This window comes from Rhea pennata, chromosome 22 (assembly GCF_028389875.1).
Source record: "Rhea pennata isolate bPtePen1 chromosome 22, bPtePen1.pri, whole genome shotgun sequence".
In the NCBI taxonomy this organism is placed as follows: Eukaryota; Metazoa; Chordata; class Aves; order Rheiformes; family Rheidae; genus Rhea; species Rhea pennata.
In genome coordinates this window covers 4,938,611-5,187,775 of record NC_084684.1, presented here as the reverse complement: position 1 = coordinate 5,187,775, position 249,165 = coordinate 4,938,611, and the positions used below count along the sequence as shown (strand labels likewise).

General features: G+C 47.6%; 4 protein-coding genes across 10 annotated transcripts; 1 reads left to right on the top strand and 3 right to left on the bottom strand.

Annotated features, from left to right (window-relative positions):
* Nucleotides 1-1,504: 1,504 nt before the first annotated feature.
* Nucleotides 1,505-33,883, bottom strand: PLEKHN1 (pleckstrin homology domain containing N1). The gene is made up of 19 exons (XM_062593131.1): nucleotides 33,649-33,883; nucleotides 32,613-32,752; nucleotides 32,170-32,238; nucleotides 30,725-31,444; nucleotides 28,985-29,084; nucleotides 21,720-21,866; nucleotides 21,265-21,345; nucleotides 19,623-19,710; nucleotides 16,621-16,745; nucleotides 14,508-14,657; nucleotides 14,023-14,103; nucleotides 8,939-9,008; nucleotides 8,167-8,321; nucleotides 7,249-7,443; nucleotides 6,329-6,595; nucleotides 5,550-5,702; nucleotides 4,536-4,745; nucleotides 4,169-4,217; nucleotides 1,505-3,488 (listed from the first exon to the last, which is right to left on the bottom strand). Exons 4-19 carry the CDS (start codon nucleotides 30,802-30,804, stop codon nucleotides 3,295-3,297), a joined length of 2,145 nt encoding a protein of 714 aa, XP_062449115.1. The 5' UTR covers nucleotides 30,805-31,444; nucleotides 32,170-32,238; nucleotides 32,613-32,752; nucleotides 33,649-33,883; the 3' UTR covers nucleotides 1,505-3,294.
* A 1,080-nt stretch (nucleotides 33,884-34,963) lies between these two features.
* Nucleotides 34,964-58,962, bottom strand: KLHL17 (kelch like family member 17). Of its 4 annotated transcripts, XM_062593127.1 has the most exons (13): nucleotides 58,888-58,962; nucleotides 47,438-47,691; nucleotides 46,891-47,012; nucleotides 46,220-46,441; nucleotides 44,977-45,093; nucleotides 43,747-43,960; nucleotides 43,496-43,640; nucleotides 42,661-42,828; nucleotides 42,188-42,276; nucleotides 41,084-41,157; nucleotides 39,399-39,580; nucleotides 38,629-38,736; nucleotides 34,964-35,227 (listed from the first exon to the last, which is right to left on the bottom strand). In XM_062593127.1, exons 2-13 carry the CDS (start codon nucleotides 47,646-47,648, stop codon nucleotides 35,203-35,205), a joined length of 1,677 nt encoding a protein of 558 aa, XP_062449111.1. In that variant the 5' UTR covers nucleotides 47,649-47,691; nucleotides 58,888-58,962; the 3' UTR covers nucleotides 34,964-35,202. The 4 variants fall into 4 exon arrangements, with proteins under 4 accessions (XP_062449111.1, XP_062449110.1, XP_062449112.1 ...); XM_062593126.1 differs by having other exon boundaries at nucleotides 34,964-38,736; XM_062593128.1 differs by lacking the exon at nucleotides 38,629-38,736.
* A 344-nt stretch (nucleotides 58,963-59,306) lies between these two features.
* NOC2L (NOC2 like nucleolar associated transcriptional repressor) lies at nucleotides 59,307-113,635 on the top strand. Its single transcript, XM_062593752.1, has 18 exons — nucleotides 59,307-59,395; nucleotides 60,037-60,208; nucleotides 60,730-60,837; nucleotides 61,477-61,597; nucleotides 62,184-62,274; nucleotides 63,049-63,127; nucleotides 65,124-65,234; nucleotides 66,521-66,634; nucleotides 67,345-67,533; nucleotides 69,948-70,087; nucleotides 76,660-76,771; nucleotides 82,773-82,886; nucleotides 83,068-83,169; nucleotides 87,966-88,109; nucleotides 94,447-94,560; nucleotides 99,539-99,674; nucleotides 110,201-110,365; nucleotides 113,198-113,635. The coding sequence occupies exons 1-18, from the start codon at nucleotides 59,358-59,360 to the stop codon at nucleotides 113,341-113,343; spliced, it is 2,196 nt and encodes a 731-aa protein (XP_062449736.1). The 5' UTR covers nucleotides 59,307-59,357; the 3' UTR covers nucleotides 113,344-113,635.
* A 1,896-nt stretch (nucleotides 113,636-115,531) lies between these two features.
* Nucleotides 115,532-248,729, bottom strand: SAMD11 (sterile alpha motif domain containing 11). 4 transcript variants are annotated; one of them, XM_062593748.1, is made up of 14 exons: nucleotides 247,939-248,729; nucleotides 246,188-246,279; nucleotides 202,796-202,974; nucleotides 191,785-191,835; nucleotides 171,112-171,236; nucleotides 154,780-154,872; nucleotides 148,090-148,254; nucleotides 142,717-142,861; nucleotides 134,625-134,740; nucleotides 134,151-134,229; nucleotides 133,183-133,886; nucleotides 125,684-125,808; nucleotides 119,951-120,061; nucleotides 115,532-117,260 (listed from the first exon to the last, which is right to left on the bottom strand). In XM_062593748.1, exons 1-14 carry the CDS (start codon nucleotides 248,414-248,416, stop codon nucleotides 117,012-117,014), a joined length of 2,712 nt encoding a protein of 903 aa, XP_062449732.1. In that variant the 5' UTR covers nucleotides 248,417-248,729; the 3' UTR covers nucleotides 115,532-117,011. The 4 variants fall into 4 exon arrangements, with proteins under 4 accessions (XP_062449732.1, XP_062449734.1, XP_062449733.1 ...); XM_062593750.1 differs by lacking the exon at nucleotides 247,939-248,729 and adding an exon at nucleotides 246,919-247,067; XM_062593749.1 differs by lacking the exon at nucleotides 247,939-248,729 and adding an exon at nucleotides 246,770-246,824.
* Between the last annotated feature and the right edge of the window lie 436 nt (nucleotides 248,730-249,165).

The window sequence follows — 249,165 nt, the reverse complement described above, 5'->3', positions numbered from 1 at the left end:
CCCTGACAGCGCCCATCTGATAAGGGTGTGCTTGCTTTTCATCCCTAAACACTGTGTTCTGCAGCAGAGCAGCAGCTGGAAGTTGCTACACTCTACCCCAGAAGCACTGAGGAGACAAGGCAGTAACTCTTAAGTACAGATGCACGGAGATGGAGTTCAGAACTGAAATAGGAGCCAAACAGACCATGGCAGCTGCGTGCAAAGGCGTGCTGGAAGTGTGAGAAATGAGCAGGACTTGTGTTGAAAGGGCAGCATTTGAAAGAGTGACAAATTTAGCCCAGATATAGCCAGGGAGAAAAGTTGCTGCTCTGGGAGCAGGGCTAAAATTGCTTTAGAAGCTGCAACATGTGTCTAAAGCCTTTTAAAATCAGGATCTCACACTTTGCCAGTGGTAGCCCTGTGCATGCATGTGTAACCGTCACCAATCAACATGATTGCACATCGCAGGTTGAGAGAGCTGCTCACCAGGGAATACGTACACCAGGCTTCTGCTGCCAATACATCTACTTCTCATCTAGTTACTTGGTTTACTGAGCACTTCTGGCTGCAGCATGGAAACACCTGCACTGCATCTTTCCAAGTATTATCGCCTTCCAGAGCTCACTGTTTTGGACTAGTCTTTTGCACAGAACAGTGTGCGAGGACAAGCTCTGTCTGCCCTGTTGTTCCTAGCCCAAAGAGATTACTGAGCATTAAGCTAAGGACCATATTCAGTTCATCATTGGCCTTCTCTGCTCGCCACGATACTTTGCAGAGGCAGCCAGGACACCTGTTTTTCTGCCCAAAGCAGATGCAGGCACATAAGTGACCTATAGGCATCTGGAAACATTCCTCAGTCTACTCACTGGGGTGCCCAGGATGATATTTCCATTCCAAGAAGGCATCTGCCATGGCCAGTTTCTCTTCCCAACTGCCTATGTTAGAAAGTGGCTGCAGTGAAGCGAGATCAGACCGGCAGAACAGGCAAAGGAGGAGCAAAACCCTGCACAGCCTGCACCCTGCGGAGGACTCAGTACCAAACACAACCCTCGCACTTCTGTTGACTAGTGCGTCCCACTCGCTTTGTGTGGCTGGAAAGCAGACAGTACAGCTCTTTTCAGCACAGACGTCCCAGCTTCACAGCACAGCACGGGGGTTTCTACCTGCACAAGTGCATCGAGCAATCTGGATTCACCGACTGATTTTTACAGAACTCCTTTCCAAGACCCCCAGCACACAGGGGGAAAACAAAGTCTGATCAGCTTTTGCATTAAACCTCTAGCCAGGACTCACTGCCTGACAAATGCATGTGAGCCTTTGCCCTAGGATTAGGTGTTTGCAAATGACTGACCTGAATAGAGGACAGTCAGCACTCTGGTAAATCCTCCTTGTCACAGGGACCCAAAGTCCTCTAGGAGAAAAGGGTCTATTTTGTTCATTAGGTACTGCATAAACGACAACAGCAATGGACAAAAATTCTTCTCCGTTATACCAGGTGATGACAAACAAAGAGAGAAGAAAAGTGTTCCAGAAGGCATACTGTAATTGTACAGTCTCACAGAAATCCATCAGCAAATTTTTACAGTAACAGGGAGGGTTTTTTCCTTTTGATACATTGCAGATATTGCTGTTAAACACAATTAAACAGAAGACTGGTAGCAGTCTTCAGAATTACCATGTTCACAAAAGCACATGAGAATGGCTGCCTCCCAGAATACTATATGATTTTTATATCCCCTAGTGCAATTTTGTTCTGAATAAATAGATCCCTTGTGGGGTTAAATTATTAGATGCAAACCCTTCTGAAATGAAAGTAAACCTGAAACAAAACAATAACAGCTAAAAGACCAAACTAACACACACACATGGATGTGCAGACAGCTGCCCATTCTAGAGTACTGAATGTCATCCACAGCTACAAAATTAAATAGATCTTTAACTCAGCCACATTTACACATTAAATACGTATAATCCACTCAAACCTTGCATGTAAACTTTGCGTGAAACCTTCTAGAAAAAAAAATTATATAAGTACAATATAATATGCATATATTCAAGTACAACGACCTCCTGGATTTCTTTGTTTGCACCATTGAAAAAACAAAAATAGAGATATAGTTAATACGTTTGGTTTGCAGCCTATTCAGGGAATGAAGGTTAAGAATTTGAAGTCTCAGGTAAAAATATCTGGATTTGCTGCTGACCTTATATGTGCTGAAGGATCTGGTCTAAGAGGCTGGAAAATGATAACACTTAGACTCTGTCCCCTGTTTTGTATCCTGCCCTGCTGCTCGTCTGCGAGGGGAAAGAGAAAGATTGGAACCCTCACTGGCAATACTCCAGGCACTGGTGTGTTATGGTGGTACTGCAGTTTGGCTTGTAATAAATTTCTTTTCTTCCCTCCTTGCCTAGATATTCATAGGCAGCATTTTGTGTGAGTCCAATAACATGGAGAGGGCTGGGAGGAAAGGACACAGTCCTGTAAGAGGAATCTGGGCATCCTTTCCAGGAAAGTCCTTGGTAAACACAAGACACTTGGCACATTTCTTGATGCCATCTGTCAAGGTATCAAGCTGTTAATAACGCAGGTCACCACCATGGTTTGGAGCCAGCACTAGCAGGAAATATTTTTTTTGCATAAAATGGAAAGAACATCCTGTTCTGCCCAGATCTGGACTTCTTTCTCCGTCCCTGTCAGATAATCTTCATCTTGCAGGAAGACAATCCTATGAGCATAGCTGTTGCCACCAATTGTATATACCACGATGGTGTGTATCTGATACGTCTTCACAAATTTCAGAGATCAATGGGGGAAGGTTTGGCTTAACAACCACTCTCAGGAATCAATGGCTCCTTGAAATCATCAGTCTGAAAGCTCTGGTGAAAAGTAAAATGGTCAAACTAACCCAGCCAACAACCAGCCCTTTTCTTTGGTCTTAGAGTCGCTGCCCTATCTGGACACCCCAGCCCTTTCACCTAGGACTGGTAAATTGTCCTTCTCTTTATTACACCAGGTCATGCTGTTCCTTAGCCTGAGTTCCCCTAGCAAGGGGCAGCCACAGAGTGAGCTCCTTAGCGCTGCAGAAACATTGCTTCTTGGGCTATGCAGAGACTCACATTTGTGCTTTGTGCCCATCTTCAGATTTAGTGGAGATGTTTGAACTTTGTACCTGAGAGGATGTGGAAGCCAGCCTCTCACAAAGCAAGGCCATTTGCTTCCCTTTGCTTTGTATGTCTCAGAGCTCCTCGCTGTTGTGGGAAGCCCAGCAAGGAGAGCCCAGGGGCATTTCTGTGTCTGGCTATGGAGGTTTGCCCTCAGGCCTGGTAGAACTGCTGGCTCGGTGCTGGTGAGGCATGCAGCACACCTGACTCCTTCACCTCGGCATCCCACAGGTTGTCATAGCTAAAGTCACTCTGGAAGCTCTGGAGCTCAGCATAGTCATGGTAGGCTGCAGAGTCACGGTGTGGGCAGCTGAGATCTGGCAGGTCATAAGCGCCAGTGTTCCCCTCTGGAAAAAAAAAAACAGACCAAAGCACTCAGAGAGCATGGGCAAGAGAAGGCTCAACTGTCCTGTTCCAGCTAGCTAGCAAGGCTCCTAGACAGCACTCTGTCCCCCCATCTCTCTTCCACATGTCCCAAAGAGAGGCAAGGATGGAATGAAGCACCACTGTTCTCTGCTCTGAGGGCATTTCTCTGTGGGGAAATGAGCAACCCATTCGCTGTCTTCTGCCTGAAGGTCAGCAAAATCTGGATACAACTAGATTTGGGCAAAGTGGTAGAAGCTGCAAGTGTGTCTCAGAATGAACCACAAATCCCACCACATAAGAAGGATGGTCAGAGCCAAGAGGCAGGCAGTGGAAGCCAAGGAACTGCCTTCATCAGACAGACACAGGCAAGGAGCAGCACAATAGACCTGGTCCAGTCTAAGGGAGCAGCAGCAAGGAGGGACTTTGTGCTCCCTCCCAGTCCTGCTTTGTGTGATATGGAGACAGATACCAGAGAGGTGGGTGGGCTGCAGCACTGAAGCAGCTGCTTGTAGATTTGGATAAACCACAGAGCAGCAGAAACCCAGGCCCAGCAGTGATGTGCTAAGCTTAGCTAACACCATGTCAGAAGAGAGATGTAACACAGGCATGGGCATCATTGCAGAAACCAGCCAGCTTACTGTGGGCTTTCCAAAGGACTCACCTGGTGACTGCAGTGAGATGCCTCGATGCTCCTCTCGCAGAGAAGAGACCTGAAAAGAAACACACTGATGAGAGTTGACTCAGAACTGCAGTCCTGGGATACTGCACACCAGGGAAATCAGCCCTCTGTTGATTCCTCCACACCTGCAACCCAAGAGGCACCCAGTCACAGAGCAAAGAGGACAGAGCCTTGCAGTGACCAACTACTCTACCAACATAAAGAGGAATGCAAACTGGGACTCCCCCACACACAGTCTGCTGGCTGCTCTAAACAGTTGCACAGGGATGCTCCTTGCTCCAAGGCTGCTCTGCATGTTTCCCTACAGTCTGTACAGTTCAAGACTGTGGGATTGCATTTGCAAACTCACATTTGCAAAATAAAAAGCATCATCAGAAGTCCCCAGACGGAGGTTGCATGAGGTGCCAGGGGTGCTGTGTCTCTGAGCTGCAGGCACCTCTCTCCAGTGACTGTTTGGCAGAGGCTTGGAGTTCTTCTGGAGAGGAAGGTGACAGGATGTTGGGATGGCTGGGCAACCATTCACCTGTGCTGAACCCGTCTGTCCATGACACTGCAAGAACTTAAATAAAACAAACTCCAGATATGGTAGCTGCTATGAAGAACTGGGGAACATCCACTAGCTGATCCCCACTTCTACTCCAGCCCTGCTATGAATAGATTATTACCTCGGAGTTAGGCAAAACAAGATTTTCTGCCTACATTGAATATTCTTCTAAATTCTAGTCCTGAAGGCCTTAAATGGGAAAGAAGAAATAGCTGCAGGTCCCTCACAAAACCCTCTAGAGACCATGGAAACTGGCCAGATGTGAAGGTGGTAGGATGGGATCTAATACCAGCTCAGGGGATGACGACGGATGGAAAGCAGCCAGGAAAGGATAGAAGAATCCTCCAAGGGAAGAGAGAATTTCAGCAATACAGGGGATGTCAACCAAAGACTCAGAAGCAGTCTCTTCTCCAAAGAGATGCACAAAACTGGAAATGTAGCCTTTAATAAGCATTCATATATCAAACCTGAAATTCTTTTGAGGTGAATTAAGTGGGCCCCATGACTGACTTCTGGTTTCTGAAAAACAGATCCCATCCCAGTCTCTGCCTTTGCTTTATAGTTTCTGGCTCATCCTGGGATCATTGTGATGCTGGCACCCATTAATAAGATAGGGGAAACCTGTTCCCCTCTGACTGTCCTGGCTGAAGAAAACAGAACTACGCTGTTCCCTGCCCCACCCCAAAATGCAGTTCTTGAGTTTCCACATCTCTTGCTCAGGCAGACAGCAGGAAAAGAAATGGCCTGAGGCATGATTTCTGGAGCCAAAAATCTGTGTGCTAAGTCAGAGACACAACCAGCAGCGATTGCACAGGGTACCTCTTCCAGAAAGCTGGAGCCTTCCACACTGCATGCAGCGAGAGCGGTGGGTGTATAGGGGTCAGCATACAAGGGGGAGCGGGGCACGGTCGGCCTTTCCAGGGAGCTGGAAGCTGCTGAGTGCTGACTTTCCACCAGACTCCATCTGTTCAGCTAAAAGGAAGAATCAAAATATGAACTTTACATCCTGTTCACTCCTTGCAATTCATTCATCTCTCCCAGGAGGGACAGGAGTGGGAAATCACCCTGCAATTAAAGTTCCCACTGCTTCTCAGATATAAGTGATGGGGGAAGGGACAGGACTGATTCCTGGCTGTAGCCATCTGCACTAATAAGGAGCTTCCTTGGGTGTAGGACAGGTGCACACTCAAGACTGAAGGGAGGGAGACATGGCCTACCACATTAAATCAGTGATGGAAACATAATAGAAAGGCCCTCAGAAGAAGCAGCTTTATCCTATGAAGCAATAACACTCCTACTTGCAGAGCACCTCTGACAGGCATTCAATACTGCCTCAGGTATTAGTGTCCAGGATTTGAAGGTTCCATGAGAATTTTCTCCATTTGTTGTGTTTAACTTCACTTCCAAATGGGACATTTTCAAGTAGAAACATGTTTTATACCTGCCCTAGAACACCTGCTAGGGCAGCTATCCAAACAGCACTAGAAGCAAAACACAAGGCACCAGCATGGGGAGAAATCTGCCTAAATCCTCCTCTGTTCCTCTGTCCTTCTTGTGCAGGAGGCCAGCCCTAGTACACCACATCCCAGCCTCCTTACATTGCTCAGGTCCAAGTGTGGTGGGGGAGCTGCGGGATGATGCTGGGAGCCATGTGCAGAGTAGGGCTCATTGTACACTGAAGACCGCAGTTTGCCATGGGAGTTTTCAGGAATGAGGCTACACGTGTTCCTGTCCACGTCCTGGCTGGGTGGCTGTAGCTGCTGGCTGCAAGGTCCACATTTGCCTTTGGACTTTCTGGTGCTGCCTCCTCTCTGCAGCTCCTGTGTGTGCAGCCCTGTGCTTGGCCAGTTGGTGTGTGTCTGGCACTGAAAAACGAAAAACCCAGATCCTGTGGTTGGCTTTCATCAAGCCAGGCTGAGGTACGTATGCCCACATGCAATCAGCGCAAGGCCCCTCCTCTACTAGGGAAGCTGCAGGCATCACTGCACCTGTTCATTTAACAGTCACTCCCTACCAGGAATTCCACCGGGACAGGACGCTCTCTAAAGACTCACTGAAGTCATGACCGCTCAAAGGGCCAAGAAGGATCAGCCCAGGTGGGCTGACCTATCTGCATGCTTTTGCAGTTGAGCTCGAGCCCCATGCACAGCTCCATCCCCGCATATAGACACCCTGGATGTAAGAACACAGCACAGGTCAGAGCAAAGGCTTGCCTAGCCCTGTCACCTCTGCCTACCCTTAGGCTTTACTTCAGGACTTCCTGGCCCTTGAACAGTCTCATTTGTCCTTTTGCAATTTGTACCAATGACCCTTGAGCCAAATAGGGTGTTGGAATGGGATTCTTAGGCAGACCTTTTCCTTATCAACAACAACAATGCTGAACAAGGATAAATACAGGCTCCAGGCATGGATTTGTTGCACTGCACTGACTCACATGAGCTCAGCCCACCCAGGACATTTGGACAGACTGCTCTGCTCAAAAGCAGGGTCCATCCCCACATATGGGGGGCTCACTTACATGGACAGGCTGGGAATAGCCAGGGGAGAGTGGGTCTTCAAGCACTCTGTTCTCAGGCATAAGCACGAAGGACTGGCCATCGGGGAGAGAGCCGCTGTTCTGTGAGAGGTGTGTTAAGGTGGCCACTTTCCCTCCAGATGTCCAGGAGTTTGTACGGCCATCAGAAGTTAGTGACCCTCTCCCACTGCCTGCAAACTAGATGGGGGGAAAGAAAACAGCAGCTAGGAACAACAGCTCTCTGGGTGGTCTCACGTGCATCCATCCCCAGCCCTGCCCTCGGAAATGACTCCTGCTAGGTGGACCATGCTCGTGGTGAGGACATGCTATTGCTGTTTGAGTATGGTCCAGGCAGCCCAGCATGCCTCAGTCCCCACACACTGAATCCAGAACTGGTGCTGGGCTGTATCCAGTGCTGTGAACACATTCCCAAGGCAGCTGTGCCCAATGTGGCGGGGTGTGCTGCCCTCTAGGGCTGAGAGGATGGCTGAGTCCGAGCTCAGAAGGGGTGACTGCACCATCCACAAGCAAACTGAGTCTGCAGTGATTGAGGAGGTGCTCGCAGCAGGCAGAAGTGTGCTCAGGCATCTTGACCCCTCCCTGGCTGCAGAGATGATAGGGCAGGTCTTCTCCTGACCTTTGAGACTCTACCATTGCCCCTGGGTCAATGCCTCATTGCACAACACTGACATAGTCTGTAGCCAGGGATCTGCTTTACGGGGACTTAATGCAATGCAGCCCAATAAAATATAATACAGGCCTTTAGCATAATCTTCAGGGATCACAGCCTTCCTAACAGAAAAGGGACTTGAAATGAATTTTAGTGTGTCACAAGAATACTCTCACATAGCCAGAGATAAGACTGATGGAAGTCCTTGGGGACATCTGTTGACTACCATTTGAACCTGCAACATTTATTACCGGGCCAATGTGCACCAGCTTTGATCCTGAGAAGCTCTCTGATCCAGAGAGGGAGGAGTCAGCATTTCGAAACTGGGCTGTTTTGAGACAGTAGAGCCACTCTTGGTAATCATCATAGCTGGGGCAGATCACCCGGATTGAATTGATTAGTCGGCCTGTAAAACAACATCAGAGCTGTTACCGGATTTCACAGCAATCCATGTTTCAGTCAAAAACTCTTGTGAATATCCTCTCTCCATCACTCCCTCCTCTCTCAATGAGTCCAAAGTCTGGATGGGGCTCTTGCAAATCCCCTCTCTCCATCCCTCCTTCCTTTTTTCATGGGTCTAGAATCTGCATGGGGCCCTCACACCGACACAGGGACAAGGGGAATGCTCTGGCTTTGGTGATGTCCATTTGCATCAGGCTGAATCTAGGACAGGGACAAACACAGCCCAGATCTGAATGAAGAGGACCTGTGCAGCCACACTGTGACAAGCGAATCCCTGAGTATTAGCACTGTTGCTGATTGGTGCTCCCTGGGCAGTGGCTAAGGTCCCCTTAACCTCTCCCCTGCAAGCAAAACTAGGCCCTGCAGCTCAGCAATGGTAAAGACACCAAACTAGTCCAAGGAAGTCAGGAAGTTTCTAAGAAGTTCAGTTCACAAAGTTTGGGTTCTGAGGCGAGTAAGCACAGCCAGGAAAATGCTCACAGCAGCTTAGCAAAACCAGCCCCGGCCCAAGAAACCTTTGTGGTTGCTGTCAGTGCACCCGTTGGTTTGTCAGACACCTACCTTCTATTAAAAAGGATGTTTTCTTGTTCTCTTCGAAACGCACTTGGACAGCGTTCAGCGGTAGCTCACCCTGTTGGAAGAGAGGAGCAGGCTTAGACAGCACAGCCGAGTGTATTTCACAGTGTGTGCCTGTGGCTTCCATATCATATTGCAGCCCCCCACGGAGGTCTCAGCTTCAGGCCAAGCTCTCTGTGCATTATTGGGTCCTCTGCACATACCCACTCACTCCCATCTGCTCCAAGGAGACAGGACAGGCAGAGGAAGGAAGGCATTACCGTCTCAGGCAGCTTGAAAGCTGGAGACACTACAGGCATCCAGCTGGCTAAAACCCATACTTACGAGCAGCTTCCCATAAGAGAGGCCAACAGGTTTTAGGAACCTACCACAAAGCTTTGCCAGCTTAGCTAGGAGCATGAAGAGAAGAGTCTCACTCTGTTACCATCTAGCCACAAAAGCAAGATCTGCAGTAAGGTCAGGGCTAGGCTGGCAAGAACCTAGACGCTTGTTCATGCATTGTGGGGAAAAGTTGCAGCTCAGCTGCTGCTCCCTTCCCACCTCACTTCCCACTGAAGTCCTCTGTAAGATAGAGGAGGAAAAAGTGGCAGCTCAGTTCCTAAATCACCTGGCCAGGTATGTAGAAGGCAAGAAGCATCCAAATTGCTCCTGACTTGAGTGAGGATTTGGGTACCTAAATGCTCTAGTGGATGCGGGGTATGGAGCACAGGCATTCTGGAGAGCTCTGTCTCCAGCAGATTGATCCAGGCTTCTCTCATTAACCTCACCCTCCCACTCATACTGATCTTGTCTTCCACCAGAGGAGGCCTTATTGCAGAAAACAAGCTTGTGAAGCCAGTGTGATTGTGCAAGTCACAGACATTCTCACTAAGTCCTTGCTGAGATGTGACCTGGAAAACATTCTTTTTCTTCTAGTCCTGTTTTCAATAGTTCCCTGTAGCTTAACAGATGACTTCTCCAAAAAATTTTGCAAACATAGTCCTGAACAAGATTTTGTTTGCTGGATTGGGATTTCCAGCCTTGCAAAGAGGAAGCCTCACTGTTCATATCCTGCAAAGTCTTACAAATACAGGGCTGAGCCCTGTAAATGCCAACTGGTGTAATATGAGCTCTTGTGCTACACAGCAGTTGTGAAAGTCACTCCTGTGGTTAGAGCAGGGTTTGCCCCCAACAAGCACTGTATGTGTGTTCAAATTAGCAAGTAGCTTACAGAGAGAGGATAAAGCAACCTGTCCCCCGCCACTGAAAACACTGGAGTTAAGACAAACATGTGCTCTTACCCCTGAGTTCAATGATGCCTTTGCACGCACTTCTAAAACTCCATCACACAACAGACGTTGGAGAGGGTGTATTATATAGAACAGTGATGGCAAAGCGCTTGTTATCAGGCACCGAATTTTAAAAGCGGAGGTGCCCCCTATAGTCAGTGCCAGGGTGAATCCCCCTTGGTGTCAGGTTTGGTATTCACCGTCACTTCCCTCTGTGCCACCACCACCCCGTGTCTCTCAGCCGTCCCTGAAGCTGCCAGGGCCGTTCATCCACGCCAGGCCCTGCGCTCCTCTGATCACTATGGGACAGGCAGCAGAAAGCAGATGCAGACCTCTTCTGCTCCTGCAGCCGAACCCCATCCTCAGCCCAGACCCTGCTTTGCCATCTGCTGCCAGAAGTATTTTGTGCGTCACTGATGACAGTTTAATTCTCTGTGATGGACAGCCTGGCACATGTGCCAGGGGTTTGTCAACTGAACTAGGATCTAGGTCTCCTCTTTCTTCAGGGCTTGCCAAAATGAATTTTGGTTATATAGATGATACAAGATCAGTCCTAGGAGAGCAGCTGAAGCAAATTTTGCACTAGAAACAACTCACAGATGAGCTCATTGCTTTATTTCTCCTTTCTCACTGAAAAGTTGGCCCATTTACATAGGCTCTGGGGAATGTGGCCAACACGACAGCTATACCACACAGGAACCATGTTGCTCAGCTGGGTGACTATGACTTTTGCTGGCCGACTGCCTCTCTCTGCAATAGCCTGCAGGCACACACCAGCATCAGCAGTATGTATTTCTTCTGCACAAGAAAGTTATTTATGAGCAGAGCAGCATGGGAAGCCTGATGGTGGGAAAGAATGTTAACCCAATGCTCTGTGACTCAGTTTCCCCCTCTACTGCAAAAATGGGCTTTGAAGCTTCAGTTTGCACAGGTGCTGGCAAGGTAACGTGTGGAAGAGGTTGGTGCTTTCTGTCCCTCTCCCAGTGTGGCACCCACACCCTAGGAGTTCACAGCACGCTACAGAGGGGATGCCATCTCCTCACCCACAGCCCAGTCGTGAAAGGCTGCCTTTGGCCATAGTGCCAGCAAAGCGTGAGGGCAAGTGTGGGAACCAGCACCAGACCTCAGCTACACTTAGTATCCCCAGTGCCAGGCTAGCCCCAGGGAGAAACTCATCTTGCAGCATGGAGAAAGGAACCGTGGCCTCCTCAGCTATCTGACCCTTGGTGTCAGCACATTACAGAGAGCCCTTCTGCTGCAGACGCGGGCTGCATACAGCTTCACCCAGGATACCTCATGCTCTGTCCTACCTAAGGCAACAACCTCCTGCCCTGCAGTGGTCAAGGCCATTGCTGTCCTCAGACAGTGACGCCAGCTAAGCAGAGGTGCTGCTCATCCCAGCACACAGGGAAGCCTGCACACCAACAGAAGACAGCAGCCATTCAGATAGAGTAGGAGATAGCTGTGACCCACCAGGACTGGAGGCAGGAGGGACAGAGGACTGCTCAAGGGAGAAGTCAGGTACTCCTTTCTCCCAGCTGACACTGGGCAGGGGTGGCACAGGCGACCTCTCTCTACCATGAGGGAAGGATCAGGTATCAAAGACAGCACGGCAACAGCATCCTGTCAAGGCCAAGTAGTCATCCCTATGGACACAAGCCCTACCAGTTGTCCTGGGATCCAGGCAGTCTGGCAGAGCTGTAAAGGACTAGTTTACCTTTTACTATCTCTTGCTGCCAGTCTCCCATGTCAGGCAGCTGTTTAACAAGCCAAAAGCAGAGAGTCTGGGAGGAGAGATCCTTGTATCCCACCATCAGTCACTGGTCCCTCTACCTCTCTTCTGTCAGCAAGGTCAGCAGTCCCATGAAGGTAAGCACAGCAATGTCCCACAGAAATGCAGGTCAGCGGCAGAGGGTTCCTCTGGCCTTCCCCAGGCTCTGTGTGAACCAGTTTCCACATGTAGCAGCTCCCTCTTCATGGATCTACACCTTGCCCAGGACCTTTTCTCATCAGAAGTGAGCCAGAGCCTGCTGCTTTGACTTAGTACCATGCCCAGCAGTCCAAGTCCTTGCCTTCCCTTTCCCTATCCCACATGCAAACTTGGCAGCGTCAACTTCTGTGGTTTGTATAATATCCAAGAGCAAAAGGACCAGACTATTCCTTCACAAAAAAATTGCAGGGCTCAGCATCTGCTTGCAGGGAAGGGAAGTTCATTTGCAGAAGCCCTGGGAAAAGGCTTCTGTGTCCTGACATGCCTGTGGAAAATCAGGTTTCTACTGCAGTGTCACAGGCTGGTGAATCACCTCCTCCCTGTGCTCCAGCTGAACAGAGCCTTGCCATTAATGCAGTTAGAGAGACGCCCAGGGACTAATGCTCGTGTACCATGGGAAGACAACACTACACAGGCAGAGTAAACAAATCTGATTTAAAATTTCGAAAGAGATGAGTTAATCTGACAGCCCAGCCAAGGCCTCCTTATACGGTCGTACCCCCTCCCCCCCATTCCCAGTAGCTGCAAAAATATCTGTCTCTAAGGTGTTTCACACAAGCCACTGACTGCTTGGAAAGCACCCACCACTGTTGCACCAAGGCCAGAGGAGAGCTCTCACCAGGATCTATCCCTTCCCATTGCAGGCACAGCCATACCCTCTGGCAAAGGAGATGCTTTGTGCAGGTCTTCCCAGGGGTAGTCTTCTGATTAAAAACAGTCCGTGTGACTAAGGGTGTGGGGTGGAAGTGATGAATAGTGTGAAAAAGGATGCCAATGATTTTACACCAAATTTCACAAGCCCTCAATCTATGCGGGGTTTCTTTGTCACAAATTACTAGTTCCTTTTTCAGCGATTAAAGAGGATGTTGCTCCTTTTTAGGAATGCCTCAGCTGAGCTCCACCAGCTCCAGCCACACCTGCAGGTTCAGAGCTCTTTTGGGCACATTTGTCCTAACATGGGCAAACAAGGCCAGAAAACACAGGGCTTTGTTACAGCCACTGCAATGACGTCTAAGATGGATGCTGGCAATGAAGTTCAAGGGCAATTCATGCTACAAGGAATGCAAATGCACATCTCAGTGCCTACATTGCCACTGCCTTCCCATGCCAAGGGTCCTAGCATTGCTCCTCCATGCATGCACAGACAAACCAGTGCACTAGAGAAACTCTTCTCACATCACCTTGTGCACTCAGGCTTTTACGTCCTTGCTGGTCTTCCCCTGGCAAGCCCAGACATTGCTCAGGACCAGCTGTGTGCGCTCCACACGCTGCCTCACGATTCACAGAGTGAAAACTCAGCAGCAAAACCCAGCACACCTAGCAGTAGCCCCTCCTTACCGCCTGCCAGCCTACCGCCCTTTGCCCTTCCTGCAGGAGCATTAGATGTATTGCCTGGATCCTACCTGTTTTCAAGCAGTTCCACAGACTTGAGCCTGGGAAGCAAAGTCTCCATAAGAGCACACTCCTGTTCCAGCTCCTGTCTCATGCTAGTGAGCCAGGCTCTCTGCCAGCATAACCACACAGAAACATGCCAACCTCCCATCTCATAGAGACTCCGATTCCTTGGCAGCCTGCTCCTTCCCCCAGGGCTTTTGTAGAAGGGCAAGGTGTTTCTCATGGGAAGACAGCTTGCAACATCCCTCTGCCTGCTCACCTGCCAGCTGGCAAAGGAGCAGCCTCAAGGGAAAGACTTTGCCAACATTAGTGCGCAAGGGAACCCAGATGGAGAGGAACAACGAGTCAAAGCAGTGCTGAAATAGCCTGGTTACGGACAGGTGAGAGATGAGGAAGAGGCTTGAAAACACACTTACCTTAAAATAGAGGCTGTTGCGCTCTTCAGACACTATCACCAGTGTGGAAGGGTAAAGGACCAACAGCCGGTCATGTTGTTCCTTGAAAAGTAAAGGGAAAAAGGGATCCCTGTGAACAGCCAGGCAGGGCTCAGGTCTAGAAGAGTTGTTTATTTTGTTTCCAGAGTTCTTGACTCAGGACTGGTGTCAGAGAGACAGAGCTGAGCTGCTTCTTTGCAGCAGGGCTCTATAAGAGACACCTGTCAGCTCTAGCTGCCAGCCCCACCTTGCAAATGCTTATGCACATGTGCTGTCCCCAAGCACTGCTGCTGGGCCAGAGGAGCAGTAATAAACACTTTCAGGTACTGGGGTGTGAGTAAAAGGAATCATCAGGGACTCCCTGGACTACTGGCAGCAAGTATGCAGGAATCTGTGCCAGTCACTCGATCCATTGCCTTTTCTGAGCCTAGCTGGTAGGAGGCTTCTCCCAGAAATGAGTGTCCTACCTGAAAAGGCAGATGCTGAAGCTTCACTTTGGAAACACAGAGGACATCACCTAGGGATTCCCGCTGGGTCCCTCTCCACTCCTCAACAGGCATGTTCTGCACAGACCATCGCAGCTCCTCCTTCCCCACAGAGCTTTGCTTCCAGTCATTCTAGGGACAAGAGCACAGTCAAGAAGCAATTGTAGGACATACCCTCTGCAAAACACTTTAGCAGATGGCCTATCCCAGCACACTTTTCAAGTGTGGAGGAAGGAAGAAAGAATAATAAATATGTACAGAAATCAGCTTTCCAGCTGGGACTGAATAGTAATACTTGGTACTCATCTGTACATTGTCAGGTGAATGCCTCTGTTTTACAGGTGGGGAGACCAAGACAGGGAGGAAAGTGAAAATCTGGTAGAGGAAAGCAGGTCTCTTGAATCTGATCCTGTTTTTTAGGCCCTGGTCCAGTTTCTTCCTTCAAAATGTTTTTTAAACTCTAGATATTTGCACAAGCAGCCAACTGTGTGAGCGTTCCTCTGAACCAGACCCAAACCTCGAGTCTGTGGCACTGGCACTTCTCTGTCGCAGGTCTTCCTTTCAGCACACACCCCCTGCCAGGCCCTCTTGCAAAGCCTTTGATTTTGCACCCTTCCCCAAAGGCAGCAGGAACTCAGAGGCCACACAAGAGGCAAGCTCCAGAATTAGAAGCTGTGTGCGCTCACGCACATACACACACACATACGCACCAAAGAAATGCAGCAAGCTGTTGTCAGGTCTCAGGCATACAGAGCACATCTGGGGCTGCCATTGAGACTGAAATGCCAGATCCATCATAGTGCTGCCCAAACAGACCTAAGCCCCTAAAGATGTGTGAATATACTGTTCTTCCATGGACAGAGAATTTACCAAGTGAGAATATTGTCAAGTGAAGGTAATTATCATGTCTCTCCACAGTTATTTTGGGGGTGGTGGAATAAGAAAAGGAAGCTGGAGATATGGGGCATATTGCCCAGGGCCAGCTCTAGGCCCTGGCAAACAGACAGGTGCCGGTGGCAGCAAAAAGCCATGGCCCACACAAAAGCCTTAGTAATGCTGCTGCCCTGGCCTACACTAGTGCTCGGGCAAGGCAACCTGGAGAGTGCTGCTGGCTGAAAGAGGAGTCTACAGCTGTGTATCAGAAGGGCTCGATTACAGACTTTGCACTAACACGGAGACTAGTGGAAGTGGTATGACTGACACCAAAATCCCTGTGCCCCACAGCAGCGGTAGGTCCCTGACCGATGAAGTCAGGGCACAGCCCCGCAAAGCCACAGCTCTGCCAGACAGGCTTGTTCTTGCTCATGGTGGGCCTGAAGGCTGTCATGCTGCCTGTCTGGCATGGCGAGAGTCACTCTGGCAAGTGGCATCTGATCAGCACGGGTCATGGTGTCAGCCAGGGCTCAGTTGCTAGAGCCCCACTCAAAATAGTGAGCGATTGGCCTAGCAGACCATTCCTGCCTGATGGGGAGCACTTCTTTCCCTCAGCTCTCGTGGCTCATGCCAGGAGCAGGCTGTCATGCATAGCTGGGCAGGCGGCTGAGTGGGACAGCAGGTGTGGTTTCGGGGATGGTCTCTGCCTGAAAAGGTGGTTGTGTGGCATGTCCTGTCTGGGTGTGAATCCAGTCTGGCACAATCCTGTCTGAACCCTAAATCTAACTGTCTAAGGCTCTCCTTATTTGGGGGAAATAGTCAAGCTGCTGGCCTGGAAAAGGGGACTTAGGCCAGAATTAAATTCCATATCATCTTCCAACTTTTTGAAAGAGCAACAAGCACAGTGAGAAACATTTTGAAGTGGAGCTGTAGCCCCAATCTCTTTCCATCTCCAGCCCTCTGATCAAGTGCTCTAGCCAGGAGGAAGAGTCCAAAGCCCCATGGGGGCACTCAGGACTCTGGAAGAGAAAAGCATTAGCAGTGTACCTTGAAGCAGAGCTAAAAGGGCTGAGAGCAGCTGGCTGCAGAGATTATCCCTTTCACTGGATGCAGTGGGAGCAGTTGCGGCACCCACTCAACTGGCTCAACTTCCATGGTCATTCAGCTCTGATCCCACAGGCTGGGAAACAACTGCACACATTCCCTGTCCCAAGACACTAACCTGAGAGAGGAAGGGCAAGCCAAGGCTTCCTCCGTTTAGGTGGATCTGTTTCTCCAGGTGATAAAGCCACTGCTTCAGCTCTGACTCAGTAGGGCAGAACACGATAAGGGGATTCAGTAAGGGACCTAGGTATGTGAGACACAAGATGAGCTGAGCAGATAGGAGCACCATTTGCAGCATCAAAGGGTAAGCAGCTGGCCAGGTTTGTTAGGCTCAGCACATCATACGATTGCCTGTGAGTGCATTGCTCTGTGGATGTTATACTTCAGTTCTTCTTGTTACCATGTTGATCACATTGCTTCACATCAAGCTGCTGGGAAAGCTCTCTGGAAGGAACTCCTGCAACAACTTCTCATTTTCTGCTTTTGTAGTCAAATCTAGCTCTGGCCAGCTAGCTCTGGCCACTAGTCACTTTTCAGTCCAAAATCAGGCCAAGGACAAAAATCAAAGGGAGTACAAAAGTCAAGCTTGTAATCAACACAGGGATTTCAACTTTTAAAATCCCCAACAACTTGTGAAAAACATCTTGCAGTCCAGAGGCTACCACAACGTGTTGCCGCAAACAACATAACTCAATGCAAAAATTTCACAGCATTTCAGTTTCATTTCAGTAAAAAATAGGACATCAGCACTACTATGATGCTATTTATGTATTGCATCACCAAATATAATCTGCACCAGACAAGCTAAAGCTGCTCCCAGACACAGCCTTAAAGAGAGGAACAACGCCATAGCTGTTGATCTTAACATTTCCAGTTATCATTCATTTAGCATTAGCAAAAAAAGACTCACACACCCTCTGCTACTCACTATATATACGTCTTAGTGATGTTAATCATTTCTGGCAGGTTGAAGAATGCCTGTTTTGACTAACAATTTACCACTGATGTATTAAAACCATACTGACCATGCATCAGTAAGATCTAACTTTTCCAGGACTTGGAAATTTTCAGATAAGCAAGTGCAGTGGATAAGCATGATGCTTTGCCCTTTCATCTCATAATTCCTGCATTATTTATGAATATCAGTTAATTAAGACTTTAAAACAGTTATGTGAAGAAATGCACTAATAAAGGCATAGCAGAGGTGGGGAAACTGAGGCAGACACTCTCTGAGAAACCTTGTATAAGTCACTCAGTTCAAATCTGTTATAAGAATTGGACACTTGTATGCCCAGTAAGACTTAGCACCTATCTACCATTGTGGGTCTGGGGCACTCTTTGCCTTAGTTTCCTGATCTTTGCAATGCAGTTAAAGTGATTCCCTACCTTCAAGGGCTGATAGAAGGATATAAACATGTAATGTTTTCCAGGTGTCCAGATATTCTGCTAGCTCTAAATACTTCTCTGTACACTCAGGCTCTTATACAAACAGTAGGAATCTTTCCAGTAAGGCATGACCCTTAACATGGCACTGCTTGCTCTGCCACCTCCTCCAGGGTAGCCTTTCAGACACATCCTGAGGGCTATTCAAACTGTCACATCTAAATAGGGCCCCAAAGGAAGAGAAAATGAGAAGAGAAACTCCTCTCTAAGCCTGAAGCCTGAGACATGTCTCAGGCTCGTGAAAGGAGTTGCTTGAGAGGCTGTGAAAACAGAGCCCAAAAGGCTTCTGCTAATTCAGTTGCCACCATTTCCCCGAGCCCCAAGGGCATGTTTGTGGCAGGCCACAACACAGTCATGCTAAGGAACCTGCACTGGCCTTCATGTTCTTTTTTCTGCCCCGTCCTTCCTCTTTCCTTGGGCACACTTCCAGAGAAGCACTGGAGTCAAGAAAGCCACTTCCCCAAGCAGAAATTTATTCCCTCCTAAATCTTCCTGGCTAGAGATGCAAAAAGGCTACGATATTTTCAGGTGGACACAGGTAACTCTTGGTGCTGAATGACTACATCAACAATAGAGAGGGTATGGAAAATCTGCCACCCACCCACACTCCTGTGTGTTTAAATGCAAGCAGAACAAGTCCACCTGTCCTGACAGGTTAAGCTTGGGAGAAGATCCCACTGTTTTACAAACTGGCCAAGAGGCCCTTGCCTAGCATAACAAGACTACAACAGTCCTTAAAGGACTCAATCATCCTTAAACTGAATGGGTCATTTTTACTATATCCTCTTTATAATTTATGTCATTTTTTTGTTTGAGTGGTCATTACATAACTAACTTGCTAACACAGAACAGCAAAGTACATAGACAATGGGTCTGGGACACAAATTAGCTTTCTCAGCTCTGTATCTTTATCAGGTTATTAATTACTTCTGTCTACTTCATGCTTTAACTACTACCCTTGGGGCTTGGTACTGCTGTAATTCAGCACTGACTAAGCTGAAACAAGCTCCCAGCCAAGCAGCAGACAAGTTGTTATCCCAGGAAAGCTTTTATAAAACAAGATGACTCAGATAAAAAGTTAAAAAAGCATGTGGAGGTAGAAGAGATGGCAAGGGACAGTTGATGTAGCGACCTTTTGTCCTGACAGTACCAGCTTGGTGTTCTTAGTAGGGATAGCTCACCTCTCACCGTTGTTCCACTTCATTCATATTTGAGAGGTGCCTTACATCAGCGTGCACAGCACTGTACGACACCTGCTCAGGGTCACTCCCTGCCCCCAAGAGTTCATAAGGTGATGAGAGATGGAGTGAAGGAGTTTTTATTCTATCCCTTGGTTCAAATGTGGTACGGAATAAATAACTGGGTGGAAGTGGGAACTGTCACCATGTGTCCTGAGTATTAACCACTCCAAAACACAAGCTCATCCTTCCTCTGAGGAGCACCTTTGAGGAGTCCCTACCCTGCCTGCAGCCCTGGGCATCACGGTTCAGGGGTCTGGGAGCAGGGAAGCCTTGGAGAGAGGGTTGTAAATACTGGGAGGAAGAGCATCAGCACCCTGGAACTTCTTTCCACAGTGTGGTTTTCCTCTTGGGGTAGGTCAGATCAGGATGACGAGCAAAGATAGTTGTGATTAATAAACACACTGTTCTTATTCAGAGTAAACAAAGAAGCACTAACCTGTAATCTGGAAAGCATGATCCTCAAGCCCTGTGCTCTTCACATTTTCTATTTCACACACATTCAGCTCTTTCAAAGGCAGAAGTCCCTGCATAAGCAGAACACACCATCATTATTTTGGGGGCAGCCCACAGGCAGTCTCTGCAACTAATGTCCCTTTCCCACAGGAGACTGAAAGTCCAGAACAGAACCAGCAGACTGCTGTGGCTCACAACATTAGTCTGCAAAAATTTGCTCCAAATGGAAATATTTGGGCCTTCAATCTAGCCTTCTCACCAGAGTAAGTAGGTTTAGCCGCTCCCTGAGTTCAGTGGGGCTGGCACTGCAGTAATCATCTGTCACGTTTGCAAGAACACTTCCTTTACATTAAAAGTCTTTAAGGGTTGAGAGAAACCTCAACAAAACAATGCTGGTTTGATGCAAGAAAAACATAACACGGTAATAGCTGTAAACAAAAGTTAAGCTGGCTGGTTTCAATAATCAAGCTCATCAGACTCCAACCACAATGAAACACAGGAACAGCTGACAAGTCTACACTTCCTATCTTGGGTTTTCTAAAACAGGATATTAAAAGATGCTATTTGTTGCAATGTCTAGAGACCAGTACTGGTTCATTAATTCCTTTACAGTTCCTTTAGAATTAATAATCTAAAGAGCAGGTTATAAAATAGGTAGAAGAGTGCATAATATTGTTAATATTCTGACATGTGTCTTTTCAGTTGGAGGCTGGCTTATTGGATGACTCGAGAGACTATTGTCATACTGCATTAATCTCAAATGACCCAGAAGACAATAAATCATTTCTAAAAAATATAATTCTGCAAATATCTACAAAAAAGCCCGGCTCAATTTTAGTTACTCAGTCATGGAGGGAAAGTACTTTGGGGGTTTTGTGTTTGTCCAGTTGTGATTTTTTTGGTTCCATGTGCAAAATACCCACTGTTTGTAATTAACTGCTATCATCAGGTTAAAGGATTGGTAAATAGTTCGTCAGATTAGTTCCCCCAGGCTGCTCTCGGAGCGTGGGGGAGTTCCACACTCTCCCACACCGTTGCTTCTCTCCCACACCGTTGCTTTCTCTGCCCTGCTGAAGAACTCCTCCCCTTTGGCTCAAGAGCTAGGGGCCAAATCCATCATTTGCACTAAGGTCAGTAGGATTTTGATCAGCAAGAGCTCTGACTACACCAAAGCCTCTCTGTGCCTGGTGCCTCTGACTACACCAAAGCCTCTCTGTGCCTGGTGCTATACATGAAGGTAAATCCATGTAGCCTAAATACCTCCCATCCAAGGGCCTGCTGGTGAACCTGCAAAAGCCCTTATCCTACTTCTAAAGCAGGCCTTCCAAGTTGTCTTTTAGTCTCTCCACAGACAAGGCCAAAGACCCAGGTGGCACCAAGGTTATCTGGGTATGAATCTTAGGAAAAATAACCTCTTCCCCTTGAGCTCAGCATCCTCAGGGAGAGACTCGAGATGCAAGACCTTGCCAGGATCATCTAGGGGATCACCTAGGCCAGTGGCAGTTCTAGGAAAAGATCCTCCTTGTCTTGTCCAGTGATGTCCCATCCACCTTGCACCCCACTGTTTGGCCATACTGCCAGATTCCCTGATGCTTGCCCCTACCTGTTCCAGGGAGATGCCCTACCTGGTAGGTGAGTCCATTGAAGCCCACAGACTGAAAATACAGATAAGACTGGAACAGCTCCAAGTAGCAGTCGTTCACCTCCTGCAGAAAAGACAAACATCTTGAGGTTTCAGGACACATTCCTCCCCCCCCCCCACTTCAGTGTCTCAGACTGGTCTGTGCACAGAAAAGCTGCACTCACTTATCCAAGGGCCGATATAGCATTTCTGCTGGTGGATCTGCTGCCAGTCTGGCTGCTAAACATGAAAGTACAGCACAGATCCCCACTGGGATGAGAGCCAGCAGAAGTGCACCAAGCAGTACCTGTGCACAGCAGGGAATAGAAATCCCTAGGCTCTGCCATAGCTGGAGGAGATCTCCGTGAGTCACATTTCCCAGAATTACAATTTGCTTCCCAGCCCTGAAGGGTCACTCCATGCCTAGGAAGAGAAACACCCACAGTTTCCACAACTTACCTGGCAGTGCTGGAATTTGAACTTGACCTTGGAGTAGTAGATTATTTTTCCCAGATTCCTGACAATTGTTTTCCTGCGTCCCTTCTTGAACAGGCTGGGGAACCTTTGGTCCAAGTTTTCTTTCTGGTTTTCCTCATTCTGAATATTCTGTACCGAGGTTTCAGGAAAAACAAATCAGAGCTGGTGGGAGATGGGGGGCCTGCATGCCTGGGAGAGACATTCCCAGAATAGCTCTTTCCCAGAAAGGCACCCTGGGCAGGTGCCCAGGCTTGGGCTGTTTGTTGTTGGGTCTCCAACAACATTTCTGGGGCAGGAAAAAGGAGATGCAAAAACAAATCCTACATGTAGGGTCTCCCAACTCCATAGCTGATTTCCTGTTGTCCTAATTGAATTCACTGGAACAAGGATTGAGCAAGGCTTACCAAACATAGTTTGCCTTTCGTTGGAGTTAATGGGGAGGTTTCCTCTGCTCTAGTTCCACCTGGATTCCACAGCTCTCACAAATGCACAGATCCCTTGATTCCTTCAGGTGGACTTTGTTGTTTCAGGTGCCCAGACAACTCTGTGGCAGAGTTCTATGGCCATAAAAGCAGCTGCAAGGCACCGAGTTGTAAAGCTGCTCATTGTCAGTGCCTCTGCACAAAAAGACAGGGGAAACCAGCAGGCACTAGGGGAGAACAGGGCTGGCATGAGAGGGATTTAGCACTCCCAAAGCAGGAGGTTTCCCTCATTTCCTGCATTCTGGGTATAAGGAAGTTTCTCCTTCTGTGCCACAACACAAGTCTGTACCTCTATTGAGCTCTACTGCCTGTTAAGGGCCTGCCTGTTGTACTGCCTGGATACTGCCTAAATCCCTGGGGTTAAAAGCTCCTCTGCAATTTCTCCGTGAAAAGCATCTTTTCTTTTTTTTTTTTTTTTTTTTTTTTTTTAATTGGGAGGTTCATTGTTTTTGGGGGGTAAAGGGAAGGGCTGTATCCCAGTGTGGCCACAGGTCCCACTGATTCCCCCTCCACACTCCCACGAGCGTATCCAAATCTTAAATATTGGTTTTGTCAGACATGTCACAGACTCCCTGGGGCACCCATTCCCCAGCAAAAGAGAAAGGTAGGCAGGAGATGCAAGGTTTGTCCTGTTGTTTCATGGTTGGGCTGTGAAGCAATCTTGGTGGCATTCCAGTATAACCATTTGAAGCTGTGTTTCCCAGAGGTATTTCCAGTGAATGCATAGCAATGTTGGAGGCAGAGCGGAGCGGTGATATGCGACTCCACAAGGGTCAAACGTTTCTGTCGAAAACAGCATTTCCAGGAAGGATCCCAGAGAGGGCTGCCAGGGCTTAGCAGGGATCAAGTGACAGCCCACCACCCTGTACAGCGAGGGATTTCCAGCAGCCAGTGCTCCCCCCTGCCACCGAACCCGTCTGACCTGCATGTGCCTGCTCCTAGCAGGTTGTGCCAAAGAGACAGCTGCATAAGCCCCGTGATTAATGAAGAGCCAGCAGTGCTAACCATCGCTCTCTTGCAGGGGCCTAGATGACTCACCTCTTTGGAATGAAGTTAACCCTTCTCATAACCATATCAGAGCCATCAACAGCTCTCCGGTTAGAGGTAAACCGGTAACAAGACACTAAGGGTGTTGGGGTCCCTTTACCTGAAAAGCCCGGCGCTCCTTTCAGGTTCTCGTTGAATTTAGGCAACCCTTTTTAGGCCCCACATTAATGCCATCTCTGCTCAGAGCTCCCTCCAGCTTTTCTAGCCAGCTGTCAGCAGTACGCACACACACATACACGAACCCTCCTGCTGGAGGTGGAAACCCGCACGCTGCCAATTAATGGCTTCACTGAGAGGCAATTAAACATAGGAAAAACATTATATTTTTGCTACACGCCGTTGTCAGAACAAAGAACAACTGGTCACCTGCCAGCTGTGGAAGCAGTACTAGAAAACTACCTGGATGACGACAGCCCTTCAGTGGGCACCAGGCTGCAGGGCATGCCTCGCAGAGACACAGCCAGGCCAGACGTGGGCTCACACTGAAGTTCCTCTCTCACTCCTTCAGCTGTTTGCTCAGTGGGTCAGGTACAAGCATTCACCCACCAGTGTTTGCAGTCTGCCTTTTATCTCCTATTTATATTGCAGGAACACCTACATATCCCAGCCCCAGGCAGAACCATGGTGATAGGCACTGTAGAAATACAAGAGGAAATAATAGCTACTATCCCAAAGAGCTGAGAGCTACAAAAAGGATGAGAGAGACAACCAGCAATATGTTGGTAGCCAGGCAGCAATGTGTGCTCCAGCCTCCCACTGGGCACGATGGAAGGGAACTTGCTGCCATGGCTTGGGGAGTTAAGGTACAGTACCACAGCCATTTATTGCTGACTTACCACTAACACCTTTTCCCACCCCATCCTCTTTCTAGATCACTCTCAAATGTTACTGGGAACATCTGCAGTGTGGCTCTGGTGCAAGCCAGAGTCACCTTTAAATAACTTTAACACCTGGGAATCACCCAGCAGGCCAGTCAAATTAAAAGTTGCTGATGTGAGAGAGGAGCAGAGGTAGACAGCATCAGCACTGGATCATTTCCTTAGGCTAACAGGCCTGGTGTAGGCAAGTCCATCGCATAAAGGGCACAGACAACTAGACATTAACTGCAACTGGAGTGACAAAGCCAGCCCTCTGAAATTTGGGGTCAGCTTCAAATTTCAAAAGCCACCCTCTTGAGTTCAAGGCAGGATGAAAAGCAGAAGGAAGCAGGTCAGGCAAAGCTCACCTGGTTGTATGACCAATGGCAGTAAACAGGATTTTTCTCTCTTGAAAAAAGATACAATTGAACTGCAACAGTCACATCAGTTATGACCAGATATTGTGGCTGGGCAGGAAGAAATGGGACTGTTCAAGTCAATCTTTTACCAGGCAGGACTCTCCTATATGCCTTTTACTGGGGTGCCATTGTTAAACCTGAATTGAGTATATTGTTTGCCTATGCCCAGGCAGAACTGCCCTCATAGGTTTCCACATATTACTGCTCAAATCTCAGGAGAGCAGCAGCAGAGGGCTGGACATCATTAAATCCAACAGCTAGTACAAGGTTTTGGTGAAAGCTAGCACAGCCTGCTTGTGCAGCACCAGGTGCAGCGGTGACACCTGCCTCCACCCTGCCACTTTTCACCCAAACACCTTCCAAGACAGTCACAACTATGATCTGTTTTTCCAGCTGGAGAAGTAAAGCACAGTGAAGAGTCATGACTTGGCCTCAGCATGGGCCAGGCTCAGACCCCAACGCTCATGCAGCACTCAGGCAATGGCAATTTAGAGTGGGCTAGGAGATGGCACGGACAAAGAGGCCACAAAGGCCACCTCCAATTCTGTGATTTTCTTGGTGAGGCCACTTACATTTGGCAGCACAGAGCATCAGACAGTGTCCTGCCCTGGCTGCAGAAGGAGTCAGGGGGACTGGAAACCAGCTCATCTGCTTTGCTCATCTGTAATTTATACAGTTTCTTTGTTCCCCGCTTGGAGAATAAGGCCGACTAAAGCTGGCTCGGGCTTTCTCACTCAGGTGGAAGGAAAAAAATTTGTAAGACTGATGCCACTTCCCATAAATTCCTAATCATATGCCTACGTACAAAGACAATTTCCCAGGATGGAGAGGACTTGCCTAAACAAAAGCTCTGCAGAAAACAGCTCCACCTGAAGCTCTAGTATCTTTGGGCTCAGACTCACAAACCCATCACTGCCCTCTCTGCCTGCTCTGGGAAAGGTTTATAGCTACCAGCATGGCCTCCATCTGACCATCCCCCAACAAGCAGCACTGGGAACAACAGGATGCTTTGTGATGACCAGGGACCAAAGCTGTCACAGCCACCTCAGCATTCCCCTAACACAGCGACTCCCAGGGAGCTCTAAAGACATGTGTTCCTGGCCCCTTCCAAGCACAGAGACCAACCCCATCTTTGCAGGACTCTTGCTCCACCCAAATTTCCTCGAGCCTCAGGGTCAGAGTGACAACCAGTCTGCACCGTCTTGGATCCCACACTGTGCTAGCCAGCAGACACAGAGCATAGCCGTGTTCTGCCCTAGCTTTTTGTTGTCATCCCTCTACTCTTTAGATGTGCATGGCTAGGAAAAAAAAAAAGAGAATTTAAGTGATGGGCTCACACACAAAAGAGTTATAACAGCTTAATGCTGAGGGATATATGAGGGAAAACTGTTAACACAAATGCGACCAGCTTTGGCTAAAACAGTTTCTCTCTCACCGGCGCTGGGCTGAGAGCATACATGGAGCATTACCACTGCTTACGCAGTGCCATGTTTTGCAGCTTAGGAGCGAACAGTCCAAGCACTGTTAGCAAGCCTCCTTCAACATGCCACCCAGGCCCAAAAGCAAAGCAGATATTTAACTACCTACATATTAGCTAGTGTGGAGAGGAGAATTAGGCTCCATGGTTGGGGTGCACAGGACAGTACTTAGCTTTCCCTGCCAAAGCACTCTGCAAGCCTTTGATCCTCATAGCTCCTCCAGGAAGGGGTATCCGTTCTTCCCGTTCCACTAATTAACTCCTTGACTCAAAAGGTTCTGAGGCTACTACAGTGCAGCTAGGATACTAGTTAGCTTTGGTGCGGGGCAAGTGTCCTGCGGTAACACTGCGCCTTTTGGGCAGGCACAGAGGACGGCACAACCAGCAGAACAGAAATGGCTAGGGACAGGCAGTTTTTACCATGCTGAGCATCACCAGTTTCCAATGACTTCAGGTGATTCTGGGGGTGTGCGCATCAGCCCTTGCCTGGTTTCTAGAGAAGGAATTGCCAAGAGGGTCTGGACTTCAGTGCCCACGTCCTGAGGCCAAGCCTGTTGCAGCAGTGGTGGCTCAGTGGAGCCCATCACAGGAATACACAAGCATCACGTATCTCCCTGGCACATGCACCACCTGAAACCATGGGAATGCCTCTGTGTACAGCCAACATGAAAGGGACCTAGCATTTGTCATGCCTCTGAAATTCTCCTCAGTCAGCTGTTAATTCCTCTGGCTGCGCTGTACTGGTAGCAACACTCTTCCCACCCCAGCCCTATCCTGGTTAGTGCTATTTTCATAGCTCAGCTATCCCCTTTGGTTTGAGGCACTGCAGATCTTTGGAAACCTGGCTTCTGTCAGTTTGGCAAAACAGCAGGTCTCTTGCAGTGCAAGTGTCCCAACATGTTCTCTTGCTCTCTCTGATGCCTCATCATACAGGTAGAGCGAGTTAATAATTAACCTGCCCCAGCCCCTGCAGATCCCACTGACTCCCAGCTGAATCACTAACCCTGGCAGCAGGAAGAGCTCACCCTTGCAAAGTTGGTACCCTGGGGCTCTGAAAGCTGCTGTATAATGATAAAAGCAGCAAACGAGATGTCTTGCTCTTTGGCACATCCTTCCGCCTCCTTTTTGTTTAGGCTTTTCAGAAGCTGTAACCGGCAAGCATGGGAACTGGGGCCCAAAGGCAGGAGAGTGGTAGGAGCAGGATGTGCTGGCCTTGTGCGCCGGCCGCTCTCGGCAGGGTCCGGAGGGGGTCTGATTTTCAAGGATGTCGCTCACCCAAGTCCCAAACTGCCTGTCATGCCTCCAGGTTTGGTGACTTCAGCACCTCTGAGACTGCGTCTGCAGAGTCCCACCTGCACAGGCAGTACAGTCTGCAGTGACGCACTCCTCAGACCTGACCTCCCCTCCTGCCTCTGGCCCCACAGCACCTGGTCACCTTCTGCTTCTGTAACAGGGGTGGGGAAAAGGACTAAATCAGGGCTTTCTCCAGGCCACACAAGAAGCCTGTAGCTGAGCAGAGAGTTTGAATCCCACATGCCCCAGGCAAGGGTAGCTCCTAACCAGCTGCTCCACCCTCCCTCCTTCTCTGGCAAGATCCCATATCCCCTGTGCTCCTGCATGATTAATCTCTCTGGGACCTTTGTTCTGTCAGCTTGCAAGATTCATTTTCCAGGCTCCGCTAACATGACAATTCTCCTTGCTTCCCCAGGGGAGCATCCAGGATCCCTTCTGGGCCTCGTCTTCTGAGGTGCTACACATCTCTCCAGACGTCAGCTGAGCCCTGCAGGGAACCGTTCTGGTGCCACATGCCCATTACCCTCAGTCCAACTAATGAGCAGGACTGTAGAACAGTCCCAGTTCTGCTGCACTTCCCACATGTACAGTTCAGGACATGTCCCTGAAAAAGAGGATGGCATTTACCTGCAGCTACCTCACAGGTCAGCAGTAGGACCCCAGTCCTGCCCCTCTGCCAGTGCCCCATTCCCTTTCACGAGGAAAGCCAAAGGACCTACCTAGAAGCAGCTGAACCACAAGGCACTGCAGAGGCACTGTTTCTGTGGGTCACATCAGCTCCAAGACAGCTGAATCTCCGTAGCAACCCAAGGAACATGAGTAGGACTATCCAGAACTGGGCCCTCCGATACATCTCATCTCATTGAAATATACCTGGCCAGCAGCTGAAGCCCAAGAGATAATGTCCTGTTACTGACCTTCTCTGAGATTACATCTGCCTAGCTGTGTCTCTCTGCCTAGCTGTGTCTCCCTGCCTCAGTTTCCCCTTCCCTCATCCCCACATAGCCTATTTGCTGTACAGCGGGGAAAGTATGTAGACAGCATAGCGCAATGGGCCCCTAAGCTCAGTTCATGCCCCTGGCCCACCCAAAGGCACCAAGGCAACACATCAGGGTTCATAGTTTCACCTCTGCTTCCCCTGAGCAGCACTGGGAACTGGGCCATATGGCCACAAGGCTGGTACGTGCCTGGGACAGACCTGCCCTTCCTGATTACCTTCCCAAGGCTTATTGCTAATATGCTGCCTGCTCTGTCTCATCCCAGCGTGGGAATGAATCATCCCACCTTTGAATGCTCACTCTAATTTTCCCTTCCTTTGTACGCTACCAGAAACAAAAGAACCAAGAGCAGCAAGGGGAGGGTGAGATATTCCCACCACGCTGCCTGCCTTGCTCTCAGTTGCACACATTTTTGCTGCTGACAGTTCATCCTGACTCCTGCAAGGCGACCCTGGAGCAGATGGCTCTCCTGCCATGAAGGACACAGGTCTTACCCTTTCCTTGGCTGCAGATATGACCTCCATCTCCTTGAGACAGTGCTCTACCCTGACCCTGATCCCTTGTCCCTCTTGCACACAGAGCTGTCCGTTGGGTGGGGGTAAGGAGGTGGGGGGGTGAGAATAATCTCTGGGAATGTTGGGGAAGGGGCGGAGGGTGGATGCGTTTGTACTTGCCTTTCCTGGAATATACTGCAGTATCTTGTCTGTGGTCGTATCTCTCTCCTGCCCTCCTTCAATACCAAAAAAACTAGGCAGCTTTTTCTTGCCATCTTTTCTACAGAGGGGATAAAAAAACAAAACAAAACAAAACACACATGCACACACAGATCTAGCCTGGTGCATAGTAAATTCTGCCCAGAAATAAGGAAGCCAGAAAGCTAGAGTAAGTCATTGGTCATGGGCGTTCTAATCATCCCAAGCCAGCAAAGGGCTGATAAACAGTCTGAGAAAAATTGTAATGGGTTTTGTGTTGCACTTGTTTTTTTCTTTGCCTTTTTACATGTCTCTGCATAACCAAATGGTAAGTTAGGCTCATCTGTGTCTCCAGCTCAGAGTAGGAAACAGATATCCCATTGCAAAATGCAAAAGCCAAGTCAAACCCTGACGGCTATTCCAAAGCCACTAGGGCAGAGATGAATTTTCACATCTCTCCACACACAAAACTGGGTTTATTTCCTTCCACTCCCAGCAGAGCCCCCAGCTTCTCCTTGTGTGCACATCGTTAATGAGCAGTTACAAATGTCATTAACAACTGGGACTGCCTTGCTTGGAGTCCCCAGTGGTCTTCTTTGAACCAGATTGCAACTCTTCATTCAGCAGAAACCAGGCTCATCTCCATGGAGAGCTGTGAGCGTGGGAAGCACAGTCAGTAGGGACCAGAGGTGCTCTGGGGCTTGGTCACTATACTGCAGGCTACCTGCCATTAACCCTTCAGGGTTCAAATTCCCTCTCTTTTACCCCAGAGCAACTCCACAGACTCCTGCAGGTTTGCTCCTGATTTATAGCAGCACAGGACCAGGGTGACAATTCAGTGTCTCTTTTTGATTATAAATCCCTGAGCCAAGCAGAGTCCCTGGTGATTACCTTGACTTCTAACAGAGCTCCTTTTCAGCCCAAAGTTCTCAGAATTGGGAAGGCTCTGCTTAGTACATGCTTAGAATAATGACAAGATTACTGTGATTGCATTATTGGGACCACGAGCAGGGGGGAAATGCAGTGCTTAGAAAAGCTTGCTCTGCTCTCCCTGGTAGAGTCTGTTTTGGGACAGCTGCCCATCACTGTGGTACCTGAATGCTCTCCTGGCCAGCCCAGCACCAAAATACTTAGAAGAGCATACTACTGGTCTCTTTCATGTGTTCTGGCGAAGTTACAAACACAGACTAAACTGTACAAGCAGAGTATCATATTGGGATCTGGGGCTTTCTCTCTAAAGTATGAGGAATGTGAGTGTTGCTTTCTTCACAGCCACTGGTAGTTTATTTTTGTGCTCAATCTGTGCCACAACTCCAGGAGACACAAATAAAAGAAAAACAAAGAAAAAAGGCAAGTGAAAACAAGGAACTTCAGGCATCCTGCACCTTGCCTTGTCAGTCCCACAGAGAGAGGTTTTCATTTCCAAAATGAAATGAAATATATCACATTTTTCCTCGGGCAGTGCTCCTGGAATTCTCTGCTGGCATAGCCCTAGAATTTCTTCCCTGGCACTTGCAATGAGTTGATCTTATCCAGCACTGCCCAGTACCAGCAAAACCATACTAAAGCCTGATTTTGCTCAATCTGCAAATAACTCCTGGGTTTCCCAAGTGGGGCTCAGCTACTAGCCCAGTTCTGTATGGTGTGTCACAAAGGAGAAAGCCAGCAGGGAAGCCAGCACGTGCTTGAAAAGCAGTCTAAAATAAAAGCAAGTGTACTTACTCTTTCTTCAGTGAAGGTTTCCTGCTGAAAGAGTGTCTGAACCTCCCAGGTGCCTGAGGGACACAAGTTAGGTTCCCCATGCTGGCAGCAACGGGAACAGTCCAAGAGCAGCTGGGGGCTGGAGTGCTGGGCAGAAACTGAGACCGAGAGCGTGTGGAGCCAGGGAGGTTTGTGCGTGTGTGTCATGCAGACATTCCCCACTTCCGCCTCCAGTGACTCTTGTGGGTGTGAGCTGTGAGCAAACAGACTTTCGGCCCAGGTTTCTTGCCTGCTCCTTCTCCTCCCCCTTCCCTCTCCCTCTCCGCGCGGGACTGATAGTACGGGCGCTTGCGAGAGCTGCACGGTGCGGGGAGGGGCAAGCAGCTGAGCAAGAGTCTGCCGGGAGGCACCTGCGATCCTTGGCGCGGGACGGCAGAAAGGCAGACTCCATCCTGCTGCCTTTGGAAGGCAACTATCGCCACTTGCGAAAGGAGGGACTCCAGCAAGTAGAGCCCTCCAGCTGCAGTCTGACCCGCAGAGGCATCCCTTGGCAGCCGGGGGCAGCTACGGAAGGGACGCGCAGATGTCACGTGTCGGCTCCAATTTGCCTGCATCGCCCTCAGAACCTTTCTTTGACCACTCAGTTTCTTCCTATTAGGAGAGTTTTGAGTTTTTGCATCTCTCGGTTAACAAGACAAAGTCATCAATGTGGCAGAATACTACGTTACACCTCATTTTGGCCTGTAAAGGAGAATTAATCACAGAGTTAAAAATCCATCATTGCTTAGATGCACTAAGCGATCTCACTATAATAGCATTTGTTATCAGCAAACAGGATAAAACTGGAGCCCATCATAAATGTATTTGGTGTATTTTTCCAAAAGAAAAAAAAATCAATTACCACTCAGTTCAGCTGGCAGAAAAATTTCAGTAATTATTGTGATTATTATGTAAACATTCTCTGAGGTGTTCAAAAGGCTTCATTTATTTTAGTTAAAAAGAACTAGCCTGTATTAGACAGGAAGTGTAACAAACTAACAAATATAACAAAAAAACAGGAGAAAACAAATAGTAAATAAATAGACAGAAAATGAGGAATGATGGAAAACTGATAAAGAAAACAAAGCACAAAAGAAGTGCATGAACACCAAAGCTAAAGGGACATTTTCAAAGAAGCATTTTAAAAGGCAAAACAAAGATTCTCAACCATGGTACCAGCCCCTTACTAAGTGCAAATAAGTATAAAAACAGTGAATAGTTAAGGATAATACAAAGGCAGAGGCAGTCAATAAATATTTCTGTTCTATGGATTGAAAAAGCCAGGCAGTATAGCCATAGCAAATGATGAAACCCTTTTCATTCCATAGTATTGCAGGTAGGTATTTAAAACAAACAAACAAACAAACAAACTTAGATACTCTAAACCAGAAGGTTCAGACAATTTGTATTTGAGAGTCTTGCAAGACCTGGATCACTTGGATCACTGCTGTTCATTTGTAGCAAGTCTTTCACAACCCAGAAAAATTGGCAGAGACCTGAAAGAAATTAATGAGATAGTAGTATTTCAAAGGAATACGTAGTAATTATGGGTTTGTTAGTCACATGACACTGATCCCTAGGAAAATGATAAAACAGCTGTTAGGGAGTCTGATTAACTAAAAATTAACAGAGGATAATACAATTAATACAAATCAACTAGGGGTTATGGAAATTAATTCTTGTAAAACTAATTTAATTGCTATCCTATTCGAAAAAATATTTAATAAAAATATTGGTGCTGAATCAAGAAATTACTATAAAGCACTTGATGTGATACAGCTACACAGCCTTCTAGTAAGAGCCTAAAATAATACACACTAAGATACACAAATATATTACAGGGTGACTAGCCAGGGATACTCAAAAGCACCTGTGAACAGGGACCGCTCTCTGAGAAGGGTGCTTCTGATGGGTATTCTGTTTCCACATTATTCTGACTGATAATCCAGCGGCTCCATCTTGCTACCATAGCAGAGAGGCTACAAAGTGATGCAGTCAGGCTAGAAGCACCTGCATGGGGAACATACAAACAGCTGGCAAAGAGATAACAGGAACAATGCTGAGAAATTGAAGATGGACAGGTTTAACCCAAAAACAAGGCATGTATTTTTAGCAGAAACGGTTATTTCTTATTGGAACAACTCCCTGAGGACTGCGATGGCTTCTTCAGCAGGGGACTTTCAAAACCAGGAAAAGATGTTTTGCTAGAAGGTTTGTTTGAACCAAACAGGGATTTGTTATGTGAAGTCTTAACAGATATATTGGACTTGATCACGATGGTCCCTTCTGACCTTAGGCTCTATTTGTATTTACCACGTCTTAAAGCTGAAGCAACAACAAAAGTAGCAACAAAAATAGCAGTATAATAATAAATAGCAGTATAATAACAAAGATAGCAGTAACAAAATCAACATACCCCCAAAGAACTAACCATACAGTTAGGCAACACTTACCCAGAGAGGGTGGCTGATAACAGACATGCCATAAAATTTGTCAAAGGCTCCACATACTTGACTTCTGAAAACAGCCTCTTTATCCCTCCTCCCCTTTCTGACTTGTATAATTCATTAACCCATCACAGCTGAGCAAAGCAACAGGACATACCCCTCCAGAGAAGCCCTATCCGAAATACTGTAACTTTTATAGATGGATAATTCCCCAAACTCTGGTCTGTCTGTGCAGGACTGTGAAGCAACTCTGCAACAGCGAAGACATGCCCCAGTGCCTCCTGAGAGAGACCAAAAGGGATAGGCAAACAGCAACAATTGTTACTTTGTTCAGGAAAAGGATCATTCCCCTTAAAAAACGTGGCTAACGTGGTCTTGCAGTGTGACCAAACATGCGCGGATTCTCCAACACGCCTGTTCAAAGAAAAACTTTACAGCTCAAAACAGTGCTATACCTACCTCTCTCCTGCTATTTCCATCAGTCCTGCAAATGTACATTGTCTTGTCCACTGGGACACCAGTAACGCCACTAACAGGCTGGCAGGGGCAGGCATGACCTGCAGGTGACGACAGCTCTCACTCTTCTGCTCACTGGGCACACAGGCTTGCAGGAAAACTGCTCTCCCACACCCCCATTGCTCTGCTTCCAGCAGCAGGAGTGCCTGAACTTGGGGGGGAAGGAGTTGGGCTTTTAGCGTGGTAGTTTTTTACAGAAACCTGAGACAGAAAAAAGAATCTGGAGAGCAGGGAGAAAGAGGACACGGCAGGATAAAAACTGGGTCTGGCATGACTGCTATACAACATCAGGGCTTTACTGCAAGGCACTAGCACATGTGCAAGGGAAAGTTCCCTTCCATTCCCCACAGCATGTTTGTACCCCGTGTCATGCAGCTTCTCCTTGCCCTTTTTGCCCTCTGCACCCCCACTATCATAAAATGAGCTTAGTATTTTCCCCGTAGGCAGCAATGACTGGCAGCAGCTGTTGAAGGTAGAACTGACTGTTGCAGAGCCTCCCCTGCTGCTGCATGGGACCAGCTTGCTACTCCTGCCTCCAGGCAAGATGCATGTGACAGCTGGAGGTAGAGGAGGATGTTTCTCATGTGGATTTCACTTCCAGTACAGGGGAAGGCTATCTATAGCACTGGAGATTGGGATACCCAGGGAGTCCAAACTACTTAACCAGAATTTAAAGGCAGGGAGAGGTATCAGCCTGCTTCGAAAGCCCCTGTGTTTCAAGCTGGTCTTGTCCCAGCAGCCTCCTATACCATCAGCATCATTGTCTTGCTCTTTCCTTCTGCAGGGTTGCAGCACAGCAGGAGAGAGCTGAAGACAGCTCAAACACAGCACCCTCTTTGAGAGTACAGAAGACCTTGTCCACAGGATAGCAACCTCCTTGGCCAGGCAGCTGGCACCAAGCTGCTGAGCATTGCACCAGGGCCTAGAGGAACCAGGGCTGAATTAAGCTGCTCTTTTTAGCCTGCTTGAGGTTCCTCAAAACACATCCACAACTGCAGGGCCAGTCCACTGGGGCCTGACCCAGGCAGACATGGGTCCCTGCTCCACGCAGATGCCCCAAAGCCCAGAGCAGCTGTACCCAGAGAGATGAAACGAACTCAGTGGCTGCTCAGGCACAGACACACAGCAACCCACCATGCACATCTTCTGCCTGGGGGCTCCTTCTCCACTTCCACAGAGAGCAATAAAAAAAACCAGCTACATGCCTTCTTGGGAGCAGAGCCAGGGAAGAGAAAGGAAGGATGCACTGGGCAGGATCAAGGATTCAAGAAAACGTCTTTATTGTACACATTGGCTTGTATTGCTTGTATCCCCTCCCCAATCCCACATAGTGCAAAAATTCAGAGAAACAGAGTTCCACATAAATAAGTCAGATAACTTACAGAGAAATCAAAACGACGACAGTTTGACATGGAGTAGACCAGGTCTGCCTAGCAGCAAGGCCAAGTGAACATCTCCCCCAGGACAGGGCAAGAGCTCCTGCTTACCCTTGCCATCTCACTGCAGACTGACAGCAGGATCCCTGTGTGAAACACGGCAACACACACAGCCAGGAGCCATCACCTGCTTAGGAATGCTCCTCAGCTGGAAACAGCTCACACAGAAAATCGCACAACTGGTATTTTGGGCAAGACACCACTAACTAAAACCAGCTGAGAAACCACAGATCATTGACAGTTCTCTTCCCCTCCTCAGACAGGGTACTACACACACACAGACACACACAGACGCATACCCCTCTCCAAGGCCACTGCCTCAGCAAGGGATTTGCAGCACCAGAAACAGTTTCATCCCTGGGATCTCCTCCCAGGGCAGATGCTGACACCTTGTGTCCACACAGTGTAGTTTGGGGTGCTCTGGACCCCCACAAGCTGCTGGGGATCTATTTCCCCTTTTCTTTCCTTTTTTTCCATTACAGGAAAGCAATAAGCACCTGCATAGTTAGTACATCAGAGCCACAAAAGGATCCCTCCTCCCCAAGCTTCTGCAGAACAGGCTCAGTGGTGGATATTGCTCAGGACCCAACCAGTGGGCAACAGAAGTCACACTGCCTGTTTATGTGCTCCCTCGAGAGGCAGAACAGCATTGCACACCACTTATAAAGTTGTCTAAGATTACAAGTGGGGCCAAGGAGACACAGCACAAATGTGCTCCTCAGCCAGTTACACTGCTCTCCTCCGCTTTTGCCTGCCTGTCACCTCTCTAAGGCAGTAACACTGCTCATGCTGCAGCAGCAGTAGCAGCAGCTGGTAAGAAGTTGAGCCACTGCTCCAAAACCTCATTCCTTGTTTCAGCTCAGTCCTGTTTCTCTCCTCAGCAGTTCCCTTCTGGCCCCTGCACTGCCCCTGCTTATTGCATGGTGCTGCCATCAGCGAGGTGGCTGATCTATGCTCTCCTTATTCCATCCCCTTGCCTTATGCAGAGGCCCCAGTAGAAGCCCCAGCATGTCAGGCCAAGTCCCAGTAGCCAGCACCATTCACTGCTGACAGGTCCATGACTATTAGGCTGATCCTCCTTCCAAGAGGACCCTAGAGCCAGGGGCACCTTGAATATACTGGTTGATACCAATCCAGTAGAAGACTAAAATCCTGGGAAGAAAAGGATGGACATCTCTCAGGCATGCAAGCACACACACGCGCACGCACACACACACACACACACACACACACACAAGAAAAAGAGCAAACCAGTGATTTCATAGTTTTCTGAACCAAGCAGATTTCTGAATTCTGAGTTGTCTGAGTTTTTCTGAACCAAGGAGACCTATTTATGGCAGCCCTATTGCCATGCTTGCCATGTTCACCAAGAGTCATTACAGGGTGTCCTCCACAATATACAGGAATGGGAAAGCCGCTCAGCTGTGACTGTGTCAAAGGCTTGGCAAGTGAGATGGGAACTAAAAGTAGATTTAAAGTCTGTCCTAAAAGCCAAAAAGAAAAGAAATCACCACAGCCTGAAATTCCAGAGTGTGTCTTTGGAGAGAGGCTGGGGAGAAGCAGCCTAGATTTTTTTCAGAATCAGCTGGTAATTTCTGGTATCCAACTTCAGGCACTGTAAGTGGGCTTATAAAACATGATGGGCACCTGTCCAGGAGAAAAAAGATCGCAATAAAAACTCTCTTAAGTTGGGAAGTCCTCATCTCTCCTCCGACTCTTCTTTTGCCTCTCCCCAAAAAAGAGGAGAACAAAGAATCTCTACCCACTTTTAAAAATTTAAGCCAACAAAAACCATCACAAGTGAAATCTAAGCACTGTAAGTAGGAAAGGCGAAGGAGTAAGGGAAAAAGGATAAAGGAATAAATTAGAAAAAGGTTTTCAGTTAATACCATATTTCCAATGCCAAATTTGAACACTGTTGAGGTGACTCATTCCTCTATAATGTAGAGAGCACCTGACAATATCTCTTCGTTCAAGACTCATCCACACACTTTAGGGCATACACGCTAAAAACATATCCAAAGTCACTAACCAAGAGGTTCCATGGCACAAGTGGGTCTAGAACCACAGGTGAGTAATTGTGACTACAATTCTAATTTATCCAATCTTTAGTTAATTAAAGTGGCTGCTTAATTGCCAGGAAGTTGCTAATTGCAAATGGTCCCTTCCATGCTCTTTTCACTGTACATACAGTATCTCACACATGCATGCACTCCCACACATCTGTAGAGAACACCTTCCAGAACATTGTCTCATTGACAATTAAAAAAATAATTGTACCCTTTTGCTGCTTTAAGTGCAGATGGGATTGGGAATACCAGGAAAGCGTAAAAATAAAGGGCTGTCGAGTCAGTAACATTTTCCAAAAATGCATTCAAATAAAAGAGGCAGAAAATAAAGCAAGTAATGCCAGGAAACTCTTCTTGAGGCTGAACTGTTCTTTAAGAACCAAGACCTTTCCATAAGCCCAGAATCTGCTTTGCAGAGAGGGAAACAGCAATCTGGCTGATCTGATCCCAGTCAAACTGTGAACCAGAACTACATGCAGATAGCAGACAGCCGCTGAACCTTGGAGAGCAATGGTGCAAATGCAAATCAGTTCATTCAACCCATCCACCTGTCTGGGCACTCCCCACAGCAGTGGTCAGTTGGGATCTCAGTGAATGAGGTGGGACCAGTCAACTATGGAAACAGAGGGTTCAGGATGTTGCATCCAGCTTTATCTCCATACTTTGCTTCCTCCAGGCCCCATCCCTTAGTTGGGCTTCTTTCATTTGTTTGCTTTAAGGCATCAGTTAGACACCATTGAGAACCATGCAGTGGTCTCAAAGTCTTTAACAGTGAGCAGTAGACTTGGTAAAGAGTTTGGCTACAGTGACATTCATAGGAGCAGTTGTACATTCAGCCATGTCCTTGGGAGGAGAGCTGTCCACCTCGGCCACCCTGCAGGACTCCTGGAAGCCGCTGAGGCTGGCTGTGCTCATATGTGTAGCATTGGCTGGATAATGTTAATCCACGAAGCAACAATGGTGAAGTTTCCCTTCCCCAAAGGAAACAAACACCTTTCGGGTGAGTGGTGAGATGTGTCCAAACGGAGCTGAGAGCACCCCCTTTCCCCATCAGTTGGGAGAAGGGCCCTCATACAGGAAGCGCATTTCTAACCACCGTTGTCGTGCTGAACCGATGTGTGCACCAAGAGCGGGGATGGCCCCCTGGGGCTCACAGGAGTGCTGAGGTTGGAGGCAGCAGTCAGTACCTTTGCTTCCCTCCTACAGTGACTGACTGCCCCGTGAGGCAGGCCACACTGGCCTGGCACTCTGCCAGGCACCCCTGTCCCCTTGAGATAAAGCAGGCCCTGATTCTTTGTCAAAGACTCGTCGAAGACACCGATAGGGTGGGCGAAGAAGGGGGAGGGAAGTTGAGCAGTTCCAGCACAGCCACCCCCACGCTGCTCCGGCGCGTGAACATGCACGAAGCTGCCACCCACTTGTTGGTGCGGGGGTTGTACTTCTCGATGGAGTTCAGGCTGGAGCTCCCATCATTGCCACCCACTGCGTACAGCCACCCGTCCATGGCCACCAGGTCATGGGTGCTCCTAGAATGACCATGTAAAGATTACAGGAATGTGAGGGCCAAATGCAGTGTACGCAAGCCGGAAGGGAGCTCCGCGCCTCAGATGGACTGGCCAGAGTCTGCTACCCCTTAAAAGGATGGATCCCCCTCACAAATGCCCAGTGAAACCGAACTGCCCAGGCTCAAACAACAAGAGTCAGTAGCAGAGCTGCTCAAAATAGAGCTTCAAGTCTTTCTCCTCATCTCTGATACCCCCTTCCACTAGAGAAGCATCACTTCTAAATAACAAGTCCTAGGAGCCTAAAATCCTTGGACTTCCAAGCACAAATCCTCCCTCAGCCAAGAAACATCTACTTGGCCTCAGCCAGCTATACTGCCTTTTCCCATACAGCCACACAGATTGCTGAGGACAAATCCCTCTGAAGACAACGCCTGCTGCAGAACACCCCTAATCCACCCAGCCGGTATGCACATACCAATCCCTTACAGAGCAGCAGGGAGCGCGTGTGCAGGCAGCACAGAGACAGCTAGCTGCAGTACTAGCCAGCCACTGGGGCATGTCTGCACTGTTCTGTTTGCAGTGCCAAAGTAAGGCAAGACTCTCAGTAAGATGGATTCACTATTCCTGACTGCAGCGGCTCAGGCTCCCAGCAGCTCAAGAGAGGTCAGGGCAGAGTTGCTTACCTACGGATATTCATGGGTGCCACGCTCTCCCATGTGTTGGTTTTGGGGTTGTAGCGCTCAACAGAGTTAAGGCAGCTGGTCCCATCATTGCCACCAGCCACATAGAGCATCCCCTCTAGCACAGCCACTCCTGCACTGCTCCGGCGACTTAGCATGTTGGCAATGGGTGTCCAGGTGTTGATCTGGGAAAGAGCATAGTAAGTTTGTGAGCAACACATACAAGTCACTTTCCACTTGCCTCACCAACTGAGTCCTGTGATGCTAAGCCTGCTGTAGGAACTCAGCTCCTTACATACTGGTCTTCCCCCAAAAAGGCTTTTTCAGGGACCCTTGTTCTTTCCCTTCACCTGAAGGGTCAGAGGCATTGGAAAAGTTCTACTTGTAGCAGAGGCAATTAATTGCTAGTGCGTACTAGGGCATCAGCTAAATGATTGCAACATTGCTATCTGGCTTGTCAGACACAAACAGACAGGGGCAATCTGACTATCCAGCTCAGCTGCAGTCAGACCACAGCATCCTGCCTGAGTCAACAGCAAAAGAGTGTTGGTAATAGTAAGCTTTTTCTCATCTCACAGAAAAAAAAAATCTTTTGAGAAGTCACAATGTCATGAGACAACAGAGGGAGGAGAACTTTGCTGCATGGCTTTGTCCCTGCCAAAATACAGGAGTGCACACAAAGTATTGCCAATCACAAATTCCAACAGGACAGGTTTTTCTTCCCACTTCCACATAAGTGCCTTTGAGGCCTGAGAACATGGAATTCTAGGATATCCTCATCTCTGTGGCTCCAGAAGGGATTTAAATTAAACCAAAATCAAAGTTTGCAGGTGAAAAATCTCCCACAGGAAGAACTGCATGCCCAAGAAGAGACCTCTGCTGACAGGCTCAGAAAAGCACAGCTGCAGCTGGCAGACCTGCCATCCCAGGAGCCTAAGTACAGAGACCTCTGCACCAAGCTGCCAGTCACATTACAGCTGAACCCCTGCCCAGTCACAGAGTTGAGCTGTATCTATTTCCAATCTGTACAAGTCATGGCTGTGGCTTTACGGCTAATGCAAAACCTCCAAGACCTCCTCTTTGATCTCTTTGCAGCAACCCAGCCTCCTCTAACAGAGCTCTAAGACCCCAGACCCAGCACACATTCACAGCCCGCTGCAATCACAGCTAACTGCTCTGGATGAATAGGCAGCAGAGGCCTCATCTGCAGGCTCACTGCACAATCAAGAACTGTTCTTCCTAGAGAACTCAAGCTGACCTACACAGAATGGGAATAGAGGGGGCTCTGGTGGTTCAAACAATCTCAGGGCCTGTATGGATGAGTTTTGGTTCATTTTGCTCTGGATTGCACCTACAGCTGCTCTGCTTCTGCAGAAGGGCCAAGGTGACAGCCAATTCCATCTCACAAAGCTGACCTAAGTCACAAAGGAGGCAGGCAGGCCTACGCTGCACAGGCTAGTGTGGGCATGCCTTCTGCTCCACTGCTGCTGCAATATTTTGCTAGGAAGTGGTCCTATCTTAATGCATGGCAGCTGTTTGTTAAGAACATGCATAGCTTCTCTCTCTCATGGTCACGTCATTTCTCCAGCATCCTGGTGTGGCTCTCAGCCTTCTGCAGTACCCTTTCAAGCACCCATCAGAAGGGGAAAGAGAAAAGGGTTAGTAGGCATGCTGTATCTTGCATTTACCTGGGGCTCATACTTTTCTACTGTGGCTAAGTGGGACGAGCTGTCGTATCCTCCAACAGCATAGAGGTTGCCATCTGCAAAGGCAATCACATATACAGTTAGCCATCAAGCACAGCACCAGCACAGCCTCCCACAGGTCTTGCATGGACTCCAAGGTGGTACCAGCTGAACCACAGTACCTTCCATTCCCCAGACAGCCAAGCTGCTCTCAGTATGGCTCCCATAGCTCTCCCTCCCCATTGCAGCACAGAGTATTGCAAAATATTCATTATGCAATTCCTCTGCCATGCTGCAAGGTTTCCAGAGAGCTTGTCCACCTGCTACTTCCTGACTTCCTCATTATGGATGCTGCAAGTGCTGCCCGCCTGAGCAGTGGGTTATTTTTAGCAGGAGAGGCAAAGGAAGGCCAATAAGGGCCATGGCAAGCAGAGGGTGTGACCTGGTGATGAAGGAGAAGGAACCTCTTAAGTCAGCACTGAGAGCTGAAACCAGAGTCTAGTTGGTGCCTCTAGGAGAGGCACCCCAGGGACACCACACAGCATCAACATGGCATGGGCTGGGGGGAACAGTATGCTACCCTGGCATTGCCACAGAGGTCCTGCACCAGATGGGGTAGGGAGTGGTATTTTCATTAACTCCATACCCACACTGGACAATGAAGGGATCATTTCACTTAACGCTGTGATACGCCACATACAGGCAGTTTTGATTCTACACAACTACTTTGATTATTAGCAAAAGGACCTTCTACAACAGAGGAGTAACAGGGTTTTCTCTTCCCTTCCAGGGATGGGATATCATCTACAGCCAGCTCTCTTGCTCCAAGGTAGAAAGAAGCACAAAGGAGCTGAGAGACAGGTGGTGGGTCCCCTGAGGAGTTGCCTCCAAAATGCGATGAAACCTAACTGTTCCAGAGGTTAAGGAGGAAGGTAAGGGCAGGGAGCATGTCAGGACATGGCAGAGGGAAGGCTAGGCTATCCAGACCTGGGCTAGGAAATCTGAGGAGGAAGGGGAAACTGGAGCAGAAAAACTTCAAAAGGCAGCACTAGAAATACAGGAGATGATCAGCACAGAAGTCAGTTAGGTCCTCACGCCATAACCCACCTAGTGTTGCCACACGGACATAGCGTCTCCGGGTGCTCATGGCAGCGATGGATGTCCAAGTGCCTGTCAGAGGGTCATATCGCTCTGCACTGCACCAGGAATGGAAAGAGGAACATACAGGTTGACACTAGCAAAGCCTAGGTCAAAGCCCTTTGACACAGGCTCTCATGGGCAGCTTCCAAGGAAGCTGCTTCAGATAGCAGAAAGAGAGGAAGGAACTGACAAGTGATGTGTTTTATTGTGACAGACAGCTATGAAATATATTTTCCCCCAAAAAAGAAACTTTGCCTAGGCCAAAGATGCTGCTCTGCTATCTGGGATGGGGAAGACAGAGAGCTGGATTGCAATAAATCTGTTCTGGGGCCAGTCCATCTGCCAGGAGTAGGCCTGGCAGCCAGTAGGCCCCAGACACCCAGCACCAAGGACAGTGCACGTAAGAGCAGTGAAGAGCCAGCAGCAAGGCAATCCCCTACCTGTTCAGGCACGAGGCCCCATCATACCCCCCAGCAGCATAGAGAAGCCCGTGAAGTGCTGCTACACCCAAGCAGCTCCTCCTGGTGCCCATGGACACCTCAGGCTGCCAGGAGTTGGTGACAGGGTCATAGGATTCCACTGTGGCCAAGTCAGATGTTCCATCATAACTGCAGGAAGAAAAAGGGAAAATATGTAAAAGCTGGGGAGCCCAGATTGCAGGTGAGCCTGTGAGCAGGTCACAGAGCTCAGGAGCAGACCAAGAGCCAAACCAGCACAGCCTGGCTTGGGTCTCTATCACTGTCCCTCTCCCCTGAGCCCAGCTTCCTCCAAGGCCGGGTACACCAAAAGCACATGCAGAAAGGGGAGACCCCTTAAGTGAGCTTTCCTGTGGATCTGCAGAGAAAGTAGAACTCAGAGGGCTGAGCACACGGGATCAGAGGCGGGCTGGGGATTAGCAGACTCTTTAACAGCCTGCAACATAGGGCTCGGACAAACAGGAGGAAAAGACGGGCGTCTAGGATGTAGCCACCAAAATATATATATATATATATATATATATATATATATATATATCAAAGTGAGCAAACGCATTGCTCTGAACAGCTAGGGCAGGGAAGCAGTTTTCAGCTGCTGCTCCTTCTGCTGTTAGTACCTCAGAGGTGTCTGATCTCTCCATCAAGAGACTGGCCCTGAGTGGGCCAACCTCTTGTTCCTCTTCTGTTGTCCCTCTTTGCTACCAGAGCGGCCCTGTGCCATCTCACCCCTGGTTTTGTTTAAAGGCCTTCGCAGGCAGCTGTGCCAGCTCTCTGCACACAGTTCCCACACCCTCCTTACCCGCCCACAGCATACAGCTTGTTCCCAATGGCAGCAACGCCCACTCTGGCCCTGCGAGTCGACATGGAGGCCACCATATGCCACCGGTCCGTCCGCGTGTCATAAGCCTCACAGTCCCCGTGGATGGCAAATAGGCTCCCCCCACCTGCACATGGGACAGCAAACAGAGCAAACGACAATCAAGAGGCCCTGGGAAGCACTGTGCATGCGAGTGAGTGGAGGGGACTGTCCTCTCCCCAGCAGTGTCTTACCTACAGCAAAGAGAACGGTGCTGGCCCCCTCACAGCGCCGTGGCCTTGTCCTGCTGTTGCTAAGGACCCCTCTCTGCTCTGGCATGAGGTGATACTTGAGGGCTTCAATCAACAGATCCTTGCACTCCGAGTGGTGCCGCACCAGCAATTCTGTGTCCACATTGCTCATGAGGAAGTCCCGGCTCAGCAAGGGCAGTCGCACACACTTCATGAGCTGAGGGGAGAGGAGCCATGCCCCATCAGCAGGGCAGAAAAGGTTCTGCACAGCGCAGGCCCTGCATCTCCCAACAGGCCCTGGGGACCCTATGGAGGCTGACTCCGTCTGAAGATGTCATCCTGCTTGCTTGGCAGGACAGGCAGCTGATGGCAAAGGGCACAAAAGTACATCCAACAACTCAGCCTGGCTCCTGCAGAGCCAGGAGCCCTCAGCCTGGCAGTAATGTATCTTACTGCCACCTCCAGATTCTGCCTGACCCTCTGCTGGTGCCCACATCCTCTTCTAGCACTTACATTACTATCTCAACAACAGCTCAGCTTCCCAGCTTTGGCTACCAACAGTGCTCACTGGGGGCAGCATGCACCCAGACACCAGCCTTCTCTACCCTGTAGGACTCATGCCCCACATTGCCTGCATGACTCACAGGAGGGATGTTTGAGTGCACACAACCAGCAAACGTGGTGACAGAGCTCTCTAGGGTTGGGCTCTGGGGTAACTGGAAGCTCACAGGGAAACACTGGACAGAGTTTACCTCATCCTACCCTATCTCAGTCCCAGCCTTTTGGGGGACACCATACAACGCTTCCTTGCAGTGCTCCGGCCCTCTGCCTGTAAGGAGGCATGAGAGCAAAGAGATCCAGTGAACAGGGTGCCCGTCCCTAGGTTTCTGCTGGGCGCTGGCAGGCTCAAAGGCAGTGTGCCCCTTGCTGTCCACATCCTCCCCGAGAAATCTCAGGGAGGGTAACAGCTCTACGTGCCTGAGCTGCCAAAGGTCAGACAGGCTGTCCCTGTTGGACTTGTCTCTAGTTTGGACTTCACCTTGGACACTGTGGAGAACTGAACTCTCTCATCAATGCCCCCACTTACAATTGGACTAGATACGACAGCAGGGACCAGCTGTCCCTTCCTCTGGCCACAGTGCAGCTTCATCCAGCCCTCTATGCACCCAGGCCAGACACTCGGAGCTGGTGGGGTGGAACCAGGTCACCTTCCCTCTTCCCCAGCAGGCTTACCCTGGGGACATGCTGTCTTCTGCTGTCCACATCATGCTTGACCCAGCTGAGCACAGCCCGATACACCTCCTCTTCTGATGGCACATTGAGGCTATCACTAGAAATGAGGTCCAGCACCTGTAGAGGGAGATAGAAAGGACAAATGTCATCTGAGTCGCTGCAGTTTGGGAGCAAAGGACACATTCACATACACCTGAGTAACTGGCCCAACAGAACAGCACTGGTAGAGGTAGGAGTAAAGTGTAAGCCACCTTCTGTAAAGACTGTTGGCTGAGGGCTGTACAGCTCTTCTCTATCACTGGACACAAAAGGAGCCAAGGGGCAGTTGGGTCCCCTGTACTAGGCAGGAACAGTTGTGCTTCTCCTCTCCTGACAGCATCAGTAATGGATACAGCTCTGCCCTGGGTTGTCACTCTTGGTTCACTCCCCTGATTCTTTGTGAGAAGCTGCTGCAATGCTGACACTTCCAATAAACATCAGTGAGAGTAGGCAGGTGACTAGGTTTACATGCTAGCATCTCACTTCAATATTTCATGGGATGGAACTAGAGGCCTAGGCTGTTCCCAGGATATTGAATTTGCCTGAAGAGGACAGCAGTGATGGAACAGGTGAGGACACGTACCCACTTTTCTCTGCCACACACCCCCCTGCCCCAAGAAAGGATGAGGGGAAGTGTCTGTATCCTGGTGAGGGACCATACAGAGCTCAGTGATGCAGAGTATGGGATGGGCAGATAGGAGTGCTGACTGCCCAGGCTGTAGCACATCTCCTGCAGGCAGCATTGAGCCAGGGGCCATATTGGCACCACATGAAGAGCAGTAGGAAACATTAGCTGAGCTCTGAACATCACAGCTACATGCCTAGGGCAGCCAAGCCTGCCTGCAGAACAGTGGTGAACCTGCCGGCTGTCTGGCAGCTTGCTCCTTAGACTGTCTTCCCAAGGAAAGGGCAGTATACTCAGAACTCACGTGGCAGGCACCAGTGACTGCAACAATTCCCCCCGCTACACTCCCATCCCTATTACACAGGGAATTAAGCTCTCTGCCTGACAGCATATTCCCCATATTGTCTCCCAGTGAAATAGAGGGGACAAAAACCACAGCATTCAGGTACAGTCTTCCTGCTAAACTCTGTACCCTCACAGCAGGTTCCTGGGGCTCTTGACACACAGCCTGCACCTTCCAGGACAGAGCAAAACAGCCTTGCCAAGGCCAGACCTTTGCACTCCCATCAGGTGCCTTACCTGTTTGAGAGGCAGCAACATGAACTCCTCTGTCTTGGACACCTCCACGAAGTGTTGGAGGACATACTTGTGCGCAGACTTGAGGAGGTCACTGCAGGAGTGTGTGTCAGCAAAACCCCGGATGCCTAGGCAGTTGGATGGGTCAAGCTGGCTGAGTAGGAACTTGCAGCAAGCATCCCGCACACCATTGAGCTGAAGCAGGCTGGCAGCAGGAAGGAGAGTCTGGCAGTGGAAAAGTACAGGGAAAAGGGGAATTTCCAGAACAAAAAACACCACTTTCAACGTGGTCCCACTGCAAGTCAACAGCAGACCAGGCTTACTGAGCACCTTCATGCAAACAAGCACATAAAGGACAAAACACTCTTTGCTTCCAACAGGACTAAGCTTAAGAAGAGGTAGAAGAGACACATAAGGCCAGGAAAACAGCAGAACTGCAGATGCCCAGGACTAGACTCAGCCATCACAGAGTGCTTGGAGCAGCTGTTCCCAACCACAGCAGTTGCAGAAGCCACATCCCTGGACTTGGGAAAATAGATAAACTCTCTGACTGCTGCTAAATACATGTGTCATCACAGAATGACAGAGGAAAGTCTGAAGCAGAGAGAGCACCCAAAGGAGGAGTCTTGTACAGAACGGCTTTGTGGAGAAGAGAGATTTGGGAGGGCTCCTACCTGCACATTCCCCTCGCCCACCACAATCTCGGCTGTGTAAGCGTATTGCACCAACTGCTCCAAAGCCTGTGGGTCAATATCGTGTAGCGTCACATGGGTCTGGCGGCTCTCACTCATCTCATCTGGGGCAACACAGATACAAGACATGAATGAAGCTTCACAGCAGGATTGCTCACCCGCAGGAAGCCTTGGCTGTGCATAGAACCGGCCACATCCTCCTCCACGGCCCAGCATTACAGCCAAGGAAGGTCTCCCACCTACGCCTCAGCAAGGTGCAGCAGCAGTATACTCTAGGGAACGGTGTCCATGTCTGCAGGATGGACATCAAGATACCTGTGCAGGGAGTTACGAGCAAAGGGATTCATGGAAAGGACTCAAATGAGGAATGTTATTACACTTGCCCACAGAGATGATAGACAGGCAAAATACTTCCATAGGATAGGGCAGTGGGAATAGGGAGCAGGAGAGAAAGGGAAGAGGTTTGCAGGGAAGAGAGGGTTTAGGAGTGGGAAGACCCTGGCCACGGGGAAGAGAGGACACTACTTGCTTGTGAACATGGCGTGGAAGTACGGGCTGCAGGACGCCAGCACCACCTTGTGGGCCTTGATCTCCTTGGTACCCACATGGAGCACGATGTCGCAGAGCAGCCCCCGCTGCCGCATGCGGTTCATGCACACAAAGGCATCATGATAGTGCCGCTTGGAGTTGTGGGAAATGCTGTGACCATCACGGTTGAGGAGCTGCACGCCACCTTCCATGGCCACGGGTGGGCAGGCAGTGGGCTCTCCCTTCTCGGCGTCACTGATGTGGAGGAAAAACAAAGCATTAACCACACAGGAATAGGTCCAGCTCAAGACTCTTCCCAGGGTCCCAAGTATGTTTGCCACTGCTTAAAGCCCCTGAACAAGAATAACGTCTCTCTTACAGACCCCTGCCAGGGAAATATCATCCTGCTCATAACCTAGCAATGGCTTTGGGGAGGGAACAGTCCCTGGAGGAACATGAGTGTCACAAAGCGATGCTGAGGCTCTTCACTAGTTTGTGTCTAGTGCTGACATTGCTTCCCAGCTCTGTTTATCTCTAGATCAACACCCCCCTGACTTCAGAAGGTTAGAGAACACTCATTGCTGTAAAACATACATGCCTACAGTGTTTTCCCTTGAAGTTGCACTTTCCCCAAATCAGCCTAACATTGTGCATATCCATGCAACATCAGCAGAAGCACTGTTCTTGGCAGGATCACCAAGGCATGCCAGACATGCATCGACCAAACACAGCTTAAATGAACCACTAGAGACAGCAAATATGACAATCCTCATTAGCCTAAACAGTAAATAACTGGGGAACCCCATATTCTAACCTGCAAGACTGATGTTACAGACTACATTTTTTCAAGTGTTGGTTGTTCCCTTCTAGCTCCCAGAAGATGCTATAAGATTTTTTAATGCACCTGCCTTCTAAGATTTAGGCCAGAGAGCTGCTGCCTTTCCTGCACCCACACAATCTAGGAGGCTGAGTCAGAGGGCAAAGGCAACCATAGCAGACCTGGACAGCCCCCGTTCAGAATTCTGCAGACTTGGGGTTCAACTCTGGCCTCTTTGCTAGTAAAGGCTGGGAATTCTCAGGCGGTCAGTTAGAAAACAGAGGACACACACTTTAACATCCTGATCTTCACTCCCCTCCTGTGTTCTCTAACCAGGCATGTCCAGCCTCACCCAAAACCCAAAGTTTCTCCAAACAGTTCTGCTCCAGCTTTGCAGGCTCCCACTCCTGCACTAGCCTAATAGGCAGTCTGGGCAAAGCAGAGATCTATATCTTCTTGGAATCAGCTCCAGCTGAGACGCTGGCTGCCCTTTTGAGAGATAACTTTGAATTTCAGGTGGTTTTTGCTTGACAGAACTAACATGAGGGGCACACAACAGAGGACAGAGGAACACTGAGTGGGTAGCTGGGACCTAGTGCAGAATTCAGTCTGCATACATGCACACAAACACGCACAGCTGAACGCAGTGGGACAGTCCTTCCACACAGCAGAGTCCAGGGAGGGGAACCGGAGCATAAACTGGACTAGTTCATAGCAAAAAATAGATTGCTTGAATAAGGTACAAGGGCATTTGTTCGGCAAAGTTGTTTTCACTTCCCAGGCTTTGTGCATCTAAGCCGCTCACTGTGTTTTGAAAGGCATTTGACAGTCTCCCTGCTAGCAGCACCCAAAGGAAAGGTGGGGGAGTGAAGAGAAAATGAGTGAGCAGCAGGAGGAAAAAGGGAGACGGAGCAGGGAAAAAAAAAAAAAACAGTAGCTTAAAGAAAAAAAGAGTCAGTGTGCTGCACTTGAAGCACCTGCCCCCGCATCCCTGCGGCAAGAGAATCCCCTCAGCCTCCGCGTTCCTCACAACCCGACACGCCGCCAGCCGTGCTGAGCCTAAAAATAGAAACCCACCGTGTCGAGCCTGCTCAGCACGAATTCAGCCATCTATTCATTTTTAAATCACATAGTAGAGTCTGGGGAAGGAAGGAAGATGAATAAACATCTTTCCTAAACAGGAGAGAAGCCTGCCATGCCCTCTTCTACTTGCATCAGCAAGCATAATATGAGATTTCTCATCTCACCGTCTGTGGGGAAAACTCACGGGCACATGACAAAAGCAAAGGCTGTTGACACTTTCCAGCAGTGGGGGACCACTGTGCCCTCAAAAACAAGGACGATCCCAGGAGTTAACTGGTCTTCTCCCATATCCCTCAGCTGAGCTTTTCAAAAAGCTGCAACATTTATAGGACACTCTAGGCACATTAATTAACATCTGCAGACAGCATCATGTGAGAGATGCCTGCATGAAGGCAGTGTATAGTTATTAGCATCTCTACCTGGGCTCAAGAGCTCATTTCCCAGGCCCAGCTTAGTGCCTGAGAATGGACTCTGCTTACACGCCTTTATTCCCATCCCTAGCTGCAAGCCTGAGGGTTTTCCTGTCCTGCTTGAGCTGGCTTACCTTTTTAATATGCTACTGGGTATACTTCTCCCCATCAGTATTTTAGTCATGCCAGAGCTCTAATTGAGAGTACTCCCATAGTCCCTCCTGAGCATTGCTAGCAAGCGATGGGAGCTCCAGGCTCAGCAGCAGTGGGAGGACACAAATGGGATGATGCAGGACAAGATAGGTAAGTAGGGAGACGATGGGATTTTTCCTCGCTGTGCTCACAGAGACTTGTGATAAAAGATTCGCCTCCCCAGCCAGGCCAGTGGATACCACACAACTCCTCAGCCCTGGCAGTTAGGAGAAAGACATGGAGGGTACAGGAAACTGAAGGTTACTGTGATGCCAATGCATCAGCTACAGCAATTAAGCACATTTCCAAAGAGGGTCGGGAGTCCTGGGCTCTCTTCCCAGCCCTTCCACTGAGTCACTGCACAGCTTTGGGCAAGTACAAATAAATGCAGACTGACAACGATGACATCTTTCCTTGCAATGAGCCCTTCAGCCAAGAGGTAGAGAGGCCAGCCATTCTTTACCCCCTTCTCCACACTCCCACCCAGCAAGGGAAAGCGGAGCCGCAGAACAGCTCGACTGAAACATCCCCAGTGCCCAGCACCCTGAGCCACCCAGCCGTGTCACTCCTGCTTCCTCGGCAGTGGCCGAGCAGGGAGTGAGGCCAAAGGCAGATGTCGTTCCAACCACTGCACTGGTTCCCAAGAGCGTTCCCACATCAAGGGACAGTCCTTCCCTTTCCTGTACGCTCCTCCCTTAGGATTTAGACAGGGAAGCCCAGTTCCTACAAAGCCTTCCTCCCTCCCCGTAGGCCACACACATCAGCACTCACAGACATGACTAAGAGTGAGAAACCCAGAGGAGCCTTACTATGCCAGACAACCAGGCCCTCCAGCAAGCAGCCCTTCTAGGAGCACTGCTCAAGGATCAGCAATCACATTTAGACAGACAGAGAAATACAAACCATGACTCTCTCACGTGATCACAGCTCCAGGCTCTGAAGAGCTACTACAGCAAGCACCCTCTCCGCTGGCAGCTGATTCCCCTGCTCCTCTCCCAGCAGGTGCGTCCTACAGCTCGGTGGGTGCAGAGGGGGCCTTGAAGCAGCTCCCCAGGCACATCCAGCACACACTATTCTGCCTTACCCACAGCACCACTAGAAAAATCTACAGTGTGGGCACCATGCAATATCCACCCATCACAAGCATAAGAAAAGACAGGCATCCAACTCTACCATTTTCCTGGTGACCCAGATGGCTTCTCTTGTCACTGCTGAGTTTATGTTTCCACCCTGCCAGTAGGACACTTCTCCCCTGCCACAGCTGACCTGACCCACAGGCAGACAGCCTGAAACAACTTTATTTGATGTTTGTTTGCTACACCCATGCCATGGCTTTGGCAGTCCCTCCCCTGCAGAGCTCACCCATCCACTAGTCACCTTGGGAAAAAATCACCTTCCCAAAAGACAGTGAGGACTGGCATGGGTCTGGCCTGAGGCTCACAGCAGGTACAGCTCCTTCAGTCCCACTTCTCAGTCCTCCTTCCTCACACCACACACACTCACTCTACCAGCTCTGAATTAACTTGCTCCCACTAGAGTTTTTCGGCCTTAACTGGTCAGAATATAATCAGTCAGAAAAAAGGGAAAACACACTCGACTGCTGCTTGTACTGATCCCACTGCCTGAATTCTCAGCCTCACTGGCAGGACTAAATATTCCTCATTTCCTTGTGAAACTTCATTCCCAGGAAATGAACATCTACAAGCCCTGCTCAGATTAATTAATTAATGGGGAAAAGTGCCTGGACCACAGGAGACAGTAAAGCAGTGTCCAAAGCTCCCGTGGGGGGAAGTAAGTACAAGCCCGTTTTTGTGGAGCATGCAGCAGTGTGAATGCGCGTTACGCATCAGCTATAATGGATGCAGTGGCTGACTTATAATAATTCTTAGGTTATGACAAAAAAAAAGAAGGCGTTTGTTTGGCTGCTATGCGACAGAGCATGGCCATGCATAACAGCTCTGTTAATTAATGCAAATGATCCCTGCCCAAAGGGAGGTCTGTTCTCTTTGCACAAAAAAACATATTTTGCCGAGAGTGAAAGGAAATGCTCTGAGCAATAAACAAAGAACAGAGGATCCTCCAGGGAAAGGTTCAGAGCTTGCCCTTTCCCCAGGAAGACCTTGGAGAATGGCTTTTTGTTGACAGTCCTGGATGGAGATTTTGTGCCCACCAGACTTGGAGACCACAATGACACATCCTGTGCAGCTGGCCAGATGTTGGGGGACAGTCCCTGCTGTGGAGAAGGTGGCATTCCCTACTCCAAGACATGACATACAGTCATTCGTTAAATCCATTGCTTCCTTGTGTGCCTCTTTTCTGGCAGATCAGCTATATAGCTATGTTTTCAGGGCAGTGCTGCATCTCCTGCAGAGGATTTGGAATTAGACCTTTAGCTTAACCCCAAGTCCTTTTTGTAACCCACCTATGCAAACCTGTCCTATGGCACAGCAACAGCATGGACCTGACATCTCAGGGGAAGGGAGCTTGACAGTGGACTCACAGGCAGGAATCAGCACTTCCAAGTGCATTTCCATCTCCCCTACAGCAGAAACCAGAATTCTTATTTTTAACCCCTCAGAGGTGTCAGAGGCCATTTCCTAGTCCGCAGCCTCCTGCAATTCAGTGTTCCCCTGAAGAACTGAAATACACACTATGCATTAAAGCTCAGGGAACGGTTAGACTAAGGAGACACAGCCAAACCCCCGCCTAGCTGTGTGTGTGCGTGTGTGCACAACCACAGGCAGCTTCTTTTCTCTTTGGAGCAGCGCTGGGGACAAGACGTGCTCCCGTGTTCCTGGGGACCATCCCTTCCATTCAATACACCAAGAGCTGTCCTGCCAGTAACAACAGGTGCTGTTGGGCTGTTGCAAAGCAAGGCCACTAATACACCATATACCAACATCCAGAGATCCAACCAATAACACTGCAGACCTGCAACTTTTCACCTTCCTTTTTGCTTTTGAGGAGGTCACATTAACTCGTGTTAATAGCACTGGGGCTAAAAAAGAATAGCACCAGGCTGAGCTATCCCTTTTTGCTGAATCCTGTTCACTGCCCTGAAGCCTTCACCTAAGGGGAAACTATTAAGCTACCAAATGACTTACAGTATTTTTGCATCAGTAACCCTCTTGCAGTAGGCATTTCTAAGACACCAAAGCTGTTTCACAAGCTACAACAGACATACAGCACCTCTCCTTACACCTTAAGCTTGGGATATCCTGAATTCTTACTTCTTTCAAAGGGTCTGGCACTGGCTATTACAAAATATATTGCATTCCTATCTTTCCCACTCCCTTCCACACAATAAACACAATTGAACAGGATTGGAAGTTATACAGTGCTATATACCCAGGGCTCAGATGCAAAGCAGACATTAAATCTAAATTGTCCATGCCAGGGCCTGTCTTGCTAATGTTACTGATACAGACAGAAAATTTTACCCTTTTAATACCACATTTTGGACTTCAGTTCCTTCTCAACCACTGTAACACTTTACCTGCATCCAGGTAAATTCAAACAGACATTGTTGGTATGCATTAGCTCATACTCAGTCTTTATACAAAGATAATCATGCATTCAGTCTAGAAGAGCAAAAGCAAGTACATGAGAGGAAGCAAAGGGACCTACTAGACTAGGATCCCTCCTGGGAGATTACAAATACTACTCCCTTGCTTGCTACACAGCCAGCTGCACATCCTCCAAAGTATGCCCTGTGCTGCAAGAGGCCTTTGATTTCTTCTGCTCATCACAGCTAGATGCAAGGCAACACAGTCAAGCAGCACGATGGGAAAGCAAGTGAACAAGCTGCTTGAACCTGCAGATCCAGTCACTGCCACTGCATCTACAGAGCAGCAAGGAGAGTAAATATTGACTCAAAATGACTTTAATGTGGCCTGAGGCAAAAGGAGCTGGCATTCCTGGCACCAGCTCTGCCTTCATAGGTGTCAGGAGGGACAGTAGGATTGGAAGTTGGCAGCCTCAGACAGCCAAGGTTGAAGACTTGGCCACCTAGCACCCTCCACCAGCTCCTGATGAGTATGGTAGAGGACATGAGTACATCAAGAACACAATCCTAGAGAGCTGCAAGGACAGATGCCCATTATGAGCACGCATCTGAACCTCAGGTACTCCATCCATGCTCCTCCCATCTCATTTCTACCCCAAGGACCTGCACAGCCCCCACTAAAGGATTAGCTGCAGCACCTGGTGCCCACATTCCCCTTGATCACAAGTCTATCTTCCATTCCCCAAAGCCCCATGCTGTGGATAGGTGGGCATGGCTAGAGCCATGCCTGCCAATCAGTGAGATTAATCCACTCTCAACTAGCTCTCAAAGCAGCACAGAGCACCACAGACAGACCTGAGTCTGCAAGGCTGAAAAACCCCAGCTCTCAGGAGGGTTTGGGATCCTTTTTCTTTCTTTCTTTTTTTTTTTTAATGAATTAGGCATAACTGACACGCACTGAATCCTCCTGTCTAGACATCTGCAGAGAAGTGACAAGCTGCCAGGGAGGATGTGGAGCCTTGGCAAGGGGTTGGGGAGGACAGGGGGAAACTGCACACAATTGCCAGCTCTATAGAACACAGACAGTGCTGACTTCAGGCAAGGAAGAACATTCAGCACATTGATCTAGTCAGTGTCTTTCAGCAACTCGGTGAGTTGTAATCAATAGGTTCCGGAGCATACAGAAGGCTGGAGGTCTTTTATCATTAAAGCCTGTCTCCCCATTACTCCTGGGGAGTTTTGTTTGGAAACTCAGCATGATGTGGCTTTCATTTACTCCAGCTCATGTTCAGAAGTGCCTTTGATCAGAGAGGATGGAGTGCAAGGCAGAACCTCAACGTCTGCACCTGGACATTCCCATACTTGAAGGGACTCCCCTTGAAGAGATAAAGGGCTCTAGCCCGGCCGGCTTAGTGCCAACCTTGTTACGGACACCTTCAAACTCAGCTTTCACCTTCAGTGTTTTGCACACAGGAGACCAGAGCAGCTCCAAGCAGGATTGCATGCCTGGTGGATTTAGAGGTGTCTGTGCTAACATTTGGGTCATATTACATAATTGGTTGTAAAGGTCAGTACCTGCAGAGGTTTGAGACTGCTGAATTCCCAGGCGGTAAAGAGGCCTTGAGATACTCAGTAAAATGTGCAAGTCTCCAGCAGCATCAGGATCAGACAGCATTTCCTACAGCTCAACACACAGTACACCAAAATCAAATCAAAAGGAGCCCTTTGTCTCTACAAGAGACATAGGTTACATCTTAGCTCCTCCCTCCCAATGTCCCCCAGCAGACACTGGAGACAAGACACTGTCATGTGCAGTGCTACTTTACGGCACAGGCAGCGTCAAGCCTCTACAGTAGGCAAGCATCAAGTCTCCTCTGCAGTCAGTAAAGAGCGATAGTTTGCAGTTTCAGCTGTACTGTCCACCACTGTGGGAGTCCTGACCTCCCTCTAACCTCCTCTGTGACAGACATCTCCACCCTCAATTCATTTTTCAGACAGGTAAACAGAGAAAAGACCAGAATGCTCAAGTCACTTGAAAGTAGCTCATATCAGAGGAACTCAATATTCCTGGCCCCCAGACTTGCTAAGAAGCCACAAAATCCTTTGTCAGCAGCAGCTGAAACAGGGATTGCGCATTTTACTTGCTGGCTGTGCAGCAGGATGGTTTCTTGCAATAGGTGGCAGTGGACCAGTACAGAATGGGTCGTTACCACACAGCAATGCCCTGACATCAGAAGAGAGTGATGAATATGCTGAGACTTCACATGACTTATCACTCAGCTTCTAAAGAGAAAGGTGCCTATATGAAGTAAGGCAATGTGGCCTAGTGGCTATAGTAGTAGAGTAGAAAAAAAAATAAAGAAAGAAAAAAGAAAAAGCACTCTGGTCTCCTGGCTGCTGTCAACGCTCTGTAAAGCGCTGCTTATGAATAACTGTATGAAAGAGGAGGTCATGATCCTGAGAGCTCTCTAGAGCCCTCTTTTCCCTGCCACTCAGAAGCAAGAGAGATCTACAGGTCCTCAGCCTCTGCTTATTTCCTAGGAGAAAATGGAAGCAATGCACAAGGGCCTGCTGAGCTTTCAGAGCCTGTCTTCTCTCTGCTACTGTGCTCCGCTCAGAGCTGAGGCTCTGTTCGCACAGTGCTTCCTCCCAGGCAGCCTTTTGTGAGAGAGGACATTCAGCCTAAAACAGAACCATAGAGTGATGAAAGGAACCTGGGAATGCAGGAAAACAGAACAAAGCTACGCAAGGAGAACAGCCAGCACTGGGTTCCCAGTGAGCCTGTGACATGAAGCCACATCTCATATTGAACCATACCTGGCCAGAGGCCAAATCTCTTCACCCAAGCCACTCCAAAACCAGAAAACCTTTACCCAGGACACTGTAACAGACAATCCATCATGGAAACCTTCTGTGAGTCCTGGATCATTTACCACAAACTGCATTGAGCTTTCACACCTTCATGGGCAGGGCAAGGGTTCAATACCATTTCCTGGCCAAAGGAGGGAGGCTGGTGCAAACAGATGCCTCTGTACTCTCTGCAGTAAGTTATATACATTCCCTCACCATGCACAGCTAAAGTCCACTGAAGGTAAAGGCCAAGTTCACCCAGCTATACCCTGTGCTAAGTGGATATTGTCTTCTGCACGGCAAAGGAGAGTGCAGGAGTTCGGCCCAGTCCAAACAGAGGTGACATGCTGGACTGTAGTCACCAGCTGCATGCTGACCTCATCCCTTTAGCAGAGACTACATGGCCCACAGCACATTTACAGACAGCTTACAAAGCCTCCTACCAGTGTAAATCATCATAGGGGTTGGCAATGCAGACATACAAGACCATGTAAGCACATCTGCATTCCCTCTTCTGATAAGCTCAGTGCATCACTTTGTGGAGTGATGGAGCTTATTTTCAAGCCAGGAAACAATTAAGAGAGTCCTCTCATGTTCTCCTGCAAGCTGCAAGGGCCACAAGGGTCCTGACCCTGGGAATTTTAGCTGATGAAGCTCGACACCCGTCCATGAGGACCCACGTCCTTTACAAAAGGCAGCAGGACTTGCAGCCAGTTTTAACAGGCCAAATGGAAAGGGGGAACTCTGATTGATCAAGACCTGCTTACCTAAAGGTTGGACACCAAGGACCTGAAACAACACAGAACCAGCACTGAGACTTCAGTGTGGCTGCTCCACTTCTGAGTTGCTAAGCCTGAACATCAAACACCTGAACACCAAGCATCTGAACACTAAAGCAAGGCCTGAACCCAGTAGATCTCCCCAGCAGATCTCCAGCATTCAGAGTAGGCCTGCCTTAATTTCCATGTGCCATTTCAAATTGACTCTGATGAGAGCAGGGGTGGATGGCCAGCAGATGGACTAGTACTGCAAAGAGGTTTAACTGCCATCCTCACTAAGCCAGCCTTAACTGGTAGGAAGTATCAGAGACCATCCTTGCTACTCCAGATGCTACAGAGCAAGCCCATTTAGATTCCACACTATCAAGCCAAGAGAGTGGACCACTATTACCCTCACCTACCTGACCTGGTCTGAATTAGATACTATTTGCTCAAATCCATGAATCACTCAGTTTTCAGGAAGGAAACTCAGATGTTTACACCTATGGTCCCTAAGAGTCTCAGTCACTGCTGTGGTCCCTAAGAGTCTCAGTCATTGCTGTGCTGAACAAGGTATCTCCACTGGGTTTTCATGGATCAAGAGAAAAACTTTGTGTGCAGAGTGGAGATATCCCACAGAGGTGACTCTTTGATACACAGGCATCACAAGTCTATTGCAAGGTCCTTATTCCTCTCCTGATGCTTACACACAGGTCACGTCTCATGACCATCAGTCCTGAAAACAGAAGATAGTTCTTTCAGGCTTATTTCAGCTGTGCCCCATCATAGGACACATCAAAGTCACCTGCCTCAGTCTAGTGTGCTTGGAGACTGTCAGAATTGAAAGCATATGTAAAACTACATGCTGCCAAATCACTGCTGAACTAACCTCTTTCCTCACGGTCTCCAGCAATGGCAAATGCCCCAGACGGCTTTCATTGGACAGCTGCCATTTAAGGTAATAGAGAGCTGGCTTACCTTACAAAGAGACCCCATAAAACCAAGGCCACCGTTTCTGCACTCCCTAACTTGGCACAAACCTCTTGTCCATCAGTGGAGATGTACCCACTCTCAAAGAGCAGGGCAGCCCCCTGCATTCCTTCCTTGCTGTAGCGGAGAAGAGATCCCCGGGCTGACGCTCCTTGGAGTGGGAGGTGTTTACTTAGCCAAAAAAGCAAAGCCAGATGCTTGCCTTGGCCTCGTGCTCCTGAAGACCACCTCCACAGCTGGACAGCCTGTAACTAGAGGCATGCTCTCTGTGCTAATGGTCACTGCAGAAGCCAAGAAAGCCTCCTCAGAGTGACCAGAAAAGTCGAGGTAACGTTTCTCCCTTTGCCCTTCAACTCCCACACAGCAGACAATGCCAAATAGCTTGTTTGCTTCCACCGAGGTTTAGCAGAAACGCAGCTCCATACAGCGAGAGAACCTCCACAGAGCTACGCCCCGGGATCTCGCAGAGCGCTAAGCTGCAGCTTTTTCGTTAACGAGAGGGATCGCTCCATGACTTGGCAGAGGCTGGGGAAAGGGAACATGCCTAGAACAGAAATGCTGACAGCTCCAGCTACAGAGCGCTGCTGAGACACGAGAAACAGACAGCAGAGGCAGCTGTTTAAAAGCAAGCTCAGTTGTTTTCAAGACCTACTGCATCCTCGCCGACACGCACACTTGTCCGCGGGGGGCGGCAGCGCTGCTGCCGAGCGGCAGGCAAACCCCCCCCCCCCCCGGGGCGCAGCCCCGCTCCCGACCCGCCGCCGCCGGCTCGCCGCACCGACCCGCCGCCGGGGCCCGGCCCGGCCCGGCCGCAGGCGGCGGCGGCGCCGCGCCCGGGGTACTCACGGCTCGGCGATGCTGCGGGCGCCGCTGCGCTGCCGCTGCCGCTGCCGCTGGCGCTGCCGCCGGAGCCGGAGCCGGCGGCCCCGGCCAGGGCTGCGCCGGGGGCGGGCAGGCGCGCGGCTCCTCCCCGGGGCCGGGGCCGGGGCCGGGGCGCCGAGGGCTGTGGCGGCGCTGCCGGCGGCGGCGGCTTCCTGCCTCACCCGGAATAACCCCGCCGCCGCCGCCGCCGCCGCGCCGCTCCGCCCCGGCGGGGCGCGGCGCAGCGCGGCGCAGCGCAGCGCGGGAGGCGGCCAGCTGCGGCCGCGCGGGGCCCGGGCCCGACCGCCGCGGGGCGCGGGGCCGCGGGGCTGCGCGGGCCGCGCTGCGCCGCCCCGGCCCGGCCCGGCCCGGCCCGGCCCGGCCGCTCGGCGCCCCGCGGCAGCCGCGGCCGCGCGGGGCCTTGTGGGAGCGGAAGTGCCGGCGCGGCGGGCAGCATGGCGGCGGGCAGCATGGCGGCGGCGGGCGGCGCGAGGTGAGCGGCGCGGCGCGTTCCTCGGCGGCGGCGGCCCCGCGGAGCCGGCCTCGCCGCCCGCGGGCCCTCCGAGCGCTCCGGCGCTTAGCGAGGCCGCCGGGTTCCCTCGGTTTGTGCGGACTGACCCTTGCTTAAAGATTTGGGGAGCGTGTGCAGGTTGGGAGTGACGAAACGGTGTTTAGACACTGCTGACCGTTAGTAGAAAAAAAAAATATTTATTACCAGGTAAGGCTTTACTAAGCTTTCTGGTATGGTAGGTTCCTCTAATAGCGTAGTTCTCAGTTATCTTTATAAAAAGCCTGTAACAGTAACCCTGAGGAGTAGAGTGGGGTGGGTTTTTTTTGGTTTTGTTTTGGTTTTGTCTTTTTGCAAGGTGTTTTCAAGACCCTCGGTCAGTATATGCATCAACCCAATAGAATCTGATAATTTGCTCTTAAGCTTTCTTAAATACGGCTTAAATAATACCTGTCAAGCTCTCTAAAACAGAGGCTAAAATGGCCACAGAACTGTGACCCCAGCCCAGACAAAACCGTCAGCGTTCAGATCAGCTTCAGGTGTGATTTAGTGCCCAGAAGTTGCTTTCTCCTAGAGCATCTGATGTTTGAGCGATGAATGTGCACGTGTTAATTCTTACCTACCAGGAAGAAGGGGAAGGCATCCGAACATAAAGATCAGCTCTCCCGGCTGAAGGACAAAGATCCTGAATTTTATAAGTTTTTGGAGGAAAACGATCGCACTCTTCTGAATTTTGATGCTTCAGACAGTTCTGACGATGAGGAGGAGGGGTTACACGTGCCACCTGATACACTGGAGGTACTAGGCCTTGTTTTGGAATGTTGGCTTAAATGCTTTTAAATACTTACGTGTTAAGTGTTTGAGTTTGTGCCAGTATTGAATGTATTTGGGCTTATGGTGGCTAGGAAAGGGCCTCCCTAAAGACCAACTGCAGCTGTGCAGGCTTGTAACTCTGAAGTCAGCTGTGGATGTAAACCAAGTATGAGGATTATGTTTAAGACTGAAAGCAAAGCCTTGGAATGTGTTTTCCCTATGGCTTTGTTATTCTCTTTCCAAATTAGAAGTTGTTTTACTTAAAGTAATACACTTCCTCCTTATTTAAGGTATTGCATGTTGTATTTACGGAGCAAAGTTGCAGGACTGAAGTAGCTTTCTTAGTGTTTTTAAGACTTTTGTTACTGCTTTACACAGTGTTGAGAACAGCCTAAATAAACCTTCCTCCACCACCCACAAGTACCTTCAGTTGCTACTCTGTGAAATAAATGGGGCCAAAAATAACTGTACAAGCCTTTTCTCAGTCTTGATACCAATTTCTTTAGGAAGCAAGTGATGAAGATGAGGAAGAACATGACACAGTCAAACAGAAGAAAGTTGATTTCATCCCCGTGAGCTTGAAAATGGTTGAAAAATGGAAAAAAGCTGCAGAGGTGAGCAGAGAGATAGAATACAAGACACTTACATGTTCTCTGTTAAGATGCTGCTCAAAATATGATCTTTAAAAGACCAACTTTTGGTTTATTCAGACACAGAGAAGATGGTGAAAAAGTCACATTCAAAGCACATTTGTTACTTCAGAACGACTTGTCTGCATTTTTTGTTTGGGCCACGTGATTGGAGTATCCACACTCCATCTGAGGCTAAGGCTAGAAAAATTTGAGTGACTCAGAGGTCAGAATGATTAATTTTTCATTTACTCATCCCCTTGCTAAGCACTGTTCCTTTGACAGCTCCGAGAGCTTTTTAAAGTCACATTAGAGCAGCCATGGGACAACTTGCTGCCCCTGACTAAGATGGAGAGGGTAAGGTAAAAGCAGGCAATTGTTTGCAGCTAAGTCATTGCTTTTCAATGCCCAACCATTTATAAGCCTTACAAATCCATTTTAGAGCAAGTGAAAGGCACTACCATTTGTTAACTGTGTTGACGTTTTCCTTTCCATTAAAGGATGGAGTTACTTTGCAATCAAAGTTAAAATATATATCGATGTTCCTGTCCCAGTAAAGCGCTTCAGAGTTCTAGAATATTACTTGCTTTTTCTCTACAGCAGTCCCTTTTCTTCTTTCCCCAGAAACAACTAACACCAAAACTTTTCCATGAAATCACGCAAGCCTTTAAAGCATCTGTAGCAACCACCAAAGGTGATGATGGTGGGGCTGATCCCAGCAAATTCCAAGTTACTGATGCTGCAGGTGAGTTTTTCACCATACTTCTATGCAAGAAGGGAAGTCATTCGGTAGGGAAGTTTGGGCTATGGGAAAAGAGTAAGGCTAAGCATGGGGAGGAGCCTTTTACAGGCCTTTTACCTGAGTAAAACATGTCCTCCTTAATTCTTCCTTGCCCGGCATAGGACTTACTCATTTTTGCTTTCTGTAAAATCTCATTGTTTAATGCAAGGCACTGCACAGAACTTCTGTCTGCATTGCTGTGACTATCTAAAGAAAAAAAAACATATCTTTTTGAGGAGAGTGATAATAGTATAGAGCTCTAGTCATGGGTTGGACTTCTGTTGTGGCTGATGCTGTTTGTTCAGAAAGCAAAGAGATGACCCATGTTCCACAAAACTGTCAGTTGTGATCTTGCCATTCAGATAAGAATTGTAGGGTAAGACAAATTGATGTTTTCTAGAAGTTTTTGGGAACTCCCCAGTTCTGCTATGGAAGTTACTGGCCTCAGCGCTTTGGGGAGCTCTTTTCAGATTAGCTGTGAAACAGGAATAAATGGAAAATATCTTGAAAATCCTTTACTATTTTTTTTCTTCCTCCTTTTTTTAACTAGTGTTCAATGCCCTGGTGTCATTCTGCATCCGGGACCTCTTCAGCTGTCTGCAGAAACTTCTTCTGCTAAAAGCCCCAAAGAGTAAACTAAAGTAAGTGTGAGAGGACCTGAGAGTGGCAAGTGAAGGAGTACTGATTAGGCTTTTTCAGACCTGAAACCTGTCTGTGAAGCTGGAAAAAATGGCAACTCTTCCCAAACACTAGCTCTGGGTTACCATTTGGTGGTGATGCCCAGTCCAAGGAGTAAATCCAAATTCCTTGTGCGCTGACTGCAGAGGATACTCGAGTGCTGGCTGCAAATGCCAACCTTTTTTTGACTCTGCAGGCATGACTAGTTTGAATTGTGTCTGAATTTTGGCCTGTCCTAGGACTTGGGGCAATTATTACTTCATGAATGCCATGTCAAAAGTTCAGAAAAGACTGAACAAATGTCTCCCAGCTGGTGTAGTCCCAGTAATGGCCTTTCTTGCTACAAGCCAGGCCTCTCTTCTCAAGCAGCAGCCTCTGAGCAGAAGATGAGATAAGATCAACTGTGGGGGATTCAGAGATACCCTTTCCAGGCTTTCTGGTTGTCACAGTTCTCTATATAAAGCTTGTAGAGGACTGGATCCTCTGTTGGGAAGCTCTACTTCCATTTGAATTAAATTTTTCAGTGCTGTGTTTCAGTCCTCATTTTACAGAATAGAGGTATTTCTTTTCACCCATAACAAAGCTGCGTTTTAGTTTGGATTTATTTTCTTCTTGTTTCACCAGAAATTGGTTTTGCTCACTGGCCATGCCAAGAAACTCACTGTTTCTCACTGACTCACTGTTGTTTGTGCTGCTGAAGTCTTTTTATTATTTTGTTTCATTTTTTTAATTTTCAGAATGGTCCTCCCTTCTACCAGTCCGCTTTGGAGCAAGCTGCGATTGGACATAAAAGTGTACCTGAGCTGCACTATCCAAGTAAGAAACTTCAGCATGTTTACATTTTTCAGTCTGTGCATCACTGGGCTTTTGTTTAAGCTATGTTGGAAAAAGGCAGATGGGCTTTCACATCTACCACCAACATGACTAAAAGTACAGCCTAACTATCAAGAAGCCGGTTAAAGCAGATAATGGTATTTGTAGCCTCAGCTGCTCTTCTTGAAGAAGCAATTACTCTAGTTAATGGCTAGGAAGTCACCCTCTACAAAACTGGTAACTTCAGATCTTGTTTCTGTGCCTTTCTGTGTAGTGGAAGATAAGATTCACTAGCTGAGTTTGCTTCTTCCCACTGCATCTCATTGAGTCTTCATGCCTTGGGCATCTGTGACTTGCAAATTTGCCTGCTTCCCTATCTGTGTTAGCTTTTGGAAATACTTGATCTAACTAAAGATTTGAGGGCCCTTAGGATGTTTGGATGAAAGTAGCCTGTAAAGAGGGCTGGGTTAATGTTCTGACAGTTTTCTGTCTTTAATTTCTCTCTGCCCAAAAAATTGAATTCAAAGTAGTTTGCAGTGCTATGCTCTGCATTCTACCTATTTAATGTAATTTTTGTCATTATGATCTTCCCTCTTCTTACAGTAAATACTAAGAGGTTGTACTGATAATCTCTGCTCCTTGCAGAAGCTATCTCCAAGTAAGATTATGCTTCATCATCTTAGGACATCCCATCTATGCCAAGTTGCTTGTGGCTTGTGTTTCAGTGACGACACGGCTTATTTCTGCAGGAAAATCCTTCTCCTTGCCTCTTTCTCTCCCCACCCCCAACAATTTTTTTTTGAAGATGAAGCTGAGAGATCACTTCATTATATGCCCCAAAATGTGGAATATTTTCAAAAAAAATTTAAATGCTCATCCTTCAGAAGCTGACAGAAGGAGACATAGGGAGAGATAAAGAAAGTGCTGAGGTCCTTTAACTTTGAACTGCCAGAATGACTTAGCAGAAGGCAGCATTTTGATCTGCAAAGCAGGATAGCTTTTTCCTCAAGTCTTGGTGCCTCTCGCCAGCAGCAGGACTAAGGACTGTATTAGGAAAAAGCAAGAAGGAAAAGCAGACAATTCAGTTGCATTAAAATAGTCTCTGGTCCTGTGCTTACATTTAAGCACCCCTGATCCTAGGCTTCACTGCAATTTTATCTGGCTTAGTAGATTCTGAACAATGTATCATCCTTTCTTGTTGGTATCAGAGGGACTTTGCAAGAGACTTGCAGAATTCAGAATTCTTGCAGTGAAGGGGTACCACAAGGAAGAAAAAGCAGAAAAATTCCCTCTGCTTCTGGCCACTGAGATTTCAGGCAAGAGGAGGCATTTCACCAGGCAGGACCTCTTTCAAATTGAAATGACTTTGGTTTTAACATTGTGCCTTCAAAACAGAAACTATAGACTCCTCTGCTTGGGTTTAGCTCCAGGTGAACTGATCTGAACAACTCAAAAATACCAAGACGATGTTTGTTAAGCAATCTGTGTCTAACCTGTTACTTGAGCTGGAGTTAACCTCTTGATACTCACGTGGTATTCCAGCTTTCTATTAAAGAAATATTGGTAAAATCACCAGATAATTCAGGTGGTCTATTTGCAAGCCTTGTGTTAGCTGAAGGTGTCTTAATTGAACCTTTGCAGTGAGATGGCAAAGGTGCTGGTATCATGTCTTCTGTAAGGTGTCTCAAACTGCAAGTAGACTGAGTTATTGCATATTCCCATGCCAGCTTTCATGTGATGACCTCAGGTGCTAGTGGCCATACAAGTCCAGTAGCCTGAGTTCACGTTTGCAAGGTACGCTTTTCAGAAAATTTATTTACCCTGGCATGGGCCTGTTCCATTCCTGATACTACTGGGGGTTTGTTTGGGCTTCCTTCCAGTCCTTTTGTACCATAGAGGTACTTGGAAACAGCAAAGTGCAGCTGCTTAAAACAATGGTAAAGAAGGAGGTGATGGGGACTACAAACTGACTGGTATCATGTTATGCTTTTCCCTGTAGCTCCTGTCTTGTTTAACAGAAGCCTCTGTTGGAGCAGCAGTCCTTCAGCATGTCAACTCCATAGTACCTTACTATTTGTCCTTTCCAAAACAGTGCCGTATACTTCTCAAGGTAAGGTGACAAGCTGTGGAACGTCATTTAGATCTGAGGTATTTTTTTCTACCCCTTGAGATGAATCTCATGGTGTTTGGGCTAGGTCGCATGACAATCCGGTTTCTTAGATTCCTTTTCCCTTGCTTTTCTTTTGGTCTCAGAAGGGATCAATGCCTTTCAGGCCTTCTGATACCATGCAGCTTTCAGTGAGGTGAGTGGAGTGGGCATGTGGCTGCATATAGTTGCTGCTAATCGCTATGCAAAGTGACATGGAGGTGTTCTGGGGAAACTGTCTGTTTCCTCATCCCAAATGGAGTAATTGCTGCCTCTGTGCTGTGTCTGGGTATAAATCTGTGATAATATTTCACTCTAAGGAGTTGGAGGTGGAATATTTTTGTGGCAATTTAGTCACAACTGCTGAGTGCTTATGAACAGCAATAGGCGTGGAGGAGCAGAAGAGGGCAACAGGGTGGTATTTAAATAAAGGGCAGCAACGCAACGTTTAAATTAATTTGGGAATCCTTTGATTCTAACAATGGCTAGCATACAGTGATGAGAGAGACCTGTGCCTCGTATCTAAAGGTCTGTGCTAAATGCTACAGTAGGGAAGGTATATCCAACCCTGCAGTATAGCCAGAATCTTCTGTGTTTCCTCTAGAGCCCACTAGTGAAGATAAGCTAATTAGTTCTGATTTGCTAAGTGGTAAGAAACACTGATAAATCCAGGAAACAAACCCTGGTCTCCCCTGTCCAGAGTCATGTACTTATCATACCAGAGTATGATGTTCATGGCCAGAACTGGAGTGTGCTCCTGGTGGGCAATCGCTTAAACTGAAGTTGATTGTACCTCAGATGTTGCTTGTATCCTGCAGAAGTTAGTGGGAGACATGCAGATGACTTCTTTTGATTTGGGGAATGTACTGGCCAGATGTGTTGTTTAGTGTGTTGCTTTCTAGGAGTTGATGAGGAATCTTTGCAAAGCCCAGGAGACTGAATCATATGCAAAGACTGGTGCCTGTAGTCAGAAGCTTAAAACTGTATTTGGGCATGTAAATAAAGATGTGTGTGTTTCAGAAGTGCTAGTTTGGGATGGTTTCCTCTGACTCTTCATGGGAACACCAGCCTTACCCTTTTATGTGATTTCACAACTAGAGTTTGAGGTTCTCTTATGATCGGTTCTGTGGTAACAATCAGCTATCCTTGTTACCTTCCCCTTCCCTTGCATTTTTGTGACTAAAGCCTCTGTTATGAGGAGATACTCTTTGTTCCTTCACTTATCTGCATCTTTTTCTTTTCCTCTCCAGCAAGCAATTCATCTGTGGAGCACAGGTGAGGAAACAGTGAGGGTATTGGCCTTCCTAGTGCTGAACAAGATCTGCCGTCACAAGAAAGAGATGTACCTAAGTCCTTTGCTTAAGGTAAGGCTGGTGCTTGCTTTACTCTGCAGCTGTTTCTGAAATTACATGCAAACACGTTAGGGCATGAGCTGTAACGTACAAGGCAGGGCAGGTGCTGGAGGTGATGCTGACTACACTAGAAAATTGTACAGGGAAGAAACTGTGTGAGGCGGAAGAATGAGATCCTTCATATTCTCGCTGTCATTCCTGCTGGAGGCACATAGGCCTATCGTGCTCATGTAATTGCAGGATGAACACTCATCCACCAAATTATCGAAGACTTTCTTCAAGTGCTAACACATCAGCAGTGCTGTTGAGCTGCTCTGATGTTTCATCTGGTGGCTGGAGTTCCCAAATTATCATACAGTAATTTGCTTAGGCTTATAACCACTGTTATAGAAGAAGAATTGTGTTACCTGCTGCAGCCAGTTACAAGCATCTATGGCTCAAAGCCATCTCACAGTTCCTTTCTTTCTTCTTGTGGAGGAGCAATGGTAGGGGCATCTTCAAGCTCTGTGGTAAACAATGTACGGGTGCAATCGTACTCTCTTCCCTGTTTCTGCTGAAGGAGGAGCAGGCTGGGTTGTTATTTTTGCCTATACCTTCAAAAGGCTTGCAAAAGAAACGCTCCTTTCACAGTTTGGGAATACCTGGGGAGGGAAAGGTTGATGAAAGACTGGTTGTGTTCCGACTGTTTTATGGGGTTTTATCTCATCCCCTCTTCCTCACAGCAAATGTACATCGCATTTGTGAAGAATTCCAGATTCACATCCCCCAACGTCCTGCCCATGATCAACTTCATGCAGCGGACACTGACGGAATTGTATGCCCTGGACACACATACCTCTTACCAGCATGCCTTCATCTATATCCGTCAGCTTGCTATTCACCTGCGCAGTGCCATGACCATAAAGAAGAAGGTAGGTGCCCATCAGTGTGGAAGGAGTACCCTTCTACAGGAAATCTGTGGAGAAGGGAAAATTATAGCAGCCATGTCATGCCTTTCAGGACTATAAAGCGTCAGTACTTGTCTGATCCATTTCATGATGTGCTAAGGAATTGTTCCGCCCTATGGCGGGGAAGTTCAGAACTCACCTGACAGCTGCCAGTGAACATTCTTTGTTTCCATATTGAAAATCCAAACCGATATAGAAGGAGAGAACATATCACTGCAGAGTAGGAGCCATTTTTCTCTCCCTCGCTTGCAAGAGTGTTTGGCATACTTTTTCCCTTTGTTTGTGAAACTGGTGTTGGCAGCCACTTTTGCAAAGCCTCAGAGTAAAGAAGATTAGGAATCAGCCTAGTGTGTGCATCTTTTCAGTGCAATGCCCTTGGTGCATCTGCCCCATCTTCTCAGTAGCTACTTTTTCCTATCCATGCTATTTGGAAGGCTTCTTTGAGCAAAGCAGCTCGGACAGTTGGGAGCTGCCCTGCGTTCTGCCACCTCCGATCTGACCTGGCAAATCTGAGTCAGATTGCTAATCCTGGCTTTATTTATGTTTAGCAAAACAGACTCGTATAGATTAATGGTTTGGCTGCTTCCGAATATTGCAGGATTGGTGATCAGTTAAATCTCCTGGCTCTGCAGACATGGGGATAAACTGAGCAGAGATAAATGAAGTCTGGGCTGTATATACCCTAATTGGATTGTGTTGGCTTCTTGCACCCTCAGCCCTGTCCCAGACAAGACCTAAATCTCCTTGATTTCACAGCTGGGGAAGGCTGTGGGAACTTTAAATGACATCAGCATGACCAAAATGCACAAACCTCAGCAGCAAGCCAATTTAAATTGAGCAGTGGGTGGTTGTGGAAGGTGGATTATGAGAGCAGTTTGCTTATCCATTGTGCAAGGGAAGGTGAGAACAGACTTCTTGATGCATCTCACAAATAGTGACTTGCTAGGAGAGTGCTGCCTTGTCCAGCTGCAGCCTACGTCCCTACCAAAAGGCTTGCACCAATAGCTGCAATTCAGGACTTCTGTCCTTGTTCCAGGCTATACGTCTTTCTTCATCCATGCAAAAGAGGAGGTGACCTGGACTTTGAAAGTCTGAGATGCGAGTTTGGGCTGAGGCCCCTCATTAAGCACAGTCTCGTAAGACCCTCAGTTGGAGCAGTTCTCTGGATTACGGGGGCTACGTGAGCGTGTAGAACTCTCTGGAAAGGGTGTCCTTAAGGGACTTCTGCACTCTTCTGGGCTTTTATTTAATCTAGTTACTGTGGGCTGTTATGGCAGGGAGAGAGGGGAAGGGCTTGTCCAAATATTCATGAAAGCTACATCTTGGATTTGTGGAAAACTTGGCCTGCACTTCCCCATACCACTAAGCCACCTGAATAGTTTGCTGCTTGAGTATCACTGCATATTAGACACAAAGCTGGCCTCTTGCATTATTTGTGTTGGTAACCATGAAGCCTGGCTTATGAAAAGCTGCAAATTTGTTCTTGCTTTTACTGTCTGTCATCTTCACTCTGCAGTTGCAAAAGACATTACTACTAGGACCCCCCCCCCTTTTTTTTTTTTGGTAACTACAGGAGGAAGGAATGTTGAGTTTTGTAAACTGGTGCTGGGCTGATCATTTGGTGCTTGCTCAGACAGTGAATGCTTGTAGGAAAAATCCTTAAAATAAGCAGTAGGCATTGCCTTTCAAAAGCAGTGGGGTGTGTCCCTCAGCAAGTTAAACCACTGCTCAAGGGTGATTTTGGTTACTACAACTGAGGGAAAGGAAACCTCTAGTGGGAAGGACATAACAACCAAAGGAAACTGAAGCTTACAGGAAATTCATCTAGGGTTTCCACTCTCTGCGTTCGTTCTGCACTGTAGCTTTATTTACGTGCTTGCCTTTTTTTAATTCCTTCCCTCTCTGGTGTGCGTAAGGCAAACTACAAGGCTGTTGTAGAATTACCTTCCAGCTTTGTTGCCTGTGGGAGACCAGGGAGTGTACCAATGACTATGTGTAGACAGAAAAGTTGGAGGCTTTCTGATGCTTGGCCGCATCTCACCATCTGCTGTGAGCTGGGTCATTAGACCATCCTTCTCAAATGAGCTGTACTTGTTAAGAAAGGCGGTCTACGTGTTGTTCATTATTTGTTTCAAGGCACTAAATAGCACCAAATCATAGTATTGACGAAGCTTCGTGCATGCATCTGAACTTGCTGGTTGGTGAGTCAGAGCCACTAGCATCAAAGTCACAGCTAGGATGTTAGCTGTCCCTCTCTGAACACTAGAGCCTGTCCTCCTGGAGAATGCTGAATAAAACTGGAGTCTGGTGAAGAAACCGAAGTGAACTCAAAAGCCTGATTTTCAAGTTTGCATTTGTGTCCCTCTCTCTTTTTGCAGGAGAACTTCCAGTCTGTTTATAACTGGCAGTATATTCACTGCCTGTATTTTTGGTGTCGGGTTCTGAGCACCATCTATCCCAGTGAAGTCATGGAGCCGTTGATTTACCCTTTGACGCAGGTTATCATTGGCTGTATAAAGTAAGTAGGACTTTTTTGTTTTTTTAACTTCTCTTGACGATGCCTCCTCCTCTTCCCTGAGGAACTGGTATGGCAGAACAGTTACCAAGGGATGTTACTGTGCATGATTTGGATTTAACCTTACAGTGTAAGGAGTCAGAGGGAGTTGCTTTTTTGAGATACATTTGATAGAATTTTTCCATTTAGAAACGCACTGTGTGACCATGTTTTCTGAGAGCATTGGGAGATTGTTTCAGAGGAAGCCAGGACCGCTTTGTTTCATTAGCTAAGATCACAGGTTTATGTTTCAGATACTATGTACAAAGGTTTGAATTTGTCACCTGTATGGTTAGCTGGTGAGACAGCTTAGGGGAGAATAACCTATACTGCACCCAACTCTTCATTGTAAGGAATTTCAGTTCCAGCCCTTTCATGGGCTCGTGTATAGAAGAAGGACCATCTGGTTTGTGACCCAGTGTCAAACTGCTGCCGTTTCTGGGGTGGACTCAAAAGTAGCAAAGTGTTGCCGGCTGTGAAAATAGAAAATAAACATAGCATGTGAAATGCCTCTTCCTCTACTTTCCAGAATATTTACAATGTTTGTGTGGCCAGGTGCCGTTTCTGGATAACTCATGCACTCATGTTATTGTCTAGTGGAGAGTTGGAGACCCAAAGCAGTACAGCGAATTAACTTCAATGCCTATTCCAATTCTCCTCTCCTAAAAAAGCATATGGTACTTTATATCTGAAGAACTGTCTCCAGGAACAAAAACCACAGAGGAATCTGTTCCACTGGCTATAGTAGGATCCCATTCTGATAGTGTGTGCAGTGAGATGACCAAGCTGGGAGATGAACATTTAATAGCCGCCAGTAATTGTATATTCTGTGGGAGTGTACAAAGTGGCATGGAAAATGTACTGACTTGCTTTAGGACCTCCGAAGAGACTGTGGCAAAGAGAAGAATCAAGTCCTCATCTCCAGCTCTCTAAATAGTTTGATGTTTGTTTTGTTTTCTGTGTATGTGTGTGTACATATTTGTTAGAAGTTGAAGGAGTGGGATTACATATACTCTTTTTAGTATGTCTCTGCTGAGGATTTCTTGCTTGCTTTCCACCAGTTCCTGTGTTTGCATATGGAACTTCTGTGCTTTGAAACTGCTGTTACTAATGGTCATAAAGGGAATTTCTGAATCTCTGGTGATCTCTGAAATCCTGTTAGCTCTGTAACTAGATTCTTGGCTTTAAAACACCACCCGCCTGGTCTTAAACTCCAAATGGTGATGAAGATAAGCAGGTTTAAATGATCTTTAGAGCATGCATACATCCCTTTCCCCATCCCCCATCTGAACAGGCTGCTTCCTACTGCTGTTGCAGAGCTTTAATTGTCCTGCGGACAAGTCTAGGCAGTTTTCCACCTGTCTAGGCAGATAAATCAGCTAACTGGGGCCAAGGAAAGGTGAACTGGGTGAGGCTTGGCAGCAGCAGCAGCAAATAGAATTTGTTAGCATCTGTGATGTACAGGACTGCTTGGCATGAAGTACAATGGGCATTTGACAAAGCTTCAAAGGTTTGCAAGCCCAACAGAATGGACTTTAGGGTGGGAAAATTAGAAATAGATGCCCAGACTGGCTTCCTTGCTTAGAAAAGCCAGTGTCTAGGTTATAAAAATGGGGTAGGTAGATTAGCAGATAGGGAGTGAGGAGGGGCACAAAAAGGTGAAGTATTCAGCCAGATCTCATCTTTTGTTTTGTCAGTTTTATGTGGCTGTGGCTTCTCCTTATGCAAAGCGGGTCTTCTGAGGCTCTTTGTTAGAAATGAAGGATATGAAGTCCACAGATCCTCCTTTGTGGCTAAATCATGACTTACTATCTGGTGAGGAGAGCCACAGTCTTGCAGGACTTTCAGCAAGGCTATTTGGTGCACATTTCTTTCCCCTGGCCCTCCACCCTCTGTAGGGTGATATGTACATGTTTGCAGGATTCTCCTAAGAGCTGTAGGTTATTTATGCTGCACTGTAGACTGCCTGTAGGCATCTTCAGTTAACATTGCTAGCTCAATCAGTGGCTGAATACAACTACTGAATTTTATATGTGTAGGATTGGGACCCCTTGAGGGCAAGGGAGATGGATTGATAAAGTTTGTTCAGCCTACAAGAGGTTTTGGAGGTGGGCTATATTTTGAGTTGTTCACAGAATGGTTGTTGCGGGTCTAAGGGTCCTCTGGAGATTTAAGTCTAATGTTCTGGTTCATTCTTTACACAATGTGTAGCATTTAGATTCTTAGCTGTTACAAGTTGGCATGGCTGTTTTGATAACTATTTTGTATCTGCTGACAGTTTATTCATGGAAAAATGGAGTCCACTTCAAAGACTGTCCTTTCTTTAGCTTTCAGAGACACTGAGTTGAAGGGCAAGGTAGCCAAAAGAGTACATGAGACATCATTGGCCTGAAGAGATGCAAAACAGTTTGTTCAGCTTCCCTCTGGGATTAGATGGTGTGGCTGCAAAGTAAAACCAATGCACTGTGTTAGGGAGAAAGATTCATGTCACCTGTTCTTCAGGATGCTACCCCATGTTTCTACAAGGGAAACAAATGGGGCCTTGAGGCAACTAACTAAACCTAAGTTTTGTTGATAGTTGTAGTAGAGGAGTTAGACAGTGACCTGATGAGAAAGAACAGATGGTGAGGGATTGCCATGAATGGCTTTTCCCTTTTGCAGATATCCTTTAACTGAAATACTGAAGGTAATGTTGCTCTACAGGCTTTCTACTCTGGCCCTGGAAGCCTTTGGGAACTTCTGGAACAGGTTGTATTGGAGTATGCAATTTCACCTCAAATACATGCAGCTATTCCTGCTGTCATGATATGGCTCCATAGGCTTCAGCTGCTTGAGTCTATACCCAGGATCTCTGGTTCCTTACTCGATGATGATCTGTTCTCGGTGTGAGTGGCTGTGCTGACAAAACTGAAATTAGCACAGATCTGTCTCTGTGCTGTAGTGCCCTGGCGTAGGTATGTCTGTAACAATCGAAGGTATGGAAGAACCCAACTGGTGCTTCTAAACAAGGTGAGAGGGAGAAGAATCCAGCCTGGAAGTCAATTTTTTTTTTACCTAATGTACTATTTTACACATTTCTGGGAGGCCCGTTAGGGATATGCATCTGTTTGGGGGTGCTTAGTATCCAACTTGTGGAAAGGTGGAGTGAATGAGCCAGAGCTCTGGTTCTTTGTGTACTCTGTGGAGCTCAGCTTTGCAAGGTGAGTGTATGTGATCAGGTCGTAAAGAGGGATGCAGCGGAACCTCTCGATTCAGAACACTTTCTTTGATTTGTGCTCTTGGTGTGGTTGGTGTAGTGCTCTTGGGAACGTCCTGAGTAATAGCGCTTCGAAGGACTGTCCTTCGCCGAGTGTCTCATGCGCCGGAAGGTGGCACTTTGCTCCAGACAAAGGGGCTGCGAGCGCTGGCTGTGCGTCTTTGTGCAAGAGGAGATGCGCTCCCAGTGCTACCCTGGCTTGTCACATGAGGGAACTGGGGAGAAATTACCATCCGTTACAGGCTTTTTGCTCCAGGCAGGGACAAAGGCAGAATTTGAAATGTGCTTAAATAAGATGAGTAATGGTAGAGGGTTGCCTGCTAAAATCAAAATTAGCTCACTAGTTTTCTTGCTCTCCCTCCTTGCTCTCCAGCATATAAAATGTTTTAAAACCATATTCTTTTTTAAATCACACATTTCAGGAATGATCCCCCTGTTTCCAAAAATTGTATACATTCAAGATGTGGTCCCAGGAAGGTGGACCACTAAATGATGTAGTGGTAGAACTGATGGTTTCTCAAGGTCACTTTCTAGCCCAGTTCACTCTGGCTTTCGTAATGCTGGACCGCTGTGGGGCAGAGGAAAGGAGCCTCACTGCTGAGTTTGCTAATGGAATTACTTTGTGAAAATTAGTGGTGTTGCTCTCGCAAACAGCTGAAAGGATCCAGAGTTGGTTTCACCATTGGGACAGCACTGTAGATATTGCAGAGATACTAGAATACAGAAGGAGATGAAATTCCCTTTCCTTTCTTTGCCTTATGCTTTTCTTGGTCTCCATATTGCATAAGTACCTCAGTTTCATCTGTGTGCTTGTGCGTGTCTGAGTTCATACTTCTGTGCATAGCAGCTCTGTGGAGGCTTCTACTCCCTGTTATCCCTCTCTTCCCGTCACTGGGGGAAACGTTTTTCTGACCTTGTCTGCATGGCTTTCTACCTTGCTCCCAGTCCAGGCTATAAACAAAGTCCCTCCCTGGCTTATAGTTAGAAGAAGATTTGTGATGCGCCTTAGGTTTTAGTTTCTGGCCTTCTAGCACATACAGGAGAGAAGACAGGTACAGTCTCCTCCCAGAGATGCAAGGAAGGCCCTGATATCCCTGAGCAGCTTCCCTTGGCTGACCTGTCTTGGTGGGGCAGAGGCTGATGTTGAAAAAGCTTTCTTTCTTCTCTCCAGCTAAAGAAAGGTTGTGGCCACCCAGGAGCACAGCAGAAGGAGCTGCAGCTAGTAAAAATAATCCTTGAAAAGCCTTCAGGGTATTCTGCACACCATACTGTATACCCTGGCTTCATGAGAGAAGTAGGGCAGGTGTGCTCCAAAGGACAGAGATTGTAAGACATTAGAGAACACTCTCCTTTGAGATGAGAAGCATGAGCTGTAAGCTCAGGCAAGCCAGTTTGAACCTCCTGGCCGGGCCCTGCCTGGGATGACTAGGCAGTTAGCCCTCCCTCACCAGAATCAGGCCTCAGGTACCAGGGTGTTTTGTATTCCCCGTGCATCCCAGCCATTGGGAAGTTAAGCAGATTGTTGCATTGCAGCACACTCTAAAATTAATGGTCTTGGTTTACAGTAAATCTATATGTTTAACAGGTTTATCCCTCGATCAATTAATTCCTGAGGAAGGCTTTCGTCATCTCCAGTGGTGCCAGATCAGGGGTGCAAAGTAGATTTGTTTCTATAATGGATCCAATGATAATTATTTCACTATTTGGTGGAGGGAAGAAGAGATGGGGGTGATTTATGGTGCCTAGTCAGACAGTTTTTCTATCCTGGATTGCTCAGCAAGCTCTTTTTCCCTCAGGGGAGGGGGTTTGTTTATCAGACTTGAGGCTGTTCTCTGAAAATTGCATTTTTAAAATCCACCCTCGTTATGTTGGAAGAATCAATGTCTTCAAGAACAGATCATTCATAATGAGAGGTTCTAGAGTGGTATAGTAACGAGAGGCCTGGCATATTTCAGGGGTAGGCATGTGGCAACGGTCTGTGCGTTACCACCTCTGCTGCTGGCGTGGCACTGGGGGGGCAGACTATCCTGTCTCTGTATTCACCTTACAAGTGGAGTTGGCTGTGCTTCTTTCCGCTTAGACTCTGGGGAGGAAGGTGTTGTCCAAGCCAAAGCAGAGAGCAGTTTGAAGTGTTGGTCAGGGAAAGGCTGGCCTCTTCTGTGCTGATCACTGGCTCTGCATGTGTATATATCACCTCTATGAAGGAGATAGGGGTAGCCCAAATACTCCTCTGGGATGGAGAGGACTGAGTGCATTTGATTTTTCTCATTCCCACACTGCCCTTTCTGGCACACTGGACGCTGTTGGTCCAGCTCGTTATGCCCGAGTGACTTACCGCACAAAGTCTCACTATTAAGGTCACAGCAGGAACTCTATGGGTATGCAGAGAGTAGGTAGCCTGAAATGAGGCCTCCCTGTAGCCTCCTTGCCCCATGTGCCAGCTGCCCCCCTTTCTCTGCCAAACCTACTGTCTGAAATGGACACTTTACTGTCTCTTTTCCTCACATACTTACCCATGTTGGGATCTGAAAGTGCTGAACACAACAAAACATCATCAGTGATAAGCTTAATTTGCAAAGCTCCACTTCCCCACCTTTATTGTTTTGATTTTATTGCCTTGGTTAGTTCAGTCTACACTTCCCCAAATGCTACTCACCCACAGAGCTTGCTGGTATTCCAATCAAACTGTCTTTAGATTAGTTTTCCTCAACTTCAAAATCTGTGTAAAGTCTTCTGAAACAATTTAATTATGCCCACCATGTATTATCATGGCAAAGTACATGCTAGTTAGTTACTCAGACTCATATTTTGTAACATGAACTTATTTCCACACCTGAAGCTAAAAACCATGAAGCCTCATGACCTCACTTGTACCGAAAGACAAGTAATAGGAAAGATACTGTAGGCTATTTCAGATGGTAGTCACTTTGGGGCAGTTGTGACTGCTGCTCATTAAAAATCCAGACTCTCCCCCACGAATTCACATGGATGGTAAGCTGTAAGAGGAGCATGTGCAATTAGAGATCAAGATCAGAGGAGAATGAAGAAGTCTGTACAACTAGCTGCGGAATCTGAAAACCTGGTGTTACACCTTTAATGTATGCAAATTTTGTTTCCCAGTGTGGGATAGCTTGAGCAGCTCAGATAGTCTGCTATGCAATCCTAAAGCTGTCTGCGTTTTGTAAAGAGAACAGGAAGGGCTCTGAAGTATCACTGAAGGCTGTAGATTCAGTCTCTTTATCAAGTTTGTCTGATATCCTTTCCTCTGTTTCCTCTCCAGGCTGGTACCCACGACTCGTTTCTACCCCCTGCGAATGCACTGCATCCGTGCACTTACGCTGTTGTCTGAAAACACCCGGACCTTCATCCCAGTCTTACCATTTATCCTGGAGGTTAGTCAGTGCCTATTGATCTAGCAACAGCTGATGCCTGACATCATGCTTGGGAGCAAGAGCTCCCAAGGTTGCATGCTTTGCTCAGCTCTGTTAAAATCCCCGGCAAACACCATCAGACAATGTATTGTGTGGTTAGTAAACAGGATTAGCTTTTACTGGTCTGGGAGGCAAGAGTATCTGAGATAGCTAGGTGCAAAAAAGACATTTCTGGAACTGTCAGTTTCTAGTTCACCTAAATGAAGGTGAAGATCTTGCTGGAAAGAGGATGATGTGTAAGAGAATGCAACTGCTGAAAATGAATAATGTACTGTCCTTAAATAGTCAAGGTTATTTCTCCCTTCACTGTCTCTCCCCTTACAGTCTTGCAGTCTTCATGTTTGCAGTGCTTAGAGTGGGCCTGAAAGGAGCTGGGTGGAGTTTTTCTTTCCTTTTTTTTTTTTTTTTTTTTTTTTTTCTTTTTAATGCATTTCTATTGTTATATGGCCTCAGATAAACACATACCTCTTTGCCCTTCCAGCATGCTATGTTATTTTGCAGCAGGTGGAGGCTGAGGCTTCATACCTTTTAGCATCATGTGTGGACATAGTTTCACATTACAAAATATAAATCTGAGCGTTTGAATTCCTCAAAACACGGGGTGTAGAAACAAAGTAGAATAACTTGAATTTAGAGCTCACCTTTGTCACATCCCTGACTTGTGAGGAAAACTGGAGTTAGAATGCCAGGAGTTTAGCATTAAATCGATTGCATTTTTGTGTCAAGAATGTATTTTAGTAGTTCATATGTAATGAATAGGTGTTTTAATTAGTGATGAATCATTATGTACTATGGCAGATCAATAGGTGCTGTAGAGCTGTTCCATAGCACTTCCAAACAATGTGCTTATAACCAACTATAACAGAACTCATGTTTGCAGTGTGCACTTAAACAGATTAAGAGTGTAATCATGTGTTAGCATGAGTTTTGACATAACAAGGCCTCACACTTAGTGATGTTAGGTCCTAACCATATTGGTTCTGATACACAGAGCTCTGTTACCTTCCTATGTCTTACAAGCAAGTGGACGCAGGTACTGGATGACTGATTAAGCAGTATGCAAGCACTGGATGCTTCATGCAAATGCAGAACCAGAGCAGCAAAGCCCATACTGGCCAAAAGAATTTAAATACCATATACAGAAGTGAAAAAGTGGCAGCTAAACAAGGTACAGCTCAGCTGCCAGGGCTGCATAGAGGTACTCTGTCAACCTGCTCTGCCTATAATACAGGCTTTATTAGGACAAATCTTGAGAAAGGTGGTTTAGCTAATGCATTTGGCACCTGGAGTAGGCAAAGGATTTGCTAAAGAAGATTTGGATCCTCAGCTGGTTGTTGTTGTAACTCTCAAGCTGTCATAACTTCATCCTATTAGTGTGCTCATATATTAACAAGAGGGGAAAAAAGTTTCTAACAACTACAGGCAAAGGGAAGTGGAAGGAGAAGACCTTCAAGAGTTAAGAATTCATTTAGGAAAAAGATCCCTGTGAGTGCAAGCTGGCAAAATTCAGTCTTTCTTGTGAAAGGCCAATGCCTTGCATCTTCCCTTACAGTGATGCTAGCAGACCATCCAGCTTTCTTACGTATCAGAGTCCTAGCATGTCTTTCCACATAGCTCAGTCTAGCCTTGCTGCTGTGAGGTGGTGCAGCCAAATTTCACTAGAGAGCAGTGCTATCACAAGGAGCAGGACGCAAGGAGGAATGTAAAATCTACAGTGGATCAGCGTGAGGCTGGGTGTTAGTAGGGGAGGAGTGAGGGAGACCGCTGTAATAAACAGTGTGAGCCAGCCAGGCTCATTCCTGATCAGGTTCTGTTGAAGCAAAGGCTTTTGCGGTTTTATGCTGTTGTAAACGTCCTTCACAAACCACATCCTCTGAATCTGTGGAAGCCAGCAATGTTTATAAATCTTGTTCTGCCTGCCCCACCACTCACCCGCTGCTGCTCCCTGGCCCTGGCCTGTGTGGCTCTGCCTTTGCCTGCTTCCTTCCTCTTGTTCATTCATATATGAAATTCTGCCAACCAGATTTAGTGATAGAAGCATCTCCTTTCCATTTTGTGAGGTAGTGGAACTTGGGGGAAGAGAGATTTCTGTGGGTTTTTTTGTTGTTGTGTTTTTTTTTTTTTTTTTAATGATCTGAGAGATAAAGCCTTTTCCCTTCAGAGCCTTCTCCTCCTTTTTGCATCGTGGCCCCTGACGCTTTGGCTGTAATGTGTGTATCGAGCCCCAGCCAGATGTTACCGCACCACACGCTGAGCATTCTCCCAGCTTCCGTAAGCCCTCAACCACATCCGATTCTGTTGTAGGTGTTTGTGAGCTGCTACTTGGCTTAGCTTTTCCAGGTGGTGACAACAGAGAGCTGGGAAAGGGTGAATGTGTGCATGTGTGTTGTTCTGTTTGCATATTCTTTCACATTGCTTTAACTTTTGTAACGCGAGGTGACTGGGGATGGAGTTGAACTCTCTAATCTCCTACCAGCTGCCAGCATTCTTTCTCTGCGAGGAATCCATCAAATATATTCCCTATGGAGTTTCCAGGAACGTTCCAGGAGCTGCTCTCTTTACCCCTCCATCTCTTCCCACCTCCTTCCTCCTCTGTTACAGATATGTCTTGAATATTCATAGAATTCGTAGTATGTCTCACCACAAGTTGTCTTTGGGCAGGAGGTGTTACTGCAATGGTGTAGAAGGGACAGCAGGAAGCTTTAGCATATAGAGGGGAAGTGGCCTGCCCAAAGTGCCAAGGAGTCGGTGGCAGTGCTAGCTGGGGAAATCTGCTGATGCCCAGTTCAGTGCTTCAACTATGAGCTCATTTTTACCAGTTCACAAATTCAGCAGTGACTTATTCAATAGACATTTAGTCCCATGTCCGTGTATTTAATCCATTTAGTCCCTGTGTTATGAAACAAAATCAGTTTTAAGCCCACTATCCAAACTATCGTAAGACTGAGGGATCTGGTAAGTTTGTTGGTACTTGGCAGAAGTTAGCTTTGGGGGAGTTTGAAGCCTTCATTACCCAGCATGAGATGTGCTCCATTTGATATGAAGGAGGAAAGGCTGCCCAGTCAGTGTTGCCACTGTATCTAAGTTTAGTAAAGGAACATTTCTGGAGCCTGTGACCCTATTTTTTGTGTGCATTACAGGCTGATTGTACAAAAGGAGGCTCTAGTGACACTTGTGTTTTTTGGAGAGGGCATAGCCTTTGTATAGCCTCCAAGTAGATTTTATGAAGCTTTTTGCATTAAGAGATGATCATGTAATTTTGTGTTCTTCTTCCCCTTCTGTGTTGAAGAAATCCAACCCTTGCTACCTCTTCTCTCAGCCCTATCACTGATGTGCTTTCAGGAGACAGCATATTGAATGTCTGTCTATGCAATTCCCTTAGGCCCAGGAATTCCCCAGGCCTCTGCTAGTAGAAATGAGCTGGCTCCTGGATGCATACTGACAAGAGCTGACGCTCCCCAGCACTGGCATCCAGTGCTGTCACCTCTTGGACTCCCCCCTTTGTTTTTTGGAGAGGGGGAATGCACAGACAGGTGGGGCAAAGAAAGGAGAAGCCTGCTAAAATTTCCTCTTGCATGGGAGGAGAAGCCTTGGGAAAGAGAGTAAAACAGGCAAACTTTTGTTTATGTATTTTGCCTACCTATGTTGTCCTGTCCTTTCTTCTGTCTGCTAGTGGTTATCACTCAAGGCAGACTGGTGGCTTGTAACTATTTCTGACCCTCTAGGCCTTCATCTTTGACTTTCCAGCCTGCCGTAAGATCTCTAGCCTTCAGCCTGGCTATTAGCTCATCCCCCCTCTTCTCAGAGCTGGGATGGGAAACATTTTTCCCCCATCCCACAAGCCTTGACAGCCTCCCTAGCACCTCCTGGGAGGGAGGTTTTGAGACCTCTGGTTGCATTTTCCTGCTTGCCTAGTGGTGTGTAGGGATCCCACAGAGCCTAACGCCATTTGTTTTAATGCATTTGGCCTTTGGGATCAATACTCCTGTTTTGACCAAAGAAATAACTGTGCATAACGAGGTTTATAGCATCAATTCCCTAGGCTAGCTAGGGCTCTTTGTTTTCACAAGCCACCAAGCTCGTCCCCTCCCTTCCAGATAACCTGGGCTGATGAATAAAATGCAAAAAAATCAATAGTCGTCTCTGTGCTTTTTCTGGCCTGGAGGCATCCGTGTGACCTGAAAGACCTTCTTTGCCCCCACCTCACCCTCTAGCAATCAGTGTGCTGCATTCCCATGTTGTTGGGCTGTTTGGGGTCTGCTGTCAAAGATATTGGTGTTGCACAGAGCGAATGGAAAACGTTTCCTATACAGGATTGAGCTGTAAATGGGTTGGAGATTCTAGAGGCTGAGTGTGTTTAAGTTAGGGGGAGGAACTCTCCTTGGGCTGCTCAGAAACACGGGCAGCTCAAAACGATGGGCAGCTTCATGGGCTGCTCAAAAACATGGGTAGATGGGGTATGTTTTTGTCGACCCTCTTCCACCCCCAAAGGCTGTCATTTTCTATGCAAATAATTGCCATTAGTTTGGGGTTTTTTTTTTAAATGAGATCCCATTGCTACTGAACGCCTCCCTTGATTGCCACTTGTCTCTGGGAATCTGCCCTGTGCCAAGTGATATTTGCAGTTCTCTATCATCTTAGTCCTGTGTTGTGCCCCTGCCAGACTGGAAAAGGACACGTTTGTACTGCTGCTCACTCCAGAAGCTTTCTGCTCTGTCACATGGCTGCAGGCAACAGAGAAGGAAAGCATACAAGGCTATTGGTACAGTGTACCCTGCAAGATGTCTGCCTAGGGCCACAGAGACCTGAGACAGATTCTAGCAGTAGCTGATTTCAGCTGAAGTTAACTTTTCTTCATGCTGAGTGCAGCCTTTCTAGGAAGTGAATGAAAGTTCTCAGTGATTCATGCTATTCTTCACCCAGTCAAGCTAGGAAACTCCTCACAGAAGGGAAGGAGTAGGGGAAAGGCTTTCAAAGCTTTTTTTGCCTTGATTACAATGTATAAAGTTTTAAGGAAGTAATGGCACTTCTTAATTAAAACCAATCTTGGGATGTCACCCTGGAGAGTCAGCCACGTGCCTGTATACAATCCTGCTTTTTCTTTTTTTTTTTTTTTTTAATTTCAGAAATACTACTCTCCCCATTGTTACTTTTAAACAAGCTCTAGAAAAACACGAAAGCAAAACTGCAGGTCTGCCATTTCACATTATATACCAGTCTATTGGGTATCCAGCTGCACCCCATAGCTTGTATGTGCCTGATGTTCATTTTGATGAGCAGTGTGCGTGACCTCTTGTCAGACTCTAGGAAGGGGCCAATTTTTCCCTTGTTCCTTGCTATAAAATGAATTGTGTCCATGGAGATTAATATGTGCTTATTCAAAGGCTGCTCAGGTGTAGTTGACACAAGGGACTCCAGGGGGAAGTGTGTTTGTATAAAAACCTTGCTTGGCAAGAGGTGTTTGTGAAAAAGACTTACTAGTCTCTGCTGCCTAGGAGAATTCAGGCAGTTCTTTCAGTGACAGTGAAAAGATGATGGATTTAATGTAAGCAACGCTTGGTCTTGCCATGGAAAGCAACTCATCTTAAGAGACATCTCCAGAATACACTCAAACTTGTAGTACAGTCTTTCTGATTGTTAGAAGTGTGGGTCTGCTGAGGAACAAATTTCAGTTTCTTGTGCTGCTGATTTATGCTGTTTTTTTCTTTTGCCTCACACTTCTATAGCATCTTTCACCCTCGGATCTCTAAAGCTTCAAGTGTGCTTTTTTTGACTCCTTTACTGTCCCTTGATAGGGCATTAAAAAAGGCTGTGGAATAGTGATCAGAACAGGCAAGCAGGAATCAGGGTTTCCAGGTTCTCCTCTTAGCTTTGCTACCAACTGCATGGTCTTTGGGAGTCACTTAGCATCTGTTCTGTTTTGTGGTGTGATCATCTTTAGGCTCACTTTCTTTTGTTGCAGATTTTCCAGCAAGTGGATTTCAACAAGAAGCCAGGACGTATGAGTGCTAAGCCTATAAACTTTGCAGTAATCTTGAAGCTGTCTAATGCCAACCTGCAGGAGAAGGCCTTCCGAGTAAGTGAAATCCTAGCTACCACCAGTGCACACCCTCAGAAGTGCAGCTTCTCCATGAACAACAGGGTTGCACTAGTGATGATTTTTGTGATTCTGTTCCATAGAGTTGGAGACTCATTTCCCAACCTGGCAGGTGAAAGATTTAATTGCGGATATTTCTGTTTCTGCTTCCCCTACTCAGGATGGACTCATTGAACAGCTTTACGACCTGATACTTGAATATCTCCATTGCCAAGCCTACAGCATTGGATTCCCAGAATTGGTTCTCCCTACTGTCATTCAGGTAATGTGTAAGACATCTCCTGGGCAGGCCATAGATGTGGGCAGAGTGGGATAAGGCCACTTAATTTGACGGTGAACTCTAGATGGTCCTTACAGCGTGAGCAAAGGCCCATCTGCCTTTTCCTAACCATTTTTGTCTTTGCATTTGGGGTATTGGGGGGGGAGGGGTGCAGAGGGATCACACCTGATAGAGGATGAAGCATCTGTAGAGTTAGCTACAGATGCCCCTCTTGGGAGGCAAAGTGGGACAAAGGGCTGCTTAGCTGCAACGGAGATGCATTTGTGACTAGTGAATATGGATGTGCTCTTGGCAATTTAGAATTGTCCAAATCATTGCCTTGTCTCCAAGTAGTACCTGTGCTTTTTCTTACCTTATGGTCTTTCTCGCATGGTCTCCACAAGATGGCAATCTTCCCTGCCTTCACAGTATCTCCATCAACTGGAGCGTTTTCCCTAAGTCCTTGCACACCAAAAAGCAGAGTTCCTGTTTCTGTCCTTTCTCCTCACTGCACCTAACAGCTGTGCTGTGAAGTACATACACAGTACACACAGAAGTACCCTTTCCCTCTCCCCTGGCATTCCTTTGTGCAGGGTTATCTTCCTAGCTGCTGTGATGTTTGCATACTTCATTGTACACGACAACACTGTCTAAGAGTCAGTGCTGTACATCTGGGTGTATAGTATGTAATCTTTTCCTAATATCTTGTTAGCTGGTGCCTTTAGTTTTGAATGTGTGTGACCTCTCTGTTTTGAGCAGTGAAGATTGCTCAGTGCAAACATGTTAGAACTTGTACCCTTCTTTCCTCCCAGTGGTCTCTATTTTTAACTCATGAGTGGCAGCTGTCATACAAGCTTGGCAAAGTGTTGCTGCTGTATCCTGCTTAGGCACACGCACCCCTGCTTTGCTTTGGTGCCATTAGCCCATGTGTCTGCGTACCTTGTTGCTAGGATGCCTCTGGTTGACATGGGAGCAATGTCTTGGTTGGGGCTCACAGGCTGCTTGGGAGGAAAATCTGCTTGTTCCTGCCTACTGTTGTAGGCTGGCATCTGTCAGGCGTATGATTCTTGGCCGGGTCCCTGCAGCCTGGCACAGGCGATTGCCTAGCTGGCACGAGGCTGCCTTGGCTAATGTGAGCTGACAGGCACTTTCTGTGCGAGGCGAGCGGCTCCTGTGCTTGCTCTCGTTCTGCGTGCTTCTCACTTATCGGTAGTGAACAAAGCCTTTTGCTCTCAGCCAGCAGCTGTTGAGAGCATCGAAGCTGTCAGAGCCAATGTTCTAGCTGGAATGAAACACGTCTAACGGCCCTCTGGCACCAAGTTCCCTGTGGCTTCCAAACACACCCTGGGACCAGCCTATATTTCTGCAGACAATTAATGCTATCAGGTTGCTATTTGGCTGCCACTAACCACAGTCTCATGGTGTCTGCTGGGCCCGGGTGCTGAGGTTAGCTTCCCAAAATCTCAAAGTCTTCGGGAAAGCGTAGGGGGGAAGGCTTTTCCTCTGGAACGGTTCCAGTTAACTATAAAAATCCATCTGTCCTGATTCTTCCCTTCCCGATGAGCTCACACTTCTCAGTGCCTGTTGTAAGGACTGGATTCCAGCTGGCGAGGGAAACGTTCCTCATCTTCTGGTCAGCGGCTTTGGGAGAAGCTAGGCTAAACTGACTTCAAACTGAACTTTAAAACCTCCTTGCCTGGAAGGCAGGAAGCACCAGGGCAGATCAAAGGAAAGCAGAGCCAGTAGGAGAGGGAGACGGTTCAAAGGCTTCTGTTCTGCTCAGCCGTCTGGGCCGACCCCTGGGCAGCAACTGCCTCCACAGGCTGCTAAAGAGCTCAGAGTGCAGAACCCATGTGTCTGGATGCTTAGAGGAGACTGCCTTTTCCCTCTCCCAAGTCCTAATTGGCATCACAGAGCAGAGGTGGAAGGTTAAAGGGGAAAACTTGGCAAGCACAGATAAGGGATAGGTACTGCTGGATATAGGTAGGGGTTGGCATGATTTAGGCGTGGACCACAGCTAGGCAGAAGGGCAGGAGGTGCTGGTGGCCAGCAGCCACTCCTGCTGCTGGTCTCTTTCTGTTCTGAGTTGAATAGTCCCACTGCTTTTTGTGAGTGGAGGATTGGGGTTGATTTAGGTTCCCTGGAACACACAAGCCCAGCTGCTTCAGATCATTTATAGCTCTCTGCATCATTTACAGTAATAGGAGCTGGGCTTTTGCTGTGGTCTCTGCTGGTATAAACCATTGGTGTTTAAGGCTGGCAGGTCAACAGATTCGATCCCACTAATCGCAGAGCTGCTTCACTAGGAACTAACTCTGGATGTTAAGTGCACACGTGCACACACACACACACACCTTCTGATTGCTTTTATTCTGGAAAGGTATGGTTGTAGTGTTTGGCAGAGTGGAGAAACACGCACACAAATTCCCTTTCTCTTATCTATCTTCTTTTGGCTTCTTGGTTGTTCCTCGCCTCTTAACACAGGCCTGAAATCTCATTACCTCTTGTTAATATCTGTGGGGTAGATAGCAGGAGGACTGTGAGAGATTGCAGAGAGGAAGGAGGGGGAAGAAAGAGATGAAGCATACGGCTATGAGAGTGAACACACGGCACCAAACTGCACAGATAGAGCCTGAGATTTTGCAGGATTTCTGGTGACACTTCTGCAATGAAAGAAAAATGATAATGTATGTGGTAGCGGATGAAATGGATCTGGGGCTGCAGCTGTGGGGATCAAGCAAGATAAATTCAATGACAAATGCATCCCCCCGTGGAAATAAATATGCAGCACCTATAAAAAATAAATATTTTAGAAAGAGGGGGGGGATGAGGATGGGACAGATTTGACTAGCAGAAGAGTAGTTTTGCTGATTGCTTCTTTTTACTTGCTGATAGGCTACTTGCTCTGTGAAATAGAGGGAAATTGTTTATTTTATCTCAGTTTTTCTGAGTTGGGTGAATGATGGTGGCTGGAGCTATCCTGGGGATAAAGGACGGGGAGAAGCCCCTGCTGCTAGGTAATGGGAGACATTCTCCGTATATGTAGCAAGCAGCAGATCTCACAGCAGTATACCCACCAGGAGATCAGTGCCCTGACAGAGAGAGGCCAGCTGTGACTGCCACCTCTTGATTAACATTTAATACCTCTCCACTTGACGTGTAAGATCAAGGCAACATGTAGGCCTGACAGGAGGGAGACATCCTCTTCCTTACCCCAGCTTCCTCTTCTGAGGTGGAACTTTTAAAGTTATAAGGAGGGAAGACAGTACTGAATCTGCTGTCTAGAAAAACATTATCTGTATTGTGATAGTATCAGCAGGTCCCAGCTGAGGTAAAGGCTCCATTGTGGTTAACCGTTTTCTTTTGCCCTGGTAGGTTTATTTCTCTAAAGCAAATGCCAGTGTAGTGTGTACATGGATGCAGCAAAGAGTCTGGCCAGCAGAAGTTGGAGAGCTTTCCAGAAAGTTTCTGAGGCCTATGAAAACTGTTAGTAGAGAATGAACTGGAATTCAAGCCATAGGTCAACCTGTACACTCCCATCTCTCTTCTAGTCAACAAGATTATGTGCTGCTGCCTCAGCTTTTGGGTTGGAAGTGTCAGAGCAGTGCAGTGGTGTTGGAGGGTAGTTTGCATTGGGAGAGGAGATCTTTTTTAGTAGGAAGTGGAGGAGAGATTTACTTGAGGACAAGGTTATTGAGATTAAAAATTTTTTTTGCTCTACTTGCAATAAAATAACCTAATTGTCTGAGAGAAGTGAAGTGTTTCCTGCTTAGAGACATGGCAGGGGTAGATCTCTATGAGTAGGATGGCCCTTACCCTGTCAGGCAATAGTAGGGTTTGTGGTTTCCTGGCAGACTGACTCTTACCCTGAGGGTTCCATGTAGGCCTTGGGTGTAAAAGAAAGAATTATCTAGGCACATGTTGTGCAAGTTGTCCACAGATGAAAGTTATTTTGCAGATTTTTGTGTGGTGGGTGTGTGGGTTTCTGCTCCTGAAAAATTAGAGTTGCTGGTTGGAATTGGGGTTGGCATGGTCAGACATTAAGCAAACTTCACCCCATATGACTCTACAGATACTATCTGTCCTGACCCACAGCTCTGCTGCTGTAACAGCCCCAAGCTCTCCTACAGAGCTTTACCAAAGACCCTTAGTTCCAGTCCACAGACTCCCCCACTCTGTGCCAGTCTCGGCCTCTTCTCAATCTCTGCTTCAGTCCCAGCCTTCAGTGTCAATGCACAGCCTCATCTGTTTGGTGTTCCCACCTCAATATCTGCCAGCTTTATATAATTTTAACCCTTAGACACCTTTTCCCATTGTAATTTTGGCTTTCCTTTGCTTTTGGCTGTCTAGTATCTACAGATATCCACTGGCATTCCTGATCTCAATGTATCCATTCCGTAGTCCATCACTGGTATTTGAAATACAATGGCAGCTAGCAGCTGAGGCCCTGAAGAACATATATTTTTTTCCTGGTGGCTGCTTGGACTCCACTGAGAGATATCCTTTCGGAAAGAAGTACACTTAAATCGGTTGAAAAAGCTGTTTTTAAGTAAGGCTGCTGAGCTGTACTGCATACAAACATCTGGTTTGTCATTGTATCTGTCTGCATCCTTTCAGCCCAGGGTGGCAGGACCCTATGGTTGAATATGGGTGATACGTTGGACTATAGAATGAATTGAAGGGAAAAGGTTCCCTATGTTGCCTGTCACTGGTGATGGGAGCTGTTTTTTTGTTGGTGGGATCTGTTTATGGAGACTGTTACATTGCTTTCATTCTTCTTCTTCTTTTCCCTCTCCTAGCTAAAATCTTTCCTGAAGGAATGCAAGATTGCCAACTACTGCAAACCTATCCGGCAGCTCCTGGAGAAACTGCAGGAAAATTCTGCCTACATCGCCAGCAGGCGTCAGAAAGCTACCTTTGGCGTGGCCAGCAGGGAGTCTGTGGTGAGCCTGCTACTTCAATTTGGGCTTCCTGGAAAGACAGTCAGGCTCCAGCTGTTGGGGCTGAGTGAGTGGTGGAGGGAGGAGGGACGAGATCATGGAAATGGGAGTGTGTGAGGTGGGGTGGATGTTCATAAACAACTGAGCTTGGCAAGGCTCTGATGCTGTAGTGGCAACGCTCTGCAGCCAAGAGCCTCATGGAAAACAGTACATAAATTATACCCTTCTAATACTTATAACACACATATATGTACGGTTGTGCCTTGCTTTGTTGGGGCATCCTTTGTTGAGAAATTTGCCTTTCTTCATCCCACTTCTGATGTATAAATGCCAGTTCATGCCTAAGATGTTGTGAGGGGGGAGTTTCTTCTTCTGCAAGAGTGTTTCGTCCTAGTCTGTGGAGACCAGTCTCCAGCAGTGTAGAACCAAGACATCAGCTGACTGATACATGGCAGTTCAGGATCCTGAGATGAACCTTAGCTCACAATCTTTCCCCCTTTTTCTGGGCTCTTGTGGAGATAGAACTGGAGAACTGGGAAAGTTATGAGCCATAAGAACAGCAATCAGGCACCATGGGCACTATATCTGCTTCTCAAGAAAGATGTTCCTATATTCTTCTGTCTACAGTCCAAGCTATCCAGCCTGCTGAGAAGTAGCTGAATGCATTTGACACCTAGAAAAGCTGCAATGGTTTGGGGTGGCTCATATGGTCTGTGGAATTGTTTGAGCTTGGTCTCAGAACAGTTTCATCTTAGTAATGAGATGAAGAAAAGTGACTGCGGTGGTGATGGAGGCCCACCGCTATCTTAGAGAATCAAGTGTAGCGCAGGCAGAAAACAGTATGTTAGAGGATGTATTGGCTAATAGTTAGTCCCTGTTGTAGTCAGCTGGCCAAGAGATGATGTCTTTCTGAAAAAAATGGAGTTGGTCAGAGTATTACCGTGGATGGGTGCGAGTTGGGTATAGTTGAACAAGGCTGAAATGTCTGAAGTAACCCACCATAAAAGGGTGGTTACCATGGAACAGAGTTGAGCTGCCCTTTAAGGCATGCTAAGATGTAATGGTCTTCAGAGTCTTCCAATAAGGAAGTTGCTACTGCCATTCAGATTTAGGCACTGGAAGCTGGACAGTGGCATGGCTGCTTGTTTAGGCTGTGTTAAGTAGTGACCTTGTGTTAAAAGGCTCCAGAAGTAACCATTTGATTCTGTTGTGCCATTCTCTATAGGCCTGTAGTAGAAGGGCAACCCTCTCTTGCTATTTTCTTTGTCTCCAGTTCTGAGATTTGAAAATAGTGTATCTTCAGGGATTACAGTCCCTCCTGTTGGGGCTTGATAATCGTACCTGTTTTGCAATTGTCTGTGAAATGCATAATAGATGAGGTTGGGGAGGGGGAATATACTCCTGCAGCAGTATTTTCTTGTCTTATATGGCATTGTTTCCTCAGCCTGGTTAGAAAGTTGGTTAGCCTGTGCACAGGAGGAGATGCTGCCTTTCTCTTTGTTTTTCCTACTCTAGAGTCTGCCTGCTCCAAGCTAGGCTGTCATAGAGATGAGGTAAAATATTGTCAGGAGATTCCATTATATGTTTTTGAAACTTTTTTATTTTGCTTTGCTCCATCCTTCTACTGGACTGTGTTGACTTGCTAAACTGAGATATTTGAAATCTAGGGCCCTATATTAATGAAGCCAGAAGGAAGTCCTGTTAATGAAGCTTTATTTGTCTTATCTTTAGGATGGGTAGCTTTTTGTTTATGCAGCATGGCAACCTTTGCATCTCCGATAGATGAACTTTGTGTGTGTAAGCATAAGTAGTGGCATAAGTTTTGGCTCTTCCATTTCTGGCAGAAGAGAGGTGAAAATATCTGTCTGCAAGTTAGTTGCTGGGGTCAAAGTGATCTCTGTGTGGCCATATACTGTCCTTGAAAAGTCTGGAGTTCTCCATCAGTGAAAGCTCCACCTGTTAGCGTGGAGATGGGCATGGAGGAGGAGCTGCAGTGCAGACTCGCTTACCTACAGACATTCAGTGACAAGAACTACAGGAAAATTATCTTTTGAAATCCTGACATATCAATGCCAAGTCACAGCAGTGTTGTGTGATTAAGGGGCTGATGGAACTATTTTTGAAGTGACTAAGTAGTATCTGGTTTTGTAAATGCTATTCTGGATTGGACTATTTTGCCGTAAGAATTACGTTTCCTGTCCAGACTGAAGTGCTTAGGACTTTGTTGTTTTCTGTTTTTTTATGGACAATGCTGTGACTACCCACCCACTCTACAGAGGTAGAGATATCAGCCTCCAGGGCTCTCCATGAAATGATGAGCAGGAGAAGATGTTTGTCTAAATAAAAAAGGGTTTCCAGCAGTTCTAACACCATCTGCATTTTCCCAGTAACTCTGGCTGCAGCCCCTTTTACGAGAACTAGATGATTATTTTAACATCTTACTGCCGGTATGGCTCCTTGTTGACACTGGTGCACCTGCTTCCCCAGGAACCTCTGTACTTGGGTGACTGAGTAGCATGAGTCTGTCAGGGTTGGCTCTGGAGGGGCCGCAGCAGGTAGCTTGCCCTGGGTGAGGGAGCCAGGCACCAGTCTGCCAAGCATGCTCTGCTCTTTGAGGGCATGTGGCAACATCCAGTAGGTATCCAGTGACGATGCCTAGATTTCCAGGGCGGTCTGTGTTTCTGGCGCTGTGTTGTTGCCCTTTGAGAGAAGAGAGGCCTTTCTCTTCCTTTGGTTAATGGGATATTACTATTCCTGAGAGCAGAGGGAACAGCCCACTCTGTAGTTCTATGGGGTAGAAGGGACGTGGTTGCATATCTTTTGGGCCCAGGGAGCAGGTTTTGTCAACAGCGGCCATGTATTTTCCCACACTCCTTTGCAAACAGGTGGCACACATTCCCAAGAAGGGCCAAAGCTCTCACAAACGCTGCACTTCCAGAGTGATTTTGAGTGCCCCTAGAAGCCTGGATTGAGTTTGCCAGGCTATCTCACAAGATTTGTGGGGCATTGGCCCTTCTCATCAGCAAACTCTGCCAGAAAAGGGAAGGGAAGAGGGAGAGCGAGAGGAGAGGAAGAAAAGAGGCCAAAAGTATTTGCATGACCCCCTTGCCAGCAAAAGCAATTGAAAGAAAATGCTCTCTGGTATTCACATCCATGCATTTGTGCCAGCCCCCCTGTAGGAAGCAGAGCCCAAATTCTGAGCTAATCCTTCGATGCAGTACCCTGAAATCCAGCTTTCAGGGTAGAAAATGGGTTTAAATCAAGAGAACAGCAGTTTTGAATGTGATCAGTTCTGCAGTCCTGAGTAATGGGGTGTTTTAGAAACTCTGTATTTCATCAAAGGGTCTATATTGTATATTTTTAAAGACAAAATAGCCTGGAGATTGAACCTAGTGCTACAGGGAGCATGGGGGTGCAATGTTATACTTAATTTGTAGGGACTGTGGAGGGATCCCTTCCTGCATCCTAGGAATGTCCTGTGGAGGGGTAACCATACCAAATGTTTCCATCTTCATGTAAGGCTGAGAACTTTGTTACACTTCCCTTTTGTAAAAAGCAAGTTAGTATTTGAGAGGGAGTGTTTTTCTGAGAGTATGATGCTAATGGATTTACTATGTAAATTAAGGTCTCCCTGAGGGGAGCCAAGAAGAGTGGAATGTGCAGCTGAAGTTTAATCCAGGAGCACAATGTGCAACTCTGACTATAGGTTCCTTAGCACTAGCACTCCCCTGGTTCAGCAGGGGAGAGTGCAGGGAAGGAAAGTAGTGCATGCAGACATGCAGCATGCACTGAGCTTGCATTACAGCCCTGTGACTCCCAGGCCCCAAAAAGTGGTAACAGAAAGAGAATTGCGGATGGTTAAAGTGTGTATGAAGGCATTCGCACTCTCAAAAATCCCACTGAGGTGTTCTAATTGAGAAGACGGGAGTGTTTTGTAATGATCTTCTCTTTTTTTTATCTGTGATTCCAGCACACTTTAAAGCTAAAAGAACTAGATTGAACTATATGAAGAACTATATATAACAAATAGACTTTTGCCCTCCATAAGAAAAGTCTTTCTCGGAATCTGGCCACACCACGCAGCATCAACAAATTGATTGATTACAACTGGCCACCTGGTATGAGCCTGATCTATACGTGGGGTGACTTTGCACTCCTCAGGAATTGCTCCTCTTGCCATAGCAGTGGATCAGATCAGTGGTGGAGCAGACAGTGAAGCTGAGCTGTCTGCTGGCTGGCGTCTCCACTGACGAGTGCTGCTGGAGTCAGTGGTACTTCAGCTATGCTTTCAGTCAGCCTGCCAGGGAGGAGACAGGAGAGCAGACTGCAGGCTGCAGCCGTGCAGACATGGAGTTGTGTTACAAACAGTCCCTTGGGGGTTTTGAGTATGGGGCCTGTGATTACCAGAAAGGGCCTGTTTGGCTTGATGCAGTATTGATAGTGCCTGTTTGAGGATGCATAAATAGATTCCTTGCCATTATAGTGCGGGTGACACAAGATCGTCTCTGCTTCCCTCCCAGTGATGGGCCAAAGCAGGAGCTGATGTAAACTGATGTATTTCACCTCGCAGTCTTCACTGAGTACTTGATTATTTGTAAAAGCTAGGGATCTGCCCTGCTATCTGTGGCAGAGAGTTGCTCTCTCTATCATATTATTCATACTCTGCTCCCTAAACAAACTTTTCCCCGCACCTTGGCTTATAGCCTGCAGCAAGAGCTCTCTAGAGGCAGAGTTGATTTAGGGTCTGTTGAAGAGTATTATTTAAGCTGCTGCTGTCGTTTTTGCTGTGTGGATGACTTGGTCCTTCTTTATCCTCACCCAAACACCCAGCTGCCCAAACAGGAGCATTGTGTATGCACAGCAGTCCACACAGAATTGTGTATTTGTTCCCAACACTGGATTCTGGATACTCTTTCTGGATCTGTTGGGACATCTGAGTGGATCTGTGCTAACCTCTGTTCTTGTTGCTTGTTCCTTCCTCCTTTGCTTGCTTTTTCAATTTCTACTCGTATGTCCTATCCCTTTGCTTGCGTTAGATTGACTTTTCACTGTGGGCTAACGCAAAGCCTCTGAGCACTTTGGTAATCTAGGCAACAGATACCGTTCTCTGTGAATTTTAAGTTAAAGGAATACTGCCAGGTTAAAAGAATGTGTTCTTATTTGACATACCCTCTCTCTCAGTGCTAACATGATGGATGATTAAAACATAAAAGAATTTTTAACCATCTAATTTGCTTCCCACAAATTTACAGTGTTTGCACTTCTTTTTTTCTCCACTCGGATAGTGGAAACAGGCTCAGCACTTCTTCATGCTCTGCTTTCTCAAGGCTGGATTGGGTCCAAGACCCTGCAAGGAAATATTTGTTTCAAAAGTAAACTCTTGGCTGTAGAGCAGGGGGAAAAGGCAATCAAGCATCTTTTGTGCTTGGATCTTGTAAGTGCTTGTATGAGTTTTTTCTGAATTAAAAAAACAAATACTGAGCAGGCTACCAAATGCCTTCTTTGGGGGAGCAGAGGAAGCAAATTTTGTTTTGATAGTTACTCTGCTGCCTCCAGTTCCCTCTGATTCTTACCCTTAGAGTTTCAGCTGAAGTAATATCTTGTAGACTGCCTCATCTGACTTGACTATCGTGTCAATGCCTTCTCCCTAGAGCTAGAGTAGAAGTATAGGTCCAGGGCTAAGACTGTAATAGTGAATCGCAGAAAGCACTGAGCTGATATTAGAAGAGCCTATTGCAAGTTCCCAGCACTTCTGAGAATCATGCCTCTTCCGTAAGGGAGGAGTAGGAATCTGGGAACCCACATTTCTGGCCAATGTGCTTGAAAACTTTGATGATCCTTAAGCTCAAAGTATCTTGTGCACAACCATATGGATGTCCCTTTTAGAGGGGCAGCTTTAATAGCAAGTCCCAGTGCTACCCTGTAGATCTTCTACTTTGATGAACCTTATGTCCTACTGTTCTTCATCTGTCTCTCCACCATGGTTCAACACTCATGACATTGGTATCCTGTACTGTTGCATCAGTGAGCTGTTGCACTGGTCAAGTTTTCCATTTGTCCTTTGGCATTCTTTGATCTCCCTGCAGAGCCCAAGCATTGCTTTACCTAAGAAAAGCTGTCAGTCACACTACTCCTGTTTTAGTAGTTGTTTAAATGACTGTGTTTGATGTCACACTTAGTCTTGCCTGCAGTCTTAGTCATGGATGCTGGTTCCAATACAGAAACTGGGAACAGGTGGTTTGGGACAGGATCTTAAACTCCATTGTATTTGCTGCATTTATTTTACAAAACTTCTACCCTGAACACCTTACTTAAATTTGAATTCCCTCTTTCCACACAGGAACAATGGGAGAAGCAGGTCAAAGAGGAGGGGACACCTCTGACCAAGTATTACACTCAGTGGAAGAAGCTAAGAGAGAAGGAAATTCAACTGGAAATCAGTGGCAAAGAAAGAGTAAGAATGAAACCACTAACTTATTGCACATTCAGCTATGCCATGGGAAGAAAGGAGAGCATGTCCTAGCAGCATGATGGTGGGAGGCCAAAACCTGTTCCACTGGCATGAGCTGAAATTGGCTTGAACTGGATGGATGTGTAGGCAGTGTGTTTTTGGAAAGAGCGCGAGTGGATCTGGATGACACAGCCTAGCAGTGTTTTCAGCTCCCTGGGGGTCTATCTTACTGAGATCTCTAGGAGCAATATCATGTCCCTTGCCTGTGCCCTGTTTGTTTGCTCAAGCTAGAGGTGAAGGTAAGAGGTAGTGCTAGGATAAACTTCCCTCTGACTGCTGTTTCGATGTAAGACTGCTTGCTCCCCAAAGTCAGACTCTAGCCAGCTGACTTTGTTGCTGATAGTAGTTCAACTTGACACCTTAAAGGTGTGTGAATTTCAGTGTGGGTTATCAAGTCCGAACTAACACCCAAACTTCCAGTGAAGTTCGTGACTTGCCTTTGGGACTTTGGCTGGACCTCACCTCCAGCAGTGAAGCCAAGCATTATAGTTAAACATGCTGCTTAATTGCTTGGTTGGATTGGTGGCTGTTTTTTTTTTTTTTTTTTTTTTTTTTTCCTTTTCTTATCTGTGCCAACAATGGCACCTGGGGCAATAGCCTTTCTGTGGATGCTGCTTTAGGAACAGATGTGTGATGCAGTTTTTTGAATTTTAGACTCTACCCATAGTACCTGCTCCGTGTACTCATCCTCCACTTCTGTGGGCCTAGCTTTCCAAGAAAGCGAGGAGGGGAAAATGCATTTGTTCTTAACGAGGAGAATATCAGATTTTGCTTAGAAGTTTTTTGTTACACTCAAATGGATGGCTGGTTGTGAGGTGGGATTTGCTCTCTGGATGAAAGCATTTAGACTGCCATTTCCTGCATCTCCTGCCCAAGTGAAAGTTCCCTGGCCATTCCCCCTGGCAGTGCACTGCAGGATGCAAAAGCTAGGGCTGGGAGCTTGCTTAAATTAGGAGCCCAAAGGAGAGTTGCCTCAGTGCTAATGCAATGAAAGTGGCAGAGCTAGGCTGCTGGCCAGGAGCAGGAAATAGATATAATTGGTGTCTCCAGCATATGGTGGGGAACAATTAAAATAATCGATGGGACATGAGGATGATTGGCTCTGAGCCAAGTCTCAGAGCATGGTAGAAGACACAGGATATCGTAGGATATGCTCAGAATTGAATACCAGCCTGAGATAAGGCTGTGAGCCTGAAATTCCCTGGGGCAGTCACTCAGAGGGAACAAAAATCACCTTATTTTTGCTCTGCATTCCCAGCAGGAGAATGTGGCCTTTGCAGAAACAAAGTTGCCTGAGTGGGGCTAAGAAACAGCAAAAAATGGATTGTTTTGAGTGGGCCTGACCTCTTACCCAACAGTGGCCCTGTTGCTGTGAGCTGAGACTTTTCTGGTACTGAAGCAGCTATTGCCAGGAGGAAGGAGATAAGCCTTTTGTGTAGATGAGCCCCGTGTCTCATTTTTAAGGGAGGAGAGGAATTAGAGCTCTTTGGGATAGCACGGACCAGTTGAAGTAGAGAGCTCTGCTTTAGGGGGTATTTCTTTAGCCTAGCAAGGTTCAAGAGAATTACTTCTTAAGCCAGGGGTGGGCTGAAGGGCAATGACAGACTTGTTCACTCTTGGAGGAAGTGGGCTGAACAGACAAACTGTAGAGAGATAGATTTTGGAGTTAGCTTTCAGAAAGGCCTGTGGCTGCCTAATACCTTTGCTTGGTGAATGGGGCTGTTGTCTCTCTCGGTAGGGACTGCTAGCTTAATGATGCAGTATTGTGAACCCCAGCAGGAAAGTGAACACCATGAGGCCCATTAGGGCTGGGAAAATCCATGTCCTATTAGCAGCCATTTCGGGAAGAAAATAATAACAGCAAAAAAAAAATCAGCTTGGTTCTCAGCTGCTGTGAGGTGGAACTTGCCTTACATAACAACACAGACCCTGTCTACCTGTTCTGTTTGCTTTTCCCAATGGTTCTTAATAGGATGCAGACTAATCAGCTTGATGAGACTCGGTGGATAGTAACCCTCTAGCTAGGAATTAGAAGAGTGGCCTCCAAATTATCTAGTTACTGCTCCTGTTTGATGAACACTTACTGTATCTGTGAGCTGTGGCTCAGTGCGAGTCCTCATTCTTTTACTTTGTAATTGCTCTATAGCTAGTAGGGATTTCTGGTGTCTTTATTTTGAAGTGCTCAACTTGAAGGAGTCTCAGAAAGTTGGAGATGGCATGCATTAGGATGATTCAACATCAGGTTGATCCTGATTATCCTTTTTAATATGCTCAGGCTGGGTTGAACCAGTACTGATGTCATCCAAAACTGGCTGCTTTTGGAAATGAGGACTCATGTTTCTATTTTCATAGTGCCTAAGACATTCCAATTAACGGTCTCTGCTCCCTACTATACATGCCCTGCATAGTATACCAAGTAAGTTTTTCCACTATGTTGATGGAAATCTCTCCCCTACACTCCCTTGAATTGAAGAAGTTAGACTCTTTCACATTCTGTCCAGAAGACATTTTGCTCACACATAGCTCCATTTCCACTTTAAAATGTACTAAGTGGTATGTTCCACAGAAATATTCTACACTCCAGGTGAGTAAAGATGGAGAAATAAGATCTTGAATGATTTTTGTTTCATTTACTGCTGTCAAACAGTGATCAGGGTCATGCAGAACATGACTAGCAAACAGAGACATGATCAATTGATGTGACTGTTGTTTGTTGTTGATAAACAAAATTGGGTTTCTGGTGTTTTCTGTTTCCTCCGTAGGGATTATGACACTTTCAACTTCAACTATTTCCTGGTTAGGCAGTGCCAGACTCCTATTTAACTGTTGCTATTGCTGAAGAGTGATAGCAACCAAGGCTGCCAGACAGGAGCCCTGCAGATAGCGTGGCTCTTGGCACAGATGAGGGACCAAAGGTGCTGCGTGTGACTATGGGATTGCCAGAGTTGACACAGTCTTAGTGATGACATGCCACAGTGTACAGTCCTGGGCACTATCTAGAGTGGCCACCTCTGGGACATCAGAGGCCTTGATCAAGATGGAGCTACTGAGGGAGGATGTGATGGTCCCTGTCTTGGGCTGCAGGAAGTGCCCATGGCTCTCCTTGAGGCTAGGGTGATGGCAGTGTCACATGGTTGAGGCGCTTGCAAAGGCAAGGGCTATATAAACTGAAAGGGATCAGATTCAGAGACTGTGCCTGTGATCACAGCCTAACCCTGGGTTAGAAACATAGCTGGTATGGTTTAGTTTCTGAGACCTTGTGGTTTGTGTCTGGAGCCCCTCACTGAAGCAGTATTTCTGATGCATTCCTTTCCCTCCCCTCCCCCCAAAAAGGTTACAGGCCACAGCGAGTGGGAGGAATGAAGCATGAACCTGTATTGTCCACCAAAACTGGTAGGAGCTAGAGAAAAACGAAAATATTTCCATCCCATTAACTCCCCTGCCCCAAGATGCAGCTCACCCTAGGAAAGAGAACGGTTAAAGTATATCATTAGGTCAGCTGAGGGCGGCTGTTTGGCAGGGACTCTGAGGTGCTGCTCCTTCTGGGGTTTGCTCCCTGAATCTATTCTCTGGCATGCAAAGGCTGCTGTTTGAAAAGCCTGTCATGTGCTGCTTTCTTCACATGTCTTCCAGGCACAGAGATAGCTTGCAGGTGTCTACAGGGGCAGTGGGAGGAGAGGCTTCTCATAGGGGAACAGAGCAGGTGGGAAAATGATTTAAAATTAGGACCCTGCAAATGGTAGTTGGTGCTTTGCTCCCCTCTTTCCTTCTCTGGCGAGCTGCTAACTTTCTGTCCTAGTGCTGCAGGTTATTGCTTATAAGTACTCAGCTCCCAGAATCAATATTGCCCAGCTGGGGACCATAACCGTGAAAATGGCTGGGAGAATTTGCTGGAATTGACTGTAGGAGCAAACACGTGTGTGTATCTATCTCTGCCGAGATCTGCCTTTCTACGTGGAGCATGCTTTGCTGCTGCTCCTGCTGGGGGAAGCTCCGGGGAGGGTTGAAGTGGCAGTGGTCAGAGAGCGAGTGCATTGAGGGGTGGTCTGATGGGTGGGAGAGAGCAAATGAGTTATTAGTCGCAGGGCGAATGTTTCCAAGCAGGCTAATGTGTACTAATGCATGAGTGCTTCCCAGGAGGTGTGCAGCCAGGCACAGGCAGCGGGCAGCTGATGTACAGAGAGCACTTGGGATTTAATTTGCATTCCGATTATCTTCGCCCTGCTGGCATGAGGCTTTGCAAGTAAATCCTCCCCCTAATGCCCCTCCGGAGAGGTGTAAAGAGCAGTGAGGTGGTGTCGATTGCAAGTACTTAATGGCATTGATATTGGCTGTTTCTGCAGCAGCAAGGCTTGGCCCACTGAACTCCGTAAGGGCTAGCAACAGGAGAAGTTGTGGGGTAGACATATCTTAAGCATCTTCAACACCTTGCCATTTAACTGTGCTGAAATCTGCAGCCAAATAGGTTATAGCTGCCACAGATTTTGGCATTGGTGCAGAACCACTGCTTCAGAGGTGACACAAGCACAGTCTGGCTTGATTGTACTTGGCTGCACAAACTCATATGGCCTGCATGGCTTTTTGTCCAGGGATCTAGGACAGCCAGCTTATCATAGATGTCTTGCGTTTTTAGACATGCCAAGCTATAGGTAGTAGATGACTCATTAGCAAAAGTAGTTCATTGGGTAAAGATCAGTAGAGCAGTGGTGCTTTGCACACATCATTCACCTTTGTAATAGACTCGCAGATGTGTCTGTTGCTCCCCTACTTGAGGACAACCAGCCATGACCCTTGCCTCTTGGCCATGCAACTTGCACTTACAGAGCAAAATCAAGTCCCTGTGTTTAAGTTCAGCATTGTATGTTTAAAAGTACAAGATAAAATTGTTGCAACTGTTGGTTTGTTTGTTTTTTTTTTCCAGCTTGAAGACTTGAACTTCCCAGAAATTAAACGTAAGAAACAAGATGAAAGGAAGGAGGAAGATAAGAAGGAATTCAAGGACCTCTTTGAGCTGGATAGTGACTCTGATGAGGAAACTGTTGGATTCTCTATAAAAGGTATAGAGCTGGGCTGAGCATGCGTTCTCCTCACTCAGATTTCTGTATAGTGTGGGGAAGTATAGCTCTACCCGAAGGGAGATGTGTGCTGGCCATGTTTGTTTCAAAAGATTTAGTGACATGGAGAGAGAGCACAGCAAGATGATGCCCTTTGGAGGCTTTTAGAAGTGACAGACAGAAGCTAGCTGGGAAGCTTTCATCTTTCTCTCCCTCCCTCACTCTGACATTCCAGCTCATTTTAAAGCCTGCATTAGTCTTTGTTTCCATACATGACCCATACCCTCTCCTCCCCTCAGCACCTTTCTTTTGTCACAGAGACTGACCCCAGCCAGGGAGCTGGAGAACCAGGGAATATGTAGCTGAACGTAGAGCCTGTTCTCAAAGGCTTCAGGGAAGTAGCTGCAGTTCATACTATAATTCTCCAAAGTTCTCCTTGTGCTCATAACTGGTGCAGATTCTGGATAGTAGCCTGACCTTGGAGAACCTGAAGTGTTTGCTGTCCTTTTCCTTATTGAGTGGAGGTGCAGAAATGCATATTTCATTTCCCCACCTGTAAAGTAGGAATAAGAATATTGTTCGACTGGACAGCATGCCATGATCTTCTCTTTACACATTGTTGCAAACCATGGCTATCATGGGGCTGGCTGTCAGAATCTTTGCTGGAAGAAGAGTTATCCTCACTGTGCATGCACTTCTGATTTATTTATTTTCTAATGACTGACGTTGTAAGTATTCTTGATGAACCAAGAAAGTTATGAATCTCTAGAGAAAATGGAGTAATATCACTCACTGGCTGTGACCACGAGGGGGCCACAGTAAATTGTGGAACTTGCCTAAAAAGTTCACTGTGTGATTTGGAGAAAAACTTAGATTGTCTTTTTGTAATTTGGAGATTTCGAAATACTGCAGGTTTTCTAAACATGTTGTCATTCATACCCTGTTAGGGAAACTTGCAAGAATGCAAGATTTTGGGGAGGAGATTTGATCTGCAGGTAAAGTCCTAATCTATCACACACATTGTGAGGTGTGAGGGTAAATCCTGGGAATTACCGCAGAAACAGATGAGCGTTGTCTCCTCACAGGTGTCTGTGAAACAGGAGGAAGATATGGTCAGAAAACTTGTTTGAAAGCTTGAGGTTTAAGTCAGCAAATTTTTGTAGGGAGGATAGCAAAAGTGAGGACCCAGCAAGATACTTGAGAGATCAGTGTCCCATCTAAATGGGTTGCTGAGGTTCTTTGAGATCTCGGGTTGACCTGCTGGCCAAACAAGTTAATGCCTTAGAAGAATCCCAGTGTCTTCTAAAAAGGCAGGGATAACTGCAGTTCACAAAACAGGTTGCTAGGAGCCAAGGAGACTCAGGGTTTCTTCGTAGGCCTCCCAGCAACTAACTTTATGCATTCTTGGGAGGTTCATTGGGCTCCTGGTTCTTACTCAGGGATTGTGAGAATACAGGAGTATTCTAAGATGAATGAGGCATGTCTGTGGCAAATGTTACTGGTGATACAAGATGAGGTCTAGGGCAGCTCTCTGGCTGATGCCTACTTAAACAGGTCCTGACTTGGTTCTGGCGATTACCTGCTCACTGCAGAGTACACTGAATGTGAAGGCTTACAGTCTATGTGTTAGGCCCAGCTTCGCCCTGCTGCTTGTGTGTGCACTTGTAACATCTGTCTGTGAGAGTCTTTGGCACCTCCAAGGGGCTGATATATGTTGTGAAGAGAGTACGAATTAAGATTAAAGTCTATATAATGTCAAAGGGCTCTCCCTGCTCTATTTGCATGAGTCCAGTCACTGTGGTATCTAGTGGCTGAGCACATACCAGCAGTACATCAGTGTCAGTAATGGGCTTTGCTTTCCAGCATTCCTGGGTCAGCTGCCTCTCCATAGCCTTTGTTCTTAGTAGGATGTTCTCTGAAGAGAGGGAATAGGCCCTGAAGGCTGCTTCCATCTCAAAGAGCAGCTCTGGTCAGCCTCCACCATGAATCCTGAGGCTCTGGGTGGGGATGGTGGAGCACTTGGTCTGTGCTGTAGTGTAGGGTGAAGTGCCCTCTAGGCGATGGTGTATCTGCACAGTGAGAAAGGGGTACAAAACAGGGAGACTGGGAAAAGTGCCTGTGTCTTGGGAGAAGCATACAATGAGCTCTTGTTCTTACTCTTTGTGGGTTGTGAGATGTTCCCAGCCATGTTCTGCATTCAGTAACTGTCAGGATTGGCTGCAGATGGAAGTCAGAGAAGCCAGTGCTTCAGTTTGCTGCAGTTCCTTGTGTTTGTGGCCATTTTTCCACTGGGTGGCCAAATGCAAGGGAATTTGGGAGGCCCTGCAGCTGGTGTAGCCTGGATGTTTATTTTTTTGCCTGTGAAATTTGAGGGCATAACAATCTCCTCTCCTCAAATATGGCAAAAGGAGAGTTTGGGACAAGGGAAGGACTTGGTTCATCTTGAGGTATTCAGCTACTTAAAAACATCACTTCTAACTATTATAGTCCCCTTCCTCAAACTCTCAAGCCAGAGAAATAGCCTGCTCTGGCTTGAATGTGGGGACTGGTTGACTACAGGGATGGAGGAGAGAGTAGGACCCCTGAAAGCAGCCTCAAACTACTTCTAAGAGAGCCATATTGAGTAACTGATGGCAGAAGTTTAGGCAGGAGGAAGAGACTACCCTGACCTTTTGGAAGAGGAAAATAAGAAATGTGGCTGGGATTGCCTAGTGATGCTGACCTTTCTGTAGTGACAGAGAGAGGCCTGATGCAAAGCAAGCAGGTGTTGTGAAACTAACTGTAGCGTTGGCATGTTGTGGGAGTCTGGGAAAGCACACAGTCACCTCTCCAAAACAGAGCAGCAGAGAAGGTCTGGGCAGATCAGCTGTTCTGACTCAGCACTGCTTCCAGACATGGGGAGGAAAACATGGGGCTGGTAGGCTGTGCCCTCCCTTCTCTACAAGTGGAAGCAGGAACATGGTTTGGGAATGCTAAGGATGATGTGGAAGAAGAACAAGAGGCTCCCTGGAAAGCTCAACCACACACAGAGATGTGCATGTTCTCCTCATCAGGCTTTGCAGTGGCGCACAAAACTGTTTAGTGTTCTTACCAGAAAGAGCCAGTTCCAGAGCTTTACCTCCTAGGGATCTGTAGATCTCTGCAAAGAATTGGGAGGGAAGGAGGAACTTTTCAATATGAAGGAACTTACTGCCAGAAAAATCCTAGCTGGCTACAGGAGTCTGTGGCTGTAATCCATCCTCTTAGGCTACCCCATGAGTTCCAGCTGTGGAGACTGTTGCTCTTACCTGGAAGACTCCTTTCCTCCTGACTGTTGCTACTTAGAAGTGTAGATTTTAGAACTTGCAGCTGATGTAGCATCAGTGCAACTTTCTAGTGAGATGTGGGGATATGGAACATAGTGAAAATGCTTCCCATCTCTCACCAACCAATGTATTTGACCTGGCAGAATCTTTCCTGTGTTGACAGGATGTACTTCCTATTTGTGGTTGTTTTGGCCAGTCACATCCTTGGCCAAATTCAGAAGAGTCTGTTAAAAGCCAGGAAATTATCAAGTTTGTCTTATTTAGTTGCTGTTCACACTCCCCCACACACCTTTTGATTTATATTCAGTAATGCATCAGTGAAATGTTAACTTCAGTTCACCCTGTTTCTTTTCTCTGAAAGAGGGTAGACCTGGAGAGCAGTTAGGTTTTTTGGATTGACAATTGCTAGCCAAAGTGTCTTACTCGTTAACTAACTTCTATCTCAAAGGCTTTTGTATTTTTAGAGCAGAACAGGCTTCTGAAAAGCTCTTTGCAATCAGTTTGAGGAAGTCTTAAAATGCGAAACAATTAGTGAAGAGAAAACTGTTTTAGGGAACAGAAAATGTTGATGAGCCTCCCCAAGAGCGTTAGCCAGAAAGTGTTTAACTGCAAAGTGAGTTGCGTGGCTAATTGACACAAATGGGTGAGTCCATACAAGCCTGGCCCTGAGACATGCATGTCCTGTCTTTACCTAGCAGGAGGTGCAGGAGAAGTAATTGAAGGAAGGGGCGGGCAGCATTGGTGTGAGCCATAGCTAAGTCAGCTCATGCAGGATGCAAAGCTTCCAGCAGACCTTCTGTACTCACCAGGAGCTGATTATAGTTGATCACATGTGTGTGTAGGCAAGATCAGGTCTTTGCAAGGCCCCAAGCTTGTCCACATAAAAAGTAGACGTGTTAGAAGAGTGAGTAATGTACAGATAGACGCTTGCTGTATGTGCTGTTGTCGTGGGCTGGGTTTACAGTTTCCCTAAGCTTTAAGCTTCGCAGAATGAGCAATGCAGTCTGTGCCCTTGTGTGTTTGTGGTGACTGCAGAAACAATGCACACTGGGACTGAGTGAGTCTGGGCACTTTTTATAGCCGCAAAGATCTCCAGGGCAACATAATGACTGTCCTTTGTCCCCCAAACATTTTTGGAGTCTGAGCATCTAAATGAGTATCTCCATCTCTCACACACTCTCTTGGTAACCTCTGCCTCCAGGGCTCCAGGGATGGACACTGAATGGAAGCTGTTTTGCACTTCAGATCTCTAGTTTCCTTATGGAGAAAGGTGTGTAAATGGAGGTTAGGGGAATAGCATATGAGTAACCAGCCAGGATGTGGCTTGCCACAACCTAGGGTGGATGTTGAGGCAGAGCCCTTGGTTGGAGGATGATACCTGAAAGGTATTTCCAGACCCTGGCGGGTTTATAGTATGACATGGGCCTCTCCAGCATTAGCTGTTTGGGGAGATGGTCTATAGTCCCACTGATGTGGGCCAGGGAATGTTCTGGATAGCCAGCTGCAGGCATGGCCAAGACAAGGTGGCAGGCCTGGGGTCAGTGAAAGTGCCTCAGGGCCTTTTTGCCCTGGCCCTTTTGCACCTTTCCTACTCCATACAGGAAGGAAGTGAATGGCATGTTTCTCCCAAAGTTAATGGGGTTGGGGAGCTCCCTGTTCTCCTGGTTTCTATCACTCCTCATTGTTGGAGAGCCAGGGGTAGATAATGAAAAGTGCCCCGGTCCAGGGGAGGAGGGTACTCTGCAGTTCCTGTTTTCCTCCAGCAGCACTGGTGCAGTTGTGTGTCACCTTCCATCTGCTCGTCCATCTTGTCCACCCTCACCTTTACTGTCATCTCCAGCTGTGCTGTAAGATGAGCAAGGAGATTTGCTGCCTCCAACCCCATCCGCTGCTGCAGGAAGCGGCCACGAGCAGTTTGGTGTTTGCAGCTCACCCAGCCCTCCCAGAGCAATTTTCTACCCTCAGCAAGGAAGGAGGGGCTAATTGGGACTACACTAGTGTTGAATAGGAAGGGATCCTTAAGTGGAAATCAGAGAAACAGCAGCATAGGTCAGGGAGCAGATTCCAATGTGGTAGGTTCCTATGGGGAGAATCAGCTTGTACATAACATTATGGTAGTTTATTCTTACAGGGTAAGTGCTCCTGGAGGTCTCAGTGGGAGCCCAGAGTGATTCAGACTCCAGCCTGATGTTACAACCTTGAGGTTTTCATCTCTTCAGCTTCATGGCTGAGCTATAATTGCAAGTCTTGACAGTAGGGGTTGGAGGCAGATGCATAAAGATGCAAGTGCAAAGCTAAACACCTCAAGAGCTCTTGCAGTGTGTGGAGCTACCAGGGAAGAATATTCAGTGTGTTCAGGAGAGGGGAGATCACAGGGCAGTCAGTGACTTAGAGACATTCTGAGCTGAGCATTGCAAACAGACTATTTTGTTTAATAGCTATGGATGGTTGGTTCACTGGATATACCTGATTCTAGTTATTATTTTGGCTTCCACAGCGTCCTTTGGTAACACATTCCACAACTTTAACTTAAATGTTATATGAAAAGGGCATTTTCGTTAAGCTCACTGCCCGCAGAATTGACTGAGCAGCCTCTTGTGCTAGCTACAGCCATTAGTGTGCTTTAATGAACCATGTAGGAGCCAGGCATAAATCTAACTCTTCAGTCTTCTCTTCAGTTCTTCTGAATCATAGACACTGTTTTGCAGTAGGCCAAAGATGAAAGGCTGATAGTAGGCCATCCACCCCCTTTGTCCCAGGCCTCCTTACTAGTCCCTCAGGTCCTACAGGATCCATCAATAGCTAAGCTCTCTGATCTCTCCTTAACTTAACCTTAGCCTTAAAGTAGGTCAGGGGCTCAGAGCAGCCAAAAACCTCATAAGCCATTTGTCTTTAACAGCAGCAGCCCTTTTCCTAGCTCTGTAAACCTTGCAGTAACCGATAATAAAAGTCTTCAATCTCTTCTTTCCTAAGTCCTAACCCTGACTTCAGCATTTGCAATAGGCCACAGAGCCATAATAGCAAAAAGCCTCCTATCCATGTGAATCTTCATTCTTGCTTCTCAGGCCTCACAGAATCTTTTAATGGATGAATTTCTTCTGAATCCAGCTGCAATTCCAGTGTAAGACCACCAGTAATAAGCCTTTTTGTTATTTGATGTCGCATTTATAAAAGTCTCATTGTTTTTCTTTGTGTTTCAAGCTGCTAGCTTTGTCAGTACCAGCACTTCTGTTTATCTTTAGGGCCTTCTGAAAGAATGGGGAGGATAATGCACAATTCTTAGGAATTAAGTCAGAGAGTTTGTCAGCGCAACTCTGTATCTGCTCCTTTCAAAAACCTGGAAATTGGGAGTGCTGACTAGCTTTCTGTCAGTGCATCTTGCATGATGCTGGGAGACCTCAGCCAAGATCAGTTTTGGGTGGGTGCTGCATAGATCACTGGAGAGGTGTACTCTCTACTCAGAGATTTGGTCTGATTGAGACGTAAGCACCAGGAAGGGGAATGGCATGTTGTCGCAGTTGGAATGGGATTTGACACAGGAATTTGAGCTCACATCTCTAGGATTCCAGTATAGTGGTTCTTCTGTGAGGCCACACTGCCTGTTGGCTGTCTGTTCATTTGCTTCATTTTGGTCTGCACCCATTTGGAAATTGCATAGGAATAAATTGTAAGCGGTGTATTGATGTCGACAGCAAATATGGCTGCACTGCAGGAAAGGGAGGAGAGAAATGAATTTGTAATTATTTTTTCATCTTAGGATCTGAAGGGGGATTCTCCTACTCTTGCCTTGTTGGCAGCAAAGGTGGTAAACACATGGAATTCTATGATGTCAAGGCAAACTACCCTTTGGAACAGAGGCAGGAGAGACACCCCCCCCCTTGTCTGGGTCTCTGCAAAGTCCGAAGAGGGAGGAGAAACAGGTTTGCACGTTTCAGGAACAACCCAGACAGCAACCGTGGAAAGAGCCAGCGGCTGGCGAGGAGAGAGTGTGGATTTGATCAATCGATGTGTTGAGGTGGGGGTGGGGAAGCTCATGCATTCCTCTCATTTACCAGCTGACAGATCTCTGGAAGGAAAAGCAGTTGCTCCTGGAAATTATTAATGGCTTGGAAAGAGGTGCTGAACTGCCTCGTCATGAGGCAATTAAAGGCGAGAGGGAGTGTGGCTGCAGCATCTCTCTGGGCCTGGGTGTAATGAGTGATCTGTCCATATTAGGTGTTGGTGTGCCTCTAATGAACTTGAACAGCTTTCTTCACTTATCCCTCACATAATCATATTACATCAATTTAATGCCAGGCTGGTGGGGGCCAGGAGTGTGGAAGACGAGGTCAGACATTTTCATTTGCTAACAGAATAAGCATGGCCTTTCCCAGTGGCAAGTTCCCTGCTGTGTGCAGTCGGGTTCAGCATCTAGAGGCAGTGTGAGGAGGAAGAGGGGAAGCACTGGATAACTGGAACACCGTAAGCATTGTCTTTTCCAGATCACCCTTGCCTGGTCCATCTCTTGCTGTTGGTTCCTTGCCCTCTCTGCTCCTGCTCTGCTGTTACTGCAGGAGTGCTCTGACATGGCTTCTGAGAATATGGCTTTAAGGTTCTGATCTGGCAGATGTGATTGTAATGTTGAGCAGGGACTGTCAGAGGCACCTATAGGGCTCAGGTAGCTGGAGGCTTTTGTTGGGCACCATGGGGACGTTCACAGTCCCCCACGAGGAAGCCCTACTGCTATAAACTGAAAGAGGAGGTGGCTTTGAGATAGGATACTGCTGTGCCCCAAAGCCTGGCTGCCTTCAGGAGAGCAAGTTCGCCCATCTCCTTGGCCGTAAGAGGTTTATCATGGGTCTTAGTCTGCATTCCTTTGCTCTGCTCTGACATAGAGGGGGCTGAGGCTGAGGCTGCTGCCTTTGTCCAAGAGGCCAGAGAATGTGTTCCTAAGAGGCATGGCACAGCAGCCCAGTAGGTAAAAGCCAAGCCTTTCTGAAAGGACTGCACTGTCCCCTGAAAATTTCTTGAGAAATGACCTGGAGGTGAGGCTTGGAGCCACCCTCTGCATGGGATGAGTCCTGCCGGGTGGGCTGCAACAGAGCGTTTTCATTCTCCATCTTCTGCATCCCTGCCCTCACTTCTGCCCCAGCTTTGGCCTGCTAGAGTTGCCCATGTGGTTGTGGAAATGACTGCAGGCCATACAGATGCTTCTCTGCCTCTTTCTGCTGCACTAGGCAAGTGTAACAGTGAATGCTGAGCAGAGAGGAGAACTAATACACTCTAGGCTCTGCAGCAGAAGTGGCATAGTAGCCACTGTGGAATGGTAAGCTACTTTATGCTTCAGTTTGCCCATCTCTAGAAAGAGGATTGCTTACTTCCCAGGAGGTGTCAGGCTGAGTTCAGTGGTCTGGAAGTGCTTGGTCATCTTGGTGCGTGATAGGCCGAAGACACCCAGAGGATTCCAGGTTATGAGGTGTCATCTTGGGAGCCTGCCACTGATGATGGTGTTTCTAGCTGCAGCAAAGGGACTCGGCTGTTGGTGAGGAGGTAAACGTTTGTAACTTTCTGTCTGAGGAACTTGTTTGTATCTGTAAAACCTCATTGACGATTTAGAGTGCAGGAGTCCTGTTGATACTTCTGCCTCAGAAGATGGTAAGCTTGAGTTCCTGCAGAAGATCGCGTTGGGTGCCTTTATGAGCTGGTGGACAGGGAGGCAGGGGCTGAGATTAGGGGAGGAGGAGGGCAGGAGGCTCGAGGAGCTTAGTACATTCCTCTACAGTGGCTGCTGCCTGTATCATAACATGTAGGAATGACCTAAAGGCCTCATATTCATTTCCCACTCACAGCTGGTTTGTATGTGTACTCTTAGAGGAGATGAGAGCTGGTGCTGACAGTGCTTTTGCTAGTACTGCTTGATGGATGGGAACATACCCCTCTCAGTTGTTGCCTGGGCAGCAGGAGGCTGCTCAGGTGCCCATCAATACAATCTTGTGCAGTGAATAGCACGGCAGTCCGTCTCCTGTGGAGGGGTGCTCTCTGCATGGCTGCAGGCACATGTGAGAACTCCATCCTTTGAGGTGTAGCTCCAGTCCCTTGGGGGGGGGGGGATGGGGTGGCAATTGCACAGAAGCTGTATGCTGGCAGAGCTGACATATTGGTGAAAGGGGAGTGAGCAGGGTGATGACGGGGAGCTGAGAGCACTGGCAACCAATTTATTAATGGCTTTGTATCCAGTTCAGTGACTAGCATAGGTCAGTTGCTGAGGAGGGGGCAAAAAATAGATGCCATCGTGGGGCCCAAGAATTGCAACATGAGAAAGATGTGTAGCCAGTTTCCAAGCAGAGTCTGGAAGTGTAAATAAGTGACTTTAGTAGCTTTGTGAGCAGGGACAGGCAACCTGCAGCAATGAGCTGGGCTTAGCTCTGGAGCGATGGCTGGAAGGAGGTAAGAGGATTCTGGTTTTTCTGCCCTCTCTATACAGAATTTGTATTCTGTCATTTAAATGCATGGTGACTTGCACCCTCAGGAAGAGGGAGAAGCACTCCTCCCCTGACATGAAGTCAGTGTTAGTAAAAGGAGTCTGGTTTCACAGCTCAGAGGCAGATGCTTTCCACATAGGCCAAGCATGCAGAGGCTCTTCACAATTCCTCCCAGCCTTGCTTGGAGGCTCTGGATATCCATCTGCAGAAGAGGTTGCAGTGGTGTTGTTCCCAAACTTTTCTGTTGTGACTAACACAGGGAAAAATGGTTTTAGAAGGATGCCCTGAACCAGAGGGTCTGCCCAGTGCATCTGCATATAATCACTGTGAGTATATACAGGCACTACATCTCAGTAGAGCTAGACCCTCTCTGCTGTCAGGTTCATGACTTATTCCTACTCCTCATTCATGTCTATTCAGTAGGTCTATTTTTTCTCACTATACTGTGCTCTCAAACTACTTCTCCTAGCTTTCTTTTTCTATCTCTGTTTGCCTTCTGTCCTTCTTGGCCTCTAGCAAATGCCTCTGAAACAGTATTCCGCTCTGGGCCTGTAGCTGGGCATCTCCAGTGCAGGGAGACATGGCTTCTGGAGAAACCTGAAAGGGAAAACTGTCTGCTGATTTTCCCCTTTAGTGTGTGTAGGACTGTATTTCTGAGGAAGTGTGTAGGGGTGGTGATACTTTGCCCTTTGTGTACACTGCCTGCATGCATGCTTGAGTGCTGCTCTTTATAATTTCATTTACACAGTAAAAATAATTACAGGTAAAGCCAAGGCCAAGAAGGCATCAGGAGCAAAGGAGAGTCCAGATGACAGTTCAGAAGCAAGCAGCAAGGAGGACTATGACGAGCATGATGATGATGAAGAGGAAGGAGAGTACGAAATTGAGGAGGATGAGGAAGAATTAGAAGAAGACAGTGATTCAGATGGTAAGTAATACAACTGGGCAAAGGGGAAGGGCATTATTGACAGCACTCACTGGTTGCCAAAGGCTCCTTTGCAGTTTGAGGGCTTCCCTACAAAGGAACTGTCTCCTCTTTCCTTGCTTGCTGTTCTGAGCTGCAGGGTGTAAAGAGGGATTTTTAAACATACACATACTGGGAGACCTTGCAGTTCTGAGTTTATACTGAGAAGAGAGTGAAAGGGTTAAGGTCTTTGCAGCTTTGGCTCTAACAAGCCACCAGTCTCTTTCATCTCTTTTCAGGGGCCTCCTGCAGAGAGGCTCAAACAAACTCTTGAAGTACATACAGCCCACCCCAACAGGGTACAGAAACCTTGCTTTAAGGCACTGCACAGGTTACACATGCATGGGGAGGCACTTCAGTTTTCATCTGAGCAATGCCCAGGGTATGGGATGTGGCAAAGGTGTAACTCTTTAGTTGCTGCTTCTCAGCAGCACCTCCTGGGACAGGACTGGTGGGAGAGTTTGTCCAAGTCCTGCGTTCATCCACTGTTTCTGCACTGAAGGTTAGTGGTATTTGCCAGGATGTATACAGGCCCTGTTGGAACCACTGGCTTCACTCTTTGCTCGTCCTAATCATTTTTGCAAGTTAGTAGCTGCTGCCCAGAGACAGTCAGTAAAGGTAGTGGGTGTCAGCAGGAGAGGCCACCAGCTCAGCATGCTTCTAGCAAGCAAGGAAAACAAACAGCTGTCTGAAAAGCTACTGAGAACCTCCCCAGCTGCCAGCTGTGTCACTGGGGCCTTGAGAGAAGCCAAACTAGGCTTTGTTGCAGCTGAGGAGAGAGTATCTTCCCCTTCTGTCCATCACACAGAGCCACAGCCAGCTAGAGAGTCTGCTCAGCACCCCAACAGGGTGCAAATAAGCATGTTCAGCTCAGTCCTGCCTGTGCCTGCCAAGTCACTCTGCTGCTGACTTAGCAGAGGGAAGCTGGGCCTGCCAGGAACTTTGGCTCCTGTGGTACTTTTTTCTTTTTTCTTTTTTTTTTTTTTTGCCACTTGCTTAGGCCTGTGTATTAGAGGAGCCAAGCCTCCTCTTGTCTGCATGCATTGGGTGTGATATGTGGTTGTGGGGAACACCCACACAAGTGCCTGTGTGTAGGCTTTCTTTACTAGTTTGGGGAGCAGGAAGAGGGAAGGAGTCCAAGCAAGAGCAAAACCTGACTGATTTAGCATGGCAGATGGCTGTGGTTTGGCTTATACACCCAAGCCTCAGTGCCCAGAATAGATGAGTATTTGATGCAAGTTCTGACAATGCTGAAAAGGATAAAGAGGGAGCTTTTCCCCCCACTGCCTCTTGGAGTACTCAGACAAGCTGAAAGAAAAGCACTCTTCCTTGGTGTCTTGGGAATGAGAACTCTGACCTTCCCTTCGTTCCCCCAGAATGGCAACTTCCTTCCCTCTGGGCTGTGGGAACATGGAGTAAAGCCAGTGGAGTACACAGCTGTAGCAGGAGTGATGTTCAGGGCAGGATGCTTCCATCCTATGGTGCTTTTTCAGCCATCAGTCAGGCAGGGCAGACAGACAAATCCCCCCTCCCTCCCAAGTCTCAGCTCAGTGGGCTGTGCATCCCTGTGGTGTTTTTTACCAAAACACACATGCACACAGCCTGGTCTGGCAATGGAATAGTGAAGAGCTTAGGTCCCTAGCTGCTTCCCACTCTCCCACAGGCCAGACTCTAAGGAGGTGTGTGATACCCAACTGCAGCTCTGCACTAGCCATGTGCTGTTATCATCAGCCCAGCGTTTCAAACTTAAACCTCCTGAGGCAAAAGTTTGTGCTTCTCTGACCTGAAATGAGATAATTTGTGTTTCCCCAGCCCAGTAATGTTTCTTACCTTTGGCTATTGCTACAGATAGATCTGGACTCCTGGCACAAATAGGTTAAATGTTAGTGAAGAGAGGAAAACATTCCCCGGCCCTCAGTACCCTAAACAGGCATTTCTGTGGTCCTGGTGCTTTGGTGTTACTAGCGTGGTGTTGAAAGGTCTGAATTGTCCTGAACATCTAGCCTAGTCTGAGCAGCCAGAGCTGGGTTTTGTCCTTGCTGGGGGGTGTGCTGAACTGGTGGAGCTTGTCAGCCAATCTAGGGAGTGCTTTGCAGAGGAGAAAAGGTAGCCATGTTCCACAGCTGTTCCTCCTGCCCCTCTGCATCTCCAAACCTGTGAGAGGCTGTGGGTGCAGGACAGGAGACAAGCATTTGTGCTGAGCTGATGATTTGCTACTGAGCCTAAGTGGCTCTGCAGGGCTTCCTGGAAGCAAGGTAACAGAAGCTCAAGTCACACTTCTGGAATGAGAAGGAGGGGTACCAGCAGTGGGGACATGTACAGTCCTGCATGGCCCCTAGAAACCTGTTCTCCTTTGTGCTCTCTGCTGTTAAAATGCTATTTCAAAGTAAGAGGGTTTGTGGCTCATTTTGCAGTTGGAGTCTTGTGGTTACCTATGACAATGTTTTATGTCAGATCTTAATACCTAGCCTGATATCTCTGGTGAGGCAGACTGACCTGAACTGTTAGGGCCCGGGGTTTGGAGACCCTGCCTACCTTGTCCCTGCAGTTCTTCCTATTTCTCATTTTTGCCTTAGGCAGAGCAGTTAGTTAGCTTTCCACTCCCATCTCCCAAGTACTTCAGAGCCAGTGCTGTACTGAGCACCCTGCAGCACTTCCCTACTGCTATCTGGGACCTGCAGTGGCACTGATAAATTAATGAGTGTCTGGTTTTAATTAGCAATGAGTTGCCTGCACCTGCCTCACTCTCTCTCCCAGTAAAGCAGGATTTACACCTTTCACTCTTTCCACCCACAGAGGAAGCCAAGGAGGCTTCACAGGCTCCCCAAGGGTCACAAAAGCAGAGACGCTACACCTGCAGGATGTCACGAGCTGACCTTGAACAGCTAGCACAAGGAGAAGAGGACATTGTAGAGGACTTAGCTTTCTCTGATGATGACTGAGAACCTTCACAGCCAACCCTCTAAGCATATCCTTTGCAGAACTGCTGATCTCTGGATTACTCAGCTTTCACCACCTGGAGCTGATTCTCAAGGAGGTGGTAAGAGCTGGGGACAACTGATGGGAGAGGCCAGCCCTAGGTGCCTCCAAGGACTTTCTGGGTGACACAGCAAAGAAGCTACTTGGACTTTCAAGCTTTTTCCAACAGCTATGCTTTTGGTAACAGTAAAATCTGTGGTCACATCAAGGCCAGTAAAACTGCTCAGTGAAGGTAATAAAAAGTCCTCATTAAAATCCACTGCTTTAAATAAAATAAGGTTCAGTTTCAGCTCCTGCTGGGAGCATAAAGGAGCTGACCAAGGGGAAGGACAGGTTATTTAGCTAAGGGATCTCCTGTCTGTTAAGCCAACCAACCATGTGACCATACTTCCCTTTGGGGGGCCCTCCTTGCAGGCTGTGCTGCCATGCACATCTGCCAATGCCTCCCTTTTGCCAGGAAGTGCTCAGTGATTGCACAGCGAGTTCAGAGCTTTGTAGTTTCCATGCAAATGGATGCCTTTATCATTGACATCAGAAGCAGCTCAGTCACTTCAATCACACATGCTGGCTGTAAGTATGCTGACAAAAGTTAATTTTAAATGCCCTGGGATATTGGAGGGGCGCAGGGAATGTGGACAGGGAGTAGGAGTACGAAAAGAAAAGCTTAACAATGTTGGTAATATACTTTCATTTTGTGATGTCTGCTGGAATTGCCAGGATATGTTCACTTAGAAAACCAAGGGATAACCAGTTCAAGCATGTTTTTTTTTTTAACAGACCTACTGTTATTCATTGTGGCATAAAATCTCACCCCTTTCTAGGGCCTTGCCTGGCTGTCAATGATGGTAAGAATGCAGCTCTGTATCACGAGCTCTGCAGAACAGTAGTGTGAGTGCAGGGCTGTTTTGGGCACCCCAGCCTTTGTTACTCCCTCACACCCAAACATCACATCATCTACTTAGGCAGCTTCTTGATGAAGCCTGCAAGTCATCATGCATCTTCTGTAGTAGTTGTGCTTGTGGAAGGACAAGTGTTTGGCTCATGGTTGTATAACAGCAATTTTTGATCTGCTAGCAAAATATAAACAACTTTTAGCTCTTAAGACTACTATTAGTTTGAAGTACTGGCAGCTAGGAAGCAGATTGGTTTGGAAAATAAACTGGAAATGGAGGGGTATTGCTGAGAGAGGAAGGAAAAGTTAAGTATTCTTAGGGCATATCTGACAGAATCACTTCTTAGAATTAGCTGTGCGTTGCAAGGACATTGCTCTTTCTTTATTAATGCAGATTTTTGGAAGAGAAGATGGAGGGGCAAAAACTAAACAGGATCTTTGTTCTTCTCTGTCACCATTCAGTGAGGTCACTAGCTATCTATCTGTCAAGGCTAGGGGTGGCCATGCTACCTGCACAGACTTGTTCATTTCTGCCTTCTGCACTGCCTGCAGGTTTTCCTCCAGGCATTCTTTCTCCTGCACACTGCAAGAGTACAAGATGCTTTTTTAAAAACATTAAAAAGTATAACTTTTTTGTTTTTTTGAAGCTGCCATTTTCATGAAGTCAGAAGAACCACAGCTCAGAAACTTGCCTTATTGCAGATAAAAAAAGGACCCAGGAAACCCAAATGTGCTGTAGCCTGGCTAACATTCTCCCTCTTGCCCACATGTGTAAGTGATAACAACTCAGAGAGTTATGCTCTTCCTGTCCTAGACTGAGTGCTGTTCCTTTCCTGCTCCCAGACATCATTACTGCACAGATAATTACTGCTACAGTAATTATGTTTCATTCAGGTCTTTTAAACTGCAGTTACAATAACTACTAGGCATGCCATTCCAAACATGCACCAAGACACCCTTTGTCCCATAAGGGGGAGGAAGAAACCTTAGAAAATAGTAAGTAAGTCTTTTTAAAATTATTATTAGTTATAGCCTATTCCCAGAGTAGGCCAAAGCTCCTGCTCTTTCATTAGGGGAGCTGAAAATGTGCTGGAGTGAGGTTGCCTACTGCAATTAACTGAGCCTGTGTACAGAATTGGTACAGAGTACCAACATCAGTGGTAAGGCATATGGTCTAAGTGTACACATAGTGAAAGAAAAGAGACTTGGGCTACAGCAACCATATGCAAGGGCTCAGAAAGATAGATACCATTTGTAAATTAAGTGTTTTTCTTTTTTTATTTAAATTGATTGCTGGAAAGCATTTTATCGTGATGTGATGGATAATGACTTTGTTTTTTTTTTTTGTTTTTTTGTTTTTTTTTTTACAATATAAAGAAGCTAATGTACCACCAAGCTATTTTGTAAGAAAAAAAAAAAACGGTAGCACGTGCATTGTTTAAACAAAAAAAAGAGAAGGAGGGGAGAGGGAGAGAGAAAAAAAAGTACCACATGTGATTGTTGCTCACAACTGTACAAGTCACAGGAGGTCACCCCCAGGAGCTACCATCTCATTCACAGTAGTAAAAACTCTACCCATTGTTTATAGCCTGAATCCCCCCCAGCATCCTTCCCCCCACCCTCCCCCGGGCACACACAGGTATCTGTCTCATGGTCCACAGCAGGCCAGAATGTGCAACTACATCCACCTCTGTAACAAGGCTTTTAAAAGAACAAAAAAAAAAACAACTATACAAACAAACAAAAAACCCAACCATATAAACAAGTCCATTGTACACATGCAGGAGAAAGGGGGGCCACACTGGAGACCTGTGACCTTTCATCCTGCCCAAGCACACACTTCTCATTTTTCTTTTTCTTTAAAACAAAATATTTAACCCAAAAAAATCTTCTGCAGGGCTGGAGCGTAGGCAGTCCAGTCTCTGTGTGCGCTGAAAGGGACAAACGTGCCAGGGGAGAGGGCAGCCCCCAGCCCGTGGGACAGCACTGAGCCACCTGTGCCGTACCATCCACACTTAAGTAAACATGGACCGGAACTTGCCTTTTTTTTTTCTTTTTTCTTTTTTTTTTTTTTTTTTTTTTTTTTTTTTGTCTGTCTTTGGTATTATTTTAAAGTTGCTAGAGATGCATAGACACCTGAATGAGGAACTGAGTACAGTTTCCAGGGAGGAGGTGATATCAGGGAAGGAAGGGGCTGTTAGGTTCATTATTCATGGGGTTGGTTGGTTGGTTGGTTTTGCTCAGGGGTGCTGAGTACTACTGGGAGGAGCAGTGTCCCTTTCCCTTCCCTTCCAGTTTGAAGTCACACCCAGAGGTTCTTGAAAGCCATGTTCCTTTGAAGGCAAAGAAGAGTGTTCATTCCCTGGCTGCAGCTCTCCACCTCAGACTGGTGAGAGGTGTGGAAGGGAATGAGTGCTGCCATTGTCCTCCAAGAGTCATTTTCTTTCTTTCTCTTCACTTGCGTTGTCTCAATACATCTTTGGATAGTTTTCCTTTCTTCCTTCCTTCCCTTTTTACAGTTTAAAAAACTTCTTTTAAAAACAAAAAACAAATGCACCCCCCCAAAAAAAAAAACTAAAAAAAAAAAAAAAAAACAAACAAACAAAAAAAAAAACACTCCCTTCCTCACTTCTATGTCTCACACTGCTGAGGGAGGCTCTCCTGGTCTCTCAAAATGCTTTACCTTCAGTTTGCTCAACTGAGTATCAGTTCCAGAAGCAGTTAAGAGCTGTCCTGCAGTTAAGATGGAGGTTTTGTGGTATCATTGATCCCAGCAATGATGGAGGAGTTTCCGTTTTCCTGCTTTGGTGAGATGCGGCTGGCTGAGGGGAGGCCACTGCTGAAAGGGGAGGCCACGCTTCCCGTGGAGGATGGCCGGAGATCAGCTGGGGGCAGGTCCCTTTCCGGTGGCCGCAAGCCAGGAGGTTGCAGTGGGAAAGCCATGGGGAAGCCTGCCATGTACAGAACTCTGCCGACCCTCTTGGCAACCTATTTTAAAAAGAGAGAGAGAGAGAGAGAGAAAATAAATTCAAGAGGCAAAAAAGGGATACAAATGCACACAAACTGTCTTCCGACAAATGCGTGCAGCATTCCAGGTTTTGTACTGCTAAGTGAATTGGAGGGAGAAGGGCTAGGTTACATCATGTGAATGAAGAGATGCCCTTCCCAATCCATCAGCTAAATCCTTTGTGCCTTACTGGAGAAGACAGGGAAGATTTCTTCCTCTTCCCTAAAGGACTCTCTGTAATCATGCTCCATCATGCTGGGCACTTTGGTGTGTGGAGCTGTAGGGTCTGACTGAAGTCATTTCACAGGCTAAAGGTATGCTGGGACTTCTAGTGCAGGCCCTGCTACTGTGCCATGTTTTGTGTGTTGGCTTGAAGGAGACCGAAGCCCTTGCAGAACCCCAGGGAGAAAGTGTGCAATTCAAGGCTGAACCAAGTCCAGCCCCTGAGCTGAAATAATCACCACTCTCCCATAAAGGGACTAAGGAAACTTGGAGCCTGTTTACCTGGCTAGATACGGCTGGCCTGGACTACTGTGACAGTGTTCTTCAACTTCCATGGAGCCAGTGGTGATAAGCAGCAGTTCTCAAGTTCCCTGCTATACTAGGCATTGGGAACACTGCTGTCTGGGCCCACCCTCAAGTATCAGGTGATGAGAGCTGACACTTCTATCATTCCCTTAACAGACACCACCAACTAGACAATTCCTTAGCACTCTTCTGCTCTTTTTCTGCTAACCCTGCCTGAAAACAACCCACGAGCTGTGTGCAGCACAGTACATATGATGCCCACTTCTGAAGAGCAGGAACTGTTCTAATAGGAAGGGCGAGGGAGAAGAAAAAAAGCTGACTACAGGGTGGCTGCTGTTAACTGCACAGGAAACTATAAGCTTGCAGCCTCTCCCTTCTTCCAGTACCGAAGAAAACTCTCCTGAAGCAGTTCTCACCTCCCAGCAAGGGCCAAAGGCCTCACAACTTTCCAGCACCTACACAGCTGTTTCGCATTTAAGCTTAAACAAAAACACAGGCTTGTGTTCAAGCCAGACAACTGGGGCATTATTCAGTTAGCAACATCAGTGCTCTGCCATGGCCCCCACCTCCAATTTACTTGCTCCCCCCACCAAAACCGTGCCTTATTGTAGAACTTTTTTAACACTATTGATTAAATTGAAGCAGGGTTTTTCTTGTTTCAGCCCATATCTCATATTCCCCCCACCAAATCTGATCGAAGTATGTCTGCGAGCTATTTAGAGTTCTCTGTTTTTAAGAAACATAAGAGCTTTATTTCCTACTGAATTAACCCACAGGGAACAATTGCCCACAGAACCTTTTTATTAGACCCCTCATAAACAGTGAGGGCTGTAGGGAAAGTAATAAAGTTGCTCTTATTGTTTTAACATAATATAACAAATGTACAGTTTGTAGGTTAGGGAAACTAAGCCAGAATAGTGACTCTATGTATGTGCAATCCATGTATGTGCACACACATTACTGTCATAATTCTTTGCATGACATAATCCCCTAGGGAATACAAAGGAAGTCTGTTCTTGACATGTGTCAGAAGCTATTTTCTGATTCATTAAATGAAGGAGAGAAAAGTAGTGGAGATGCTTTTCTAGATTTGAGTTCAACTACGAGGAAACAGAAGTCATGACGACCATGATTCCATCAGAGAAGGTGAGAGAACACCAAAGGAATTTTAAGAAATCATACCTCTACATTCAGAGAGCTGGGAGCCAAGTAATGGGGAAAAAATGTTTTGAGGAGCACTGGCATTTCTTTACAGAAATAATACTACGGCCACCAGCACAAACCAGTCTGTTGAGGAGGAAATGCAATTTCTAAAGAACTTGGCTAAATCACCAGAGGTAACTACACTGGAAGTAGAAATTGTATCAAAATACAAATGCAAACAAAAATGACTAACACAAGCATTTTGGCGTGGGAGGGGCATCAGTGAGACCAGTAAGAAAAGACTAGCAAGAGACAAAAACATTACAGAAGTCTATCAGTAGCACAGTGGAGAAAGGTTAGAGATGGTCCATTACTCACTGTGGAGGGAAAGTAACCAACAGATAATGGTCAGAAGTGTTAAATGCCATTTGTGCTTTATGCCTAGCTCAAAAGATCTGCCAAGAGCCACATAGTACAAGGAAAATAAGCAGCAAAAGGACATAAAGCCATCTCTGGAACCAGGCGCCTTTTCTTGCTAGACTGGATTTATCCAGCTCTTTAAGTACTTTTTTTTTTTTTTTTTTTTTTTTTTTTGAGGGGGGGGGGGTGACTGCAGCTGATTTGGGAGTTTTGTATACATTCTGTCATTCTTCCTTCCTAGCCTGTATTCATGGGAACTGCCTAAATTCTAGGAGAAGCTGGTACATTTCAGCTTCTGCCCCTTGCCCTGAACTATCTGCTCCTGCACTTCAGGCAGAGAATGGTGTCCCTGTTTTTCCCCTCTGAAAGAGTTATTTGACTGCCTTCAGATGAGAATATGGAACGTTTTGAAGACCAGAAATATGGCCAAGCTTTCCTGAAACTAGATTTTTTTTAAAAAAATTAAAAAGTTATTGCTTGGGAAATTATATTCAATAAATCAGTTTTCTTGACAGAGCTATTCTAGCTAGGGACAGCTTTAAAGCACACCAATTGCTATTACACAGAAAAGTTGTCCTACCTGTGACCTTATCTTCAGTGCTGGTCCCAGTTTAAGCCCCATGTTGTTCAGTAAGTGCTCTTCTGTCAGAAGGGGCAGGGTCTCACCGTCAATAGCCTGCTCTCGGAATACCTGCAAGAAACCAGAACATAGGGCCAATGCTTAGAAATGCCAGCAAGATACATTAGAAAAGGTAACTAACCACATTGCCCTAAGCATCTCAGTGATGGAGGCCCAATTATATTCATACAGTGGAGGTATCTACCATCCTGTATGCACAGTTAGAGCCAACACATAAAAGGAGACACAGGTAAGAAGGTGAATTAGGGCTGGCTGGTCCACATCAGGTACAGCAATAACTTCTCCTTTTTTTAATGTTGGGGTGGGGAGTGAAATTTCTTCCCTTTTTCTGTGGTGAAGGTTGCCAAGTTCAGCAGCCTACACAAGCTGACCTAAACACATTATGAATAAACTCAGCTTCCAGAGTATGATAGTGGGTTTGACAAGGAAGGGTGATGTGCCCAGGGCCCTATCCCAACTCCAAAAAAGGGCAGAACAAGACAAAGAAGACAAAAAGATAATTTAAATTTTGATAAATCCTAGCCCAGTCATATTGTGTGGCTATTTGGGAAAAGTTGACCCAGTAACCCCTTCAAAAGCATATTGCATCTTCAGTGAAGTAAATGCAATTGAAGCAGTTCCCAGGCAACACACTTAAACAGATCTGTGAATCACATTCTGCAGGTCAGATGGATTCATGTGCAAAGCTGAGTTTTGCACTTTTTGATCTTCTGCCCATTGCATGTTACAACCATCCCTAGAACATGTGAGCAGCCTGGAGAATGCAATACATCATGCTGCTTGCCAGTGACACCTGATGTCCAGAACACCCATTGGGATCAGCAAGGACTAGCCCTCACCAGCTTGCTTTAGCACTAGGCCCATTTCCCAACACATCTAGCAGCATGGACTAAGTGCAATTCCACTATGTTGGCTGAGCTAGCCAAGAGGTACCATTGAAGACATCATCCTCCTGAGTCAGCTGCATTGGCCTTGTGGCCAGTTTCCAACAGCAATACAGCAGTTATCTATCTTACCCTTTTCCCTGTTAGATGCGTGAAGCAGAACCATGTGCTGCGCATACATATATCACAGAAATGACAGCAGGGCTAGTGTAGTCTATAAAATGGCAATTGCATAAAACATGTATTCCAATACCTCCAGCCACGCAAAACTAAACCATTTTAACATATTCCTAAGGGAGAAGAACTAAAAAAAATAAATCTTTGCCTACATCTACCTCAAATGGCAAGATCATGCAGGAGTTTTCCACCAAATATGTGCTGCACTATAAAGGTTAAGGTCTGGATACATGGTCTTATTGCTCCATTCTTCATTTATTGAGCATGGCCATACTTATATCAGCCTCCCCTGGGTGTTTATTTGTGAGATATTGGCTCAATAATTCAAGAGCAAACTGTCATCATTCAGCAGTTTATCTAGCAGGTTCCCCTTGGTTATGGGACCTGGGAGAAGTTGGTCGCATGCCTGTTTTTTTCTTACTAAACCACACGTTCACTCCATAGGGTTTGTTTCCACACTATGGCTCACACTGGATGCTTGGACACCTGAACTGCCTTTGGGGCCTGATCCTGTTCTGTCTCTCCATGCAGCAGCTTTTTCATAGCATTGCTTTTACTAAACAGTAAGGCAAGGAGAGCTTCCAATGTACTGTAATGCCTTCTTTTTCAACAGCAGACCTTAGCCCAGAGCCATCCCTTTGGAGAGTGGCAGTGGCGGTTAGAGGTAAGGCAGCTGAGCCGTTGCAAGCCTCTTTTATTGCTGGACTCCACCAGCAAAGCTGCTCGTGACTGCAGCGTGTGTTTCTGCTCTTTGGCCTAGCAAAACTTAATATACTGATTTCTTTCCTTCCTATGAAGCCAATATGGCAGACAGCCAAAAGCCTCCTTTTGCTAAAACCCTCCACAAAAAGCCTTGGGAGCAAAAGCATCCTCCTTGTATGTCCCACGCGTCTTGATCCGCTTCAGGGACAGAGTTCAATATTGTCAGGGGCTGAATGCAGGAATGGCAGCTTTGTTTTCATCATAGAAAATTTCTTTTTTTTTTTTTTTTTTTTGGTCTGCAACGTGCTTCTAAATACACAGCATACCACCAAGCTCTTGCTGGGTTTTCCTGGCAGAAGAATCCTGCAGGCCGCTGCCAGACCTCCCCGGCAGCTGTGGTTTTGGAGAAGAGAACACAGACAGCTCTGCAGTTCAGAGCCACAGAGCTGGGTCTCCCTTGCATGTTGCTATTTTCACATAGTAAAAAACCCCGTTAAGCGTATAACCATGGTGCATAAAAATGCCTCATCCCTTAAGCCATGAACCCCCTACCTAATGCAAGGCCACAGCAGGAGGCTGTTTACAACAGCTCCTATTATCATAAAACATTTTGTTTGCAATGCACTGAGAAGACTGCTGAACCTTTGTTTCAGCAAGCTATTAATTTCTTCGCCCCACCCCAGTACACCAGGGGCTGGCATGGAAGATGTAAATGGCTAAACCTTTGGCAAGGTGTTTGTGTTGAAGATTTCTCCACATTCCCTACCAGTCCCAACATTCATAAGCTTCCAGTCAACTTCCTGAACTTCATTCCTCAGCATGGGAATGTGGACAAACTGCAATGTCACCAGTGCAACAGCCTGTTGTTTAGGTGGGAGTAACAGAGCAGAATATGGGCAGCTGTACACCTTTGGGTTTAGAGCCTTTTGCTTGAACTCTCTTATTCCTATCCAATAATAATCATCAGTACATACTGCAGTCCACAGCCATACACTCCTGAGCCCTTCCCCTTAACAGCAACTCCTGAGCCCTCCTCTCTCGACAGATGCACAGAGCTGCTTCTTCTCCCTCTTGCAAACACGCATCCATCCATCATCTTTTTCTAAACACTTCTCCTGTCCCTCCCTCCCTCCACAACCAGAAACCAATCCTCTCTTTCACACACCTGCACGCACCCAGTCGCCATGGTCCAAGCCCTTCTGCTCTCCTAAACACAACCGCAGCTTCTGTCACCCCTCCTGGGGAGTGTTAAACATGCCCCATCTTTGTCGCAAGCACAAACCTTCCTCAATAGCGCCTCTCTCGCATGCATGCGTGCACAGCTGCTTGCTCCAGAGAAGCACCAGTTTTACAGGTGGCCTGGTGGGATTAACATCATGGTTAGGGAGCAAAGGAGGACAGACTTTGGATTGAAACACATCATCCTTCCATCTGAGAGAGAAGGGGGAGGTGTGGGGCAATTCCAAGTTTGCATAATGAAAAGCAAAATCCAGCTCCCAGCTTCCCATCCCCTCTGGGATATTTTACATCTTTTAACAGTTAACGTATGCACCTTTTCCCACGGCGCACTACCACAATCAGCAGACCCTGAAAGGAGCCACTTACCTAGAGCCAGATATTCACACTGCTTTCCCAACAGCTGGTCCCAGGAGAAGCTGGGATTCTGAGCTTTACTCTCCTCAAAGTGGCTGGGGGCATACGTTTTGGGAGAGGATGCTTGCCTAATGCTTTGAACCACATCCGAACTGTGCCTACCAACTAAAACAGGGACACACAGCTAGGGCTCAAGAGTGGGAGGAGGGAGGTTTTTGGAAATCGGCTTTCATCCAGCCCGGATGCAAATGGACAGCTTTGCACTCCTTAGTTAATCAGTCAAGAAAGCTCCTCTCTTGAAGTGGCATGCCTGCAAAGCTCAACTCCTGCCCTCCTTCTCTTTAAAGGACTGTTCGCAGCCTAGGGAGCCTCTCCGATGAAAGGCTGGATTGCCCTCAGCTTTGGCCCTTTACTCCTCTCTCTCTGCTACTTTCACTCCCTCCCTTCTCAGCACACTGTACCCTCTTTACATGCCCATCCCAGACAGCTCGGGAACATGTGCCTTTGCCGTTGATGCAGTCTCTCAATAGGACATTTAGGACTCCAGCAGATGCAGGAGCCAAAAACACAGGGCTGTTTTTTGTATTGAACTTCATGACTTCGCACTGATCAGGCTTTATCATGGAATCAGTACGGTTGGCAGGGACCTCTGGAGATCATCTAGTCCAACCTCCCCACTAAGCAGAGTCACCTAGAGCATGTTAGGCAGGGTTGCATCCAGGCAGGCCTTGAAGATCTCCAGAGAAGGAGACTCCACAACCTCTCTGGGCAACCTGGTCCAGTGCTCCATCACTCTCACAGGAAAGAAATTCCCCCTCACGTTCAGGCAAAACTTCCTGTGGTTCAATTTCTGCCCTTTGCCTCTTGTCCTGTCACATGGGGCAACTGAAAAGAGTTTGTCCCCGTCCCCTTGACACCCTCCCTTCAGGTACTTGTCCACATTGATCAGATCCCCCCTCAGTCTTCTCCTCCCCAGGCTAAACAGGCCCAGCTTTCGCAGCCTTTCCTCATAGGGCAGGTGCTCCAGCCCTCTGATCATCTTCGTAGCCCTACGCTGGACTCTCTCCAGTAGCTCCCTGTCTCTCTTGTCCTGAGGAGCCCAGAACTGGACATAGCACTCAAGATGAGGCTTCACCAGGGCTGAGTAGAGGTGCAGGATCACCTCCCTTGACCTGCTGGCAACACTCTTCCCAATGCACCCCAGGAGACCATTGGCCTTCACGGCCACAAGGGCACATTGCTGACTCACGGTCAGCTTGTCACCCACCAGCACTCCCAGGTCCTTCTCTGCAGAGCTGCTCTCCAGCAGGTCAGCCCCCAGCTTGTACTGGTGCATGGAGTTAATCCTTCCTAGGTGCAGGACTCTGCACTTGCCCTTGTTGAACCTCATGAGGTTCCTCTCCGCCCAACTCTCCAGCCTGTCCAGGTCTCTCTGAATGGCAGCACAGCTCTCAGGTGTGTCAGCCACTCCTCCCAGCTTGGTACCATCAGCAAACTTGCTGAGGAGGCACTCTGCCTCCTCCTCCAGGTTATTGATGAAGAAGTTGAACAGGATGGGACGCAGTACTGAGCCCTGGGGGACGCCACTAGCCACAGGCCTCCAACTAGACTCCACGCCACTGATGACGATCCTCTGAGCTCTGCCTTTCAGCCAGTTCTCAATCCACCTTATAAACCCTCTGGTAATGACAAATGCTCAATTCTACTACAAAGAGCTTAGAAATCACAGTCATCTTCATTCTAAAGCAAAAGCATGCAGGTTACCTCGACGCTTGTGAAGCCAGGCTCTCTCAAAGCCCCTCTGCCCCCGCCACGCTCTAGGCACAGCAACAGAGCACAGCTCCTCTGCCAGGCTGGCCGGCGCTGCGAGCCACCCGCACGGCTCCGGGGCACCGCTTGGCAGCACATCCCTCGCACAAAGCCACCACTGAGTTCAGCTCCACGGTGGGGCACAGGCAGACTTCAAAAATCGGAAGCTGGAAAGCGGCAGAGACCCACTAACCACGACCAGCCTTGCAGCTCAGGACTCTAGCCTTGCCCAAAGTGCCAGCCTCTCCCGCCCCGCGCCTGCACTGCTGCTACCCTCTGCAAGGCCCACCGCACCCTCTGGGGACCCCACCGGCAGTCAAGCGGCTGTTCTACAATCCACTAGAAACAAGAGAGCTACAGGTGCTGCAGGGACCTGGAAAATACCTTCCGCTGGCACGCACAGCACGACTAAGACGGGCACAGGCAGGAAGGAAAGAAGAGGCGCTTGCAGTTAGGAGATTCCTCCCGCCTTTCCCCGCGATGTTCTCAAGGCTGTTAAGAGATTTACCTGAGTGTACTCGGTGCAGCCAGACAAGTTGGACACAAAGCTACACACGTCCTCCACTGTCCATTTGCTGATGTCTTCCAGCGCAGGGCTTTCCTCACCATCCAAAAACAGACCTCCCATGGTGCCTGGATTGTATGGAGCAGGGGGGTGGGAAGGGAGGGAGGAGAAAGAAACATAAATCATTAAAATCCCACACGGACAACAGCTAGCCTGCAATCTGAATATTTTTCTCTAGCCACACATTCATCTTTAATGACCTGTCAGTTAAAGCACTGGGCAGGGTCAACTCACAGGCCTCTTCCTCCTGGAGGTCCCGAGCTTAAAAAGGGGGGTTGGGGAAAGGAAAAATCCTAGCTAATGCATTTCACGTGTTTAATGTTCCTCAGCTGCAGAGAGGAGATGGGGGGAGGGGAGAGAAAAGAAAAAACCCTGACGGAGAGGTTCCCCACGCGCACCGCAGAACGGAAAACTCCGACCGCCCTGCGGGTCTCGTTCCCCCAGCCCTTCTCCCGGCTACGTGCTCCGAGCGCTACCAGGGCCTGGCACCTCTCCCTCGCGGCCCACTGTCTTGCCAGAGTGCAAATCACTGCACAACTTCACGTTCGTTGTCAGTCCACCCAGCCTCAAACACCCCTTGGATCAGCCTGCCCCAACCGACCCGCTGCCCCGGCGTGCGCAGCCCTCCGCGACGCCGCGGGAATCGGGCAGCCCTCCTGGCCAAGCGTCCGGCGGGCGACGGGACGACCCCGCCAGCCCCTGCAACGCCCCGAGGAGAGCGCAGCTCAGCTCAAGCCGACACGTCGCCCTCCGAAACGCAACAGCGGTTCCGGCCCCAGCCCTGTCAGCAGGGACGGGGGTGCCGGCAAAAGCGCGGCCGTGCCAGAAGCCGGGGAGAGGCTCCCCTTGCTCCCTCGAGTCTCTTGTGCCTGGCAGCGGGGGGGGAATCGGACTGGGCTGGGAGAAGAACGGGAGCTGAGCCACAGAGGACAGGAAACGATGCTGAGAAATGTCAGCCAGCCAGCTCTTCGCTGCTGTAGTGTGCAAGGGAACACAGAGATGGGTACTGAGGAGACCGTTTTTCCAGAAAGTGCCACTTAGGAAAAAATGTATTATTAACTCCTGGAACTCACTGCTACATGATATCATTTAGACTAAGAGCTCAGAATGACATTTACAGGGATGCGAACATCCATGATTACACTAGGTAAAACAAGAGTTTATGAGGGATATAAACTGTTTTGTTTCAGAGCATGAAACAACAATTTACCAGAATAAATATTTCTCTCAGAGGTCTATCACGACAGAATCATCTGTTCTGTAGGTTTGAGGTTTTGCCCTGAGGCACCTGATCAGCACCAGGAATATAACGCCTTTCTGCGACTCCTTTGCTCCTGTCCACAGCTGGTTGGACAGCACCTCCGCGCGTAAGGACGAGGTAAGGTGGCATGCAACAAAATCATGGTGGGCAGCGTAAGCCAGAGAGCCAAGAACAGCCGCTTCCCTGGAGCAATGCTCAACAGCCCAAAGATGAGCGGCGTAGGCAGAGCCAAGAGCGAAGTCACAAGCTGAGGACCTGCTAGCTCGCTGGCTGAACTACCAACACAGTCCAGTGTAACAGGAAAAAGAGGATTTACAGAGGAAGTTATCATGCCAGTAGGATGCTTTTAAAACAGCAGCAGTCTGCACCAGAAGTAGTCAGACACTATGTCACCATTTCCACTCTGTTTCTGCTCCCAGCTTCCTCCTTCCCCTCCTGCCCTGTCCCAAGCCTCACCCTCCTCTCTGTTCCCGAAGCTGCCCCATCACTTCCCGTCCAGCTACGGCCCTGCTCTCAGGCAAGCAGACAGCAACGCCTGCTTCGAGCAGCCCTCGAGCAGCCCTGCAGCCTGCAGAGTCAACGTGCATCTCCCCGTGCAGCAATTATGCAAAGACCACCAGCCGCCTACCAAGCCAGGGCCAAGCAGTCGTTGCTTACAAACGGCCCTAGCAAACGAGGACAAGTTCACATCTCTCCTCGTATGCAGAGGCCAAGTACGGACAGATGAATGCCAGATTCCAGCGCCAGGGTCTCCCCAGTGCCCGGCTGGAGCTGTGGGGAGAGACAGGAGCCCTCCAAGGCCTGCGAACTCTACCGGCCGTCGCTGCCCATCGCGCTCTCAAGCCCACTGAACGGGTGTGGAGAGCTGGGCTCCCCGACCCAGGCGCACGTTTCCAGGCCTCCCTCCCCCCAGTGCTCCTCCTCATTAGCATGGGACCCGCGGGGTGCTCACTGTGGGCAAAGACCAGACCTTCCACACCCCTTTCGTACCCTCAGTTGCTATCACGATCCCTCCTTCAGGGCATGCACAAGACCCTCTCCTCTCCAGAATGAAGCTGGACAGGAGCCACTGCTTGCTGCTCTCTGGAAGAGCACTACCTGACCGTCTGGCCACGATGCACTGACCCCAGGCAGCCTGTCGTCCCCCTGCCTTGCCACCCCATGCCCTACTAGAGGCCAGGCAGCTCCTTGCTCTCCTCCTACCCCTTCTTTTTTCCAGTTAGAATGAGCTTCAACTATTTTTGTGCCCCTGGCAACAGCTGCAAACGACTGGCTCTCCTGTGTGCTGGGTGACTGTCAGCATGAGAGGACAGGAGGAGGCAGAGGACATCACTGAAGAGCCAGCAAGAACTTTCCTTCCTCTCCTTACCCCCAGCTACCAGGCAGACAGACAGATGGGCACAAGCCTCCATTTACTCCTACTGCATTTGCTATTCCATAAGACAAATTCCCAGCTGTTTATGCTAAAATCACAAAACATTGAAATGGCTTCTGGGGAGGTCTTTTCTTTCTTACAGTGCAAGGGGGAAGGTAAATCCTTTTTGGAAGAGTGGCTGCAGCCTGGTAAACAGAGGAAGTGAAACTGAACTCAATTATTCCAGGCACAGTCAATGTTCAGGCGAGACACCTCCATCTGCAGCCAGAGTAAGCGTCTCTGAGGGGATCTGACTGTAACAGCCAACTGCTTTAAAATTAGGTACTTCCTTATTCCAAAAGCAAGCCAAGGATTGAATTGCAGCAACGCAGTGCTTGGGAATGAATTCTCCAGCCACCAGCCAGCCAGACATATCCTCAGGCTTTATCTCAGCCTGCACAGAGAGAAGCTGGTCAGGCACCGTTGGTCACAGATGCTCGGCAGGTCCCTACCACTGTGGACAGAAATCTAGTCCTATCTACTGCACTCACGACTCGTATGGATGGGAGGAAAGGTGTAAGGCTTCCCTGCGGTCCCTTCTCCTCCGCACACGCTTGCAGTTCTGGAAACACACCAAACGCAGGATCATTTGCAGCAGTACTGACATCGCCAGCAAAGCTGGGCTAGCAACTGTTTCTCCTACACAAGTCTTTCTCTTTCTGTGTTTTCTTTTTCATTTGCCTTTTCATGCCCCCAGAAGAAAGGAAGGGATGCACACAGACACATGCACGGTAAGCCTGCTCTCTCCAAGAGCGAGCGCAAGACAGGCCCACTCTATGAAAACAGGAATTATTTTCCATGCACCCACACAGAAATTTAATATGAACAAAATATTTATCAGAGAGTTTGTTTTCCCTTCCCATTTACACCAGGAAAAGACAGGCACTGACTTGTGGAAACAGTCTTGGGAGAGGGAAGGTAAATACCAGTACTTTGGGCTCTGTCCTATTAGCAATTTCTGCAGCACTGAAGTTATAAGCTAAAGGGTAGAAACCTGTTTCTACTGAAATCAGTGGCAAAACACTTCTGTTCTTTGCAGAAAGGCCTAAAATCTCAGCGTGACTGCAGAGGAGCTCAGCATTAGCAGCTCCAGAGGCTCAGCCACGGCTCTGCGTACCCAGCAGCCCCGGAAGCGGGATGCTGGAGCCCAGCGTTGGAGCAGGCCCTCCTGCCTGCCTGCTCCCGCTGCAGCCCTGCCACGGAGGGCTGCCAGAGGCAATGCAGGCCTGCCCCCAGGGAGGGCTCAGCACGCGGACACCCCAGCCGAGCGCGGACGGCTCCTCTGCCCCAGCCCTCAGCACGCAGGGTCCTGTCGCTGGCCCTTTCTAATTCTGAAGCCCGAGAGAAGAAGGGCTCCTACCCTTCCCCCGTCCCCTCCTCAGAACGACATCACACCTTCTGCTCTGTCTCTGCGCAGGGCTGCACTCTCCGCTGCTCTGGCGGTTTGAAGAACGATAACAAATAGATGCCAAGTGGCTATAGGGAATGCACCTTTTATTATAATAATGGCATGTCACTGGATCCTGCTGGACCGCGAGGATGGATAAAGGGCAGCATCCACTCCCTGCGAGGCCTCCTCTGTCTCACTCGATGATAAATGACGGTCCAGGGGACCAGTAATGGATTACAGAGCATTTCACCAGATGGGGCCCAGCACGCAGGGACTGAAAAGAATTCATCGTCCCAGGCTAGCGTCTTGTAGACAGGTGTCCACGTAAAAGCCCTCACCACCCACACCACAATCCATTTATAACTTTTCTCCCTCCTCCTGGTATCTGGCTGCTTCAGAAGAGCAGCCAGAGACTACACGGGTCTGGAGGAGCAGCCCTCCCGGCCTCAGCAGGAAGGGAAACGTCTGCGGCGATTCAAGCAGACGTGCTGCAACGGGGCTCTCTCTGCTGCAGGCAGTCATGCAAGTTCTTGCTCCTGGCATCACGTAAGACAGTTCAGGTGCCTACCGGGCGCCCAGAGCACAACGCAAACCCACTAGGACACCAGCCCACCTACGGGTTTAGCCAGTTTTGCCAGCACGCTATAACCCCTCTTCCTTCCCCCCCCCCCCACGCACGCGCTCCCCCCTTCCCGCGCGCCAGCGAGCGCAGGTCACGGCGCGGCGCTGCAAGGCGCGCGTTAATAGCTCTCCAGGCTGCGGATCAATAGAAGGATTTCAGCCGCCCGCACGCTCCATCCTTCGCCTTTTCCAAAGGACAGGGCTGGAGGAGGAGGGGAAGCAAGGCTGCCGAAACCTTGGCGGGCTGAGGTCACGGAGCAGCCGCCAGCTCCCCAGAAGGCCGCTCGGGGAATCGGCTCAGCTCGTCGGTATTCCACCCACTGGGACAGCAAACAGCTCTGCCCCCAAGGAAGCCCGGAGGGGCTGCCTGGAACTCAGCGGTCACTTTCGGCCAGTCACTTCCCTCCTCTCCTCCCTCCGTCTCTTCCTTCTGGCCTGTCACGTCACCCGCCTTGTGCCGGCGGTTACCTTGCAGCGCAGCACATCGGCACAGAAGAGCAGCCCTTGTACAAAATACAGTCAAGGAAATGCTTCGGCACCGGGCGAGAGGCGGATGCAGCTCTGTCTGCCTGTCTGCAGGCGGGTTGTACTCCCCAAGGGCCAAAGCAACACACTCCTGGTTGACAGGCATTACCCCAGCACATCCCAGGACGCCTGCAGCATTTGGATCAATACAGCCCTCGGTATTTCAGCTGCTGAACTCCCTTCCCCCCCGCTATCGACCTGCCGTGCTGCTCTGAACAAGACAAGACGCCCTGCCTTCCCACGTCCCTCTCTCAGCCGAGAGCTTTTTCTGCAGAACTGTACAGCACCTAGCGCCACGGGGCCCAAACCTAGTGCTGTCCCACAGACCAGCAGTATTAACGGTCACCACAACACGGGAAGCTAGCTGAAAGCCAAAGAACCCTCGGAGAAAGACCGACAGCCCTGGGGCAGGCTCCGCAAACCAGAAGCGCCCTGGACCCGGCAGCGAAACACAGCCCTAATCTTTGCCGAGGCCTCGAGACATCGCCGTGACATAAATTCGAAGTGATAATAATAAATGGCCTATTACAGTAACTCACGCATTGCTGAGGGAGGGAGGAAACCCACCCACAGTCCAGGCCTCCCTGCAGCGCCTTACACAAGATGATCGAGCATCACCGAGCCCCGCGCTTCCCTTTCTAATGGCTGGGAGAGAGAGACTCCTGCGAGGAAGCCTCAGCAGCCCACGGCAGCAGGAATATTTATCACGTTGGCCACCTGCCTGTCACAGAAAAATCGCTTCCTCCCTCCCGGCTGGAAGGCAGCTCTAATGAGCGATGGGCAGCCGTGTTCGCAACCACGGCAGCTCTTTGCATCGCAAAGAGGCAGCTCCAGGGGCCCGCGCGCCATGCCCCCCCTTTCTCCCTCCTCCACCTGGTAGGAGGTCCTACCTCCCGCTAATTGCTCAGCTATGTAATTAGCTTAGGCAGTCCTGGCTCTTGGCTAGGGCGGGAGCTGCCACCCTGCTCTGCCCGCAGGAGAACCCCGGGCAGACGAGCTCCCAGGGTGCGAAACCCCACGTGGCGCTCCCGGTGCTCACCGCTCCCACCCGGCCCCCGCCGGGCCCGTCTTCAGTGCCCGTCTCCGAACCCGGGCGACGGCACTGCTGGCGACCGCAGGCCGCTGGCAACGACCTCCCCGCCCGCCAGCTCCACGCAGCAGGCACCAGCCCAGCTCCTAGCACCCGTGCAGCGTGCAAAGCGCACCGCAGGCAGCGGAAGCGGCCCACCTCGCTCTGCCGAGCCCAGACAGCACCAGGGCCGTGCCACGTCCGCGCTGAGGCTTCTTGCAGGGCACGCAGCCTCTGCCCCCGGCGCGTCCGCGCCAAAGCCTCCAGCTACCACTGCCTCCAGCCTTCCCGACAGACAAGGGAGAGAGACGCAGCAGCGACAGGAGCACAGGGCAGCCGAGACGCGCGATGCGCCGCTGGGGAGCTCCGGCACCCGCTCCCAAAGGTGCCGTCCCACGTGCTACCCCGGGAAACGCCCGGGTGTGCCACCGGGCTGGGAGGAAAATACTGCAGCTCTAGTTCTTCCTTTCCTTCCCCCCAAACCTCAAGCCATGGCAATTTACAGGCGGAGAGGAGAGCATGCAGTAAGCAGGTGGCCACCCTCCTGCCCCGCACATCCCCATGCCACCGGCACTGCTCCTCAGGGAACAGCCTCAGCTGCACCGCAAGCGCACGGCCTCTGCCCGCGCAGGGCAGACCCAGGCTGCTCCAGGAAACTCTTCTGCCCTGCCCTGTCAGGGTGTTTCCCTCTGGTCCATTCAGGTCCATTCACTGCTTGGAGATCACATGAGCACAGCCCAACAGACAGGACAGCTTTTCAAGTCACTCTTCCAGATATAACGTTTCTGGCTCTTCACTTTGTGGGGCAGCCCCTTGCAGCCACTGAATTTTTGCTGCCTCTCTTTGAACCCCTCTATAGTCTACAGGTATCTCTCTTGAGACACAGCATCCAGAGAAGGTCCAAGAAATTCTAAGATCCCTTAATCCATGACGTTAGTCTCCCCCTTCTCACGTGCTTGGCATTCTTTACGGCTCTTGACTCTCTTCATTTCAAATGCAGACCTCCTTTATGCTAATTAAAAGGAGATGTTCGTCCCCCCAGAAAAAGGCAACCTACAACAGCACCACGCACCAGCAGGTGGGAAGAGTCCCACTTTCAGCACACTGCAAAACGCGCCGCTGCTCCAGCCAGTAACTCAGCGGTGGCCCCCCACGTACCCACCTGCATGGAAGTACGGGCTCATCGTATACGGGAATCCGAAGGGCAGCGGCTGAGGTGGCGGGATGGAGGCTGGCGGGAGGTATTTCACCTCATTTTTGTTGATGCCTGGACCAAGCAAGTGGCTGGGGGACTCGGCGCTTGAGGAGCTGCAGGGGGCATTTTGGCCAGCAGCCACTTCACCCAGCTCCTTGGCCCCCTCGCAGACTTTGCCTGTCTCTTTGCACTCCTTAAGCTCAGCGGCCGAGCTGCTGCTCTCAGCCTTCAGGCTCTCCGGTTTCTCGTCACTCACGTCCGCGTCGCTCTCAGAGTCCTTCATCTCCTCGTCGTTACAGTCCGGAGCCCCGTCCCGCGCCCGGGGCTCCGCCAGCTCCTTGGCCTCGCTCAGCCCCTGCGGCTCGGCCCGGTGGTGCGCGGATTTCCGGCTGCCCCGCCGAGGCTGCTCCTTGGGCGGCGTGGCGCTGCTGGGGACGCCGGCGTTGAGGGAGAGCAGGGGCGTGTTGTTGTGCCGCAGCACCAGCATGGCGTTCCTCCGGGAGAGCTCCTCCCGCAGCGCGTGGCCCTCGGGGATGTCGTGCACGTTGCGCAGGGCTGGGTGGTCCGGCGGCAAGCCCGGGTGCAGGCTCAGCGGGTCGCTGGCCAGCAGCCTTTGCCTGTGCAGGTTCTCCAGCTCCTTCTGGCGGATGATCTCAGCCGACATCTCCAATCTAGGTGCGAGAGACAGGGAGGGAACATCACTGGGGAGGCTCTAGGAGTAACTAACCAACCACCACCCATGCTGAAACAGCTTGCAGGAACAAGGTATGGTCTCCACATCCTTATGCCTTTTCCACTCTTGGACACTGCTCTGTCCCTTGTGTGTAGCTCATCCAACACAGCATCCCACAATACTCTGCTCCTGGAAAATGGAAGGAAAATCCAACCCAAACCGAGGCAGGCTTAGAGGCAGGAAAGGCTCCCACATTCTTTACCTTGCCAGGTTTTGCTTTCGTAGCATCTCCTGCTGCCGTGCAAACATCTCCGCTTGTGCCGGCTGTAGGAACCCATAACCTGGGGATGGACAGAGTAATAACACGAGGTTATTCATGCCAGCATGCACTACCTGCTAACTCAAGGACAGCTCTCCGGGGGACTAACTGAGCAGGAAAGGGCAACTGTGAGCTCCATTTTTGTTCTGGAGCACATCTGTTCCTCCCACTCCCAAGGCAGCGCAGCCTGTCACTGAAACATTCACCCAGGGAGGCTGCTGGGGAGCAAAAGAGAAAGGGCAGCCAAGGCAACCTGCTCCAGCCACTGTAAAACACAGCAGAGCCAAAACAGCAGCGACGGGGAAACAGAAAACCTGTAGCTGGGCTGGCCGGCTACAGGAAAGTTTGTCATCGACAGCACCTTCTCTCTGCCCACTCCCCCCGGCTGGTTGTGAGCACATCTCCTTACACACTCACCTGGCGTCTGGCACAGAGCTGAAGGCACCCCAAGGAAAGGAGGTCTCAAGTGCGGCCCCAGAGCAATATGAGGCGCGTTCTGAGGCGAAAGCAGGGGCGGTGGGTGAGATATCTCCCTGTAGAAATCAGAAAAGGAAATCAATGTTGAAAATCTGAAGGCTCCATTAACAGGATCAGAAAGCCCTGGCTCAGCAAGAACATCCTTTCTACAGACGACCTGCGTTTGATACGGGAGGCTGCTCTGATATGAAAAGATGCCTGTTCGTCCATTCGCCAGACTTGGAAAAGGAGAGAAAAAAAGAAAAGACGCAGAGCCAGAAGGGGAAGAAGACAGCCAGGACTCTGAAGATCCCACCTACCTCCCACCCTCCCGATATATTTGTTTCTGGGGCCTTTCACCTAGGCAGTTCGAAGGGGCTTTGGCTACTGAGGGCTAGCAAAGGCAACACTGATGATCCTTGTGTTTGCCTTTCCCCTCCAAAAGCCTGAGTTCTTCTCTCAGCTATCTTCCAACAGAGAAGGCATGTTGTATTCTGAGAGCTGGAGAGGCAGGCCGTGTAGATTCGAAGGCATCGCTGGCAGGTCTTGCAAAAACCACTGTCCTGGCAGGAGCAAAGGGTGATCTTCAATTCCGGAAAGAAAAGTGGTCTGTGACGCATAGAGGGACACAGAGGAGGGAGATGAAGCAGAGCAGGAAGCACCATGGGGCCACAGTTGGACTTAGTGATGCTGACCAGAACAGGCACCACGGATGTAAGGTGGCAGGTAAGCTGCAGGAGGCAGGTTCGAGGCGTGGACAAGAGGACAACGCCCAGAAGCAAAGCAGGTTGAGCTTACTTGCAGGAAAAAAAAAAGGGGGGAAAAAAAGAAAAGAAAATGCAGGAAGGGAAGAGGAGCCAAGGTCTCTTCCATTAGTCAAATCTGCCCTGGGAGTCTGCAAGCAAATCTCTGCTTTCCGGCTGCATGTCTCTTAATTCCTTTTGATAGCCACTTACAACATTATTACCTTCACCAGGGCATCTAGAGGCAAAGCCAAGTGCTGTGCCGTTTATTTTCATTTTACAATGTCGCCCTATAAAATCTGCTTCAGGAGAGACTTGAGGGCAAGAAAGAGGGAGGAGCAAGAAGGTGCCTGTGACTTTGCGAGATACAGGCTAGACGTACAACCACGCTCCTTCTATCAGTCTAGGGTGCGTGGGTGTGGGATAACGGGAGAATCCCGATGTCCACGCTCCCATCCCACACAGCTGGGGATGGATTACCACCGTGGTTCATGAAGAGCCAGACAAGAACCATTTCAGGACACAGGTGGGAAAAGAGCTCCATGCAACACCAGGTTTTCAACAATCATTGCAAGGAAAGCATCCCTGCCCTTTCCCTAGACCTTCCTGGAAAAATTTTATCTTCATTCTGTGCAACAGCCACTACGAAACGCTGCAAAACATTGATCCACAACACAAAACGGGCTGAAATTCCTCCTTCTCCCTGCCCCTGCCACCTGCCCGTCTCGGCCTCCCCCTTCCTGTCTGTCTCCGCTCTCCTTCTCCCCTTCCTCCGACTGTCTCCATCTCTCCTTTTCACCTCCTTCCTCCCCTAGCTCTCCTCTAAACTAATTGCACAGCTCGCTGTGTCTGGAGGAGAGCCACAGATCGATCCGTCGCTGTTGAAATGTTAATGCTAATCGTATAACCGCTCCGCCAGCACCTCGCACTTCAGTGGCAGCTCCAATTAATCTCAGGTAACGCAGCGCGTGACCTTCGGCTCGGAGCCGGGGCAGCAGCCAAGCGATGCTTATGTAATTACACCATGAAGTGTGTAATCACCTGCCCTAATCCCCGAGGCCTCACAATTAGCCGAGGCCTCGGTCGCTGGGCTGCCAAGTGCTTTGCCACCCTGGACAGCCTGCAGATGAATAACGGACAATTAAAGCGGCATGACGGGGGCTAGGAGGTGTCCGTTCGATCGTAATTAGCTGTAATCATGGGGAGACGAGCCTGGCAGACGTGCTGTTCGTTTTATAAGAAGCAATTTAGGAAATCAAGTCGCTTTTAACCATTGCACAGCCAGGCAAGCAGCGACCATGTCCCCCCTGCCTTTTAGAAATGCAGAAAAGGGGATTCGGTAAGAGAAAAACGATGCACAGAAGCCCCCAGGTGCAGGCTGCACATGGAGAGCTCAGAAGGAGATACTAAAAACAAAGGAAACGTCTTGCTTTTCACCAAGAAGAGAAAACCTGTGCTCAGGAAGCATACAGTTCGATGAAGATCAGAACTGGGAACTAGAAAAATAAAAAGTTATCACTTTGGTGGCAGCATAGTGTTAATCAGAGCCTATTTTTATGCTTTAATGCTGCACTATGGGGTCTAACTTTTATTCCTAAAGAACTCACATCTCCTCGAGACCCTGCAGTTCATTCCCTCCGTCTTCTCATCACAGCTGTGCAACTGAACCAACCTCCTTGCCTGTCAAAGCCAGGATCAGCTCACACCTTGGACTGGCAAGTGAGTGATGCCCCAGTTTGGGAAGGGGTGAAGGTGGGAGAAGGCAATCGCTGATCACACTGACACACATGGCAGGCATAGTAGGTTAATCATGCAACCTGTGCTGAGGATAAGTCCAAAGGTTTGGAAAACTCAGGGAGATACATTTATACATGCTGTCATCATGCCAGCCTAACACAGCGGCAAGGCAAGTTGCAAACCAGACTATACAGAGACCCCAGAGCTGTCCCCTCAGCAATGCTGGAGCTCTCCACCACAAATGCACGCAGGACAAAGCTGCTGAGCGAGGCCAGAGAGTTGGGACGAGCTGCAGGTCCCACAACTGGCACCGTTAAGACCTGTGGAGTCTGCAGCTTGGAGCCAGAGCAGGAAAGATGCTTATGGCCAAACACGAAGAAATCACTGCTGCTCTCCTGCCCCTAGTGCTCAGCATCAGCCCCCAGCAGCAGGTGACCTAGAAAGAAAGCAGCTGTGCTCATCAACCCCCCCGTAGTGGCATCTGGGGGACAAGGGACTCTTCCCCCTGCAGCCAGACCGATACTCCCCGGCCCGTCCTGCTCAGCCCCCGAGGAGCACTGATGCACACTGCCTGCGTATTCGGGAAGAGCGGGCGCTATCTGCCGCCCCACGGACCCACTCTCCCGGCTGGCCAGGCAAGGAACTTGGTAGAGCCTGCCACTGCTCCCTTCCAGCCCACCCGCCTGCATCCTGGGCACGGAAATCCGGCACAGGAGGGAGGGAGCGCGACCGGATCGAGCCCTGACACGGAGCTGGGAAACCCTCACCTGCCACAGACACTGCCAATCGCTTCCAAGCAAGCTTGGAAATTAACTGGCAACCCTGGGGCAAAAAGCCCCAGAGACCGTAACAGAGTCTACTATGCTTTTAGACAGATGGGCATCACAACACAAATCCTTGAGCACTTTCTCAGGTAGATATCAACCTTCACCTTCCTTTTAATGTACCTTCCTCCTCCTCTTCCACCTTCCAGAGTAAGGGCTGAAATACAGCCCCATACTTTGAGAACAAATCTATCCCTTGGCAATTACAACTGATAAGCCCTGTCCCTGCCTTGCAGAGAGCCTTTCTGTGAATGTTACTGCATCTTCCTTTCCTTCTCCATTTCTTTTTTTTTTAATATGCCAGCTGGAGGCTTGCGAGCAGGGTATTAGGGGATTTGCACTGCATGCTGCTAAATTTGATATGTCCTTTAACAGGAGACAAATGGTTCACAAGGCTTAAAAAGTATTGACTTTTCTTTAACAATAAGCGCTAATGGCCTTCAAATAATCAATATTTAAAGTCATTATGGGGTTACATATTATACTGTTAAAATCAAGCCTCTCACTTTAACCCCATCATATCCTCCCGAGCCCAGAGCAGTGCTCTCCCAGCACGCTCCAAGCTCCAAAGGTAGGCTCTGAGCAGAGGCTGCGACTGCGGGTGTGCGAGAGGGTCAGGAAATGAAGATTGAAACCGGCAAGGCATGGAAATAAATTTAGAACGGATGAAGGAAGGGAAAAAAAGGAATGCATGAGAGCCCTCTTTTCTTCTGCTTTGCATTTGATAGGAAGAGACACTTTCAACCTGAGGTAATAGGCAAGCAGCACACAGCTTCGCCATCCACAGACACTGTTTGTGCCAGGAAGGGAAACCAAATAAAATGAAAGGGCTTTCTAAAAATGGTGTTTGGGATTTCCAGGCACAAAGAGACAGTAAGTAGGTGCACTGCCCTTCTGGGACAGTGACGAGGCCTGGACCCACAGAGGGCCTGGTTTATGCCAGGGGAAATCTCTCCCTCAGAATCCAAATCGGAGTTAAAACCAAATTAGTCAAATCAAATCAAGCTCTTTGACTGCTGTGCTGCATGACATTCACGTAGCTGGGATCTGGGGAGCAACCCAGTACAAAAAACAGAGAGAGATGGGTGCAGCATTTAGAGCACAGAAGGGGACGTGAGGCTAGGGTAGGCGAGCGAGGCAGAGAGACCACGACTAGAGACAGAACACGTGCAATGCCTTCCATTTTCAGAGTATAAACGTTTTTCCCTAAAGGGAGGTGAATGCTCGTCTTCCCTGGGCTCCACACACACCAGGCCTGCTTTGGCGAGAAGCAGGGCCTGTTCAATTCAAGATCTACAGCACAAACAGAGCTACCTTGGGTAAGACCACACCTGGCCACATGACCCCGGAAAACACAAGCACTTGCCAACTCGGAGTGCAGAGAGTAGGATCCAACGGCGCTGCACCTCCGCAGGGCTCGGCCGCCCGCTGCTTTACGCGACACAGAGCAGCCTGGGGATGGGAAGTGCTCCACGCTGGAGTTGTTACAGCGATACGCCTGCACTCTTTCCTCCTCCAAGTCTTTCTAAAACACTGGACTCAACAGTCTTTTCCAACGAACCACTGGGTCCTGGCACTCTCTAATCCGAGTCTGAACCAATCTAGAGAAGGATCTAGGAAACCAAACCATGAAACCAAAGGGATTCTCAAGCCAGTAGCTTCAGTCTACCTCTGGCCAGAAACACCTTTTGTGAGGCGTATCAGTTTTATTAACTCCGTCTGACAGACGAGGAAGCTGGGGCAGGAAGGTGAAGGGACTACTACTCTGAGAAAAGAGCCTGGGGACCCGGGTGCTGAGAAAGCACATTTAGTGTGCCTGTGTGCGCACACACACGTGCATACCACTCCCTTCAGAGCCAGCCTTGCACTAATGTCATTAAACCCACTGGCCTATTTTTGACAAGCAAAGAGAGATGCTAGCTAGTCAGCAAAAGTATGGACACGCCTGCGTCCCAAGTGTTCAAACATCTCCCACCCGCTTTGCTTCAAGAAGCTGAAAAATTGTATATACAGTTCCAACCAGCAGGCAAGGTCTCCACATTCCTGTCTCTGCTAGGAAGCAGCATCACCCTGGCAAAAAAAAAAAAAAATGGGTCACCAGTGTGGGTTTTTCCCCCTTGCTTTGCTAGACGTAATGGCTGGAAAATGGAGTGGCTAATTACTCTTGCCCATGAAGCTGCAGCACTTGAGAGCAGACCTGGTCCCCACAGAGCTCCCGATAGGAAGCTGAAATGGAATTTTAACACCATGCCAAACAGCTCACATCCCCCTGCAATCATGCATTATTACCTCTGCTCCCAGGAAAGCAGATGCCATAAATCTACCTACAGTTTACCTACTTATATGAGCCAGCTTTCTTCATTTCCTCCTCTTCTGTCAGTGCCTACCTAAACCTTTTAAATTTCCACATCTTCATAATAAACATGCACAAAGGCTGCTTTGATTTACCTTGTTGACAAAGACTATGGCAGCCAAATACAAAACCCAAGGCTAACTGCAATAGGGAGAACGAAATGGAGAAATTAACCCAAAGAGTGCTTTACTGCTTTGCAACATGTGGCCATAGCATCTCATACCTTCGCAGTACTCTAGCAAAACAGCAAGAAATAGTTGCTTGTGACAGCTCCAGCCAGGCCTTTATGAGCAAGAGCAGAGTGATAACACGCTGACCCTTAGTGACATTCAGGTGGCTGTAGATCTCTGGGGAGAAATAACGATCATGCTAACTAACGTCAAGCAGGCTTGGTAAGTCATGACCACGGGGCAGGGTTGTAGCTTCCTGCTTCCCAGCAGGACTCCTCAGCTCAGCTAACTGAGGATTACCGTACTTGAGAGCCTGGCCAGGGAGGTAGGCCACGCAGGGAAGCAGCCTTCTCACCCCCTCTTCAGGTAGCAGATGGCTGCAGAAAAGCAGTTTGTTCCACCATGTCTTGACACGGAGGAAGAAGGAAGCACACAAGGTGCCCAGCCAAGTCCACCACAGCAATCTTTCACAGAGTTGGTCTCAGAGCTCCTTGGAGATTACTCTACCCAGGCATTTAGGGCAGCTCCTGTATGTGCGGTCCAGTGGGGGAACAAAACCAGGGCTGAAAACATGCTATAAGCCTTGTTTCACTCTCTGCAGGCTGTCGGACAGAAATAAGACCACAGAGTACAGGCAAGAATACAGCTTCTCTGTTCTGTTCCCACCACCAGCATCAAGGGCTGGTCTTGCTCATATGCAGATAGCCAGACCCTTACAAGGAGCCTCTTCCAGCCTTAAGTACCGACCTTCAGTCACTGTCCCCGGAGCTAGCTGGAAACTTCTCTCCCCATCCCACAACGGGGGAGGAACAGAAGCCCTAAATCCAATCCTTGCTCAGACTGCTAGATGACACCCTCTTCCCAAAAGGTTTAACACTTCCTGGCCTAGCCTAGGTTCACTAACTAGAACACCTACCCGGCAGTGAGTGGCACATACCTCTGGATATGAAACATAACTCATTCATTTTCAGTTTTCCCCTCCTGTGTGCAGCACCTCCTCCTAAGCAACCTCCACCCTTCCGTACATGCTTTCGCAGCCAAGCCTCCGGCCGGCCTGGCACTTCTCCAGGCCACACATAGCTGGAGAAATTTTCCTGACGACTGGCTACACTGAAACTCATCTATCTCTGCGTTCCTGACAGGTTTGCCTACAACCCACACGGGCTGCATTGGATTTTATTAGGTGGGTTAGCCAAAGTACGTCCTGTAGGAAAAAGGTTTACCAGGATTGCCCAGCCCCTACCCACTGCACACCTACTGATCAGAAAGAGTGAAAAACAAATGGATCTCCGGGGCTATGAAATGGAGGAAAAAAGCTCCAAATCCAACATGTACTTATAGGTGCTGTAGAATTAGCATTCCAGCCTGCCATGAACCCCGAGACAAAAGCCAGAAAAGTCTAGATACTGGAGCCTTCCACGACTTGTCCCGTGATACCCAAAGGCTTTACATCCTCTAACAGCCAGACACTTTTCCACTTCTTTTATCCTCTGCTTATATGTGCCAGAAATTTATGCAGCTTTAATTTATTTTCCCTGCAAAGTTCTTGATTGCAGAGGGAATGGCTTAGAGCACAAAGCAAGACAAATGAGCAAGAATTTCCTGGGAGGCAGTAAAGTTAGCTTTCCACCACCACTCCTGTCAGTGGCGAGGGGAAGCCTCACCTCCCTCTTTCTCTATAGGAAAACTCCTTGCTCTGCTCCTTGCGTTTGTTCGCTCTTGTTTTCACCTGGAGAAGCTATAAAACGCTGACTTAAACGGCTTGCTTTGCTCGGTACCAAAAGGTGGGTTACAGCCTAGCACCCCCTCTAGAGATCCAAGGCAGAACGGAGCTCCCACCGCCCAGGCGGTTGCGGACCTGGACCTGCGACACACACGGGCGCAAGCCCAGGCGGGCCCCGTCGTGCGCGTGTCCCAGCACGGGGCAGGTGCACGCTTCTGCACCCGCCTAAGGCGCAAGAGTGCCAGTGTCTGGGGAGGCTTTAAGGCATTGCCGGGGCAAATCTGTGCACCTCCAGGGAGTCCCCAGCTCCCACCCCCCCGCCAGCGGCCCCCGCGGGGGGCAGGCGCGCACGCATCGACCCCCACCAGCGGCGGGGCCCCCCCCCCACCCCCGGCCCCCGCCGTGCCGTGCCGTGCCGTGCCATGCCGCGCCGCCGCGGCCGGAGCAAACCCCGCCCCGGGGCGGGGGTGCGAGGCGGCCAGCCCTCCCCGCCCCCGCGGTACCTCTCGGGGAAGTGGGTGTCCCTGTGCTGGGGAAGGCCCTGCTTCCTCCGCTGGCTCGAAGAGTTGCTGGCCGAGGGGATGTGCGCTTCCATCGCGCCGGGGTTGCGCGCCGCCGCCGCCGCCTCCTGCCGCGCCCGGAGGAGATCTGCGGAGAGGGAAGGGATGAGCCGCGGCCGCGCGCAGGCCCCGCCGCCCGCCTGCGCCGCCGCGCAGCCCCGCACCGGCGCACGCCCCCGCCGCCCCCGGGGCTGCCCCGGCTCCCCGCCGCAGCGGGGCTGCTCCCGGCCCCCCCCGGCCCCCGGGCCGCCGCCGGCCGCAGCACCCCCCGCAGCCCCCCGGGTGCCAGGGCTGCTACCGGCAGCCGCGGCCCCCCGGGCGCCGGGGCCGCCGCTGGCCGCAGCAGCCCCCGCAGCCCCCCGGGTGCCAGGGCTGCTCCCGGCCCCCGCGGCCCCCCGGGCGCCAGGGCCGCCGCCGGCTGCAGCAGCCCCCGCAGCCCCCCGGGCGCCAAGGCTGCTGCCGGCTGCGGCACCCCCCGCAGCTCCGCGGGCTGCTCCCGGCCCCCGCAGCCCCCCGGGCGCCAAGGCTGCTGCCGGCTGCGGCACCCCCCGCAGCTCCGCGGGCTGCTCCCGGCCCCCGCAGCCCCCCGGGCGCCAAGGCTGCTGCCGGCTGCGGCACCCCCCGCAGCTCCGCGGGCTGCTCCCGGCCCCCGCAGCCCCCCGGGCGCCAAGGCTGCTGCCGGCTGCGGAACCCCCCGGGCCGCTGCCGCCGGCGGCCCCCGCAGCCCCCGGCCGTGCCGGCGGGCGAGCTGTCGGGCGCCGGGGAGGCGGGGGAGCGCGGCCGGCCCGCGGCTCCCGGCCCCGGGCTCTCACGCGGCAGAGCAGGCTCCTGGCGGGACCCGCCTCCGCCGCCGAGGGAGTTTGGCAGCGGAGGAAATTGTGCAACTACGGGAGGGGGTGGATTGCTGTTTAATTGCCTTCCTGTTGGAGGGAGGGAGCGAGCGAGCGAGGGCTGGGGCAGGCAGAGGGGAGCGGGAGGTTTTCCCGAGCCAGCCGCGGCACCTGCGCCGCCTCCCCGCCCCGGAGCCCGGTACCTGCCCAGCGCTGCCGCAGGCCCGGGGAGGCGGGGGTGCCCGAAGGGCCCCCTCCAGCCTTAGGCACGGCCCTTCCCTCAGAGCACAGGCCAGAACAGAGAAGCACCCCTCGCTAAGCCCGCACCGCTGCGGCACCAGCGCAGACCGTGCAGCGGCTGTGGCCAGCGGCGCGTCGGCAGGCCACCCGCACGTGTGGTCAGTCTAGGGTGGGTGCCAGTACAGACAGGCTGCCCCCACTCCCGCCAGCACCACGCGGGCAATGCCGCCCGGCCAGACGTATCGCACACCTACGTCAACCAGGGGCTCGCAGGGTGCTCCAAGGAGGGCGGGCGATGCAAGTACCACAGCGTGCTGCTCCGCTTGCCTTCCCCCAAGCGCACCACAGCTCGCAGACCCCCGAGGAGGTCAGGTGACACAGAACAGGTACCAGTTGCACTGGAAGAGGCTTATTGCAGAGCGCTACTCTTCTGCGGCTAGGCATCTGGAGTCCCCTGTTTATTTGAGGACACCTGATACACAACCTGCCTGATAATCCCACAAAAGAACCTCTGCTGCGGTTCACATGACACACAGGAAACGCATGCACACACATGCACACTTGCTGGAAACCTCCTTCATACACTCTGCAAAGGGGAACAAAATACAGCTGGGAGGGGAAGGAGAGGAAGGTTTATCTTAATGAGCAAACGTTGGCCAGGAACAACTCGTATACTGCAATTCCAAAGCACTTTGCATGCACTAGCATATTAGTCCTCCCCGGCATCCGATTCCTAAGGCAAAGTCCAGGCAAGAGTACTGTAGCATCCTGATAGTGAAACATTTGCCCTCTCCCTGCTTTCCCTTACTAGGGTGCTATTTTCCTTCCATTTCTGGAGTTCCTTGCCCTGCATGTTCCCATTATCCACACGACATGTCCAGTCCAGTTCGAATCCCAAACATTTTTGGGATGGTCAGGGCTGGAGCCCAGTGGTGGGACAGCAAGTTGGGACAGAAATACTGTCATAGCTGCAATTTGTGTTTTCAATAAGCAGGACTTTGGTCCTTGAATATTTCTAGCCACATTGCATCTGTGCATGCACCAGCCCCTCAAATGAGGGAACAAACATTAAAATGATCTACAATTCTGAACTGCAAAGATATGTAAGAGAGAGTGAAACAGCAAGCCCCATTAGATCACATAAAAAGCCTAGAGAAATCTCCAAGCCAGAGACCATGCACCTTCGATGTTTATAAATTAATTATCTGAAAAACCCAGGTCACTCCTTATTGCCACAGTGCCTGTAATTTAGAAGTCTGGCGTGCAGCCAGTTCCAGAAGCTGCATTGATCCTGAATGACCGCAACAACCCCCCACACGCACACGCTCGCCTCTCCTCTCTCCCCCCTCCCCTTCCCTGTGCCCCTGCCTCCCAGCACAGCCCTCCTGCCCTCCCCGAGGATCCCTTATTTACAATCCTGCACTCTGACAGTTGGGAAATCAGCTTGATTGACAGGGGGACGCTGGCGGATGGAGGTTCCAGGCACGCAGACAGACTGAATTCAGAACGCGGGATGAATGCTGCTGGGAGAACGGGGACGGGGAAGGGGGGGCAAAAGCAATTTTAAAAAAGATTTTTAAATTATTAACATTTTTTAAATTATTAATGTTATTGGTGCCTCCATGTGAGCCCGCAGATAAACTGCGCTTTGTACTGGCACTAATAATTTATAGCACAACCAGAGCCCTGTGGTGGGGAGACAACCCAAAACACACCAAGTTTTGCCTTGTCAATGTTGCACAAGACAGTCTGTCTGTGCAGACTCCTTTTCTCCCTCTGCCCACCCCAAAACCTCACTGTGACCCCTCCCCCAGCAACTGCTGAAGAGACAAATTAATCATAATCATAAAAAATACGTCAGGCTTTTAATGCAATGAGCTACTTTACTCATTACACGGGGGGAGGAGGGGGTGACACCAGCTGTTATGCAGCACACACGCTGCCTGGATGTACATGCTCTGCATGTCCACACCCTCCGGCGCCCGGGTTAAGCGCTACACTATGACTGTGTATTACTACACAGATACGTATAGCACATTTTGTGCAGAGTACGTGCTCCGGTGTATTCAATGTGGTCTACGCAGACCAGCATCCATGGATATTCAGCATCAGCCCGTGGGATACCTCAGCCTTTCGCACACGATGCTTGTTACAGACCGTCCTTTGTACACTGGACCTGTGCGCACAGCACACGTGTGGACACTCCAGCCCTGCAGCGCACCTTGCTCCGTACCTACGTGCTGTACTTGCACAGAGGTACGTGCCACGCTCGCCGTGCCTCTGCTGATGAGTGAATCCTCACCCTACAGCAAAAGGGATCGCCTTCCTGCGCCCAGAGAAGCCGGGGGAAGGGCCCCTCATCAGCAGCCTCTCCATCAGCCTAAGCAGCAGCCCTGGGATTTACACTGCAGACTGGAAATTCTCCCCCAGCTCCTGCTGGAGGCTTTGCTGGTGCTGCTGGTGCTCCTTCTCCGGAGCCAGCCCTCCAGGGCCTCGGGCAGGAAGCGGCACAGGGGCACACAGTCTCGCACCAAACTGGTTTCCAGTGGTGCTTCAACCCCCTGCTTCCAAGACCGGAACAGCGTCAGCTCTTCCTTGGCCCTGCTCAGCCTCAGTCACTCAGCCAGCCCCTCTGTAGCTTCTCCAGCACCAGAGGGCTCAGGCACAGCGCCCGCGCCGGCACGCTTCGCTCGCCCGAGGCGAGGCAGGGCGTCCAGGCAGGCTGGACCGCGGAGCACGTGCAGCAACGCGGGCGGCTCCGGCGCTCCGCAGAGCCCTTCCCGAGGTGGCTCCCGCGACTGCCTGGTGCCCCCTTTAGGCACGGCGCGGGATCCCGCACCCGAGCAGGATTTAGCCATGCTTCCTCCACCATCGAGGGTAAAACCTCTCAGCAGCGCCCCAGTTCATGCAGGAACCAGCAGATCCTGGTACCGCAGCGCCTTTCTCCTCTCCCCTCAGGAGAGGGCAGCAGCACGGGACAAACGCACCTGCTAAGGTGGAGGCTGCTTCAGGACCAGGTTTTGGATTCTGCCCTCACTGCATTCATGCAACTGTACAAACGCCAGACCCTTTAAAACCTTGAAACCTTGAGGATGTGTTTTCCTGAGCACAGATGTCAGTGCAGAATTTCTCCTGTATTATCCTGCAGAAATACTGAAGCCTAGAAACAGCAGACAGGCAGGTATCACGGAGCTATAAAAGCACAACACGCATCGTACGCAACAGGCCCCAACTAAAGAAGGAGCAGGGACTCCCGCAGCTATCCATAGCGCACAGCTCGGCACCAGAGAACTGCACCACCCTGAAGAGGTCTGCGGACAGTTTGTTACTGCTTGAAGCTGCTACCCACAGGTCCTCACGGCGATGCTCCGAGGAAGCCCTCATCACCTGAGCATATACTGTATGTAGAAGAGGTTCTCTCCCTTTCAGCAAGTCCTCCCTCACTTTTCCATAGCAGATCTGGTTTCAACTAGTGAAGGACCAGATTAATCCTTGATGATGTAAATACAGTTGCTTTCAGCAGATGGTATCTGATATCATGGATGAATCTGTCCCACTGATTTCAGCATCAGCCTGCTGAGCTGTCTTTACAGCACCTTTGCTTCACCTGCATATTTCAGTAGTCCCTAAAAACACAGGGCACTTAATCCTCACAAAGGTGAAAGGTCATTAACATCAGCTCACGTCATGTCTGCCTGTAGCAATTTCTGCACAAACTTTCCAAACCTAAAATAATCAACGCTCAAACAAATCCTGCATCATCATCCTGCTGCCTCAGATCTCGTCAGCAAATGGCCTACATCGCAAAACTCCCCTGCATTACACCAACGCTCACTCCCCTCGCTCCACACTGTGATCCAAACGAGACTTCTGTGGTTTCTGAGCATTTAGACTGACATTAACTCCTGAAACCAAGGAAGAAAAAGACCCCCCACACACTGCAAAACAGCCAGCAACAAGGCTGCAGCCAGTTCTCTGCGGTAACGGGGCGCTGAGCCCCCACAGGTGACTGCAGAAGGCATTGCCATTTGCAGACAACCGAGAACAGATGCACCCACAGCCGCGGCAGGGCAGAGGGTCTGCAGGCCCCCCGGAGCACCACCTGCATTCACTGCGCGAGAGACGTGATACCGCAGCCCGTACGTCCTCCACATGCACGCACACGCGCGGGATTCAGCAGAGTCCTACGAGACCTACACTCAGCGGCATACCCAGCCCCTCGTCTTCCCACCCTCAGAGCCTGTACCTCCATGGCTGGGCACTGCCATGCTGTTGGCCAGCTGGTAGAGACGCTGCTGCTGCTGCTCTTCAAACGTGCTGTGTTCGTTCAGTGCCGACATCATGCGTCTGTAGTGCTCCTCTGGGGTCATCTGAGTCACCGAGTCCTCGAGCAGAGGCGTATGGGAGTTCTCTGAAGAGCAGAAAGATTTGGAGTCGTTTTCCACAAAAGAATACCACAGACAATCAGAGGCACATGCACAGGGCAAAAGAATCAGAAAAGGGGGGCAACGGGGAGTTAGCACCATCTCCCACAACCATCTCATACACGCTGAACTTGACGTACCAAGCTGCCAAACCCAGCTATCTTCATGGTCTGAAAGGTACCACTACATGGAGCAAATACCCACCCGCCACTCACTAATCCTCCAAACACGCAAACCATTTATGTACAGAAAAGTGCACAGCTTCAATTGCCACAGCACACCAGTGCGCACGCATACATACAAGGTTTTCCTTGCCTCTAGCACAGACGTATACACTTTAGCCTAAACGATAAACCAAGAACTCACGAAATTTTTTAAAGCCAAAAGCACTGCATTATGATCAAACAAAATTGCAAGCAAGCTCATTGCTCCAAAGGGGGAAAAGAGGACAGGCAGGATGAAAGACTTAACTGCGTTCTCACCCTTTCACCTTAGGGGATCCAAGTTCTTTTCTCAAGTAATACCTAAGCAGACAAACACCTCTCCCGTCCGTGTTCCCAAACACGGCTCAGAGCTAGAGACACAATAGCGTGACCTGTCACTAGAGACACGTTCAAGCACCTACTTTAGGTGATGCCGAGAACTGCACAAGAGTGATGACAGTCCACCCGATGGTCCACCTCTTGGGGGGAAGTCGCAGAAGCAGGCTGTTTCAGACCCGTCTATGTGGCTAAGCACCCCGTGGCCATTGCAGTTACACCGAGCATCCCTTCCTTTCCATCCTCCTGGCGTGACTGCACAGCGCAGGACTGAGGCTCCCTGAGGAAGGAAGGCCCTGCCTGCTCCCTGGGCAGCAGGATCCCGATCTAACAGCCAGGGAGATGAAACCACAGCAGCTTTGTGTTTACTGTAAGCAGAACCCAAGAGTAATTACCGTTTCTCTGCCCTGGCAGCTGCAGCTTTAACACTATTTTATTGTGGATCTTCCCCACAGGCAAAACCTTTTCATTACTTGCAGAGGAACTCCCAATAACTATTTAAACAGGCAGAAGGGGAGAGAGGCAGCAGGGAGGGCTCACACTACGCTACAGCCGCAAGACCACCTTATGGCACGCACCCCAGATTCTTGCTCCCCAGTCCACCTCGTTTCTCAGTCAGAGTGCTTCAGGCCCCATGACAGCTGGCTGTGATGCCAGGATGGCTCCAAAGTCAAGGCAGCAGCTCTCAGCACAGGCCACTTATTTTACACCCCTGTTAGCACTGTAACGAACACGCAGGTGCTGGGCACCTTGCCGGGAAAAGAGCTTTGGATGTATCTCGGGTGAGAAAGGGGCTACGAGACAGTCTGCTGCAAAAACAAGTGCTGTCCAAGAAACAGCACCCACAGATGTGGCTCTGCCACAGTAGCTTAGAGGCTGTTCCACTTTTGCCTCAGCTGTTCAGTGCAAGAGGTCATCAGTGGTAAGTGCTGTCTGCCACCAGACTCATGACAAAACCACGCATGCAGTGGCTCAAAACTTGGGGATGCTGTTCTCCCATGCAACAAAGAAATCATCTCCTCCGCAGGACATAGGAAGGGCCAAAAATCAACTGGACCTGTGCAAAGCTGCAAGAAAAAAAAAGCATCGTTGCATCAGCAGCTCACAAGGCACTCTTCCTCCGCAAGAAGGAAACGACTGGTCCCTCCAACTCGGGCCAGCAGCAGGGCTCAGCAAGGACTCTCACTCACCATAGCATTTCACGGCTATATCTGCAATCGCAGATCCCCGCCCCAGTGACCTGTGTGTGTGTGTGTGTGTTAGGGTGCCCAGACTGCCTGTGCAGCTCGCAGGCTCACAGCCTGCTTCGAGCCGGGAGGCACCAGGAGCTGGGCCCCTGCCCTGGGCTCCGCGCATCACTTACCAACCCGACCAAGGCTGCGCAACACTGTGTCTGTCCCCCCCCCCCCGACACCCAGGCCTGCGCCAACGCTTCAGCTCTCTCCTGATGATCTCAACCAAAGGTCTAAGAAACAAAGCCGTATGCCACAGTCCCGACTTCGGAAAATCAATGAGGGTCGTTTCTCCCCCCCTTCACAGCTGTGTCATTAGAGAGAAAAAAAAACGGGGGAGGGGGGTTAATAACACCAAATTACCATAAACTCTATCCGATCAGCCTCAGAGCAGATTTCAGTCCAAAGAAGGGGGAGGCTGGGGGTGGCAAGGGCAGGCTGAGAGGAAGGAGGAGTCTGCGGAGAAAGGCTGGATTTCCACGCTTAAAACTTGAAGATTCCACATGACTCAGCCAGCGATAATTCCAGCTCTGCTGAAGCTTTTCTGTCTGCTTTTGTCATTACCGGGGTAATGCGGGAGACTGATCTCGTCAAATCTCTCCGAGCCACCAGGTGCGGCACGGCCTCGGGCAGGGCGGCTCGCGGGGCACGGCTCTCCGGCACCGCGGCGGGCCGGGGCTCTCGGAGCAGGCGGGCTGCCCGCTCGACCCGAGCCACGCGGCGCTGCTGCGCGGCCTCTCGCCAAGCCTTTCCAAGGCTCTGCCTCCCCCGGCCAGCTCAGGAGCCGGCTTCGGAGGAGCCTGTGGGCGCAGGAGCCCCCAGGCTGTCTCCCCTCCGTTGCCCCAGGCCTGCGATAGACCAGTGCTCCCGGTACGGAGCTGCCGCGCGGGACTGCAAAGGCCATCCGACCCTTGCAAAAGGGTCGGCACGCTGCTGCAAACCACCTCGCCCCAGGTGCCACGGCAGGTCTCGGTCAGCACCTCCAGGGTCTTCGCTGCCTGAGCTGCTATCTCCTGTGCCTGCTCCCACCATACTCACCAGCGTGGGCTTGGGGGCAGTGAGGTTACTGCCAACTTCAATTTTAGCAAGAACGGGACCAAATAGCCCTTCAATTGTTTGATTTGGCAACCGAACAAGATGTGGATCCAGACAGCCCCCTGCTCCCAACAAAAACTGACGGAGGCTGGATTTGAATTGCTCAGCTGCAGTCCAGCTCCAGTTCTGGTCTACTTATTAACCAAAGATGCAGTAAGATTTTGTTTTGTTTAAAATGATCTACAATAGCAAAGAAAAAAAGAATAGTAGAAAGAGCAGCGAATGAGGTCATCAGCCCACCCCAGGGGGCCAGTGCAACATTGTTCCCTACCGTGGATTTTCCAGCACTTAGTCCAGCCTAGTTTTAAATCTTGCCAAGTGATGAAGCTTATACCAGATTTTTCAGCGGTTCCAATAGGAACAAAAATATTCTTACTGATTTTCTCTTTTTGCAAGCTTCAGTTTTATTCCACGTCTCAAAGTATTGGAGAAACAGATCTCCAGACATGCTGTTGCCACGGGAGCGAGGGTTTTTACTCGGGGAATTGTCTCCCAGGGAGAAAGCTTCCTCCGTGACCTGCCAGCACAGCCCTCGCTCGGAGCCTCTGATACGCTTGCATTTCCATATTAGACGCGAGAACGTTCTGCTCCGTTTGACAGCAGCGCCGGCGCGGCCCTGCTTCCACCGAGATAGGGCTCTCCTTTGATCTCCGGTGTGCACGCTGCAAGCACTGTGGAGGGGGGAGGGACGGCTTCTGCGCCCCCGCTGGAAGGGCTTCCAGCCCTACAGGTGTTTTTTCACTCAGTCAGAGCGGGAGTGATTTACTCGGCTGCCTCTGTTCTCCTCGCCTTGTCAGGCGCAGCCGCGGCAGAGCGAGATGCGCCGCGGGCGCGGGGTCACTTCTCCTCTTCAAAAGGCTGTTTGGAGAGGGTGCAGCTGGGCCCCGAGCAAGAGCCGCGCCGGGGCGGGGGACTCCCAGCCCCGGGCTGCACGCCCCGCAGAGCGGCCCGCGGAGCGGAGCGGCGGCACCAAGAGGCGCAGCGCACGGGCGGGGGAAGAGGAGCAGCGCACCACGACCCGCCTCCTACCAGAGCACGGCGTGGGGCTGCCAGGCCACGAACTCCGGCCAGTCCTCTCTCCCCTCTCCGCTTCGAGATCCCAAGCGGCACTTACAGCAACTGGGTCCCAGCCAAGCTCGCGGCTCCCGCCCAGCTTCATGCGTTTACAGCACTGCTCCGCAGCAGTGGTTCCCCAATTCCAGGCAGCTAGTCACCAGGGTCCCTGGGACGGCCAAGCAGCAGAGATCCTTCTGCTTCTGACCACCACCTTGCAGCGCAGAGCTGGGAACACTTCCTCCGTCCCTCCACAGAACCGGTGCCACCGTAACGCTACCTAGTTGCCAGCAGGATGGGAAGCCTCCCAGGAGCTCTCAGCTGTTCGGGGCTTAAGACACAGGAACACCAGCTTCAGCCCTGCCCTCTTCCCCATTCTCATGGCAGCGACTGGGTAGATAAGTGCCCCTACTCCCCCTCCCTCCTGTGATGATGTGCTGGCACCAGCAAAACCCCATCTTCAAACACATGCACGGCGTTGGAAAGACCAGCCCTGATATAATGTAATATATATGTATCTATAATTTTATATGTATATATTTTATAAATGCATATATATTTATATATGTGTAAATACACACATATTGCCATAAAATATATGAAATACATGTGTATGTATTTCATTTATGAATGCATATATATACACATGTATATGTGTGTGTATAAATATATAAATAAATAAATACAGAAATTCCATGCCACCTTACACTGCTTTAAAGGGTAGGGAAGGCTTTCTGAGAATAAAAAAGTGGGAGTGGAAAATGAAAGTTTGCTTTTATTCAGGGCTTCCTGGAAGCACCTCTCTAAATGAGTCAAGGGAATCCCTGACTGAGTCACCCAGAGTTAAAGAGCAGAATTTAAACCGAATGCACTGAGCAAAGCCAAGGGTTGTTTCTTATCTGCCTCACGCTGCCCTCAACCCACTCAAGTAAACAAAAATGGGGGGAAGGACAAGGGAAAGAGCAGAATGGGATCACTTGACCCTGCTGCTCCAATGGCAAAAACATTGATTTGTGCAAGTTTGGGCCCTTTACTAGGGTGAATCCGAAAACTATAGTTTGGTTTCAGACACCTTGATTAAAGTTTCACCTATTATCAGCCAAGCCAGAGAGAAAACAAATCCAAGTAACAGCAACCGAAGTACGTACTTTTACGGACCAGATGATCATTAAAGGTCCCTTCCAACCCCAACCGTTCTGTATTCATTGTCTTGGAATAACCAGACCAGCAGAAATAGGAAAGCAAACAGCAAGTGCAAGGATTGTGTTACACAAGTCTTATGCTATATGACAAATGCATTTCAGCATCCAGAGAAGCATCCCGCTGGAACATACCTGTACATCTGCTAGAAGTTTTGACAGTAACAAGAAAAGGGCAGATGAATAATTCAGGGAAAACAGGTGAAGAGTAGTAGTATATAGGGTATCTCTTCACATCTTTCAGAAAAGCCAAGTAAAAAAATATCTGGAATAATTAGTTAACAGGCACGAGAGAATTACATGAAAGAAAAGATTTAGGATGTTCTTAGGCAGTGTTAACAACATTATAGAAAGTGACACTAGTATTCAAGATCCTTTCAGAGCATGTTGCCTTTCAGATCGTGATTTGGGGGCAAGGAGTCAGGAATCAACTATATAAAGTAACATAACATAAAGTTAAGATGTAATACAAGACCCTGCAATAAATCCTACACATCATGATAGAGGTACTTATTTTAAGAAAACTTCAGGACCAACTGCTGCATACACCCGCCCTTTGGGATTCCCTGTATTGCTTAATAGAGCGCACACCTTGAAGAGTCTCGGCTGCTGGGCTCCAAACCCAAGAAACAGGATCGAGTTCCAGGCAGCCAGCCTTTCTTTTTATTTATTTTTTTTTTTAAGGGGCAAAAGAGTGCAAGTTGGGCAACAGTGATTGAGGTGGGCACTACTGACAGCTAATTAGCTTGAACTTTAACAACAAAGCCTCTAAGTGAACGGCCTGCAAAACCTCATTTGCACAACCTCCGAGACAAACTCATTAACTGCAGGCTCCATTACCCACTCCACCAGTTACAAAGAAAGTTTTAAAATTATGTTTACAGGAAGTAGCCATAAAACAAAAAAGAATATTTAAATAATCTCTAAAAAAAGAAACCTTCTGCAGATTCCATCTCTATAGGAACAGTACCATAAATGCATACAGAACAACCAGGCAGCCCTATCCTCCCTGCTAAGCTTCCCCTTTTCCTTTTAAAGGAACAGATGCCATAAACCCGGGTACATTTTCAATAATAAACATCTAGTCAAGATATTCTGCATGAAGAGTAGAAACACCCCTAAGATCTACCTCAAAAGCTGCAGCTTGCTTTTTAAATCATAATATAATTATTCTAATTAAGAGGCAATTCCCCTGCTGACTCTCCGATTAGGGAGCACAGTGCACTGGTAGCCTTCCTCATGCATCCTCAGAGCTGGATACTCACAGCTCCCGCTGCACCACCGCCTCTTGCAACCCTCCCTTCACCCCCCCCCCCCCCCAATTTCAATTAAGTTCCACTCTTAAGAAAAGAGGAAAAGGGGAAGGGGATGGGGGAGGGAGAAGCAGCACTTACCCTTCGGGGACTCGCTTCGGGCTTTCTTGCTTTCTAAAGGACACTCACTGCTGCTGTTGGGAGAACATACTCTTCTCTTGCCTAAAATTTCATCTAGAAGAGAGACGAGAAACCTGAGTATCAGATAAGCCTGTACTTTCCTCTTTGCATAATCAACCAGAGAGACTTAGGTATTTTGCTTCTCTCACTCACACACACACGCTCTACAGGCAGAGGAAAAAATATCAAAATAAGAAAAATCATCTTGAGAGCCTTGATCTGTTTTCCTAATCATGCAGTCCAAAGGCACATAATGACTATTCACACACTGATCAATGCAATGTTTTAAAGCTATAAATTCCGAATCCAGTTGATTTCCTTACTGAGTTTCATCATTTGTTCTATTGCCTTTTGTCCCCCTGGTGTTTCCACTCCTTTCATGCCCTGATGCAAAGCAACTAGGGGAGAGAAAAGGGAGGAAAAAAACAACACATACACACACACACAAAAAGCACAACACAGATCTCTGAATCTTCCTACCACACACACACACACACTCTCTCTCTCTCTCTTTTTTTTTCCTCCCTCCCTCCCTCTCTCCTCTTGAAAACCTCTAGGTCCTTAGCAATCTTCCCTCTCTAAATTGTACGGAAACGCTCAAGCCTTTTGCATTAGTGGAGCCCTACAAACCAACACAAAATATCTAATATACAATTACAGCATCCCCGAACAGATTTAAAATCAATAACCTCCCATAATAATGCTGGGGAAACTGAAAGCATGATGTTGCATATGGGCAGGAAGGAAGAGACTGTTTGTCACTGCAAGCATCAAATTCTCATCTATCAAGGGCTTGTTAAAGATGCAGCATCTTAAAAAAAAAAAAAAAAAACACTCACAAGTACCACGTCTGAGTGAACATAGGTTGGACCTGCCTATGTGCTACGCGACAACATGCACGCACAGCTTCTGCAATTTGCCTGATGCGCGTTATCAAGAAAGGTTACAAAACCCCTTGGTGCTACCGATCAGAGTAACAAAATTGTTTCCGTTCCGGGTGACCTTTCAAGCCAAGCAAGTGTCCTTCATACTCAGAGTCGCTCTGCATTACTTCAAACTCAGCTAAGCAAGCGCAGGTTCCTGCCTTCGCATCACAGTCACCAAGACAGCCGGGGTACGGGTCCGCAGCTGGCGCAGCCCGGGCAGCGCCGCGATCAGAGCGAAGGCGCAGAGGCAGCGCTGCCCGGCAATGCCTTACGCAAAGAGCAGCTCTGGAACTCCGCAAAGTTACAAGCGGCGTTTCAAGGTTTTAAAGAGCACAAGCCGCCTCCAACCTTATCTTGCTATGACCTTGTCGTCACCTAAGTTGTTAGCAAAACTAGCACTCAGAGACAACTGCGGAGGTTTGCAACTGTCCATAAGCAAAAACCAAAGTAAATACAACAAAACAGCGGCAACTGGAAATCAGATGGGAAAGCGTGGAGTCAGTCAGGGACAGCACTTACATTTTCAAAACACTTCACATTCCAGGTGCTGAGTCAGCCTTTCAATTCAGTTTGAATTTTATCAACCCTCCAGCCTCAATTTACCCATTGAGTGACTTCTCCAAAGCCACAGGCAGTATCAGCTTGGCAAGTCAGGATCAGAGCTGTGAAGTACCTGGCCACACAGCACAAGGAGTCACAAGCTGCCTCCCCATGGTCTCTTCATTCTTCATGTTGATTTTTCCTGGAAGTGTTAGTCTTATGCTGCAAACCCTCAGACCTCGAGACCAAGATCATATATTCTCCTCAGAAGTGTTCTCATCAGAGATTTGCGGTTTTGAAACAACAAAGTCCCATTGCTCTTCTTACCCATCACAGCCTAGACAGCAAAACCCATCAAGGCTGGTTCTAAAGTATTTCAGGCAGAAGAGACTCCACGGAGAAACTGGTGACAGAAGTACCAGTTATGTGTTAAAGCAGTTGTAACACAAGTAGTAAAGATTGTTTAATTTCGCAACTCCACCAAGGCACCTTGTTACCCACCCTCCTATTCCTCCTTCTCTTCTGTTTTTCCACTACAACCTCCACAAACCCACCCACCAGGCATTTACTCTGACTAGCGCCATTCCCTGCTATTCCAAGACATGTCAACAGGACGGGCTGCGAGGCCCGTCTCACTCCCACCCCACTGGACAAGAATACCAAGACTGGGCAGTAACTCTGAAGCAGTATCAGCTCCATCAGACCCATGTCTCCAAAACACCTGCCTCTGGGCGCACACACAACTGTGCAGCCGCATGAACAGCGAGGCGTGCCAGTCTGCTGGTCAGACCACAGGGAAAGGTTTGAGGAGTTCTTCAGTTGAAAGTTGAACTTGGCCCTGCAGAGACCTCTACATCAGCTTGTTAACCTCTTGTGAGAGCTGCAGTACCTTCTTTCCAGCATCTCACATTCTCTTGGTACCAAAGTACCAAATCATGCACACTAGGTTAGTATTTGTGTCGCCTTTCCCTGCCCCCCACTGTTTTTTACAGCAGTCAGATCATGAAATGAAGATTTTCCTCTCATCTTTGTTAAGGTAAAGCCCTAGGATGCATCAGAGACTGCCCTTGCCCCTAGAAGTTTGGGGACTAAACTGACACAATAGATACTAAGCACAGAAAAAGGAATAATTACCATCAGTAGCCAGAACTGAAGCAAGATAAAATACCTAGATCTAATAATCTGCCCAGATTTTAGAGTCAATAGGAGAGCACGAGACTGAACAACACCAGTCTTTTGAATTCTAGCCCAGCCTCCTAAGTCAGTCCTTCCTCTTCACTCTCCTAGCTGCAAAGCAGGGAAGAGACAAGTGCACAGTTTCATCAGTTACTAAACTCACAGATTCTGGGGCAACACCTAACTGGCAACGTATTTGTAATACAGGACCAATCCTCTCCTCACTACAACTTAAACCACACACCCAGTTTTGGCACACCACCTATACCCGGTGAACCCAGACCCTTTTATAAGACCTTATACTCCAGATTCATCCCTCTGTTCCCAAAGGCCACACATCCACTCGCTCTTTGAACCCGCACACAAAGAACCAGGACAGGGGCTGACGGGGTAGGGAAGGCAGCAGCCACCGCTTCTCTTCCCCAGACTTTGCAGCAGCAGCAAAACCAAATACACTTTGCAGATGAGTTGGCAGGGCAGCTTCTGGATGTCTTACCAACCTTACAGAGGTAGATTGTGCATTGAGACTGTATTGCTAATCACAGATCAGGAAGCCAAATGATTGGTGTTTGCTCTGCCTAGGCACCTATAAAAGCTAACACCTCACCTTCAGACAGAAGCATGGGAAGGGAGAGGATAGGCTGGGGGAGATTGGTTGTTTTTCTTTTAATCTCTGCTTTTCCCTCCTCTCTCCTGCATTCTTCAAAGCATTTCAATTGAAAGGAAGCCAAATGAGGGTAATTTTTTAATATTAAGCTGAAAATGAAAGACACTATCAGTAGAGCAGTAATGTTATGAAACTAGGCCATGGCAGCAATGCAAGTGAGGCGAGCTAGTGCTAGAGGAAGCCTCGAGCATACTGATCCCTTTCTGCCACCGGTGCAACACAGCGCTGACCACACACCTCCCCCTCCACAGGGCTCCCACGGGCCACAGATACTGCATCGCATCCAAGGCTCCTGCTCTTGGCGATGCAGTGCAGACAGCAATCCAGAGAACTTTTTGGAAATCAAGTCAAGTATTTTCCCTGAAGATCCAGCTTGCCCAGAAATCAAAATGAGTTTTATGCCCCTCTGTCCTAGGAAGGGAAAGTCTAGTTCTCACCTGCTGCACTTCTACAGTGAAGAACAACTAGAAATAGGCCAGGGAAGTAGGTCAGCTGGAGGAGGATAGCACTTCTGCCCCCATAGAGAAGCATCACCCACAGGCTTTGCAACCATAAAGGAGAATGAAACTAGATATGACAACATAGAGCTAGTCTGGCTAGAAGACAGGGCAGTGTGGATTTTGTCTGATCAGAGTCCACTTTGGACAAAATGACTACAGGCCACAGGTAGGAATGTCATATGGAAGCATCACCTCCTGTACAGCAGTACAGTAATCCTGGGTCTCCCGGCACCATACAGAGCTGTTTGACTTAACAGTCTTGTTCACAAACACATCTAAGGATCCCAAGTCTTACTACTGAAGAGGAGATTTGGAAGTCTAGGTCAGCTGGGCCAATTGCCCCAACCTAGAGAAAACACATCTCTAGGTTTTCCCAAAGAGGGAGAGACTATCTCCACTCTTTGCCAAGGAATCTGCAGCAGAGAAGATGGACCAAAGACACCCATTGCATCAACTGCAGGGTGAGAACTCAGCCCATAACCCAGTGACCACAGAGTTTCACCTGGAGAAGAGAAGTAGACAACTATGAGAAAGACACAAAATTTTTCCCTTACGATGTCGCTAAACGAGCAGACTACAGGGTGAGTCCCAGTTATGGCCAAGGGACCACACCAAGCTCTTCTCCGTGTAGCATAGTGTTATGCTACAGATACTAATAATGAGAAGAGATCAAGAACTATCTCATGCTCCCTATCCTTATCATTGGTTTTGCAATGAAAGCCTCTTGGACCTAGGAGTTTAGAGTAAACGCAGAACTGAGCCAAATTACATAGGAAATCACCCAGATTCTAATAGCCAACATCTAACAAAGCGGAGAAAAAAAAATCCCCTTTTCACCCTCCTCTACATCATTTTAAGAATAGGAAAACATCCTCGCTTGCTCTGGACTCCCCCATCAAACTTAAACCCAGGAGACAACAGTTCCCACTAACCAGTCTGAAGTGTCTTGGCAGCATCTCAGTTTATTCAGCCTTTCCTTTGGCACAAACAGGCTGCTGCTGGAAGAGCTGCTCTGCTCAAACCACTCTGGTGCTCCAGCCCTGCTGCTCAGTCTGTTCCTGTACTGAATGCAACAGGTTTGCAAGGACCCTGGAGACTTATTTCACTAGTGATGGGCTTGTGCCTCTGCCCTGATTTTAAGGAGCAGCACCAGCTTGCTGAGTCCCAAAAGGCCCAGGACTGCTCACAACAAAGGTTGGCGTACGAGGGGCCACGCAGTGGCCGCATAGCAACGTGGAATCTGGCTGCTCTTCAGCTCCATCCTTTGCCAGCAGGAATCAATGGAACAAAGGGAGAGTGAAGCACAAGGTCATGGGAACAACAGGCCATAATTTCACTGAGGGCAATGAGAATGGAAACAAAAAATTGGGGGAGCTGGGGGAAGGGAAGCAGTGGGCTTCTGGAAGTTGGGATTCTAGAACACAGTTGTGTGCCAGGTCCCGGGGAAGAGTTAGTTCTAGCAAGGAAGAGAGAAATACTGCTGGAGTTCAGCAAAGCAGACCTTGGAATAACAGCAAAGACAGCATCCTTCACCCAGCACGTCAGCTTAATGGCTTTACAGACATGGCAGGCAGCTGGCTTCAAGCCTTAGCTATTGCTCTGGGTTATCTCCTTGTTCCTTCATGCCCCCACATCTGTGTCTGTTTGTTGGCTGTCATTTAAATTTAGATTGCAAGCTCTACAGGGCAGGAAGCGTCCTTTCACTAGGAGTTATACCAGACTTACTAGTAAGAACGTTTGAAAAGGCAGAGCAAACTGGGCACTCCTGACTCAGGACTGTCCATACCCTAAACCAAGGTCTCTGCAAATGTTCAGCTGGAATATCCCTTCCCTATGCAGTACTCTTCAAGCTTCCCTTGACAAGCAACTCTTGCAAACAGGAAGAGGAAAAGGAACGACGGGGAGCAAGGAACGGGACAAGCTAATGGTCTTACTATAAAGCAGGGAGGATGCAATGTATCAAATAGCCAAAGGTTTTCCTCTTTCCTGGTCACTTTGAGAAAACTTGACCTTGACAGACTTGTTGTCCATTCACTTCTCTCAACAGCAGGCAAGGACTCCAATAGACAAGAGTTAATGGTTGTCACTCACTGATCTCAACACACTACGTAGAAAGCAATACCCAGAGGCAGGCCTTGTGTCACACACTTCTTCCTGCACATGGGTTAACTGAGATCAACATCAAAGTTGCAGGAGCAAGACAGCAGCTGAGTAGAAGGACTCCACATGTATAACAAACCAGCCATCCTCTCCTAGGCTTGAGAAGGAACCTGCATCTCATTTCTCAGCTATAACTACTAGACCATCTGCCTTTCCTCCTACCATGCAAACAGTAACCCGCTGCTTCCCACTTCTTCTTGTGCTCGCTCAATTTGCCCAGCTAGAGTCCTAAAAGGACTACCCAGTATTTCAGTTCCCAAGGAATGCAACAGAGGGAGGTGCAGGTTATGCTGGAGCCATTCACCAATCTGTCTATAATAAGGCTGTTTATTAAAGGTGCCCAAACATCCCCTCGTCTCTCATATTCCTACAAAATTCATTTTTGCAGCATGCACAGAGACACAAAAAGGTGGTAAATATTCATAGTAAGAAAAACACTCATGGAAAGGATATATAACATTTAAGAGAGATCTGGATTCATTTTATATGCTGCACAGAGGCTTTTTAGCAACTGCAAACTTGTGAATCCCTGTTCTCTCTCAGGAAAGATTTAAAGAATGAGGTTGGAAGGGTGGGCTGGAAGTTCAGGCCTTTTGGGGACTCTTTCAAGCTCTAAAAAGGAGCAAGTTCCAGTGGGTAAAGCAGGAGGAGAGAGAAGGTTTGTTATATAAGAAGGCTTAACCTCAGTTCCAATAAGGATCACGTGTCTCCTAGAGGGGCCACAACCTGCTCTGGAAGAGGTTGTTTGGTCTCAGTTTATCAATCTGAGAAATGATACCATCACCCCATTCTCACCATATCAGTTTGAGCAGGAACTGGTAATCACAAGAGCTGGGGAAAGAGAAAGGAAAAAGTGATCCTGGCAAGGCAGAGCACCAACAGGTAAAGCACCTCAACTAGATGAGGGCCTCTGCATCCCAGCTGCTCTCACCCTTCCTGTGCTGCCCCCGATGGTAAGTCTAGCATCAATGTCTCTCTTTCCTAGCATTGTACTCTTTGATGACCCTACTAAACCTGTGATAAAAAGTATGAAAATTGGCACCTTTTCTTTGACATAGACATCCTCCTTTGGCACTGGGGAAAGTCATACACCACCTGATCATGCCAAAAGGTAGACACAGTAATGTGTCACGAACACCACTCAACTCTCAGCAGGCACCTAGGTGCCGTCTTCTGCGTGTGGCCTGTGCCAACAAACCTGATATTCCTTCCAATGTCCTGGATGGCCACTTTACCTCCTCTGACTGCTCCATGGACAAGCCTCCCAACAGCTCTTTAGAAAAGCACATGCTAAGGATAGTGATTTCTGACAGAGTTGCTGGTGGAGCTGTACCTGTAGCACCATTTAAATGTCCAATTGCACTCAGCCCCTGAAAAAAACAGCGCTCCTCCAGCCCGTGACAGCTTTGACAGCCAGACTCCTTAATTCCTTTTTCTTATTCCCTTAATCTGTCATCTTTATCAGGCTGGGGAAGTGCCAGGCAGCATGCAGGAGCCCCGGCCCCGATCAATCTCCACATTACAGCTGACAGAATGGTGCTAATAACTTATTGATCTAATGTTTGCCAAGCCCCACTGGGGCTGAAAGGCTGCCATTGATTGGCTTGAGGGAAGGAGCCTCTCAGCTGAGAGCAGAGCGGAAAGCCTTCAAATTGTCTTCTTCCTGAGGAGCTCGGAGATGGAGGGAGGGTAGAGAACAGAGAGGAGGACAAGGGAACCAAAGAGGGAAGGAAGAGAAATGGAAAGGAAGAAGGGCACACGTGTCAGAGGGAGACTAAGCATGGAAAAGGAAAGGGGGAAAAAAGTTTGAGAATGAAAGAAATGGAAGGAAGAGGTCAAAGACAGAGCAGGAAAAAGGAGAAAAAGCAAAGAGAAGGAAACGGAAACAGAAGGATAACGCAGAGCTGAAAACTTGGTAAAACAGGCAGATATCCCTCCTCTTACCCACAGAAAAGGGTTAACGAACTCTTCCCAACCCTGAGCCCTACCCCTAGGACAGCTGCTCCCAAGTCCACTCACGTCCAAGTGTCCAAAGCATGCAGCAAACCAGCTCCCCAGACCAGGTCTGACACCACAAGCTCGTGCTCGCGGACAGGGCGTCCGCAGAACGGATTCCTGGTTAATTTATGAGCCGGTTCTCTGCAGCCACGCACTTGCAGCTTACTCCTTCAGCCTCCCCACCCATCCCTTACTGCTCTCCTTTCCACTGAAGAGCCCGATAACCATAGAAAAGCATCACACGTGCTCAGCACTGGGAGAAGGGTTGAGGAACTTTTCTGTGCCCCGTGGGGAAACTCGGGCTTACCTGTACACGGGAGGAGACAGCAGGAGAAGAACACTGACCTTTCACGAAGGACAGCAACGTTCACGGTCCCCTCTCCCATCCGCCCGCGGCCAGCCCAGTTTGCTCCGAAGCACAGGTGCCGGAGCAGGGCTCCAAGGCAGGGACCGACCTGGCAGCGCGTCAGGAAGAGGCTCACGGTCACGCGAGGCCTGCCAGGTTTCTCTGCCTCGGGACTCTGACCGCACAGCGCTCGTCGCGGTCAAGTCCGCGTTTTGCCTGGCCTTCTCCAGCTGTGCTGATCAGAAAGGCCGAGGCTCCAGTTCAAAACCTGGTCCCCAGGGCCAGCATCTGCCCGTCTCGTCTCCCACCCCTCCTCCCAGCGCCGCCCCCCTTCCTCTCCGGCAGGGCTTCTCCCTCACTTCCACTAGAAACCTCATGAAATTGATTGCTCGAAAGAAGCAGGGAGCACAGCAGCCGCCCAGCGCCTGCCACCCGGCCATCTAATCCCCATGCAAGACTTCCAGATACGCTTGGGGGGCGGAGAGGGCACCGCTCCTGCTGCGCAGCGGGAGCAAAGGCTCCAGGGCCCCAGGGGACGCGCAGCAGCCGAGCCCGGTGGCAGAGCGACGCGACACGCGCCGGAGCGGGAGCGCGAGCGCCGCCGAGACCGCGCTGCGAGCCGTCGGCCCGGCTGGCGCAGGCGGGGGCAGCGGCTCCCTCCCTCCTCGCCCCGCGCTCCCACCCGGCTGCGGGCGGCGGCGGACCAGCCAGGTGCCGCGTTACAATCCGTACTGGATTTCTATATATAACACCAGCGAGATGTCACCGCACCAGTGATTTGTTTTCAGCTCTCTACTAGCTGCCTGTAAGACACCTGGGAAAGGGGGAGGGGAAGGGGTTATTTTTGGAAGCAAGGAAACCTTGCTCTTTCTCAAGCTACAAGAAAAGGCTGGAGGAGCTGGCGTCCACTTCGGGTTCACAGCCGCAGCACGAACCCGCTGTGAGCTGGGCGCTGGCAGCTCCCGGAGACGCGGCCAGCCCGCCCCAGGTGCGCAGAAGGCCGGGCTACCCGAGCTGCGCTGGCGAACCCCGGCGCGCTGCAGCGCTCCCTTCCTAAAAGGGGGGTAGACGCAGCTCGAAGCGCATCACCGACTTTGCTCCCAAAGGGGCTGGCAGGGCCTCCTTAGCAGACCCCTCCTGCCCCCAGCAGGCTTCCAATTCCGACCAGGAGCAGGGCACTGAACTGCCTTGGCCCTTCCTTCTCCTGCACTGACAAAGCCAGGAACGAAACCTGAACTCTCAGGCCACTAAAATTCGCCACACTAACCTACGCCACACGGGCAGCTGCACGACACAGCAAAAGGACATGCCAAGTGTTTCCACGCTGGGCTTTCCCGCTCTCCCTTCACCTCCCAAGACCTCAGTCTGGACCACAAAAGGATGCTGGTTGCCTCCCATCCCAGTGGGCCTCAGAAGAAACAAAAATGAGCCTAAATAGAGAAGAATGGAAGGACAGCCCCCCAGACCCAGGCCAACGAGATGAAGGGCAGCGACAGGGCCCAGACCCTCGCGCTGCCTAGGTAAGCAACCGTCCTTCATTGTAAAGCATGTACGCAAAGGTGGCTGGGCTTACAACTCCCAGATGCCCATTTGGTGCTGATTTTCTGCTCAATTTAAGGCAGCAATTCAATAAAAGCTGCTGCTTTTTTGTCGTCGTTGTTTTGCTTTGTTAAGTGAAAACATGCCCGCGTTCTAGCTCATTATCGCACGCTCAGAAAACAGGCGTTCGCTGTGATTCTGTCTCTAGCCATTAGCTGTAATATCCCTGATCCCAATTCTTTTTTTCGCCCCCAATATTAACTCTTCCTTAGCAGATGAGGGCTCTAGGTTTCAGTGCGAAGCCAAGCAAAGTCACTGGGAAGCCCTCCATGGCAGGCACACTGCGTTCAGGGCTCAAAGAGAGCAAAACAACTAGTTTGGCCAGTTACAGATCCATGCGTGTGAGCTACATCTGCATGCTTCGTCAAGAAAAACTTTGAGACCCATTTTTACATGTGAATCTGATCCCATAAGGTATTTGAGAAGAGAGAAAGGAGAAATTGGTAGGATTTTTAGTTCATTTGTTTTTGGTTCCCCCCTTCGCAGGAGAGAAATTATTTAGGTGCTTGGGACCAAGACATACTGTAAAATATATTTTCAAATCCTAAAACAGAGTGCAAAGCACAAACACGCGTAAGGGAGAAGGCACCTGTACTTTCTCTGCCAGCCACGGTCCCCGCAAGGCTCCTCCCGCCCTCCTCGACTCCCTGCATGCCCTGGCAGACTGCACTAACCAAACTGGACGGATTGGGCTTGTTTACAGACACATCACTAGCTGCTTAAAGGGGCTCTAAATCCATGTTTGATGTGCAAACTGCCAGCTTTGCTGCCGCGCCTTTGCCAAGCGGCCCCGGCTCTGCTCATCCTCGCGTGAGCGCGTGTCTCCCAGTTAAGATCAGAAGTGCCGCGTGCCGTCGTCCGCTCGCGAGGTAGGCTCCTCTGCAGGGCCAGCGCTGCGCCCTGCCTGCTGCCCGCCTTTATCTGATCCATCTGGAAATGACTTCTACGCTCTCAGTAGGCTCACCGCCTGCCCCCCCACCACACGCACGCGCTCCCCGAGGCATCTGCTCACCTTCGCAGGTGTTGTTAAGCCCCTAACAGAATCTCACAGATGCAGGCTGCTCCTGCGTGCTCCCGAGGAAACAGAAGCCCTCACATATGCACCTTTCCTTTCTTTTTCCATTTGGCTTATTATATCCCCATCGTGACTGCAATTTAATTAGCACCAAGACAAGCATTCTCCAGAATTCTCCACTGCAGAACATCACTACATGGGAAAGACAACAGAAAATCAAGTCTGCAGGGCCAAGAGAGGAGAAAGCATCCAAGTCTCCCAGGTAAACTGGCCTGGGAGCTCTGAGAGTCACCAAAGCGTTTTTCCAGGTAGGCTCCCCAAGTATTCCCCGCTACTGCGGTCCTGCAGACTGCCAGCACCCAGGTGAAGCAGCTCAGCTTTCCCTCTCCTGCAAGGGGAGTTTCTCTTTGCCCAGGAGCACCCTTACCTCTCAGCAACTGGATTAGTTAGCTCTACATTTTAAAAAATAAACAAATTAAATAAAATAATCAGGTCCAAAACTAGCCAGAGCAGTAGGAGGAGGTTAAACCTAGTAGCTGGATAGAAGCCCAGTGTAGACATAACCTAGATTTCAAACCAGGAGTTGGATATCATTTTGATCAATGAAGAGCAATAGAGCTGGCAGAGAGCCAAGAGCCCTTTTTTTTACACTACATTCCCTGACCTTCCAGAAGATTTTACTGCTTTTTAGGTCTGTATTGGAATTAACAAACATTCACACACTTGAAATTTCCATAACCATTTGGTAAACAGACATTTATCCAGGGGTTATAGAAACCAGTGTTCTCTATTTTGCAGGCACAAGCACCTCCGGTCACAGCCAGAGGAAGAAAAAGCAGCAGTGGCAGAAATTTAACCTTTACAAGCCTAAGAACACAGTACTGAAAATGCTCAATTCAGATAAGACACAGAAAAGAACAGAGTCAGAGGCAAGAAATAACGATGGCACAGATGGGTAAATCCTAAACCATAACTAAGACAGATTTCATCAGCCAGTTAAGAATTCAAAGTTACAAACAGGACAGCTCTTCCCTGAAACCCAGGGCCCCCGGGACCTAAGGAAATCCAAGTACATCGATGATAATAATTGTAATAAATCTGTAGTGCCGCAGAACAGGCCCAACACATGCAAGCCTGCTCCATGATTAAGAGATCTCTATAATACCTTAAGGTCCCCAGCGGACCCAGAGTGGCAAGATACAGCTAACATGCATCAAACACGTAAGAATATCTCAATCATTACCACAGCCAACGGTGGCTCTGAAGCCAATCAATAGGGCAATTAGATTTTATCAGCACACGCCTCTCAGCCACGTACTTCTGCTGTCCTTGCAAAAGCCTCAGTTACCCCTGCCAGTTCTGGGGCTCCAGATGTCTTATTGAATAGCACTGGCTGGAGAGAGTTCTGCTTTTTTGTAATTCTTTGCCGTGAGGAGTTTTTTTTCCCCCTCCTTTTGAGGCCTAATATCAGGGGTCACTTCAAACGAGAGTTAAGCTGTCAGCAATTCTCATCCAGACCCCTTGCTTCAGCACACATACCAGCATGGGGGAAATCCCCCCCAAACCTCTCATACTCTGGATCCCTAGAATATGGCTTCAACCCACATCTTTCCTATTCACAGAGAGGTCTAGCAGAGAGATCAGGGAGGACAACACAGTAAACAGTTTTGTTGTTCAGTCAACATCTATTCTATGTTCTTAGGCTTTTTTTTTTTTTTTTTTTTTTTTTTTTTTTTTGCCTTTCTGTGCCTCGATCGACTCATGCACCTCTACAATGTACCCAAAACCTGACAGAACACATTATGAACCTTGTCTGACATTTCTGATGAAGCTTTACTCTCTGGTAACATAGCAATACCTGCCTTTCGCCCCATTACTACTGTAGGCTAGCAATAGCACAACTTTCTCATTTTTGATAATGAACATATTTTCAAGATATTGTAGCTCTCAGATTTGCTAGTCCTAATTTCTGTAGATGCTAAACTTGCCAACACATCACAGTCACTGCACTGGTCTTAAACATACCTAGGCGATCAGATATCATTATCATTTGTCTCTACTAACTCCAGGTTATTTGTCACTCTGTGGGCCTCACAAGATCCAAAATTCAGTGACTTCTTTGGTCCCAGCTGTTTCAAGCCCTAAGCCTGCATCTCTTCTAGGCTTAGTGTTCCAAACAGGCAGCCCTCCACACCATCCCTACGTGGGTTATTAAACCCTCTGGTCGGGTCCAAGCACTATCTGAGCCTTATAGGGCCTAGTAATTTTCCAGGTTCTTCATCTTCCACCGTCTCAAACTGAGTTCTTCAGTCCCTCTGTTCCCCAAACTATCATCATCACTATGAAGTGACCTGTTTTCACTTAAAAATTAACTGTAAGCCTTCCAAAGGTAATAACACCAGTGCTGCTCTTTCAACTACAGATCTCATACGTTCCAGTAATACATCAGTCTTTCAAGCTCCTTTTGACCCGAACATCGGCTCAACTCTAGCTTGAACCCTGACTCTAATCTCACCCATAGCCAGAACTCGCAAGAGAACCAGAGGGGAACTATAAGCCATTATTTTCCATTAGCTTCAACTCCCTCCTGCATTTCAAAGACCATCCAGCATCCAGTAATAATTTTAATTTTCCAGTCCGTGCTGTTCTAAACCACAGCACTACCTCTGATCCTAGACTTAACTATAAATTAAGCAACTCTCACACAGAATTAATCATAAACCATCTAACTGCCAACTGCAACCCTCTTAGTCCCATAGGTCCTGCAATAAACAACTCTTTGTTCATGCCATCCCTGCTCTCAATCCTTTGCTTAGCCTCCACCACAGCCAAAAAGCCACATACACTTCTGAATCAAGTTTTAGTAGCCTGCACTTACCCTCATCCTGCATTCACAGAATTTGCAGTTTGAGCTGCAAAACATCCTCTGAAGTGTTTAGCCATTACTGGTTGGGACTGCATGCCTAATTTCAAATGATAAATATTAAACCAACAATGGAAAACATTTAGCATCAGATTCCAACTTATTCTTAAAGCACTGCCACTTATAGTCATGAGACACATGAGGTTTTAACAGTTCTGCATTAGCATCTTTCATTCACCATCTTCCATCTCCAAATGCCTTTCTGAGGGTGGGATTCTCATGACCTAAACACTTATGCTTGAAAGTATTCAACACAAACAGCAGACTATTGTGAGAACATTTCTTTTTCCCCTTGTAATTAAGCAGTTTAAGCAACAGCCAGTCTTGCAGAATAACCAAGCACTAACTCTCTTAAAAATTATTTATGCAGCAATTAGTTACAGCATCCTCCCCTTCCACTTTGCCAGTAAAAATAAACAAAACCAACACGTAAAACTAATAATCAGCATTAGCTAGAAATCCCAGCACACTCTGTTTCTGTTCCCTTGACCTCCATGTCCAGGTGGTGGTGGCATAGGTACCAGTTCAGCACACATTCCAAAGTCAGGGCTGGCAGGCTCTGCGTAGACTTTGGCAAATTAGTTTTCCCTTAGTCAAACAAGCATGTAGAGTGACCCAGCTCCAGACAGTAGGGGAAAGTCAGAGTTAAGTTGTCCCCGTGAGATGTGACAATGCCTCCTCCTCCCCTGTTAGCCACCTACTCTTCCCACCACCATTCCACCTACTCTTTTGTGGTCAGCTCTTCTCGAACATACCAAACCTATCACATCCCAAAAGGCTCTGCCACTTCCTTGGTGGCCTCTTGGGCAGATGAGTCCTCTTCTATTTCATTGCTTAGATTTTCACTGTGGTCAGAGCTAGAGCACTGCTCTCCTCACTGCTACATGTGTGTGCATTGCCTATGCTTTATATTTCTTACTGTTTCTTACAGTTCAGAAGCAAACCAGAAAACCTCAAAAATTCTAGCAAGTAAGAATGAAGACTTCTACCTCTAACCTTTTCTACCGCTCAACATTGATGGGAATGAAAAGCACCCTTTATATTTCTGCAACGCTATAGATCTCAAAGCATTTCAGCAGCATTGATAAAGCCCAGCAGTCTCTCTGTGAAGCAAACAACATTAAAACCTACAGACTCAAGCAAACAATTTGCTCAGCAACACACAGAAGGGAGTAAAATAGCCAGATCGTAACTCCAAATCGCCAGGAGATCGCAACTCCATATCCTAACTTCTTGCACCGGATTTCATACAGAAGAACTTCTCTCCCAGGCCAGACTGCCTCTTACTCACAGCTACCTAGAAAAAAGGGCCGTGGAGATGAGTTAAGAGACTAGGGAGATCCAGCTGCGGAAGCAAAGACAGGGAGCTGCCCATGGCTGCCTTACAGACATATCACACATCCCCCAGTTTAGCAGAACACACACTCAGGACTGAACACTACTGCAACAGCGGCCACACCAGTACAGGTTTCACTGCACTCCAGAAGTACGTTTCTAAAAAGCAGGTCAAGCCCCAGGCAAAAGGCAAAGTAGGTGCCTATACTGTTCTTAAATACCCTGCACAGACGTTCTCCAAGTGCATTAGATCTGGTGTTCACTTCCCACCTGGGTTAAATTACACAATCAACAGAAACGACTTACAAGAACATATGCACAAAGGCACATCCGTACAGATTTTCACAAAAGGCCTATATTAAGTTGCACAGAGAGATCCAATTCTGATCTGGAAGAACAGGGATCATTTGCATAAACAATAATATAACTCCCAGTTCTCCTCAGATTTTATTAATTCTGAAAAGCAAATCATGGATTCTGCAAACAAGTAGATCTCTACAGTGCTACCAGCGCCTCACTTGTTGACTGATGCACATCCACCACCAAAGTATCCCTGCCCATAGGTCCCTTACTGACATCCACAGAGGCACAGTACCCAATCCAAGAGGAGCATCCTTGGTTTCATCAGGTCAAGTAAGTTGAATCCAGGTGAAGTCCAAAAAGGTCAGGTAGCAGCTCAAAGCCAAACAAACATACTTACAGAGTGGTTGGCAGGCACAGAGGCCATGTGGGGAACCTCTGATTAATGAAATTACAAATCAAACCATGCTCTCTGCAATGCCTCTCTGCTTCAGTGGACACTAACCCTAGGGACATTTCAATTCTTTGCTGGAGCAATCTTCTTTGCCAGTAGTTTAACACAGACCAATAGATTTGAAAATAAAGCAGGGCTGAGATCTCAAAAGACTGCACCACTTTTACATCATCAAGAAATCCTTTCCATGTCAATCTTTGGACAGAGTATTACAAGACTTTACATAACTCACTCTGAAGTGTAACATGAGGAGCCACATAAAAAATAGGAGCTGCTGAAAAAACAAAAAAGAGTGAAAGAGAAAGGAGGGAAGTCAACAAACCCAAACCATCTGAACCTGCTCTGGCTGCTTACCTGCTGCTCCTAAGCCAACGTCAATGCTGTTTCTCTTGAATTCACAGCGGCTCTGGGTCTCTGGCATAACGAGCTGACGGCTCTGATGCAGGTTGGAGATGATAGTGGAGAGGTCGTTATCACGGCTGCAACAGAGCAGAAAAGCACCAAGTTAAGGAAATCCTATTTGCCACCACATTATTGATTTTTTGTGTATATACGTAAGTGTGTGCGCGCGCAAGCTTCTTTTGTTTGTCCCTGACATCTCTGTATTGCAAGGAAGGTTCTTCCCCCTTCTACTCGTCAGGTTATGGTAGCCTCCTCTAGTTTTTGGGAGCAGAGACAAAGCGTAAAGCACTTCCCAAACAACGTAAAGGACTCTGCAGGTGCCAGAGCTCCTAATTTTAGTTTTGCCAGATATAACTTGCATGGGCCAGAATTAACATCTCAGATGGAAAAAAACAGTAGTATAGGAATTGGCACATCTATTGCAAATGAATAGGAAACTTTAACTTAAATAATTGACAGTTTTCTATCAGCTGCCACCTTTTTGTTCTAAAGAAGGTAAGTTTTTCTATTGCATCACTATTGGAACACAGTACTACTTTATTTACTTGAAAGATGGTGGGTTTCTCTCTAAAGAGAAAAACTATGAACCTGGCCATCAGCATCATCTGTAGTAAAGATACAAACTTATTTACAAAATTAATTTTCAACTCATCATCTAGCAGATCCTGGAAAAAATGCCCTTTTCCTTTTGAGGCAAGGACATGCATTAGAATGGTTAAATGTTATTTTGCCTGTTATTCTTGCACCCAATTGCTGCTAAGTAGGCTAGTTTAATCTCCCCCCCTCCACCATTCTGTGGAATGGGAGAGAGGGACAGCATAAATACAAAAAGATGTTCACTGTAGCAGATAGTACTGTTCAGCTGGTGAATGCTTTGGACTCCAAACCTCTACCCTCTTGCATAATATTTCTGAAAAAAAAAAAAAAGGATATACAAACACAGAAGAGGAAGAACAAACTAAAAACATATACATGCATCTAAAGGGAAATACTGTAACATATCCCTTTTTTGGTTTGCAGTACATGTTAAATCACCCATCTTTCTAGCACAAGGTGCTTGCCCCAAGCTAAATGCAGCTATTTTTCTTCCTCTTCTCTTTCTAAATGAATATGACAGCCAGGAAAAAAAAAACACACTTACAAAAACCTATATATATTAGAAATATAGCCCTCCCCCCCACCTCCGTCCCTTCCAACCTCTACTCACATGACGAGCGCACCCACTCTGTGCCGCTGCGACACACAGCACATGACCACCAACCCACTGGTGCAGAGGAGAGTGTCCTCACCTGGGACCAGCAGGGCAACACCGAGGGTGCATTATCAGCAGAATTACCTAGCAATGATCTTCCTTTAAATATCCCCCTGTGACCCCCCCCCACCTCCTCCCCACCTGCTGCACCCCCACCTACAGGCTATCAGCACCAGCAACAGGAGCCGATCTGCTCAAATGCTCCGAAGAGCCCAGCCCCGGTGCAGAAGCAGGGGCTAATCTGTCGTCTAGCTCTCTGCTAATCAGATAAGTTTATGACAGAAAGTCTTTAGACAGAGGTACTTTCAGCGGGCGTCTGGCTCCAGATTTTCACAGGATGTAGCAGACAAAAACAGGCTCTCATTTCAGCAGCCACTGTCATGTTCCCTGCTGCTCCCCCCACACACTCCCCCACCCCCAATCTCAGCACCGAGGTAGGATGCTCAGATCTCAAAGCCTTTGAGCACCCATTGCATCTTCCTCCGCTAAACCAGTTCAGATACCTCCTTATGCAAGCAGAAGGCTAATTACTTAAGCAAGCCCACAGGTGAGTGGGAAGCCCATTTCTCCTGTGCCAAGCAGTTTTGGGTCTTATCCTCTTTTAGCTGCCACCTTTAAGATGCATTATGCAAATATTTTGGTGTCTTAAGTCATTTATGGGATTAATGTGAAGTGATTATCAGTTCTTTTTAATCATGCTAATCAATAACTGGATGTCAGGGACAGAGGACAAATGCAGATAAACGCTGCCATCAGCACAATGCTCAGGAAAGGGCGGAGGAGATGAGGGAGTAGTGCAGAGGGAGGAACACAAGGAGTAGGAAGAGAAAAAGTGGGATAATTACATCTTTGCATTTGCAGTGTCTTGCATCCCAAACACGAGTCCAAAGCACCTCTGATATGTAAACACATTAACAGACCTATGAAAAGGAATTGCTTTTTCCACCACTAAAATGCAGCTGCCTCTCCCTTCGGAAAAGGGTATAGCAACTCCTTAACATGAGTTGATTTTCCAAAATGCAAAGAGTGAAGAACACTGCAATATTCCCACTGTAAATTAAAAACAGGAAATCTACATGGTAGGAAATATTATCACACCAGAACTGTTATTTTTTAATCCCCAAACATATGCTTTTAGGAGATTTTTCCATGGCCTTAAATTTAAAAGTATCATGGTGCAGGAAGTAGTATCCTAGCAAGACACAGCTCAACACATAAGCTCAGACTAAAGGGCTGACAGGTATACTGTACTATACAGGCTTTGAACTCAACTCCGTCTACCTGTGCAATCAGGCAAGATCCCGGGAAAACATGACTTTGCCAGAAAAACCTTGCAGAAGGCAAACTGATTACCAAGATGACACTGAGAGAAAAGGGAGGAAAGCCTGGAGATAAGGCAAACAGGCTGAGACAGATTCTAACACAGCAGACTGACCCCAGGAGCTGGTCTGCAGAGGCAGTTTGAAGCAGAGTATGCCTTTTTCTCCCAGGCTTGCTCTCTACTTAGCAGAATGGGACATAGCTCATAGCTGGGGCTCAGTCCTGGAGTAACAAAAAAAGTGAACAGTAACCAGGGCTTCATGAAAATTTGAGCTACTTTTCTGTTTAAGTCAAGGCTTTAAGCAGTTTTTTAAAACATTGTAAACCAAGCTGACCACTTAGTATAGTTCCACACAGCTGCAATCACACTGTGGTGGCCGTGTGGACTCTCTAGTAAGGAACATGCTTGCAGAAGACTCTGCTTAGACCATAGGGGACCTTCTAGCACCATGCTATGACAACAGAATAAAATACCAATCTTTGTTCTGAAGGTGCAACCTCCAGCTTATGCCTGCATGAGAGCAAACTAACCTGGTCTCAGTTCTTCAGGGGCTCCTCGTGCCTGGTTAGTCGAAGTCCTTGCCAGGAAAAGGGGCTCTGCACAGATAGCAGCCATTTTCAGAAACTGCCCTGTTCAGCAGGGGCAGCCCGATCACCCGCGATCGCTCGCCCCTCTGGAATGAGGCGCACCTGGGCTTAGATCAGCCCGCACACCTGGGCAGGGCAGCCCCAGGGCTCCCCGGCGGCCGTGCTGGCCCCTGCCTGGTGTTGCAGGTCTCTCTGCCTAGCTTGTCGCTGATTCCTATCCCTTCACCCTAACCGTTGGCCCAGGACTCTTGCACTCACTGTAAACCTGTAGACAGGGCCTGGTTCAGTGCATATCAAGGCATATTTCACAGGCGAGCCTGGTAGGCTGGCTCAGGCACTGCGTGCACAGCACCCTGGGCTGCGCAGTGCAAACCATACCCTAAACGACAGGCACAGCACAGAAATGAGACTCTCGCCCTCAGCCCGGTTTACGGGGTATTCTCTGTGTGTTCAGCTTGCTGGCGATGCATGAGAATGGTGTTTTCAAAAGATAGCAGTCCCTTAGCAAAAAGGCTCTTTTTTCCTCCAGGTTTACACTCTCCCTAGTCTGCTCACAGTAATCCTGCCATATGCAGAATGGGCAACAAACTTACAGCTCAGGGCTCTACCAGGCAGAGCCAACACACCATTACAGATCCCTCCCTTGCACACAAAATAATATCCAGCTTGCAGGATCCCAGGTCAAGAACCAGAACATACACTTCAGGGATACCAAGATACACATCTTATTGCCTAAAACTGCGGTGCTTGGCCTGGCACAGTGATTTAACAGAGCTGAAAGCAGGGACCTAGACTCACGGGAAGGGAACAGTTGTTAAGGGGATTGGAGAGGGCAGGTCCTTGCTCTGTAGAGGATTTCCCCACCTGCGTGCTGAAGTTAGTAACTCCACCCAGGTGCTCACTCGCAGCCCCAGCAGAGGCAGAGTCGCACTCTGCTTCTCCTTCGTCTCGTCTCTGAGCCGCGGCTGGGTGCCTGTTAATGCAGGACTTCCCCATGCATGCACAAGCACACATGCACACAGAATCAGATTAAAGGTCTGATCCCTTCCAGTAGCATAATATTATATTTTAAAAACCGGATTACAGAAGGGGGCTTGAGCAAGATACAGATCTCCTAAAAGGTCAAGGAGACAAATAGCCTTCTGTAGGGCTTCAGGTTGTTACGGCAATACCCAGTTTGCACAAGTTTTGGTAACAGCTTGGGGTCCCACAGTCAAAGAGAGGGATCCAAGCAGCAGAGGTGCATGTTCTGAGGCATGGCAGTTTTGGCACTTTTGTCTCACAGAATCAAGTTCTGTTCCTGCAGTAAAATGAAGGGTAGAAAACTGAGTACTTACTGCTAGGGATTCCAGGAGGCATGTGGCTGGTTGGCCACATCCAAATTTGCTTTCAAAACTGGAAAGCAACTCAGTGTTCCTGACAGTCTCATGAGACCTTGTGACATCTGGCTCAACATGTTAGAAGTTCTGCTCCTAAGACATGTTTTTCAGATATTTCTACTATTTTGGTGGCTAAAGATACACAAAAGAACTTGCTACACTACCAGACTTTTGAGCCTGAATTTCACATCCAATACACATTTGACCTCAAACCATAATGCTAAGCTTCACCCAGCCCTACATCTGGACAGTGAATCTAAACCCCTCTAGTAGAGATGAACGCCTTTTGCCACTTTCAGTCACAGCCACTTCCAGTTCTGTTGCTTGTTCTCTCTTTGAATGCATCATCCTATTTTTGCAACATCATACTCAGCAGCTGTGGAGAGGAGTTTAAAAAAAAAAGTATGAGGACTTCATGTGGCAAACAAGAAGTGAGTTCTGATGGCTAATGAAGGAGTGAGATCCTTTCTTCACAAAGATGTCCCTCCTAATAAGAAATAAGGGAAAGGTAGCAGCTACGTAACAGCACTATAGACTCCCCCCAAGGCCAACTCTGCAGCTCTGAGAGCAGCTGCAAGTGGCACAGACCTTGCAATGAACCTGGCCTCATAAGGAAGGCTCTGTACAAGGAGTAAAGTTGGCAGTGATGGTGTGCAAGTGCTTGTTATTGTGCTCCATATAGCCTAAGATAAGTAATCATTCCATCAAGCATGCAGAGTATATCTGTCCTACCTTTGCCGTGCCCATTTATCCACTGAAAAGACTATCTTAGGCTTTTGCAAGCTGCTTTCCATCTGACAGAATTTCCATTCTGCCACTAGGCTCCATGTTGCTGCCAAAAGCAACAGTTGGAGAAGTGGCTGGATATTATTATGGGCAATTTTCAAATCCTAATGAAGCCAGGGCACAGAAGCAACAGATTGATTTACCAGGAATGCAGAAAGCTGTGATAAAGGTTTTGCCTAAGCCACAAGCAGCTCAACAGTGCACCACAACTCAGGACATGCATGGTGCAAGCACCAACCACAAAACTTTAAAGGTCAAGTCCAAATGGCTCCTTTACCTGGATATGGTATGAGCTGAAAAGCAACAGATTGGCCACCTGACCTTGGAGGAGAATTCTAAGAAAACTAGATGCTTGACCTATTATACTGGAAACAGAGAAAGCCCCAAGGGAGCACACATGCAGCAGGGGCTTTCCACAGGTTCCATGTTTGGTCTGGGAAAAAAGAAACCAAAGCCTTCCTCATCCTGGGCCTCACACCCAAATCTAGTGAGCCCTGGGCACCAGGAGTACAGTTAGGACAACAAGAATACCTGTGCAGCTCAGACACAGATCAGAGCTGATGGTCTAAAATCCCCTGTCAAAAGGAGCCCCCTCTGCAAAGCAGCAGTGAGACCTACAAATAACTAGTGGCTGCAAAATTACCATTGTAGGAAAAAACAAAATAAAAAAATCACTGTTAATGTTCTCTGCTTATGTTCTGATTGCATAAGAGAGAACATTAACACTGCATTGTCTGTGTTTAATAGAATTAACAGGTTGTCTCCCTCCCCCAAAGCTGATTGTTCTGATGAGACCTTCTGTAATAGCAGCATAATGGTCCAATAGTGTTCATTTGATATCTCCACTGCTTACAGGAGAAGGTACTCGACAGGACAGATGGCCACATCAGTGGCTGGTAGAAATGTCACCCAGAGAGAAGGTGTTTATTTGGGAGAAGATGGCACTGTAACCCAATGATTAATCTCCACCTGCAGAAACACCTGAAGACCACTATCAATACTGCCATTTCTGGCATACATTGTATGAGCAACATCATCTAGTCTGGCTAATAAGCTACAACATGTGCTCGAGAAAGGAGTGTATGGTAGAGACTGCCACTGAACTGTCGAATTTACTAAGTGTGGCTGTCCCTTGGGACCTATAAATGAATTAGGAGCAAGCCCCTTCAGGGATGCTGTGGCAACCAAACGTGCAGCCATCCTGTGTGACTAGCTTCTAGGAGCAATAGTCCTTTTTTGAGCAACATCTGCACAGAAGCCTGAGATTGGCAGTATTTGAAGATGACAGCTATTGCTCCAAGACCCTTCTGGTCCTATCTTGTCCCCTGGTCCTCGTTCCAACTAGCACTCAGCCCCCCGCTTTGCACCCTCACCCTGTCACCTCGCCTCACTGCCAAGTGGCCCCGGCAGACCAGTCCCTTACGTCTGCTGAAGCCCACCTTCGCAGCCTCGCAGCAGGGCCAGCCCGCCAGCACGCTCAGCACGCAGCCACTTAAAGAGGGGACTGGATGAGGCCAGAGCAGACGCCTCAGTCTCTTGGCCTCTTCAGGGCTTGGCTGCTGAGTGAGGCTGAGCAGAGAGCTACCGTCCAACGCCCGGGCTGCCCTGTCCCCCGGGCACGCGAATGGAGACCTCCCGTTGTTAAGGTGCTCGTGTGGGGGCAGCTTCCGGTGCTTGTTAGCCCAAGCCGGATTCAGACTGGGAGCAATGCCTTTTAGACGTGTTTCGCTTACAGACATTAGCAGTGACTGCATCTTTAGCAGGGAGAAGGATGAGGAGACTAATGGATGGAGACAATTAACCAAAATATAAATCAGTGTCAGAGTCTCTGCATCTAGCAGAGGCAGCCAGGCGCCTGCAGGGTCTGGTGATTCTCGCAACACACTGCTCAAAGTGACTGCAAAGAGTGATTGCAAAGAGGGAGAGGGCAAAAGCTGGTCAAAACTCCAGTCACTTTCAAGAATGGCCGCCTTCCGTCTGCTGCCCCTCTCCAGAATAAGGAGGCCACGGAAACAGCAGCACCTCACTGCAGTAGCCGTACGTACTCCTCACGGGGAGGGCCACAGTAAACCCCAGGCGTCTCTTCGGAGACTGTCCATCCGGCAGCCCGCCGGCAGGCAGGGGCTCGCTCTGCCCGTGCTGACCAGAGGCCGTGGGCGCTGCACCAGACCTGCGTCCGTATTCCCCGGGGGAAGAGCCGGCACAGCCCTGCAGCACCGATCTGCACGTTCACACACACGCGGGCAGCTCAGAGCGCGGCAGAGCTGCAAGCGCACACGCCCCAAGCGCTCACTGCTTCGTGTCAGGGGTACAAGAAGTGCAGGTTGCTCCGCACAGGGCGGATTTCACCTGCGGTGCAGCACCGTTCAGCAGCACCCTCGCTTGGCTCTCAGACCTCTCCTGTGCATCCAGAAAGGCTGCTCCAGTGGTTAGGATTCTCAGCACAAATTTGAAACTCTAGTTGTCAATTCTCTGCTCCAGTTCCCTGCCCGGACTTCCCTGGACATGTCACTTAAAACACGTTGTGCTGCTGTTTTCCATACATGCAGGGATGCTATACTGCATAATAGCACTGTCAGAGTGGGAGACATTAAACGTCAAGAGGCATCCTAGACCTACAGCAATAGGAGTTGCAAATATATTCAAGATGAAAAACAGGAAGTGATGATCTTAGTATGCACAAAATTACATAGATCCAAAACCTACAAGACACTTAGCTGAAAAAATGGCAAATGAATCTAACACTGGACCACAGAGTGTTCTGCTGATATTTAATCAGCTTAAACTCAAGCTGTGAAACCCTGTCAGAAATGTATGGGTGTCTTTGAAGAGATGCGAAAGGAGATTGATGCCAGGTCTGGAAGAGGACAGAAACTCAGAAAAGTAGCACAGGAGGAAATGAGACTGAAAAATATTTCTTTTTAAATATGTTTCACCATCTCTCCATCCCCTTAACGATCACTCAGCAACTGCAGGGATTACATTAAATTTTACTGATCAATACAGTTGCTATAAAACTGTCCCAGCCCTCTACCCCTCCCTACAATAAAGAAAAAAAATCCAATATGCAAAAGGAGAAATGTCAGGGCTTGCAAGGGAAACGACGCAAGGGTGTTGATCGAGCCCGGGAAAGCCGAGATCGGTGCAGGTGTGTGCCTGCGCAGCCGCCACACAGACCCTCCTGTGCCATCCTGCGGAACGCACGTGCGGTTCCTCTCCTCCCTCGTTCTCAGCCTGACCGGATGTAGGTCCGGTTCAAGCATGTATTTCGGCGGTACCGCTGCTCAGCTAACAGATTCACAGACTCTGTTTACTCCGCAGCAGCTTCCTCCCGCGTATCATACGCACCCGTTGCAGCCGAGTGCCCTGCTCGGCCAGGCCGGTACAACAAGAACGATAGGGAGTTTGCAACTCCAAGACGACAACATTCCCAGGCCCTGCAGCAACAAACGTCCCTTCTCCTTCTCTGTCAGCCTCTTCTCCCCTCTCCTCCTCACCCTTCCAAAAGACACGTTTCTGGTGTGAGGATCGGAGCAGTGTCACAGCCAGGCTGTTGTCAGAATCATTTAGCAACAAGCAGACAGTGCGAGTGTGTTGCTCAGGGCTACCCAAAGCAGAGCGTACGCCCAGGGACAGGACAAGCATGTAAATCAGTCAGTGACTGTGTGAAGGGAATAATGAGCTTTTTATGGAAGCCATTAAGAGGAAAACCCAGATTGGTCTATAAATACTGTTGCATCATTATAGCACTGAGAAACAACCTTATGTAACAGCATGACTATGTAATGCCAGAACTGATGTAAAATAACCACTCAAAGGCTCTCACTTTGTTTACTTAGTATTTTTTTAAACCAAAACAAAACTAATAACCAATTTCCAAAACAACATATGCACTCCAGACCAGACCAAAACAAACAAACAAAAAAAATCCTTTCCTTCCATACCATTCACAGATAAATTTGGAGCTGCTCAAAAGGACCTAGAAAGACAGACATAGCTACCTGGGGACTGGCAGCCTTTGTGCTGCTGCAAGAGAAGTACATAACTACAGCTCCCACATAAAACGCCACCAAGGCGCTTCCTTTCTCTTAACCTGCAATGTCCAGTCTCCGTGGGCCACTTAATCACAAATTCATTGATTTTAAGCCCCAGAAGGGACCATTATATCTACCTCATCTGACCTCCTGCACAAAACATGTCAGAAAATCTCACCCTATCATTTATGCAGTTAGTAGTGGCAGCTCAGAGTGAAAAAAAATGTGACTTGAGTCTCTGCCCACCAGGAAGCCAACAGAGTCCCTACAACTCAGAACCCAGACCACATTTAATCCAGCGGTCTAGGGGCAAAATATTCTGTATTCCCAAGAGCTGATGAATTCTCTCAGCTTCTTCCTTACTACTATGTAGACTTTCCTACCCAGAGAAATAAAAAAGCACTTTTTGCAAGGCGACCCCTCTGATTCCCTGCCACGTGCGCAGCACCCAGTCTCGGTGCAGAATTAACCGTCTTCCAGGCCAGCTGAGCTGAAGTTCTGCAAAATAACTTTCTCCTCAGCGTGCCTTGGTTTGCCCTGGAATGGCCTTTGAGTGCCAGAGGCCCTTGAGCAGACAGGCAAGGTCAGTGTCTCTGACAGGGCCAGGCTGTAAAACCAGGGTCACTGAGTCAGCAGGAATGGGGAAGGGCTGTGGATCAGGGAAAGCTCACGGCTCAGGCTGATCCAGGGCTCTTCCCCGCCTCCCTCTCCTTGCACGCAGCGCAAAACATCCAGCAGCACCTCCTTAACCATGCAGCGCGCAGACAGCACCTTTCCCCTCAGGTCGCTGGTGGGCAGAACGGCCAGAGCAGGATAAGACCTAAAGCTGGGCGCAGGAGGATTTGGGTCAAGGATTTGAAGGCGGTGATCAGGCGACTAACAAAGAAGTGGATGGGGTGGGGGTGCCGGGGGAAGCAGCAGCGCTTGCTCGGCTGTTAAAGCAGAGGCAGCAGGACCCGCTGGCAGCGTGTCACTCGTCCGTCAGAGACGGGCAGATGAGCCCCGGGCAAGGAAGCTGCAGGCAGGCGAGCATGCGTGCATGCCGCCCTGCGGAGCAGAGGGGCTGCCTCCGGAGGCCAGACCTGTCGGCGCTTCTCCCTACCTCCATTCCCACGCTGCAGGGCCTCTCCGGTGCGAGCTGGGCAGCCCCAGCCCCCCGGCCTGCCGTTTCGTGGACTGCAACGTGGCGAACTGCTGGGGGGCAAGCTAGCCTACCATGCACTTTCTGGCTTCCTCTCTCTATTTCCTGAGCTCAACTCCAAGTTCTCCATTTGCCACAAACACCTAGACCTAGCACCCACCTGGCAGCTCGTGTCTGTAACTATCAGATTGTTCAACGCCTCCACATGTTGAATCAAGGGCAAACTGGCCCTGCTTTAGTCATGAATCCAGCCTGGGGCCAGCTGAAGCTAATGGAAAGACTCCCATTTACCTCCAGTGTCGCAGGATTAAGCCATGTCCCCTGAGACTTCCACACGCTAGACAGAAAACAGGCACGATTTCCAGCAGGCAGAGCTTGGGGCGCAGTTGTCTCTTATTCCTTAGAGCCCTTGGTTATGTTCTTATTGCTCGGTCTTTTGGTTTCCATGTAACATTCCATCACTGTTAAAAGACTCTCAGTCACTCCTGGCCCTTCTCAGACATCAGTCTTGATAGACTTTGCAGACAGTGATTTATCACACTCCACTTTGACTACACCTGCCTCTCAGGTGTCTCCACCTTCTGCTGAGATGTCACCCGTCAGACACAAGCAGAAAGGGAAGTAAAGAGGAAAGGGAAGAGGGAAGGAAGGGTGAAAAAGTATTACAAACTAAAGGGAGCTGAGAGGTCTGAAAATCCCAACTCCAACCCTTGGTGATTCCTCCCTAATTCTCCCTGCAGACTTATCTTGAAAAAAAAAATCCTGAGCAAAATGTTTACAAAACTTCATTAATGCTCATGACAGTTCATACAAATGATTAGTAGAACTGGCAACTCCAAAATGAGGTGGAAATAAGTTTAAAGATATTTTTATTGTAATCCTGCTTCACCATTAAGTGCTCTGCAAGCCCTTAAATAAAAATAAGATGGAACAGCATCACACTGATGCTGGACTGGAGATAAGAAAGAGAAGAAGCATGGAGATGAAGGACAGGACCAGTCTATCATAATGGCAACTTATTCTGATGGACAGTTTTGACAAGTGCCCATCTGTTAAGGTGCCACAAAAGCATTTAGCAAGGGGAATGCCCATCCTAGATATTTCAGTCAAATTTCCCTTCTTGTCTTCAGTAATGTAGATAGGGCCTCTGAGTTTGACAAACTATCAGAAAAGCTTAATGCATCTTGAATCTTGCATTTCCATCACAGTTGTAACTTTGGAGCCAAAAAGCCTACTGTGCAGCAGGATAAAGACACAAGGTGACTTCTGTGAGAAGAAGAGGGGCACAAGGCGTATTAGGAATAAAGAGGGCATGGATCCACTTCATAATCCCAAACAAAACAGGGTAAACCTTAAACACAGTCCCTATATTACGCCTCCACAACTAGCAGGATACACTTGCCTTCCAGATGAGATACCTCGTCCAGACTTGTTCAAAATACAGGAATTACAAAGGCATGGCATAAGTACTGTGCAAGACCAGCAGACTCTCTTCGCCTGACTAACATATTTTTCTTAGTGCAGGTATACACCTAAATATATGCATGACTAGTCCCTTAAAAACATCTTTGACTTCTACCTCCTACACACACACACACTTATTGCACAGCAACCCGACAGAGATTCACAGAGTTCAGAAGGACTTTCCTTAATTGTCCATCTTCATCAGCTTACCTGACGCCACCACTACAAGCAGCCATACGTCTTTCCTCTGAACATTCATCAAGTCTATGCTATTGATCAGACCCTGACCACAGTCTGCAGCTCAGCTTGCTCACTAAAAAAAAAAAAAATCAGTAAGACAGAATAAGGAATAGGGAATAAGGAAGGCAACTACAGCAAACAGAACAGCAGGAGGGTGTCTACCTGTCATCGGGACCTTTGAGTTCTACCACAACGCCACTGTCACCACTATTTAGCAACCAGTATCTATAACCTTCTCTCCAACAGCACTGTGTGCAGCTCATTATAGAACAAATCAACCAGCTCAGAAGCCTGCCTTAAAGGTTGTTGGCAGGGCAGAAGTGATCTTAAGTTCTTGCAGAAATGTGGTTTTACGGTGGAGGGTCACACACTTTCTAGCCATTGCCAGTTAAATGCATTTCACGCATTTCTAGGACTGTCTCCACCCTGCTGTTCCTCTGCCTCCTCACTATGCAGACCTTGTGCGCCAACCTCCTCCATCCTCTGCTTCAGGGATTCCTGCAGCTCACACCAATCCGCCCCTCGCCCCCGACCGCTGTGTCTCTTTGTTTTCCTTTCCATCCCTTCTGGCAGGGTGTTCCCATTTAAGTTTATACATCCTTCTTTCAGCTCCCCAGTTTGTAACTAACACCAACCCAATCATCCCAGCTTATTCCAAATCTCCTCAAGTTCCCAAGGCCTCCTATGATGGATCCCCAAACTCAACCCTGAAAAAATACTTCTGAAAATTCTGTTCCTTGTCAGAATCCAAGTTACACCCAGCCTCACCCTCTGAGCTAAGCAGCTGCTTCTGCTGCATGCGTGCAAGTGCAGAGAAGGGCCAAAAGATTCCTCTGCCTGCAGCACCAGGCAGCCTGGAGGTCCTCATTTTTTCCTGACAGTTTTTTTTTTTAGCAAGTCTGATTTGCAGCAAAATCAATGGGCTTGTCCCTCTGATATGTAGAGTATTCCCTGAATTTTTGGACTTGTCTGGATGCTATGTTCCAACGTTACTGAGTAACAGACAAACAGAAATGTTTTGCTCAGCCAGTAAAAAGAATGTGTCGCTGACATGCAGCTGGTGTGCCTGATGGATATAAGATCTCTTTAAATATCCCAAATTCTACTCATTTTCTCAATTCATTAAGCAGCCTGGTTTGAACTGATAAAATATTAAAATAATTTTCAGGTAAGTAATTTTAAATGGGTGATAAGGTACAAGTTTAGACAATGAACAGTGAGAACTGATGGTCTGCAGGGATCACATATCCAATGTATTAAGGACAAGACAGACTTAAATTTGAATCCTTCTAATTTCACAGGAGGATGGGAAGATGGAGGTCAGAAATCTGCTATTCCAGAGACATGTGCTTGAAGTTTTGATCCCGCATGCAATCTAAAAGCAGAAGAGTATCATTTGCTTTTCCATCTCTGTATGGACTGAAATATAACAAGAATGCTCTCCAAAACTTTTAACCAAGCCTATGTATATCTCAAGAATATACCAATGTCTCAAGATGCCTTCACATGCTCAGTTTATTCAGAATTCTTTCTGTTGCCTATCAAAAGGTTCATTATATACTGCACCCATGGTATACTACACATTATTGTAAAGAGGTGACAACTATGAAGAGCATTACTCTCGCATAAACATACCCTCTTGCCTTGTAGGCATCTAAAAGATTTTCTCACTTACCTTATTATATTCTTCAGGCTTTAAAATGAAGGCTAAGATCAGTTTATCAGAGAACTATTCACCTTTATCATTCCTCTGAATTGCTGCGAGCACATAAATGGTCCTCTTTTTCTAACCCATCCCAATAGCTAAATGAATCATTCTGGGAATGAATAAGAGAGCAAAAAGTACTGCTAAAATCTGATGAAATAATACACTTTAATACTCTTTAGCAAACAAATGGATGCTAATTCTCTCCTCGCTGCTTTTCCATTCTTCCCTAAAAGTATGTTCATCCCAGGATCTGCACAAACACTTGATCTATGGGAAAGACAGAAGCCAAAACCTTTCAGGTAAGTCCGCACTACATGACCCTTGAAAATCCCAGACCTAACTCGCCCACTCACGTGGGCCTTGAGGAGCATCGTGCTAACGGCCTCCATGGAATTCAGGGAACACTGCCGCAAGCAACTTCTACAGCCAGTCAGTGACTGACCAGTAGCTTCCAGCAAGACAGCCTCCAAGACTGACTGTGCTTCCTCCCAGTACAGGTCTTCTTAGGCTGTTACACCCACAAACAAAAGGAAACCATATACTCTATAGCACAGTAACAGAGGTCTGCCCAGTTGCCGTCTAAGCTGAGGGAGCATCAGGCTCATAATAAACATTTAGCAGCTCCTCCCATTTCATCTCAAAATATACATTATTAAATCTTCACATGGATTTTCTTACACAACAGGAGGCTTAGCTCCATGGCTGAACCTTCCAAAACGCTCTTCTTTCTGACACAGAATGTTCTTGTTAATGTCTATCAACTGTGTCAATTTGGTGTGGATTTATACTATTTCTCTTCTTCCAGTTAAACAAAAGAACAGTTCTATTTACTTGCTGGGCAACTATTGTCTAAAATCAAACAGGTATGTCGCTGTTTGATGAACAAACTGTGTTCACCCAAATGGAAAGTCTTTTCCTTCCAACATACTGTCTCCACATAGCCATGCCTTGACTGCCAACAACAGTGGCATTAGCCAGGAGGTTCCTTGTTTTTATTGGCTTTGCCTTCAGGAAGCATGTCCTGGTTCAGAGTTTTAATTTTAACAGTTGCAAAGGTGAGGACTCTTTGTACATTCCGCCAAAATGAGGATTAAATCATTTCCGTAGGCAGTTTAAGTCCCAAAGCCACAGCAGAAATAATCTAAAAGGGCCAAATTCAGCTTTGTGTTACATAAATGTCCTTCCCATGCCAACCAGAAGGCAAAGTTAATACACTCAGTATTAATACACTTCACCAGGAATTTTCTTAGCTCTCTATAGCACACAGTTAAGAGTCAGCTTCACAGCTGTCCTCCACAGCCCCCATAAACTGTGGAAACACCTCCACAGGTCTACGTACAGCTGATATCTCACCAGTCTTCTCTGGACTAACTTAAAACACTTGGGCAAAATCTGGCTTATTCAGCTTAGTTCAGTTTACAATCAGCCTTTTCCAGTGGGACTACTGCATCAGTCCTGCTGTCTGCTGGGAGTCGAGGCAGAAGTCAGTACTGGCATTGGGGGGTGGATGCAGGTTCCCATACCTACACCTCAGCTCTCCTATTTGAAGGCACTCTTGTCCCTCTGCAACCGTCTGATTTTTATACTGAAACTTAAAGGTGCATGTCTGACAAATAGCAGCTCATTTAGCAACAGATGCTAAAACTACAAGGCTTTAAGGGGTTATATCTAGCTTCCAGCTGCTGAAAGCCTCTTGCAGCCTCCCAGCTGTACTTCAGGTCGCTTAGATTAAAAGGTAGTAGCTTACTAGCAAAAATAAATAAATAAATAAACAGCCCAAAGGCTGTCCTGTATCAGTCCTTAAAGGGCACTGCAGCAATATGCTCTGGCATCTGATAACTACCTGCATCACACAGCAATACTTCCTGCTGAGTCAGGATCAGCCTTGACATGTTCAAAACCATCTGCTTTTCATTTCTTCTCTCCTGCTTTCTTTTTTTCTCCCATTGTATTTTCCAAAGGAACAGGCTAAATCAGTGCATTTCCCTTTGTTGTTCTTCTTCTGCCCCATTCACCACGTTTTTTTCATCTATTTCTTCTACTTGGCCTGATTTATTTAATGTCCTCTTTTTTCTTGACTGATCTCTTTCATTCTTTCTTAAGGACAGTTTTCTGAAAAGGATGCAGCTGTATCATATAGACCAAGGATGTACATTTAACAACCCAGTTTAAGTGCTGCTGTTTAAACTAAATCTTGGCTCTAAGGGTTTATATCAGGGTTAAATAGATGTGGAAAGGGCCATTAAGTATGTTATAGTCAGACTTAAACATACAGATACACATGCTCATGGATACACAAGATCCTCGCTCAATGTCTGTCTGTCTAAAATTCATTCTAACACAGTTCAGGCCCATCCAGAAAGGCTAGTTAAACACCACTGTAATCCTTGTTTAAACCACAGTTTTCAAATGCCATTTATTTGCTCTGGGCAAAGGCTGTCTTTGTTTTCCTTCTATCATTTTATTCAGCCTTCATGTGACATATATATGGAAAAAATTATCCACTGGGTCAAGTAAGCTTGGACTGTCCCCTCGAGTGTTTTTTTACTCATACTTCAGTGAAGAGACGATCCTGCCTTCTCCCACCTCTTTGCTTTGTCACTCTGCTATGCCTTTGCCAGCACAGGACTTTGAAGACAGAAATGCTGGAATTTGCTCACTATGCACTTGAAAGCTAAAGCATGTGGTTGAACATCAAGATGCCTAATTCCATTCTTAGCTGCCTTCCTTATCTTTTTATGCAGCTTTAGCCAATTTACTCAGCATCTTCTTTCCCATCATTCAGGCCATTTTTAATGAGGGCCACCTTAACAGCAACTCTTGTCTTCCTTGCAAAGAGGGGAGGCCTAACTGCACTGAAAGTGTCTTGAGAATCTCAGATGGGCAGAATATTCATTCCGCCTTGAGCTGCATCACTACACAGTCCCTTACCTACTTCCCACTCACTCCACCTGCAGCTCCCTCAAGACATTGAATGGCAAAAAATAGGATGAAAACCATTTTCCCACCTGAACCTCCTCTTTATTCTGTAACCTATTTTCATAATGTGCTTCAGCCTCAGAAAGGTACTCCTGCCTATGGTGCTGAGCATCTGTGGCTCACACTAAAATCAATGGGAGCAGACAACAGTCATCTTCTGGTGGAGACCAGGCTTTAACCATGTTTACTACTTCAAAACTTGACGGGCTTTTCTTGAAATAAAAGGGGAAGAGCATCATTTATGAACAACAAATTCCAGCAAATTGTTCAAGGTAACAATATGTCCATACAAAGGAAATCTATCTCATAAAGGCAATTTTAAAGGAGGCATATCTGCAAACTTCACAAAAACTGAAACCTGGTCACTGTGTTGACTTCAAAAAAGCCTGAAAGGGAAGGGAGCAAAGCACCTGCAGATATGAGAAGAGATCTTAATCTCCTCTTTCAGGACAGTTCCTCAACCTTGACTTTTGGTTCTTTGCATGCAGAACAACTTGTACCCAATTACATGTCTTTTAATCTGGGGCAATGCAGGCAGCAATTCTATGGTGACTAGACTCCACCGAATCCAGCTATCCTCTGGCAACTTGGAAAGGAAGATCAAAGACAATGACAAAAAGGCAAGTAAATTCAGATGGCGGTTCCCATACCTGCTTGATTTAAAGCAGTGCAGTGTTTATGTGTTTTCATGCAGGTATGATGCATCATAACAATTTCCTGGCATGGTTTGGGGATGACCTGTAAAACTCCCATGTGCTGAATTAACTGAATTATGCAGGTGACTGAGAACAGAGGTCAGTTAAACCTTTATCCTATCCCCCAATGTATTTTACATATGCCAGATATTTTATAGAATTGTGATGGCAATTTAGGTCACTTAAATACATACAACCTTTTTCTGCACTGATACGTAAAACACACAAATGATTTTCTTTGCAGCATAGAATGGCATGGGTTGTTTTCTGATGAAATGGCAGGATGGGCACACTTTTGATAGTCGAACTAGCCATTTAATCTTGAAATGGTAAAGTCTGTGTTCCCAGGAGGGAACTGCCAATATTTCTGCCAAGAGAGAGCTAAACTGAAGGGAATAAACAGTTAACCTGAGGAAACCAGCGACACATATTTGCTGACATAAAAATCAGATCATTATGTTATTCCATGCATTTAAAAGTTCAGAAATAATTTTTTCAAGATGGGAGTTCTAATTTCCAAAGGTGTTTGCACCTTTAGTTGCCATTGTGTTAAACAGCGGAATTGTTGCTCACATAGTTGTTAATTAAGGCTTGTGGCAGCACTTCTGTTACAAACCTCTGCCTTCTAGGAGTTTATAACTGGACCATAAAACTTTGCACTAGACTGAACTTTATCAAAAGGTCTGCCTAGAAGGAATCCTTTTTTTTTTTTTTTTTTTTTTTTTTTTTTGGTGTGTGTGTGTATTTTGGAGTCCCAAAAGCTTACAGTAAAAACTAGGGATTTTTTTCTAAAGGATGCTGTAAAAAGAACTTCAACTTTTTTTTTTTTTTTTTTTTTTTTTTTTTTTTTTGGGGGGGGGTGGAATGTGTGTTCTAGTTTGCCTCCTAAATGCTTACTGGTTGGAGTGGGGTTTTGTGTGCTTAACATTATAAATTTTAGGGATTATACTGTTTGCTTTTCAGGGGCAAAATCTGTGCTTAGTTAAACACCAGTGAATGCCACTGCCCTCACTAGTTCACTGATGGAGTACGAATCCAGTGCGGATTTCCTACCCTTCACTCTCCACTGCCTCCATTGAGCCTCATGGTGGTGCCAAACTCGATTCATACTCCAGGAGGCAATTAAATATAGATGAACATGTCTCTCCAGGTGCAGTTTTATTTACAGCCTTCACACAGGAAAGTTGCCAACAGAACAATCTAAACCGTCCTCGCTTTGGGCATGGGGAGGTGCAAGGGGTTAAACCAACAACAATTTTCTTTGTCTTTCCCTCCTTTGCTGCCCACTCTCAACTCTTGTTGAGAGCATGCAGAACAGAGGTAGCACTTGTCAGAAGCGCTTGAAGGGCACACGATGGAGTTGGAACTCATATTCTCGTTTCCTGTCACTGATGCTTACATCTGAGAAACGTGCTGGGGCTTGCAGACAAAGCATCAGCTGCAATACCGAGATGTATGCCTTTATTAAGCTCTTAAACAATGTTCACTTAGTAAATACTGCATCTGCTTCATCGAGTCTAATACATGTAAGTCTTGCCACAAAACTCATCAGATAAAATTATTTGTGCACCTTTGTCCAGACAATCTGATCTCTGTAGAGTATGAATCATCTTTCTTAAATGTTTGAGAAGTGCCTAGCATGAAGCAGTACTTCCACAGTAATAGTTATAATAATAATAATAGTTTCCTACTGTTTTTAATCAGTGACTGAACGGGAAGTTTGCACAAAGCATCAGAACCAGTTTTAGCACATCAGAATAGTTATTAGGGAACTATTATTTGCAAGCAGATCCTGTGGACCAGATTCTGATTTCTACAATATATGCATATACACAAAATATATATAGAACTAGATTCTGGCCTAATCTAGGCCTATTCTACCTCCTTCTGTTCTGTGTTCCCCAAGAAGCTTCACGGCAAGTCTGTTAGTTATTGGCTGCACATATTAATTTCTCGTTTTAGAAAATAGGCAGCACTTGCCAGGCTTATATATTTCTCTCGAGGATGGCAACTGAGTATAAAAAGCAAATTTTAAAATTCCAGTTGTCTTTTCCTAGTACAGAAGCAAGTAAGTGCAACTATATTTTTAAAGGATTGGAAAAGTTATGACTACTAGCAACACACATGGAGAAAATGAACTATTAAACACCATGTTGAAGTTATCAGCTGACCACTTCAGAGGTCACAAAGGAATATCCCTGTTCATAACTGCTATCTCCATTTTGTGAGTTTCCACCTTCTTCACGTACGTGTTACTGCAGGAAAGCACACTTCAAAACCAGTATACCAGATTGGTTTGTCAGTCCCTCAAGTCTCACAGTTCAGGCTCCTATATCATTTTTTTATGTCCTGTAAAATTATATTTTTTCCTAAGCTAACTTGCAAATGCTCCTGCTCTACACTTGCAGCTGTAGAAGTTCACCCCATTCACACTCCGCATTACAAAATGCAGGGTCCTATTAGCTGTGGTACTTCAGTACTGCAGTAGGATGACTACATGCACAAGTTCTTGCACAACCCTGTGTCTGAGTGATACCATTTTGTTATATAAGCATTGGTCATGCAGTGGCTCTTGCTGTTTGCAGACACAGGCCCACTTTTTAAGGTACCACTGCTTCGGCTTTGCTAAGCAGAGCATTGCAGTTTCTGAGCAGCTCAGAAGCACAAGTCAATCTGGCCTTGTCTTATAAACCAATAATCACTTTTGCAAATGAGATGTCAGTTAGGAAATACATCCAGGCCCCTCAACTTTGCATTCTTGCAAAAAGGGACCAGAGTAAACATGTATCAAAAACAATAATGGGATTTCTTTACAAGTCTAATTGATTCTCTCTTCCACCATTAAAGAGATTTTTTACCCCAAAGACAACTTTCTTCAAATAAAAGAAGAAAAGAAAGAACATGGAGAAAGAAAAGGAAAGAAGGAAGAAAAGAATCACAGCACTGACAATTCATTTACATCTAACAGCATCCATACGCCAGTAACATGTATCATAAACTCTTAGCCTACCATACAAAGAGGATGCCCCAAAATGGTACCTGCAAGAGGTCTCTCGGAAGGAGATGTTTAAATCCCAGTGGGTGTGTATCCTGTTAATAAACAAACAGAGAGGTCAATGGCACATGCTGAACACCGCATCTCTTGCCACTTAAAGAGCAGCTCTGTCCTGAGAACCCCACACACCCCTCTCAGACTCCCTCCAGCCCTCAGCTACGAATACTGCGTCTTTCCTGAGCTGTGGGGTGCTGCAAGAAGCCACGCTGCAGCCCTGAGAGTCCACAGCCGGCCACTGTGCTGTCAACCAGAGCGCTGCGAGCGAGCCGTAGTGTGGCGAGGGAGCCGCTTTTTGCTGCACGCAGCCTCCCTAACAGCTGTGGGGCACAGGGATATTTTATGAATAAAACCCATATATGTCTGTACTGCACTCCCTCCTCCATGCCCACTCCAGCTGTAAATAAATTATTAGCAATTTCCCACCTTGGAAATTAATTTCACATATTCTGTCACTCTGCCTGCTGACAAGCAGCAACAGCGGATTCTAGATGAACAACATCCTAAATTAAGATGGTACAGCCAGGGGGGCTGGGTTTGTTTATTTTTCTTCCCTTGCTACTGTCTTCAAGAAGACAGCACCTACACCAACCCAGATGACTAAGGCGAGTGCTTGACCTTCTGTGGTCTGGTGGCTCCACATGATACCAGGGAGCACTAATTTCCCCTGCCACCCGGAGAAGGTCTGCAGCGATCACTGTTCCTCCATGTCAAGGTGATTGACAGGAACCCCAGCCATCCGAGACCAAACTGGCAAGCAAGCCTGTCTGCATGCACAGCTCCACTCCCACATCCCTCAGCTTCTGCCTGTGAACATGCCAGTTTCTAACTGTGTGTGTCACCTCCTGCAGACAGAGGTTCCCAAAAGCATTCAACAGAGTTGCCTGCAAATATCGCAGCCAGCAGAGCCCAAATGCACTTTTGCGTATTTTGTGCAGCACTACAGCACCATTGCCTCTGCCCTCAGCTAGGAAACACAAGAGTTTGAAGCTGAAGACCATCCGACTGCAGAAAAGGCCTAATCCAAAACTTGCAAAGTCAGTAAGAGCCTTTCTCCTGATTTGAATCTGCTTTGAATTGGGCCAGAAAACACTTAAGCCTGAGCAGTGAGTCAGTGGGACTTAATGGAGGTTTGAGTGTCTGCTTAAGTGCTTTCCTGAATGGGTGCCCCTGCTTCAACCTAGTTCAGAAATCACCTAAAAATAACACTCAACATGTAAATAATTTCACATCCATAACACGCTGCTGCTGCAAGCTTTACTACTGTGATAGTGTATCTTTTGTTCAGTTTCTACAAGACTGGTTCAGAAAAGGATTCCAGTTGCTCCCTGAGTAGTTCTTTTGGAGGATTGCTTGATTTTTATTAAATATTAAGTTCTACCAATAAAGTGAGGCTCAGAACTGTATTTATCAATTCCTCTTATCTCAAATCCAGTTTTTCCTCCTCAAAAGAAATGAAGGCTTGGCCCCGAGCTGTATGTAGATTAAATGCCATGTTTGTCTAGTTAAATCTGCATGATCCCTTTCCTGAAGGAAAAATCACAGTTCAGAAAAGTTGTGGTTAGGGTAGCCGACCCCGTGGTCTCTGAAGGCAGCACACATCTTCTCCAAGCAGTGCTCAGAGCCTAGCAGTGGGACCCAGTCCCGTCCAGGCCGTGTATGTGCTCCCATTACACCACTATGCATGCTCCACTGGGCCCTCACAGGGCCTGGGTAACTGGTGCATGGAGACCCGCAGTAACAGTGTCCCATTCTGCCTCAGTACTAGTAGGAGTTTTACCGCAGCTCAGCCAGCTACGTGCCTCTGCTCTGCACAGGAGCTCAGCTCTGGAGTTCAGAACAGGCAGTGGGCATCCATCCACTACACCACCACCCGGCGGGAACAGCTTCACGGCGGACTCTCAAAGCAGTGCGGTGATATTCCTTTTACCTGTGTGGCTATTGTACCTCACCTAACAGCCCCATCCTCACTGGGAAGCGTCGTGGCCCCGTAGCTCTCCTACTCAGACCTTGGGACCGCAGAGCCTGTCCTGTAACGGAAGGGTCCAGATCCTCCCCAAACGCCAGGGAAGCAGGTAGGCAGGCACCTCTCAGCCACAGCGCGGTCAAAGGAGGCACAAGGCGCGGAGGAAGTGAAATGGCCTGCTCAGGACAGCAAAGGGAGCCAGCATCAGAGCAGGAGTTTGCCTGGGCTCCCAGCTCTCCGCTTCGGTTCAGTCCCTAAGTTAAACTCTCAGACTCCCGTAAGATATAACAGAGTTTGCTGCTGATGACATTGGTAGACAGCAGATAGCAATCCTGAGAGCCAGGCAAAGGCATGTCTCATAACGAGGCTTAGCGCAGCCGAACTTCAAAGTGTAAGACACTGCATCAGAGAGTCGTAAGTAGTGGAGAGGGAAGACCCATACTAAAGGAATAGCTCTGATCCACACAGAGGCAGACAGCTATTCGCCGGGATGGATAATTAAACACCTATATTTAGACAAATGAATAGGTGAGAATGAAATTAAATCCTAATTATCTTTTTTGGGGGGGTGGGAGGGAGAGGGAGCAGAACCGGCACTCATTCCACATTTCTATGCTGTTATTGCCAATTAGATTTCCGAGGCTAACGTACATTTCGCTCTAACGGGTTATTCGTTCAATTGAAATCAAATTACTAATAATTTGCAAGCTATCATCAGGCACATAAGCCCATCCTTGGGTTGTATAGAGAGTGGTGATCAGGAGCCAGTTCCTTACAAATTAATAACAAAAGGAAGGAGAAAAACAAAAAATGCAGCCAGGCAAGCAAAAGCACTGCTGCCGCTACTGTCTCTCCCACCTCCTCACCCACCCATGATCTCAAACACAGTGTGATCGGTTAGAAAGTGTTTAATAAAAATGACCAGATGGGCCCCACAGCAACAGAAGGAGGCTGGTTCCCTGCACTGCTTTGTAGGCAGGAGAGGCAGGCTGAGGGAGGTGGAAGCAGGGAACTGCTGGAGCAGGCGCCTCAGCGAGGAGGACTGGAATGTCAGGGCTTGGTTTGCACAAAGAATGAAACTACTAAGGTATGCATGCGAATCAAGAAAGATTTAACAGGAAGGGCTGAGGCTATTTGAGGCATATCTGGAGCCTGCACTGGAATGAGAATCCAGCTCAGAAAAGAAAGCGACAGAGTTGGCAAAATAATGGAGAGCAGCTGGGATACTTTTTAATTTTTAAGTTATTTTTTTCCTTCCTCTTCATTTCTTTTTACCCTAGCGGCCCCTGCAGTTTTCAACACCAGAGCGGCAACCATGGAAGAGGCCAACAGAGTGAGTCAGGCATCCCCTAACGTCCTGTCACTCCAGGGGCAGCAACAACCTCATTCTGCAGCTGAGCTTTTGCACTGCAGCCAGCTCACTTTCTGCTGCTCCCTTTGGCTCACTCCCGGTGTCCCAGGTGCATGCTGCAGTAACCAATACACATGGCATGTAAGTGTGGAGAACACTGGACGGCATCCAGCTACAGGAACAGGTCATTACTGCCAGAAGCAGAGACCATCAAAGCCAACTCTTATCCACAACTGTCCTTTTCCCTTCTCATTTGCTTTTAAGATCAACACGTCATTTGGAGGGGGCTTTAGCTGCATCTTTCAATTTTTTAGCACAGGCAAGGCCAAAGAGAAGGGAAAATATCAACAAGGTTTTGCCACGTCCTCTGGCAAAGGCTGCACAGATGGGACAGCGCTGGGGAAAAGGGGAGCTAAGGACTTCTACCGCACGGGCACAGCCCAACCGCACCACAGTCGGCGGGAGTTCAGCGTGTCCTGGGTCAGGCCCTTCGTCTCACCCTCCTGCATGGGAACGGCGCACGGTGAGGCCTACGCAAAGCAAAGGGCAGTGCTGCAGGTGAGTTTGGGAGGATGTATGTGCAGGCACCATCATGCAGGCTGCTTCACTGAAGGTCGGAGCTAGCTCCTTCCTCCTCTGCTCTTCCCATATACCACCATCTCAACTCCCGCAGTCTGTTTTCAGGCACACTGTTTTCAGGCAGCTAACGTAAGAAGCTTGTTCAGGGAATGAAGAGTGGTCAGTTCCTTCAGGGAACCTCATACATGGTGGCAGAAAGAATGGCCTAATGATTACAGCAAGGCTGAGACTTGGACTTGAGCCTTCTTCGCCCTGGAATCAAAGTCATAAATGTCAGATGCAAAGAGCTACACAGAAGCATCCAGGACCACTTCCAAGTCAGGATTTCTTTTGCTTTAATTTTCACAGCTCATCTTTGTCTCCAATCTCATACCTCTTTCTTGGGCAAGAAGGGATTTCTTACTGTGTATTGTATCTTATCCTGCAGCATCCGTGAGAAGTAAGCAACCATTTCCTCTCTCTCTCTCTCCCCCCCTCTCAAATATATGTCCTCATTAGATCAACGACATGCTTCCTGGCACTCTGGACCAAGTCCAGTCTTCACTTCCCAGATGGACTTTTAATATATTTATTGAATAGGGTGATTGTTATTAAGTGGTGCATGGTTCAGAGAAAAAGAGGAAGGAACGAGGGAGGAAAGAAGAAGGAGGAGAAGAGAAAATAAAGGGTTGGGGAGGAGGAAGGGGCTAGCTTTTGCCTTCCAATTAACAGAAAATAACCAGTGGAAACTGTGCAAGAAGAATGTCATGAAGCAGCAAAATATCTCTCCAGCCATAAGGGAGGCCCTGCTTCCCCCCTTCTCTTGAATCACAGCAATTAGAAGAAGGGCTATTGAATCTAATCTGAGAGCCTGATTCACAGCTGAAGCCCAGAGCGTTTCCTGCTCTGCCATGTGTCTAGTCTCTTTAGTTGTACACTGTCTGGAAGAGCCTCATCAGCTTCGCCCAGTCCCCCGGCATGCTCTGGCTTTTGCAGCAGTGTTGTGTGGTTTATTATGTCGCGAGGCTGAGCTCCACCAACAGGGAGGATGCCATCCTACACAGCTCTCAGCCAGGGCAGCACGGGGCTAGAGTGTTCAGGGCTTTTCAGAGGAGGCCGAGCAAGAGCAGGAATGCAGAGCCAGGGTTATATACATGGCACATCATCCGAGAAGGCACTGGGTCCTTATTACTTTGAATAACGAGCAGGTGCATGTGACATAATGGGAGGGCAGTAGGGACTTGGGTTTGATCTTCAATCAATTAGAGAGTCAAAGAGCAGCAGCCTTACGGGATGTTAGAAATAGCTTTCCTCTTAGAGACGCAGGCAATGGAAAGGGTGACAACCTCTAACCATTAAGCCTTAGCGGAGCTTCGTAATTTCTGTTAGAAAATGTACAGTAAGAATGCTGTGAAGCCAGCCTGTGGGGTGAGGGATGCTGGGGGATGGAGGAGAGCAACCTGCCCCTGTCTGGACTCTATTTATGCTCTAGTTGCACATGGCTGCATGAACAGAGGCAGAAGACAGCACTCTACCAATCCTTGAATAGGCACCTTCATTTCCACTGTTCCCCTCCGGTTAGAGGGGTTAGAAACACTAATCCCATGGCAGGTGCTAGGCTCTTGGGTCACATCGCTGCCCCAGGCCAAGGAGATTCCTGAGGGCAGGAGGATATAAAAAAAAGGAGGAAGGACTTAAGAGCAATATGAGGTTGTCCAGAAATCTGCTCATCAGTGCAAAGACACTCTGTTATAGGGTGACTTTTCTTATCCTCATATTTCTCCCCAAAATGGCTTTGATTTCAGAACAGTATTTGGCAAAAAAAATCAGCTTCTTGTGTGCTCTCATTGTACAATCTGCTCCTACTTTTGCTCCTAGTCCTCTTTTTTTAATAAAAGAATTTCAAAGGCATTTTCACTACACAGGTCCATTTGCACCTATCCTGCCCATTACTCAGTCCAATGAATATGTTTACATGATATTCCATAAGGGTTTCTTCAGAGCCTTTATGGTTGGTCAAGTCAGAAAGTTTCACCATTTTTAACAGGTGCTTAAGTATTATTGCCTCTAATTATTAGCCGTTCCATCACATTTTCCTGGGGAGTTAGCCAAAGCCATGTTTCAGTGAGCAGTTCCCAACCTATCATGTCAAATCTCAGATGCTACCATTATGTTTCTCCTCTTCTTTCCCTCTGCTCCCAAACTAATGAAAAAGGCCAGGCTTTAAAGTAGGAGTTAAATTCATGCACCCACATGACAATGCTGGGCTAAAATCCAACACAGTATGAGGATCTTACTGTTAAAGTTGAACCTTATTCTCTGGCTACATTAAGTTTCCTCTGCTTGGAGATTTTTGGGATAACATAATGGAACTCCTTAAAGGCAGTTTCAACACCAATGTGAAAAAGCTCATAGGCTTTTGCCAAGGTAATGAGTTTCTCAGTATCATTGGTTGGAATTTTCCAGTGAGTCCAACAAAGTTATACTCCCCAAACTACTGCAGTGCAATGGAATCTGCAGTCTCAAACTCCTTCTGCATTGCTTTACTTTGTGTCTACCGTAACCCAGGGAGGGGTAATCAGGAAGCAAAGTGGTATACATTTTTGCTTAGTTTACTGAGGAAAGGCAGCTTAGTCAATAGTCTGCCAGAAATTAAAAGAGCTTCATGAAGCCAAAGTTTCTCATTTCACAGAATCACAGAATGGTTGAGGTTGGAAGGAACCTCAGGAAATCATCTAGTCTAACCTCCCTGCTCAAGAAGAATCACCTAAAGTAGGTTTCCCAGGACTCTGTCAAGATGGCTTTTAAATATCTCTAAGGATAGAGACTCCACAACCTCTCTAGGCAACCTGTTCCAGGGGTCAGTCACCCTTCACAGTAAAAAGTTTTTCCTTATGTTCAGACAGAGCTTCCTGTGTTTCAGTTTGCGCCTGTTGTCTCTAGTCCTATCACTGGACACCACTGAAAAGTCTGGTCCCATCCATTTTACACTCTCACTTCAGATATTTAAACACATTGATAAGATCTCCTCTCAGTCTTCTCTCCTCCAGGCTGAAGAGTCCCAGTTCTTTCAGCCTTTCCTCATATGAGAGATGCTCCAGTTCCTTAATCATTTTAGGAGCTTTCTGTAAGACTCAGTCCAGCAGCTCCATGTCTCTCTCATACCAAGGAGCCCAGAACCAGACACAGTACTCCAGTTACAGCCTCACTAGGGCTGAATAGAGGGGCAGGACCGCCTCCCTCAGCCTGCTGGCAATGCTCTTCCTAACACAGCCCAGGATACCACTAGCCACCTTTGTCACAAGGGCACATTGCTGGTGGATGGTCAGCCTCCTGTCCATCAGGACTTCCAGGTCCTTCTCTACAGAGCTACTTTCCAGCAGGTCAGCCTCCAGCCTGTACTGGTGCATGGGGTTTTTTTCTCCCTAGGTGCAGGACTCTGCACTTCCCTTTCGTGAACTTCAGGAGGTTCCTCTCTGTCCATCTCTCCAGCCTGTGGAGGTGCCTCTGAAGGGCAGCACAACCCTCTCAGGTATCAGCCTCTCCTCCAAGTTTTGTATCATCAGCAAATTTGCTGAGGTTGCACTCTGTCCCTTCATCCAGGTCACTGATGAGTAAGTTGAACAGGACTGGGCCAAGTGTTGACTCCTCAGGTACACTGCTGGCTACAGACCTTCAACTAGACTTTCTGCCCCAGTCACAACTTAATCATTTTTGGCCTGTTCTACATAGTTTTGGTACCAATTCAACTATGCCAGTATCATTTTCACTAAAGTAATTACACAGGTAAAAGTCCTACAAATTGTATCAGTACAGAGGTGCTCTATACTGACATTAGCATACAAAAATGCCCTATACTGATATTATTCTTTTCTCTACACAGGAAAAATTATAGCCAGACAAGCATCCTTACCAGGAACCAGTAAAACTTTAACCTAACCATAGCAATTAAGGCAATGCAACTATTGCATGTAGGCAAGGCTCTAAAAGAGTAAGCTTTTTAGGAACCAGAAATCTGATCAGAAGAAAAAGGCTTTTTCTCGGCAGCACTGTTCCAGTAATCTTCAGAGCTTCCCCCCGAGCGCTTACAGGCTGGGTATCAAGCAACAGTATCAAGCTCAGCAGATGCCACTGGTTATATGAGACAAGATTTTAAGCTCCTGTTTTCCAGACAGGGGGCATAACACAAAGGCTATTTAGCACACTCTGCAAAGCAGGCTAAAGAGGACTCAAGGGGTCTCACTATAAGATGAGAAACACTCACCTTTAAGCCTGAGCAACCCGGACCTCAAAGCAGATGAGCCAAGCTCATTCTAGCACAAGGCTTGGTTTCCTTGACTTAATTACACAGGCGCAAGACAGCATAGTTTTAGCAGGACTTGGTCGTGAAATAAGATGGCATTCAATGAAATGAACTAACTTCAGAAGTAGTTACAGACTCTCTGCTCTGGTCTCTGCCTCAGACCTCCTCTGAAGGCCATCACCATGGGCAGTTGCCTAGGATCGCAGAGGGAATCAGTGGCAAAAGCTAGTTTGAGAGACTAGCCAAGAAACTAAGCTTCCAGCTTCTGTCCTAATCCCTTAGAGCTTTTTCTTTTGTAATGCCCAGATCTCAAAGCAGCAGTAAGCATGCCCTTATGCCAGTGACAGGCAACAGTTGATATAAAGAAAATTGGGAATGAGAGAAAAAAGAAGAGACAAACATTTTCAAAAAAACTAGTGCACCTGTTTGCAATGGTAAATGCGCGCAGGTGTGCATAATGGCTGTTCAGGGGTGCAGGAGAAAAACACAGGTTCGCCCAGATCCTGACCTTGTTTTCTTGCTATCACAGTTTAACCTATTTCTTCCTCTCAGTGGGAGGCAATAAAACCTCAGCCCAATCCATCACCACTCAGGGAGGCTACAACAGGTGAATTAGAAGCAGAAAGCAGATGGGGCATTGCCTCTGCCAGGCCCCAGCTGTCATGTCTGTGAGCCGTCTAGCCTTTACGCTGCTGCTGTCTCTGGAGCCAGCCTCATGGCACCTTCCACCCCAGGCCACCAATGACAGCGAGAGCAGAGCAGAGTCTGTCCCCTCCGGCAAGGCTGCACGAGAGCAGTGTTAAGTCGCTTTCTGCTCGTTGCTCTTAGACAGGTGGTAATGGCCTGGTCGTGCCCCTCTTTGGGACAGGAAGGTGATGATCTGGGGGGACAATATATTTAAAATGCTTGGAAATACTGAGGGATTTGAGCAGTAAATGTTTCTGGCCAGGACAGCAAGCACTGAAGTTACGTGCTCTCTTTTTTTTCCTTCTGTTACTGCACTCGCCAGCATCGTGCCTGATCTGTTTGCCTCAGCTGCTCTAGCTCTTCTCCATACACTGCAACAGAGCTCCCAGGAAAATGAAATGGAAAACAACTCTGCAAGAGCAGTGAGACTCTAAGCTACCTGGTAAGAATCATGCACACCTCTAAGGAATCAAGACTATGCTTAAGTAAGAGACCTTCAGACAAACTGATTGAAAAGTAGTGAAGAGCATAGAAATGATAAGCTGGGGACCATGGGCTAGTAACTATTAAGGGTTTTTTTTCCTCCATTTCCTAATAAAAAGGCAAAGTAATTACAATAATTAAAGATTTAAGATAAGAGTACTTCATATTTTGGGGGCCCAGCATATCAATTAAATATTTATATGTTGTTCTCACTCCTAATGAGAAAATCTAGCACTATAATTTTGCAGAATTAAAAGCATAATTAAAGAGGGCTGGAGAAGGTGGGCAGCTTTCCAGGACTGGTTAGGAGAGTTCCCTCCCCTCTGTGGCTGCTGTGCGCACGGACAGTGCAGACATTCCCCAAACACCTCTTCACTCCCAAGTGAAAAGCCATGAACACAGCCATCGGAGAGCTGCAGCGGTATGCGCAGACTTTACAGGCAAGTTCTACCTGAAGAGCTGACTACTATTTTTGTCTCCCTACTTGCAAGCTAGTATGTTGCTAAACATACTAGCATCTGCTTGAAGGCAAGAGGGAAATAGCTTATCTACTAATAGCTTATCTACATACTAGCAAGAAACACATAAAACATAAGAAAAGCAATTACATGCCTTCAGTTTCCACTCCCCTGTTTTTATAGGGCTTGTCTTAGAATCTGAGTGATTTTATGCATTGGAGAAAGATGACAATCAAGGTGAGTTGCCATGATATGCATGAGAGGCTAAGACACGGCACCTTGAGGTATTTATTCTCCTGTAGCTATAGATCTTATAAACATCATATATCTTCAGAGCAATGAGAAAACACCAAATTTTGCAGGCAAATATTGCAGGCACTGAGACCTTACAATGGGAGTCCAAGTGACAGTTACCAGAATATAACTCAATGCAATCCCTTCCCCTACTCCTATAACCCTGCAGGAGTTCCAGGAAGAATGAATATGGTACTGAGAGAGATGTGCTTAAAATACGTGTAAGTACTGAGGTAATCCCCAACATTTGAGTGAATTTTTGCCTACTGCAACTCCATTATAACTACTTTTACACTACAGAGGCACTCTTAGGGGGGCAAGTCTGGTTTCATTTGTTTTGGAGACATAGCTATGGTATTGAACACTTACAATCAAGAATATATAACAACCACCATTACCGCAACCTCCTTTCAAAACTTTGTTCACCATCATTAAATTATCCAGTTTCTATTACATCAGAATTTGGGGACAAATAAGAGCAAAAGGCAGGACCTTCGACTCATACTCTTCAGTATGTTTTCAACTGGCTGTGTAAAAGGCCCCAAAATAACCACTTGGTCATGTCATTCATTGGCCTCACCAGGCACGAAGATACAGAGCACTGGATAGAGGGTGAAATTAGATTTGCAGTGTGCAAATCTAGATAACCTCTACTGCAAACGCAAGGCCCACGGCACAGGGCTCCATAGAGCACTGCTCACCCTACGAACGAGGGAGTAAGCACAAGAGAGGACCCAGGCACTCTTCTTGAATTACAGTGGGATACTCGCACTTAATTTCTGACCCTGGACGTAACTCTATTCGGCAGTCCGAGCAGTACTGGCCCACAGGGGCTGGTCACCTGCTGCCCAGCATTCTGTCTTTGATCTCCCAAAAGCGCTTCCTGGCAGGAAAGTACCTTCTTTTCATGATACTGATATGGAGATCCTCCTCCTGCTTCACTTCAGGATGTTGACCATTGCCCTTGTCACTCTCTTCGCTGTCATCACTATGTGAGAAAATGGAGGTCAGCTCTTTCTTCGGGATCCTCGTGGGAGGCAGGGGGATGGTCCTCTTCTCCGCGAGACGACCTCGGTTCTGGCACAGGGGTGAATTAGTTGAAAGGGAAAAGGGCACATAGAAAGAAAAGAAAAGAATTTGGTTAGGCAACCCAAATCCAAGACGTTTCTCTCAAATGCCTGCCCCGAGAAGACAATGCTGTTAGTCACTGCAGATTTCAAACAGGTATGTTGGTTGAACAAAATCTATGTTCCCTTTGCAAAAGTCTTTTCAGCAGAGCCATATCTGCATCTAGTTCTTGCAGTTCTAACACTCAAGTCACTCATTTGCAGCTTCTGCCCACCTTCTTACTCCTGGTTTGGGTCTCATCCCCACCAACAGACACCAACTTCTTTCTCTAGGATATATATTACCAAGTGCTCTACATAAACATAGCAGACTAGGTGAAATTCAATCTTTGCAGTATCCCTGTGAAGACCTGACCCAGATAATCTAGAACACTCTTGACTGCAATGGGGAAACTGCCTATGTGAGCCAGTAGCAGGTATATCTCCAGTACCAGCAAACAGTCCAGATCAATTTAAACTTGAATTACTGAGGCTACTTTTTACGGTCCATTCGCACGTTCAGATGAATCTGGCATGTTTCACCTTGTGCAAACTTTCCCTAGGTGGTCCTGGCAGTGTACTTCCTTCAACAATCCGCTTCTGACAAGACATAAATAAACAGGAGAAAACCTCTCAGCAGCAAAAGCTACTTTTTCACCATGTGTGTGTTTGTGTACAGAACCTAGCACAACATGGCCCTGGTCCCAACCTCCAATCTTCTGGAAGTAATGAAAATGTATTGCAGATTACTCTGTCCCTGCACCTTCCATACGTGATCCACAAGACAAAACTGTAGTGTTGTCTGAACTAGAGAGCCTTGCATTTTTTTTCATTTTTAATGTGATAGAACATGTTTCTAGCATGTGGGCTGTTTAACTTAATCTGTGATTGGTGAAGACAGAAAGTCATAATACAAGTATTTGCAGTGGAAGACATACATTAGAAACCCAGAGAAAGAGACTGCTATTTCACTGCCCCACAGGATTTAAAGTTTTAGCGAACAAAAACATGAAACTGGAAAGGGAACTACAGTGAGGGAAAGTGAAGCAGACAGCTTTATGCACCCTTTAGTTTATGCAGCTTTATACAGATACGTACGCATATTTTCTTCAATAGGACAACTCAAAGAAAAGAAACATTTTTAGCAAAGACTGGAAGAAAAAGAAGAAAAGTGTGTGAGACAGCTCAGATAGATGCAGAGTAACATTTAGCTAATAACAATTTCTCTGAAACAGCAGCTCCAATCTCCCAAATAAACCTGGCAACCTGAAAATGCTCTTTGAAAGCCAGTCAGACTCTCTGCGGGGGAGAACTGAGCAATACTAAGTGATAGAAGAACCCATGTTTTTTTTTAATTAAACAAATTAAGAACTTTCCACAAGGACAAAATGAAAACTTCTTGTTTACCTCTATCGATAAATTTCCAGTTGTGGTCATTAAGGGGAGCCCTAATCGTTGTGATAATTAGCTAAATCCATCTGGAAGGCATCACCCCAAGGAGGCACATTAGTTTTCCCATTCTGGTGCATTTCCAAGCTAAGAACACAGCTGCCTGTGAACAGCAGACACCCAGGGAGAGAAGAGCAATGGGCCAAATTGGCCTAAAAATGAGAAAATTCACGTATACAAGGAAAAAGATACTCTCTGAGCAGAACATGTTGTTCAAGAGGTTTCATGCACATTGTCCTTGAGAGATGTGAAGAAGAAAATGCATCCTGGTATGACAGCAACAAGGTGAATGCTTCTACGACTCTGAGTATCTCAAGCACAGAGCTTGGGAAAGCAACAAGGTTTGTACTGAGTCCCAACATCTCAAATCAGATATAAGAGAATAACCTTACTGGGAATATTGCTAGGGATGCTTGGAGACCCACAAGCACAAGAGGAATTTCCACGGCATGAGAAGTCAACTACATCTATGTTACAGACAGTGACTGCTTTCCCTCACAGGTGCTCCCTTCCACACTAGTACAGATCAATTCACATGGTCCTTTGCACAAAGGTTTCTCACTGCCTACAGCCAGGAGAACATGTGATACGAATTGTGTTTCTCACCCCTAAGTACTTTCGCATGCTAGGTGCATTTCCATCCCTGCCCCCTTTCCTGCTCCACTGCATAGACAGAATGTGCACAGAACTCACCCTCTCTCTAAAGCCACCTTGTAACTCTGGCTTGCACAGTGTCAGAAGGAGACTGTGGGGAGAAAGAGGGCTTAAAGAGAAAAGAGCAGTGCTGGGGAGAAGGGAAAAGCAAGGAGGGGGCTGCATTTGCACCGAATTTCCCTCATGCTGAAAAGACAGGAGTTGATGTCAGCATAGCTTTCATCATCCCAAAGCTTCATATATTTTTCTGAAGTTGCAATTTGTCATTACAATTATGGGGGGAGGGGAGCAAGAGTGTACCAATTTCCGCTGCAGAATAATTGCAATTTGCTTTCTGCTGTGACTTCACAGGCTAAAGAGAACGATGTTGATCAGCTAATAAAAATCATTTCATGGCCATTATGGTACCTTCAAGCAGTTACCAGGTCTCAGTGACTGCCCAGGGACTCATCAGCCCTAACAAGAGTGAGAGTGCAACAAAAAGGGAAGCACTAAACCTACAGGAACAGCCCAACATACCAGGAACACAGTGATGGTCTCAGTACAACAGGTTTCCCCTGACCCTCAGAATCCTTATTCATTGCGCTTCTGCAAACCATATCATTTCACTTAAACTGCTGAGCACATTGTGCTGACTCCAGAAAGGATAAAGTCATTATGCTAAAAAGAAAGCACTCTAGTACTGCCAGCTTCACAGATACAGATATACACACACATATAGATGTATGTATTTAGCTCTGTAGCTATCTAAAACACAGACACAGCTTCTTCTCTTACAAACAAATGAAAGAACATGAATGGAAAGGAGAATCTGCATCTGCAGTAAGCTCCAGTCAGAGAGGACCCATATTACTTTTGTTCTGAGCAGGAGCCAAACAGAGACAACACTGGAAACAGTGCCACAGTGGCTCCACTGCCCTTATGAACAACTGCAATCCAACATAGGAATTCATTTTTTAAAGTTGTATTTACTTTGAACTATTTTTGCCACTTGGTTAGGGGCAATTTTTTTCATGTTTCTCCCTTCCTAGAAAATTAAAATAGACCAAACCAATCAATTTTACCTTTTATGTTCATCTATAGTCAGTCTTGAATCAATTGTACTCCTTTAATCTGTTTAGGGACATTCACCAATAGATACACATTACTTTTAAATTAAGCACAAAGGTAGCCAGAAGCCTGGTCCAGAACCTGCAACAATCAATTGTTGTCTTGCCATTGACTTGAAAATGCACTAGCCCAAGCTGAAAATAAAACCCACTCATTTGCGAGAAGCTGTCCACCAAAGAATTAATTCCTATGGCTCTGGCTTTTGCTAAGATCTTTGCCAGTTGTACAGCCAGATTACAGGATAGGGATGAACCTGCACAGGTGAACAGAATATTGAGGTACCTGCTGTTATTCAGGTTCAGATTTATTAAATATCACTTGGCACACAGTACCAGGCAGTAAAATATGCACTTAGCAGAGTAGTCTCATGTGCATGAATATACCAGGAGACTGGTATATATGCAGGGGGTACATTAGGATTTATAGATATTTGATGTAAACCACATCACCTCACATTAAAAAAGCTTGAATTTGTGTGACAGTGTCAGTACAGAGTGATCTCATATATTAATGGGATGTTGATGTTGTGCTGTGAACACTTTAAGAAAACGTGAATACTTTAAAAGAATAACTGTGCTTCCCGCAGTGTGTTGATATTCATTGGGATGTCTGATGCTTGGCAAAACAATCCTATCCATGTTCGTTAAAAGGCTAGATTGGTTTCTACTTACAGCCCCCAAAACCTCAGCACCAAAAGTGCCGAGTACCACCTGCTACATCCACAAACCTGCCAGTGTCCCCAAGGAAGAGCGCTGCACTTCACCCCAAAACCCCCGGTCTCTCCATGTTACTACACTTTCTCCCTATCTGTTCTCACAGCAAAAACAGCTCACATCACAGACATGAGGACAAAACAGAAGTCCTGTCTACGTATGAATTATTCTGAGATAGTTCCTCAGGAGGAATTTTCTCAGATCATCCAAAGACCAAGGCAGACGATTTATCCTGAAGGCAAGTGGAAATAAAGCAGAACGAAGTACCTTTATTTGAGAAAAAAAGAAAGACGGAGGAACATGCCCAAAGAAGAATTATTCAAGAGTAGCAAGTGCACTTTACATGCACAACCAACATTAATTCAAGTCAACTGTCTTGTAGAGACAAGCCAACAAATCAACAGACGACATCAGGGATGATCTGTCTCCATATCCAAGAGCAACACTTAAGTATCAACCAGTTATTTCCAGTGTACGCATATCCTAGCATGCATAATAGTATCCTGTCCTACTCCATATTGCCTCTTCTAAGCATGTCCTTTTAGGAACCCACTCTCCAGTGGGTGGGCCTGACGTGCACCCTGGGCAACGTGGTGCACAGCTTTCAGCGCTGGAGGACAAGCTAACAGTATAACTTAATCAAGAAGAATCTTGATTGAACTAAAAGGCATGTACAAGCATAGCTGAGCCTGAAAGTATTTCACCCTTGCAACTTGCTATTGGAATCATTTGGTCCGACCCTTACAATCCTAAAAGCAAAAGAACTGAAAATCAGTAAAAATATGTGAAGGAAAATATGATTCTTTTAATTCATGAGACTCACCACCACAAGAAATAATTGGTATTTTAAGCATGGTGTGTCCTGACCTGGATCTTGTCAGCTTAACCTCTTTTAATAATCCCCTAGTGATCTATCAGTTATTAATGTAAATTTAAGAGCTCACTGGGGAACTCCCAAAATTAAAAAGCAAGGCATTACATTCACCAGAATTTCTCTTTTCTCAGCCAGTCTGCCTTACAGATACACTGTGATTAACCACCACACACTGTGAAAAGCTACCAACCTCTCAGGAATAGGGAAGTGAGGAAAAGGAGAGAAACTTTCAGCAGTTACAAAAAAAAAAAAAAAAAAAAAAAAAAAAAAAATCCAGTAATCAAGATGGAATTTAACCAAAAACACAGAGCCTTTCAGCATTACTCAGAACCTCTTCCGTGACTGATAGGTTACTACCAAACATGACCCTTGGATACACAGCCACCACGCAGCAGCAGATAGCAGATCAACAGCCACCTACTACCAGAGCACCTGGCATCTTGGGATCCCAGCTCCCCCCACCAAGTAACTCCACACCCTCCGTTTTGGCGTACGTGAAGAAGAGGTAGAAGGCGTGCTTTGTCATTTGTCTTCCTTAAACTGTTAGGCCTGTTTTGGCCAACAGGCCCAAAGGAGCCCTCTCCATAGCCACAGAGACAGCACCTGCTTGTACAGGTGCAGTTACCCCAGTAAAAAGCTGACACAGTAGCAGTGACAAATATGTCCCATAGCTTGGTCCAGCAAAGCCAGGTTGCCTGCCTCCAGCTCCCTGGCCCGGGGGGGGCAAACAGATGGGGGGTATAATGGACAGATTACCCCCCGAGAGCAAGGGGAGCGGATCCACACTAAACACGCATCCTGGACACATCCATCTGAGGGTCAAAGACCAGCCACGCTTCTGCTGCAGAGAGCTCTTGGGCACATGCTGTCCCCTACCCTAAACCTCACCCTCCTGCAACCCCTTTTGTGGCTGAGAGGAGTCAAAGATGTTTGCCTCCAGGACAAACACTGACCCAGCCCAGAGGACATCCCTGCAGAGCGTGCACCCTCCTTCCGCAACCAAAGGATTCCCCGCCGTGGATATAGGGTGGGAGATGGAGAATGGGGTATCATTTTTCCTCACTTTAATTAGTGCAACTAGAAAATAAAATGTTTCTGCAGTTCTCTGAAGCTTCTACAAGGGTGAGTGTTGGGGGAAGAGCAAAACTGTCTCATATATTAGGACTCTCCTTCCTTTTATACATTATTAAAGATTAATTTTGTGGGTAATGATACCAACTAACGAAACACAGCTGGAGTTCGAGTCAATAACCCTTTATTTCCCAAATAGATCTAGCTACCTACCCAGCTGCTCCTGCATCAGCCCAGCCCTCAGTCACTCATCACTTCACACTCCTAGGGTCTTTTGACACCATTAATTGCTTTTATTGCCTGTCTTAGAGTACTGTCTGGGTTAGAGGTGGTTTTGTTTTTAAAAATCACAGGCAGGCATATTTCCTTTCCCCAGGAAATATCAGATGGGTACCAACACACAATTTAAAGTTACAGATTAGCCAAACCTAGAGATGCAACTGAAAGTACAAAACACAAGTGGTAGGTTACCTGAGTGCCGAAAGCCTGGTCATTCTGTCATGAAAGCAAGAGACCAAGATGGAAAGGAAAACAGCCGTGATATTTCTTCCTTTCCAAAGAGCAGGGAAAAATTCCACCCTGTCTGGTTAAGCAAGGTCAGTAAAGTTACAAAATGAAATCTTACTACCCCCACCCATCCATCCCCCTCCTAGCTCTCCCCTGGAGCCACGTTCTCCTAGCCAAGAATACCGAAAACCAAGCTGTTGCATAAGAGCCCTGGGAGAGCTCACAGATGGAATGACGGGCGGAGAGCACAAGACTTGGGGGAGAGAAGGGAAGGGAGGGTTAGGAAAGGTTTCCTGCCCTGGGAGCTACTGCAACAAGGTCAAAACAGCTGAATGCCCTGTTGTGACATTCAAAGTCAGCCAGAAAAGGAAAGATTCCTCGCAGAGAGAGTCCCTAGTGAGCATTTAATTGATCCCAGCAATGGAAAGGCCTCTGCTATGAGCTGCAAGGCAAAATGCTCGATGGAAAAAAAAAAACGAAAGAGAAAAAGAAAAAGCAAAGAAAGCTTTTGCCAGTCCACATTAACTGCCAGCCAAACTCTGGACATCTGATCCCACTGGGAGTTAACCCAAGAAGATGAACAGGTGCAGTCCCTACGGACACTGCTTCTTCAGCATCCAAATCAGTACCAGAGAAATGCACAGAAATGCAAATGCACAAAGAGTTTGCACACTGATAAAAATATCAAAGCTGCCTGCAAGATGATTCACGTGTCCATGATCCAACTCTCCTCAAAAATAGGATAAAAAATGCAAAAGCAACATCATATGCATTCTTTCTGTATACATAGATCTGGGAAATACATGGAGCAGACAGAGAATGCTGGGGGAGGTAAAGCGGAGAGGTTTGTGCATTGCCAATGCTGGGAGCTGAAGAATGTTAAATCTATTCCATATGTGAAGGAAATCCTCAAGTCCAGACAGCATTTTCTCTCTCTTTTTATTGATAATAAAGATATGGAAAAGGAAAGGGGAGGATCTGAGAGCTTGAAATCTCTTTCTTTTTTTCCTTTTCTTTTTCTAACATAAACCTAGTAAAATGGCTTTAATTAGGAAAATTACACTGCAATGGCACCTATACATCTGCTTGTAAGATAAACGACAGAGTTTGCATTTAACTTCAGCTGTGACTAGCATAAAAACCTAAGAAAGGGCCAGTCCTTTTATAAAATAATCCTCCACTCTCCCCTGGGTCTTCATTAGATGTTCTAGGCTCATGGTCTACTAGGCCAACTGTTTCAATAGCAAATCTGGTCCTGCTGCAGCTCTGCTATCCTGTGCTTATGAGCGTCACCATTAAAACTGAGGTTACAGACAGAACAAGCTGTCCATCCTCTCATCTTATCACCTGCTCCAATGTTCAGTAATGAATAAATGAATAAAACAACAGCCAGCATCTTTCCACTGCATCTATTTTTCTTCCTTCATGTCAGCTGCGGTCCAGCTCTTAACCTGATGGCTAATAGGTTTATTATTTATCTGTTTCCAGTGGCACCAGTGCTAAGGTGGAAGTTGTTCCAGCACAGAAGGACAGATGGCCTTTATCCCACAGATGCCCTGTGAGTCATCAGCGAGCCCCAAAGAACACCGGGCGCAGAAGGGAACAGACAGCAACAGTCAGGCAAAAAAATCAAGGCAGCACAGACCACAAAGGCTCTTCCAGCTTTTGACAACTGTGTCACATTCTTTATCTGGGCCACATGACAACTGTTTAGACGTTTCAGTTAGGATTAGAAGCAAGAGGAGGAAGCAATTCTGCATAACCAGACAGGCCTAAGAGCTGTAGCCAGGGGGGCAACAGATTCTGGGAATAACTTTACCCCAGCAGACCCTCTTATGTCTACAACTGATGTTCCTTCATTAACAGCCCTGAGTTGCCATCAACTCTTCATTTACTGGAAAGAGGTTAATTACCTCTATATTCCTTCTTATGGCCCAGTCATAAGCAATTTCTCCATCTTCTGTTCCCCATTTCATAATCTATGAACATGAAGAGGGCCAGGACCCAGACTAGCTTTAATTTTCACCCCTTCTGATGAATAATAAAATGTCAGAAATATTCAAATGAAAAAAGGCATGTGAAAACCTTGATTCTACCTCTGCCTTAACCACAACTTACTGCATGGTCATGGGCAACTCACAACATCTCTCTAAGCCCGTTTTCCTTCCTACGAGACAGGGGAGTCACTCACTCACTCTGATAAAGAGCACTGGCATTTGCAGGCAGAAGGCATTAAATAATGATAAAAACATCCCACTGAGTTTATTCTTCCTCCATTTTCACTCTTCCTAGACCACCATTTTCAGTGCAATATTTACACTGTTTAGTAGCCAAGAAGACAAGTAATCACTAAGCCATCATTCCCAAACAGCCAGAGAATACCCTGCCCGGCAAGTTAGCAGAAAGGGGACACTTTATTCAAAAAGCCACTTTTCAATTTGGAGAAAATACTTCTTTTTACACCATTGTTTATAATAGCCAAAATTCTGTTTTCTTCCTAGAAAGTATTTTCCTCTGTTTATTCAGGCTGTCTTGCTCATACAGATTTGCTCATGAGCACCGAGCTGCTTCATTTGAGGCTTTGGATAGCATTGACTTTGGGAGCTTTTGACTTTTGCCACTATCCCTTTAAAATTATATATAAACAAACAAACAAATGCAATAAAATAGTTAGGAAAAGGAAACTGTGTGTTCTCATAAGGCCTGATAGAGGGCCAATCAGTGATTTCAGTGTTCTGCAATACCTGATTGAGCAAAAGGATCTCCAAGGACACTTACGGCAGACTTGTATGGAGTATCAGAGCAAGTCTCATCTGGTGCAGTTAGAGCTTGCTGCAGGGCAGACCCTGAGGTTCTTCTGTGCACTGAATGTTTTTCCAGATCCTTGCTGCTGCTTCTTTGGAAACTTCTTTGGAAGAGGAGCAGAATGACTGTCTAGACATCACCTGCTGCCCTAACAACTGAATATTTCCTGCTCCACATATGAATGGCTTAGCACAAACCTGAGAGCTGTCACCACTGCATCGATGTACCTGCAAGGGGATCCTGAACTGGGATTCATTTTCTCCAGTTGCCAAGCCTGAGGAGCCTTGGTCTGTAGGAAAAAAAAGTGTGCTCCCTAATGTTGTTAAGGGTTAGGTCAAAAAGAGGAATATTTTGATCATGGAAGCCGGGGACATTTTTGGGAAGACTGTTCAGAGATGACCTAAGGAAGAAAAAGTATTTTTTTCAGCTTTACCTGAGGGAGATCATAAAGGAAAAGGAACAACTGGACTGAGTTTCTACTATTCTGACGCTTCTGACCAATGCTAACAAACAAAAGATAATCGAGACAACTATACTTTCTGAAATCACAAAGATCCTGCTTTTGCAAGAGGAAGACATGAAGCCACGAATCACCTGGAGATAGAAGGAAAGAAGAAGGGAGGTAGCTAAACTGAGAAGACTATTTAATTCCTCATGCATTTCAGCTGAATGTTTAAAGAGAGCTGTTGAAGATTCTGGCAAAGAAACACTGCTCCAAGATGCGACACACTTCTGTGTATAGGCCCTTACAAAAGCAGGAGTAACTTCCACTGAGAGAGATTGATTCGATCTGGTGTTACATTTGTGAATCATTATTGCTGAGATTACAGATCTGACCTCACGATCAGCTTGTAGGTATTTTCAGTCTATCCCACGGAGGACCCCAACTTCGTCAGTTCTTTTTAAACACTTAGGAGTCCCCCAGAGTTCTCTGAATGGCCATTGGTCACGAAGCACAACAGTCTTGAATCCAGAATGACCCAATTTCAACCTTTCCTGTCTGATTTTTGTTGGCAGAACAATCATGCCAGAAAAAGGGGTCCTGCACTGTTAGTGTTTTGACATACATGCCCAAGAAAAAACTGCCAGATGTCTTGTATGCTCTTCCCCCCGCGATGTCTGGAACGGTCTTACATTTCCCAGCCACTCTAGCAGCCTGGTAAAGCTAATCACAGGGAAATTCCACATAATCATTCTTTGGCAAAACATCTCTTGGCAGAGTCTGCATCTTTCCAGGGTGTAAGTCCTGTGTGTTTTACCTGCCTAATAACTGATTTACTGATATATATAATAACTGATTTGGATATAAGTGGGTTTTATTGTTCTCTTCCTCCTACCTGCCCACAACAACAAACTGGGATCACACATGCCTGCGTGTATCCTTTGTCAGCTTCACCAGGCCACAGTGGCCCTTGTGTTGACTTCCAGCAGAACACCTGATATATTGTGGATGTTCATAAGGCAAAAAAATGCTTTGAAATCACCACTTTCATCCTTCACTTCATTCTAGTTTATGCTGCAATGTGTCAATCTCTTCAACCATCTGCCTTTGTCAAAGCAAGTATGTCCCTTCTGGCTCCTTCTCCAGGAAGACTGGCATCCGTTGTTAGTCTCAAACAAGCCAGGATCTGCGAAACCCAGATCCGAGAATAGGTCAGGCTAATCAGTTTCCATCCAGCAATTTAAAGTATTTGCAGTACCGAGATTGCACTAAAATTGTCCTCTGTAGTCTAAGAGGAGAGCTCGCAATGGTCTGAGTTAAAGAACTACCATTACGTCATTACCTTATAAGATCCCATTACCTCATGGCATTTAGATGCCACGGGGCATTTAGACAGAGCCAGGCTGTGACTCCAGCAGGTCTGAGGACTTGCATTACAAAGTCTTTCGGCATGAGAAACCTGTATGTGGGAAGAATTTTAAGATTACTGAGTGTGAGGAATCTTTCTCCTGAGAGTGGTAAAGTACTCCCAAGATACATATCAAAGTGCTCTCCTTGAGACTAACAAGGAACCCAGGAAGGCTAAACATCTGCAGGGCCCCAGAAGGGATGTGCTTTGTGAAATGAGCCTCCTTCAACAACTAGAGCATCTAAATAAATATGAAATCCTCAAGAATTCATCAAGGCAACAAAAAGCTCAGGGTGTAAATACTCACTAGGTGGCACAGTCCTAGGTTGACAATTGTGTTTTGCTGCAGCAGATCTGATGAGGCAAAAGTGTACATGATGAACTACAATTATTCCTCTTCTGACAGCAAATGGGAGAAGCAAAAGTCCAGTATTATTTCATTTCATGAGATGGAGAAACACTTGATACATTGCCTTCCTTCTGCTAAAATAACATTTCAGCAGAAAAGTCAAGTGTTAGTCAATGTGTGTTTTCCTGGAGTCCACTAACAGGACTGCTTGGTCTTTAGAGAGAAACAGATTTACAGCTTCTAACCTAATTATTTTGTCGTTGTTTTTGATGCTCTGGTCTACACTTAGATGTTCTGGACCTGGAGAAGGGATGCTGAGACTTAACTGAAAGTGAGGGAGGACGTTTGTCCTCCAACAGTCTTTATGCAAGGTACCTAACTCTCACTTCTCTTCCCTGTGTCTCCAAGAACATAAGAATAGCCAGCCCCAGTACAAATATCTCACTATCTACTAGAGCTTGGGGAACTATCAAGAGCTACTTTCTCCACCTCTTCTATGAGCTGCTGTGCTGTAGGAAATATTTCCAGACATGTGGTGTGAGAAAAAAGATAAAATGGTCATGTCTCTGACTTTAGACCTCAAACATACTCCAGCTGTATTACATGAGACATAACACTGATGACTAGGTTTCAGTTTTTTCACCACACAGGACTGTAAGCACCAACTGCTTTATACAGTGGCAATCATTTCCAGTATAGACAGTCTATCTAGGCCCATTTTTAGGGTATTTAATCTTTTTTTTTTTTTTTTTGAGAGAGAGAGAGAGAGAGAGAGAAGGGATGTCAAACAGGAAGATTACTCTTAACCACAATTTTCCTGAGCAATCTTAGGCAACTCACTTAACCTCATTGTGCTCAGTTTCCCTGCTAAAAGAGGCCATCACTAACACTTTCTCTCCCTTGTACTTTGTTCTCTATGTTGTTTATATTGTAAACTCTGGAACAGAGAAGGATGTCTCGAGTTAGACACTCTACAGACAGACACCAGGGCTGTCGGTGCTACTATAATGGGAGAAAATATATGTTTAAACTAATAAATGTGTTTTAAAATATATGTTTTAAACCATAAGAAAGTTGCAAAGAAGAGAAGCTGCAGCTCTTCTATCAATAGTAACTACATTATTTTCTGAAGCCCTAAAGAAACAGATGAACAAAATTTGTGAACAGAAGGGAACATTTCCCATTTATTACCTTTGAATGAGTTACAAAGCCTAATGGATAATCTGTTAATAGAGTCAGAGCTATGCTCTTCTGGAAAAGCCAATTGGGATTTCCGGTCTTTGAAGAGAGGTATTCAAGAACAGGAAATCTATCTGTCCTTTGGAGCTACCTGTTTTCAAAAACTCTTGGAAGAAGGCTGAAGAGGAGCCTAGTCTTCGTTTTCTGTGTCTGTCCCATATTAAATAACTTTGTCCATTTCAGATCTGAGTCATTTCAGTTGAAAAGTAAGAAGCAGAGACAACAAGCCAGGCCCTTGGGCAATTTAAGTTAGTATTAATGGAGTAAAAGTCAATCTACACCAACTAAGGATCTGGCCAATTGGTGCTATATCCTAAATAAAGACAAAACTCAGACATTTTTCCCTTTCTTCTTTTCCTTCCTGTTTCTCTACTCTGGTGAAGAAACAAGGAACCAAAAGGCATGGACACTTTCAGATGTTTTTCCTTCCCACACCTCACTACTGTATCTTTTGGGTAAGAGAAAGACAAGTGAACAAAATAACCATCTGTTGTTCCCCTAGGAATTAATGTTTCACTCCACTGTCTCATTACATCAAGCCCAAGAGAACACAGCCTTTTCCATGGAGGCTGAAGCAATTCAATAACAGGAGGTTCAACTGGAGTTTTTACTTTTACGCTGCTCTGGAAATACATGCTTAAAGCATTTCTTTGAGATCCTTGAGATTTACAAGTGTGGCTTACAGCCTACTCAGCCAAAAGGAGACAGATCCAGGCTTTGTTCAACAGCGTCTTAAAAGAATCCGGACCAGGCACTATCACTTTTCAATGGATACGGCACAATTTGTGCCTCAAGTCCTGTTTTGACCTATTTTTTTTCTTTTTTGACAGTCTTCACTGTCATGAGGAGCAATTTTCACAGAAATCAAACGCAATATGAAATACTTCCCCCTCCAAAATGCGTGTTATCACTATAGCCGAAAACAGAACAGACTTTATTTAAAGAGCTCAGTGTGCTTTACAAAGTTCAATATTATCTTCACTTGGTGGGGTAGACAGACCCAGATTTGTTGAGACTCAGTGAATACTGAGACTGGTTCCTCTCTTTCTTTAGTTGTACACATGGAAGATGGGTTTACTGTTGTTGAAGTTATTGAGAGCTGGAAGTATGTGCTTGGGAAAATCAGGCCCAAGAGCATCTTAAAAGCTGGACTTCAAAAACATGGAAATGCCCTAAAATCAGTGATTACTTTCAAAACATAAGCTACCAGGGGCATCAGTGGAAGAATGAAGGTAGGAAGCCCCAGACTGTCAATCCCCAACTCCAGCCACACTCACCTTGAACATCTGGGTGCTAGACTGACCCAAGAGACACTTCTTGTCCATCCCCACAGGTGGACCACAGGTATCCTGGGCAGAATGAGACAGAAACTAGCTAGACTCTTACCTTTTAGTAAAATTGGCTTCCCAGTAGTTTCCCTTAAAACTGAAGCAGCCAAACTGATGAGAGCAGAGAAACAACAGCTGCTTCACACAGCAGAGACAGAGTAACCAGAGAAGCTTTGCATTGCATCTGAGTATTCCCCAGGGAGGCTTGTGCCAAAAATCAACCACAGCTGCCTCTGTGACAGGACCACCCGGCAGCACAGCACCAGCCTCCCTGGATGGTGGACACCAAGAACCAAGAACTCGAGCCTTCTGTTAACACTTGCACAAATACCATTCAGACTGGTAAAGACGTAAAACGACCCACACAGAGTAGCAGTTAAGCCTGATCCCAGCACTGATGCGCAGATGAGAAAGATCTGAGGAGACTGCTACCACTTACTGAGTGGGTAACAGCCAGGTCTGCCCACAAAATTTCCTCAGAACCACCCAGCCCTCCTGACAGCCAAGCTTATTTTGAAAAACCAAAGCAAAGAAGAAAACTCCAAATATTCAATAAAGCATTGCTTTCAAGTTTGCAAAAAATGGCTGGCACTTAAACAGACATCACACACTCAAACTATCTACACTGAAACAAAATAAAGAAAGGTGCCGTCAGTCACAGACGTGGAATGACTGGCGGAGTTTGTCCAAGCAGAATGTATTCCACAGTGCCACCCAATGCTTTGAGAGGACTCTTCTTTTGCAAATCAAGAACTCTGATACCTGCTGTATACGAGAGAGGAGACGCAGTAGCCCTTGAGCCCTTTCCCCATCACAGAGAGCCAAAAGCAAGTGAAAGCTGAGCAAATAAGAAGCCTGTCATCTCCTACGGTGACGCTGCGTTATGCAATCCTTCTTCTTTGGAAAGCACAAAGCATTTTATAAGCTTTTGTTGTTTAGGGACCTTTAACACTTTAACAAAGAAGGCAGGGGAGGAGGTGCGGGCCCATTTCGCAGTGGTGCAAAGTGAGATTGAGAGAGGCACGCTGATGGAGAGTAAGTCCTATAGGGAGGCTGTGGCAGGGCCAGGAGCGTTCTGTTGCCCTTCCAAAGCCAAAGGGACAATATATTCACATCAGTGTGGAACAGAAGCGCTGTGGATCCTTTTCAACTGTCACAGGAACACGAGCAATGCCTTCCACTGCTATGATCCTAAATGCATTCTTTAAAGAAAGAGAAAGACAGATGAAGATGCCCCTCTCCCTCCCTCCCAATTTCATTGCCCTCATACATACACACACACACAGAGCCTCCACTTACAGAAGCACAACGGATCTGGTTCTGATAATCAGAAGAAACTCTGACCGTTTCCTTAGCTTTTTAAACTTAACCTGTGTCAACATGCACCTGCGACAAAGAGCAGTGCAGTCACAGAGCGCCCAGCACCAGGCTGGGGTGTCATTGCTCAAAACGAACAGTTCTGTACTGGAGGCTGCAAACGGCATTGGCCGCTGACAGGAAACTCCCCAAGCCTCTGCAAAGTTATCTCAGGGTGATCACCTGAGTCTACTCAGTCTGTGCATACAAATGACTTTCCCTAGATTTGCTGGGCGGATGATAAAAAGGGGTACAGCAGAGAAGGATCCCACGTCTGCTACTCTCCTGCTCCCGTCACCAGATCACACACTCTCCCAGTCCCACCGCAGGGCTCCGCTTCCCAGTTTGTCAACCCCTTCTTCACAAGAGAGCATCCTTCTCACTATCACTCACTGCGTGGTGACACTGTTACCTTTTTTCCACCAACTCTGCAATATAAAATCGAGAAAGAGATTACTTCCCCTTCTCTTCCTCTCACTAGCACCTTCTCTTCAGCTGGCTGCACAGTAAAGGTATTTCTTTCCTGCGTTTTCATTTTCCTGCTTTGTCTTCCTTCTCCACATCCCTCCCACTCTCAGACTGCCACAGACAACCTATGAAAACCACTGCTTCCATCTCTGCTCCATGATTCGCCTGCCACACCTGGGGGATTTCCCAGCAAATTATATTACTTTATTTGGTCAATTGGCCTACAAATTGATTTTCCTGTACAAATAATGAACATTTATGGTTATTTTCCCCATAGACTGCTTTATTTTCCATGTAACAAAGACTGATTTCCTGTAGCTTTTGAGACCTGAGCATACGATCTGCAGTTATTGTGACCCCTCATTGATGGATGGCAGGGACTGGAAGCACAGCAGGGGGGTTGGGGTTTTTCCCCTTATGCTCTAATGGTATTACAGACCTGCCCATGGCACTCTGAGATGTCAGCTAGAAGTAAACACTGGTACCAGACCAGGCAATTCTATAGAATGTTTAAAATGGAAATAAACTCTATTGTTTTAAAAGAGTACCAAAGTGATCAAAGCCACGTTGATACATGCTGTATATTCCCCGCTTTTGAAATGTCCATCAGCAGGACACCTCCCAGCAATGGAAAGGTTCCCTCCAGCCCTCCCGAATGGATTTGCAGTGAAGGCTGAGCTCTGCCACAAGCCGGGCAAGCAGCTGAATCTCTGCCTCCGTTCCCTATCTACTTTGTAATCTGAGACCCAGATCTGGGTCTGGCTGCGTTTCTGCAGTAGGTGTAACATTTATCAGCCTGCATGCCCTGCTGAGCGCCACGATGAATAGATCCCTCACCAGCGAGCGGGATCTCCTGGAGTCACTACACTTAGCACACACACTCCTCACCCCCAGGAACATCTGAATCAGAGCAGATCCCGTTCTGTACCAGAGACAAACATACACCCTTTCTTCCCCACGCGAATGGAGCCCTGTAGAGCAGGCTGCACAACGTCTAGGGCAGGACTCTTACAGCAAGACTTATGTCAACGTTGGCACCTGACGCAGACAGTTGGATTGCGCACGGTATCACCAGTGGCCCCTGAATGCAGTTTGGGGGTTGGCCAGCCAAAAGAGCCATAAGCTGAAGTAACGATGAGACCAGAGGGAACGAACAGTCACTCCTCCAAGCAGGGATGGTAGGAAGCAGCGAGCAATGGCAGGGATCGGAGATCCTTTCTCTGCTCACCTCTATGTTCAGGCATCCAAAGCATTTGAAATGGCAGCCCATGCTCATTAAAACAATCATGGACATGCCACAGGGACATTTTTCTTTAATCTTAATTACATTATTGTGGAGAGAAAGGGGGGAGGAGTCAGCAAGAAGGATTTCCAGAAAATTGACTGGGATTGACAAGGCCTGGCATGATTTGTGGGCAGGGACTAGAAGTATTGTTCCGCACTTGTCTCTCCAGAGATGTAGAGACGGAGCAATAGCTCTACAATACATTTCATTTCCACTAATGAGAAAATGACTTTTGAGACAGAGCCTCGAGCAAGTTTTGAAGGTCACTCCCACAGGTGTGGAAATGAATTGGACTAGATCAAGGTCCAAACATAAGTTATTCTACTTAGACCACAATGGATTATTTGTGTGCGTGGGGGGTTAACAGCCTCAGGGCTGCGGTGTGTGTGTATGTTTAATTTAATACATCTTGATGGCTGAGGCTGCTGGGGACAAAGGCCTCTCAGCCCTAACACTGGGAAGAAGCAAAGGTAGAGAGGTTTCTTATGCGAATCTGAGAGTGAGGGTGGGCACAGAAGAGAAAGCCAATTACCCAGAGTAAGTCCAAGCTGCCTGCAATTCCCCGCACTCAGTCCTCCAGGGGTGGATTTGGCCCATGAAATCTGACTTCAAATCCAATAAAAAATTAACTGATTTTGAACAACTACTAGACATGCCTCCTTAGAGTTTTAATACGTGCTCTTCAGCTGCAGCACAGAGTAGAATTAATGAAAGGAAAGAGAGGCTGCAAGTATCAAGCATGAGGCAAAAACATGCCAAATTCCTGCTTAGCTTCTTCTACCCAAGGGATTCGCTCCCTCCCTCTTGGCCCTTGCTAAGGATGACATGCCCTCAGACCCCTAAAATGGTGCGTGGTTAAAGGCACCAGAAAGAGATATGTCATGATTGGGGATGACAAAGAGCTTTCACATAAGCTATTTAAGGCAAAGACGCATCTTTGGGTCTGTGGTATGGACTGTATGGATTTCACAGTAACTGCTAGATGGCAGTCACCAGAACACATCTGAAAGTCCACTTGGACTGAGAGGTCAGTGATACAAGATCAGGTTGTTCTCTTACACCATTTCCACTCAGAAATCTCATTACATGTGTCAATCAACTGTGCCAGGAGAGAGGCAAACTGTCTCAGTGACAGTACAGTCACTGAGTGCTCCAGTTCCAGCTCTGGTGCTTTTTATAAAAAATTAGGGTGTCAGATAGATGACTCTTCTTGTGTTGCCACAAAAGCTCTGACAGTGACAACAGAGAGGAACCATAAAGTGGTTTTGCAAAGCGCAGTCCATGGTATCACAATGTGAAACCCCACCCTTTTCATTCAATAGGCAAGAGAGGCAGACATGGAAGTCTAACCGCACCATAACAGTGATAGTAACGACTCCCCATAGCCTTTCAGTTCAAGGCCTGCAGCTTTCCCAGAAAGGGCGTGCAGTTCTTCATGTCTGTGAAGCATTTTTCTATCATCTCATAGGCAAGGGAGAAAAAGAGAAAGGAAGGTTGAGCAACTTGCTCATGCTCACACAGGTGGATGATCCCAGACTGGAACAGAAAGCTCCTGTCCCCAGATCTGATGCTTCCAGCATTCAGTAATCAGTGCATCTCTGGAAGAAAAAAGCTTACTGAGAATTACATGTGAGTAACTGAGGTAAGATCCAGTACTGATGCTTGCAGTCTGTGAAGAATTGTGTGCAACATGCTGTGCCTGTACCTCTGTCACAAACTTATCCAGGTTACCTGATTGCCTCCTACACGTGTTATGCAAACACTGGAGAGAGAGCTCATCATTCACTTTGGCTGTACTGCACTTACACCACGGGTTCCTGTTAGACTGCGTGTACTAACAAAACCAAAGGATAAACCAAAACTACTCACAGAAACTTGCTATTAGTTGGCTCAGCACATTAGGCGCAGGTGGGGAATAAGGTGGGGAATAAATGACCAACAGGTACAATGGCTTTCCAATGAGTACTGACTGGCAGTGGGGAGTGTTGGGAGTTGTATGTTTTGAAGATAAACACAAAGAGAATAAAAAACCCAAACCCAAGAGAGGTAAGTAATTCATCAAAAGAAGAAAAACAAGAAGCTGCACAGAAAAAAAAAGAAATACCAAAAGGGAGAGCTTTCTGAGTAGGGGGAAAAACTTCAGCTCTCACGGGAGTGAGAAACAGAATCAAAATTAAATGGAACAAAAAGGGGGATTTTTGTTGTTGTTCTTAAAGGTGAAACATTTTGCCTGCATGCTCGTGTCTCCCCTCTTAGGCATTTAAGCATTTCCCCGGGGTAGGAAACTTTCCAAACGCTCCCCCTCTCAGCTAGGCTGCCGGCGGAGTGGGGGTGGTCTCATGTGGCCTCCGGAAACCCTTCAGCCAGGGACCGAGACTCCAAGCCAGCCGCACGAAGAAGCCAACCCGCCCGCAGAGCCCACACGGACTCTCACGGACGTCTAGTAGTTTCTTTCACCCAGAGGCACCAAATCAGAAAACCATCTAATATACATAAAGCAGTGTCACTATAACTTGCCCATAACTACTTGCAGGTTTTTCATGTTTTCTTCAGTGTTTTTTTAAAAAAAGACTTTTGCTCCATAAAAAGCCTCGACTCAGAAGCTTGCTGACGGCAGCTTATTCTAACTGACATCCATTTTTTTTAAGCACAGGATCAGTTGTAAAAACCTGAAACAAAAAACTACACAGTGTTTAAACGTGTATGCTTTTGCTTTCCCTTTCAGGAGCACACCACTCCAGGCTGCGACTGCTTCCCATCATGTGAGTGACACTTAGTTGTGCTCGGAAAGTACCTGGATGGGAGATTTTTGTAGATATTCAGCTTACTGAAGGAGGGGAAATTTGTGACTCAATAGGTGGCACTCTTCCTTTTTGAATAAATATATTTGGATATACTTTGCCGTCAGAGGTGCTGGAGAGCAAATTTAAGGTCCCGACTTCTTATTATTTACTAGCTGATTTTCTAGGATTGTTAAAATCCCAGCCAAATACAAGCTTTACCAATTACACTCCGCCAAGCCTAATTCCCCCCCGCGCCCCGCAGTTCCAAGAAGATGCAGAGTTCTCCTCTGCAGTCGCGTGATCCTCTTGTGCACTGTTATGCAGCTCTGTTTTACTGGAGAAGTAACTGAACTTGAGAAAACAAAGTCCATAAAAGTAAAAGCGAAATCCCACCCCGAGCATGTTTCCGTCGCGTCTTCCTCCCGCAGAAATCACCAGCTCCAGTTCACAGCTTTGGTATTTTCTGCAGATACCCAGGGACATCGTCCCAAAGGGCTGCAAGAAACGGTGCATGCACCTCCTCCGAAGGGTGCCAGGACGGCTGCTGCGGAGAGGAGCTGTCTGAGGGCTGCCTGTCTGCAGTCATGGGGAAGTCTATCTATAGGCGTTTCTCCTCTCATTAGCCAAATTCAGAAAAGGGACGTGATGTTTTGTGCCCCAGAGCGACAGAGGGCTTGTTTTATACCTCTTTAGGGGCCCTCCACAGGGAATTAGTCACAGGGGTGAGTAATATCTATGATTTGACAAAGCCTAGGAGAGTGAGTAGTCGCTTGACAGGTTAACAGGAATATGGAGTAGCTGCTATATATAGGTGCCATTAGCACGCACATGCCTTCACACATCTCTACAGGCAAACCTATGCTGCCATATATCCAGAAGGCATGGGAGGGGGAGCAGTTAAAAGCCAGTACCTTCCCCCTGTTTTCCAGGGAGGGTGTAAGGAATGAGGGGAGTCTCTTCTCCCTGTCTCGTAATGCTGGACTCAGCTCATCCCCACTCAAGTTCAAAGCCATTTAAATCATCAAAGCAGAGTTGACTTTTGCCCTCCATGATCAGGACTTCCAGAGGAGGCATTTTACTCTGCAGAAAAACAAAGATATGGACTATATCTTGCTCTGTGTTCTTCTCTTATGTGGACCCTGCCCCAGGGAATAGCTCTGGCAATGTGAAAAAAATGAAAAGTTTAGCTGCTGGTTTCCAATTGTTTCCAACTTGCTAAATCTTAAAAATCTTCAGAAAAGGACTGAACTCTTGTAGACTAAACTTAATTCTGCTGAGAACCATGTTGCTTTCTATGATTGCTTCCCACAGACACTCAGAGTCCATGCGCCAGCTGGGACCAACAGACGAAGGATGAAAACTGCTATTCTAGTCCATGACACTGACTCTCAACAGTAAGACCCTGAGCTCAGAGGAGAGCGGTAAGTGGCTAACTTGCAGATCTGGAATGGCGCTGCTACTGCTGCTACTGCTGCTGTGTTCTCCTCATCTCGACAGATCAGGAAGGACACAGTGAAGTAAGGAGCATCCAAGGCTCCACTACCGCCAGCTCCATGTGACGCCTGCAGTGGTACTGAACGTGTCCCACAGCAGCACAGCACAGTGCCATCACTCAGACACATGCTGCAGCCGGCACAATGACATGAGCTGGACCTGCTGTATTTGTTACAGAAGGCAGAGACACACCAAGCATTAACTCACGCTCTGCTTCTCTTTACTCTCAGCACCCCTTTCCCTAAAGTCCATCGAAAACCATCTCCCCTGCACCCTACCAGACTCCTGTTCTTTCAGCTGTGTAAAAAGAGAAGCAAACCAAGCGGCAGCTACCGCCCCCAGTTGTTTGACTGCCTGGCCCAGGGGCCTTTCACCTCCCCAGAAGGAGCCCCAGGACTCAGCCAGAGTTAGATGAGTCACCTTGCCTGTCTGGGTCTCTCCCAGGGTAGTGTGTGGGGGTGGAAGGGCTGGGGCTCATTGCAGGAATTTCCACTCCCCCTTTCCTCACCCCACCCCGCTACAAGAAACCAGGGGAGAAGATAGCAAACAGCAGTGCTCGCCAAGGAAAAGGAGAGAAGCAAAGGGTGCAGAGATGAAGGGAAAAGAAAATGAGCAGGGATGCAACGTATCTACTGTGCTGGGATCCATACTGGCACAGGGATCCCTAATGCAAACACAGCTCAACAGCACAGTCTTCGAGGGGAAGCCCCCACCTCAGGTGAGGAATGTTATCTTTTTCTGATGGATTAAAAGCATTTCTCTGGATTTCCCTCTCTCAGTCACAAAACAAAAGTAGAATACAAATGCTAAAGTACAGCACAACATCCCCTGAACTCTACGATGCGGCCTGTGCACAGGTGAAAAAACAAACAAAATCCAGCACAAACCTGTTGCTAGAAGGAGAAACCAACAGCTAAAATAAGAGCCAATCAAGTGAAGGCCAAAATCCTACATCCATTGGTTTTAGAGATGAAGAATCAGGTCTAAGACAGCTTTCAAGATCTGAATGCTCTATTAAAATTAATAAGGATCAGATGGGCAAATCAATGCAGACATTTCCAAAGGCTCAGCTGAATAGGCTCTGCGCTATATTCGGGCAGATGAGCCACTTCCAAACAAAACCAAAAGCAATACTAGGTGCCATGCACTCTAGCGGGCAGAAGTCTTAACTTTGTTTAGACACTGGACACCAGTTGGAACTCTAAAAGAATCCCCTCTGAAATCACACTTAAAGTTAGGAGGGTAAAAGAAAGAGAGGGATGGTATAAAAAGACCAAAGCTAAATGAATAATAATTCTGGATTTTTCTGCAAAAAATGCAAATTTGCTATTTAGATGGAAAGAATGTCTGATTCCCTGGGAGGCCACTCATTGCTCACTGCCTCCTGCAGCCTCTGAAATGCTCTTTACTGAGTCCAGGGGATCAGCTGGAAGAGGGATAAGGGAAGAAGATTAGAAGAGCTCCACCTTCACAAGAGGGGGGAACCACACAAGGGTGCCTTATATTCAGGGAAGATCTGATATGCTGGCACTGCTGGTGCTAGCTCACTGACCTTAGAATAACTAGTCAAGCAGTGAATATGCTTTTTAAAACATGAACCTGTAACATCAGCACTTGAGCAGTTGCCTCTCACCTGCTATCTCCTCCTCAGATTCACCCTCTAGTTATTTTAAATGCTTATCTCCCCTCACCTGCCAATTTAAGGTTGGAGTATAGATTAATTTTTCTTGAAAATAAAGTTATCTGCTGTCTTATTTTCTTAAAAGTAAAGTTATCTGCAAAGCACACCAAGTCCAGAGTTCGCTAATGTCCTGTCCTGTCCAACGGGCTGCTGTCCTTTCATCTGCAAGCAAAATAGTGCATTGGTGGCTGGGAAATAAGACAAGGAGATAGAAGGCATGAAGAGCCCTAGCTATCTGTGCTGCTACAAATCAAGCATCCAGGCCTATGCACAGGAAGAAGGGGCAACACATAACTTGCCTGCCAGCTGATCATATTTTGTAATTCTGGGTTGGGAGCTTTACTGTAACTGCTTCTGAGCTGCACAGGGCCCAGGAGCTTAGACTAGCCACTTCTGGTCCAGGGAGTTTCACCTAAAGGCAACATTTTACTAATTAAGTTTTTGCAATACTGAAATGTTTTGCAAAACCTGTCCTAATAGTCCAAGAAAAAAAAAAGTAATTGATTGCCTTCTTGTTCTTGGAGGTTTGCATCTGTTGAGCCTGCTCTGTGTACTGACACACAGAAAACAAGACAAGCAGGTGGAGGAGGTGGGCACAGTGACAGGCTGGGGCCCTTGAAAAATTGGATCTCTCTCCTGTGGTTTGGTTTCTTTTTTCTCCATCTGCGTAGCTCTCCTCTTTGCTGTACATCCCAGGATTCTCCAGGACCTACACAAAACACTGTCTCCTAGCTCATCTCCAGCTGATCTTGTCCAGTCAAACACAGAACGCTCCCTATCTAATTCTGGCTGAAACCCAAATGTCTCATTAGTTTTCAGATGTCTCCAAGTCTCTACAAATTGTCCCCCATCTCTCTTGCCCATTAGCTCATCTAGTGGCTTCTTTCTTCAGTATTGCCAGGCATGGGCCCTTTTCAGTCCGTTACACACACGCACATCATCTTTACTGCTGTAGTTACCAACATATACATATATATTATATATATATTTATATTTGTATATGTATATATAAAAAGAGAGCACTGAGGTGACCCTACTTGAGCAGGAGGGTTGGACTAGATGATCCCCAGAGGTCTTTTCCATCCTCAACCATTTTGTCATTCTGCGATTCTGTGATCTTTATCATTGCAGCACACACTCCTGTCTAGATCATTATTACATATTCTTTGGCTGCAAGAGGAGCATAACTCCACGGTGCTAGGTGCTGTACAAACAGAACAAAGGAACTAGATCTCTGCTGTTTAAATAAAGACAACATTTGTAAAAATATTTGACAGCAGCTAAACCTCATATTTCCCTGGCTTTTTCCCTTCCCGCTATTACTGAAAACACAACAGTGGATATTTCGTACAGTGAAACAGTTTCTTGTAAGCTATGCTTGCAATTGCTTTGCTACTTCCTTCTGGATTTTAGTAAGCATTTCCGGTACCACAAAGAGATACATATGTATTTTTTAAACTAATTACTGGGAACAGTCATGTCATCTCCTGCAACAGAAAGGGACTGCGCTTGACCTTTAAGTCAACAGGAAAGGAGCTCACACTGCACTCTGCTGCAGCAGCTCTTTGCAGCCTATTAAGAGGTAATTCAGCAGTAACAAGGGAAAGAGAATTCTCTCAAATACAATTCAGGCTACTTCGGTCAAGAGTGCTTCATCCACATTGAGTAAATGCTCTCACAGTGCTTTTCAAGTTCCACCTATAAAACTTGAGCTTTATTAATGTCTTCTTTTCTTACAAATTTTGCATATGCAAAACTTTGAAAAGGGCTGCAAGGTCCAATGGGATATGTGGGGCAGATTTGCCAAAAATAACTATCAATACAGTGTTGTTTCTATAATTCTACTAATTTGTACTGGGGGGGAAGCCTACTGGCTGAGCAGAGGGGGACAAGAGAAACCAGGAGCAAATGCACTCTTTTTCAAGCTATCCCAGCCTTGAAAGTCCCCAGCAGATCCTCTGCTTTCTTCCCCTTAACCCTCTTCCAGCTGACAATTCTTTTTTTCTGGTGACAGTAGGACTGAAACTGCAGAAAGCAGGCACATGCTAATGCACATTTCCTTCCAGACCTTGTGGGTATCCCAGTGGGAGTTAATGCAGCATTAACTCCCACATCTTCCCCACTGCAGCTTTTACTACACAGCAAGAAGGGGAAAAGGTCTCTAAGGCTCCCTAAGAGCAGCGCTGCTGCAGCAGCTCACAAACAGGGGGAAGGCTGTAAGCAAAGGCTGCAGGCTGTGTGGGTTGCAGAACCTCCGTCCCACTTCCCTTCAGGTCTAGATGCTTTGCCTGGGATTCCTGACCCCTTCCCTTTTCCCATTCTCCTTCTTCCCAGACAAGATTTGTTATGATTGTCTGCACTCTCCCTAACCTAGCAAGGCTTCACTCAGAGGCAGCATGTGGTTTCAACTGAAGCTCTTGAGGTTTTTTCCTACCTAATTTTCCACTTGGAATAACAAGCACACGGGAAGATAAGTCATTTCTTTGCACAATGTCACAGAGCCAGTTAGGACCCCTCCTCCACACAACTGAAGTCCTTCGCTCTAGCTACAAGGCTGAAGAGCTTCACCAGCCCCAGTCCCTTCCTCGGTCTACCATCAGCTTTTTGAGTGTCATCACAGGTCACTCCCAAACCACTACCACACAGAGGGTCTGACCCTGCAGCCTTGGCAACCATGTCAGCTTGTAAAGAGCCAAATCCTAGAGAAATCTCCAGAATCAGTCGCAAAAAATGTGCACTTGACAACAACAGAGGGTACCTCATCTCTCAGGTGGCCTGTTTGCGCTCCCTTTTGCATCTAGGCATAAACATAGTTTGCAAAAGAAACAGGATAGTGGCTGTGTGCACAACTCAGTGATGCCATCTGTGTAGTACCTAGAACAGCAAAACTGTGATCTGTGTTAAGGATTCCCAAAGCTCTCCTCCAAAAACCTGAACAGCGGTTCAAGTACCTGCAAGTGCGTTACTGCAGGCTCAGCTTCCCTCCTCCTCTTGCTTTATTATGGAATTAGACTGAACAAGTTTATGGTGCTAGAAGAGATCTGTTTAGGAAAAGGAGGGAGTGATGAGTTCAGGAGAGGGGGATAATCTAGATGGGTCAGAAAGGCAGTTTTGAATTTCTGGCTGTATTTTTAATTAATTGCATGGCACTTAAAAGCCTATGACAGGTATGCTTTAAATCTAAAATAGATAAAAACAACCATAAGCCAAATAACTTCTTCATTTGTGCCATGCATGTTTAAATATTCAAATCATAAGTGTGATATTAATAATATATTGCGTCAAAGTTCACATTGATATAAAGCAGATTTATCATGCTATATATAGTATAGCTGGGCCTTATAACATCACAGAGGTGGCAAGAGCAATAAAAAGCTAATCTGTTTGTAGGCAAGGAGCCATATTCATGTTTGATGGGTTCCCATAGACAGCCACACAAAAAACAGAAAAGATAGCTCTATTTCCTTATTTTCAAAGATCAGTAACGAGCAGCTATTGCTGGCTTTCTGCGTATGACAGCTACAGATCCTTCCCTCCACACCTGACACGTCAGGTATGTAACACATTGCACATATGAACTTCGCATTTTGATGACTGTGGGACCTCTTCTGGGACACACGTCACCCCAGTACATCACATTCCAGCTCCTGTCTCACACTATCATTTACAAACCATTTCAGCCTTCTGCCAGCCTCAAACTTCTCTAATTTATACCACGGGGCAAATCTGCTCTCAGCTGCCATGGAAGAGCTGTATAAAACAAAGTACCTCTCTTTGCCACCTTCTCCTTTCCATGGAGCTCTGCACCAAATGCAGCACAGCTGAATCCCAAGGATCTGATTTGTTCCAAATAAACAAGTTGTTCCAAATATGCAAAGCTGAAACTTCGGGAGAGCCCAGGACATCAGTGGAAGCAGTGAAATGAAAGCACTTGCATCCAGCTAAGTACCAGGAGCAAAATTCAATCTGGTGACACTGCTACAGTTACCGCCCAATAGGTACCCAGCAGCCTGTACATCACGACGTGTTGATCTTGGGTCAGGTCCTTTTGGTTGGCCTGTCAAATCACACCAATGTGCTGCCACTGTAGGACCACTTTTTTTGGTCAGTCTTAGCTGACAGGCAAAGATTGAGTGAGCCACAGAGACTAAATGTCCCCTCTGCTGCCCAGGAATGAAGCCTTCTGGCCAGGCAAGAGGAGGAGATGCTTTGAGGGATGACACGAGAGAGGTGTGAGGAGAAGCAGGGCCTCTACTACGGAGGGGATCACCAGGGGCTGCGCAGAGGGGCTGAACTCCAGCGCAGCTCTGTTCTTGGACGGTTAGAAGGGATCGTTTCCTCCCTCACGCCCCAGTCCTCCCTAATCTCTCACATTTGTAAAACAGGGTTTTTCATGCTGTCATCCTATATGAAATACTGGGGAAAATGATGCAGCACCTAATATTAGTCACTTTCTGGTGATGACAGCGTAGCTCTCCTTCAAAAGCACAGCCCAGCTAACATTAACATTGCAACAGCAACCCCAAAATCCCCAAGAAACGCACACACGCACGCCACGGTGTTTTAGAGCCGCTCTGCGGAGCACACTGAGTGATGTCACACATCTTTTTCAGCTTTAATTACCAGGATCTTATGATCAAGGTAGAATTATTTGGTGATCAAGGACATTATTGATTCTAACTCGTTGGCCTACTGGGATCAGTCTGAATGATACAGCAGACCCCGGCAGACGAGATACTGCCAGAACATTCCCAGGAAGCTTTAAGGAGAGATTCTCCTCCTCTTACTGCCTTAGCATATGTCAAGTTTCACAGCTTGCGGGATATCAAGATGTTTCATGCCGGCCAAGGCTAACAGCACAGCGTCTCGGTGCAAGCCAGCGTTAGGGATGTTTCTCTGCAGGGACGAATACGAGTCCTGCGAAGGGGGAGCTGGACAACACGGTGCTTCCTGCTGCTTATTCCAGTAACCTAAGCAGGGAGTTGCAGTCACAGATGCATTACATCCCCACCTCTTCCCTCTTCCAGGATCATTTAAAGCAAATACGGAGGGAAGATAGATTTGTTTGTTTAAGGAGGTGACAAAACACACTGTGATCACTTCTTCAGAAAGCACCGCCTTGCCTTGTAATCTGGTGGCCAAACAGTGAGACTCGACAGCAAGATCAGGAGAAAACAAAAGCGGCCGGACAAGGTGATCAAGAGGGCCAAGCTGGCAGGATCTGTTTAGAATCGCAGAGCTGCTTTTTAAATGGTCTTAAACAAACTAGAAGAGCATCCAGGTGGGGAAGGAAGGCTTGGTTTTCATCAGAAAGCCACAGCGAGGTTGTTGTTGTTGTTGTTGCTTTTTTTTTTAAAGCCCAGTGCATCTATTTCTCACCCCAACCCACAAGCTGTAAACACTCCGTCTGGCAAGCAGCGCACACTACGTGGAGGAGCTCAGGAGAAAGCATCCTCCTCGTCACAGAGGGCTCGTGCCCCACCGGCTGACCCACGTGCCAGGCTTCCCACTAAAGCGACACTGAGCAGGAAGTATAAAGGCAGAAATCCCACTGGAGCCATAAACCAAGTACCAAGGAGAAACAGACTTTAAGACAGTTGGACATTTCATCAGCATAATAAGCAGCAAAGGGCCTTTGTAATGGTTCAGGCCTCTCCTTCCCCACCCATTATAAAGATCCTAATCTTACATAACTGCACATGCCATTTTAATAATTCCTTCATTCACTGGAGAATTCCGGACTGGTTTGTAAACACTAGTTTATTAAAGGCAGGAAGTAATACGGAATTCAGTCCATTACTAGGTGGGAATGGTAGAATTGTTAGAAATGCTCAAAAAAAAAAAAGAATGTTCAATAAATATTTCATTTCTTTACTGGGAGAAAAACGTTAGTTCTAACAGGGGATAGAAATGAAGTACTTTCCATGTTAGCAGTAAATTAGAAGGTTTCCAAACAGAAACTTCTATAGCTATACAGTTTAAATTAGCAAACTTAGGTATCTTGCACTCAAAGAGTTTCAGAAGAGTTAGCCAGGGAGTTCTTTATATACTTTACTTTGGTTTTTAATGAGTCCCGGAACAATGAGGAAGTCCAAAGGTAAATGGGAAAACATAGTACTGTGCCTGTATTTTAAAAAGCATAAACAGGATAATCCAAGTAATTTTATCACTCCCAGGAGAAATAATGAAATAGAGGAAACTGAAGTACAGTAATAATAAATTAAAGGAGGATGATATAATTAATGCAAATTAAAGCTTGTTTATGGAACATGTTAAACTAATATGCTATATTTTTCACTGAGACAGTAATGCTACTGTAATGTGCTTAGATTTGTGCAAGGTATTTGATCTTATACCACAAAACTTTTTGATCAAGAAATTCGAGCATTACAAGTCAACATGGCACAAATTAAATGGATTAAAAGTCGATTAAAAGATCTCAAAATATAAACAGGTAAACAATTCTCTGTAATATTTTTATCAATGACCTGGAAGAAAACAAAGAGCCATCACTTACGGTTGATGGTTAACATAAAGAATGTGCAAATTAGTGACAAATAAGGAAAAGAGACACAGGTACAGATGCAAAACAGTGTGGACTAGTGGATGAAGCTGGCATCTGAACAGTGGGGAACACAACCCCAGGAAAACGTGCCTCTGAAAAGGGTGCAGAGGTCGTGACGGAAATCCTGTGAGAGGTTTATCCTAGGCAATGCTCTAGCCATGCCAATCATGTGGACAGAAAAATGCCAAAGCAGAAAACAGGGAGCAGGACTATAGCGTAGATGTGTTTGACACTCCTTCAACGCACTGCCAACAGTTCGAGATGGATGCTGGTACAGTGTTGGGGTCTACAGAAGAGTCATGCAGATGATAAAGGTTTGGGACTGCCTCATTATATGGAGAGACTGAAGAACCTCAGTCTATTTAAGTCACTAAGGAGAAGGCTAAATGGTGTCTTGATGATGGTCTGTGCATGCGAACAGAGAGCTCTGAAGAGTAACATACAAAGCCATAAGGAGATCCAGTGGCAGAAATGTGACACTAAAGAAATTCAAACTAGTGATACCATCATTTTTTGAACAGTGTGAGTAGTTACCCACCAAAATGATTTACCAGAATCAATACAAGACAGAAGCATTTAATTATGACTGGATGCTTTCCTTAAAAAAAAAAGTACAAAAGATATGCTGCCATATATATGAACCAGTTTGGGGAAATCCTACTTCTTATTATAATGCAAGACCTTAGATTTGATGGTAACAGAGGTCTCTTCCCCTTTTTACCCATAAATCTAAATATTTCAATTGCCAAGTGCAATACCCAAAGGTGCTCTCCCCAGCCTGCAAATGGGACAACCGAATCACAGAAATCTTAATGCCTACACTTCCAAAGGCAGGGATACCAAAGACTGCACAACTCCCTGATGTGAAAGAAAATAGCGTTTGCGCACTCAGGAAGTATGTTTCTTGGTAAGCCAAATTAAGCACCCAACGTAAGAAGCTGCTTTTGAACACAAAGCTCTGAGAAAGTAGTGTGGGTTATCCTCAGCAGAGGGGAAAGCAGTGCCCCAGTCTCCCGCCTGGCAGCCCCCAGCGCTCACTAATCCGCCTTGTGCAAGTGAACAAAGCCGCTACACGCAGAACGATTACCCTGCAGGACAGGCTCTAGCTTTGACTCTGAAGTTACAAATCAGGTCTTCTTAATGAAATATTGAATTCGGACAGTTGCACTCTGGCCACAGATGCCTCTCTGTGCATGGGAGCATGCGATGGGATAGCTGCCAACCGACATCTCCAAATCTGATGTCTGTTATGTTGGGATTCAGTGGTAGTAAACAGCAACCAGCCAGGGCAAAATCTTCCTTTCTGAATGCCCTGTGCTTTGCCATCGAAGTGCATGGTTAGCATCAATCTAATGTGATCCCCAATGCCAATCTACAGAAAAAACCCTACGTAGCCGAATTCATTATGTCCTTTGGTGTTACCAACTCCATCCAGACAGAGGACAAGTGATCCCATAACACAGTACTTGAGGAGGAAAAGAATCATGCACTGAGATGACACTGAAGAGTGAGAGGAAAAGAACAGTCCCAACAAATTTAGGGCAGCTACTCTAGGGTACAATTTAAAATATTCAAGCAACTGAAAGCCAGAGCGCGATCCTCACCACAGAGAGTTCTGCACTGCGTGCATTTCCAATCGATTTTCCTTCGTCAGCTCCGAGAGACCTCCCCAGGTGGAGGTCGGTCTCCAAACCTGGGAAATCATTGAAGCAACTGATACCTAGACTGTATTAAGTATTGAACTCATGTGTGGTCTTACTGAGGTTAGGAAGCCAGATCCTTCCCTGGCTTATGTCTTGGATCTCCCCTAGTAGGATAGGGTTCATGTGGGGCAGATCTGTAGGCAACAGAGCATGATTACCCCAGCAGAAGCTGCCATCTGCAGAAAACACGAACACCTGGGTCACTACCTTTCGTATAGTACTTCCTGTTCTTTCAGAAGCTGGATGTGATACAGCAACAGCTCCTCTGCTTCACACACTCTAGGAATATTTGGGCCTCTCATCTCCCAAAGTTGCCAGAGAAAGTGAACAGCAGGACAGGTGAGAAACCTGATCACAGACTGCAATATCCTTGTTTCTGCTGCGGGGTAAAGACCTGAAATCACAGAATTTTCTATATTTACAGGTAGCTGCAGCTTTAGTTCCTACTGGGATTTGACACCTCATTACTCAACTCCTCTTTTCAGAGCATTTGAATCCTCGGTAAAGGCAGAGATGAGAATTCAACTAGACTGCATCCTTATGTACCAAACAAAAATATTCTCTCATCTGTACGTGCTGTGGCCCTGTTAGTGAGGGCAGTATTACACACCGTAGAGATCAGGATAGAGTTTGGTCTTGGGATACAAGTACTCACACACAAGCACATTTTTCAAGGTTCTCTGTCTTTCTCCCTCTCTAGTCTGCTGAATGTAAGTATTTCCAGTCCAGGGTCTTTGGGGTCCCACCAAAGCCATGAGATTACTCTCAAGACATAAGATTTTCAGCATCACACTGCTAGGGGGAAAGTGCAATAACTTGTAGACCATATTATTTCAAATATCCTTTAGACAGACTTTTTTAGATTTTATAGAATTTTAAAAACAGTAGCAGAGACATCAATGGAACTGAATTCTCGCACAACAAAGCCGATTTTTACCCTCCATCAGCCTCACAGAATTACTTTTACTGAACTTATTTCTGAGGAGTCCACCACAGCAACATCAGGTGAGATTTCAGAAAAATCAGATCTGCGCTGCTGATGCAAACAGTGCAGATCCACAGATTTCCCGCCCTGAATTACCAGCTCATGAATTTCAAGCCAACAGTGTTTTAAAGAATCACAATGTTCATTTGAGAATTAAAAGACTGAACCAGTTTGTTACATTTTAATTCAGAATCAAAAGTCTCCTTATAAGGAATATGCAGGCTGCCCTTTCTCATTCTGAATATGCTATTTCTTGACTACATAGAGGCCAAATACTGTTCCCTATTCCTGCAACAACTTCAGCAGTGGTGTTCAGAGCTGCACATGAAAGACAGCACCACAACCAGTAAAAGAAAAAAAAAAAAAAAAAAAGGAAAGAAAGAAAAATCAGCCCACTGATCTGAAAGAGCAAATTTAGCTTGATATGAAACAAAACTGCTTGAGGGCCAGAGTGCACCAAATTTTCCATGCTCTGCTAGGTATCCTCTGATGCACACTAAATTTTGATGCAAGCCATGCCAGTCTAAAGATGCAAAAGAAGTCAACAGAGTCGAATTGATGTAAATCTAGACTGATCGTGATCAAAGTCCAATTCTGCATTCAAACTGCCATGCTTATTTTAACCCAGATTTACTTTAGATCAGAATATGATGTTATCAACTCTGCTGCAGCTGAGCACAAACATCCCAGGCACAGATAAGGTCCCAATAGTTTTAGGTGCTGAACACACAAGGAACAAAAAACTGCCCAGCCATTCACAACATAGAGCTCATTTTCGCCCCTTCTTTTTTGTAACCAACTTTAAAACACTATCATCCTTAAGACCACTGGAGTACAATTTTTCAGTAACACTGCTGTAAGCTCTAGTACGTTGAACCACCACTGAAGAATCCTGTAAAACTTCTCTTTGTAAGTGAACTTTATGGTTAAGTGGGTGAATCACAAGGGGGGAATAAGAGAGAAATTGATATCATAGTCCCCTCTGGAAAAAAAAAAAAAAAAAAAAAAAGAAGAGGAATATTTGTGTGGTTTACCCCATGTCACAGAAAGAGAGATCTTAAGAATCACAGCTGTGACAAATGGTGGGAAAAGTTATTGATCTAGAAGAATTCATTTTTACTATAAAGGCTGGTACTTTTACTTATTTAATAAAGGTCTGGCGTCAAATCACTGTGAATTCAGGATTATCTAATTCTATCTAATCTCATTCAATCACTGATGCTCCAGACTGTGGCAGAAAGGAATGCTTGCCCTTTCCTGTCCCGAGGCGCTATCTCCGGTTACCCTGGCAACACAGCAAAAGCAGCTTCAGCGGAGCTGAGTACCACCTATCACATTCATCTCCAGATAAAAAGAAAGGATGGGGTTACAAGGGAGTTTGTGCAATTCGGTGGGTAGATATACCCAGAACAGTCGCTACTACTGGAGTGGAATCTACCCATAACTCTGAATTAGCAAGGCCCCAGAGACACAGCAATAAATACAAGCTCCTAGGGGCAAGACCTTCGTAGAAAGACAGTGAACTAGTCTGGTAGAGCGGTCTGCTCTCTCTCAAAAGAAAGAGAAAAGTTTTATACCAGGAAGCTATGGTGATTAAGAGGGCCAAGCTGGCAGGAACTGTTTAGAATCACAGAGCTGCTTTTTAAAGGGTCTTAAACAATTATACCTCCCAATACTAAACCGGAGATCAACTACAGGCCAACACACAACTTTGTTTCAGTATCATCACTAACATATTTTAGAAGAGGATGTATTTTCTAGATGAAAAGACCATCAAGTATCTCATCTAGTATCAAAAGCTCTTAAGATTTCCTGCTTCTTAATTCACTGGAAACCATTCAAGAAATGTTCTACCTTCCTAACTGATTAGCACAAGGCAGGATATAATGGTTACTGCCCATCGTCTTACATCTGAAGACAGATGATGTTGTTATGCTCAGAAATGTTGATTAAGCTTTACCATAAAGCCTTTTTTTTAACATTTTACATGTCATAAAACAAAACGCAAGGCAACATCAAGGCTCAGAAAGGTTTTTTATACAAGTGGGCACGAGTACAACACTCTCAGGGACAACTGCCTTCAAGTCACACTGAGGCACAACAAGGCCTCTTGCTCTGTGTCGCTATTCCTACACCACTTCGGAGGAGCAGAGCCCCAGACATGTGCTGATAAACACAGTAACTTTAGCCAAACCTACAGGAGACACTTGGAGATCTCCACAAGCAATAGCTGCTGCAGTAGAGGATGAACAATTAGTCTGCAAAATAATGGGAGCTTTCAGCCATTAAATCCCTAAAGGACTGACAGCACACTTAGTTTCCAACCCTGCCTGCTGTTCACCCATTTGCATGTCTATTCCCTTTCCCAACTGCAACTCAGAGTCAAATTTTGTTTTTTCTGACAAGTACCCCCTCTGAAAAAACAAGGCTGTTTGCATGAGCCCCTAGTCTGATGTTATAGCACAGCAGACCAGGGGCAACAGCCAGCATTCACTGATGTCTGCATGCATCACACCAAGGTGAGGCTCCCTTCAATGACATGGCTTGCTAGTGAATGCTGCCACAAGTTTCTTCTTTGATGAAGATATAAAAGATTTTAAAAAGTGATTTTATATACTGACTGAAACTATCACAATGTCTTAAAATGAGGAATTTCCCATGCAGAAATATTTTTGTATAACTGATCAAAGAACAGGGCAAATTTTTGGCTTGACAATATCCCCAGTTTTTGCAGCTTTAAATGCATGTGCAAAATAAAGTAAAATCAGCAGAAGTTCTTCTTTAGCTAGAGCTAAAGTGAATGATCAGGAATTGTTCCTTCAATGCTCAGGAATTCCCTCCATTCATTCCTCCTCCTCCTTAGATACGTTTAAACAAAATCTCCTATCAGATTATATTTATGACCCAGTGGAAAGTATAATTTCCTCTGTGTTCTCACCGGTTTTGTTAAAATAACAGAGCCAAAAATAAAAGAAAGGCATATCCCCAGCAGAGGAGGGGATATGTACAGAAGATTTACCTTCACACAAGAACAGCATAAGGGTAAAGCAGAGAAGCAGAGCTAAAGAAAATGATCTCCATTTTATTTATAAACCTTCATGTGATTCCTGCAACAGTAAATAACTCTTCAGGAAATGTCTTTCATTGCCTTTAACTGGAAAACAAAAATTTGGACAGAAAGTCCTATAACGACAGTTTTCCATGGGCATCCACCAGCCAAGTATCTCCTAACAGGAAGGAACCCAAAAATGGTGGGAATGGTGAATCTTGGGCTGTGGTGTAAGTAAAGAGATTACATTTCAATCTGGAGGAGGGAGTAGAGAGAGAAGAAAGCAGAGGTGCCAAACAAGAACCAGTACTGGCATCTGCTGCGTAACGAGAAGTTTGCCAGCCTGCAGATAAAGGAAACAGACTATGTGCAAGAGAAATTGGATAAGACAATCCAGAGGGAAAAAGGGAAAAAAGAAAAAAAAAATATAGAAAAAGTAGAGTGATTTTGCAAGTGTAAAATTCTGACCAAGTATTACGTTATTAAAGATCGAATGGATCTCTTTTGCAAAGTCTGGGGCCAATAGGACACTGTTTCTCTGTTCTCCCTGCCTTGTAACAGCACCAGAAGAAGCAACAGGAAGAGAATAAGCAATATGAAAAATATGAAAAGTTCATCACCTCTGCAAACTTGAACCAGTTGATAGTTTTAATCCTCAGGAGAAGAAAAATGAACGAAGTTGATGAGGGAGTTAATTCTGGTCCTTTGGTCATCTCTGCCATTTAGATTCTGTGTTCGTTAAAGGCATTTGCAACCAGGCTCCAAATTAACATGGATCGCTCTGATTAAGGCCAGCAGGTTTGGACATAGACCACTGCAAATTAAAACCAGGTGTCTGTGCCCTGAAGCAGTAGAGACAGCCCTAAGCAGTTTAATGACATCTCTAAATAATTTTGACAGCAAAATTACTTATCCTATCTCACCTTTACGCTGCCCTTGACACACTGCTATCAAGACGATGTTGCATTCACTGATTTTATATATTTATTTATCTGCCTTTATTCGCATGCTTTCCTTTCTTTTCCTCAGACAAGCAGATTTTCCAGACCTGATGGAGTACGTAAACCGAACAAGAACTCACCAGTCAAGCAGTGCTAACTGCAGAACTCAGCCTGCACCTGCTGACTTAAGTGAGTTTTCAAAATCTACTCCCAAAGAGGCTGAGGGTCCAGGCGAAGACACCAGACACTGCCTCTGCCCCTCAGGGACCCCACCAGAGAGCATAAAACCGCAGTGCCAGAAGTGACACCATGCCCTGGGCCTTCTAGGGGATCAAGATCACTCCAAAGGTCTGTGGTACACAGAAGCCCACTCCGCAGCCTCCCTGCAAGCCCAGCTGGAGTATATTTGCTCACTTCTAGCAGAATCCCTCCTACACGCCAACCTCAGCATACGTACTTTTCCAGGTTAACCCAGCAAGGGATACCCTGGCCCTGTTATTCACAAACACTATTAACAATCACCAGCTTGAACTCAGAGTTGGATCTTCCTCTGTCCTTCCATCATATGAGACCAGTTTCTCTTCATTGTTCCCTGAGAAAGCAGAGATCTTCTCTACAGCTTTTGTATTACAGCAAACCTCACCAGCCTGGAAATCCTTAAAATCCAAAGGAAGATAAAATTATTTTCCTGAACCATAGCTGCTTATACAGCTCTGCTGTACACTCACAAGACTGCAATCCAATTAATATTTTTGTTTCCAGACGGTATTTAATAATCCACAAAATTAAATCTTTCAGTATTGTGGTGGTACTCCTAGAACCATTGATCTGAGTTTGCTCTGCCTCTGTATAAAATAATAACTAGGCATTTATCAGTGCAACACCAATTTTCCAAAATCTCTGACACTTTAAAAAAACATGCAGTTGCAGTGTGCTCTGTTCATGAGCTGAGCTTGCTGCATGACTCAAGATCAGTTGATTCTAGGGACCCTTCTATAAAAGAAGCACACGTACTTGTGCCCCTGCCCTTGAAAGCCTTACAAGAGGAGACTGTGGACTCAAACTTTGTGGCTATCCCCAGTACTGGACGGGCAGTGTGAGTTTCCTGTTCTGTCTGGGAACATAACATACTTTATCTTGGGTTTCTCTGTGAAGGTAGTGTCTGAAAAAGAAATTTTGGCTAAACTTTTGTTAAGCATTGGGGTTTAAATTAGAAGTTTGCACTGCAACAGGATCACTCTAAAATCACCTGAGTTTAAAAAAAAAAAAAAAAACTCCAATAAATCCTAAACTTAACTAAAATGTGCTGGATTAAAAGTAACAATCCAAATCAGCACGAAACCACAAATAAAAATCAACAGGCTGGGCCAAAGACCTTGGGGGATAGAAAAGGTTTATAAGTCTGCTTTACAGAGGGGCTTTTTCCACGTTTGTAAGGCAGCCCCCAGAGGCACGAAGGCAAACCTGCGAACAACTCCCTTCACATAAACCCCAGGATTCTCTAGCTCCAATCCCTAAGGCCACAGAGGCTCAGAAAGGAACCTAAATCTAATCTATTCAGTTAGAAGTACATTTTCAGACTTAATTCTGCCTCTGCTGGCAGACAGCTAAAATTTCTAGCAGCAAGCAAAGTCCTCTTCTCACATGAATTTCTCTGGAAAGACCCCATGCCCAGCTCAAGGGACTCCCCTGCAGGGACAGCCTGTGAATTTGGGCCCCGCAGCAGGACTCCCTCCCCGCTCAGCTCTGCCCCCCGCTTTCCAGGCAGGCTCAGAGCAATGCAGCGGCCAGGCAGGCAGTGAATGCAGCTGCAGCCAGACGCGCTAGGACGGGCCACACACAGCCACGCTTCGAGGGAGCTGCAGGGCTACCTCCTGCCCCCGTGCCTCTGAAACACGAGGGCAGCAGACCACTCGGCAGCGTCACTTAGTTTTTAAATAAGCAAATATATGAATATTCCATCTTCGACAAAATCTTCAATTAAGGCCTTAACTTCAGGGGCACCAGAAGAAAACAGGAAAAACAAAACAGAACAACAACAAAAACAAGCAAAGGGAAAGAATCTCGTACAAATCAAATCAAAAGCAAAATCGCCTCAGTAAGCAAATGAATTACCATTGTCATTGACCAAGTTATGCACAATTACCATGTGCCTTGACATGTAAGGAAGGAGACAGAGGGAGTCAAAAAACATTCTGCTGGGCTTTCTGTTTTGTTTTATTGCAGCCTTGTCAGGACAGATTTTTTTAAAAGCCTGCCTTCCCTTCTTTGTGACCTGAACCTCAAAATCCAGCAAGGGCAGCATTTCAAACAGACACACTTTCCTAAAAAGATGGAAAGAGACAAACATGAAGAACAGCCAAAGCTGAGTGCTAACACACCTTCAGAGACAGCATGGCTAATACGAAAAACACAGTAAGAGTCACACTGATGAGGGAAACAGTGAAAGCAAATCCACTATGAAGAACGTCTCTCTTCTGTTACGTTCAACATGCAAGGTCAGACTTCACAAATCTAAGCCATTTTGTTCTAGTGATAACGATTTTAGTGCTGTTTTCCGTAAAATCACTGTTTTCCCCTTTCTCTGTTTGGCTATAGAGACCAGTGCCAGTGAGCAGAGGCTGCTTTCCAGACCAAGAGTACCAGAGCCCTGCCCAGCTGTGGGTCTGGAGGTGGAGATGCTGGGAACGCGTGGGGAAGTTTAATGGGAAGCTGGCAGTGAAGGGGTTTAACCGGAATGGACTGTAATCCACCCAGGGCTCTGAGCAAGCTGCACCGTCTCTGCCTAGAACTGAGGTGCCCCAGCACCGGGGAAGACTCTCATTCCGATCTGACAAGTTTTTTCATAAACGCTTGGCATCCTGCGTCTCAAAAGAACTGCAGGGACTTGGACGCAGGCAGCCTCTCCGTTCCAGAGCTGAGAAGTCTGCGAGGGGACAAAGGAAAAGGGGAGAGGAAAATCGGAGCTGCAGCCGCTCTGCACGGTGCGCGGCCGGGGGGAGGGGGGGTCGTGCAGCGCCCCGGCCCCGCTCGCGGCACGGCGCAGGGGGGAGCAGCCAGCGCTGCGCCCCGCGGCGCGACCCCAGCCAAGGCGGCCGGCGGCGGCCCCCGCCGCGCCCCCCCCCCGGCGCCCCCCGCCTGCCCGGCGGCCCCGCCGCGGGCTGCGGGCTGCCGGCTGCCGGCGCGGGGGCGGCCGCGGCCGCGGCGCGGGGGAGGAGGCGCCAGGGCGGCCGGCGCGACGCGGCTGCTCCCCCTCCGCCTCGCAGGAAACCGGCGGTCGGTGGCGGAGCGGGCCCCGGCGCCGGCCGCCGTCTGCAGCTGCAGCAAACGAGCTGCGACGGGGCGGCGGGGGGCGGCGGGCCGGGCGCCGCGGGGGCCGGGCGCCGCTCTCCCGGCCGCGGCGGGGGCGCCCCCGGCCCCCGGGCGCGGCGGCGCCAGCGCCGGCGGCCGCGGAGCCGCGGGGGGAGGTGGGGGGGCCGGGGCCTGGGGCCGGCCCGGGGGCTGGGGCCCTGCCAGCCGGCTCGCTCGCGCCGTGGGCACCCGGAGCGGCGCGGCGCGGCGCGGCTCGGCTCGGCGCGGCTCCCGCTCCGCTGGCGTCTTTCCCAAACCGGCTCTGTGGCACGATGCAGTTTCCCTTCCCGATCAGCCCCTCCTCTCCCCAGCTCCGAAAGAGACCCAGACTGGGCCTCAGCAGTCGCTGCTGTTGACCAAAAACCCCGACATTACAAATTTGGTTGGACAGGGGTGGCAGGACTGGGTAAATGGGGCGGAATCTTTCCTGAAGGCAGAGCCGGGACAGGTCCCTGTAGCACCTCCTTATCAACCTGCAGAGACAGCAGATGGGGGGAGATGCAGATGCCTACAAGCAGCTGGCTTGCCCCACTGCAAAGACAACTCCCCATCTCCATACCCCCCCACCACCTGATAGCATAGTAGCCTAAGGATCCAGGTCTTGCACACTTACATTTCCATACTTATCTACAGTATAAAATATAAGGCAGTTCTACATACAAGGCCAAACAATCCTCTGATCCGAGTGGTACTTAAACCTGCGATCACTAAATGGCAAAGGGTGAACTGTGCCCAACTCTTGACCCACTTCCTTGTGTAACAGTTCTGAACGCGTAGTGCGTGCAGCTATTGTACAGAGCTACCAAAAGACTCCAGGATCAAAATGTGAAAATGTGTAATTGTCATTCAGTCAGATATGCATTCTCATTTCAGCACAGAAAATTCAATAAGCAATGTTAAACACATTTCCGATAAAAGCTCCCACTGAGGTTTGTTCTTGCTTTAAAATGCCTTGTCTTAGAGCACCCTCAAAGTTAAGCACCACTAGCCAGCAGCACCTCTCCCAAGCAAAAAAAAGGCAAGCTGCATTCAGTCCTCCGATAACAAATCAGTTTCACATTCACAGGTTGCAGAAAGAAATATGTCTTGAATTTCCAAGACGTGCTCCAAGAGAGGAAAGATGACTTTGTGGTTAAAATAGAGTACAAGAGACCTAGCATCTTTTTTTTTTTTTTTTTTTTTTTTTTTTTTTTTTTAGTTCTGCCACCATTTTCTTTTGTATGACCTTCAGCAAATCACTGAAGTTCATGTTCCATAATGTGATCTATGTGCCTCTGAAATTAACAGTGATGTGGACACTGGAGGACAGTTTTATGGATCTTGCTGAAGGATCAGGGACAGATTTCAGAAGATTTGAATAGTATGGAGTCTGGCTGAAACCCAGAAAGCTAGTGGGGTTCTGTAGATGAGACCTCCAAACAGCATCAATACCTCAATTAGCACTTTTATAAATAGGGTAGTAACACTTTTCTTACTATTTGCCAAATCCTTTGAGATGTGGTGAACTGGAGGTGGCATATGAGTATAAAATACCCTAGTATATTCACATTTTATTTTTAAAGAGCATTTTCTATCAAAAGGATGTATTCATTAATACTAAAAATCCATATTTAAGTTCATTCTTAATAGTAGATTATTTAGTGGAAATTACACAACCTTCACCTCAACATCGTAAATCTTAAAAATCACTTTTTCAGAGTAAGAGAAATTAAGCCCAAATCATAATTACTCTGCTAAGCCCCTGCTCCCCCCCCAAAAAAAAAGGGGGGGGAGGGGGAATAACAGCTAGCTGCTGTGTGAATTCTGTCAGCAAAACACCTCCTAATTCATTTGGCTGGGAAAGCATTTAAGGGGCAAGTCCAAAAAGATACATTTTTCTGTTCCCAAAACTCCACGAACCTCTCTCTTGATCTATCTGGACTCATCAAACTCAGTTCTGTGTTAAAAGACACTTTAATATGGCCTTTGTTTCATGCACAGCTGCCTTCCCATCTGTAAATGCACAGATAGCATCCCTGGGCAAGTATAACAAATGCTTATGTTAAGAAAGCACTACTGTCAAGAAACCTTTTGGCTATCACTTAATGCAACTTATTACCTAGAAATGACCACTAGACAGTATCACCTGGCCAGGCACTCCTCAGCATCACCAGCAAGTGTTCTGCAAGTCACTTTGGCCTGCAGACCGCTGCTTGTGGGCCTCTGAGCCATACGATTAGTAACAAAAGCACAAGGAAAACTCACAACTGCAAAATATATATATACATATATATATATACATATACATATATACCACACAGCATCATGCTTTGCCCTGTAAACTCAGAGGAACTATATGTGTCCTCCAGAAAGGCCAGGTTTCCCTCCATCTGGTTTGCTCTGTTTAAAATACCATGATAATGCTGCAATACCACTAGTAAGTTCTATGTGCAGCTATCATTATTTTGGTATGAGCTGCTGCTCCACAGAATAGACTCAAGAGACTCGAGTCACACAGATGATGTCTTCATATAATCTATGCAACTGTTCAGTATTGCCCTAAGCTCCTTCCCATGTTCAATGTGTATGTTTGTATACATAAACACACATGCATATATATACCATACAGGAATCATTTAAATTTGGATTTCTATCATGCAGAATCATAAAGATATTCCATGTCAAAAGAAAGTGCCTCACAGAAACAATAAGAGAAAAAAAATGTTATTTTTTTTCTGGATAAAAATGCATAGATCTCAAGCTGCATCTGTTTCCACAGTGCTACTGACAGCAATGTTTTAGTCATGATGATTTTCAGAATAATACCCATTTTAGTTCCATTAACCAACAGCTTTACCATCCTATTCAAATGTTACTGTATTTTATGGTTATTTCTACATTGATTAACTGATTTCAGTATCTTAGTTAACTACAATTTTGGCAACTTCTTTTTATTTCTAGTATCAACATCTTTTTCATGAAAATACTAATATCAGAGACTTTAGAAGTCCTCAAGATAAAGGCGTAGAGCAGAAAATATGAGGAACTCCGAAGTTGGTCAGAAAAGACGGATAAAAACAGTAACTGCGATCTGTGACAAGAATGTGGTAAAAGTTGTGAAGAGTTAAGATGAACTTGTTACTCATTCAGTTTATCTAAAAAGAATCCATTAATGGTTTGTAAAGTGTGGCTGTTCTGACTCTGTCATGTGGGCGCAATTGTAATTCCCTTTGCTTTATTTAGCCATTTCACTCCTCTGCAAAATACATAAAAAAAGGCCCGCGTGAGGACGGGGAAGCGGCTGCTAAATGATTTAGCATTTGCATATAGCTGTGACAGTCGTCGTCCCCCCCCCCCCCCCAGAAAACCACACAATCTGCTTCGTTTGCAAACCCCTCTTCTGCTAGCCTTTAACTAGACTGCAGGTACACTCACAGTGTAAGCAGTGCTTTGGCAAAGGTTCAATGACTGACAGTTCCTAGCCCTCAGAGATCACAGCTCTGTGATCACAGAAGCAAAGGGATTTTTTAAGGGAAGGAGGCGGAGGAGAGGGGAGATGTCTTAACTAAAGCACATAGTTTAACAATAATCTTACCACTGGAGACGAAATTCGACACCCAGGGCAATCACAGATTGGAGGATGTACCTGTAAGATTCCTTTGGACATAAGAGTCTTCAAACTTTTCCCTGGATGAAGAAGAGAAGAAAAGAAGAAGAAGAAGAACGGAAAAAAGGATCAGTACTTTTTTAAAAAAGGAAAGTGTCTAGGGAACCGGGGAGGGGGGGAGCTCGCGGTTCCTTCCATACGAACACCCCTCCCCTTGCCTGCCTGCGGGCACCCAACCACCCTCCCACCCACCCTCCCACCCGCCGTCGCTCCTGCCTGCACCTTCACTGAACTTTCTCCCCCGCAGACGCCGCGCGGCAGAGCACCAGCGCAGCCCTCAGCGGCCTCCCCTAGCCCCGCAGGACCCGCTCCCGCGGTCTGCAGAGCCGCAGCGGCGGCAGCCCGCGCCGAGCCGAGCCGAGCCGGGCCGGGCCGGGCCGAGCCGGGCCGCGCCGCGCCTGCCCCCGCCGGGGCTCCGCGCTGCCCGCGCCGCCCGCGCCGCGCCGGGCAGCCCGCTCGGCGCCTCCCCCCGGCTCCTCCGTCTTTTTAACCTCGGTCCTCCTGACTCACCCCAGAGGGACTGAGATTTCCTGAAGACAGCCAGGAGGAGCCCAGTGGTAAAAAAAACCAAAGATGAGTGGAATAACAGTAATTGGAGCGGCCCCTGAAGTTATTCCCCTTTTCTTGGCGATCAATAGACAAGGCAAGGTGTCAGTCACCTCCTAATAGCTGCTCAGACCCCGGGCTGACACCTCCAGCTCTCGGCTAATTACGTGTCACATTGGCTCTGCTCGCCCCCCCGCTGCCGCGGCCCCTGCCCCTCCGGCTCGGAGCCGGACGCGCCGCAGGGCGAGCCGGCGCCGCGCTCTCCACCTGCCGCCTGCACCAGCAGCTCCGCCGCGCCGGCCCCAGCGCCGGGACTGCGGCGCTGGCGCGGGCTGCACCGCAGGCGGGAGGGGAGGGGAGGGAGGCAGGGCAGGCTCCCGTCAGCAGCCGCCGCCAGCGCCGCGGAGGTCCCGCACCACCCAGCTGCGAGGGGAACACCCCCTCCGCCCCGCCCGCCACCCCGGAGGTGCCTGTGCTCACCCGGCGCGACGGGGCTGCGCGCTGCCGCTCCCCGCGGCGCCGCTCGCCCGCCGCCGGCGCGGCGCGGCACGGCGCGGCACGGCACGGCACGGCACGGCGCGGCGCGGCGCGCACGGGCGGGCGGCTGCGCGCCCCGCCGCCCCCGGCCGCCCCCGCGGGGCAGAGCCGCCGGCGCGGACGGAGCCGCGCGCGGCGCCCGGCCCCACGCGCGGGGACCCGCGGGGCGCTTCCCCCCCCCCCCGCACCCCGCAACTTCCCCGGTGTTCAAAGCTCTGCCCGCACGAATTGAAACTTCTCTCCAGAAGAGAGGAGACCCCCCTCCCTCCTCCGCCGCCGCCGCCTCCTCCTCTTCCTCCTCCTCCTCCTCTCCCCGCAACTGCTCCCCAGTCGCCCGGGACACTTGGCGGCTCCCCGGAGAGCCCGGTATCGGGGTGCCCGGGGAGGGGAGCTGGCGGAGGCAGGCCGGGCAGCTGCGGGAGGGGGGCTCCCTCACAAGGGACCAGCTCCCGCGCTCTCCCCCGCGCCGACACTAACACGCAAGGAGCCTCCCGCCTGGATGCGGCCCCCGAAGCGTGGGGGCGCGGGGCAGGATGCCGAGGAGGAGCGGAGCGGCGGGGGGACCCGGCACTCGCCGCGCTCAGCGCTGCCTTTACCTTTGTGCCTGATGCTGCGCTTCCAGTCCTTGGCCGTCTCCCTGCCGCTGACGAACTGGAACTCGTTGGGCGTGAGCCACTCTCCCCGGTACCGGATAGAGGGTCCTTTGCTCCCCTGGCACAACTTACTGATGTAGAGCAGCGCCTTGTTCTCCCCGCACTCCACCTCAATGCAAGGCTCTCCGTTGTCAAAGAAGGGCTGGAAATCCGGGATGGAGGAAAACCTCTCCAGCATCAGGTCCTCGGGGAGGTGGTGGGGGTGGTGGGGGTGGTGGGGGTGGGGGTGGTGGGTCTCGTGGAAGCCCAGGTACGCGCGGTGGGCAAAGATCTGGTCGTAAGCCGGCGGGTGCGGGGTTACCACGGGAATGGCAGCGGCGGCCAGAGGGGCGAGATAGTCAGGTAAGGTTTCCATGGGCTGGTTAAAAGCTGCCAGGGCCATCTCTTCCCTGTCAAGTCGCTCCTTCTTGATAGCAGGCATGGTGCTGCCGCGCTCCCCGTGCGCCCTCGTCTCTCCAAAGCACAGTGGCTCTAATGTCTCCGGTTCAACTTGCCCCCGCTCTGGCTGGAGTTTGGATGAAATGCGCCAGCAGCAGCAGCAGCAGCAACACAGGCACCTTTGGCGCTCGGGTGCCGGAGGTGGCTGGTATCCCCCGAAGCAGCCCGCTAACAAATCTCCTGGGCTGGGTCCCCAGCAGAGCTCTCTGGGATCCCTCTCCCACGGAGAGGCTAATGTACCGTAGACCCGGGAGCTGCTGTGTGGCTCGCAGATCTGCCCCTCCGGACTAATACCTGACATCTCGGAGAGGTCTCTGCTGCCGTAGACATTATTTTGGTTTAAAAAAAATGCTTATTGATTCCCCTAGATCGACCCACCTTCTCACCAGGCTGGAGGGCTCCCCGCCGCCCACCCAGCCCCCTTTCACCCTCCCCCCTTCCTTTAAACTGACACCTGGTTTATTTATTTATATGCAATAATTAAAATTAAACGCTGCGCCCCCGCCGCTACCCCGCGATCCACTTCCCTCCCCTCCTCCGCTGGCGCCCGCCGGGCGCTGGGAGGTCGAAGCCCCCGGGGGCCGGACGGTGCCGGCTCTGCTCGCTCTGCCCGCGGGGCTCCAGACACCCAGGCGGAGAAGTTTCCCGGGGGCCGCCCACCTTCACCTGCAAAGTGCAGACTCGCCCCGCTCCCACCGAGCGCTTTATGATCACTGCGAGTTGGTATTTAAT

Excerpts from the sequence above, each read along its gene's own strand:
- KLHL17 (XM_062593126.1), bottom strand. The coding sequence starts at position 47,648 with ATGGAAGGTGGCGTGCAGCTCCTCAACCGTGATGGTCACAGCATTTCC. Across the intron at positions 46,442-46,890 it reads TGGGCGAGGGGAATGTGCAG|ACTCTCCTTCCTGCTGCCAG; the intron begins GTAGGAGCCCTC and ends TTCCACTGCCAG. Across the intron at positions 38,737-39,398 it reads GCACCCATGAATATCCGTAG|GAGCACCCATGACCTGGTGG; the intron begins GTAAGCAACTCT and ends TGGTCATTCTAG.
- SAMD11 (XM_062593748.1), bottom strand. The coding sequence starts at position 248,416 with ATGCCTGCTATCAAGAAGGAGCGACTTGACAGGGAAGAGATGGCCCTG. Across the intron at positions 246,280-247,938 it reads GCGCAGCATCAGGCACAAAG|GGAAAAGTTTGAAGACTCTT; the intron begins GTAAAGGCAGCG and ends TTCTTCATCCAG. Across the intron at positions 148,255-154,779 it reads CCGAAGCGAGTCCCCGAAGG|AGAACTCCCATACGCCTCTG; the intron begins GTAAGTGCTGCT and ends TCTGCTCTTCAG.
- NOC2L (XM_062593752.1), top strand. The coding sequence starts at position 59,358 with ATGGCGGCGGGCAGCATGGCGGCGGCGGGCGGCGCGAG. Across the intron at positions 65,235-66,520 it reads AGTGCCGTATACTTCTCAAG|CAAGCAATTCATCTGTGGAG; the intron begins GTAAGGTGACAA and ends TTTCCTCTCCAG. Across the intron at positions 88,110-94,446 it reads TGGCCAGCAGGGAGTCTGTG|GAACAATGGGAGAAGCAGGT; the intron begins GTGAGCCTGCTA and ends CTTTCCACACAG.
- PLEKHN1 (XM_062593131.1), bottom strand. The coding sequence starts at position 30,804 with ATGGGGAACCTAACTTGTGTCCCTCAGGCACCTGGGAGGTTCAGACAC. Across the intron at positions 19,711-21,264 it reads TCAATGGACTCACCTACCAG|GGACTTCTGCCTTTGAAAGA; the intron begins GTAGGGCATCTC and ends CTGCTTATGCAG. Across the intron at positions 8,322-8,938 it reads AACATCCTTTTTAATAGAAG|GCCGACTAATCAATTCAATC; the intron begins GTAGGTGTCTGA and ends GTTGTTTTACAG.